This window comes from Saccopteryx bilineata, chromosome 2 (assembly GCF_036850765.1).
Source record: "Saccopteryx bilineata isolate mSacBil1 chromosome 2, mSacBil1_pri_phased_curated, whole genome shotgun sequence".
In the NCBI taxonomy this organism is placed as follows: Eukaryota; Metazoa; Chordata; class Mammalia; order Chiroptera; family Emballonuridae; genus Saccopteryx; species Saccopteryx bilineata.
The window spans coordinates 273551124-273834725 of NC_089491.1; the positions used below are offsets into that span (position 1 = coordinate 273551124).

Genomic DNA, 283602 nt, shown 5'->3' on the forward strand with positions numbered 1-283602 from the left:
GCTACACCCTCCGGGCTCCCCAGGGGAGCCATTAGAACAATGTTTCCTCTGACTGCCCTCCTCAGCGTCCCAAGGACAGCATAGCCCTGAGCCCTCCTACCAGCTGCAGGCTGTTTACTCCCAAATTATGCAAACAAGATTCTCAGTTGCAGAGGTCTGCGTTCCTGTCCTCTCCCCACCCCTCTTCTCCAGCCCACCTTGTCTGGGTTCCTGGTCTTTTCCCCACTCCCGCACAGGTAAGGGGGCAAAGCGTACACACAACAGCCCTGTCCCCACGTTACAGATGGGAAAACCACCCCCCAAGGCTGTTTCCCAACCCATCCAGCGCCCTTGCAAGCCAATGCGGCGTCCCGTCAGAAAAAAAAAAAACAGCAAATGGCCTTACCGGGCATCAGCCCTCTCCTCAGAAACCCCTGGGCCCCACGCTGCCTCAGCTCCCGCCACCCTGGGCTCCCCAACGCCCCCAGCTGAGATCTGGGCTCCCTCCACTCAGCCCATCCTGCCTTCGAGAACTACCACCCTCGGAGAGCTGCTCTGACTGCTCGGGTCCAGTTACCTGGTCCCAGGGAAGGCTCGTCCTAAGCCAACCCCAGCGCCTTGTGGACTGACAGCCATGTTGGCCCTACCTGTGGGAGGCAGCCCCTCAGACTGGTGCTCCAAGGCTCTTTCTGTGCAGACCTCCTGGCCACGTGGAAGGGATGGGGCCTGGTTCTAGGTGAGGGCACAACTCTGACCTTGGGCAGCACACCCGCCCCCGGAAGTTAAGCTGCAATCTCCTATACCAGGAACACTGGGGCTGCAGACTACCTCCATGAGAAACACCTGGGCTGCCCAGGAACCAGAGAATCACATGCACCTGCTCGAGGTGCGGCCCAGGAACCTATTTCAACCAACTTCCCAACATCCTAAGACATGACCAACACAGCCTCCTGTCACAAATCGCTACTTTTTTGTCAACAATGATCCTCATGGTATCAGTTCAACAGTCATCAGGGGCTCACGGTCTGGAGACCATGCCGAGACTTGTGCTCTTCCCTCTACATATCACGTAACTCTGGTCTGACCTCGGCTGAGGGAGATGCCCTGGGATCCTGGGTGGCCCAGCTGGGCCACCCTGGGTTCTAGGTCGGGGCCCTTGAGTCTTGTGTACAGGGAAACCAGCCCAGGACAGGAAGGAGCCTTTGCTGGCCCAACACTGCCACCTGCTGTCGGCCTCAGGACTGCAGCCTGGGTGCCAGGCAGGCCGAGCTGTGCCCAGATGAGAGAACAGGGCTCAGAGCGTCCCCAAGGTCACACACAAGGTCACTGAGAGGCCTGGAAGCCAGCCCCTACATGTCTCCCGACTGGTCTGCTCACCTCGCCTCGTGGCACACATAAGCTGAAAGGCTGGTCCCAGGCTGCACACACACCCTCCCCTCGGCCCAGACGTGCGGGCCTGCTTGTGAGCCCGCGGGCCCCTCTCTGGGTGCCTAGGGTCACCTGTCCCTGGGTGGCCCGAGAGGTCAGTACCCCTGGGCTTCCTGAGCTAAGAGGCTGAGGGACAGGGATAGGATGGATTTCAGAACCACAGAACCCCAGGCTTCTCATGACTTGAGCAAAACAAAACCCTTGCCTTGCGGGGCTCATCCTCTTAGTCCTAGACCTCACTGACTTCTCAAAGGTCCCAGGCTGCCAGGCCGCCCCCAGGAGCTACCCCAGCAGGACTTGGCCAGAGGCGCGTCCGTCCTGGCCAACTGTCTGTGTGTCCCACCAGACATGGCCCGCGTGGGACCCGAGCCAGGGATCCTCCACCCCATAAAGCAGGACAGACCTCGGCTCTCTTACCTCTGCTCGGAGAAGGGGGTGGGTATCAGACGCCATACTCAGGTGAGTGACACCCTGCTCGACGCTTGATCCCTTGTGCCACTGCAGGCCATGGTGCGTGGCTCTCTTTTTCCTGCCTGGTAGCCCAAAACAGCAGTGATGGCACCACCTGCTTGTCCACGGATGACGGCACCTGGGACACCTGCTCCTGAGTGTGAGCTTCCGTGAGCGAGTCCTTGATGCCCTCACGGGACATCCTTACCATGAGTGGGTTAAAGACTCACCTACAAAGGTCTGCTGAGCTAGAGGGACACTCCCACTGTCCCCCAACCCTGCTACCTGCCCCCCCATTACCAGTCTGAGACAGAGACAGAGCCTCTGAGTCGAGTATAATTCATTTTTTAATGAGAACGTGTAAATGACAAGACGCCTCCACCGTGTGCGGATGGCGCTCACAGAATACCCATCGGATGCATTCTGCTCAGGGAGGGGTGGTGGGAGGGCACGGGGGCTGCGAGCCTGCAGCCCCAGCCCGTGCCCGCAGACGGCGACAAGGACGACGGGGCCACCGACGGTGGGCCTCGCACGCGCCTCTCGAACGGGAAAGCGGGTTGAAAGCACAGCAGCAATAATACTGGGTAAGTCCTTCCTCGCGTAAAACATCTGAATTAATTCATTGAAGGTATCAAAAATATACCCTGTAAACCAATACATCATTTACACCTGCCTTTCTTTCCCACCGCCACGGCCACGATGTGTGAAAAAAACCAACAGTCCAGTTCCTCCGGCAGTGCTCACGCGCCCCAGGCCGCACTGGGCCCTTTTGCCTGCCCATCTGGCCCGATGTGGTTCCCAGCAGTCTTGTTGGCTGGGGCAGCCCATGGGGACCGGGACGAGAATGCTGACAGGGTGGGGGGCTGGACAGGGCTCATGTCCAGCTGTCCAGAGTGCTAAGCGGGACAGGGCAGAGGGAGGGCATGGGGGGGCCTGCGAGCTCAGTTTAGACTTTGGTTCCAAATGCGTTAAGGGGGGGAGGCAGTGGCATGGGAGGTGCGTGGTCATCTTGCTTTGGGTCCCTGGCCATCCCAGCTTTGTGCGTGTGGCCACCACACGCTGGCCGCGCTGCTCCCCGGCCCCTCCCCTCCCGAGCACCAGGTAAACATCCCCTGAGTAAGGTCACTGCACAGGGCCAGACCGGGGCGGGAGTCCTAGTTAAGGCTTTAGACAGGCAAGGATGCCAGCTCTGGACGAACGGGCGGGTGGATGGACAGATGGACGCGCAGGCAGATTCTGGGGCTCCTTCCTCGGCTGGGGAACGTCGGCAGCCGCCCGGTCCTCACCCGGCTTTTCAGGAAGCTTGCTGGGCCCTGGCGTCGCGACCCACCCCCACCATTCTGACAGTCACTCACTGTCGGAGAGCGTCTCGTACTGTGAGCAGAGCAGCGGCTTGGGCTCCTCGTCCCAGGCGTGATGGGGGCCGGCGAGGGGCCCGCCGCCAGTGGCAGAGAGGCCTGGAGGGGGCGGGGAGGCCATGACACCTGCCTGTAGCCGCATGATCAGGGGGTTGTAGGGGAACGGTGTGGAGCCTGCCGGAGAGAGCGGGAGAGACCCCCAGGAGGCCCAGGTGAACGGGGCAGCCCACCATGCTGGACTCCGGGGCCTCTGGTGTCTGGCAGCTGTCCCAGCCCCTTAGACCTCCTGGAAGATCTCTCAAAACCTTGCCTCCCTACGTCCACTGATCACGCCCTAGCCACACGTCCCCCGCCGTCCCTGCCCTGCCCCCCAGGTCTATTCTGCAGCCAACAGACCTCTGGAGCCTACAGAGGTCATGCTCTTCCTCACCCAGACGGCCAGGGCCTCCTCTCACTTGTGAAGAAAGCTGGGGCCCAGCAAACACCACGCCTGTGGGGCCTGGCGCTGCCTACCACCCTCTTTCGGCTCAAGTCCTCCTTCCTCTCTGCAGTCAGGACTATCGGTGGGCTTCCCTGGACAGCCTTCCTCACACCCTGTCCCTCCACGTGGCCCCTTGTTAGAAGCTGCCGGATTACCCGAGTGGTTGGTTTTCCAGAACAGGCCCCAGGACCCCTGCTCTCTGCCTGCCCACCTGCAGACGAGGGCCGGTCCTCCCACACACGGTTGGTAAGCGGTGTACGGCGGCTGCAGTCACCCTCCGAGTGCACAGAGGAGACGGATGGGGGCCGGTCCCCAGACGCCAGGCCCGGGGACTTGGCTTTTCGGCTTCCGGGTCTGCCGGAGACTTTGGCCTTCCCGCCACCACCTGCAGGACACACAGGAGAAGGGGGCCGTGTTGGACCAACTACCTGGACAGCAAGCACGCCATGGAGGGGGGTGAGGTGGGGGCCAGCCCCCCAGGAGGGAGACCAGCAACTCAACCAGCTGGCCAGACCAGCGGGAGCCCGATGGGTTCAGAGGCAGGTTTCTTTTGGAGGGGATAGACTGACTGACTACAAACCCCCCCACGCCACCCTGCAGCCCGCCTACCCACCTGGCGGCAACCACCCTGAGCATGAAGCCCCAGGTCTCTGGCCTGACCCAGACCACGGCCAGGACCCCCGAGGCCACAGGGTCCGATGACTAGACCTGAGCAATCTGTGCCTGGCCCTTGCTTCGCTATGCGGACACTGGTCCTCTCCCATCAGCCTGAGGGCCAGCTGCGGACACGCACGGTAGCCCGAGCAGGCGCTGAGCCCACAGGCCTCCCAGCCATGATCCCGGGGTCCCCCCACCTCCACGATCCACAGAGAATAGGTGGGTCCTCACTGCAGCCTCATCTCTCCCCAGGACACACACACACACAAGGCCAGGACACCGTGCCCACGTCCAGCCAGGAGGCAGGCGGGACAGGGTTAGGGGGGGCAATGTGAGTGGTTTTAGAAAAGCAGCAGCTCTCTGGGGCCTGGGGGTGGGGGTAGCCGAGGGGGCCAGGGCCACGTGGACACTTGGGGCAGGGGGTGGGGCGCCCACCCAGCTAGGGGCGCAGCCCACTCCATAATCACATCACACACACGCACACGACACTAGTCAGAAGCTCCAAAGCTGGAGGTGGGTGGGTGGGTGGGTGAGAGGAGCTGGAGGCGGAGGATTAAGGACACTGGGCAGGGACAGACAGGGCGGGGTGGGGCTAGGGGCGGGGCCGAGGCGGAGGAGGCCTGCAGACCTGGCGAGGTGAGTGCGTGTTCGCTCCTTCCGTCAGCAGCGGTTATGGGCATAGCAGCGGGCAGGCCGGCACTGGCATTCAGAGCGTTAAAAGCATTGGCGCCGAGCGGGGGCTCCTCCCACTGATCATATTTACCCATGAGCGCCTTTCTAATAATGGCCTCCAGCCCCATGTTGGTGCTGGCATGCTCCTGCACCGCCTGGCTTCGGCAGGTCATGAGGCCTGGGAGAGAGACACACATGGGGCCAAGGAGGGCACGGAGAGAGGGAAGCGAAGGAAGGGGGGGAGGAGGGAGGGAGGAGAGAGAATACACAAGTGAGCACATTTTGGCAAAGCAACACGTTTTCCTCATCCCCTGCCCCTCACTCAGCGCTCCTGATCGGGGCAGGGCTCCCGCTGCCTGCGGCCCTGGAAGCGCTTAAGCTTCCTGCATGGGAGATGGGGTGACATCCCCAGCCTTTCTACTCTGCCCGCTGGGAGACTGGGGGCCCCTTCTGCCCCCCCTTGTCCCATCTGGGGCTGTCCTTGTTTTTTTTAATTCCAAGTGGCCTTTAAAAGGGGGATGGGATCAAAAGGCCGCCGTGTTTGGGGAAGGGGCTGCTGGGAAAACTATATCAAGCCAGAGCTTGGTGTTGGGCACGGAGGTAGGGGTGTGGTCCACCCTGAGTCTCCCCAGAGCCAACAGGGGGTTGGGAAAGAGACTCAGGGGGGAAGATAGTGACTAGCCGGGACCCCTGCCCGTGAGTCCTGGGACCTTCAGTCCCCCACTCCCGTCTGGCCCCCAAACTGAGGCCTAACTCTCCCCACCCGGGAACCACGAGGAGAAAAGAGGTGCAGAGACGGACGGTGAGGTGGGGGGTCGCAGCCATGCAGTTACGGTGCGTGCGGGGGACAGGGCAGAGCTAGAGACAACGGCAGGACCGCCCCCGGCCCGGCCACTGCGTCCCACAGTGGTCAACACCCTGGTCCCGGATGGGTCCCTCTGTGAAGCCACGCTAATTAAGCCTCCTTGCCTGTGGCACAGGGGTTTTCGGACCCTTTCTTCTCTTTTTGTGACCCATTCGAGGGACTTGTGCAAACCCTAGGGAATGTGTCTCTTCAGCGTTTTTTATTTTTTTATTTTTTGCTAAACCGCTTTACCGGCAAAGCCCCAAGTTCACTCCGCCTGCCGCCAGGCAAGATCTCCAAATCATCTTAAAGCTGTCACTCTGAATGAACACAAGACCACGAAGGGGGCAGAGCACGCGCCTCTCCGATCCCCCCTCCCCCACTCGTCTGCGGGTGAGACCGCCGGTCTCTGCAGGCGCACCCCGGCAAGCCTCCACATCCCATCCGCCACGACGGACAACCACAGTGTTTCTTCCCCTTCCCTTGAGTCTCAGCCCTGTCTGCATCCCGGGGACGCCCTCTCCACCCTGTCCGCTGTGTCCTGGCCACAACTCATCAGTACTTAGGTTTAAAAAAAAAAGGAGAAGCCATGTTGTAAAGAGAAAGAGAGGCCTCCAGCAGGAAGGAAAGCTAGGGGGAAAAAACACATCTACAACCCTCCACACTGCGAAAACGCTGGTGGTGCGGGAAACACGCGTGACGGTTTCCGGCCGGGTGAGGGCCGCAGCGATCACAGAAGCACTGAGCCTTCCACCCAAGGTCACAGTCTGTGATCTGACCGTCTCCAGTTACAAAGTCTGATGCCTGCCTGGCCGAAGCCACACAGACCTGGATAGGGCCAAAGTGTTTTTGTTTGTGGACTAAATAAACAGCTTTAAAAAAATACAGTCAAACATAACTTATACACTTTAGCACACATCTTGTCTTCCTTGTACCCTCGCCATGGAATTTCTGCACAGACACATAAGCACTGTGTGTCTAGCTGCCTATGACAAGGTTTGGAACATTCCGGAGACATTTATTTCCAACCATCTTGTTTTGAATGGATTGGCTCCACCCCTGAGCCTCAGCGAAGCCCCCGGTTTCTCTGGGTAGGGACTCGGTTGGGACCCCCGCTTGGAGGCTGATGGCCCCTGCTAAAACTCTGGCTGCCCTTGGCTTCCCCGTGACCCCCGGGAGGATGGTCCCCGGGGAGAGGAGGTCAGCACGGCTCCCCCACGCCCTCCCTCCGGCCTTGTGCTCCCACTGAAGGCACCAGCCCGACAAACCCCCAGCACCCGCACCAGATGGGTGGAGCCCATCCCCCGACCTGCCCAGGGCTCAGACCCTTGAACCAGACTCAGCCCCACCCAAGTCCTTCCCGAGATACGCAGTGTGACCCCTCCCAGAGGCTGGGGGTCCAACCCCATCACCCCGCTCCATCTTCCACCAAGGCCAAAATGTTACAGAAAGCTTAAGTTTTAGCTTAAAAATGTGTGTGAACTTTAGACACCTGTCTGCGATACAGACATGCTAGTTCTTCAGCTCCCTGGCTCAGATTTTCAAGTAAAACGGGTGTTCTAACAACAAAATACTGTGCACACCCAGTATGGGCCGTTCCCTGTCCACATGCTCAGATCCCCAACCAAGATGCAACAAGTGAGCGGGTGGGTTCCCGGGTAGCCGTGTGTGCATCTAACACAGAGGTACACGCACTGGGGGGCTTCGGAAGTGAACCCCACACAGAAACTCCTGGCCCAGCCTCACTGCCCCGCTGCAGGGTCGGTTTAGATCAGAGGAGGGGACACAGAGAACTGAGGAAGGTCCCCTGCCATCATGACTCCAGCTGGGGTGGGGCTCCAGTGACCTCCAAGGCCAGGGTCTCCCAAGTCTCCTTCCAGCCTGATGTCCCCAGGGCGCAGCCATACCGGGGAAGGGGGCGGGCCGGTAGGGGGCTGGTGGCCGGGTCGTGGGGTCGGACGGTTACCTGCTCCGGTGATGGCGGGCATGTTGAAGATTTCCGTCCCGGGCTGGCCAACATCTGGAGAGGGACGATAAGATGGGTGAGGTCCTAGGTGACCACACCTGTGCTGTCACCTGTCCAGTCTAGGGAAGGCGCACACCTTGGTGCGGGGCTCGTTCAATGCAGCTCACGCGAGCTGCTGGCCTGCCGGCCTGGGCACTGCCCCTGGCAAGGCTCTGGGGGTACCGGCCTGGGCCAGGACAGTCTGCAGTTTCTAGTCTGGTTGCCAACTCCCTGGCCAGTGGGGCTTCTTCTTGAGACTGGGGCTTGTGACAGATTCTTGTCACACCCCTGAGAGTGTGCTAAGTGCCCGACAGTGTCTAAGTGAGGGTGGCGCAGCTCAGCCAGGGTCCGCGGCACTAACCACACATGTGGCGGGGACATCACACACAGCGTGAGCACCGCAAATGGGGGTCACACAGGGCCTGTGCACACGTCAGGCGCTGACCCCAACCTCTGGGGCCGGGCTCTCTGAGCACCACTGTGTGCGGGCACTGCTCTGGGGCCCACAGTCCGGTTAGGAGGAGCCGACGGCAGAGAGAGAGAGACCCCCGGGACGTGGGCTGGAGGCCCCTTACCGTACTCCGGCTCGTGCCGGTTGTGGGTGTTCAGTTTCTTGTTGATCTCTTGCTTCTTAGACTTGACCATGGCAGAGTTGCTCTCAGTCAGCTTGCTGAAGAAGGCCGGCGGCTGGCTGGTGTTGCCTGGAGACTTGGAGCCCATCCTGCTGCGGGGACCAGACACCCAGGTCAACTTGCCCGGTGCCAGGCTTGCACGCACCTCAGAGGAGGGGGCATGCGCCACCCGGGAGATTCGAAACCAAGCTTCTCCCCCCCCATGGCTGCACCTCCAATCCTGAGGGTCCGCGACTCCTACCCCTGTCTCTGCAGCTCACCTATCCTTGGGCTTGGGGGAGTCTCGGAAGAACCCCAGCTGCCCTGGTGGACCACACCTGTCTACCTGTACCGGCCCAGCCCTCACCGCCATATGGCCCGGACCAGTGGCCGCAGGAACCAGAAGTGGACTCAGACCACATCCTTCCCGGAGGCCGGCAGGCCTGGCTTTCCTCTGCCCGCCCCTCGCTCTGAGCCCGAGCGGCGTCCAGCATAGCTCCTTCCCCAGACCCGCCCCCCCCCCCCCCCCCCCCCCCCCCGCCAGCAGCTGCCCAGGTCTGCCAGGTGCATGCTGAAGCCTGTGTTAATTCCCTGAGGCCACGGGGGACAGGAGGCTCAGTCCTAAGCATCCACAGTGTGTGTGTGGAAAGGTGACATTTGGGTACCTGGGCTCCGCCTGCTCCCCATCCCGGTACAGCAGTGGGTACAGGGCACTCCGGGGATGCCCGGGCTCCGCCATGCCCTCTGGCGGGGATACAGGTTCGATACCATCTTCACCGCTGCCCAGAGCTGATGTCTTGCTTGGCTCTGGAGACCTGAGTGGAGAAAGGGTCCCAGCTGTGACCCGAGCACAGAGCTCTCCCTCTCGACGGGCACGTGTCCCTCTCTCCACGCCCCCTGCAAACCCGCCTAGCTCTGGAAAGGGCCAAACAGGACAGGTTTCAGGTGTCTCAGGCACCGGTATAGACTCTGCTATGCGTACTTCTTTCATTAAATGACGCTTTAAAGATGTGAAACCACCCTTAGTTCGTGGGCTGAGCACACAGAGGCTCAGGCTGCCCTGGTCCACGGACGATAGTTTGTAGCCTCCTCCTGCACCCCCTGGCCAGTTCCGCTCTTTCCCTAGATGTCCTGTGGTTTCCCTAACCACTGTGCCACCCTCAGCCGCTGCCCCCCCCCTACCCAGAATGGCTCCCTCCCCAGAGCTACGGCCTTTCCCTCACCTCTGCAGCCCCTAAGGCCCCCAGGGGTGACCCGGGTATGAGTGTGTGTGTGTACGCCTGCTGGGAGGCTGCTCTTAAATCTTGCGGCTCTGGTTCAAATCCTGGCTGGGCCATTGACTGGCTGCAGCCCTGTAAGCGCGTGAACTCACTTCTCATCATGCCTTAGTTTCTTCATCTGTGAAATGGGGTTAATGCTGGCTACGCTTCCTGGGGTTGTGGTGTGAGAATTCCGGCTAACACGGGTAAGGTGTTTAACTCAGTGCCTGGAACCCATGGATATCAGCTCATTATCTATCCATCGTGACCTTCAACGCATGCTGATCGCTTCCTTCTTCCCCAGCCTCTGTTTCTCATCTGTACACTGGCACCAAGTGGGCAGATGCCTGACAAAGGCCTCCCAGTGGCAGACCTGCGAGGGGCACCGGCCCCAGCGCTCACCTCTTGCCCCCTTCACTGTGGGGGGAGCCATGGGCTGGGGTGCTGTGGTCCGGGGGCGGGAGGTAGAGGTCGCTGGGAGGGCGGCGGAGGTCCAGGACGGGACAGCTGGCCCCAGGGAAGGAGTAGAGGGGGGCGGGGAGGGGCGCACTGAGCTGCTGCGGGTGGTGCCGTGTGTAATCCTGCGTGATGACCTCCTGCAGGCCGGGGGGGGGGGGGGACAGGCTCAGGGTGAGGCTCCCGGTGGGGCAGAACCCTGCCCGGCCCCACCAGCCACCAGCCAGTGGGAAAGTATGGAACTCGGGCTCACGCTGGGGCCCCTCAGCTGGATGAGGGGTGGATGTACCATCTGAACACCAGGACTCGGTTTACCCTGCAGACCAAGAGGCTGTGTGTGATCCTCCCCCCAACCCACCCCCACCTGGGGCTGCTCCTGCCCGGCATGCAAAGGTGATGGGGGGGCAGTGGAGGGGTAGTTACATTGATGTGCTGTGCCAGGGTGACCACCCGCTGGTGACCCTTGACCCCCGGGGCCGTCTGGAGCAGTGGGCTGGAGGGCTGGCTCTCAGGCAGCGAGCGCAGGTGGGGGAGGTGTGAGGCCTCACCACTGAGCTTCCCAGAGCCTGTGAGCAGAACAGAGCCTGTCAGGGGTGGAAGGGGACTGAGGCGCATGCCCGGAAGTGCCATCCTCAAATGCCAGCTGCGGGACAGGGCGATCTTTCCCTCTGGGCGGCTTGGTCTTCCCATCTGTGAGGTGGGGTTACGCCCGTTCCTGTCTCACAGGGCTGTGTGGGGTGCGGGGGCAAGCTGGTGCCCTACCTGGCTGCTTGTGCCGCAGGTCCCCCTCCAGGTGGCTCTTGTCAAGCTCCTCGAGGTGCTTGGGGAGCCCCTTGTCATGAGTCAGGCTGGGGGAGCTCACGGGGCTGACAGGCTCCACCCCATCTGGGCTGTAGCTGCCGCCATGGTAACCTGTCAGCAGGGCGAGGCCAAAGGTCAGACCAGCCGGGGCTGGAAGCCAAGCTGCCCACCCCTCTCCTTTGCCCTCCCCCACTGGCTGGTCCCCCCAACTGGAGGGAGGCTGCAGGCTGGCCCAGGTGGGGGCATTGAGAGAGGAGGGTGAGGTCAGCACAGAGAGAAGGTGGAAACAACGGAGAGCCTGGGGCACACAGCTGGATGGGTGAGCGTGGAGACAGAGAAGAACAGAGACAGATCCCAGGGAGGGCTTGAGAGAGAGCGAAGTGTGTAGGGAAGGGAGGTAGGGGGGAGAGGAAAGTGTGGGGGAGAGGGAGGTGTGGGGAGAGAGGGAGGTGTGGGGGAGAGGGAGGTAGGGGGGAGAGGCAAGTGTGGGGGAGAGAGGGAGGTGGGAGAGAGAGGGAGGTGGGGGGAGAGAGGGAGATGTGGGGGAGAGGGAGGTAGTGGGGAGAGGAAAGTGTGGGGGAGCAGGAGGTGTGGGGGGAGAGGGAGGTGGGGGAGAGAGGAAGGTAGGGGGGGAGAGGAAGGTGTGGGGGAGAGGGAGGTGTGGGGGGAGAGGGAGGTGTGGGGGGAGAGGGAGGTGTGGGGGAGAGGGAGGTGGGGGGAGAGAGGGAGGTGGGGGGGAGGGAGGTGTGTGGGGGGGAGGGAGGTGTGGGGGGGAGGGAGGTGTGGGGGAGAGGGAGGTGGGGGGAGAGAGGGAGGTGTGGGGGCGAGGGAGGTGTGTAGGGGAGAGGGAGGTGTGTGGGAGAGGGAGGTGGGGGGGAGAGGGAGGTGTGGGGGGAGGGAGGTGTGTGGGGGAGAGGGAGGTGTGGGGGGAGAGGGAGGTGTGGGGGGGAGGGAGGTGTGGGGGGAGAGGGAGGTGTGGGGGGGAGGGAGGTGTGTGGGGGAGAGGGAGGTGTGGGGGAGAGGGAGGTGTGGGGGGGAGGGAGGTGTGTGGGGGAGAGGGAGGTGTGGGGGAGAGGGAGGTGTGGGGGGAGAGGGAGGTGTGGGAGAGAGGGAGGTGTGGGGGGAGAGGGAGGTGTGGGGGGAGAGTGGGGTGTGGGGGGAGAGGGAGGTGTGGGGGAGAGGGAGGTGTGGGAGAGAGGGAGGTGTGGGGGGAGAGTGGGGTGTGGGGGGAGAGGGAGGTGTGGGGGAGAGGGAGGTGTGGGGAGAGAGGGAGGTATGGGGGGGAGGGAGGTGTGTGGGGGAGGGAGGTGTGTGGGGGAGAGGGAGGTGTGTGGGGGAGAGGGAGGTGGGGGGGGAGAGGGAGGTGTGGGGGGAGAGGGAGGTGTGGGGGGAGAGGGAGGTGTGGGGGGAGAGGGAGGTGTGGGAGAGAGGGAGGTGTGGGGGGAGAGGGAGGTGTGAGGGGGAGAGGGAGGTGTGAGGGGGAGAGGGAGGTGTGGGGGAGAAGGAGGTGTGGGGGGAGAGGGAGGTGGGGGGAGAGGGAGGTGGGGGAAGAGGGAGGTGTGGGGGGAAGAGGGAGGTATGGGGGAAGAGGGAGGTGGGGGGGAGAGTGGGGTGTGGGGGGAGAGGGAGATGTAGGGGGAGGAAGGTGGGACAGTGAAGAAGGTGTGGGGGGATGGGAGTATCCAGGGAAGGGGTACAGAACAGCTGTGAAGGGCTGGAGGGAGTGAGGTCAGTGGGGTGGTGGCAGGGACTGACACTCAGGTCTAGTGGCCCTGCAGCCCCTAGTCCAGCAAAGAGGAGCCCCAACTTGGGCTGGAGGTGGGAGGCATGGCGAGGACACCCCAGAATGCGGGGTGGTGGCCAGCACGGGGGGCATGGGGCCAGGGCCTCCCCAAGGCTCCCATACAACCTAGGTGGAATGCAGGGGTCAGGCCCCCAGCTTCTCCTGCACGGTGGGGTGTGCCTCTGCCCTCCCCTCTTCCTTGGCAGGTGTCCTCCACACCAACTCGTCCATCCACACCTGGTACGGGGCCGAGAGCCCAAGCCCCTCTGCTGCCCACTCCCCATCCCCCCCTCCCCAGACCAAGCTTAACGTGGACGGTGGCAGGTGCAGTGGAAGTCAAAATCACAGATCCATTCATTTATGGAAAAAACGCAAAAATCCAAAAAGAAAAGAAAAAAAAAAAGAAAACAAAAAGGTAAAACAATGTGCAAATGATGAGGTGCCCCCCCCCACGGTGGGGGGGGAGGGGGCAGCAGCCTGAGGGACCATCAGAGCGTGCAACCAATGAAGACGAGTTTAAAAACCAAATACCAAAACCAACGAAAAATGGGGTGGGGGGGGACAGCAGGTAAAAATAAAAAGCAGAAATCTGAAAATATCTTTAGGCCACAAAACGGGGTGGGTGGGCGGCGGGACTGGGAAGTCTTACCATCGCGAGGGGAGTCGTTGGCCAGCGAACCTCCTTCTCGCGGCCCTTTATCGTGAGCAATTTGACGCATGATTATCGCGTCTATGAAGGTGGCCGCTGTCAGGGTGGTCTTACCCAGAGAACGGAGTTCCAATTCCTGGATGGAAAAGGGTTTACTTTGAGTCTTTTCACGGTGCAGGTCTGCGGCCGAGGTGGGTGGTGCTGGTGGGTCCGGGCTGGCGTGGTGGGGTGCGAGGCTCTTCGCTGGGGTGCGGGTGATGGCCCCGTGGCCGGAGCTGGGAGGTGCCAGGGTCCGGGGCTCGGAGCCCTTGCCCGGGGAGGAGGCAGGCTCCAGCCCCGCACGAGCCGGGGGCTTGGTGAGGAAGGCGTGGCCAGCATCCCCTCGGGGCCTTTCTGGCCTGGTGACCCTCGGGGCCTCTTTGGGCAGCAGGACGGGCTCCATGAGGGTCGGGTAGACCCCGTCCAAGGCGCTGCCCAGAGGGCAATGGGTGGTGGGTGGGAATGTGGCGGCTGGGCGGACAGGTGAGGAGGTGGAGGTGGACCTGGGGGACAAGAGCGGGGGTCAGGTGGCTGTTGGGAGCCATGGCTGGGGCCGTGAATCACTCCCTCACTCTTACACCCGAGGGCAACCACTGTCCTGGAAGAACTGCCACCTGCCTCGCTGCTCCCAGAATAAACCCACCCTTCTGATGCTGGGCCACGACACCCTCTGGGGCATAACCTTGCTTACCCCATTCATTCCTTCATTCATTCCAAAACTTAACTGAGCACCTACTATGCATCAGAGACATGGCAACAAAGGAAACAGACAAAAGCACCTCACATTCTAGTTGAGAGAATAGACTGCAAACATGTTAACAGGTACACTAACCCCTCATGAGCGTGGCAACCACTCAAAGGCAACAAGTCAAGGTGAAAAGAGAGAGAAGGTCAAGGAATCGATTAGGCCAGTGTTTCTGGGAACCAGCACTGTTGTTTTTCATAATGGGGATCACGAGGGAGGGTGAGAGAGGGTCTGTCCAGAGCATTCAGTGAGGGAGACTAAGAATGGAAACTGGGTTTTAGAAGAAGCAGTTGCATCTAAACAGGCCCTTGGCGCAGGGAGGGGTGCTAGGGAAGCCTCCTCCCCCCAGCTAAGCAGCTCCGCCCGCAGTCCTTAAGATATTGTCACCAGAGAGGACTTGGGGCCCAAGTGAAAGCGGGCTCTGAGGGGCCTCTCCTGTCTTAATGGAACCTCTAGATTTTGTCCAGGCAAGAGGGACACCATCTCATCCTCGTACGGTTCTGCTGAATTGTGGGGAAGACTGAGGGGGGTCTCCTCTCAGTCCACACCATCTCTCCTTCTCTGCACAGACTGCCCTAAACCTGAGAGCCTGCCCACGTGCTCATCCATCCACCCAAGCAAATCATCACCCATCTACTGAACCCATCACCTATCCACCCAACTCATAATTCAACTACCCAATTCATCATCCATCCACCCAACTCATCATCCATCCACCAACCCATCATCCATCCACCCAACTCATCATCCATCCACCAACCCATCATCCATCCACCCAACTCATCATCCATCCACCAACTCATCATCCATCCACCCAACTCATCATCCATCCACCAACCCATCATACATCCACCCAACTCATCATCCATCCACCAACCCATCATCCATCCACCCAACTCATCATCCATCCACCAACCCATCATCCATCCACCAACCCATCATCCATCCACCCAACTCATCATCCATCCACCAACCCATCATCCATCCACCAACCCATCATCCATCCACCCAACTCATCATCCATCCACCAACCCATCATCCATCCACCCAACTCATCATCCATCCACCAACTCATCATCCATCCACCCAACTCATCATCCATCCACCAACCCATCATCCATCCACCCAACTCATCATCCATCCACCAACCCATCATCCATCCACCCAACTCATCATCCATCCACCAACTCATCATCTATCCACCCAACTCATCATACATTCACCAACCCATCAACTATCTACCCAAGTCATCATCCACCCACCCAACTCATCATCCATCCACCAACCCATCATCCATCCACCAACCCATCATCCATCCACCCAACTCATCATCCATCCACCAACTCATCATCCATCCACCCAACTCATCATCCATCCACCAACCCATCACCTATCTACCCAACTCATCATCCATCCACCAACCCATCATCAATCCACCCAACTCATTACCCATCTACCCAACTCATCACCCACCTACCCAATTCATTCACCTTATCTACCCACTCATCTAACTCAGTCACCCATCCGGCTACCTGGTCACCTGGCATTTATCAACACACTTACTGATTCATGATCTCTCCATCTTCCCATCCATTCACCTACCCACCTATACATCCACGTAATCCAATCATGCATCTTCTTACCCAATCGCCCCTCTACCCATCCTCTCATCTGCTCATCCTGCTACCTACCTAACCATCGTCTATGCATCTATCCACCCACCCACCTACCTCCTATCCATTTACCCTCCACCATCTACCTAATTCCCCACCCATCTCCACCTTGTCTGTCTCCCACCCATGGGGCCACCTGTGTATCCACCCATCTATATCTATTGACCGCCCACCTGCCCACCTGTCCCCTCCCTGTGCCAACCTGGCCCACCTCAGGACTGTGGGCGTGCTGGGCTCCACGGAGGTGACGATGCCCTTCATGCCCGTGTTGTGCAGCACACTGGGCCTCTGCTGAATGGCGTCCTGGGTCCGGGGCGAGATGGGCGAGTGCTGGTGGGAGTGGGAGGCAGGGCGGCTGCTGCTGCTGCCCCCACCCCCACCGCCTCCACCACTGCCACTGCTCTGCTCTGTACCTGGTGGTGACAGGTGGTGGTGTCTCACGGGCCAGCCTCATATGGCCTGCACACCCCTGGGGCTTGGAGCAGTGTCCCTGATGCCTACCAGGTCTCCAGATGGGCGCATGCTCCACCGTCGTGGTGGACGTGAGGATGGACTTCTCGCGGTCCCGCTCACGCTCTCGATCACGGTCTCGTTCCCGCTCCCTCTCAGACGAAGATGTGGCGGTGGGTTTTGTCAAGTGAGTGGGACCTCCTGAAAAGCACAAGGCCTGTGACTCAGCCCCAGGGTCCAGGAAGGGCCTGGATTTGTCTTTCAGGCTGGAACAGAGAGGGCAAGGCATCTGCCCGAGGACACACAGCAAGGCGAGGGTCCCAACCTGGGACGAGAGAGGGGGATTACCTGGGGAGAGCGGCGAGCCGCTGAGCCGGCTGCTGAAGTGCTGGGGGGCAGTGGGGAGGTAGGCCAGGCGGTCCATGGCGGTGGCTGGTGTGCCTGGCGTTGGGGGCACCAGCACGGGCAGGTGTGGCACTTGGGACAGGTCGATGATGCCTGTGTGATGAGGTGGGGTTGTAGCCACAGGGGAGAAGAGGGCTCTGGCCGGCCAGACTACCCTCTTGGTGGAGGCCTCCACACCCTCACCCGGACAACACACCGAGTTGTCTCTCCGGGGGCCAAGCGCTGGGCTCAGAGGAACCTTTCCTGAACGCCAGGTTCTCTTGGTCCCATCTCCTTGCTGCTCCGAGCCTGAGAAGTGGCCATACCCTGCAGTGGGCACCCCCACATACCATTGCCTGCCCTTTTTTAAGATTATTATTTTTATTTATTCATTTTAGAGGAGAGAGGGAGAGAGAGAGAGGGAGAAGGGGGGGAGGAGCAGAAAGCATCAACTCCCATACGTGCCTTGACTGGGCAAGCCCAAGGTTTTGAACCAGCGACCTCAACGTTCCACGTTGACGCTTTATCCACTGCGCCACCACAAGTCAGGCCTGCTTGCCCTTCTTAATGCCTCAACTTGTCTTATTCAATCCTACCCTTGAATTACCTCGTGGGCCTACTTTTCCAAATGGCCCCTAAATAGTACATGGGCATTCCAGAAAGTCCCAGAGAATGACGTCAGGACGCAAATGCATAGTGACCACAGGCTGTTTGCAAGCTGAGGAAACCAGAAACCCAACAGCCTCGCATTTCTATCCTGACTGTAAACTCCAAGGACCATGTACGCCAGGAGCAGACCAGCCCACAGGCACCCTCGTGTGTACGCGTCCAGGGCGCACGCGGCTGCTGGATGCCAGTGCATGCCCACAGCGCACACAGCCCTCCACCAACAGCCGGCCCTGCGTGTGCTCTCCAGGCGGTCACACCACCCAGCCCTCCCAAGACAACCATGCTCAACACGCCTCTGCAGGGACACATGTGTGTGCACAGGCCCACATGTCCTGTACACGCCCAAAAGTGAGCCCGGTGGACCGGTGACCAGGCTAATGCCAGAGGAGGGGCGGTGCGCCCTCCCACGCCACCCACCTCGCGGGCCGGTGGCATAGTTGAGCGCCAGCGAGGACTCGCGGGGGGAGAGGCCTCGCAGCATGTCTGCGCGCTGGGCCATGGCGGTAGCGGCGTTGTGGTGCATCTGCTGTGAGGTGATGTAGTCGTTGATGATTGTCTGCCGGTTCTCCAGTGCCGCCGTGTCGGGGTAGCCGCGGATGAGGTACGGAGGGTACAGGTGCGGGTAGGTGGGGTTGGGGGCCAGGTGCCGGGGCAGGTAATAGGCAGCGGCTGCTAGGAGAGGGGCGCAGGGTCAGGTGGCCCACACCTGGGCAGAGGATGTGACCTCCCCCACCTGTCCTCACGTCCCCTGATCTGGACAGCGTCTCCCAAAACACCCCAAGACAGAATGGAGGGTTTTTTTTGTTTTTTTTTTCCTGAAGTTGGAAACGGGGAGGCAGTCAGACAGACTCCTGCATGCGCCTGACTGGGATCCACCCGGCACGCCCACCAGGGGGCGATGCTCTGTTGCAACCAGAGCCATTCTAGCGCCTGAGGCAGAGGCCACAGAGCCATCCTCAGCACCCAGGCCAACTTTGCTCCAGTGGAGCCTTGGCTGTGGGAGGGGAAGAGAGACAGAGAGGAAGGAGAGGAGGAGGGGTGGAGAAGCAGATGGGCGCTTCTCCTGTGTGCCCTGGCCGGGAATCAAACCCGGGACTCTGCACGCCAGGCCGACGCTCTACCACTGAGCCAACCGGCCAGGGCCAGAATGGAGGTCTTTTAAGATCAAAGACACTTGTTCCCTAAAACACACAGGGAGGGGTTCTCAATGACAGTGGTTGTTCAACGTTCTCCCAACTCAAGGTATCCACAAGGTGAATCCCTGAAACCCTGAAGGGGCCGTATCTTTCTGGGGAATGCCCACACACCTGAGATGCACTTGCCGTTTTTTAAAGGTGCTGGCAAGTCCCGCGAGACAAAGAAAACCATGGGAAAATGTTTAACCCAGCATGTGCCGCAGACTCCCACAAGACATTCCAACCATTTCTCACGCCCGCACTGCCGGGTCTCCCCAGGACCCCACACCTTGCTCCTGGCCTCAGTTACCCCAAACAGTGGAGAGCAGCCGATGAATGAGGATCCCTTGCGCGACACTGAAGCCCCCACCCCCGTGCTTCGGAGCCCCGTGGGCCCAGGCTAATGACCTGCATCCAGGGGGATCCCGCGGGGGATGGAGGTGGGGTCGAAGGCCAGCGGGATGTGGCCGCGGTACAGGTCCACGCCGCTCACACCGCGCAGCAGGTGCTCGTAGGGCGAGATGGGGTGGGGGTGGTGCTCAGGCACGGCGCTGTGCGGAGACTTGGCGATCTCGCGGGGTGTCGACGTCAGCTTCCGGTCTTGGGACGCCTTGCTGGATGAGAGGCTGCCTGTGGACGGGAGGAGTAGGGATGTGACATCGGCCCTCTGTGCCACCTGTGCCCCAGCCCTGAGTCACGGGCCGCTGAGGCTGCTGTTTACGGGAAGCTATAAACACCGGCTATTGGAGGGGGTGAGTCTCTGGAGTCCTAGGACCAGGAGGAGTCTGGTCACTCACCCCCTTATATGCCTCTTAGTTCTTTGTTGTTGTTGTTTTTAATCATGTACTCATTTGCTTGTTTTTTCTTTTTACGTTCTTAAAAAAAAAATCAACATTCATTTATTCTCTTATTTCACTCATTCAACAAATCAATCAAAAATATTTCTGGAGCCCCTATTCCTTGCCAAGTACTGTTGTCAAGAGCTGGGACTCCACCAGAGAACAGACAGAGGTTCCGCCTTCCTCCCCAGCCGACACTCAATGGGAAGACAGATGACACATCATCAGATAAGAACCTCAGAGTGAATAATGCACTGAAGGAAAACTGCAAAAATGTGAACGGATGTCACCAGGATGGGGGAAGAGGGTGTCTGGTTGTGAGAAGCCTCCCCAAGGATGTGAGTTCCGGGCAGAGGCCTGAAGGGTGACAGGAAGCCAGTCACGTAAAGACCAGGAGGGGGGCACGCCAGGCAGAGGCGGCCCCACTGGCCGGGAAGGGGTGCAATGGGGTGGGGTGGGGTGGGCGGGGCCGAGCCTGCCGGCTCCCCAGGGCCACGGCGGGAAAGGTCAGTTTTCCTTCTGAGTACAGTGAGAAGTCACTAGAAATATTTCAGTGGGAGGATGGCATCATCTGATGTAAAAATTTTCCAAAGACAGTGTCTGCCACCGTCTGAGGAGCAGGTGACAGGCAGCAGGACAGGAGGGGAGCTAGGGGGAAATCGTAGGGGTCCAGGAGGGGGTTGAGTGGGGCGGGGCAAGAAGAGAATTCTGAGCTGGACCTGGAGGCAGAACCTGCAGGCCTGGCGGACGGGACGGATGTGGTGACCCCGTGGTAAGCCCTGGTTTCCGACCTGAGTGCAGAGTGAACAGGGAGGCAGTGTCCCGAGACAGGAGCCCACCCTGCACCACGCCCCACATACCTTCCTGCAGGCGTGGGGTGGGCTCCCGGGTGGTCACGGGAGAGCCGCGGGGCAGGTGGCCAGTGAAGGGGGCCCCGTGGTCCTCGTAGGCCAGGGGGCTCTGTCGCGGCTTGCCCAGCTCGGGCACGATGACCGGGGCGCCCCGGGTGATGGAGCCCCCCGAGCCGCTGACCGCCGCAGGCCGGCTCTTCAGGCTGTCCTCATAGCACGCGCGCTCCAGAGCTCGGGCGTCCGCCATCACATCCAGCGGGTGCACGGGCGGGAAGGTCCGGCCGGGGCTGCCAATGATGGAGCGCACGTCGTGCTTTTTGGAGCCGGCGGAGGACGAGCCGGTGTCGTACTTGAGCGGGGTGCCCTGTGGGGGGGAGGGGGATGAGCACCAGCCATGTGACTCAGTCTCAGCTGTGCAGCCGCAGAACTGGAGCCGCATCCCACACTGGAGAGTGCAGCTGGGCCTGGCCTCGGGACGGGGGGCAGCAGACGACAGAGAGGCCAGCCCTTCCCAGAGCAGATGGGGGACCCCTCTATTAGCCCCTGAGGTTTGCCGGAGTGAGGATCAGCACCCCATGTGGGCAAAATCCTTCCTCCCGTCAGTCTGGGACCCTCCGCACACCCTCTGCCGAACCGGATATGAAACAGAAAATTCTGATTCTACCACCCCGGGGCTTAAGGCTGGGAGGTCAGGGCTGAGGCTGGGGTTTGCTCTCTGGCCAGGATGGGCAGCTGAAGAAACAGGGGTCACGTCCTGGCCCGGTCGCCTGGGAGGAGACCCCACCCTGTTTAGATAGGCTTAGGAAACCCGGAGACAGTGGAGCCCTGTGTCTTCACAAGTAACACGACTCTGTGTTTATCCAGGAACGCTTTAACGACTTTCATAAGAAAGGGAAACGCCCTCATTTTAGAGAGAATGTTCTAGAGTTGGACTGGTATCCCTGTTGGATCCATGATGGCTCCACAGGTGCCCGGAGGCTGAGAGCCACGCTGTCCCCGGCCCTCAGAGAGCTTCCCAATGTCCACTGCCTCCCCTGGGGGCTCCCTCCTCGTCATGCCAGGCGCCTCTGACCAAGGGAAGGGGCCGTGGCCTGTAGTGGCCCCCACTGACCAGCTCCTTACAGTTGGAGCTGACCTGTCCCTTTAGGCTGGGGCCTCTCGGGGGGGTGGAGGGTAGATGCCGCACAGCCAAGATGCTGCCGGTTTGGGGACAGAGGGACCAGAGAGGCACAGGGCCATTTACTTTCTGTGTGACCCAGGACGAGATGCTTAACCTCCCTGAGCTTGTTTGCTCACAAAGGAGATGAGGACAGGAAGAATTACTGCAGAGCACGGACATCTGAGCTTCGCTAGTCAGGACGCCCCGTGCTGGGCGGCCCGTCCCCCAGTGAGGACTCTTCCAGGGCTGCCATTTGTCATTACGTTTAGCTCTGGGGCCTCGGCAAACCACGTGGCCACTCTGGCCTCAGGGTCTCCACCCGAACGCCAGGGTCGTGGGTGTGGACCTCACGGCTGCAAATGTGTCAAACGAGGCTGCAGACGTTAAGGCCTCGGCGTGGAACTGAGGACAGGCATGACGGCCGCCCAGGACCCGGCGGCCGTGTGGTCTTGGGGCTCAGCCTCCCCCTGTGCAGACGCCCCTGCGGCTCCTCCACGGCCCAGCCTGGTGGCTCCGGGGCCCGTACCTGCGTGATGGAGCCCTCCTTGAGCGGCCGCGGGGCCAGAGGCAGCTCAGGCGTGCGACGCAGCTCCTCGCGGGGGATCTCGTGGATGGAGCGGCCGGCCTCCTTCACGGTCGCCACCAGACCCTCGTGGGCTGGCTTCAGCTTCAGGGGGCCCAGGGCATCCAGAGGCCGCGCCTTGTAGGCCTCGGCCAGGTCCCGGGGCGGCGGCGGCGGTGGCGGCGTGCCCTCGAGTTTCAGAAGCTTGGCCTCCCGACGCAGGTAGTCTTCCTGGGCCTCCACGTAGGAGCGCGGGATCCCTGCCGAGGAGGACGGGGCGCTGACGCACACCTGCACCCCCACCCCACTGTCACTCTGGCCTAGGGCCGCCACGCCAGCGGACTCCAGAGTCGTCGTGTCGACTCGAGCTCTCCAAGCCCCAAACACCTTCATATAACAGAGTGGGAACACTAACTAAGACACCCCACGCCGTCGTGACCCCTCAATCAGATAATATGGATCAAAAGTGTGATGGGGAGAACAGGGGCCCCCTCGCCGTGGCACAACCACGAGCCCCGTTATCTGCCCTCTAACCCTGCTACTGATTGCGTCCCCTCCAGACCATCCCATGAGACAGCACACAAGCGGCTCCTGGGTTAGTGCTGAGCACACAGTAGGTGCTAAGTGACATCTCCAGTGGGGGGGATGGGTGGCATTCTGCCTTCTCTCTTTTCACGTAAGAAACATCCCAGCTCCCCGTTTTGACCTGTGCGTGTGCCCATCACGTGCACTGCACGCCCCCCTAAGTGCCTGTCCCCCGACCAGAGTCCCCCTCACTTCCCCCACCCCCGCCTGGGCTGTAATCCGCTGTGGTGCCCTGAGGCACTGGGGATGGGGAGTACCTTGAGTGATAGAGCCCCGGATGTGATGCTGCTCTTTGAGGTGGTGGGGGCTGTGTCGCTCGGGGGGAATGGCACGGCCCATGAGACCTGGGAGGGGGAGAAGGCAAGGGCATCGTGATGTGGGTCCCCGAGCCAGTCTGGGCAGGGTCTACAGCAGCCCCCCACAGCTGTAGGGGCAAGCCATCAGGGCAAGCAGTAGGGGCAAGCCTCACAGAGCTGGGCAAGCCGCGACAGAGCCCCCTGACCTACGAGGACCACGGGGCCCCCTTCATTGGCCACCTAGCCAGGGGCCAGGGTCTACAGCAGCCCCTCACAGCAGTCCCCGTGATGATGGTGGTGGCGGCAGCGTAGAACCCAGCAAGTGACTGTCCCGCTGCCTGGGCCCAGACACAATCCTATAAAACAGGGCTGACCATCCCACCACCGCCCTCCAGGGGGTGCTGAGAGACAAAGTCTCTCTTCACAGCGGGAGCCCAGGCCCTGGCTGCCTTGCGTTTGGGTGCGGACAGGAGGAGATACCTGGCCGGGCTGGACACCCACCTTCAATGCTGGCTGAGGTGAGGGCCCTGCTGACGCGGCCCTCCATCATGTCGTAGGTGCGCTTGGGGGCGGCTGTCTCGTGGGCAGATCCCGAGCTGCTCCGGCCATCCTCCTTGGAGCACTGGGACACAGACATGCCACCTGGAAACCAGACCACGCCGGCGGTAAGGGGCCAGCCATGGGGCCATTGTGTGCACAGCCCAGAACCAGCACACCCCAGTGACCCGTCCCAGGGTCCCCACCTGCGTGGGCGAAGGCTGGCCCTGCTGAGCTCTCCTGACGGAGCCCGTGACCTGCAGTCACAGAGGGGGCTGAGGACCTGTGGCTAGACTTCGCCACCCCCCTCCCCACACAGGCCAAGGCTCCGCACAGCCAGGAGGCAGGCCCCGGGGGCCAGGCTTAGGTCTCGCCCATCAGGCCGAGGGCGCTGGTTCCCTCATGGGATCCTCGCAGCATGGCTATGCGGAGCTTGCAAACTGGAGGCCAGCAGACAGCTGGCGCTGCTGCTATCAAACTCTTTATGCAGAGTCAATGGCTGATGCTCAAACACCAGATTTCAGACACACATGGAGACGCGAGAAGCCTGCCTGGCTGGTGGGCTCCCATTTGTACAAGGCGACTGACCACTGGAGAGGCACCAGCGTTCGCTCTCTAGGTGGGCACAGTCCTCCCCACGCCCTGAGGCCTTACACCTGGCCTCCTGCCCTCAGTCACTTGGCCCCAGAAAGCCTATGAGAAATTAAAAGCCCATTTTGCAGATGATCAACTTAACCACAGAGGCTCAGGAATTCCGCCCAGTGCCCTCTGCCACCAGGCCCCCTGTCACGCCCCAGGGCACTCAGCCGGACACCAAGGCTGGCACTGCCCCCACCACTTGGCAGCACAGCGTGGCATGTGACTAAGCCACATGGTGCTGCTGCCACTTCCCGGGGTCTGGGGGGGATGGGGACAGCCAGGCGGAGGCAGAGGCAGAGGCGGATAGACAGGCAAGGGTGCCTGCCCGCCCGCCCGCTGGAGGAAAAGTGAACTGGGGCCCCGCAGCCACCAGCTGTGGAGAGGGGTGCCCCGAGCAGCTTTTATCCTCACATCCCTGAGTGCCCAGGCTGCCAGGACACTCACGTCTAGCCTCTCCTCTGTTAACTCCCTTCTGTGCCGGGCGCCTGCCAGGGCTGTGAGACCTAGAGCCAGAAGGGGGCGGGCAGGGGGGTGTGGGGCGCAAGGCTGCGTGGAGGGTCCCACGGCTCATCCCCGCTTTGGCCGCCTGTGTGGGGTCAATCAGAGAGCGCCGTGTTGGCCACCAAGCCCAGGGCTGGATGCCCGGGCTTCTGCTCTCTGGGCCTCAGTTTCCCCACTATGCTTCTAGGAAGCCTGGCTACAAGTTTCTGTCCTAAACTATTCAAAACCGAGCACAGGGGGGAGGCAGCTCAAGCCAACCCTTCCCTGCTACTGGCTTGCATACCTGCAGGGACAAGAAGGTCACTACCTCTTTGAAGGTGCTTCCTGGTATCGCCCCAGCCCTGTCTATGAAGCCACTTCACTAAGCCAAATGTCTCCCTCCCCTGATCCAGGCCTCCTTTTCTCTGAAGGGGCCAAACAGGTGGCCACTGGCCTGAACATTACTGCCCCCCACTCCCTCGCCTGTCATGGGGAACAAACCCTCCCCCACTCCTGTCACTAGAGAGGCTGACAGGAGGGGCACACCCCTCAAACCTTTACCCCAAGACTTCTGGCTGCCCTATAGCCCCAATCCGCTTTTCTGGACTCCCTGCTCTCTGGACCTGCTTCGGAAACACCAAGGGCTGGGGCTGGGGTAGAGGAGCCGTGCTGGATGGAGCAGGTTTCTGTGATTTGAATTGACAAGGTAACATCCTGTCTGCATCTCATGGGAGCAGAGCGTTTCGAGAGCTGTCTGAGGGGGGACGTCAAACTCAGTGCCCAGGTCATGTGAGTGCTCCCACCTCGAGTCTGTCCTGGGCAGCCAAAGCCCATGAACAGGAGGGAGGGAAGCCCCAGCTCCTTGCAGCAGTCAGGGACAGAACTCACCCTCATAGGACAGGACATGGCCCTTCTTGCCCTCATAGATGACGTGGCCCTTGGGCAGACCGTCCTCCCGGCTGCGGTCCAGGCGACTTGGGCTGTCCTCGCCGATGATCCTGGTGATGGTGCCCTTGTACAGGACATCAGCTGGAGTGCCCTGGGGGTGTCGAGGGGGTCAGCATCCGAAGGCTTTGTCCGGGGGACACCCTCCTTCAAACCCACATCCGTGTGTCCACTTGTGGCTGGGAGCAGCCTGCCCTGGGCGACCTCCAAGAACATGAGTGTGTGTGTGGTCGGGGGGCAGACTGAACCTGGAGTCAGATAGTTGGAGCTGCTGTGTGACCTCTGTCAAGTCACTCTGCCTCTCTGAGCCTGTCTATATATACTACTGTAGCTCCAAAACAGACAATCCTGGCGTCTACAACTCTCAAAGGCATCCAGCATGACAAGCTGTCCCCAAATCAAGATGTTGCTCTATCTCTTTCTGTAATTCCATGAGCCCATTCAACCACATGGTCCCTTACTGTGTGCCAAGCCCGGAACCAGCAGATGCCTAGCCTCCCCATGGGACTTTCTCTGCTGACAAACATCTCCCAGTGGGCTTTTCTCCCAAACCTGTCCCCGAGGGCAGAAAAGCACGATGCCCCGGAGGCACTCGGCTCTCCCCAGAGGTCCCAGAACAAATACTCTAGTTCCAATCTCCCCTGCTGCACTTCCAAGTATCTGTGCAGCCTAACCAGCTGGTGGCGCAGTGGATAGAGTGTGGGTCGGGAATGCGGAGAACCCAGGTTTGAAACCCTGAGGTCGCAGGCTTGAGCGTGGGATCATAGACGTGACCCCATAGTCACTGCCTTGAGCCCAAAGGTCGCTGGCTTGAGCCCAAGGTTGCTGGCCTGAGCAAGTGGTCACTCGCTCCGCTATAGCCCCCCGGTCAAGGCACATATGAGAAAGGAATCAATGAACAACTAAGGAGCAGCAATGAAGAACTGATGTTTCTAATCTCTCTCCCTTCTTGTCTGTCTATCCCTGTCTCTGTCACCCAAAAAAATAAAATAAGTATCTGTGCACAAAAGCGTGGTGTGGATGGATGTGACTGGGTGAGAGTCCAGGGCTGGGCAGCCCCCTCTCACAGCAAGGGAGCCAGTGCTGTCCTGTCATAAGGCTCCTCTGAAGCTGCTGTCACATCACTAGCAGACACCATCGGTGTCCGGCAGATGTGAGAACTGGGTTCGTGCGGGGAAAGGAAACAGCTACGTAGCACCGTGGGTGACAGAAAGGGGCGCGCCTGGTGGGACTGAGGTGCCTGAAGGTTACAGGCTACGTGACTTCAGAGCACACTCCTCCGTGCCCGGAGCAGAGGACAGAAGACCAAGGAGGCCAGCAGCCCTTAACTTCGGGACAATGCACTGGACAGACAGACAGACGGATGAGCTCCCTAGAGAGCAGAGACTCTGTTTGCTGAAGGCCTGTGGCCTCTGCGTGTTGGCCCCAGCGAACTTCGCCCCCAAGACCCGAGGGAGCACCTTGCTGGCGGGGGCTGGGCCACCCTGAGCCTCTGGTGGGACATTGTGGTCCCTGCTCGCCAGCACTTGCTGGGTTAATATCTGCATGTGTGTGTGTGTGTGTGCGTGTGAGAGTATGCGTGCGCACGTCGATTTCGCCACCACCTCACAGCGAGTCCGTGGGACCGCCTGACCCTCCCACATCTTGGCAGCTGAGCTGCCACCCTCTGCCAAAATCAATCGACTAGGTGTGAATGACCGAGATGGCCATGCCCGGTCACCTGGAAACCAGGGGCAGATGGGGAGCCAGGAGCTTCCTATGTCTACTTTTTTTTTTTTTTTTTTTTTTTCATTTTTCTGAAGCTGGAAACAGGGAGAGACAGTCAGACAGACTCCCGCATGCGCCCGACCGGGATCCACCCGGCACGCCCACCAGGGGCGACGCTCTGCCCACCAGGGGGCGATGCTCTGCCCATCCTGGGCGTCACCATGTTGCGACCAGAGCCACTCTAGCGCCTGGGGCAGAGGCCACAGAGCCATCCCCAGCGCCCGGGCCATTTTTGCTCCAATGGAGCCTTGGCTGCGGGAGGGGAAGAGAGAGACAGAGAGGGAAAGCGCGGCGGAGGGGTGGAGAAGCAAATGGGCGCCTCTCCTGTGTGCCCTGGCCGGGAATCGAACCCGGGTCCTCCGCACGCTAGGCCGCTATGTCTACTTTTAATCCCAAACTCTGTGAGGACGACTTTGACCAAAGGAGACCCGAGTTGGGGAAGAACTGGGGGGTGGGGAGAGGCCCCAGACCACGTTGAGTGCCGCGGCCTGACTGATGCTGTCCCGGAGGCTGGCGCTTGGCGAGGCCACCTGTGAGAGCGTACAGCTTCACAACCTTTGGGTTCAGAGGAAAGTGGAGGCCTCTGTAGCGTGACCTGAGGCCACCGGGGTCAGAGAGACCTCACTGTAGCGTGACCTGAGGCCACCGGGGTCAGAGAGACCTCACTGTAGGCCAGCCGGGGGCCTGATACTCCACCATGAATGTGCAAATGTGTGTGCGCACGCGTACATGTCTCTGCAAAGGCGAGTATGTGTGTGTGTGTGCACGCGCGCGCTTAGGCACCCCGGTCTCCGGCACAGTGCTCTAGATCCTGACACTGCAGGGCACAAACCCTGGGCCCAGCAGCTGCCAGCGGGGGAACCTCAGGATGCACCTCTGAGCTTCAGCCTCTCATCTGCAAGACGAGCTCACAGCATGGAGGCTGTTCCAATGGAAAGCGCCCTGCCTGGAGAGCCAGAGGGGACTGGGGGGAGGAAAGCCCTGCGCTGAGGCCCCAGGAAGTAAGCTGCTCTGCGCGCTCCACTGGCAGAGAGAGAACTGAAGCCCAGCGCTGGGCCCAGGAGAGACCCGGAGGGGCCCTCTACCAGCCCTGGAGGGGCAGACACACCAGCGGGTCCCAGCACTCCCTTCTGCATCTTAGTGTGGCTGCACACCCAGCCCTCAGCCTGTGAGCATCACAAGGTCCAGGTCGACACAAGAGGACAGCTCTTTGTTATCTGGGACTAAAGTTGCAGACAGAGGGTTTTGAGCCACAATGTGGGGCAGGCTCGGCTACAAGGACCCCCAAGAGTGCAGCCTGGGCCCCCAGGGCCACACTGACCCAAGCACCTCCTGCTGTAGGCGTACACAGCCCCTGGGCTGGCCCTGGCACATGCAGGGGGCTTTCCCACCTCTCAGCCTTTGCACATGCTGTTCCCTGGGCCCTGAATGTTGTTCCCTGAGATCCCCGCAGGGCTCACACCTGAAAGGCTTCCCCCACCTGCCTGTCTCTGTGACCTGGGGGGGGGGCGGCACTCTCGCCCACAGAACTGGACTCAGTCTGAAGCACCGGACACGGACACCATCTGCTCAGTGTTTGTCCATCTAGTAACTTGGCTGGCTTCCCTCTGCTACCAGGCCAGCTCCCCGGGGACAGCGTATTTTGCTCAGCACAAGCGTACAAGCTGAATGACCGTGAGGTCAGCTGCTATCCTGGGATGTCACCCCACCCAGCAAGACAGGTGCCACGCAGCGGCGCACAGGGACCAGAGGGGCTAGGCCACTGCTTCATCTGCAGTCAGGGCCACACCTAGCAGTGCTGCCCACTGGTCCCAACTGGCCCTGCAGCCACGCCCCGGGCACTTACGTGGGTGATGGAGCCGCGGTAGGTGATGGGGCTCTCAGCAGGCACTCGGGTGCTGGGGACGCCCTTGCTGATGCTTCCTCCGGGGACTGAGCCCAGGGACGTCCCTGGAAGACAGGAGACGTGGGGCTGAGGGGTTGGTGGCCCAGCACTAGGCCTGAGAGCCACCCTGCCTGTGCTCCCAGTGACCTGCAAGTCTCCCTCAGAGTCTCACTGCAGGGGGGCCCCGGTCCTCACTGGCAGGGCAGATGACTCTGAAGAGGGGCTTCTGGGCCCTCAGGGAGGGAGCTGATGCTTTCGGAAGGTTCTGGATAAAGGGTCCCATTCCTGCCTCCACCCACGAAGGACTAGAGGGGCAGCTGCTGGGGACAGGCAACAGCTCCAGGCCTTACCTCTCAGCACGGATGTCTCCTGAGCCGTGGGCACCCCCAGGCTCTCTGGGGGCCCAGCCTGGCCCCGTGGGGACAGCTGCTCCTGCTTCACTCCGCTGAAGGGAGCTGGGGACGGGCAAAACCATGAGCCACATGCCCCGGGGACAGAGTCACCCCAGCCCGTCCAGGCCCTGGGTCAGCACTGCAAGGGCTCTGGAGTGCCAACTCCAGGTTCAGGCCGGAGTCCCACAGGCCACACTGCCCTCCCTTCTCCCCGAAGCACAGACAGCTGAGGTCATCCAGGTGTCCTTCTAACGGGGACAGCTGGGACCAAGCCTCGGTTATCTGGGTGAGGAGGCCCCCATCCTTACCCAGCTTCTTGGGGTCCATGGCAAGGGGCAGCCCCATGGTGATGGGGCCCATGGGAACCTTAGCGTGCTCGGAGTACGGGACATGCAGCTGCACCGACAGGCCCTGTGGAGATGGCGAGCATGGGGTCACAGGGGCCCCCACAACAATCCCTCCACCACATGTCCCAGCCCAGCCAGAGCTCCCAGACACCCCCTTTTACGAGGGCTCAGTGCACGGGACCTTGGGATCAAAAGAAGCCTGATAGGCTCGGGACTCAACTCAGCCCTAATGCCCCACTGAGCAACTGTGGACCAGTGGCTGCCTCTCCTGGGCCTCAGTCCCCTCCCCTGTGAAGTGGCCAAGGGGCCACGCCGATGCCTTGCCCCCCAACCCCCATACCCTGGGGTACACAGGGGGCGGGTCAGGGAGGCAAGGGGCCGACAGCCACAGGCCGAGACTCGGCACATGCTGGTTGCTGTGTGCCTAAGGCATTCGAGCTTCCATTTCACTGCGGGAACACTGACGCAGAGAGGCTGAGTCACTTCTCCAAAGCCACACGGTCTGGCTACAGACCACATACACTGGAATGCCCCGTGGGGTGACCCCCTAAGGTCCTGAGCGTCAGGGGCAGGCTCCATCCAGGTCGGAGCCCAGCACAGCTGTGAACAGAGGTGACCTTGGTCCCCCTGCCCAGACGTCACTGGTCACTAGGCCCTCACGTTACAGAGGGCAAGACCAAACCCAATAGAGGAAGGAGCTGATCTCTGGGTACCAGGCCACACTGCTGCCCATGGGAGGATGCCCCTCCCACCCCCTGCACCCCACCTCCGGGAGATGGCACCCACCTGCCTCTCGAGGACACTGGGGTGCTTGGTGGAGGAGATGAGGGGCGGAGGGTTGGAGATGGTGGGAGGGCGTGGCAGGACGGGCCGGGTGCTGTCGTGGAGGCCCAGGGACAGCGGGTGACCTGCGGGACACAGGGCTGTCCATCACAGGGCCCTCAGAGTAGTCATGCCCCTACTGGACAGATGTCCCTCCCCCAGGGCCACTCCCCACCTCTGCCCTGTCCTGCCCAGGTGGGTGTCCACCCACACATGCCCTGTGCTGTCCTCATGAGCTGTCTGTGAACTTGATTCAGACTCCCCCCACCCCAGGAAAGATGAGAGGCCACCCAGACCCCTGAGATGGTCTCTCCATTTCCACTTCACCTGCCAACAGTCCACTCCCCTCCCAGGAAACGGAGGGATCTCTGTAAAAAGTCCACTGGTTCACATTCTCCCTGTACTATGAGCTTTCTGTGGCTCTCGCTGCCTCCAGGATCAAGTCTTAACCTCCAACATGGCTTTCAGGGTCACCTGACCTAGTGCTGGTGGTCACCCTTAGCTCCCTGGGTGCCAAGCTTCCACTGGGACCGTTGGATTCAAGCTTCACCCTGCTCTTTCCTGCCCCTGGACCTTTGCACATGCTGTTCCTGCTGCCTGGCATGCCTTTCCTTGTTGTTGTTCTCCTGGCTCATTTGGCCCACTCCCCCTTCATGGTCAGCTCTGCTCAGCACGGCCTGACCTCATCAGCTGCTGGGGGTCCCAGCAGGACTGGAGAACCCAGAAAGGGCCCCAAACCCAGCCTGTCTGTGTCCTTAAACCAAAGCAGCAGCCCCTTCCCGCCCTAGGCTTTCCTCCCCAGAGGCCTGTCCTCCAGCTCTGAGTCACCGGTAGAGAGCGGAGCCACCCCTCACCAGTGAAGCAGCCCTACGCTCCCTGTCACCAGCCATGTCAACCCCGATCCTGCAGATCCCTCAAAGCTCAGCAGGTCCCACTGGTGCCTTCACTGATCGGGCTGGTTCCGTCCAGCCCAGATCCTTCTGCTCAGAGTGAGAGCCGTGCAGACGGGTAGTGCCTGCTGACCGCGCTGCTGACCACACGGCGGCCGAGGGACCTGAGCTCGCGGGAGCTACTTACCAGGCGGGGCGTAGGAGAAGGCTGAGGGGTCAGGGGCGTGCGGGGAGGCCTTGATCACCTCACGAGGGGGCATGGGGAAGGGCAGGCCGGACGTCCAGCATGGAGGCTCTGTGGGCAGCTTCTGGCCCTCAGCTGTGAAGGCCGGAAAGAACACGGGCTTCTCTGCCAAGGAGACAAGAGGGGACGGTCAGCTGTGCTCAGCCAGCCCTCGGAGCCCCAGAGCCACAGCTGCCCCCACTCAGACATGTCCCTCTCTGAGCCCAGAGCACAACTCCAGGAAGGGACAGGCTCTCGGCCACACGTGTGGAAGGGGCAGTCTATGAGGAAAACCCTCCAGGTCTGAGGGCCAGGCACTGCCCTGAGCCCTGTGACATTCTGCTCAGCACAGGAGTGTGTACGGGGGCTGGGCTTGGGGATCCCAGCGAGCTTCTGAGGTCCAATGCCAAGAACCACAGGCCCTGACCCAGCGCCAGGGAAGCAGTGGGGGGCAGGGACGCACCTGCAGACCAGGGGCGACTAATGGCAGCCCGGGAGCCCGCGCCTGACTGCACACCCTCTAGCTCCAGAGCCTGCTCATGTCCGCCCCGTACTTGTCACCCTGGGCACAGCCGCGCGGTTGCAACACAAGCTGTCTGGCCCGCAAAGCCTAAAATATTTACTATCTGGCTGGTTCCAGAAAGTGAGCGCTGGCTGACCTTGTGGAAGGTGGTCAGACAGCTTCGTGGATGTGCACGTGTGCAGGGCCACGGGGAGGGGTGGGTGGCTGAGAGTCCAGACAGCAGCACCAGGACACCCTGCCCACCAGTCGCAGCGCTGTGTCACCGGCGCAAGCTCATAAGGAAGCGACTGTCCCCAAGCTTGTACAGGAGGAGGGGAGCACAGTCATAACTGTGAAGGGCTTATCTAAGGTCACCGGCAAGTATCTGGCTGAGCCACGATTTGACCCTTACACCTCCCAGGCCGTGCAGCGGCGAGAGACGTGACCTCTGCGGGCGGTGCTGTCCTGGGGCCTCCGCCGGCAGCACACCTCTAAGGGCTCTACGTGGACTGACCTGTGCATACTCGCCATACCCTGCGAGGAACTGACGATGGTTCTCCCCCGTGTACAGAAGGGAAACTGAGGCTCAGGGAGGGGAAGTCACCGGGTCTAAAGCCCACAGCCAGCAACGGCAGAGATAGCTTAGCATCCAGGCCGACAGCTGCAGGCAGCGACTTGAACCTTTGCTACACACCCAGCCCACAGGAAGAGCGCCAAAAACTGGGCCCAGGTTCTCCGGCCTGGGGAGAGCACACAGACATAGCCCAAGGCCCAGGGGTTGTGGGGCAGGGCTGTCTTCATGGCTGAAATCTGTCCTGAGCACGGAAACGCTCCCTTGAGACCTGGTGCCAGGCTTGAGGCCCCATCCAGGGAAAACAAGGGGCTGAGAAATGGGCGAGGGGACACGATGTGGGAACGTCAAGCCTGGGAAAGGAATGGCAGGCAGGGCTCATCTTTCAGGTTTATCAATCAGGAGAGTGTGGCATCGATTGGTGATGCCTGCTGCGGGCACCACTGGGGGGATAGAGGCTCGTGTGCTACTGCGTATCCTCTGCGCCTCTCCCAGGAGAGACCGGGTTCCCCGAACGTGCCCTGGGAAGCAGGTGGTCCACCAGAGGGGGGCTCAGATGCAGGATTTGGAGATTCTCCCTCTCAGTCAGCCCCTAGGGGAAGCACCCCCACAGAGCACTGGGAAATCCCACAAACACGCTGGACCTTGGTCCTGTTTTCCAACCCTGTGTGCGTCTTGGCTGCTTTGTGTAGGTTGGGGGTGGGGGCCTCCAATGCTGGAAGGGAAACTTGGGGCCGGGCCAGGCTGGGCTGGGCTGGCGGCCGAGAGCCTGGGGAAACAACCTGTCCCGCCAGCTTGGCCCTGGGGAGCCCGGGGGATGACCTGGTTGAGCTGCCACCCTTGGGAGCCAGGCGACCAGAGAAGCAGTGCTGGGCATCAAAGTCACGCCGTGTGCCCAACAACGCCGTGAGCAACCCAGACCCTGAGAAAAAGGTAGGGGTGCCTGGTGCCGGGGCCTTGGTCTAGGGCAGGGAGCTCCTCCAGGAAATGGTGGCTGCCGCGCAAACGGGCTGAAAGCCAGACTTAGACATACGCCACGCACGGGTGGCAGCTTCCACTGTCCCAGGACAGGAAGTGTGACCTGCCCCCGCGGCCCCAGTGCAGCCTGGCCCAGCCCTGCTCACATCTGGCACCGGCCTGCGCCATCTGGGCCCCTGACGTCACTGTGCAAACTACCTGCCCGGGGCTGCTGTCCCCCCAATTTGGAATGTCCTTTCAGAGCCAGACCCCGTGTCTCAGACTGTACCCTCACTCAGAGAACCCTGCCCCCATCATGGGGTGTCCCGATCCCAACATGGGTGCCAGGGCCAGGCCCCAAAAGAAGACAGGTATTCTGCACTTGTCAACTGTACCTGGCTTCACCAGCAGGTCCCCCGGCTTTCCCTCTGAAACTAACTTGTGATGGCACCCCTCCCCCACCTCCACTGTCACCCGTGTGGTCCCTGCTGCCACCATCCCTGGCTGGGTACAACATGATGGCCTCCTCAAACTGCCTAGACTCCTTATAGCCCTTTCTCTGCAACAACAACCAGAGGGAGAGAGGGAGAGAGAGAGAGAGAGAGAGAATCTTTCCAAAATATAAAGCAGATACCCCCACCCCAACACACAGACACTCACAAGCTTAAGATTCTGCCAGCAAAGGTCCCCACCACACCTGAGGCAAAATCACTGCAGGACTGAGCCTGGCAGGACTGACACAACCTGGTCCCCTTTTCCCTCCCCAGCCACACAACCTCCTGGCAGCAACTCAAACATTGCAAGCTTGCTTCCACCCCAGGACCTTTGCTTATGCTATTTCTTATACCTGAAAGGCCCTTGCCTCCACGTCTTCCCATGACTGGCTCCCCCTTTCTGCAGAGACCTCCCTCTCAGTCCCCGGGGCCTTCATCACTCACCCCGTTTTGTTACTTTCATCGTGTGAACTACTCTAAGGTCATTCTGCTTTCCCTATGTAGGACCTGGAATAATGTCCTCCTCACTCACAAAAATAGCAGCTCCCCCGAGTGGGGACTTTATTCTGCTCACTGCAGAAGCCCCGTTGCCCAGCACGCAGCCTGGCAATCGTAGGCGTTCACCAAATGCTCTGGCCCAGTGGCCATAACACGACCCGTGGGCCAGCCAGGATGCACGCATGCCAGCCCGTGTGGGCAGTACCCAGGGCTTCCTGCGGCAGGTGAAGCTGCCAGGGGTGGGTGGTGATTAGCACAGGAATGCCTGGCAAGCCTGTGTGCCTGTGGGCAGCGTGGAGACGTCCCCCTCCAGGGGTGGTCCTGTTCTTTGTCCTCAGGTAGGCACAGCAGCACCGCCCTCGAGGATGCCCGAGGCTGAGGGCCAGCCTGGCTTTGTAGAGAAGGGGGAATGCTGGGCCCGAGGCAGGTGGGGGCAGGTGGCACTGGCTGCCTGAGCCCGTCCCTGGGCTGTGCTGGCCGGGGAGGGCCCTCTGGGGTCCTGCTGCGCTCAGACCCCTAGAGCTGCCAGCAGGAGCTGGGGCTGGACCGGCATGGGGGAGCCCCCATCATCTCTCACCCATTCGGCTGCTCTGGGAGGAGCACTGTGGGAACACAGGCTTGGAATCTCCTAGGCCCAAGCGCAGAGCGGGGCAAGAACTACAGATCCAGAGAAGAAACAGGCCCTGCCTGTCCGCCGACCTCGAACTTTATGGGGTGAGAATAAAGCACGGTCCGGCCAGTTGCCGGAACAGAGTTGCTTGGGGAATCACCCCACCCCCACAGCCATCTCCCCAGCGAACCCAGTGACCTCGGCCTGGAATAAGGTCAGAATGAGAGCCTGGACGGGGCAGGGCTTCCTGCCCAGGCCGCTCGCTGCCAGCTGGGCGCCAAGCAGCGTCCGCGGTTCTAGAAGATCCTGCGAGAACTGAGTCACACAGAATCGGAGGCTGAGACACATGCATGCTTTATGCACACAACAAGGCTTGTAAAATGTTGAAAAGTTGCCCATGTTGAGAAACTAGATGCTATGTTAAAAAAAAAGAGGCCGATTTCTCGTTTCTGGAAGAAAAACCTCAGGCCCCAAATGCCACATGGTGGCTCTTGGCTGAGGCCCACATGTGCCCACTCGAGAAAGAACAGGAGGTCTCTAATTGCCGCAGTCCCCACCATTCCCTACTGTCTCACTTCCACCATTTCACTCATTCATTGGGTCTGCTCCAGCACTCCACCTTGAAGTGTGCAAAGCTGCTCAGACACGCAAATGCCCCTTTTATCCTGCCCGTCGGCTCCTCACGGCCCCTACTCTCCCTTAGCCACCGGGCACACTTACCCTCCTTCTCGGCAGGAGGCACAGGGCTCCTGCTTTTGCCTCGAGGGCTGTTGCTGGGCTGCTGGCAGGTGTTGCTCTCTGGTTGCAGGTGCTGCGGGGGTGGCGGGGCGGGGGCCGCAGGCTTAGGGGGAGCTGTGTCCTCTCGGGGCGGCTCGTGGACTTTGGTGACCTGCTGGAGAAGCGGAGAGAGGTGAGTCTCTTTGCAGGCTGTCTACGGGCCACAGAGGGCAGGGAGACATCTCCTGGGTCCCCTGCGTATGACCAGCCTGGAACTGAGACCAGAAGAGGCAGCAACATGCCCAAGGGCGGGGCAGGCTGAGGGTCGGGGGTCTCCGCAAAACCAAGTGTGTCCGCACATCCCAGCAGCCTGGGTGTGGTCACCCTCCCCACCCAGCCAGCCCGACACCAGGTCTCTGGGTCTCACAGACATGAGGATGGACACATGGGACTGTGCCCAGCCTCCGGGAGCAGGCAGCATGGTTGGCACACCCTGTGCCCCTCACTGTAAAAGCCCTGGTCAGCTTGGTCCTCAGCCCAGTGCCCCAGCTGCATCTGAGAGGGCCAGGCCCCCTCCAGAGAGGGGCCACTCGGGTAGAGGCTGCGCCATCATGAGGAAGGAGCTCCTACTGGGCCCAGAGAATGTTCTGGTGGGAAGGGGGGCCTTCCCAAAAGGAACTTATGTTTAGAACTGGTGGGGCCCCTGCCCTTCTCTCTGAGGTGTTATCACAGCCAGGAGTTAGGAAGGGGGGGTTCTGCCTTCCCAGGGCTCAGGGCCTGGCACTGGGAAACCCTTGGCCAGTGAGGCAGGAATGGAGAGTCAAGCCAGCTCTCGGGCCCTCGCGGGGGCTGCGCTGGGCTGGGCTGGGCGGACAGAAGGGAGAAGACTCGCAGGCCCCAGTTCCCTGGCTCCCAGGAGCCCCGCCCTGAGCTGTTCCTGCCTCAGCTCCACGGGGATTTCTCCAGGAAACAGGAGGCGGCTGGGAAGAGCAGCGGGGCTGCAGGTGCCGGCCCCGCCCGCCCGCGCGAGAGAGCGCAGCCCTGGCTGGCGCCCAGCAGAGCCGTCTCCCCGGACAGGAAGTGAAGGTCAGGTGGGCGAGGAGCTGGCACTCACGATGGGGGGAATGGCGGCCGCCCGCTGCTTCAGCTGCTTCAGGTCCAGTGGTTTCTGGGGGGAGGCACTGGCCCTGACGTCGCCGGTTGGGGTGAGGAGGCTGGGACGCGGGGACAGCAGCCTGAGGGGGAGACAAGCGTCAGGCCCACGGCTCACAGCGGGCTTCTCCCGGCTCTGGCCCTTGACCACGGGGGCGGGGAGGGGAATATCCAGGGTCCCCAAGGAGACCAACCAGGTCTCTGGAGGTGGGGAGGGGCATGGAAAGGGGGGTCCCTCCTTTTCTCCCTCCGACCCCAGCCCGAGCAAAGGAAGTTCCAGAGCCCCCAGCACGCGTGGCCCTTTAGGAGCCAGCAAAGCCAAAGATCCAACCGGATGAAGGCTTGGTGAGTTTAGGACCGCCAGGCAGACTGCCCACCGCCCAAATATGAGGGGCCTGGGTGCCAGGGTAGGTTAAGGCCTTGGGCGCGCAGCTGAGGGGCCCGCTTCCCAGAGACAGGAGTTGGGGAGCCCACCAGCTTCACCAGAACGTCCCACTAAACTGGAAAGTCACCCGCACCCACTCATTGAGGAATGGAAGGCAGGTGGGCTGTGGGCTTTGGTGGAGAAGGTAGTTGGTATGTACATTGTGCACCCATCAGCTCTGAGGGTACCTATGGTGCGGTGCGAGCCCACGGCGCCTTGCCACTCAAAGGGAGGTCGCATCCATCTGCTGCTGATGCAGAGCTGTACGCTACACCTGCTCAGGGCAAACGCAGGGTCCCAACAGGTGCCCAGCATGGGTGCACTGCCGCGTGGGGCTTCGGTACCTGGGCACCCCACGGAGCCGGCCCTGAGGGGCGGCTCCCGAGCGGCTCATGGGTGTCGCCTCCTTTAGGAAGTCTTCAAGGATTTCCAGGATGCCCTAGAGCACTGGGCCCAGTGTCCTGCCAGGGTCCCTGTGTGGCTCCCCACCTGCCCACTAGGACTTCCAGGATCCAGCACGGTCCGATTCTCCTGGGCGGCCCATACTTGCCGCGTACACAATGAGCCTGGCACCATGCTGGGGTGCATGGAGGGGGCTCAGAACCCAGGGCCTGCATGCAGGGCCACCAGAGCCAGCTGGACGATGTCCCTAGTAGGGACATCGGCCAAACTAGGTCCAGCTCCCGAAGACCGAGGGTCCTGTCGGCTCAGCCTTATAAGGCTGGGCATTAGGACCGTACTGATCCTACACGCAGAAGGCAGGCCACAGCCCCCAACGTGGAGGTGAGACCCCGGACAATCAGGACATGCTCATGCCAACCAGCGCCCAGAAACCAGGCCCGGACGCCCGACGCAGGGCAGATGGGGTGGAGCGGACACGTGACGCTCGGCCTAGGTTCCCTCTTCGCTGTGGGCAGGACCACCGCCTGTGACAGTCCCATCCCCAGGGCACCAGCCTCTGTCCGCATCTGCCACCTGCAGGGCTGAGCAGACAGACGTGGCTGCCCACAGTGTGCAGGTGGGGCCGGGTGCAAAGGAAGGTCATCTTGTCTTTGCCGTGCTCAGTGCCCTCCACGGCCCCCGCCACCTGCTTCACCTGCCTCCCCAACTCACTTCTCTCTCAACCCCTCCAGATCCTGCTCACCCCTTGAGGCCTCCCCTGCAGCTGCAGGCCCTCCCTACTCCCCTGGCCTCGGGCCCAAGCCCGTCTCCTCCGCCTCCCCTGGGCCAGCACCCTGGCCAGGTCCAAGCCCCCACAACATCACTTCCTCCGGCAACCCCTACCTCACCCACAACTGCCCCCAAACCCAGCCACCCCCACTCTCACCCCTACATTCACTTACCATCACCCACTTAAAATAAACTGAGATGTGAACACACCACAGCCACTTTGGAAAACAGGCTGGCGGTTCCTTAACAGGCAAGTAGGGTTACCATGGGACCTGGCCATGCCACGGCGGGGCGTGCCCCCGAGAAAACCCGACAGTTCACGTCCATGTGGACGCTGGTTCACGCAAGATCGCAGCAGCAGCACCCTGCACACAACTGTCAAACGTGCACACGGCCCAAACGTCCCAAGATGGACGAATGGGGAAGCAGAATGTGATCCATCCGCAGTAGAATACTACTCAGCCAGGAAAAGGAACACAGCACTGGCCCCTGCTACAACGTGAAGACACCCTGAGAACAGGATGCTGAGCAAGAGAAGTCAGACGCAAAGGGCCACACAGTGTCTGACTGCAATAATATGAAATGTCCACAGAGACAGAATGTAGATTCATGGTTGCCAAGGCCAGGGAGTGGGGGCTGAGGAATGACTTCTAACTGGGTATGAGTTCTTTTGGTGCTGGTGGTGGGATGATACATAATGAAATTGTTCTGTAATTAAATAGTGGTGATGGTTGCACAACCATGAACATACTAAGAACTGGTGAACTGTGAACTGTATACTTGAGGCTGAATTATACCGTATGCGAACTATAACCCAGTAAAGCTGTTACGAAAAGAAAAACAAAGATCATCAAAGCTAGCCATCAAATCAACTGGTTTGTTATACTGACTGTACTGTTTCTAAGAACAATAAAGTAACGATGTTGTTATTGTTTGGTTAAGTTTTAGTTAGAACACAGACTTTTGTATCTGTGTAAATATAACTTCCATAGAGATACAAAATAAGTTCCTACTGTATGTATAAATGCAAAAGCAAGTTGTCTGTGTCCTGTCTGGGCTTCCCCATGGCTCCACACCCAGGCTGGGGGCAGATGAGAGCAAGGACTGCCCCTCAAACGCTCTCAGGAGCACGGGGTGGGGGGCGGGCAATGCACTCAGACACCCCCACACCCAGAGTGAGACAGGAGCTCATGAGGACCGAGGCATTGACACAGCACTCCACAGTTTATGAGGGCTCCAGATGCCAGCCTGACCTGCCCCTGCAGAAAGCAGGACCTGAAATCAGGGGTCTGGTGCTGACCCTAGACCAGCCCAGGGTCCTGAGCCACTGAGGGAGTAAGGAGACGCCAGTGTGCCCCACCTCCCTCGTCCCAGCGACCACGGGGGCAGTGCTGCCTCCAGGAGCCCTCCTCGTGGGCACACCCCACCCCCTCCTCCTCTCTCCTTTGTCTTCTTGAAAGACAGTGGCTTTTATTTTCCTCTCCAGAGGCCCAGGCAGGCGGGAAAGGGGCTCTGGGAGCCTGGCACGGTGCACATGACCCAGGAGGGGCAGATAGGGGACACAGGCGGTGGGGCTGGGAGCAGCTAGGGCCTGGACCCGTCGCACCACCGCACAGAGTTCAGGGCTCGGGCTTCCAGTTCAAATCCCACCTTCGGCTGTGTGACTTCTGTGCCTCAGTTTCCCCATCTGCAAAGGGGCGTGAGAACGGGCACTCCCTCCAAGAACGGCTCGGTGGGGGATGGGAGGAAACACACGTGAAGTGAGAGCTACCCCTGCTGCTGAATGGTCAAGTGCTCCTCCTGCTGCTGCAGCCCTACTGCCCACCCTGGAAGGCCAGAGTGGGGCGGGGGGCTGAGGGTCAGGGGCGCCCCCGGCCTGTGCTCGGCACTCCTCTCTGCAGTCCTGCCTCAGCTGCCCCACCATCACTGGGCCGTGGTATTTTTGCTACCAAGTTGGGCTAGGAGGGTAGTGAAGGCTGGTCGGTGAACAGTGTCCACAGACATGGTCATGTTGCTCCCGTGTCCACAGGGTACAACCCCAGCTCCTCACCCTGACCCACAGGGCCCTGTCTACCTCTGATTGCCTCTCCTGCCCTCTCCACCCCACCCCACTCCCTGCCGTGGCCTCCTCACTGTCCACTGAGCATAAGTTCACACAGACCACACTGAGCACGAGCCCACATGGCCACGAACTCCCTCACTGTCCACTGAGCACATGTCCACACAGCCACGGACCCTGTCCACCGAGCACAAGGCCACATGGCCAGAGATCTCTGCTTTCCCCTCCAGACCTCACCCCACGGGCTCTGACCAGCCCTCAGTGTCGTCCCCCCCCCCATTGCTCGGCCCACTCCCCGGACCCCAGCTCTGTTGTCACTCACATACGCATGAACATTCACTGTATCCCTTTGCTGTCACAATCATAGACTAGTCACTGTCACTAGATTGTCAGCTCCCTGGACCCGGGACCTGGTCTGTACTGTTCCCAGCACCCCTCAAGCCTAGACGGGTGCCTGGCACACAGAGGTCCAATTTATCACTTATAGAATAATAATAATTAAAGAAAAAAAAAAAAGAGAAACCAAAGAGAAAACTGCTGGCACGATGTTTCAAAACCCCAGGGGCTCCGTGGAAGAAGCCACGCTCTGGGCCCCTCTCGGAGCAGCCTTTGGGGGTTCCTGAAGCAGTTCCAAAGGAGGACAGCAACTTTTTTATTACTGAGCCTGGCACCAGGCTGGCTGTTTGGGGCTGGGAATGCCATGATGCTCACAATGACCCCTAAGTGGGGACACCCACACCCATCGTCAGATGTGAGAGCCGATACCCAGGGAAAGGACTTTCCGAAGCCCGGCCCTGTCAGAACGTGGCCAGGCACCTCCCCTGGGAAGTGGAACAGGGGAGGGAACAGGGGAGGGCGGCGAGCTCTGGGCTCCGCAATCTCAGCCGCCATCTCTGGTCGTGGGCCAAGAACGCTCCCCGGTGCGGCTGCCTGGCAGGGACCACGAGTGGAGGCCGGATATGGTTTCTTCTTCCAAAGTCACTGGGGCAAAGCCAGGGCCAGGGCCAGCAGCCTCTTGTGTGTGCATCCAGGGGCACCCAATTCACTGGGCCCGGCCGCCAGGACCTGGGGTCGCCCGGGGGGGGGAGGGGACACCTATCCCACCGACCCCTCCGGGAGACCCTGGCGGCCAGGGTGCACCGTGACGCACCTCCCGGCCAGGCCAGTGGCGGGCCGCCAGCAGGAAGAGGTCAGTGGGCTGGCCCAAGTCCAGCCCGCCCAAGGGCGGGGGATGGCCTGGGTCACACAGGGCGTGACATACCAGGTGTCCTGACTCCTCGCCCGGGCCTCTTGCTCCCAGGGGATCAAATGCTGGATACTCAGGCAGGAAGGGTGGACGAAAGCCAGGCACAGCCTGGGAGGCAAGGACACGTCCCTGGGTGGGGCTGTCGGAGGACGAGGCAGAGCCTGAAAGGTGCCCTGTGGGACTCTAGGCCTGGCCTGAGGGGGGTCAGGGCTGATGGGGCTTGGGCCAGCCCTCTCTGCTCCTCAGCCTGGGCCGGCCACATGTACCCAAAACAGACTCCAGGGAACCATTAAGTGGCGTGGCAGCACCAAGAGCTAATCCCTCGCCCTCTCAGAGCCGCCTGCCCTGACCTGGCGAGGGCCCTGCCCTCCCCTGCGCGCTGAGCCGTGTGAGCACTGTTTTCCGAACTGCGCCATCCGGGCAAGAAGCTCGGGAACACGGCCCCCTCCAGAACTGGCCAGGTCCGGCCTTGGCATATCAAAGGGCCACCCAGCAGGCCACCTGTGTTTCTTCCACCAATGGGGAAGAGATTCCTGCCAGCGGCGGCCACCAAGGACGCCGGGGACCCAGGAAGCAGAAGCCGGTATGGCTCGCCTACTTGTGGAACGTAATGTTAGGAGACCCAGAGAGCGCTGACCCCATCTGATTTTCCTATGGAATATTCTAGAACTTGCCATTTTAACGTGCCCCCGAGGTGAATCACGGGGCAGAGGAAACGGCTCCGAGCAGACGCTCTCAGATTGGAAAGTCAGATTTTCCCTCCTCGCGCTCTGCCCAGAACTTTTCCGACAGATGAGAGGAGAGAAAGCAAACCACTCTGTTTTGAGTCAAAATAAAACCGCCCGCCCGTCTCACCAGAAAACAATTCCTCACGCAGCCCAGAGGTGAGTGGCGTGGGTGTCACGCCACTGCCCTAGGTGGCCCGCCGTTGGCCCCCACCTAGGCGATGAGCTTTGTTTCTGGCCGGGGCCCCAGGGTCCCCAGCGTCTGAGCTGAATAGGGGCTAACATGCAGCATTCCCAGGGTTTGGGGATGGTGGGGCACAGACACTCGTACGGGGAGCAAAGCAGAGGTAAGAAAGGGAGGGAGGAACACGTCCCCTGGACAAAGCTCAGCTGCCACCTCCTTGCGGAGGTCCCCTCACTGCCCTTCCTTCCCCTCACAGAACTCCTGGGTCTGGACTCCATTCAGTGTCAGCCTCCCCAACTCGACGGCGCTCCCCAGAATCAGCCCGAGCTGCCCTGGTATACAGCTGGTGCTCAGCAAGGGTTTGCAGAATGAAAAAAATCAAAGCCCCGGCCCAGGCGGTCCCCTCACCTGTTCTTGTCACCCCCCTCAGGCTCGTCCACCTCGTCGGCACTGCAGGTGGCACTAGAGTCACTGTCCTGGGGGGCGCCTGAGCCCTTGGCCGAGGGGGCTTTGCCGCCAAGGCCTCCACCAGCCTCCTTCTTCTCCACCTTGAGCGTGCCCTCGGGTGCGGGCTCAGCGCTGGCCTCAGCAGCCCCCTCGGCTAGGTCGGGCCCCTCCTCCAAGGCCTCCTCCTTGCACTCGGTCTTGATGGGCTCGGCGGGTGGCACCTCCTCCGGCTCATCCTTCTTGCCCATGTCCACAGCCAGTTCCTGGGCCACATCAGGCTTCTGCTCCTCCCCTTCCTCCACCGCTGGGGTGGCGGCCACAGCCTCTTCGTCCTTCTCCTCCTTAGGGACCACAGGAGGGGGTGCCGCGGGTGCTGGGGGTGCCGCCGGGGGCGTGGGCGAGCCAGTGGCTTCGGGAGCAGGGGCTGGCTCGGTGGGGGCTGGGGCATCCTCTGGCGGTGGGGTGGGCGGCTCCGGGGGCGGCACATCAGTGCCCAGGGCGGGCGGGGGCTTGGGCCCGTTCTGCCCTGGGTCCTTGGCGGCCTCAGTGCGGGGTGAGGGGATGCTCTCGGTATCGGAGCTGTTGTTGACGGCAGCTGGAGGGGGAAGAGCGAAGAAGGGACAGACAGTGAGGGGGACACGAGGGGGGAGGTGGACGCAGCCTCCCCCGCTCCCCATGGCGCATCCTGACTCCAGGCAGGAGCTCAGGGTACACAGCAGCCCCATCATCTGACACCAAGCAACCCAGAGGCACCCACGGGCCACCTGGGTCATCTGGACCCACTGTCTCCCAGGTCATCACTATCATCATGGTAACATGACAGTTGTAAAGTGGGAGTGGGGAACTCGGGCAAACCCAGAGGAAACGGCCACACCTGCTGCACCCCAGCCGTCTCCCATGGGGCCTGGGGCACAGCAGGTGCACAGTGAGTAATGACTACGTGTGTAAACACACAAAGGGCAAGGGGACCTCGGCTCCAGGCCCAGCTTTTTTGCCTTAAAAGCCCACTCCTGTCTCTTCTCTGGGTCTCAACCCACCCATCCCCCAATTCTGTAAAGTGGGATTATTTAAAAACCCCACACTGGCCATTGGGAAATAAACCAGGTAAGAGTCATGGATGGCAACACTAATGAAAATGAACAACACAGGTGAGCAGAGTGCACTGGTCTGCAGGGCTGAGGCAAGGAACAGCAAGGGAACAGCACTGCACGGGCAGGGTGCACAGAGGCGGCAGCTGCATGAACAGTGGTGCTCGCAGGCAGAAGCATGCTCACAGGAGTGGGCCCCTTGCAGAAGACAGGGGACCTCAGGATGCACCTCCCCCCAGGCCAGACGGCCACCTTCATACCTGGGCCACTGCTTTCCCCTCTGGGCACCTCGTTCCCAGAGGCGGGTAAGGCTGGAAGGAAGTGAGAGAGGGGTTAGAAGCCAGGAGGCGTGAGCAGTGAGGTGGGAGGGAGGAGGCGGTGTGGTTGGGGAGGCAGGGCCAAGGGCCAGCGGGCAGCAGCAAGGACCCACAGCGGCTTGACGGGCCGCTCACCTGCTCTGTCCTGACAATCTCTGTCCTTGAACAGATACACCTGCTCCCTCTAGACTCGGGACACCAGCAGCCCCAGGTGACCTGTGGCAGCCCTGGGCTGATGATGGGGGCCGGAGGGTGAGAAGTGGGTCCTGCCCAGTCCCCCATGGCCTGGGTGGCCACTGGCCTTCTCTGGTTCCGGGTTCCCAGGACCTCCCCCTCAGCAGCTGAACCAGGCCAGCAGGGGCCCTGAATAAAGACTTCCTCAGCCTTTATGGCCCCCTCTGACCCCTGGCCTCTTCCGCTTCTCACCACCTACGAGGTCCAGGGCAGGGCCGACCCCTTCCAGGGATGACCAACCCAGTGACGGCCACACAGCCTCGCACCATGGGTGCAGGAAGCAGGCCAAGCTCTGCACATGTGACTGGTGTTGCCTTAAATCATCTCTAAGACGGGGACAATTATGACTGTAGGTGAGGAGACTGAGGCACAGAGGGGTTAAGTTGCTTGTCCAAGGCCACACTGCATGGGGCAGAAGCGGGCTGACCCCACCAGCCTGTTTTCCTAACCACGGGGTTCCTGCCCCTGCTTGCTGACTCCAGAATGTCACTCCCTGTCATTCACATGATCAGACAAAGGACGTAGGGGGCCAATGCTGAGGCCCCAGGACAAGCGGCTTAATCCCCAGGGTCTCAGTCTGTTCATCTATAAAACGGGCACTTCACCCTTGGGCAGGCTTGTCACAGAAGCCTCAGCTCTGGCCCGGCCCGGCCGCCACGCCGCCCAGGACAGAAGGCGCCTCTTCCATCCTCCACGGGGTGTGTGAACCTGCAGGTGAGCTCACTGACGCTCCGCTCTCTTCCTGGGCAGGTCTGTCTGGTTTCCTTTAACTTTCCCACCGAGCCTGCACCCTGCCCACACACAGCTGCTGAGGTATCTGCAGAGGGGGTGGAGCTTCTGCTCCCTAGCTCTTCCCTGCTCCTGGTACGGACCTAGGAGCCTCCTTCAGACCCTCACCGGGCCGCTGGCCAACTCGGGCGAGGGAGGTAGATCCACCAGACCTGGCAAGGAGGCCACACCAAACCCCAGGCCCTCCCCCACTCCGAGACAACAATGACCACATGGTCCGCTTCTCCCTCTTCAACCAGGAGGTGGGGTTCAGACCAGTGAAGACGCTCGGGCTAATTAACGCCGCGTTTCTTGGCAGGCCTGGCACAGAGAGCTAGGGACTGGAACACAGGGGGGCAAGAAGAAGAGCCCCCAGGCAGGAGCAGGAAGAGGGAAGGTTCCAACCACCGAAAACTTGAGGGCCCAGCCGCGGCAGCTCTGGGCAGAGAGAGAACAGGAGAGGCAGAGGCATTCAGCTAAGCGGGGACTCAGGGGCTCCATGCCACGGGGGGGTGGGTGGGGGCAAAGGCAGACTAGTTAGTGGTCAGGAGCAGGAGGCAGGTAAACCCAGAGCAGTCCTGGATCTACAAACACTTGTCACACGGTGGAGTGTTAATAAGCGGGGACTGACATAGTGTGGTCAAAACCCTCCTCCTGAGCCCTGGGCAGGCCCCCTGGGGCCGAGATGATTAATTCTCAATGCCTCTTGAACGGCCCTCGCCTGCTGGGAGCATTCACATCAGGCAGGTGCAGCAATGCAACTGGGTGGCACCTGGTGGGGGGGGTGCCCAAGCCTCGGTACCCCATACAGACAATAGTCATGTCAGGTGCGAACCAAACCAGGTCACCTGGGATTGCAAGGGGCAGCTGTAACCACACAACATGCAAAATAGTTATCAACCAATAGATCGGTTTTACTTATGTTGGTCAAAAAACTATTCCCAAAACTAGTTTTTTTTTCCTAAAATGGGACAGATGAGATGGCAAGACAACAGGTGTCACTAGGGCCATTGGACCAAATCCACAGGGGTCAGGCAGGTTGAATAGACAAGTACCCAGCAGACACAGAGCAGCCAATTATTGTCACTGTTGTTGCCACCATCATCAGTGTCATCTTCGTCCTCGTCACCATCACTGTCACCATTAAGCTCTCCACTCTGGGGCGGTCAAGGCCCCTTGAGAGGGACCCAGACGTTCCCGGGAGCGGTCAGTCCGCGCCGGTCCGCCCTCACCTTCCGCCTCCTCCACCATTTCCTCCTCATTCCCGCTCGCGCCTGACGCCTCCATCTCCTCGTCCTCGACCACAGGCGCGAAGGCGGCCTCCTCGCTCGCTGCGGCGGGGGCCTTCTTCTTCTTCCTCCGCGCGTTCCTCTCCTTCTCCTGGGGCACAGAGAGAGCAGCAGGTCAGGGCCTGGGCCTGGGCCGTCCGCCTAGGGATTCCCAGTCCCTGAGGCCTCGCCACAGCTGCAAGGGACAGCTGGCCACACGCTGTGTGAGTGGGTACCCTTCCCCCTTTGCTCCCCACGGTGGCGGCCACCAAACATGCCAGCGGTTATTTTTACCAGGGGTTTTCTTCTCCCATTGTGTCCCAGATATATCTGGGGTGCAGCCTCGCCTGTTGACTGCCCTGACATTCTTCCCGAACAGGCGAGGAAGGGCAGCCTCTCTCCCCAATGAGGCTACATGACTGCCCTAGCCAGAGCGGTGACCACACCCCCCAGGGACACCTGCCAGGCGCCATCAGCACATGTGAAGCACACGCATGGAGGAAGCTCTTCCTTGCCCAGTGTCTCTCTCTCTGTCTGCCCCCCACACTGAACCCCCGGGGCATGGGCTAGCTTGGGAAGCTTGTCACTTCACTTGGCTAGGCTTTACAGGGCACCTACTGTGTGCAGCGACTGCACCAGGGCTGAGGACACATAGGAACAAGGAAGACAAGGCCCCTAAAAGCTTTCTAGCTGGGGAAAGCCTCCAACAACACACGCTGAGAAAGAGGCCCCAAGGTGCAGACCTGGTGGCAGAGAGCAGATGGACGGGGCAAGGGAAGGACAATCTAGGAGGGCTTCTCCGAGGAGGTGCCGAGAGGGAGCTGGCCAGGCAAGGCTCTGGACGAGAGCGGTCCCGGCGGAGGAGCCACAGGCGCAAAGACCCGGACATGGCAGGCGCTGGGCGTGTGCAAGGACAGAAAGGAGGCGCTCGCTGCAGAGCCTTTCACTTCCCCCCGCACCGCGCCCTGGTCCCCACGAGCGCGGCTCCTCATGCACAGGGCCAGGAGCCCACCCCCCTGCTTGGGGACACCTGTCAGTCCTCTCTGACTGCTCCCTCTCTGCACTGCATGGGGCTGGGTGCCACAGGAGGGCAGGGAAGACATCTTGGGCATCTCCTCACCCCACCCTGCTGAGACGGGCTCAGAAAGTGTCTGTAACCGACCTATGGGATGACCACAAACTGGCAGCGTCGGGGGCTTGAACAGATAGCAGAGAGTTCGGGTCTGTGTGTGCACGCAGTGTGCATCAGGGGTCCTGAAGGCAACCACGGACTCCCAAGGGAGTGGACTGGACCTGCAGGGGGCACCCACCCCAAGAGGGCCAGTGTGATAGGAGGGGTTGTGGCCTGCTCTCTCTGGGGTCTCCAAGGGAAGGAGACGTGGCCCAGAGCACCCCCACATGTGCTCGCAGCTCTCAGCAAAGCCGCTGATCCTGGGTCGAAGACTGTCCCCCCAGAATTCACGTCCTCCCGAACCTCAGAATCTGACCTTATTTGGAAATCAGCTCTCAGCAGATGTAATTAGTTAAGATGAGGTCAGACTAGATTAGGGAGGGCCCTGAATCCGACGACTGGTGTCCTTATAAGAGGGAGACTTGGACACAGAGACTTGCAGGGGAGCGACGCATCTACAAGCCAAGGAGTTGTCAGGAGTCTGGGACACCAGGGCTGGGGAGATGGGCAGCAGCCCCCCTGGAGTCCTCAGGGGGAGCATGGATCTGCCCACACCTGGGTCTCGGACTTCGAGCTCCAGAATTGTAAGAATTTCTGTTTTCAGTCACCTGGCTGGTGGCATGTTGTCACAAGAAACAAACACACCTCCTCTCCGCCAACACCCCCCAACCCTCGCGGTCAGGCCCCCGGAGAAAGCACCCGACATTGCTGCAGAGCACAGCCCATTCTCGGGGCAAAGCCACTTCACCTCCAGGCACCAGCAGGCCCTGCCCACCCGGGCCCCTCACCATGGCCTGGCTGGGAACAGGCTTCAGGGAGTCCCCAAGGCCCAGCCCCAGCCCCAGGGGGGGTGTTACTTCTTGTCCTGCCTCCTGGCAGAGCAAATGGGGGTCCTTGGGGTGCAGCCACTGAAAACACCAGGAGGAAAAGGGAAACGTCTGTTTGCCCGTTAGTCACGGTTTCCGTCACCAGCACTCTGCCGGAGGGCCGTAGCCCCTCCCTGCCCAACGTCCACTGGCCGTTATGGGAACGCCCAGCCCGGCCACCCACCCTCTCCCAGGGCTGCCCCAGCCCTGCCCCAAACCCCAAACTCCCTCTGCAGGCCCTCGGCCGGAGCCCAAGAAGACACTGGAGTGTTGCATGGCAGTGGCTTCTGTGGGTGCGGACGAGGGTTCCCCTCTTCCCCAATCTATTTTTAGCAGGTGGAGACTCACTCCAGGGCCTGGGGCTGGGTAAGGCAGTGAGTGGGTGGGACTCAGGAAGCCCAGAGTTTTGCAGGGAACGAGGGTTCCTGTGGGCCTGGCTGAGACGCATGGGCCCTGGGAATGACGGGCTCTCTTGGGAGGGTCTCTCCCAGGTCAGTCAGACAAGCAGGTCTGATGTCAACACCCAAATACGCACAACACCAGTTAGGTTTGAAGGGGCTGGGCTGTACTGAGTGTCCCTTGAATCCTTTCAAACCCTTCCACACAGCTCTGCACCTCTGACCCGGGCAGTGTACATAGAACAGGTGGTGGAGGTCAGTGTGAACGAGGACAGTGATGTTTACTAAGCAGCTACTATGTGCCAAGCACTTCCCACCTATCAGCTCACTGGATCTGCACAGCCACGCAGCCAATCAGAGCATGCCATTCCCTGCTTCAAACCCTCAGGGGGATCCTCAAAACCCTTGAGAAAAAGCTTCAAGTCCTACCTGTTCATACAGCCCACGCCATTCAGAGCTGGACTCCACCCACCTCTCTAGCTTGCAGATCCACCCCTCACCTCCTCAGTCCTGCGGCCACACACACAAAGGCTGCCCAGCCTGCACAGTCGTATGCACAGTGTCCCATCCATGGGGCCTCTGCATTGGTCATCCTTCCACCTGGACGCACTTCCCTCAATACCTGTGTGATTCGCCTTCTCATCCCCTCAGAGGGGTCTCCCTGACCACCCTGTCGAAATCAGCTAAAGCCTGGCCACTCATCAATCACCTACTACCACGTCACTCCTCTATCCATCTTCAGCTCCCAACCTGAAATTAGGTGTGTGTCAATTTGTTTCCCAAACTATAACCAGCTCCCCAAGGCCTGTTCTCAGCTGGACTCCCAGGATAACCTGGCACAGGGCCCGGCACGGAGCCGCGATCTGTGATGCTTCTTCAGACGAAAGAGCCCAACAGACAAACACACTGGCTCAGAGAGGCTAAAACACTTGCCCGAGATCACATAGCCCAGAAGTCGAGGATCCCCAAAGTGAAAGCAGGTCCCTGCCTGGATATTCTCTCTCTCCCTCTCTCTGCAGGCTACTGTGGCCTCAAATGGACGAGACAACAGAGAAAGGCCAGGCCAGGCCTGGGCTGAGATGGACAGAGACGGAGGAACACGGAAGCTGAGCCCCAGGGCCAGGATTCACAGACGGGAGAGAAGGGTAACCTTCGGCCAGAAGGGAGGGGGAGGGGAAGCCTCGGAGAAACACTGATGCCAAATGTTACATAACTCCAGGACAGCTCCGCCCGCCCGCCCATCCTGCTTCCTGCTGCCCGCGGCCACACTCAGGCCAGGACTGGTGCGGGGCAGAAGGGGACACCCGCTGACCCCCCGCTTCCCCCGCTCCTTCTTGCACTGGCCGAGGGTGACAAGTCTTCCTGAGCTCCAGACGGGACCTGGCCAGCAGCCAGTGGTGGCTGCCTGGGCTTCGGGATACGCAAGGACCCATCTTCCTCCTGGAGACGGAAGGGTGTAGGGGAGGGGCCAGAGCAGAGGTCACCAAGTTCAGCAGCATCTCACGGGACCTGTTTGTATGCTCCAGTGATGGGGAACTCACCCCCGCACGGGGGGGGGGGGGGCTGCCATCAGGACGGATGGACCCAGGCTGAGCCTGATGTCCTCTGACAGGTCCCCCGCGTCCATTCCTTGCACTTCCCCTGCAGTCAGACCGCAATGGACGTCTGCCCCTCGAGGTCAGCCCAGCGGGAGAGCCAGCCCACACTTCCCAAGTGCCCTTCTTCATCAAGAAGCCATTGGCGAGGTTCCTCTGGGTGGCAGCCCCAGGCTGTGGCTGGCTGGACCCCCATCCTAGGTCTAGGACATGTGGTCGGTCCCCTGCTGGCCCAGCAGGACCGCCCTCTGTGTAGTTCTGGGTGAACCTGTCTAGTGATGACACAGGGACACCCTGCAAAGGAAGCTGGGGTTCCCTATGAACTGGGTTCACAGCCCCTCTGCGGCTGGTCACACCAGGTACCCACTCCCTCTGGGCCTCCTCACTCACACCAGGGTTATGGGGGCTGGGGTGGCACCCAGGCTGACTCTGGTCCCCTCCTGTTCACACCTCGGCCACAAGCGCTGCTGCCCGTACCCGTGTTCGGGGTCGGGCGCACAGAGGATGGCCCTCCGTCTCACTCGGCCTCGGCAGGGCTGCCCCTTGAGGCTCACAAACCTTGGACGGACCCCGCTGTCCGTGTAAGCAATGCCCAGCTCCCCAGAGCAGCAGGGAAAGCCCACCCACACGGAGAGCCTCGGGCACCTGCCGCGGCTTCCTTCCCTGGCACCCAGAGGGCACCCAACCGAGGCCTGCGGGGCGCACAGCAAAGACAACACTTGACACGTGCCGAGTGCTGGCCGAGGCGCGGGCACCCCCCTTTACACTGCGAGCTCATCTGCTCCTCGCAACAGCCTGCACGAGGGTCCTGGTTCACCTGTTTCATGGAGGAAACTGGGGCACATGGCAGGGAGGCCGGGTCCCTCGGCCACCAGTCTGTGAGGGCAGATCCAGGTGTGAACCCTCTCGCCCAGAGCCCGGCCAGCTGCCTCTCTCAGTGAAAGACTAAATCAGTCAACCAACCAACAAACCGCTCAGTCAGCCCAAGGACAGACTCTATACCAGCAGTTCTCAACCTGTGGGTCGCGACCCCGGTGGGGGTCAAACGACCAAAACACAGGGGTCGCCTAAATCCAGGCCCCGTTCTAAGTGCTTTACGTGTTCTCACTCAAACCACTCCCACCACGGCCCTCTGAGGTGGGTTCAACGATTGTTCCCATTTCAGAGGTGGGAAGACTGAGGCACAGAGGTGCGGCGGCCACGTAGCTAGTAGGTGGCAGGGTCTGGATTTGAACCTGGGTCTCTTGGTCCCAGAGTCCCTGCTGGGACTATTTCTACATTCAAGAGAGCGCCTCCAATGCCCTGGAGCAGAAAAGGGGGCCAGAGGCTGTGGAACATAACGAGGCTGGCGGCGATACTAACACCGTCACTATGAGCAGGAGCAACGATCGTGAGGGCAGCCCGTTGGCACAGAGGCCCTGCCCCTGGACGTTGGCCCTTCAAGGGCAGGCTCTCAGCTTTGGACAGTCCAGAACTCACCCGGAGTTCTCGGGGTAGGGGCCGTTATTGCCTCTACTTTACAAAAGAGGAAACTGAGGCTCGGTGGGGGGAAGCCGCTGCCCAAGGTCACACAGGTATCCAGTCGCCAAGCCAGGACTTGTCCCCACTTCCCCACCTCCCCAAGCCACAGCTGCACCGCCCGCCTTACTGGGATCTCTGGTCCTCCAACCCACGCTGCTCGCAAGTCTGGGGGGTCCCTGGGGACACAGCAGGGCCATGCCCCGAGGAAACCTGGAAAGTGAGGCGTGGGGCCAGCAGCCTGGAGAGGAAGGAGGAGGAGATGCCTGTAACCCAATAGCCCAGGCGGCGTGGCCGCGGACACTGGCTGGGGAGGGCCCGGCACAGGGAGGGGTGGAGGCGACAGGAAGACATCACGTTGTGCCTGGGGTGATGCTCAGGGCCGACACCCGCTGGCCCCTCCTGGCTGCCTGGGCTCAGTGCCCCCCTTTGACCTCAGGGACAGCAGCAGGTGTCACCCTCATGGAGCCCTCCTCCTTCACCACAGGAACACTCAGAGTTCTGGAAACTCCCAGGGCAAAGCGGAGCTCCTGGGTCCGAAGAAGGAATGCCTGAAGCTTGGGAACCCATTCCAGGGGCCCCATCTGAGCAGCAGCGGGCAGTGAAAGAGGAATGGCCCAACCGGATGAGATGGGCAACGGGCCGGCCTCAACCCCAACCACAGGGGCACGAACAGTGTCCCCCTAGGACCCTCAGGTGGACTGGGAAGGGGTGCTCTTAAATTCTGCACAGCATTAAAAAAAAAAAGAGTTCAAACAGGGTGATTCACTCCCTGGCCCACTACGTGCTGTGCAAACTCAGCAGCTGGCTCACCCTCTCTGGGCCTCAGCGGGCCGCAAGGTGGGGACATCCAGCGTGGCCTCCCAAGATTGGCTGCACAAACCTTAAAGCCAGCAGCAGGTGGCCCAATGGGGGTGGGCTGGAGGGTGAAGAGCTATCTATGTGTGTGTCCCCCCTCTGTGCAGCCCATGGATTAAGGGCATGAGTCCTCAGGTTTGAATTCAAGCAGCTGCTTATGAGCCTAGCTGAGACTCAGTTTCCCCACATCTGAAAGTGGTGACAAGGCCTGGCATGTCACAGGTGTGCCCAAATTGGGGTTAGGGGGTGATGAGACAGAGAGAGAGAGATAGAAAGGGAAGAAGAGAAACAAAGACAGAGAAGGAGAGAAAAGAGAGAGAGAGAGAAATCAGAGGCTGCCCAAAAGGCCCTCACTTCCAGTAATAGCTGTGGAGGAAGCGGTCTCTCCGTGGAGACCATTTACTCGCTGCTGAGAGAGGCGCTCCCGCCTTTCTCTGCTCCTGGGGGGGTGGGGGAGGCCCCCAGAGGCCAGGGCTGAGCCAGCTGCTCCCTGACCTGTCCCTCCCTCCCCAGGGCGGTCCTCAGACCATCAAGTCCAATGGGGTGGTGGTGGGGGGGGGAGACGCTCACTTGGGGTTCCTCTGCTTCTGGGTCCTCATTCCAATGCGCTGACAGCCACAAATCCTGGTGACTCATCGGGCCTCGGGCCCCAGCCGGCTCTACAGGCCCCCAGAGGTGTCTGAGAGGGGTGCTGGGGGCGGAGGCAGGAGGACCTGACACACAGTGGGCACGCCTGCCTGTCCCTGTGCCCAGGAGGGGTGTGCGTGGAGCCGGTCGACCCTGCAGTGTCCCGTGGGCACCGCTGGGCGTGAACCGGGAGCGGCGGGCCGTGGGGGGCGAGGGGGGGGTGGCTCACCATCTTCAGCTTGTGCTGCTGCAGGATCTCATCCAGGTTCTGCCGCTTCTTGTAGTTGAAGTAGAAGTTCTTACACTGGGACACCGTCTTGGAGCCCACCATCCGGGCGATGGCCGACCAGTTCCGGCCATGTTCCAGGAGACCTAGGGTGGAGGGTGGCGGGTGAGGGGCTAGCTGTGGCCACAGCCTGTTGGGGGTGGGGTGGGGAGGCAAGTGGAGCCCCAGGCAGAATGCAGCCCCAACGCCAGGCCTGAGGCTCACTGCTAGGGGCTGAGACCCCAGAAGTGGAGGGGGCACCAGAGAGAGCAGATGGATTCTTGCCCTGGGAACACCCCCACCGAGGTTGCCGTCAAGGGTTTGGGGGGCTGAGGGCTGAGGCCCGGGGCGCAGACCCCGCTGGGGCCCCCCGCCTCTCCGGCCTCCCTGCTGTCGTGACCCAGTGCTGACATGCACTCGCAGCTGCACATGGGGCCTCGGGAGACTGGGCTGTGTTCCGGCCACGTCAGGCCGGGAAAGGAGGGGATGTGTGAGCAGGGCAGACAGTGACATCCAGGTGGGGGTGAGCTGGGGCTAGGAGCCTTCACACACCACTTAGTTAGTGGGGGCAGCCCAAGGCTCAAAGGCCCCATGAACACTAGGAGGCCCACCCTGGCCTCAGCCCACACGGGGATAGTCCAAGGTTGGGAGCAGATGTGTCCCCAAATCACAGCCCCCAACGTCTCTGCGAGCTCCTCGTGGCCTCAGGGCCTCCTAATGGGGGGAGAAGCTTTCAGGAACCAGCCAGCCCCATCACAAACCTACAGCAGTCAGAGAGTTTCCCCCTCCCCACAGACGCAGGCCAGAGCTGCACCCCAGACTTCTATTTTCAGTACCCTAAATACCAGGCTCAGCAAAAACACAGCGTCGTCACCCCCCACTCCGCCCCCGCCTTGGACGGGACCGGGTCTCAGCCCATCTGCCTGCAGAGCTCCGGCACACACGGGCCAGTATCTCTGCTTTGATGCCTGCGTCTCCGGGCAGCGGCAGGCCTCGGGCAGCGGCCAGCAGCCCGAGAAGGGCAGGTAAGGCCGGCCCACTTCCCCACGGATGGGGACGGCAGGGGAGGGGGGGCGGCTCCAGCCCTCCAGGGCCTGGGAGGCAGGACCGGGCCCCCCTGAGGGCAGCAGGCACAAAGCCTGAGTCACGTTGCTGGGAATGAACTCGGTGGCCTCGCTAGGAAAGATTTCCCACAGCGAAGTTTGAGGCCATTTTCCTCGAATCTAATGGAGCTGCAAGCAGGGACGGCTTACAACTGAAATGCTGCAGGGTGCAAGGGCCCAAGAGGCTGACAGTCTATGCTGGCGTTCTGTCTGCCCGTCTCCCTTCCTTCCATCTACCCTATCCCTTCATCCACGCACACGTGTGCCTGTGGCTTGCTACATACAAGGGTCTAACAAAAATAAGAAAAGCAGACACGACACCGAGAAGGCACTGCTGTCGCACGGCTAAGTGACCTGGAGGCTCGCACAGCCCTTCAAAGACTTGCTTTCGTCTCATCCTCACTGTGAGGCCGTGACTGGCTTCCCTGCCCCAGGATGGGGGCGGGAGGGGGGGGGAAGCAAGACTCTTGGGGAGGGGCAGAGCAACTCACAAGCTTGGGTGACAGGCCCAAGGGCGGCACGGGCGTGGGGACCCAGGGCTCTGCTCTCCCACCTCGGGACCCAGTGGGGGTGGGGGTGATGGCTGGACTGACAGGCCACCTGCTCCCCCGCGGAGGCCACAGGGCCACGTGGCTCCACGGCTCCTCGGGGTTCCTCAAGGACAGGAGGGGGGTAAGGGAGGGCATGGGATCAAGTGCAACCGGGCCCCCTGACCTTTCCCCCCCCCTCCCGCCCGCGCGGGCAGCAGCTGCCACTTGCATAGAACCTGGCTGAGGACGATGGGGACACGTTTATTTATATTTCCCAAGCCGGGGCCAAGTGAGCCCAGGCAAACACGTCGGGCCGGAACCCTGGCGGGAGGGGGTGGGTCTCCCATCAGGGCCACCGGTGGGGGCGCGCGGGGGGGGGGGGGCAAGCACCTAGAGGGTAGCCTGACCCTGGGGAGGCTGATGTTTCTGAACTGGGCAAATAAATAAGGAGGTGGCTGAGAGTCTGGCTCGGGTCAAGGTAGTGGGGCGGGGGTCCCCCAGCCCTTCAGAAGCCCTGCCCAGAACATCCTGTGTGGTCTCGGCCATCTGTCTGCTCTGGGGCCTCAGTTTCCTTAACTGCTGCACGAAGGGCTGGGGTGTGGGCAGACAGCACGGGCTTCCTTCTGCTTCCCGTTCCCCGAACCCCCGCTGAGGGTGCCAGGCACAGGGAGAAGCCCTTTAGACCCCACCATGCCCGGAAGACCCCCTGAACAAGACGCAGCAGAAGCCCCCCCCCCCGACAGTCCACCTGGAGAAAACAGCTCTAGCACACGCCAAGCAAGACCAGGTCCTGCCCTCTTCCCGGGGAGCCCAGCCCGACGGCCACAAAGGCAGAGGAGGGGATTCCAAGGAAAAGGGGGGGATCCCACAGGCACGAAACTCCTGAGTCCCCGACCCTGAACTGCCACAGCCACAGCCCGTCCCTGTCACCAGGGCTCAAAGCTTCCCCCCAACCCCCACCCCCAGAGCCACTCACTCACATCCTCTCATCTGCGTCTCCCCCTCGGCCAAGTTTTCCGGAAACATAAGGCTTGGAGGGCGCTCCGGGGAGAGGAGCTGGAGCAGCGGGCTGGGAGGCGGGAGGCTGGGCGGCCACGGTGCCGGCTCTGGCGTCTGCTGGCGGCTCAGCTCAGCCTCACATCCTTCTCCTCCGACAGCGCCAGGGAGGGGGGGAGGAGGGAGGGGAGAGAAGGGAGGAGGGAGGAGGGAGGGGGGAGGAGGGAGAGGGAGGGGGGAGGAGTGATGGGGAGGAGGGAAGAGGGAGGAGGGAAGAGGGAGGAGGAAGAGGGAGGGAAGAGGGAGGAGGAAGAGGGAGGGGTGGGGAGGGAGGGGGGAGGAACCACAGGCAAACGGAGAAGGGTGGGGAAGCAGGTCCTTGCTGCCCGCCTGGCCGAGGGCTCCGGCACCGCCACTCCTGACAACGCCCCCCCCCCTGCACTCCCTCCTAGCTGCGGGCAAGTGAGATGCCCTTCGCAGATGGGGGCGGCCAGCGGGAAGTTGTCAGTGGTGTGCTCAGTGGCCCGTGCCAGGTGTCACCAGAGCTCAGTGACTGCGGTTCCTCAGGGCACCAAGGCACCCCACGCGGTGCTCAGCAAGGGGTGGCTGGCTGGCTTGGAGCCCCCACCCCCACCTCACCCCCAGGACGCCCGAGGCTCCTGCGGTGCAAATCCCAAAGACCCCAGCCCGATGATGATGATGATGATGATGACGACGACGACCACCACCATGACGACGATGGGGCAGCGTTGCCCCGGGAGCCCCGCCAGGTGCCCGGTCTCTGCTGCTCTTCCTGCTGCCTGACCCAGCGAGACGCCTTGGGGCTGAATGTGACCTCCAGACAGGCGCACAGGAGTGGCGGGGCGGGCGGGGGAGCGTGGCAGGAGCCCAGGTTCAGAAGGGGCGGGCCCACTTGGCACGGGCTCCCCCCCTCCCTCTCTCCCCATCCGTGGCGGTGGCGCGTCAGCAGGGGTAAGAACAGATGATGGCTCAGAAAAACAGAGCTTCTCCACCCCGCAGGCGGACGGGAGCTAGCGGCTCCTTCCGCGTCATTCCCGTGTGGCGTCAGATCCACCTGCGGTCTGCCCCGACCTCAGGCCAGACCCCCCCCCCTCCGTGGGGGACTCTGAGGGGGGGTCTGGGAAGGCGGAAGGGGGCTGGGCTGGGGGTGGGCAGAGGTGGTTCAGCGACAGAGAGGCAGTTTAGGTTTTGAGGAGACCACAGTGCAGAACCTTCTGCCCCATTCAGGGCAGGGGAAGGTCTGGAGTTGCCCCAAAAGGCTCTTTGTTGCTCTGGGGGCCCTGAGAAGCCCGTCACAACCACGTCAGCCTGCTCCCGCATGGACACCTGCCACCGGCACCTCCGCAGCCAGCTCCCGGGAGTTGAAAGCTAACTGAGCCGAACTTTGGAGCTCGATCCAGGTCATGACCCATTTTTCCAGCTCTGGGGTCACTGACCTGCTTGTCCATTTAGCCCTCAGCCTTTCCCTCCTGCCCCTACAGGCACCAAACACAACAGGCCACAGGTCTCCAAAGTGCCCTGTTCCTGGCCTGAGCCCCCCAGGCCTCATCCCAGGGCACCGTGCCAGGGGAGGGCGTCAGATCCCAACCGTGTCAGGATCTAGGACTTCCCTTCCCCACAGGGAGCTCTGAGTGAGCCTTCAAGGATGCCAATCCAACTGTGTCACTCCTCTGCTTCAAATCTGCCGATGGTGATGACCCAAAGCTCTCGGGATGAAATCCAAAGAAAGGCCTCAGTGTGGAGCCGGCCCCGCCTCCCTGTCCAACCTACTTCCTACGTCTCTCTCCTTGGGCACCCACTCCAGCCAGGGGGACATGCCTTAGGACATTCGCCCTATCTGCTCTCTCTCTCTCTCTCTGCTTGCCTGGCTTTTCCACAGGTCAGCCTCTGCTCTCTTTTTCAGCTTTAGGCTCCAGTGACACCTCCTCCAAGCAGCCTTCCTTGACCACCCTCTCCAAAGTTGTCCTCCCGACCAATCTGCCGCCATAGGGGTTGTGACATCTCTGGAGCGGTTACTGCTCCTGAAATCAGCTCCTTTGTTCTACTGCTCCCTGACCACTGTGTCTCTGCACCCAAAACTGTTGGTGCTTGACAAATGAACCAAGCCCCAGATACCCCAAACCCAGTGGAGACACCTCTGGGTCTGGGGACCCACTGGGCATCTCAGGGTGTCTCCACTACCTTTCTGGGGCTCCTGGGAAGGTAGATATCCAGAGAGAAAAGGGACTGAGGGTTTATCCTCACAGGGTGCCCCTGGACTGTCCCCAAAGGGGCAGGAGGGTGTGTGCCCACCTCTCCCACCCACCCACTCGGGCGCACACCCACACACACCACACCGGTGCCCAGACGGCAGACTCTGCCAACATCGCCTGCGGTTAGCATTCCCGACCCCACTTCTAATTTCTAAGGAAGGAGTTTCGTTCCGGCGAGTCGGACGCAGGAACTAGGAAGTGAAATTGACCAAGACAGGAAGTCAAGCCAGGAGGTCTGAGTCATGGACTTGTGCTTAGAACGAGGTAAAGGAGCAGGGGGTGGCGAGAGAGGGGGCATCTCTCAGTGTCTTGGCTTGGGGGCCTCGGTTCGGCCACTGGCTGCCCTGGCTGCCTTCAGAGGGAGCCTCGCATGCACTCATGCAGGGACCTGCGACAAACCACTTATGGGAACAGTGACTCAGTCCCCAGAGTCCCATGGCCCTGTCCAGTCGCCGCCCCAAGAAGCTCTCTCCCCTGGAAACCTGCAGCAACAGCCAACCCCTACCCCATCATCCAAGTTCAGATAAACCAGGCTGGGCACCATTCTAACGCCCACGGGTCCTGCATCACCCATCCACCTGCATCCTGGGAATGTCCCAGCTGGTTCTCTCTGCAAACCAGCAGCCCCCTTGTCCACAGAGCACGCCCACGCCCCCACCCGCCAGCCCCTCCAACCCCAACGCCTTCTTTTCCCTACGCACAGAGCCCAGGGCCCCATCTGCACCCCTCCCGCCAACTGCCATGTTCCAAAAGCAGCTTCCAGTTTGCAAAACAACATTTTCTACCGAAAACACTACCAAAGGGGGGGGGGGGGGGGAGATCCAGCAGACTCAGTCCTGAGTCATGTCACTTCCTTATTTTGGAAACCCCAAGCCTGGGGTGGGTGCGACAGGGACTCGGCCACTCTCATTTGTCAGCCTTATGGGGGTGTCTACGGCATGGCGGGGCTCTCCAAATGCCTGCCAGTCCTGACACCCCATCAGGTTTCCGGCTAGAGAACATCACACCTGAACTTGACTTACCTTCTTCTCATCTATTTTCTTCTCCCCCCAAAATAACCCGTGATGCCTACGTGAGCCAATTACGGGTTTCATCAATTACGTCTACAAGTCATAGACAGGCTGTGACACAGCTACCCCCCCCCGCCCCCAATACACAATCAAATACGCTCACAAAATGAAAACACAATCTGTGTGCAGGCTGGCGTGGCCTTGCCACGTTACGCCTTCAACATCAAGTTCTCCTGCAGAGCAGAGCAGAGCAGAGCAGGGCAGAGCAAGGTGCTCCAGGGCTGCGCTAGCCCAGCTCACCACTCAGCCTGGGAGCCTCAGTGTTCTCACATGCATATGTGTGCATGCATGCGTGCGCACGCACACAAGTGTGCAGGTGCATGTCCACATGTGTGTGGACACACACAAACATGCAGTTGTGTGTCCACATGAGTGTGCACGCACATGAACGAGCAGGTGCATATCCACATGTGGAGCACCCGCCCCTGAGGGTCCTATGGGAAGCTAAGATAACCCATGCAACATGGCTGGCCAGTAAGCACTGGCCATGTGGTTAACAGGCGTCCTCGCTGCTGCATCAACTGTCCCGTGTCCTTCCCTGTGGATGTAGGGACTTAAACGCCATTGTGTGGATTTTCCTACTGTAGATGAAGGTAGGCTGTGGGCCTGACCTTTTCCCCAAGGGTGCTGACGAGGAGCAAGAGAGAGGGTCTGGAGCCTGCCCCGGAGTCTGGCTGTCCCCGCCCCTGCCTCCCCCCCGCCCCGCATTCTCCCCCACAGCAACCTGTCTTCCGCACACCGGAAGCATTCAGGTCGGGAGGCAATGGGACCACAAAGTGTCTGCTCCATAGGAGTTCGTCTCCAGTCCAAAGGCGGCAGCCATCCCCGAGGGGTGGGGGTGGGGGGACCACGCTGTCTCTCCGAACAACCGTGACACTGCCCCTCCTCAGTTTCCCACTCTGGTGCCCACACCCAGAGTAGCCCTGCACACTAATCACGGTGGACGCTCCCTGGTGTGAGCCTCCAGGGACGCTGTGTCCCTGTGGTGGGGGTAGCTCTGCAGTGGGGGTTGGGGGTTCACACCTGCGCTCCTTCCCTGAGCCTCAGACCCTTCATCCGTGAAAACTGATTAAACCAGCCGGCGTGCACAACCAGAACTCTGGAAGTGCGAAGCCACCAGCGGTTTCCACCTCAGTCACTGAGAGAGGGCGCATCCTGCAGGCAGAGGGCCTGGAGTTGCTGGGGGGCTGGGGCTGGAGCCCGGTCGGCCTGGGCTCTGTCCAGCCTGACGGGCCCTTGCCTGGGGCCAGCAGGGCTGGGCAACAGGGAGCTGGGCCAGCACCTATTCCTGGTCTGGAATGGCGGGACCCGGGGGCTTCCCTACCTCCTCCACTGCTGGCGCTGAGCCCGCCAGAGAAGGGGGACAGGGGTGGGGAGGAGCTGCCAGCAGAGCCCTGCGCCTCCCGCGCAGCTTGGTCAAGACTCTGAGCCAGGCCAGAATGACCTTTCCCAGGGGAACTAGAGCCTCTCATCCCCGTCTCGCGCCTGGCTTGCCCAGCCTGCCCGGCCTGCCCAGTGTGGCAGTGGGCCCAAGGGCGGGCAGCCAGCTCCTTGCACATGCTCAGTCCCCACTCGGTGAGAGCCCCAAGGCAAGTGGTCCTAATGTCACACACACACAGGACAGGAAGGTGCCCATCCACCTAACCTGGAACCCTGCCCCACCCCCTCCCCACGCTCTCAGCAGAACAGCTCAACTCCCTCCCACAGTGGGAAGGCCAGGGCCCATCACCCCTTCACTGTCTAGGCTTTCAATGTTCAACCACACTGCTCTGCCACCAGGACTCCGCGCATGCTGTTCCCTCTGCAGGGACGCCCTTCCCCACTTGCTGCCTCATGTGCAGCAGCCTGGCCCATGCACTAATCTGTTCAGTCCTCATACCAGCCCCGTGCCCACTTGGTAACTACAGGGAGTGCTTGGGTTCAAATCCCTCCGGGCCTCAATTTCCTCTTCTGGAAAAAGGCACAACCGCAACACCTCCTTTGTAAGACTGGTGGGGACGACGAGACTTATTAGTGCACGTAAAATCTTTAGTGGCTCCTGCTCATCCATAAGGGCCAATGAGCCCCGGACAGAATTACTTAGAGTTATTGTGTCATGCTCTGAGTGACAGCCCGAGGCCCCTCCTCGGGGTGCCCTCTCCGGCTGGGGCGGGGGAAGCCCCAGTGCCCTAGAACCCTCTTCAAGGTCACTTGGGTCCCTCCCACCCACTCCTCCAAGGTGCAATGAGGGGCCGAGGCCCCAGGAGGTGCAGCCACTTGCTCAGCGTCACACGCCGTGACAGGCGGAGCCAGGAGTCGCACCCAGGGAGACCGCCTCAGGCTCTGGGCGCTGCACAGTAGGTCTGCCCCTCTGAGCACCCCCTGTTGAACTCGTGTGGCTCAGGGACCCTTAGGACGCCCCCCCCCCAGGGGGAGATGGCACCCCAGCCTCATGTCAGAGACCAGGGAAAATGAGGTCGGGCAGGGCCGGGCCGGGTCAGGGGCCCAGGGTTGAAAAGCTGGTTGCAGTTACCACCGGTGACAGGTGATGGGGAGCTCCGTACGTCTAAGACATCACCACCCGAAACTCTTTTGTTTCTTTCACTGCCAAGGCGGCCGTGCTGGGTTCAGTAGTGCTCCCCCCAAAACCTGTGAACGTGACCTTATTTGGAAAAAGAGCCTCAGAGACGTGATCAAGTCAGATGAGGTCATACTGGATACGGGTGGGTCCTTCTAAGAAGAGGGAAAATTCAGCCGAGAGACAGGGAAGACGGCCACGTGGAGATAGAAACTGTGGAGATGTGTTGACAAGCCAAGGAACGCCAAGGATCGCTGGCCACGCCAGCAACGCACGCCAAGGAGGCTGGAGTCTGGAGAGGCAGGCTCCTCCCCCGGAGGCTCGGAGGCAGCGAGGCCCAGCGGACACCTGGACTGGGGACTTGCAGATTCCAGGGCAGAGAGAGAACAAATGCATTTTTGTTGCTCTAAGCTGTCCAGTCTGTCCTTTGTTCCGGGAGCCCCAGGAAAAAAAGGCAGTGGGTGACCCACTGAATTCCCACGGCACAGATGAGAGAACTGAGGCACAGCGAGCTGGACCCATGTGCCTGAGGTCACAGACCTAAGAGGTCCAGAGGCTGACAGGTCTAGTTTCTCTCTAAGGATGGGGGAGTCCCTGTGCAGCACATTCACCCCAAGGCCAGGCTAGCAGACGTCTCCAGGATGCTCGGTGGTCCCAAGGCCTGGGGACGCTGGCTGCTGACCTGCCTGGGCTCACCAAGAAGGGGACCAGGGCTGGCTCACCTCTAGGCAGCCCCACCCTGCAGAGGACGAGGCACACTGATTTAAATGACGGGGAAGAAGGATGGGCGAGGCCATCTGCCTCGGCCACAGCTGGCCCTTGGGTCCTCTCCTGGGTTTCTGAGGGGCTGGGCCAGAGGCCCCAGAACCTTCTCAGTGTCCTCACTCCACCACCTTGGAGGAGTCACTGCGGCTGCCGGCACCTGCCTACCCCAGCCCCCGCCCGCATGCGCCGCAACACATGGCCATTAACAGCCAGTCCGGGCGGTAATTGTCCAGATTGCTGTAATTCACGGCGGACGTATCGCTGCTGCCGCCGCTGGTCACATTATCACACAGATGTCACCGAGCGGGGCCTCGGTGGGACCAGGCACTGCCTGCTCTCCGTGGGCAAGAAGAAGCCGAGTGAGCTCACCGCCACTGCTGAGGAACCCAACCTTGAGCGGCTGGGGCACACGCTCACTCCACTCCCATCTCTGTGGTGAGTCATCGCCGACTGTCCTCCCGGCCCCCGCATCTGCCCTTCCCAAAGGGAGGAGGAGAGCGCGCGGGCAGCCGCCAACCAGGCTGACTGCCTGTTCCTGGGCAACAGGGAGGGAGGGAGGGAGGGAGGCCGGCTGGGCCGGGGCTGCCGTGACAACAGAGGACACTGCGGGGAGCCAGAGGCCGTGAGAGCTTGGGCCATCAGGCTGGGACTTGCCTGTGAAGCCCTTACGCTCCCACGGGCGGGCAGGTACTGGCACAAATGTCACTGCCAATAGCCAGACCCAAGGGCCTCACGTGTGGTTAAACACCCCACGCATCCTACACGAATGCTCACAGCAGCACTATTCACAATCCCCAAACGGTGGAGACACTCCACGTGTCCATCAACCAGCGGGTGGACGGACAACAGTGTGGTCTGGCCACATGGTAGAATAGTATGCAGCCATGAAAAGGAACAAAGCCTGGACACCTGCTACAACATGGATGAACCCTCAAAAGACAGTGCTCAGTGAGAGGAGCCAGAGGCCAAAGGGCGTGTTTTGTAGGATTCCTGTCATGGAAAGGGCCAGAAAGGCAGGTCCACAGAGACAGAGCCCATCAGCAGGCTCAAGGCTGGCAGGGGTGGGGAGTGGGGTGAGGCACTTGCGATTGGGACAATGAAAATTCGTGCTCAGCTAGGCAGTGGGGACAGTTGCACAGCACTGTGAATGCACTAGGGAGTCCCTGAACTCTACCTAGTGTACATGGTTCCAACAATAAATTCTCTGTGCACTTCACACGGTTTCAATAAAGCCTCTTTGGCACCCAGTGGCACAATCTACGTGAAAAATCAGAGTGGATGCAGAGGACAGAGAACCACGACAACAGTGTGGTCTCTCGGGGGCTGACAGCACCCTGTGCCCTGCCAGCTAGCAGCAAGACCCCCGGCTCCCCCCATCAGCACGCCTGGGAGCAGCTGAACGTCGGGCGTGAGACTGTGGGCAGAGGCAGGTGACTGAGGGTCAAGGGCCCGCCTGGCTGGGGGCCCGGGAGCTGGAGGGAAGGGCCCACGAACACGAATGCCCGGACGGGAGCCATGAGTGGAGCGGCCCCCGCTCAGGGTCTCAGATGCCAGGACCGCTCGGCATGCGATCCCCAGGGTGAAAAGTGTGCACAGAATGGGCGGGCGGCCTGTGTGTGGTCCAGGGCCTCAGCCACCAGCCCTGACCATCCGCATGCTCACCTGCCCCCACGTGCCCGGGCCCTTCACAGAAAGGCCGTTTGTTCCCTTGTCAGTTTGTTCTCTCATGACTCACAACCTGGAGGTCTGGACACGAAGCTGCAGGTCAGCGGCGGGGTCTCGGGAACAGGAGCGGGGAGAGCTGGCTCCCGCCCCTCCACGCATGCACGCATGCGCCCCAGGCTGGGCCGCGCTCGCTGGGCCTCGGCTCCCTGCCCCCCGGCACTGAGACAATCACAGAAACGAGACCCCTCCGCTCCCACAGGGCTGCTGTCAAGGTAACAGAGTGAGGAGGCAAATGGGAGTTCAGAGCCACCCAGCCTCAGCCTTCCGGTCAGCGCTGGTCCAACGGCACCTCGTGGGGCACAGCGGGGAGGGGGCGGGCTGCAGCCTCCCCAGAGACAGGGGCTTCCGCACTGACACAGTCCAACAATGCAGGGGCCCGACCTCCGGCCCTCACGGCCAACAGAGACACCGTTCCCATTTCCCAGACAGGGAAACAAACACCCAGGGACAGGTCACCAAGCCAAGATGCTAAGGACCCAGCTCTGTCTAGCTCATGTGAACCCGCTTGTGGCACCTGAGGGAGAACAGGGGGCGGGCACCACAGCACCCCCAACTCCTATGGGGACGGGCTGACCCTGTGGCCCCACTGCGGTGGCTGCCAGTGGGTCCTGCACCTCCCCCGAGGTGCCCAGGTGCGCGGCCCACTGCTGTCTACAGAGCCAGGCACCGCTGACCCCGCAGGGACCTGTTCACTGACCACATGCACGGCATGAACCGCGTTTCTGAGCTGTGACCTGACTATCTAGGGGGCGCACTGTGGAGTTTGAACATGTGGCCACACAGACCCATGTTCCAGAGGGCAAAACCGAGGCACCAAGGGCAAGTGACCAACCAGAGAACATCCCAGAAGCAAAGCCTGCTCCTCCCACCCCGCCCCCTGTTCATGGCTCAGTGAGTCAGCGTCCTCCCCACCACCGCACGACCTCCGGGGCCGGATGTGCGTGGAGGGCGGTGAAGGCCCCTGGGCACCCCTTACCTTTCTTGGCCGTCTCCATCTCTTCCTCGGTCCAACGGGAGCTCTCGTTCATCTCCATGGAGGCTGAAAAGGAAGGCACATTGGCAGCAGCACAGAGGGGCGTCCTCTCTGCCTCTGGCTACGTGGGCACTGCGCCCAGCTGTCCTCGCACCCAGCCCAGCCTCCACACGACCAGTGGGAACGGCAGCGTGCAACCACCCCCTTTTACAGACGGGGAGACTGAGGCAGTCGAGGGCGTCATCACGTACTTGGTTGGGAAGGGGGCTGGCCACCTGGGAACATGGGGACTGCATGAGGGTGGTGGGGGGGGCAGGGTGGAGACAGGGGGCTCAGCTGAGCATGGACTCACTCGGGGGCTGGGCGGTTCTCTGCCAGGGGGCTGTCCTGGGCACTGCAGGATGTTACTAGTGTCCCTAGCCTCTTCCCATTAGATAGATGTCAGAGGTCCCCACTCCAAATGTCATAGTCAAAAATGTTTGCAGACATGACCAATTGTCCTCTGGGGGTGAGACGGCCTGAAAATTCTGCTCTACTGGGTGACTGCCACCCCCACCCCCCAAACTGTCTGTTGCAAGGACGAGGTTTCCCATGTTCCCCAGGAGGACACGGCTGGCCCTGGTGGCCACGTCTCTGTGGTGGCACTGAGTTTGAGCTTCTCCTCTGAGTCCCCTGGCACATGAGTCTGGGCCCTCCTCCCCTGCAAGTTGCTTAAGACCCCGTGCAAAGGGTGAACACGGGGGACGTCGGCCTCATGAACTCAGCACCGGGAACACTGCCAGACACACAACTGATAAGACTGTCCGACCAGGAGGGAAACCCCGGCAGGAGGGGAGTCTGAAGCAGCAGCTCACAAAAGAGAATGCCCCACCCACGCGGGACGCCTCCCCATGCCCTGCGCCCATGGCCGACACCCCCCTTTCTTCCCACAGGACCCCTAGGGGGAGGTGGTGACATCTGAGGCTGGGGCAGGCGTGCTGACACAGCCTAGTCTATTTCCCAACCCACAGTCCGGCCTCAACAGCAGCCTGGGGCGTAGCAGAACTTCCCCAGAGGTCAGGCACTTTCTGAATCCTCAACTCCTGCCTTGGGTCTCTAGGCACGCTACCCCCAAGGGGCAGCTGGCAAAAGCCAGAAGGAGCTGTGTGAGGTTCATGACTGACAGCCTGGGCTGGGTCTGAACCCCGACAAACTCCGTGCCCTTACAGAAGCAATATCCCTTCTCTATGCCTCAAAAAGCCCATCTCTGAAATGGGTACAAGTGACTTCCCATGGGAAGAGGAGACAGGTGCCTAGAACAGACCCTGGGTGTGGGGGAGGGAGTGTCCCTGACAAACGAGACACCACCTCCCTCAAATCCCACCCTGGAAAGACATCCTGGTGGCTGAGACCTCAGTCCGAGCACTTGGGGCCAGGGGTGGGGGCCACAGAGGCAGGAGGGTGCCCCCCCAAAGAGCCAAAGTGGCACAGACCACAGACACACGTGAGATGCCCCCCTGTGGCTGAACTTGGGAACTGCCACTCCACCTGGCAGCTCACAGCAGGGAAGGTATGGTGAACCCAGGCGTCCACCAGGTACAGTTAGCACTCCGTCCAGTCCTTCTGAAAAGGGGGCGGTGGCTACTCAGATCCAGCAGCTGCTACCTGGTGGAAATGCGGGCCAAGTGCGGCCAGGCCTTCTGATTTAACAACAAAACCAAGACTGGTGATCAGGATTTTTTAAGGGAAGTCTCAGCTCTGGAATCAGCATGGCTGACAGCCACTGATCACCTTCCAGGCCCGGAGGCTATTGTAGGCTCTTCTCACACAGTCCCTGAAACGCTCACCTGGCGGTCACAGACGACCACGGTGCACAGAGAGGTTAAGGCACTTGCACCAGGTCACACAGCAGGCTCAGTTTAGAACTGAGATGCGGCACCTGCCCCTACCATGTCCCCGGTGGGCCCTTCCCCGGCCCTCAACTCACCCAGCTCGGCGCTCTGCTGTGGGGTGACGGCCTCCTCGCTGTTGGCCTCATTAGCCATTGAGCGGGTGATGCGCCCCTTACGTCGGCCTTGGCTGTTGGCGGTTTTGCGGCCTTTGGAGGCCACTGCCTCCTTCTCATCGTTGTCCTCTCCGGAGGTATCGTCTGTCTTCTCCCTGAGGGCCAGACAGGGAGAGAGGGACGGCTTCACCGGAGGGCAGCCACAAGAAGCCTGAGTCCCCTCCCCTCCGCCGCGGAGCACCGGCAGGCGGCTTACTCACTGGGAGAGGGGGGTGGACGGCGGGCAGCTGTCTGCGCCGCCACCGCCGTGTTTGTCAAAAGGGAGGCGTGAGCCACAGTTCTCAACTGCTCTCTGCGCTGCAAAAGGGGGACCCGGGCTGCTAGTTAGCGAGAGGGCGGCTTCATTCATGCAGTGGAAGCGGGGGCTGGTTGCTAGGTGCAAGGCCATTTTATGCACCGACAGAGGCGCTCTCCACAGTCTGCACCGGGGTGGGGATGGGGGGTGCAAAGCCGCGTGACCCCCCCCCCCAGAGGAGGCGCTCCCAGTGGGGGCTCTGTGAACGGTACTGCAGGCTGGGGAGCCCTGCGGAAGGAGCAGGGGGAGAAAGGCCCCCTGCGGGGCCTCACACAGGCCAAGCAGGGTGTGTGGGGCCCGCGCGCTCCCTGCTCCCTCCATGCCCAGAGCGGGACATTTCTCAGAAGACGCCTGGGGAGGGTTCTCTGTGGGGCCGCTCAGATCTATCACCTCCACCTCCCATTCATCTTCCCGAAGGCCCTCCCTGGGAGTCGGGGAAATGGGGAACAAGCCAGATGTTCCCCAAAACCACATTCCTCAGCCCAGTTCAAGCTCCTGGTGCTGAGTCGTGCCTGTCCCCCCACCCCAGGCGTGACTCTCCAGCCCTGGCAGCCGCAGGAGGCGGCGAGGGCCCCTGGCAAGGCTGCGCTTTGATCTGCAGGAACTCACACTGACAGCAATCTTTCTGGAGGTGAGGGCTGCCAGCTGCCTGCATACCTAGCCCTTCCCCAGCTCCTCTGATCCCCCGCCCGCCCGCGCCTCCTGGTCCCCTCCCGGCGTCTCAGGAGACTCGTCTGAGGGGAGGGGGAGATGAGGGAGCAGAGTTCCAAAGTCATTGCCCGGATTTATTAGCTCAGGAGTGGAGCTCAAATGAGCTATCAGTCTGCAAGGTCTCCAGAGGATTTGAGAAAGAAAGGGCAGGTGGAGAGGGAGGAGGGAGAAGAGCAGGAGAAGGGAAGGGGAGGGAGAGAGGAAAGAGGGAGGGTAGAGGGGGGAGAGGAGAGAGAGGAAGGAGGAAGGAGAGAAGAGAGAGAGAGGAGGAAGGAGAGGAAGGAGAGAAACAGGAGAGGAAGGGGGAAGAGGGGGTAGAGGAAGGAGGAGGGAGAAGAGCAGGGGAGGAGGGAGAGGAGAGGAGAGGGGGAGGGGGAGGAGGGAGAGGAGAAGGGAGAGGAGAGAAGATGGGGAGGAGGGAGAGGAGAAGGGAAAGGAGAGAAGATGGGGAGGAGGGAGAGGAGAGGAGAGGAGGGGGGAGGGGGAGGAGAAGGGACAGGAGGAAAAGGGAGAGGAGGAGGAAGGAGAGGAGCAGGAGAGGAGAGAAGGGAGGAGGGAGAGGAGCAGGGGAGGAGGGAGAGGAGCAGGAGGGAAAGGAGCAGGGAGGAGGGAGAGGAGGGAGAGGAGCAGGGGAGGAGGGAGAGGAGCAGGAGGGAAAGGAGCAGGGAGGAGGGAGAGGAGAGGAGAAGGAGTGAGAGGAACAGGGGAGGAGGAAAAGGAGCAGCAGAGGAGGGGAGGAGGGGGGAAGATGGAGGGGAAGGAGGGAGAGGAGCAGGAGGAAGGAGAGGAAATGGGGCTCTCAGGGACAGAGCAGAAAACACCCCTCTTCTTGGAGGAGATGGGCACTTTGTGGACATCAGACAACCATGCACTCACACAGCTGCACAAGGTCGCCCATGGCCATAAGCCTGGGCCCAGGATGGCCCTGCCCCCTCGGGCCCTGCTGCCTTACTTGATCAGCTCCTCCTTGTCGTTCTCCACATCAGGTCTCTCCTCCTCCTTCTCAGCCTCCTTCTCCTTCTCCTCCTTCTCCTCCTGGTTGCTCCGGGGCATCTGCTGCTGCTGCTGTTGCTGCTGCTGCTGCTGCTGCCAGGCCCACAGAGGAAGAGGGGAGAGAAAAGAGGGACGCAGGTGAGTGCCCACCTGGGCGGGGAGGGCTGGTCAGGAGGGTAGTCCACCAGGCGAGGCCAGGGGCCGCGGGTGCTATGGAATGCGGGGTCGCAGAACCTAACCTGCAGGGTCTGGGGAGCTGGGAGTCACGGGCTGAGATGTAGCCTGATGCCCCCCCCCATGTGGTGGTGGCTTTGTGGTCTAAGAGGGGGTCTTCACTACTGTGTGCCGATTCTCCCCCCTTGAGAGCAGGGGTGTTCGGTGTGCCCACACCCTGGCCCAGAGACAGGAGGCTGGGACAGGAGAACCCCCCCCAGAGTGTACAGCTAGCAGGGGCGTGTACATGGAGCAGAAGCCGTGGGTGCTGGTCAGCCTCAGGCAAGAGCAGAGTGAGCACTGGGGAACCAAGACACACCCCCGGCCCTCAGCCCTGCCCATCCCTGACAAAGCCAGGCCATCTCTGTGAGCCTCAGTCCAGCGCTCGCTGCCCATAGAGAGTGTCCGCAGCTGTGACGAGGCCCACTCTGCTGCCTCGGGGGCCCCGACGGGGAGGAGGATTCCCCCATTTACAGGGAGATCGATGATTCCCCTGGCCAAGTCAGCCTCCTCCGAGGACCTCTTTCTCCTCCTCCCATGTGGGCACGGCAGGTGAGGCGGACACCAGCCAGCCCTCCCCTCCCAACCGCACGGAGCCGCTGACCCGACCCTGACAAGACAGGGGAGGAAGTGGGAGCAGCCAGCTCCTTCCGGCACCGCTGCCCGACTTCCTTTCTGTCCTGCCCGATTTCTGTTAAAGCACACGAATTCCCTTGGCCACCCCAAAGCCCTGCCAGTGGGCAGCTGCCAAACCCGACCATCTTTCCATCCTACTGAGCCAAATGAAATGGAAATGAACCCACTGAAAAGCTATTCAGTGTGTACGAGGGGGCACGGTCATGCCAATTTTCAAACCAAAGGGAAAAAAACCCAAGCAAATGCAGAAGGTGGGAGGGGGGCTCCCTGCCCCCCCCCCCCCGTGTCTTTCCTCTGCACCAGAAACACGCGCCTGCCAATGCACAAAGCTACCTCGGCCTGTGGTCCCAGCCCAGACCCTCTGTAGCTTTCGTTTAGGGTGTGGCTGAACACGGGGCCGACCACAGGCATTCTGTGGACACCGGGTTCAGAGCGAGGCTCTGCAGAACCACGGCTCTCAGAGGCCACAGCAGCGTCCAGCTGAAACCTCCTGGCCAGGGTCTGCCCCCTCTTCTGTAAACAGTCGGCCTTCAAACAGCCTTCCCGCCCCCGCGCCACGTCGCCGCCAATTCCTGACAGGTAGCCACAGTGTCTCTCCCTGAACCAGCCTGTCCGCCCTACCACCGACACCTGTCAAACCCCGAGGCATAACGTTTCAACAGCCCGGGAGCCACGACGATGACAAAGGCCCGCCTGGAACAGGCCCAGACGCTGGGAGCCAGGCAACGAGACTTCCCATTTGTTCCAACATCACGTGCCCTCTCCACAGGTATGTGAGGACCGAGGCAAATGTCAGGGACCAGGAACCAGGACCAAGGGTGGGGGCGACGGCTCAGCTGACGGAGGGTGGGTCTGTGGCCACGTGGGCCACGCTGGCCAGCTTTGGGCACACCTCGGACTCCAACGCCCAGGCCTGAGGACATGGGCAGCAGAGGGCTTTCCAGCCACAGGGAGCATGGTGTTTCCCGAGACCGCTCTCGGCTGTGTCTGTGCTGAGAACCCCCAACCAGCCACAGCGTCACACCCGAGCGTTTCCTGGTGTTCCCCTCGGTGGCCACTCTCCTAGAGCACATGTCACCATCCCCTGGGTCTAAGCTGGCGGGGGTTCCAGAACCGTTGAGATCTCACCCCTCCCCGCACGGCCAGCAGACGCGGCCCCCGCCGAGGCCCTGGCAGCAGCTGGCCCCAGCCTCCTAGCCCTACACTAAGGCATCCTGGCGGCAGGGGCGGAGCCCAGGGGCACGGCGCTCAGTGCCCCCCTCCCTGCTGCAACCCTCCTCCGAGTCCTCAAACAGCCCCAGGGAGGAAGGTGCTAGCACTTCCCGAGTGCTTAGCACACACCTCCCCCGGACCAACCGGTCTGAAGTCCTGAGGATGAGGACGAAGATGAGGAACGCAATGGTACCTTACCGTACGGGCGATCTGCCCCACGGCACATCGTGGAGCCCCTCATAAACGCGATCCTGAAAATGCCCTCAGCCCTCAGCCAAGCTCGGCCTGGTAGGGCTCTGCTTCCAGACCACAGGCTCAACCGCGCGAATCACAGAGCTGAATGGGTCTGGCCTGGCGGGAAATTCAGAGCCTCAGTTCTCAAGGCACAGGGGTGGGACAGGGGCTTGGGTGGGGGGGGGTCACTCACACTCACACACTCACACACACTCACACACACACCCCATCTGGGAGCTCCGGGAAGTCCTCGGAGGCCCCACCCACACCAATCACAGCTGAGTCTTGGGTGAGACCCAGGTATGGGTGGCTTTAAACTCCCAGGTGGTTCCTATGGGCAGGCAGCCTGGTGTGAGAACCTGCTCTGTGTTTCAGAGCAGGAGCTGGGAGGTGCTGTCAGTGAGGGCTCCTGCTGGTAAACATTTTGGGACTATTGTTTCTCCCGCCCACTACAACCTCAACTCTGCCCTTAACTGGAGACAACCAAACTGTAAACAGATGGGCGTGGTTGTGGGCCGATCACACTATTGACAGAAACAGGCCCCAGGGCAGTCATTTGATCCCCCCACCCCCACCAGCCTCATTCAGACTGGACCCACCTGATGATGCTGAAACAAGGCAGATCTGATTGGGGGGGGAAGGGAAGTCTGGGGCAGGGGCGGGCCTAAGACTCTGACTGGACAGACAGGACCCTGGGCAGGGTGGTGCAGGGTTCCCCAGTCACAGAACACACCCCGGCCCCTGGCCCCTTGCCTCTGACGCAGGTGATGCCGTGGACCCAGGAGAAGAACCGGAAGCCAAACAAACCCCAGCATCTCCAATGATTCCACGGCTCATGATGGGAAGGGGAGGTAGTGGGTGGTCCTGCTTTGCGTTTCAGATGCATCGCTGGTCAGGCTGACGATGGGCTTCGTGCCCAGTGCTTGGTTGAGAACATCCCCTCCAAACCACAGTGCCGCTCTGAGGAAAACCTGACCAGATCGGTGGTTAGCCAGAGACAGCGGCTCAGGTCCCCCCAAGGGACCCTGCTTCCAGAGCACTGAGTGCTAGACAGGCAAACCAAACACAGCCTGTGCTGTGCTAAGGACCCAGACACAGCGAGTGGCTGAGCATCTCCAACGTTTGAGCACCACCAATGTTTGAAGAGGCTGTCTTCTCCTCATGTCACACCTGTTAGGTTCCTCCCAACAACCCTCATGTGATCCGTGTGTTATAGAATACAAAGACACAGAGAGGCTAAGCAACTCGCCCAAGGTCACACAGCATTTCCCAGCAAGATGCTACAGGCTAAGGAACCTCAGACTCCTCACCTCCAGTGAAGCCCTACTGTGCCATCCACCTTGTTCATTCCCTCCACAAGCATGCTCCAAGCCCCCAGGGGGGAACACCAAGCCCCAGAAAATGAGGTCCCCGACTGTACACAGCTAGCACGTCCGCTAAGGAAGACAAGAAATGACAAAGGGACAAGAGGCCACAGTGATGAGTAAACAGTGGCGCCCTTCACCCTGCCCCACGGGACATGGGGAGGGGCCTCAGAGGTAAGTCTCCCAGGTCTCTGGTAGAGAAGGCTGAGGGGATAGTTCAAGGAAGGGACCTTGCACGGGCAAGACAAGCTGACGTGAAAATGCCCACTGTCCTCACTGAATGACACACTGGAGGACTTGGCTGCCGCTGAGGCCCATGCTTGCAAAGAGGTGATGTCCTGATGACTGCGGGCGGCCACTGCAGGCTTTCTCAGACGTTGGAGGGGTGGGCAGGGATGATGAGACCCCACCCCATGTCCTAGTTAAGGGATGGAGGGATGGCAGTCGGTTCCAGGAATGAGAGGAGAGCCCAGTGAGAGGTAGAGTCAACAATCCAGGTTCGGGCGGTGGGAATGAATTCTCAGAAAACAGGTCTTCAGGAGTGGGTTATGAGAACCGCTTGAAACCCAGCAACACTGACTGCGTGCCATCTCATTCACTCACTCATTCATTCAACAAACACTTTACTGAGCATGTACTATGTACCAAGTACCTCCAGCAAGCAAATACAAAGAGGGGTCTGCCCTCATGACACCCTCATCTCTTGGCAGCGGAGGAGGGGATTCCAGGAGCCCGAGGGTGGTGGGAGGTGTGGGGACAGGGGTCAGACCAAAGGCACAAGCAAGTTTTCTGTTGCTGGCAGCCCCTCCCTCACTAATCCAGTCCACCTGGGAAAACACAGATGGGGATGCCGCCTGAGTCCATAAGGGGCGTCTCTTTAAAAGACGCAGAGGTGTGCCAGCGCAGGCTCGTGGCAGCTCAGGGGACCAGATGTCAAAAACTGCTTGCAGGCCAGTTGTTACACTGCCGTTTATTAAACACTGAAATACCTAACCTTCCTTACAGTGAAAGAAATTATGATAAAAACAAAGGTAATAAGTACTAGAAACACATCACTTCCCAGTAATCTGACTACATCTGGCTGTTATCTACGCTCGTGAGGTGATTTACATCAGCTGTATCCGTGGGGTGGAAGCAGGATCAATAATGGGCTAAAGCTAGTCCCTTCCCAATCGCACAGTGACCTCAACAGTGGGAGCCTGGATTGGCGAGTGGGGCTATCTACACCAGGACAACAGGCACGGGCCTCAGATCAGGGCTTTGCCCCCAGAAGCTGGCTGCCAAACACTCATCCTCCATATGCAACGTGCCAACAGAACCTGATCAACGTTTCACACACCCGCGTAACATCTGTTCTGTCTGCAAGAAGACGCAGTTTGTGGCAGCCAAAGCTCTGTTTTAAATCATCAATCACATCTTGTCCTGCCACCTAGGGGTAAAATCGAAGGTCCACGCCACAGAGCCAGGCCATCTAGGCCCTGCCCACCTCACCTATGTCTCTTCAGGCCACATCCTCACCTCCTGGAGAATGCCACACCGTGCCTGCCTCAGGGCCTTTGCACTTGCTGTGCCCTCTTGCCTGGGCTGAGCCTCTGCCTCCAACTCTGCCTGGCCAAGTCCTTCTTATCCTCTCTCAGGTCTGAGCCCACATGAACCCTCCTCAGGGCCTCAGCTGCCCCCTGGCCCCACCAGAAACAACCATGCTAACCTACCGTATGTTCTTCATCTCCCCTATGGGTGTCAGCTTGGGGGGGCTTGTTTGTCTCGCTCACTGTGGAGTCACCTAGAACGGTGACATTGTGAAGTGACAACAGAACGCACTCCCCCCTCCCCTGGGCCCAGCACGCTCCACTGACTGCCGGGCCGGCCCAGGCCCACACAAGCACTGTTCTCGGGTGACTACTTCCCGACTCCCAGCAGCCCGGCCCGGGACACCCGAATGCGGTCTGCCAGCCCCACCTCTCACCAACTGATTTAGGCTTATGTCTTCTGGGAGAAACTCACATGGTCCTCGTCCTTCTGTCCCTTTGATGTGGTATCCTCTGCCACCATGCTGTGGCTCGTGAGGAGGCCGTGTTTGATTTCTCCCAAAACAACAGCCTCGCTTGATTGGTCCCTGGGGTCCGGCCTCTCCTGCCCCCCTCCCGGGGGCCCACCCGCCGGCTGCCTTACAGAGAACAGTATCTCCCCTGGGATGTATCTGGAGGACGAGGGGCCTGAAGGAGCCTCCCCTCCGTCTGTTCCCACTTAGCACAGAACAGGGCGGAGAACCAGAGACATCTGCTCACCGAGCCCTAAATCCAGACACAACCCCTCCCAGCCCAGCCCCCTGTCCCTCACTGGGCGGAAGCGGCTGCCTCCTGCAGGCCTGGGCCGCCAGGGAAGCTGGGGGGACCGACCCCCCACTGGGACCCTCATCCCTGCCCGGGTGGCAAGACACAAGAAGCTCACACACTCACCCAGGAGAAGCACAGCCCAGCCTGGAGGCAATCTGGCCCTGTCTGGCCTGCCACATGTCCCCAGCAGACTTCACAGGGCCAGCCGTCCAGGGGGAGGGGCAGCCAGGCCCTGGGAACCAGCACAGACTACCTGCCCTGAGGCGGCCCCCTCCCCCACGGCCCGCGCTTGGCAGGTCCTGCTGCCCTGGAACGCCTTCCAGATTGAGGACCACGCTGCCCAAGCCTCTGGAGTGCCACTGCACCCGGAACCACAAGATCACCTGTCCCTCAGCAGGGCGCTGGGAGGGAGAGGCGGCTGGGGGAGGGGTGGGGTGGGATCAGAGAGGGGAGGGAAGGTGAATGTGGGAGACCCAGGCTCTCAGACTTGGGAGAGACCAAGGAGGAGAGGGTGTGTGCATTTGAGAGACAGAGAAGGGGGAGAGAGACAGAGATGTGGGAGAGAGACAGAGACGGGAGAGGCAGAGACGGGAGAGGCAGACAGAAATGGGGGAGAGACAAAGACTAGGGGAGAGACAGAGATGGGGAGACAGACAGAGACGGGGAGACAGAGACAGGGGAGACAGAGATGGGGAGAGAGACAGAGACAGGGAGACAGAGAAGGGGGAGAGCGACAAAGAAGGGGGAGAGAGACAGAGATAGGGGAGAGAGACAGAGCTGGGGGAGACAGAGAAGGGGAGAGAGACAGATAGGGGAGAGAGACAGAGCTGGGGGAGGCAGAGAAGGGGGAGAGAGACAGAGCTGCGGGAGACAGAGAAGGGGGAGAGAGACAGAGACGGGGAGAGAGACAGAGCTGCGGGAGACAGAGAAGGGGGAGAGAGACAGAGACGGGGAGAGAGACAGAGCTGGGGAGACAGAGAAGGGGGAGAGAGACAGAGATGGGGAGAGAGACAGAGATGGGGGAGACAGACAAAAGCAGAGAAACAGGAAACAGAGAAGTCAACCCAGAAACGAGCAGGACAGTTGGGATGAGGAGCCTGCCCCCCAGCAGAGGAGAGACTGCTCGGGCATCAGGACAGGAAGAGCAGCTGGCTGAGGGCGTGCAGGCCGGGAGCGGGAGGGAGGAAGCGGTCCCCTCCCTGGACTTCCTTGAGCAGGCCTGGGAGGGGCAGGCCCGAGGCTTGCGCGCCCAGGAGGGATTTTCCTGTCCCCTGCCCATCTCTGCAGGAAGGAGAAGACCACAGACCACGTAGTCACGAGGAGACCCAGGCAAACCTGCTGCCCTCTCCCCTCCACGCCCAACCCCACGAGCCTGGCGGCAGCTCACCATGGCAGACACACTTCATGGACCCCCATCACCGGGAGGCCACGGCGGCCACCGCATGGTCACTACAGCCTCCGGGACAGGCCCTACTGCCCAGCTAGCATCAGCCTCACCCTTGACTCCCTGTCGGTTTGCAGAATTAGGCCAACTACTGACCGCAGCATTCCTGGGCTCCAGTTTTGCCGTCAGTCGGGAGAGCTCGGCCCCGTCGTCCATGAATCATGAACTATAAAACCACTGTGCCATCACTTGGTGCTCGGGGCTGGCCCGGCTCGGCCAGTGATTCACCTCGGGGAGAAGACGCTCGGACCTCGGCCCAGCCACCCGGGGGGCGGAACCTCGAGATGCACAGGCCAGCAGACAGGGGCTCAGCCAGCCCTCCCCGCCAAGGTTCAGGCATGCGGGCGCTGGCGGGGGTGGGCGTGAAGGGGCCACCCCTCCAAAGTGTCCGGAAGGGCCCAAGTCTCCCTCCGTCAGAATACAAAGAAGCTTCCAGAGAGTGGATGGCACCCTCCATTAAACAAGAAAGCCATCCTGGCTGTCCCAGCGTACTCCCCCTACCTCCAGCTGGCCACAAGGCCGGGCAGCAGCGCTGTGGACGGCGGGGGGGGGGGGGGGGGGGGGGGGGCAGCGCAGGTCTGGGGCAGGGTCTGAGCCCAGACACACCTGATGGCCAATGCTCTTGATCAGGGAGTTGTACCTTCCACGGCTATAACTATCCACGTTTCCCAAACACAGCCCTCAGATGATGGACAGACGGCCTGGTGCAGGGCATGAGGCAAAGTGTGGCAGGGTAGTGTCAACTGATTAGCTTGTGGGGACCAGGGCTGCACACTCTGTGGTGAAGCGCTCTGGCAGGTCCTGGGAACTGCGGCGTGTAGTTTGCAAATATACAAACAGGTAGGATTCGTTCCCCAGGACACACACCAGCCAGGTTAGGTTGCCTTCCAAAAAGGGGCTCTCTGCTGCACAAGCCACTGCAGGTGTCCTCATGGCCCGTGGCTGCAGGCCCAAACCCTCTCGGCCCACCTAGGAAACCTGGAAAGGCCACTCTGGCTCCAGAGCACCCCCGATGGTTGGTCAGGGCTGCCAACGAGCCTGAGCTGTGCCTCAGTTTCCCCTTCTGCCACCTGCTCTCTTCCTTTATCCTGGAAGCGTCCCTGGGCCCTCCCCAATAAGTCTCTCGTGGACTGGGGGGTTCTAGGAGTATTTCTGGACCACCTCATCAGCATGGCCAGGGAACGTGTTAGAAGTACAGACTCATAATTAAAAAAAAAAAAAAAAGATAAAAAATGAAACAAAAAAGAAACGCAAGCTCCCAGGCCCCATTCGGAGGGACTGTCAGCCCTCCCAGGGAAACAGCAAGCGCTCCCCGGGGCGCCAGTGCCACGTCGCAGGGTCTGTGACTCAGTCTCACTGCTTCGTGATCTCAGGAGGGCACGGCTGGAGGAGGCTACTCTGACCACATGGGCACGGCCGCTGGTGTTGGGAGGAGGCAGAAGGCCTCCGTCTGGGGAGAACGTCCCGCTGTCCGCACCATGGTTTCCCCTTCTCAGACCTGGCATTCGAGCCCGGAACCCGAGCGGGGCCCCCTTGTCACCCCCTGTAGCAATGCTGAGGCAAGAATGCCGAGTGGGGAGTGCGCACTGCAAGTCACCGGGGCACTCCCGTCTTTGGACCCTGGCCTTGAGCTAGCCAGCTTGGGCAAGGCACCTCCTACGAGGTGGGGGTCGACCAGCCCAAAGAAGGGCTGCTGTGGCCACTCGCCGGCATGGCAAAGGTCCTACCTCGAGTCTACCTCGGCATCTCTCACTCGGGGCAGCCTGTGAGGTGCTGGCCAGAGGGCTTGGCGGCTGCGCCCTCTCTACCTTCCCAGAGGGTCGGGTCTGCAGCGGCCCTGGAGGCAGAGCTCTATGACCCTGGTGCGTGGTGGGCGCTTGACCAACACTCTCCAGATGTCCACACAACACTGTGTACCCAATGCCCCTGGGGAGGACGGGACTGACACTGGGGAAATAAGGTGAGAGGGCCTATCCCAGGGGCATCTGTGGAGCCAACGAGTTCAGCCACCACTCGTGGCCATTCTTAGCAATGACACGGCTCTGCGCCACGGAACAACCCTGGGACCACGAAAAGGGACCATATCCTCTGCAGCCCTGGCCCCTCGGGAGAGGAGAATTCTAGGGGTACTGAGAGAGACTGCAGGGGAGACAGAGGGGGCCAGGCAGAGACAGACCACAGTGGAAGTAGGCCTCCGCATCTGAGACATACACGGTACGAGGAATAGGGTGTGGGGCTCTCCAGAGACAGAGAAGACTTTCCAGCTGCCAGTTCCACAGGAGCTAGGGGCCCACAGGGGCCGAGCAGAGGGGGATTCCCAGCCAGTGGAGACGGCAGACCCAGCCGGAGCCGCCCAATGCAGGAAGCCCCATCGCCGCCTGGACCCCACGGTGCTTCGGTGGACCGCTCCACAGACCTCCAAGGTCAGTGCCTGTTTCCAAGACCCTGGCTGCCAGCTGACCACCAAGCACCCCGGGGCTCCTCAGTGAGCCCTTCACCTTTCTGTGCCCGTTTCCTTGGCTGTCAGTGGGAACAACACACAGCCTCGCCTGTGAAGCTGCTCCCACGTACCACCCATCGAGCCCTCAGTGCAGCCTGGCGCTCGTCAGGGCTGACGGAACACCAACAGGGTGGCTGTTTTCACCTCTTCCTCCTCACCATGGTGTCAGCGGCATCTCTGTCCCCGGCACCGCGCAGGGCCAGGCGTCCCAGGAATTCTGATGGGGCTCTGACGTCCCTCCGGATCCCCAGTGCCCCCCTCCAAGAGGGGTCTGGCGAATACTGGCTGTGACAACCTTTATAAGTCTGCTTCTAAAAGCAGGGGCCCCAGGCAGGTGGGGTGAGCCTGGCAAACTCCCCTCTGGAAACAGATACCCTGCAGATGGCTCAGCCCCCGCCCACCTGAGGAGACGTGCGGGCAGGAAGGGGCCACCTGCTGGCCACGGGTCCCCTGTTCCTGCTGGGAATGAGCCACTTATCCATCTTCCCAGGGTTGCCTAGGGCAACAAGGGGGCCTTCTCTGGGGCCAGAGGAAAAGGGGTGTGTTTACCCAGAAGACCCATGGACAAGTGACCCAAGGTGAGGACCCATGGATACTGTGACCAGGATACTCACCTGATCCCACTGTCCTGAGGGGACAGGCGTGCTGAGTGTGGGTCAAAAACTAGAACAGACAGCAGAGCTGTCCCAGACACCTCCTAGGCTTCAGGTGGCAGGTGACCGCCCACTGCCCCCAGAGTACCTGGCTCCACAAGTGTGGGGTCTCTGCCTGCCCACCTCTGCCGGCTTACAGCGCCAGCCCACTGAGACCACCGCTGCCTACGTCCACCGGCTGCCCACCACAGGAGCCCATGCACATCTAGTCCTAAATTAATGTGGGGACCGTGGGCCGTGGGCCATGTCTGCCATTTGTCGCTGTCATGGGGCAGAGAGAAGAATTATAGCCCCAAAGTCAACACTCAGGTTGACCCATTCTGGTGGGCAGAGTGAGTGAGGGAAGTGTGTTGGCCTGCGAGTCCTTCCAGGATTTATCAGGTGCTGCCTCTGGCAGGACCTGGGCCACACCTGCGCCTCTGTCGCAGCCCTGGTGGGCAGAGCCCGAAAGACACATCCTGTCTCCCAAGGAGACACGGCCCCCTGCCCTGCTTTCCTGTCTTCCGTCAGAGGCAGAGCATGGGGGTCTCCTTTCTCCATCCGGGGCACCCCAGCCTGAGACACTAACTTGAGCAGACAGTCAAACCTCATCAGAGAAACCCCGTGAACCTCAGCATCGCAGGTGCCATGGTTAACCCAGGGCAACTCACACACAACAGGGAGACAAAAGTCTCTCCTTGGCTATAAAGCACGCCAGTATTCCCCAGTGCCCTAGCCTGGCCTGGCCACTATCCCAAACCACATCAACCCTTCTTTTCCTCTTTCCCAAGTCCCGCCACAATCTAACACAGAGGTCTCATTCTGGGAGCTGAGGACAGAGCGCAAAAGCATATTTGAGTTCTTTGGCCTCTACTGTGCTTTACTATTGTTCTTCATGTGACCTAAGAGTTTTTTTAAAATGAGGCAATTTCACATAAAAACCGATTTTCAGGTCATCATCATCAAAAAAAAGAAGATACAGGAGCACTTGGCCAAGAGTCAGATGGGGCCGATATGTGGCACAAGCACTCTATAGTTAGCCACAAGCCTCACCACTCCCTGTTGCCTCCCACAGACACTGAAGTCAAGTGTGAGCTGTCATTTATCATCAGGTTTGCACTTGTATTTTCCACCAAGTAGAGAAACAACTCTCTTTAGTTGTTAAACGTGAGCAAAAGAAAGGGGCCCCTTGACTTCTTCACTCATTCATTTATAAACCTCAAAAGGTATTGGAGACCCCTGTTCCAAAGACTCTGCCTAACTGTACCTGCTGTTCCCTCTGCCCAGAACATCCTCACTCCCGTCCTGTCCAGCCAGCATCTAACAGCAGTGCCCAACGTCCACTTGCAAGGGTCAGCCGAAACCCCTCCAACCACAGTTCAGGTGCTCCTGAGTCCTGCCTCCTGCCGCGGGGTCCTCCGGGTGCGACCCCGTGGGGCTGATTCACAAACAGGAGGCTAATTCTCAAACAGCTGGGAAGCAAAACAAACCTGTCCGCTTCCCACTTCTACCAAACACGGAGCACTCATGATCCCACTCAAAGGGTTCGCCACTGACCCCGCCCCCAATCATCTTTTAACCACTGTTTACTGAACTTTTTTTTTTAAAACCAACTCCTTTTTCTTTTAACCAAGAGGTCCACAGGCTTCTTCTGTCAAGAATCAGGTAGTCAATTTCTGAGGCTTTCCTGCTTTTGTTACCGTGACTCAGCTGTTGTTAAGAAGAAAGCCACCCAGGCGGTATGTAAATGAACGGGCGTGGCCGCGTCCCAATAAAACTTTATTCACAGAATGGTGGCGCAGTGGATAAAGCGTCGACCTGGAAATGCTGAGGTCGCCGGTTCGAAACCCTGGGCTTGCCTGGTCAGGGCACATATGGGAGTTAATGCTTCCAGCTCCTCCCCCCTGTCTCTCTCTCCTCTCTCTCTCTTTCTCTCTCCTCTCTAAAATGAATAAATAAAATAAAAATTAAAAAAAAAAAGATTTGTTAAAAAAAGAAGTGGGTGGCCATCCCGAGTTGGCCCTGAGCTGCTCTAATCGTGCAGTCTCACGAGGTCTGAAAAATTATAGAAGTTGAAGTACCACCTATTCTTTCAACTCTGCGTTGAAATAAAACACGCAAAACTATTTTTTTTAAAAATCTTAAATGCTCAGGCCACATCGGCCTGGGAACATAGCCCTTGCTCTGAGCATGCAGCCTTTCAACCTCAGGGACGCTGGGTCGGCCGAGCTGAGTTCTAGAATTTTCCAGCCTGGGCTGTTTCTCTGCTGCCAGGGAAGACCAAACACCCCCAGAGAGAGGATGCCACAGCTACCACCATGGAAGGGGACCTAAAATGAGGGGAACCCCACTTGCTGAGCACGCTGGGAACCGATCCTGGAGGCTGACTGCCACGCCCCCACCTCTCACCTGGCTCTTCCCGCGTCGCCGGTAGCTCCGCCTCACCAAGCTCTTGTAGTTCTCATTCTTCTTGGTCAGGTAGTAATAGAGGACGCACTCGGCCACCGTCTGCAAGCGGAGAGACAGAGAACGCTGAGGTGTGGTCCTATGGGGGCAGTCAGAGCAGGCCGCCAGGAGCCACAGGCCTGGGTTCAAGTCCCGCCTCTTTCCACATCCTGGTTGTGTGACCTGTGTCTCAAGTTTTCTCACCTGTAAAATGGGGATACTAACAGCACACACTTCAGGGCTGTCATGAAGACCAGGTAAGCTACTAAGTACAGTACCTAGGACAGTGCCTGACAGAGAGGACATGTGACAGAGCAGGTATTCTCTGCTCTGACGTTGCTGCTGCTGTTGATTATAACAACAAAGTTGGCACCTGCTGGCTCCGGCCCCTGGATTTGAGCAAGGCTTCCAGATCCCAGGGGGTAAACTGCCCCGTGGCAGCTACCCCTGCAGCCAGGTCCCTGAGCACCCACCCTGCCGTCAGCCTTACTCATAACACTGGCGTGAGGCAGTGGGCGTCCCTTGCTTAAGACCCTTCTGGAAGCTCTTCTCCTCTTAGCCAAAGAACACCATCACATTTGCTTTCCGGTGAAGGGACCTCTGATCCCCTCATCCCCAAACAGAGCTATTCAAGCCCTAATTTCTATAATCCCTTCCTCCACCTCTAGGAACCCCAACCTAGGGGCCTCCTGAGCTGTCTGTGGGCCTGGCAAGACACCGTCACTAACTGGGGACAAGGATGGTTTTCCAGGCGGGGAGATGTCTCCCCCACGGCCCAGGCCCCTCCTTCTTGGGTTATCAGCTCATTGAGAGCAGACCTGGGGCCAACCGGGACCCTTGAAGGAAACCCAGCTTCCACTCTGCCACCCTCGTGCATTCAGCAGGGCATTTGCAGAGCTGGGAAATGAGATTTAGGGGGACGCTGCTTCAGACACCCAGAGCAGCAGCCCCGGAAGGTCAACACTGTGGGAATCCATTCCCACTCTGCCCTGTGACCCCCAGGGTTCCGAGGGCGACTGACGGGCCCACGTCCAGCCACCCTCGCCAGCTTCCCCCACCTGTGGCCACTGCAGGCACTGCCCTGCCCCGACTCGGAGGCACAAAAGGGGAGCTTGACTGTCTCTGGGGACGCCTGGTGTCTACCTGCCAAGAGGGACCCGGAGCGGAAAGGGACGTGGCCACCCCAGGCTGTCTGGGGCCAAGGTGAGGTTCTAGAGCCAGTGCTACCTGAAGGCGTATCTGCTGAGGACAGCCACAGGCCTGGCTTGGCACCAGGACGTCAGCACTCAGAGCATCAGGGGGACTAGAAAGGTCACTCCGTCCAGGCCCCAGGAAGAAGGCTGCTCCTGCCTATAAAGCCCTAATTGGGACGCCATGGCGTCCAGAACTCATACCCAGCCTGCGAGGACGCCAGCTTCCACGTCTGAGACGCCCTGCGCCCGACTCTCCTGGGGTTTCCCAGCCCAAAGCTCCGCCCCCCCCCCCCCCCCCCCCGTGGGCCTGGGAGGCTGGGGCGGGGCCCTTGGCTGCTTGTCCCAGAAGAAAAGGAGGGAAGGACTGACGGATACAGCGACAGGAGCAAGGGGCAAGCGGGCAGAGGCCTCGTGGGTGGGGAGGGAGGTCCTCCGCCACAGCCCAGCGGCTGCCCACAGGAGTGGACGCCAGTGGGGCCTGGGGTAGGGCGGCTGGGCTGGCGAGCAGTGACCTACCTTCCTCTCTAGGAAAGATGCGATCAGGCCGAAGTTCTTGGGGTGCTGCATGAACCTGTCGGGAAAAGGGGGTGGGCCTGAGACCAGGCCGACGGGGGCTTCCCAGCTGGGCGGCCGCCGAGCTTCCCAGCGCCTGCCATCTCTCCGCTGGCCCGGCTGGGCGGGCACCGCCCCACTAGGAGCAATTAAGCCCAGGGGGGTGTGGGAAGGGCTGGGCGGGCGGGCCAAGGGCTAAGAGAGGGCGTTCCTTGGAGTGAGTCACTGGTTTTAGCGCCTTTGAAAATATATTTGTTTGTCCTGCTGGAGGCGGCTTCCAGGAAAAATGAGGACATTACATGCAGCTCTTTGGTGGGGTCCCCCCCCTTTTAAAATCTGCTTTGTTTCTATCTCCAGCTGGGCCTGGGAAGCTGGCCTCGCCTGGCCCACGCGGGGGCCCCCACCGGTAAGGCCACAGGTCAAGTCTCAAGCGGTGGGGGAGCCCAGGCTCTGAGCGCCCGCAGGGAGGCAGGCGGGAGGCCGGCCAGCCAAGGAGGCAGCAAGGAAGGACTTACGCCAGAGGGGGTGGCGGGGAGCTGGCGCCCCACCAACTGGCTTCCTGCGAAGCCAGGAGAATTACTGGGAAAGAGCTCAGCCAGGCTGAAATGTCAGGGCCACAGGAGCAGGCGGACAGCGGAGGCGGAGATGTGGGTCACCCCGGGGATGCTGGGTGGAGTCATTTGGCCTGGGCCCAGCCCTGGTCTGGCCATCCCCACGATGCCATGGCCCCGCAGCCTCCCTCGGGGAGAGAAGAGGCTGCTGGTGAAGCAGGAGCCCCGGATCCCGCGGAGGGAGCCTGGGCCAGTGCCTGGCCCTCCAGATGGCCGGGCAGAAGGCCAGCCAGCTCCTCCCCTGCTCCCCAACCAGACACCAGAGAATCCGGAACGGCCTCTTCTCTCTTCCAGCATGGCGGGCTTCCCCGCCTGGGATCCCGCCGCGGGCAGCCTGCGACGCAGGAGTGTGCCTCACGCCCTTCTCTTCCAGACAGACATGCTTCCTCCTCCTCACCCTGCTTCTCCCTGCCCCAGGACATTTCCTCCCCCCCAAATCCCTTCTTGGCAGTTTTCACAAGCAGAGAAGGGGCCCAAAGGAGATCAGGAACCAAGCTTGGAAATCCCCTCTAGGTCACCTGTCCGCCTCCCTGCAATCGACACTTGTATCCTCTGCCAGCGACTGCCAAGCACAAACTACGACTGGGCACCTCACGACAGCAAGGCACTGTGGCTAACCTATTTCACAGATGGGGAAACTGAGACTCGGGGGGGCAGGGGGTAAGTGCTAGAGCTCTCTGCCACCCACACATGATTTCCAAAGGCCCTGAGCGCCACCAGTCCTGCTGAAAACAAGAACTCAACCAGGACCACCCTCTGTGAGCAACACGTTCTGGCTAACACGTCTCTGCGGGTGTCAGCCCATCAGGCCAGCCTGAGCCCCTGCTCTAGGAGTTAACAGTGTGACATCACAAGGTCTGAGCAGCAATATGGAATCCCAGAAAGGCTGAAACTCAGAAAGCACCCAGAAACACCTTTTTGTTTTTTCTTTAAGATAGCATCAATCGGCCTGACCAGGTGGTGGTGCAGCAGACAGTGTTGACCTGAGATGCTGAGGACCCAGATTTGAAACCCCAAGGTCACCAGCTTACGCGTGGGATCATAGACATGGCCCCACGGTTGCTGGCTTGAGCCAAAAGGCCTCTGGCTTGAGCAAGGGGTCACTGGCTCAGGTGAAGCCCCCCCTACCCTGGTCAAAGCACATATGAGAAAACAATCAATGAACAACTAAAGTGATGCAACTAACAAGTTGATGCTTCTCATCTCTCTCCCTTCCTGCCTCTCTGTTCCTCTCTCTCTTTGCGTCTCTCTCGCTTGCTAAAAAAAAATATTAAAAAAAAAATAACAGCATAAATCACTAGACACACACTACAGGGATTTGAATACCTAACACAACAGTAGTTCTCAGCATACTTGACTGTTCTATAGCCACTTAGCTGTCTTAAAAGTGTCTATACTACCTTACAGGTAGGACTTGACTCAATGGCGGAACAATCATCTCCGTGACAGCAAGGACCGAACACGAGCCACCCAGGACCTGGGCTCTGCCGTCTCTGAGCTCACACTCCAGACGCACCACGGGAACTGCTCACCACAGGGCTACTTCCTGTGGGAGACTGCAGGGTGGGTGTGACCTGGCACCCTCCTCCAGGACTCCACCTGCACTGTCAGGTTCAGCTGTCGGCCCTGGCTAGCCTGCCTCGGGCCCCGACCCTGGAAGGGCAGAGGCTGCCCATGGCCCAACCCCGGTCTTGAAGAAACTTCCCTGCAGACGGGCCTTCTCCAGGGGTGCAGGCAAAGGTAGAGGCCAGCGGCTAGATGGGAAGAGTCTGTTTCCAATATACCTCCTGCCCTCGCCTCAGTTTCCCACCCTCCAGCCTCACGGGGGGTCCAAAGGAGGTGGCACTCTTGTTGGTCTTGGGAAAGGAAGGCTTTTTTCCGTCTGTCTCCCTAAAACACTTGTCACCCTGCACTTTACATTTTAGAGGCCCCAAGCTTCCCTTCTCCGCTCCAGGCTCTGCTTCCAAAACCCTCCCCAACAAGCCTATCATCCCTGCGGAGCCCTTTGCCTCAACCCAGGGGAGTGTCCATCCTGTCTCTACCATTTGCAAGCTGTGTGGCCTCTGCTCACTGCCTTCACCTTTCTGAGCCTCTTCTCTGCCCCCATGAGGTGGGGCTGGTCTGGCATTGACTCTACCAGAGACAAAAAGGAAAAAAAAACCCACAGAACCCAGAAAAACACGTGCTCCGTGTCGGGGACGGAGCACTCTACAAATCACCACCTTCAAAGCAAAATGGAAAACAGAAAGCCCTCGGCCAGCCACGTACCCCCTGCCCCAGGCCAGCCCAGCCCTGGATCCTCCTGCTCTGGCCCTCTGAGTCGCAGGGCCTCGCCTCGTCCCACACAAGGCCAGCTCCACACTCCGTCCTAGGTCAGATAGGGTCCCCCAAAACTCATGTCTACCCAGGACCTCTGAACGAGACACTTTGCAGATGTCATGAGTTAAGATGAAGAGGTCATACGGGCGTAGGGTGGGCCCCTAATCCACCACGGGAGTGTCTTCTCTAAGATTAGACACACGGAAGACACGGGAGAAAAAAATACATAATAAAACAACACAGGAAGACAAAGGCAGAGAGATGAAGTGATCCAACTACACAAGCCAAGGAAGAACGACAAAGGATTGCCGGAGACCTCCGGAAGACAGGAGAGAAAAACAAGAGAGCAGCGGCGTCTCCCTGGGGGCTTCCGGGAGGACCCCACCCGGCTCACTCAACACCTCGATCCTGGACCTCTGGCCTCCAGAGCTGAGACAATCAATTCCAGCCTCGCTAAGCCATCCAGCAGCCTGCGGTCAACTGTCCTGGCTCCAGACAGGCCAGGCCAGGGCCCAGAGCTCCCACCCACCCCGACCTGCGACCCGCAATGGAGGACTCACTTCTCGCGGAAGGTCTCCTTCTCCTGCTCGCTCCACATGTTCATGACCTGGCGGTCCTTGTACACCTTCATGGGGTCGTCCATGAGCCCATTCATGTTGATGAACTTGATGCGCTGCTGGTCGGCATCGTACAGCATCGGCGGGATCACGGCCAGCTGCCGCATCTGTTTCTCCAGGTTCTGGCAGGGAAGGGGAAAGCGGGGGGGGGGGGGGGGGGGTCAGAGAGGCAGAGTGATGGGGAAGGAGGACGGGAGGGTACCCTCACCAACACTGGGGGCCCCTGTGATGTGCCTGGAGGGGACGACTGTTCTGCGCAAGAGTGGGGGGAAATAATGTGAAACGACAGAGGATGATGAGTGAAAAAAAAAAATAGAAATGGCCCATGCTGGGGAGGGGGCGGCCACGGGGCGGGGGGAGAATTTAAAGGCGGCCCCAGACAGGTTTATGGTGGGCCCGCTGTAAATGAGGTGCGGAGAGCAGCAGCCGCCCCGTCGGCCGCAGGAGGGGAGCAATGAATCTTCCGCTGGAAATGCAGGCGCTATAAAACACCAAGGAAGAGGTTCGGGCGCGGCTGGTTGCAAACGAGTGCAGGAGACAGGCCTGGCCAACCAGGTTCACGGGGCACAAGGGCAGGGGTGGGGGAGTAGGGGGTGGATATGGGCTGCGGGCAGAAACACATGCTCCTGGGGCTGCCCGCCCCCCATGTCTAGCTCCTCCCACATGCGCACACCTGGGGTCAGGTACTATGCAGCCCGCCCACAGGCCTGTGGCGGGAGTAACCCATTATGCACCAGGAAGGCCAGTACGGACCCGACCCCCAAGCCTCTAACTCAGTTGGGCTCATCTCCCCAAATCTCAGCAGCAGCCCATTACTGGACGTTAATGACCCAGCTCCAGAGCCAGGTGAGGACCCAGCCAGGCCAAGCTCAGCTGGTTAAAAGGATCCCCCACCTCGCCTCCCACATTCAACCTCTTCCGCAGTGTTGGTGGTGGTGGTGGTGGGGAATGGGTCAGTCCCATCTGGCTGGGAGGAGCCTCTGTAGCTACCCCAGCAAGAACACGGGTTAACCGCAGCCACGCTCGTCATGGGCTGCCTTTCCTGTCTCCTCCCACGGGGCCTGCACCCCAACTGCTGACAGCCCCCCAAAAGGTGAGTAGACCTTTAGTCCATCCTTCCCACCTGCCCAGGAACCTCAAGTGGGTAGGCCTGGGCAGCTAAGGTGAAGTCTCAGCCCTGCTCCCTTTCCAACCCTCTGGATGCTGTACCCTCCACACCCCAGAGGACGCCAGTGGCTACGTTCTCACATGGCCAGGGCCTGGGGACACTGAGCCAGCCCAGACGTCCCTCCTCTGGTGTCCAGGGCAAGCTGAGTCCGCCCACACCGCTGTGGGGACGTGCTTCTGGCCACAGCGTCTGGGGCAGGGCTGGGGGCAGACCCCGTGGTGCAGCTGCGGGCAGAGGTGCCCCGAGTTCTGCTTTCCACCGGCAGAACGGTGTTTGAAACATGCAAAGCTTTAGAATGAAGGCTCTTGGTTACGGGCCAGGGAGTGAGTTACCTGTGTCAGAATCACATGATGAGCTTGGTAAGAATAGATTCCTGGGCTCTGCTCAGTTGACTAAGAGAGAACCTCAGGGTGGGGTGGGGGCCAAGGAACAGAGGCTGATTAAGGTCAGTTGAGGCCTCGGGCACAGAAGAAAATATTGGGCCCTTACATTAGAAAAAAGTGTCAAGTTGCTGGTTTTGCAGGGCCTTTCAGAAGTCTGACGGGGCTCAAGACGCGCACCCAATACACCTGCCATTAAATTCGCCTCTGTGGAGGGAACTGTTTTCACCAGACACTCCGTCTCAAGGCCTCTCAGCTGTCCCACTGGGCAATCAGGCCAGGGCAGCACCATCCAACAGAGCATCATGCCTGCTCCATCCAGCGTGGGAGCCACCAACGAACACACAGCCGCTGAGCACTCTGAAATGCTCGGGTGTGGCAGAGAACGTTGGTTTTTCATTTTATTTTCTTTTAGTTGGGCCTGTGTGTGTGTGTGTGTGTGAGAGAGAGAGAGAGAGAGAGAGAGAGAGAGAGAACAGAGAGAGTCAGAGAGACAGATAGGGACAGACAGGAAGGGAGAGAGACGAGAAGCATCAATTCTTCATTGTGGCACCTTAGTTGTTCATTGATTGCTTTCTCATATGTGCCGTGACTGGAGGGCTACAGCAGAGCAAGTGACCCCTTGCTCAAGCCAGCAACCTTGGGCTCAAGCTAGTGACCTTGGGGTCTCAAACCTGGGTCATCCAGGTCCCAGTCTGACACTCTATCCACAGCGCCACCGCCTGGTCAAGCCCTTTTAGTCAGTTTTGACTTAAAATAGCTGCTGGCTACTACCCTGGAGCAACAATACCTCCCACCTGGACAGAGGAAATGCTTCTCCTCTCTGCTTCCTGGCTACATGGCAGTGACCACAGCCAGAGTTGCCCAGGCTGAACTCCGGGTATCCATGTGGCCCCCAAGTAGACAGAAGCTGAGCTCGTGATGGCAGGGGTGGGAGGCCCGACAGAAGGTTCCTGCCGGATGGACAGTAGGCAGCTAACTTAGAAACCTCGGCCCTCAGGCTGCCTGCCCTCTGGCCCCCAGCTGGGCTCAGCCAATGGAAGGCACTGAAGGAAGGAGAAGGCTGCAGGATCAACAGGCCAGGGGACTGGTCTCTCAGCTTCCTCCCCAAGGTGGCCTTGTGACGACACAGCCATGTCCTGCCTGGTGCGCCCTCCTCCATGGCCCCAGGAACACAGTTCTGCTCGTCCTTCAGGACTGGGGACAGGTGATGGCTACCTCCCGGGTGTCTCCATATCGCGCGTTGGTCCCGCCCACACTTCATGACAAGCCCTTGGTCTCAACCCTCCAGGGTGATTTCGAGTCAGGGCCGAAGACTCACCTCCTGCTCCGAGAGGCCGTCGATGATCTCGGACACCTCGTGCTCGCTCCGGGCAGCCGACATGGAGAGCCCGCTACCCCGTTGACCCACCCTGCTAGAAACCAAAGGGACACACTCAGGACCGGACCCACGGCAGCCCGGGACGCGAGGCTGGCACCACGGCACAGACCTGAGCCCACAACTTCCCCAGAGGCAACGTGTGGGCAGGGGGGAGGGGCCAGGGCGCCCACACCCACAGGGACAGCCCCAAGCCGAGGGGTCCAGGGAAGGGCACGGACGCCCAATCTGACCCAAGAATGCCCGAACTCCAACACGACAGGGACACAGCCCCTTTTCTCTTAATACACCTCAGAAGAGCCCAGCACGAACAGATTGGCGTTCACGGCCCAGCTCTGCCTCTGTAGGCCTGTGCCTCGGTTTCCTCCCCGGTAACATGAGGATAAGTGGCCCCGGATCCTAGGGCTGGGAGATGCATCTGCAGACACTGAGTGTCCATCCAGTAAACAGCATTGCCCAGGGACCCATCGCCTTATCTACGTAACTCAAGGAAAAGGATAACAGAAACCAGAGCCGCACATCCCTGAGCACCTACTGTGTGCTGGGCACGCCTACCCAGATCTCAGTCCTCCCAGCGGCCACGTCAGACCAACATCCTGCTCCTGGCCACCCAGGACCAGGCAGTCCTCCCCCCTTTCACCCACACCAGGGGTCTCAAACTCAGCAGGCCACGTCTGCACGGAGCTGGCAGGTACTAGCCCTGGGCATCCCGGAACAAGCGCTTGCTCCCGGAAATGTATTTAAGTCTCAAGTAAGTGATAAGGTCGCGCAGGGTCTGAGTGACACATGTGAGGGCCTGAGGCGGCCATGGGCCACTCCTTTGAGGCCCTGCGGTGGTAGGGAGGGAGGGAGGAAAGGGAAGGAAGCAGAAAGAAGGGGAAGGACCCAGGGGGAAAGGGAAGGACGCACGAGGAAGGCACCCAGCTCACCTCTGCATGCGCTCCTGCAGCTCGCGCTGCTTGCGGATCTCGGGGAACTGCTTCTCGTAGTATTCGCGCACCTTGCCCTCCTTGGCCCGCCGCCGGGGGTTGTTCTCAATGCGCTCCACCTTCTTCTCCCAGGCCTCCATGAGCTGGTCATAGCGCTGGCAAAACTTCTGCTCCTGGGGGGCCACGGGGGGCACTGCTGAGGGCCCTCCTGCGGCTGCACGGCTACCTCCCCGCTGCTCTGTCATTCTGCACGCACGCATGGTCACAAGCACGCATGGGCAGACACGCAGTCACACACACACGCACGCATGCAGTCACAGACATACAGTCACACGTGACCTGGGCAGACCCAGACCCTTGAAGAAAACCCATAGGCTTCCCTCAGGACCTCGTCACCTCCCTCCCTGGGGAACGGCCGCCCGCCTGGCCTCCCTCTTGGAAGGCCTCGTCTAATGAGGAAGTCACCCCGCTATATGTGGCTGTTAGGTGCAAATGACATGGAATTAGGGAACATTTAAAATCCAGATTCCTGGTCCCCAGCCACATGTCCAGCATTCAGCAGCCACATGCAGCTGGGGCCACCGTCCACAGTAGACGGTGAAGAGACCACATCCACCATCACAGGAAGTTGTGCCACAGACACAGCAGCCTCGGGGTGTCAGACCCGGCGGCCCCCCCGGGGGGGCCTTAGAAAGCATCTGCTTTCTAAACAGTTCCTCACCCCAGGCCCGGGTGCTGGGTATGAGGACCCAAGCTGCCATCTATCCAAGACAAGGAAGTCCCCCTCCATGTCGAACCACAATGCCACTTGCTCTATGTCCTTGGAGAGAAGACCCTCCCACTGGCCCAGAACGACTGCCTGGCTTCTGAGTCTTCAAGGTGACCTGGACCATAGCAGGCGGGGAGCAACCGGCTACACAGGGGACCCCGATTTCCCCTCTAACAGCTGCGGCGGACAGATGGCACAGTCTGGGAGTCTCGCTTCAACGCCTCCTCGACAGTTTACCATCCGAGAGCCCCTCTCTGGTCCCTGTGCGCAGACGGCCAACCGCCTGTGTTCCAGGTTCCGACCTTGATCTCCGGCTAACCAACCCAACAGCGCAATGGTCCCCAAGGGGAGGTCAAGCCAGCTTTGAGGGCGGAGCAGAACTTGACCTCTTGTTCCTGGAGGCCCCACACGCCTGTGGGCTGCTCCAGGACCCCTCGGAGATCAGACACAGTTCAGATTGTGTTTGTGGCAATGTGCTGTGTGTGCATAGAGAGCCATCCGCAGGGGACGAGGACTGGCAGGAGGGACCCCTGCCCAGGCCGTCATCCGAGGGGGGACCCTCCCTGCGCTCTCAACCCCTACAGAGGAGCCTTGGTCAAATGGGCAAGAGCAAGAAAAACCTGTCAGACAAGGACCACCCCAAACCGGGCACAGAGACCCACTCAAAGGAAGAGGAATTCGAGGCCTGAAATTAAAACGATTTTCCAGGGTCACCGAGAAGGGAGCGGAGGGCAAGGATCTGAACCCCTCCAGTCCTGCCAGGTGTCAGTCACATAAGGCAGCCATGCATGTTGGCAGGCACTGAGAGGTGGGGTGGCCAGGAGGTGTCCCCCAGACTAGGGAAGGCAGCCTCAGGCCAAGGGAGGAAGAGGAAGGACGGTAGCCGGAACTGGCTGGCCGGGAAAGATGAACCCTTCGGTCACCTGGTGACCCAGCATCCTCCAGAGCATGGAGCCCGTGGCCAGCCACAGAGGCCCCCCGTGCGGGCTCCGCAGGACTGGGGCCGCAGGACCGGGAGAGAGAACGCCGTGCTGAGGATAGGGCCCCAGCATCCTCTCTCCAGGTTCGGTGGTGGACAAGAGTGCGGAGGGGAGAGCTCTCGCAGGCCCCGTCCTGCCCGTGGCCCCAGCCGCGGCTCAGGCCTGGCCGAAAAAGACACAGTCAGGGGCTCTGGGCTCCCTACACAACATCGAGAACAAGGTCATCCCAAACGCCACCCCACCCCCCCGCTCTGGCTTCCGTGGCTTCTGAATTCATTCTCTCACAGGCCTCTCTGAAGATGGGCTCCGCAGGGCCACCAGGAATTTCATAGACGCCTCTAGTTCCTCTATCTTGACATGAGCTGACTCCCCCTCCACCCACTCAAGGGACCCCCCCCAAGGAGCCATTTGAGATTTCTTAAGAACCTATACCCACCCCAACTCTACCCCCAGCAGCCCCAGGCATCCTTTTAAAATATAAACCAGATCATCTTCCTCTGATGGAACCCCACCCCCAAGCTGGACAGCCGGGTGCACAGGTATGCGCTGTACCCTGGGAAACAGCCCTGCCGGTATAACTGGGAGTTCTTATAATGAAACTTTGTATTTGTTAAGACTACATGTATTAAGGATAAATTAAGTGTCCTGGCTGTGTTTAGAATAAAATGTACACATTTCAGCCTAGTTCAGGATAAACATTTCCAGGTGATCTAGCTCCCGAGGTTTTCGTATCAACCATACCTCCCCCTCCACCTCGAGCACTGCACTTGAGGCCTGCCTACTACCTTCTGTTCTGTGCTTCCCCAGTCGATTCCTGCCTTAGGGCCTTTGCATTTGCTGTGCTCGTTGCCTGACACTCTGACCTCTGGACCTTCACAAGACTGGTCCTTTCTCGTCACTCCCACCTCAGTACTGAGGTCCCCACCTCATCCCACCCCTCTGTACAGCAGTTCTGTGACTCCGATGCTGAATAGGGGGCACCATGCTAGGCCCCCTAGCAGGTCCTTGGTAAATACTTAACTCAATGAATAAGGGATGCCCAGTTTCATGAACCCCACCCACCCTGCCCTGGTGCCTCTGGTCACCATCTTGAGAAAGGAAAGGCTGGGAAGCCCAATGGTTCACACCCCATGGGGCCCTGCGGTCCCAAGTGTCACCTATCCAACTTCCCAACTGCCCAGTATCTGAGCCTGAAGTGTCTTCTTTCTCTGAGAGCCCAGCTGAGGTCTGGGACCAGAAAAGGGTGAGTTCAGAAACTGGCTCAGGGGGACCCACGCCCTCAAGTGGCTTGTATGAGGTGGCCTGAGAGAGGGCAGCGCCCTCTGCAGCTCTAGAGGACTCACACCTGCTATAGGAATTCAGGTCCCACAGGGGAATCAGTTTGTCAATGTACTAACATACAGAGCTGGAGAAAACACTGCACAGAATGAAAGTAGAACCTGATCGAACCGCTCCTGAACTCCGCCTGCCCAGCGGACTTTTACACACATTCCTTCACTATGTAAGCCCATCTGTGCCAGTTCTCCTTCCCCTCAGAGCTGGGAGAACACTAACAGTGACTCCCCCCCACTCCATCATTAGTCCCGACTTCCCCACAATGGAAAGGGCCACCCTAAACCATGCTGCTCAGTTCCCATCCACATGCTGTCCGGGTGGGATGTGGGAGCCGGTCCCCCGTCTGTCTCAGTGCAGCCTCTGCCCACTGGGCCAACCTGTTTCTAAGGGAGGAGGTCCCCGCAGCCGCTGAGCCCACAGCCCAGCCCAGTCCTCCAACTCATAACACACCTCTCTCTCTCCACCTGGAGAGCCCACCACGGGTCCTCTGACGACCAGGAACCCAATTTCCCATCCAGAGTGGAAAAGGACAGAATTCCGGGCCCCCACCCAGACGCCAGCCTCCACGGGGAGCCGAGCTTCATGGGTCCCCAGTGGGTGTGGCCTGAAGTGGCCTAAACCATCTCAGGCTCCCAAGGAAGCCTGGCCTACGGCGGAGGGGGGGGGGCAGGACAAGGTGCCAGCGGCGGGGGCCACGGGGTGACTTACCCATTGTTTGCGAGCGTGATTCCTCCTCTTGAAGTACAGGATTAACTTTTTCCGCATCGCCTGGTTTCTACGTGGGGGGAGGGGGGATGAGAAGGGGGGGAGGAGATCAGTAACACAGGGCTCAGGTATCCCGCCCCCATGAACTGGTCCTGGAGCCAGCTCCAAGGTGGCCCGCGACTGGTTCTCCGTGAGATGCACCACAAAATGTCAATCAAGGGAGTCTCCCTCTCCCTCCATCCCCAAAGTGCCCCCTCTGTGAGATGCACCACAAAATGTCAATCAAGGGAGTCTCCCTCTCCCTCCATCCCCAAAGTGCCCCCATCCACAGTTAGGCTAAATGTAGTCTGCAGAAAAGGGGGCTCTAAAGTAGGGGGTTGTTTGTGGCTTCCTGCCCTCCCTGAGGCTGCCATCACCCCACATGCATGTTGGCTCCCCTCCGCCCGTGAACCACACCTGCCATGGAAAGTGGCCACAGAGACACATACAGGCCTGGAGACCCCACACTGCAGCCGCACAGGGGGCATCCAGGCGCCTGGCCTTGGTGAGCCCCCGGCCAGCTCCTGCCACATGCCATGCTCTGGCTGGGCAGCTCCTCCCTGCTGTGGTGGGGGTGACACAGGCCGGACACTGGCAGGCTGGGGGGAGCAGTGAAGCAGGAATCCTGGGGGAGCCCCCAAGGGAATCAGGCCTCAGCCGGGAAACAGAACCCCTCTGGGCACCAGGGTGCTCAGCCAAGGGGCCACACCCAGCACTGCGGGCCCAGAGGGCAGAGGGGGTTTCCTGGGGAAGATGCAGGTGGTTCAGAGAGAGAGAGAGAGAGAGAGACACACACACACACACACACACAAAGAGAGACCAAGGTGAGGGGAGAGACAGAGAGAGCTGAGACTCGGAGAAGGGAGGGAGAGAGAGGGAGAGAGAGGGAGATGGATGAAGCCCAAGGAAAGGACAAGGACCCAGAGAGGGACAAAAGAGAGGAGCCTCAGAGACAAGAGACTCGATGCAGAAGGTGGCAGACATCCCCCAGTGGCCCGAGACCTGAGCCCCCCTTCCTATCGGCCCCCTCACAACCTCCAACATGAGCCAAGTGCTGCTGCTGCTGCAGCTGCCACCAGGCCTGGGGGGGTCACACACCGGCCTCCGGAGCCACCGAGCCCCTGAACTTGCTCACCACAGTCGGTGTGCAGGGGGCTCCCCGACATCCTCACATTCCAGCACTGTCCAAACCCAGGAAAGCTCATACATCCCTGGCAGGGAGCCGTGTCTGCCCCATCCAGCCTCCATCGTGCCTGTGGGCCACCCCATGGGACAACAGACAAGGGGTGGCACCCTGGCCCTGATGGACGAGAGACGCTCCCCCAGCACACACCTCACCGGGGCTGAGGGGCTTGGAATCAACCCGATACAGGGACCCGCATGGAGAGTCACTCTCTGCCCCCACGCCCCCCGCGGACAGACACCACGGCTGCAGGAGGCCCACTGCCAAGCCCAGCTGCTCTCAGGCCGGCCACCTTGCTTCCATCCCGGTCCAGATGCGCGTCCCCTGGGCTGCCGCACGCACCCTGACCCCAGAGTCTATACCAGTTTCCACCAGGAAGCCCCTGTTCTCACGACCTGGTCTCACATCCGAAATACTAATGAGAAGGATCTTAATAAGAACAGAAAGGCCCCGCCTAACCAGGCAGTGGTGCAGTGGGTAAAGCGTCGGACTGAGATGCGGAAGACCCAGGTTTGAGACCCCGAGGTCGCCAGCTTGAGCATGGGCTCATCTGGTTTGAGCAAAAGCCCACCAGCTTGAGCCCAAGGTCACTGGCTCAAGCAATGGGTTACTTGGTCTGCTGAAGGCCCGCAGTCAAGGCACATATGAGAAAGCAATCAATGAACAACTAAGGTGTTGCAACGCGCAACGAAAAACTAATGATTGATGCTTCTCATCTCTCTCTGTTCCTGTCTGTCTGTCCCTGTTTATCCCTCTCTCTGACTCTCTCTCTGTCTCTGTAAAAGAAAAGAAAAAAATTAAAATTAAAAAAAACAAAACAAAAAAAACCCAGAAAGGCCACAGTGAACCCCTCCCCAGGGACCCAGTAGGGCTCAGAGCTCTGTTCTCTCCCCCCTCCCCCACCCACAAGGAAACGCCCCTCCCACTCGTGGCTCCTGGGGTCATTCTGGCCTTGATTGGCCAGGGCCTGCCCACCTCAAGGCCTCACCATGGAAGTCAGCCTCCCTGCCTCCATCAGCATGGGCACTGGGTTCCTCATCCACACAAGCTGAGACCAGAACCCCTCACTCCACCACAGGAATCTCTGAGCAAACCCCAGATGTCTCTCTCTTGGCCTCAGTTTCCTCATCCGGAAAATGGGAGGAACAGCATCGTGCATTCCTCTCAGTCATTTCACAAATGTTCACTGAGCCCCTACTATGTGCTAGGCACTGTACGAGGCACTGGGGACACAGCAGGACATTCGAAGTTCCCAGGCTTAGTGGAGGTGACAACACCTAGAGCGGGGTCACCCTGACAGTAAGCAAGATAATCAAGCTTACGTCGGGCGGTGGGGCCGAGATCTAGACCACCAGAAGGAAGTGCACTCAAGGCAGCGGGAACTGCCAGTGCAAAGGCCCTGTAGCAGGGGCAAGCTGGTAAACAGTACTGGTACACAGAGGAAAGGCCCACGTGGCTGCAGCATGTGGGGAGGGATGGAGGGACAGAGGGACGGCGGGCAGTGAGGAGATGGGATGACCCAGGCTGGCAGGGCCATGTGGGTGTGGCCACGGTAAAGCGTTTGGATGAACAGCAGAGACGACCAAGGAGCAAGGGGGCCCAGGAGCCCTGAGGTCTTGCTTTTTCGAGCCAAACTCTCCCCTGGAAGCAGCCATTGCCTGTGGCGGCTTCCAGAGCTGGAGACGAGAAATACCCAAGACCATCTTCACATAAAAAGGGCTAAGAAGGAAAGAAACAAAGACCAGGAGGACACGAGGCCCAACCTGAGATCAGAGTTCTGTTTGTCAAAGCTGGGACAATTTGAGTGGCAAAGTAAAACAACACTGGATTGGAACCCCAGGGGTACAGGGCTCATGAGCCCACACCAACATAAATAAGTGACCGAATGAACAAGTAAACGGAGGAGAAGGGGTTACTCATAGAATTCTAAGGCAGCGGCGCAGGAGGAGGGAGGGGAACAGAGTGGCCCCCGGACCACAGGGACAGCTGCCACCGGCTGGTCCCTGCAGGGACCTTAACGAGCCGGCACACCGCTGAGCAGAAACAGGGATGCATACAGCCTCACGGAAATCTCCCCAAACACGAATGGTCAGTGTTACCGCCACAATTTCTCTGACTTTCCTCCTCCAGGAGGTGGGGCTGGGCTCCCCTCCCCCTGACAGTCAGTGGGCGGGATGTGGGGACTCACTTCTAAAGCACAGAGAACAGAACCGGACAGAGGAGAAACCCGGCGGCCAGCATCCCGAGCATGGGAGCAGGGCAAGCATCACTGCTCAGAGGGTGTCAGGGACCAGGGACCGGGACAAGGTGTATCCGGGTCGCCTCTGCAGGACTCTTCCCTCTTCCCCAAATCCGCAAAACCCTGCCTCCTCCCAGAAACATCAGACACGGGGGTGGGGGTGGGTCATTCTACACAACCCCTGACCGCTCCTCTTCCACAGCATCAGGGTCAGGGAAACCCAGGGGGGGCTGAGAGACCCGCAGGGACCAGAGACAGAGGAAGGAGATACAAGGACAGAATGAGATGTGAAAACCTGGACCTAATCTTGGGCCAGAAAATGGACATTAGCAGGAAAACCCAAAGAAAGTCTGGTGTGTAGCTAACAGTACTGGGCTACGGCCACGTCTTTCTTAACCTTGGGATGTGTGCCACTCTTGGAAGACATTGGCACCGGGGCGAAGGAAGCGTGACATGTTCCCTGTGCTGTGTACCCGAGTCTTCAGTCAGTTTAGCTATCGTAACAACTTTAAAAAAAAGAAAAAGAGGGACAACAAGGTCTATCTTGAAATGCCATGGGCGAGGGTCAAATATCATCTACATTAGGGCTTGGGAGGGTTTGGTGTGTGTCAGGGGTTGAAATGAGTCCCTCTCCCCAGAAGAGATGTTGGGAGTCCTGACCCCCACCCAGGACCTCGGAACACGACCCCATTCGGAAGCCGGGTCTTCAGAGAGAATCGGGCTAGAACGAGGTCACTAGGGTGGCCCTACCCCGATGTGGCTGCTGTCCTTATAAAAAGGGGACTTTGGACATGGAGACAGACATGTGGAAGGAAGATGGCAGGAAGCGATACAGTGAGAAGGTGGGGGGGCAGTGTCTACATGCCCAGGAACTCCAGGGACACGCCAGGGACGGCCCACAAACGCCGAAACCGGAAGAGACAGGGAAGCAGCCTCTCCGAGATCCTTCCCTGGCGACACCCTGACATCCCACTTCTGGGCTCCAGAACCAAAGGAACGAAGCGCCGCTGTCTGCAGCCACCCGGCAGGTCCGGGCGGCCAACACAGCAAGTGACGGTCTCTAACCAGCATGGCTGCGAGCTAAAAGGTCGGCAAGAACAAAGTCCCGTGTGGGCAGGGGTGGGAGAGGTGTGCGGCCAACTGCCGGGTTCACCTCGGTGACAAAGGGCGGGACGTCTCCTGGGCCCATCTGCATCTCCGGCCAAAGCAAGCCCTGTGCCTGGCACCCAGAGGCATCTGCTGACTGCCAAAGGGACAAATGTCCACAGGTTGCAAATGGGCGCAGTCCGCCCCCAGAGCCAGCGCGTGAGAGTGTTGTGTTTGGACAGCGGTGCTCTCTAAAGGATCTGGATGCGTTGCCAGCCCTGAACACCAGGAGCCATTGCATAAAAAGCTGAACTTAAAAGCTCCTTGGAAACACCAGGTGGACTGGCCACTCTCCCTCCCGGCCACAGACTGGGCGCTGAGGTGGCGGCCCCTTTACAAGGGCGAAGGGCCCCCCGCTCATTGGCCGGAGTCCCCAGCCCTCTCTGTTGCCTCCCGCCAGCCCCTCCCTCTGCTCCTCTTCCGACCCCAAGGCCTGCATGTGGGTCAGCACCCCCTAGACATCTGGATTGGGTTGTCCACTTGTTGAACATCCTTCCAGCAATCATTTTTTTTTAGTGTTTATTTTGAACCAAGAAGTGTTTTGATGTTGGAGCTATAAACGGCTTACTGCAAACGAAGCTTCTTCATGGAGATTCTGTCCGGCAGGACCGAGGGACAGCCCCCGAGAGGGCTCTGGAGGGCTCTGGGAGGGCGGACAACTCGGTAGCACGGGGAGCTCCCCAAGGGAGGCATTTATGGGGAGCGAAGGGGAGCTACCATGTTCTGTGAACAGACACAACCTGTGAGGGATCCGGACTTGAGACGAGCAACATGTGCCAGGAGGGAGCAAGAAAGAAACAGAAACACTGACCCTGGTGGGACCAGCCCTGGAACCGACGGGGTTCTGGAAAAAGAAAGCCAGGGGCGATCAGGGAAGGCTTCCTGGAGGAAGGGAGGTCTGAGCTGAGGCTTGGGGAAAGCTGGGGTTCCAGGCTAGTAAGAAGTAATGGTGAATTTGGAGGGCGGAGAAGGGGTGTTGAGGGAGAGCCAGACACCAGCCGCTAGGGAGGTCAGATGGAGGCAGCTGGGCAGGGCCACAGATGCCTCGGGAAGAGCCTGTCAGATTGGGGTGACTAATGACGCTCCAAGGAGACCAACTTACCAACAAGCCAAGCGACATGACTTGGCAACGTCACTGAGCTAGAGGGGGCGGAGCCCAGACTGAAGACCCAGGAGGGGAAACAGGGTAGGTGTACATACAGATGGGGCTGGCTGAGGGGTTTGGCTGAGTAACCCCAGGGAAGTTACTTAACATCTCCGAAACTTCAAAGCAAGACCACAAAGGCCTGTTAGTGACCTGGGTTCCAAGCAACCTCTCCACAGGTACAGCCCCTGAGCTGCCAATCAGCCAACCCCCCAAAACAAGACAGCAGAGAGATAAATCAGGCGGCAAGGCAGGAAAAGCAGGAACCAGAAGAGAGCACGCAGACCCCCGAGCCGTGGCCGGGCTCTGTCACCTGGCACAAGGGTGTGGCAGGTGAGACCACAGCAGACCCCACAGGAGCAGTAACACTCCCAGTCCCGTCCACCCATCCCACTGAATCACGAGTGGTTTTCACCACACCAGTGCCTTCAGCCCAGAGCTCTCTGGGCAGGTCCTGCAGTTGGGGGGCCCCTCCCTCAACAGAGCACTCGCATAGACTGCTCGGGGTCACCCTCAGGCCCTGCACCTGCTCCCCCAAAGCCAGAGAGGTCTGAAGAGCTGCTCCTATGGCCTGAGGCAAACATCCCGCAGCAAGCCCCCCCATCCCTGTGGGGCACAGGCGGCTGCCCCACCCCTCCTGAGGAGGCAGGTGGCCGCGGGGGAGCAGAGGTGGGTCCAGGTGACTTTCACACGTCTTGAAATTGCCGGTGCAGCAGGAAGTCAAGCGCGAAATTAACTTTAACTCTGCAGCCCCAGCATGCAGACTCAGAGAAATTAAAGTGACAGGGCAAGGTCCTTGGGGAAGGAACAGCTCCCACCTGGTGGCAATTACAGCAGCTGGGGGGGAGGGGGCGAGAAAGGAGGCCCTGGCCAGGGGGACAGAGGGCGCTCCCCATCGCCCGGCCTGGCTCCTCCTGTCTTCATCAAGCTGACACTGGTTCCCCGCCGCCTCTTGGCAGGCCTCGCCCACGGCTATCTCCCAGGCCCAGAACACAGCCCGGCACATAGCAGGCGCTTGACACACGTTTGTTGGCAGAACGAGCGAATAAGGAGTAAGTAACTCCCGCTGTCTGCAGACCAGATAAGAAGGACAGAAATCACAGAGCACTCCCCTCCGCGCCAGATGCAGAGCTCGGCACCTCGGGGACAGGGACTCGCTGTACCCTCAGGAACCCCGGGAGACAGGCATTGTATCATTCCCACCTCACAGGTGGGGAAACTGAGGCACTGGGAGTAAGAGAGTAGCTACAAGGGCTAAAAGTTTGTGGCCCCTAAATCTGTCCATGCCACTGTCATCTGCTATCTCAGGAAGCAACTTCACCATCCGTCCCTGCAGCTGCCCAGGCCCCCAACCTTGGCATCCACGGGACCAACCTGTCCCTGACCCGCCACACCCCACCCACCCCCACTGCTCCCACAGGGTCAGGCTCCACCAGCATCCTCGCCTCCACTGCTTGCCTGGATGACTGCAGTGACCTCTGCCTTGGTCTCCCAACCCCCCACCCCCACCCCCGTCCTTTCTCCCTGCAGCTTTTAAAAACAAAAATCCAATCATATCACTTCCCAGAATAAACCGCATCGCTGGCCTGCCTCTGAGCAAATAATGCAACCCTAGCTCCTCGCCAGTCCTGAACACCTTCCTCCCCCCTTCACCTTACCCCCTTGGGCCTTGCTGGCCTTCTGTGATCCCACCAGCTCACCAACCCCAGGGCCTCTGCACAGCCTGATCCAGCCACCACTAAGCCCAAAAGTATTCACTCAACTGTCAGGTCGTGCCCTGATCCCCTTGATTAAAGTCACCCCTCACTTGTTCTACCACCACCCCATTTACTGACTTGAAGGCGTTCTCTAAAGTGCGTGTACACCCTGCAGTCCCACCCCCAGGAATGCTCAGCCAGATGGGCTGGACCAGCTGGGCACCACCCTCCAAAGTCACACAAAGAAGCCCGCACCCTCTCACAATTCAGAATCTTGAACAGTTCTAAGACAGTGAACCTCGGTGTGCCGCCAACCTAACCCCCTAGAGTACTCATGGCCACTGTCCCCCATAAGCAAGGTCTGCACCCCTTTCACCTTTTGGGATCCAGGCTAGGCCCCCATTCATGTACCCCACAGCCACGCCCCCGACTCCTCGCTCCCGGCTTGAAGACATGAAGCCACTAGCCTGCCCGTATAGTCCTGGCACCCCTACCAGGCTGGCTCAGCCCGTGCCAAGTGGTGTGGCACCTTGCTGATGTTTTTTTCATCCTGAATATCTACCTGGGGAAGACCCCCCTCATCAGGACCCACCATGCAGGCCACCTCCAAATCCTCCGGGTCTGGATGGGTGTCCCTAGCTGCCCGCACTGGGCTGGGCCACAGGTGGACTGCCTGTGTAGACCACAGAACACTCCCAAATATGTTCAGATCAGAGCTCAAACCACAGGCCCCCATTTGGCCTGGGACCACCCCATCACCCCAAGCCTGCTCTCCTCTGAATGGCAGGGCCCTCCTGCTCACACAGGGCAAGGACCCTGGCCGTCCCACTCGTCCTGCAAGGCTGCGCGTGTAGCGTCCTAGCCTGCCCTCCCCACCCAGGCCTGCTCTGACCCCATTGAGGCCCTTTCTGACCCAAGACTCTTGCCCAAGCTGCCCTTTTCTGCCCCTCCTCCCACACCTGGTCCCTGGCTGGGATCCATGATGGCACTGAGAACTCACGTCCCAACCTGGGCTCCAGAGAGCCCCCCCCCCCACGCCGTGCACCTGCCCACTGCCCACTGCCCACGTGCACTCACATTTTGATGTTCTCATGATACTGCCTGGTGTCCGAGGGCTGGTTGTACAATGGCTGTAGAGGAAGAGAGAGAAGGGAGCACGTCAGAGCCGGGCTGACCGCGGCCCCACTGCAGAGCCCAGCAGCCAGAGCCCCTGGGCCACCTAGGTCCTGGCACCAGGGAGATGCCTGTCCACTGGTGTGAGAACCAGCCGCCGGCAGGCATGAAACAGAACATGGGGACCCAGCCCGCAGCCCCAGCCAGGACAGACTGTCACCCTCTGGGCACAGCTGTGGTACCATGACTTCCCACCAAGGCCACCGTGGCTACTCTGCCCTGAGCACCAGGGACTGGCACATCTGTCCCGGGGGGGGGGGGGGGGGGAGGTGAGATTAGCAATGACCTCAAACAGAAAAAACTGCTCAACTTCTCAGTGTCCAAGCCACTGTGAGAGGTCAGGTCACCCTCACTGACCGACAGAAGGCCAGCCGAGTAGTGCCAGGTACTGGTGAGGTGGAGAGACAAGAGGGTTGGCACATGGCTCATGCAAACATACATGCGTAACAAGCTTCAGAGAGCAGTGAAGAATAAAGGCCTGTCTGCCTTTGACCTCTGCCCTCCTGCGGAAGCCCCAAAAACGTGGGGGCCATGTCCCACCAGGAGACTAATGTCAGAATGCCCTAACAGAGCCACGTTAGCAAGCTCAGCGCCCATCACTGGGAGGATGAATAAGAAAATCAGGACTTGTGTGTACTGGAGTACTATACAGCACTGAAAAATGAATGGCCAGTGCCCATGTACAGTGGCAAGCAAGCACAAGGAAAGAAGCAAGTTGTTGTGATGGTCCACAGCTTGGCCAGATGCCATGTGTCCCTCCTGGACGGCAGCACCAGTCAGAAGCTAGGGGCACAGCCCTTATCACTCCCTAGCCACATGGCTCTGGGTGAGTTATGTAAGTCATCCATGCCCCTGGTTTTCATCTATAAACAGGGTTAAACTCACAGAGGACATAAGGCAGAGTCTACAAGCTCTTAGCCCAGCACTTGGCAACAATGCCCAAGTATCAGCATCCTGGTTGCCATCAGCGGGCAGTGGCTAGTACGATTTTTCCTACCTCCCTGGACCCAGCCACACCCTGGCCTTGGCCAGTGGGACAGGTGCAAACTTAGTGAGAGCAGAGGCTTGGGAATGCGTGTTTGCTTTTCTGCTTGCTCCCTAGGTCACCTGCCCCCGTCAAGAGGTCAGCCTAGCCTAGCCTGGCCCGCTGGAGACAGACAGACAACAGGGACTACAGCAGGGCCAGCCTGGCCAAGGCCAAGCTAGAGCCACCAGCCAACTGCCCAGGTGGGCACGGATGTGGGTGAGCTGAGCCCAGATCACCAGGAACGCTCAGCTGACTTCTACTGTCATGGCAAACAGTAGTAAATGGTGGTTGTCTCGAGCCACTAAATTGGAGGCTGTTTTATTACACAGCAGTAGCTAACTGACTTGACTGTCATCCCCATTTTACAAGTGGGAAAACTGAGTCCCTGAAAGGTTAAAAGCATTTGCCCACAGCTGGCAGGAGAGGAGTTGGCACTATAACCCGACCTTGCTCTCTGCATGAGGACATCTGTGTGTCTCTGTGTTACAACCCCCTCCCCCACCCCGGTCTCTCTGGCGAGCAGGGACCTCAGGGACCGCCATGGGTGACTGTGGTGGAAGAACTAGGCTAGGTACAGAGTGTGAGTGGTCCCACAGGACAGGAAGAACGGAGACAAGCAGTCTTGAGCCTCAGGCTGGGCCCGGCTGAGGGAGGAGGACAGACAGGTTCTGCCCTAGAACTTCTCCCCACGCCTGAGCGGACACATCTCCTGATAACACCAGCTGACAGAGACCAACAAGCAGCATGTCGTGGGCCCCAACCTGCCCTGTCCCCAGGGAAGGGCCCAAGGGGGTCTCCCCTTCCCCTCCGAGCCACCCGCACTGGGGACTGCACAAGGCCAGCAGAGTCTCCTCTGTCCCAAGAGGCAAGTCCCGATATGGGGCGCCCCCTCTCGCCACCCAACAGGTTTCAACCCCCTGCCAAGGGGCACAACATCCAAAGGGAAAATCCCTCCCACGGACCCTGGGAGCAAGCTGGGGGCTCGAGTATACCAGGACGGCCCATCTCTCCTGTCAGGGGGCCCTGGACCTATGTCTTGCCTTCTCTACTTCCTCTTCTCAAAGTGGGGGTACAGCCAAACAGTTGGAGGGCAGAGAGGGCAAGGAGCAGGGAGTGCACAGCTGTGGACACAGGACAGTAAAGCCCTCAGCAGAAACGAGGGATGCCGTCCTGACTTAGGAAGAAGAGCCAGATCTCGGGGACAAAGGAGTGGGGGAGTCCCCCTCGGGCCCGACCTCAGCCAGCTGGTGGGGTGGCTGAGACTGCCAGCAATCCAGATGGACCGAGCTGCTCAGAAATGAAGTGTCAGGCCTGGCCCTCCACCCTGTGGTGACACCATGTTCTTAAAATAACGCCTCTGAACAGGAAGGAAACCAGTGACTCAAAGCAGTGGGGGAGAGGTGGGAGCTGACTGCCCTTCCCCTCCCCCTTCTGTCCCCCTACGGCCCCCTCCACCAGGCCAGGCCTTGGTCCAGGGACGCTGGGATGGAGGGGTGGGGTCGTGCCACATGCAAACCTCTGGTAGGCTCAGCACTCCCTCCCAGAGAAGTCAGAGGCATACACATCACTGTCCCTGTGGCTCAGTGACCCTCGCTGCAGCAGGGGTGCAACCTGCGGGAAACTGGACTCCCCAGGGTGCGGCCCAGGGACTCCAGACCCTCCTGGGCTCGGGCTCCCGGGTGGCCCAAAGCGGCCCCTGCAGAGGGTGCACCTCCGACCTGCCTCCACCTGGGGCACAGCTCCGGCCGCTCGGGCCCTGCGGAGACCAGACAGAGACGAGACCCGTGCACAGCCAGTGGGCCACACCCCCGTGGACTCAGCACACCGCCCCCTCATCTCTTGCTGTGTGACCCTGGGCAGGGCATCGCCCTCTCTGTGCTGCATCTTAGAAAAGGGCCAGTGACACTTACAGGAGGCCTGACACACAGCAGGTGCCTCGTCAGTGTGAGTCTCCTTGGCAGTGGCCTACAGGCTCCACAGAGGACTCCAGTGGCAGCCACACAGCCCCCAGGAGGCCAGCCCTCAGCCTCCTATGCCACCAGCCTGGGGGAGAACCTCCGCTCGGGGACCCCAGGCCGGGGATGACCCAGAAAAGAATCACTGAAATTCTGATGCCAGTGGACCCTGCCTGGCTCCAAGGGACACAGAGTCCTCGGGCCCCAGACACATGGCCTCCATTCACACCCCCCCCACACGCAAGAGGCCCCGGGACAAATTATTAGGTCAGGAAAGGAACACGAGAGCCCCTCCAGATCTGGGAATTGCTGGGTCCTGCCTCTAACCCCACCACCCCATTGGTAAGAAGGGGAAACTGAGGCAAGCAGTGGCTCACTGGTGGAAACAGGAAATGGTGCAGCAGCTTTGGGAAACAGACCATACCTCAAAAGGCTAAGCACAATGTCGCCGCCACCCAGTAATTCTGGTCCTGGGTAGGCACCCACGAGAAACAACAAACACACGTCCACACAGAAACCTGGACAGACATTCGTCTTTGTAGCCCCTTTATTTATAATGGCCAAAAGCAAAGGCAACCTGAAGTCTGTCGACCGATGAAGGATAAAAATAAATGTGGTCCACCCATGTGGTGGAACAGTACGCAGCCATGAACAGGAACGAAGCCCGACACCTGCTCCAACGTGGGCAGACCTCAATTACACGCTGGCAAGTGAGAGAAACTAGACAGTGTGGTTCCATCGATAGATGTCCAGAGCAGACACATCCATAGAGACAGAAAGTAAGCCAGTGGCTGGTTGGGGGGGGGGGGGCAGGTGGAAAGATGTGATAAGGAGGCAACAATTAAGGATCTGCGTTCTTTTTGAGATGGTGAAAGCTACATCTGTGAAAATGCTCAAGGCCAGTGAATCATACACTTTCAATAGGTGAATTTGAGGCATGTGAATGACATCGTCATAAAGCTACAAAAAAAAAAAAGAATGTGCTAGAACCATCCTAGAGATTATGCCCTAGGCTCGGAGCCTGTCACCTCCCAGGAGGGGCACTGGACCTTTCCGAGCCGTAAGAGCCTCCACATGCCCCGCCTGTGCAGGGTGCGGCCCTGCCCTCCGAGAGGACCTGGGGGCTATGGAAGGCCAGCTGCTCACTGTCCCTCAGAAGCCCGCGCACAGACCCCAGACTGGGGAGCAGCTGTCACTGCTACGGGAAAAACGCCAGGGGCAAACGGCTCAACCCTCCCAAGTGTTCACCCGGGCTGACGACTTACCATGGGCCACAGGCCCTGCTCAGGGAGCCTCAGAAAGATCTCGGTGTCCCATTTCACAGATGAGAAAACCGAGGCCCTTTCTCATGGCCACCCAGCAAACATGTGAGTAGAGCTGAGTTTAAATTAGGCTCCAAATGTATAAGACATTATTCGTGCCCCATGAGCACGCCCACACACACCCCAGAGCCACCAATGGCATGGGACCTTCATATTCATCCTACGTGCGTGCGGGCGCACGCATGCACGCACGCACCCGCGTGTTGTCAGCGTCCCTACACGTGGCCCTGCAGCTCTGCTCTGACCAGGGCATCTTCCCATCGGTAAACTGACCCTGACAACAGTAACAGTAACAATAACAACTAATGCTCAGCACTCTCTGTTCATCGGGCAGTGGATCTGATGCTTTATAAATATTAATAGTTCAGCCTGACCAGATGGTGGCGCAGTGGATAGAGCGTCGACCTGAGGTGCTGAGGTCCCAGGTTCGAAAACTGGAGGTCGCCGGCTTGAGCACAGGCTCATCTGGCTTGAGTGTTAGATCATCAACATGACCTGACCTTATGGTCGCTGGCTTGAGCAAGGGGTCATTAGATCGACTGGAGCCACCCCCAGAGCCAAGGCATGTATGAGAAGCAATTAATGAACAACTAAGGTGCCACAACTGGGAACTGATGTTTCTCATCTGTCTCCCTTCCTGTCTCTATCTCTAAATAAATAAATGTGTGCGTATTAATCTATATATAACATATAAATATTATATATGTATGTATATAAATAGTTCATCATCACTATACCCCAATGGGGTATGTTACTATTATTCTCACTTTACAGAGGAGAAAAGTTAGGCACAGAGAAGTTAAGAGACCTGCTCAGGGTCACACAGCTATGAGGCAGCAGACCTAAGGGGTGAACTCAGATCATGTTGGCCAAGAGTATGGGCTTTCCAAGCTAAGCTGGCCCAAGTGGGTTGGGCCCCAATGTGTCAATCTTCTTGCAGCCTGAGCTGCAAGTGTGGAAGCCCAGCAGGAGTGCCAAGGCTCTGCCACACCCTCTGGCCAGCCCAGCCCACCCACCGGCTATCTGCCAGTCCCTCTTATCAGAGGGTGTATTTCCTGCCTCCTGGAGGACAGGGTAGCGCTTGGCAATACAGGACTTCCTCCTCCTGCCCCCCCCACCACCGCCCCCGCCACACCCACCTGCCACCCAGCCGCCTCTCCAGCCACCCCCACCCAGAACTCCCACGCTGTCCCCCAGCTCACCAGCTCCACCTGGGGCCCCAGGCCTTCCAGAATCCGATGTGCAGCTTCGGCCTTCTTCTGCAGGATGACGGAGAAGAGGGGAAATTAAACACACACACACACACACACACACACACACGTACACATACGCGCGCGCACAGAACAGATTATAAATGGAGGCCTCCGGGAGCAGCAGGCAGCTGCCCAACCTCAAACGTCCGTCAACAGCCCGGGTAGGGGTGGGGGTGGCCAGCCCCCCTGCACACCCTCCCCAGGCTGAACACACACACACACACACACACACACACACACAGGGCCTGAACGCCCAGGGCGTCCCTGGCAAGCTCCCCAAGTTTCAATTCTAACAAATGCACCATGTTCCCTGATGACATCCTCCTCCCCACCGCCCCCACTGCCACCAAGCCCCCAGGCCTGACACCCCGGGGCCCAGTGGTGTGGGCACAGCTTCTTACCAGCCGGCCCACACTGCCAACCGAGGTGACTGGCTGCGCCCTGGAAACTGGCTGGGTGTCTACAATTACCTCTGAGCTGCTGCTGCCAGCGAGGGAGGGAGGGGTGGGGAGGGTGAGATAGAGTCGCTCAGAGATACCCTTTCTAGGATTCTTGTATTTCACAATCATGTGACTTGCTCTGAGTGGCTCTGGGGCCTCCCTGCCTCCCTCCCCTCTCACAACCGAGGACTTATTAGGAAAACAGCAACATGTGGTAGAAAGCGCTCAGGGGGCCGCAATCTCAACAGGCTGGACCTGTGGGCCCCGGCCGGCCATCAAGGCAGACATTGTGCCCCTGCCAGGCCTGGCCGGCCCCTGCCTGGGACCACCAGGGACTGCTCTGAGGAGGCCCGGAGGGTGGCCAGGCCAGCTGGGGAAACAGTGGACAGAGGGGTGGGGAAGGGGTTTCAGTAGAGTCTTTGTGGGATCCGAGCCGTGGAGCGAGATGGAAATCGGGGTGTCCACGGTGTGTGCACGGGAGACCTCAGCCCCTCCCGTGACCCAGGAAAGGCGGGGGGCTCCCGACCCAGCCAAACTCAGGGGGACCAGCCAGTTTTTGGCAAAGGCCAGGAAGACAGGTCAAACAAGTCACTATCATCAATCGAACCGTCCCCCCAATGAGCCCCAAATCCAGACCTACTATAAGGGGGTGACCAAGGAGCCCTGGGGAATGTGGGTGACAACAGAATCTGAGGCCCGGGCCCCTCATGTCACCCAGGGACGAGGGGTGCTGAAGGCCCCCAGGGACAGAGAGTATGTAGGTGGGCTCAAGCTGGCACCCAGAACTTGCTCCTCCTAGAGCCCTGGGCCCAGCCCACCCAAGAACAAAGCCAGGCTCTCGGCCCCCTCCCTGCAGAGCCGACACTCCGAGATCAAGAGGCTCCAAGTGCGGCTGGGGCCGGGAAACCAGGGGGGCGGGTGATGATCCTAACGACTGCCATTGGACAGGGCCCCCGCCGTGCGCCAGCACTGAGCGTGCAGCGTGCCGCACTAGTACCCAGACCGCACATTCAACACCATGTGAGGCCAACACGAGGGGTAGTCCCATTTTACAGATGATGAAACTGAGGCACAGAACGATGCCATAAAGAAGTCCTTCTGATCTCCAGGCTCCAAGAAGAGAGATGGGCGACATCACGGACTAGGTCCCATCCAGGGACCTGGCATTTCCTGTGTGTAAGGGGCCTGGGGTAGAGGGGTGGATACCACCCTGACAGTCACCTCAGAAGCCCCTGCCCTGGCCACACTTTGAAGCAAGAAAAGGGTCAGCTGTGGGGTATGGGCAACAGGAGCATTCCCGAGCCAAGCCAAGTGGAGGGCTGGGCGTGGGAAGGCGAGGGGACAGGGTGGCCCACTCTGTATTCGGCACCGGGGTTAGACACAGAATGAGACCCCCCCGCTACCAGCAATGAACCCCGTGGAGTGAGCCGTGGCCCAGGGCCGTGGCGGCAGCTCAGTACACGCAGGGAGAGGGGTACGTGGGCCGTGCCGGGCAGGCCCCCAAGTGGGTCATGAGCTGCTCTCTTGGGAAAGTAACAGGGAGACTCATACGGTAGGTTTTAGAGATGAATAGGAGGTTGTGTGCACTCATGAGGCTCTGTGGCGGGGGGGGGGCAGCATCAACAAGACGGAAGGGCAGGGCTGGTCACTGGAAACAGACCTCATATGGCTGGGCCTGAGCCCATGGTGGGGGCTCCCGTAGCCCGTATCCTGTAAACCCTAGTGGATTGCGCCCTCAACCACACCCGCACTGTCTCAGGACCATGGACACCTGAGAGGGGGCTCCTCTGGCCCCTGAGAGGGGGAAGACAGCAGGGAGGAGCCCCTTCCTGACCTGTCAAAGCCGCAGGGAGCCCAGGAAACCCTCTACCACGCACCTGGAGTAAGGGTTCCCCTGCTCCCCAACAGGCCTTTCCTGTGGGTTCCGGGCCTGAGCCCTGAGTCACCTAGGGTCTTTGAAGAAGCAATTCAACTTCCAAAAGGTGGCATGCCTACAGTTTGCCCTGGATGGTCCTAAAGGTGCTAAACTGGTAGGAACACAGGAAATATGGCAGCCAAGAGCAAGGGTTCATGGCCAGTGGCCTGGGTTCAAATCCATCACTAACCTCACGCATGGCCTTGAGAAAGTCCCTTCACTCCCCCCCCCAGCCTCAGCTGCCTCATCTGTAAAATGGGAGTACTCACGGCACTGCACACAGCAGTTATGCAAGTTAAGACTGCAGCACCTGTAAGATTCTGACCTCGGGACCTGGCCCACAGCAGGTGCGGCGTGAGAGCTGGTTGCTGTCACCACTGCTGTGCACAATCATGACAAGGCCGCAGCTCACACCAAGCGGCCCGGACATGTGCCAGGTCCCGTACTAGATCCATGGGTTTGGATTCCTCTGAGAACCCTGTGCGAAAGGTTCCAGCATCAGCCACTCTTCCACGTACAACAGGAAGCTGAGGCTCTGTCGCACAGCAGAGGGGCAGGTAAAGGCAGGCTCCTGCAGCCCTGAGCCAGCACCCCCTCCTCCTGTCTCCCTGGGGGGCATTCCCTGCACAGAGCACCACCATGCCCCTGCAACTGCTGGTTCCTGCTCCCCGCTGCTTGTCTGGCCCAGCTTCTAGCTTCGTGGGAAAGGGGTGCTCAGAGGAGCTCGGGGCGGGAGGATGGCCTGACCATTGGGCCCCCCCCCAGGCCAGCAGGACTTTCTCAGCACACGTCCCTCAGAGGCCGACGTACGTCCGGGGTCGGCTCTGTTCTAACCGGGCCATTTGAGCCTTCGCCCCCCCGCCTTCCATCTGCCCGAGGGCCACACTCACCCCACAGACCAAACTGCCAGCACCTTTGCAAGGATGTTTTGCAAGGAATAGACTGACAAGCATGCTGTCACTCTTCTCTTAACGTCCTTCTCCAGAGAGAGGGGAGACCCTTCCCCAGAAAAGAGTGCAGCTGGGGCACAGGCGCGGGCCACAGGCTGGGCCCAAACTAGAAGTTTCCTGTCACCCCCATGGTTGACAGCTTCTCACCACCTTGCCTAGCTCCTTGCCAGGGTCTGCAGGGCAGGGCCCCTCGGTGCTCACCACAGGGAAGCCATAGCCCGCGGCTGCCTGGCTTGCTCCCAGAGAGCAGCCCAGGAGCTCAAGCCGCAGGGACCCTCACCAGGCACCAGGGGGTCGGGCTAGGGTCTCCCTCAGGAGGCTGCACTCCTGCAGGGCACCCAAGGGCCCACGTGACCATGCCTCCTAGTGGCTGTAGCTGAGGGGCAAAGGACCTCAGTCACTGTCACAGAGAAGTACACACAAGCCCGTGGACCTGTGTGGCCAAATACTGTGCCTACACCTATAAAAGCAAGTGTGCGCGCACACGCGCGTGCACACACACACACGTGTCTTACACAAGCCATGTGCACACACACCGCCTTCACATCCACGTGCACAGGGCATGCATAGCACACACATGTACTCAAGCGCATGAAGTATAAACACACACATACAACCATACACGTACCCTACTCATGCCAACTAGCAAACACATGCCACTCACGTGCATGTCACACGTCACATAGAGAACAGGTATACATGCAAATGCACACGTGTATGAATTAACACTCAAACACAGGTGTGTCCCACACACACTGACTCACACACAGGCATTCACACGCATGCACACGGTCATCCTCATGTCCACCTGAACACATGTGCACATTGTACATGGGTGTGTAAATGTCCTCTTCATGGACACCTCCTTCTACCTTTCTCAGTAGTGCCCACGTTGGCAGACCTAGTTCAAGCCCCGTCTCTCCTACATGAAGTCGACCTTGATTACCTGTCTCCCTGCATTCCTACAGTGTCAGCAGCAGGCAAACCGCCCCTTATTTAGACACCTTTCACTGGCTCTGCATGTGCGTTTCGCACGTGTCTGTTTTATCCAAAGTCAGAGCTGAGCATCCTCTCGCCCCCCACACACTCCCTTTGAAGATCAAACGAGACCCGTCCCCCCTCGGAGCCTCTGCTTGTGCTGTGACCCCCCCCACGCCTGGGGCCAGCAGCCCGCCCACTGCTTCTGAGCAGCCTTTCCCACCCCCACCCTGCCTGCCCTTCGGCCTCCTGCTCTGCCATCTGCGTGCACCTGCCCGCTGGTCCGCGCACGCCGCTCTGGGGAGGCAGGAGAAGCCTGGCTCAGTGGGCTCCCCCCTGCACGCTGGCGCCTGGGCCGTGTGCCCCGAATGGATAATGAGCTGGAGTCCGATATGTGGAGGAGCCAGGCAGGCCCTGCACAGCGGGAAAGCCATGGGAGGCTGCGTTTTCCAGCCGGCACAGCATTTAGAGACAGGCCCTTCTCCATGGCCTCTCAGAAGAACCAGCAGGGAAGGAAGGAGGATTAAAATTTAATCCTATTGATCCCCCAAGAGGCGGCAAGTCCTGAGTCCTGGCCGTTCCCGCCGAAGGCGGCTGAGGGGCCTCTGCTGGCCCAGCCACCCACCTCCCCCCTACCCCGCGCCGAGGCTCAGCCCAGGCGCAGGAACGCCCCCGCCCAACCTGCACTGGGAAAGGGGGCCAATCCCCCAATACCGGAGAGCTGCTCCAGGGGGGAAGTCTTGTCTCCCCTCCCCTCCCCTCTGCCACCCCTCCACGTGTTCGACAAACACTTCCTGACCCCTACAACGTGCTGTGCCGGGCACTGCCCTAGGGAGCTCCTAAAGACACAGCTGACAGAAAAACAAGACAAAGGTCCCCGGCCCTCATGGAGCCTCCTCTCACAGCAAACAGCACACACGTAAAATAAAAGTCGCGTCCGGGAGGAACAGGGCAGAAGGGAGAACTAAAGCCAGAAACAGGAAATGGGTTGAAGTGTTTGTGGGATTAAAGAGAAGGTCGGAACAGGCCTCGGTGAACAGGGACATTTGAGCAAACAGCTGAAGGAAGAGAGGGTGGGCCCCATGGGGAAGAGGGGCCGTGGTGGAGGCAGAACCAGTGCAAAGGCCCCGAGGCAGGAGCAGGCCTGCAAAGGCCCGTGGGGCTGGGCAGAGAGAGGGGTGAATGCATGTAAGGGCAGAAAGGGGGATCAAGGACAAGGGGAAGCAAAATCCCCCAGATTGATGGTGTGCCCACAGTTGGGGACTTGTGGGTGTGATTCTGCTTCCTCCACCAGAAGGAATGTGAGTGGGCTGGGGCCGAGGTCACTACTGTGTTTGCAGTGCCTGGAACAGTAGCAGGCGCCCCATTACCTGCTGAATGAATGAATGAATAAACAGATTGTATGTGATGTGCTCAGGGTACCCAGGCAAGAATAACAACACAGCCAGCACGTCCTTGGTGCCCCGCATTGCCCTGGGGCACTAGAACCTGGTAATGAACTCTGGTTCCAATCTCCATGTTGCTGTACGACACAGGTTCTATAATTATCCTCATTTTGCAGGTGGCCAATAATCACAGAGTTTAGGAATTTGGCCAAAGACATAAAGCCAGGAAGTGGCAGAGACAGGGTCTGAACCCAGGCATGTGGCCCCTTAGCTCTCTTATTGTTATTATTAGTGTATGTTACCTGGGGTGTGGGTTGGGTGACCGGGTCCACAAGGCCTAGCACATAGCTCCCAGTAGGCTCGGTCTCATCCTGCATCTATTGCTGCTTCAAGAGGTAGAGGCATAGCAAACTAGTTGTTCCAGTAGTTTGTTCCCTGCCTGGAGTTATAGCCAAAGGTACCAGGGACACGTCCTGTTCTCAGGCTCTAGAGCAACAACCCTCCAGGCCCCAGGATACCAGGTATACCCCCATCTGAACTCTATACACTGACCCAGCAGCCAAGAGCTGGGAAGAGTGGTCAGGAGCCCTGGGCAGGAGGGGGACCAGGAAGGCCAAGTCAAGAAGGAGAGGTCCCCTATCCATCAACATCACTATGTGATATCAGACAAGGAAAAGTCCCTCTCTGGTCCTCAGTGTCCTTCCATTATAACACAGGGGGGACTCAACACTGAGCACATTTGGGAAGAGCTGATTATAAATCACTGAAGTTGAGCTCTCAGTGGCTTGACTGAGATGACAGGGAGATCACTACCTCACCAGACACCAGGTTCCCCTTCTGGTCAGCTCAAATTCTTCAGGATCAGCCCCTGAAGACATCCTGCTCTGGGTACCCCAAGCCCTCCCCAAGACTTAGCCCCCTCCAGGGATCCCTAGGAGCCCCCCACCCTAGCCTGCTATAAATCAAGTGTCCTGTCCATGGCTAAAGGTCAGCAGAGACCAGTGCTGATGAATCAGGCCCTGGGGTCAGATAGACCACGGGTTCAAATCCCAGGTCTAACATTTCCTAGCTGTGTGACTTTGGACAAATCACTTAACCTCTCTGGGCCTCAGTTCTTCCATGGGTTAAACAGGAACAATGACTATACCTACCCTCCCCCCAGGACTACTATGTAAAACACCTGGCCCACTGCCTGAAAAGGAGGAGCTGTTCAGTTAACGTCTGCCCACTGTTATTGTTAATAATAATAACATTATGACTGTCTTCTGCGTCATAGGAATTTCTTCTGCTCGAGTGCCTAAGTGACAGCCCATCCCCCCAAGGGTCAGCTGGTCCATCACGCTCTCCCATGACCTGTCACCTACATTTTGAACCTGCATCCCGCAGGCCGGCCACGGTCCACACCACTGCCATGTCTGCACAGAACAAGCTATGGCCACACACCAAGATGGGTCTCTGTTGGGACACCCTGTCCCCTCCCACTCACAAACCCAGGTCTGTGTGTGCGCGTGTGTGCATGCGTGTGCGCGTGTGCATGCGTGCAGGGGGTCACGGAGGCCCAGGGAGACAGCCAGGTCCTTCAAAATCACCCCGGCAGTCAGCGCAGAGCAAGCAGGTCGAGGTGGGAGTGACGACGACTACAACACCTACCCGGTTCTCGTCGTAGATGATCTGGACCAGGCTGCGATGCTTCGACTCGATGGGCGGCGGCGACACAGGCTTCTCGGGCTCAGGCGGCTTGGCAGCCTCCTCCTCCAGCTGTTGCTGTGGGAAGGAGAGAGTGTGGAGGTGAGCTTCGGCGGGCGGAAGGAGGAGGGGCGGCACCCCTCATCCCATGGCGGCGGGGCGGCCCGGTGCAGACGGCGCTGATGGCCGCGCACAGGAAGTCAGGCTGCTAACCATTTCCTCTGAGTCACCCGCAGGGACTCCGAGCCCTGGAGAGGCCCCAGCTGCTCCCATGCGGGGACGGGCCCAGCCCGGGGCCAGCTCCAGCCGGCCTCCCGGCTCTGCGGCCAATGTTCCCGGTTCAGTCTGCAGTGATGAAAAGAGGGGATGGAGCGTGTGCACGTGCGACGCAGCCCGGGCCTTGCTGACAGCCTCTGTTCTCATCTGTCACCGTCGTTCGCAGTGGAGCCAGCCTGCCTACGTCAGAGCCCTACGACATCCTTGCTACGTCACCTTTTCCGAGCCTTGCTTTCCTCATCTGGAAAATGGGGACGACTGAATTCCCTACCCTGCTGTGGGCAAAGCGCACCCTGGTCAGCAGCTATTCATCCAACACCACCATCACCCATCCCCCCTGCGGTGTCCATGCTGGACCCTCCGCCTCCGAACACCATACAGGGCTTTCCTTCGTGCTGCCGTCTGTTTCATACCAAGAGGGCAGGTAAAGGCCAGAGAGCTAAAGACGCTGGCCCGAGGTCACACAGGAGGCCAACGCACAGGTGTGCAACCAGGCAGGACAACCCGAGTAAGATCAGGACACTGTTCGCTGCTCATAATGCTCACACAGCCTGCAGGTGACCATGCAGCAAACAAACCAACATAAACTCCCCCAAAAAAGGCAGCCAAGAGAGAGCATCCCAGAAAGAACCAGAAAATCCTGTTCTGGTTCCTGCCGGCACAGAGGTCTGTCTGGTTGGAGCCTCGCTGCCTCGGCCCCACAGCGACCCCTGGTGGTGGCTTCCAGAAGAGCAACCAGCACGGGGCCAAAGTAACAAAATCCCTCCATAGAGTCTGAAACAAAGTAGGGGAGGGAGATTCCCTTCCGCCAGTGAAGCTGGCCCTCTTGGAGGCACCTAAGAGAATACCAGAGAAGAGACCTTGCTAAGAAGGTAGCTGAGAATTCAGCTGAACCCAGATTCAAACCTTGGCTCCGTGGCCGTGTGAGCTAGCCCCTCACTCTCTCCGACTCTCCGACCTTGCATCTGTCCCCTTGGAGAGAGCCAGGAGTAACTGTGCTGACCTCACAAGGCTGTTCCAACACTCCAAGGAGATGACGTGTGGAAAGTACCGCTGGGCAGCTTGATAAAAAACTGGCTGCCTCGTGCAAACACAGGCATGGCCGGCTACCACTGCACGCCCACCCACCGGCGTGGTTACGGCTAAAAAGGAAGAGACGGAGAATAACAAGTGTTGGCGAGGATGTGGAGGGAGAACTGGGTGGGACCCTCGTGCACTGCTGACGGAAATGGAAAATGGGGCAGCCGCTGTGGAAAGCAGTATGGTCGCTCCGCGAAAAGTTAAAACATGGAGTGACCACAGGACCCAGCTGTGCGCCCCTAGGTAGGTCCGTAAAAGGATTAAAAGCAGGCGCTCAAACAAACAACTGAAAGCAAATGCTCGAAGGTGCTCTGGTCACAATGGCCAAAAGGTGAAAAAACTCAAATGTCTATCAGGCGATGAACAGAGAAACAAATGGGGTCCATGATGACAGTGGAATATGACTCGGCCATGAAAAGGACCGAGCAATGACCTCTGCTACATACAACGTGGGTGAGCCATGAGCACTACAGATAGAGAACAACAGAGACCAGAAACCAAAGGCCAGGTAGTGTAGGATTCCACGTACACGAAATGTCCAGAACAGGCAAACCCACAGAGACAGAAAGCAGACCAGTGGCTGGATGGGAGGGAAAGGGAGGGCAATGGGGAGTGACTACTGATGGGTCTGGGGTCTCCCTTTAGGGTCGATGAGACTGTCCTGGAACTACAGAGCAATGGCCACCGTACAGCATCGTGAATGTACTAAGTGTCACTGCACTGTTCACGCTCATGTGAGTTAATTTCACATTTTGTGAATTTTAGTTAAATTTAAAAAAAAAAATCTAACTGTGGAGGGCTACCCTGAGTCACAAGCATGTGCACAGAACCTGTAGCTATAGCCTCATCCCCAAAACCAGGCCTAGAGGAAATAACGGTAGCCTTGGCAACGCCTGCTTGACCCCAGCCAGGGCCCGCCCCTCTCTCGGGATGCCTGAGCCACCGTCTTGGAAACATACCGATCTCCCCCAAGGTCTGGGACGGCTGGCAGAGCCTCACTGACTGGCTCAGCTGCTGGGCCACCCCCAAGTCTCACTCCTCTGTGCCAGCGACTGCCCCGGTGCCCTCTCTTCACCTGCATAGCCTCCAAAACCCACTTGCAGGGCCCTAAATGCTTGCACGAGGCCTTCTCCCATCAGCCTTCAGTCCACTGTCCGTAGTGGCCAGGGTGGGCCCTTGATCCTCCATGGAGTCCACACTCCTTCCAAGGTGAGAGCCATGTGTGACCCTGCCCCAGAGGTGTCAAGACAGGTGTCACACTGACTCCATCAACAGTGCCTACTACGTGCCGGCACTGCTTAGGAGCACAGCGGCGAACAGGGAGACAGGGACCCTTGCTGTCACATCGTGGGGAAAAGACCGCAACAAAGCAGGACGTGTATCACGTGGCGACAGGACAGGGCAGGGGGCAGGGGGCAAACGTTTCCTGTAAAAGCAAAGATAGTAAATATTTTCGGCTCTGCTGGCCACAGGGTCTCTGTTGTGACCACTCGACCCTGATGTTGAATTAGGGAAGCAGCCACAGACAATATGTAAACAAACGGACGCAGCTGTCTGCTGATAAAACTTTATTGACAAAAGCAGGCACGGAGCCCAAGCAGGCTGGCTTTACCAGGCCCCAGGGGGAGACCATGGCTGAAATGAGGGCCTCCTGTCAAAAGAGGGGGGCTGTCTGTGGGGACATCTGAAGATGCCAGGGGAGGGTTGCAAGTGAGGAGCTAGGAACAGGCAGACTACCAATTAATTTTACAACTGTGTTAAAAAAAAAAAAGTTAAATTATGAAACCAGTATTATAACAATTAGTATCAACTCTGGTTTCAACAGTCCCAATGAGGATTTATTTTTCACAGCACGACCCTATTCCCTCCTCACTACCTATGAGATAGAGGGTGTCATGTCTGTGCCCATTTGACAGACAAGGAAACTGAGGCAGAGCTAGGAGGCCCAGCCCATTCAGATTCCAGAGCCAGGGTCAGGGTCAAGTGACATTTCCCCCACACATTGGATGAAGGACGCAGAGAGGAACCCGCACACCTGACATCACCAGGAAGTGGTGGGGACGAGAACCTGGACAACCTGCTGTAGATCCTGACCTCCTGCTCTAGTACAGAAGCCATGAAGCTAGGGGGTAAATGTCATTTCATTCAAATTCAACTACATTACGAGTTCAGTTCCTACATGGCACAAAGCACATTTCCAGCAGTCAACAGGCACACAGAGCTGGTGGCACGACTCTGGACCGCACGGACCCAGAACGTGTCCTTCATCGCAAGGATTCTATTGGATGACACAAAACAGCACCCCCCTGTCCAATAAACATAAAGGACATAAAAACAAGCCGGCACATGGGCAATGCTCAAGGCATTCACAGCTACTATGTATAATGAATATTATCATCTCAGGCGTGGCCGCCGGACCAGAACCTCAAAGCTGCTATTCTTCTCCCTCACTCACTCTCCGGCCCCTCCCCGCCCCCTCACCTGTTTCTTCTTCAGCTTGGAGATCTGCTGCTCCACCATGGTGATCTCGCGGTCCACCCGGTCCATGCTCTGGATTAGCTCCTCCTTGGACAGCCGCGGAGGCACCAGCTCCAGCTCGGGGTCAGCGTGCGGGGGGCTGGGCGGAGACACCGGCTCCAGCTTGCTCGTCAGGCTGCGGTCCTAACAGCAGAGAGAAGACAGGCACAGGGTCAGCACAGGGAGCCCCTGTAAATATCTTCGGCTCTGCTGGCCACAGGGTCTCTGTTGTGACCGCCTGAGTCTGATGTTGAATTAGGGAAGCAACCACAGAGGATAGGTAAACAAACAGGTGTGGCTCTGTGCCAATAAAACTTTATCGACAAAAGCAGGCACCGCAAGTTTCCAGCCCTAACTTCAGGCCAGTCTCACGTCCCGCTCCCACGTCCCAGGGCTGCTAAGCGCTCCTCCCTCCCTCCTCTGCCCTCACTGGTCCTCCGGCCAGCTGGGCCCTATCCAGCATACCGCTCATTCTGCGAAGGTTAGGGTCTTTTGATCCTCCTACAGCCAAGTCTTCCCAACCTCCCTGCAAGTCATGAAGCCTTCCCTCACTCCTTCCCCCTAACACACCTCTCTCTTACTCCACTCACCCCGTCTGTGTGTCCCCCCCACAGGACAAAACTCCTCGGGACCAGTCACCAAGACCCTCCACACCTCTGCCCCCAAAGCCCCGGCCCCTCCAGACCCTCCGTAACCGTTTATTCACGATGCTCAGTCCGAACCAGCAACTCACAGAATCTCACAGGGGGTGCAAACGCGGCTCTGCAGAAAACACACACACACTCAGACACACAGGTGGGCGACGAGAACGGGGTGCCCCGGTGCAGGGAGGCCAGCTCTGGGCAGCGGGGCGCAGGGGTAGGGCCACTATCTTCTCGTTTCCCGGCATATTTCTCCTTTTTCCTCACTGAGCGTCAACTCAACTCTCCGTGTAATAACGTTGTTTTCAAAAATGCGTGAAACAAACGAGAGAGCCCGCATGGGCTTACTTGTCTACTCCTTAGTTCCACCAACTGAAGCCCATCAGCGCTCACCTTTGAGGCCTGGGTTCAGATCCCTAATCCCTCTGACACCTCCCCACTCCGTGAGCTCAAGCAGGGCCTGCACCAACCCCCTGCCTCAGTCTCCTCATCCACGCAATGGGACGAGTCCCACCTCCCAGCCTGTTGTGAGGCTTGAATAAGTGTAATACGTACTGAGCGCTCAGCTCAGGGCCTAGCGTACTGTACGCGCCCCCTAAGCACCGGCTGGACCATCCAAACCCAAACCCCCGGCCCCAGCCTGGCAGCAGCGCAGGCGGAACCCAGTCCCTGCCCTGTGTCATCCTCACGGCCAAGACGACAGCTGCCGGCAGGGGAGGCCCTGGGGGAGATCCAGGCAGCAGCTCCCCCCCCCCCACGGCAGCTGCGCCAGAGGACAGAGGACATATTATTCCCCCGGACAACTGCAGCCCCGGGGCCTGCCAACTGCCCCCTGCCCCGGGATACAGGGACTATGGGCACCTGACTCCCTCCCACCCTCCCACACCACAGCAGACGCAGTTTTTGAGTGATAGCACCTCAGGGCCTCTGCCCAAAATACCCGACTCCACACCTCTGTGCCAACTGAAATCAGACCCACTGTCCCGAGTCACCTCCCCCAGTCCCTAACTGAGACCCGCCCCTTCCCTCCGAGCCTCCAGAACACATGGGGGGGGGGTCTTTCTGGCAGCCTCATTCATTTCTCAGGGTTCTCAGACACACAAGATGGGCAGCAACATGGTTCCTGGACCCCAGAAGCATTATCTGCTGTAAAGAAATATCTTCCGCCGGGAGCCAGAAGGGAGATAAACAGAAGAAGAATGAAGAGTGTAGAGAGAAAGGCTTTCGAGGCAGGACACCCCAAAACTGTGAGCCCAACCCAGGAGTGAGTCTCAGAAGCAACATGAGCCAAAAAAAAAAAAGGCTGCCACCCCCAAAGCCGGCGGAGGCAGCACAGAAGCAACGGGCAGCCTGGAAAGGTGACGGAAACATTCCCAGAAGGAAACACTGTCTGCTTTGAGGGGCTCTCATGGTCCAGGCTTAGCTTTCATTCTCACCAAAAAGGTACAGGCGGGCCCGTCGATGGCTAGGCAAGTAAATCAAATGCGGTCTATCCATAAAATGGAATACGATTCAAGCAAAAACACAAAGCTCCGACCCGGCTCCCACATGGATGAACCCGGAGACCGTCCAGACACAAAGGCCACATGGCGTGTGCTCGGTTCCCTTTACAGGGAATGTCTGGAACGAACAAGTCCGTGGACAGAGAGGACAGATTAGTGATTGGTAGGGGCTAGGGAGGCCGGGGCATGGGGAGTGGCTGCTTAGGGGGGTGAGGCTCCCTTTCTGGGGGGATGAATGTTTGGGGCTAGCGGGGGCGATGGTTGTACAATGTTATGATTGTACCGGAGGCCACTACGCTGTTGTTCACTTTAGCATAGTTCATTGCTTTCTTTTCTTTTCTTTTCTTTTTTTTTAACAGAGACAGAGAGAGGGACAGATAGGGACAGACACACAGAAAGGGAGAGAGATGAGAAGCATCAATTTTTCATTGTGGCACCTTAGTTGTTCATTGATTGCTTTCTCATGTGTGCTTTGACTGGGGGGCCTACATCAGAGTGAGTGACCCCTTGCTCAAGCCAGCGACCTTGGGCTCAAGCCAGCGACCATGGGGTCATGTCTATGAACCCACACTCAAGCCAGCGGTCCCATACTAAAGCTGGTAAGCTTGCGCTCAAGCTGGTGAACTAGTGGAGTTTTGAACCTGGGTCCTCTGCATCCCAGTCCGACACTCTATCCACTGCGCCACTGCCTGGTCACGAATTTCAACAATGTGATCCATTTCAAGCTGGCTGTCAACCACCAGGGAGGGCAAAGAAGCCTGTCTTCCTATCTCCTGCACTGTTTCCCAGGAATAGGACCGAGGGACCCAGTTACAGAGCCCCCCAGATGGTTCTGATGGCTGCTCAAAACCTGCATTTCGGCCCTGGCTGGTTGGTTCAGTGGTAGAGCGTCGGCCTGGTGTGCGGGGGACCCGGGTTCGATTCCCGGCCAGGGCACATAGGAGAAGCGCCCATTTGCTTCTCCACACCCCCCCCCTCCTTCCTCTCTGTCTCTCTCTTCCCCTCCCGCAGCCAAGGCTCCATTGGAGCAAAGATGGCCCGGGCGCTGGGGATGGCTCCTTGGCCTCTGCCCCAGGCGCTGGAGTGGCTCTGGTCGCCGCAGAGCAACGCCCCGGAGGGGCAGAGCGTCGCCCCTGGTGGGCGTGCCGGGTGGATCCCGGTCGGGCGCATGCGGGAGTCTGTCTGACTGTCTCTCCCCGTTTCCAGCTTCAGAAAAAGCAAAAAAAAAAAAAAACAAAAAAACCCTGCATTTCAGCCCAAAACCACAGGGGGAAAACAACACACCAATCCCCCAACCAATCACCAGCTAGCAGCTGGTACCGCTTTTTCCCCATCAGGGGCCCTTCGTGTAAAGAACGCAGGCCAACGTAGGAGGGAGAAACACGTCACGCAGAACTGAAGACACCGAGGCAGGAAAGGCCTCCGAGCTGGAGAAGCACCCGCCCCACCCCTCTCCAAGCACCAGGAAGGGGCAGGGCCAGCGTCCAGCATGCAGTCTGCTCCCCAGCCACCAGGAAGGCTTCCAGCTCAGGCACGCATGGCCCCGCTCAAAGGTAAGAGAGAAGACGGCTCCTCTGGGCTGGACGTGTGGCCTTGAATGCAGGGAAGGTGAAGGCCTAGTGCTTGTCAACGCACCCAGGCCTCGTGAAAGACAGAAGAACCAAGGGTGAAATAGGAGCCGGGGGCCTGAGAACAAAGAGCCTGTCGCCTGGATGGAGCAGTGCCTGAAGCCCACCAACCCTTAGGTTCCATTCAGTTCTACAAGCCATAATTCCAGTCAGTACCACATAGGTTTTCTGTCCCTTTCAGCCGACAAGCAGACAGACTTTCGGAAACGGTCCTGTTTGTGACTATTCTTAAGTCCCCTAAAGCAAAATCTGGTGAATTCCAAAGGAAACTTCTGACGCCACAGGACTCTAGAGGCCCAAGGGTGGAGAAGCATTAGAAAACAGAACATTTTTATAGGAAAAAGGAATGCACAGCAGGGGGGTGGGGGGAGGGCTGAAAAAAAAAACCTCATCGAATTCCTGTCTCAAGCATGCAGCCGAATCCCACACAGCGGATGCAGAAAACATCTGACCATGTCCAGAGCTGCATCTCCCCTCCCTGGCTTCTTCCCTGGCCCAGAATGTGCTCAAACTTTCCAAACGCTCCTCACAGCCTGGAGCAGCCTGGAGTAATTAGAGCTGTTGGTTCAGCGGGGCCCAGCCCTCCATCCCTCCACCCCAGGGTCTGGGAAGAGAAGAGAGACAGACAGACAGAAACAGAGAGTCAGACACACACACACACACCAGGAATACAGAGACAGGCAGACAGACATAGACACAGAGAGAAACAAAACATACAGGAAGGGACAGACACAAACTGCCCCAGGCAGAAGGAGGGAGGCAGAGACAGAGAGACAGGGGCAGACAGACAGAGACTGGGAAAGACCCATGGGGAGAAGGAACCCCCCCCAGGTTGCCGTGAGGAGGACAGGGACAAGCAGGTGAGGCACAGACCCTCACAAGAGCCCCCCTCCTGGAGAGAAGTCTGGACAGGCCGCAGATAGCCACCGGCCCCTTCTCAGGGCAGACCAAACACTGGTGTGGGGGCACAGCCCACTTGGGGCTCTGATCCCAAACGGAGAAACTCCAGCCTCGTGGGCATGGCCCTGCGCGCCCTTCCCACAGGCCGCCCGCTTCAGAAGACAGCTTTTCACAGGGCAAAGTGCCTCCCAGGAGGCTGAGCAGTCAAGGCGACTAGGAGGAGGACACAGACCTGGGTGCCGGGGAGACTAACGGGGGAGGAAGGCGGTGAGCCCTGGGAGGAGAGAGGCAGCGGCCCACGTGGGAGACCAGAGGGGAAGCCGTAGCAGAACAGGCTGGTAGGCAGGGCTGGGCTTCTTCTTCCCACTCCCTCTCCCCCACGGTGCCGTGGCCACGGGTAAGTGGCTCTCCCTGCACGTGGGACTCTTGTCTATAAAAGGGGACTGTAGGCCAGACCTCCTGGGGCTGAGAAGACACTGCCTGCCACACAGCCGGCGCTCGCTCTCTGTGAGCTCGTCACCACCACCATGGCAACGCCCCTTTTGTGCCAGCTCACAAATAAAAGACCCACCTCGGCCTGAAATCCCACCATTCAATACCATCTGGCGTCAGACAGAGAAGAGGATCCAGCAGGCCCAAGTGGGCCACTTCCCTCCCCTGCCAGCTCCCAGTCCCCAGCCACCCACTGGTGCTGCCGTAGGGTGAGCTCCAACCTCACCGGCAGCTAACGCGTGTCCCCTAATGGAAACACTGGGCACGCACAGAAGGGACATCCATCACACAGCCGGCCAAGGGCGAGCATGGCACCTGGCCACAGCCCACGCCCCACCTAGGCCACTGGGTGACCCTGGGGGACAGGAACATCCGGGCTTCGGGCTGGCATTCCTCCAGCACCTCCATTCATGTAAACGGAGGTCAAACGAGCCCTCCGACTCAACTGTCCTGAGCTTTAGGGAAACAGCAGAACCCTACACCCCACAGCTGCAAACCGCAGGTGCTTAATCTAGGCAGTCTCCACCCAGCATGTCAGCTAGACTTTCTCTTTTAAAGAGAATAAAATGAAAGAGTTCTCTGAGACACCAGGGCATGGTGGCCCTGCAGTCTGGACACGCACACTCGGGTGGGAGCTATTCCTTTCCAGCCACGAAATGGCCCACAGAGCCAACCTTGTCCCTGACCTTCCTCTGGCAGCCTCTGCCCAGACTCTGCCCGGCCCCACCTCCCAGCTCGGGCCAAGGTGTCCCCCAGCCTGGCCTGACTCTTCTTCTCCCTCCCTGCACGCACGCAGCGCAATCACAGAAGCCAAACGTCCCCAGGAGCTCCCGGTGAGAAGCCAGGCCTTACCTTGGACAGGTCCTCGGAGCCCCCAGGCTGGCTGGCGGCCAGCAGGGGTGAGGGCCGCAGCAGGGGATCAGGCAGCAGCTCCAGGCGAGGGCGCTTGCTGTCAATGAACTCCATCTCCGGCTTGCCCAGCTCAGGCAGGTACGAGTGGGACTCAGGTCGCAGCTGGAGCTCCTGGGACCTGCGGGGAGTGAGGGCGCACGCGTCATGCCTATGCCCTCCCCGCAGGGCAGCTAGTGGGCACCGTGCCCTCCTCAACCCTGCAGGACAAGTGCCCACCCGTCCAGGGCACACAGGACTCAAAACTCAGACTTGTCCTCCTTCGCGTCAACATCTGCTGACTGCGTTGATAGGAAGGGGATGTACCCTGATCAGCGCTGAACCCCCTCGCCCCCCAAGTGCGACTCGGGGACAGAGCATCGGCCCCTTGGGAGCCGGTGAGAAAGGCAGACTCGTGAGTCTTACTCCAGACCTGCTGAGTCAGACTCTGCACTTCAACAAGATCCCGGGTGATTTGTGGGCACAGTCAAGTCCAAAAGGCACTGTGAGTCTAACACAGATAGTAACACTCATGGTGCGACCTGCAAGTCACCCACCCAGGGCAGACATCACCAGCCGATCACAGCACGCTTGCTGCTAAAAACCTGGCCTTGCCTCTGCCTAAACCCAACAGCCTGGTACAGAGATGGGAACTGTTCAGCCTAATCACTCCTGACTGGCTCTCCTCTGCCCTCCTCCCCAGGCTGCAGAGGAGGAAACTGGCCCGAGGAGGACACAGCCTTGCCTGAGGTCACGCAGCAGAGCCAGGATTCCCAGGCAGCCCAAACACCGCTCCTGCTGAAATCTTTTCAGGTTGATGCCTTTTCCCAATAAACCTGGAACAGAATCCAAACTCACTGGATTCACGCTCAGGCCCTGCTTGGTGTGGCCCTGGCTCACCTGTCTCAGGGCCTTTGCACTAGCTCAGCATCTGGCAGCTGGAACAATCACACACCATCTCCTTCCGTACTACCTCTCCTCCTGCAAGTCTAGCACACACGGCACCTCCTTCCAACAGCAGCCACCCTGCTCACCAGCCACATCAGGTCTCAGCTCCAAAACATCTACCCACTCAAGTCTGCCTGCTCCTAAAATACTACAGGTGTGGCCCTTGGTGATGCCCGCCCCCCCAGCATGGCCCTGGGATGCCTCTAGGAGGATGTGACACCACAAAGAGTTCAGGCCTGGTCTCTCGAGTTCCAGTCCCAGAGAATTAACACTGGTTGTCCCTCAACCTCAGCCTCCTCAGTGACAGGCCAGCCTCAGGGGTCCCCATTAGTCTCCACAATCGCTCTGAAGGATCTTAGAGTGGAAATTAAATCCTGCCCCTCTGACCTCAAAACCCTTTCGTAGCTCCCATGACGCTCACCCTCCAGCCCACAGTCACCCACTCACTCCAGCCACTGGATTCCTCGCCTGCCTGAAACACTCCCAGCACATTCCCACCACTGGGCCTTTGCACGTGCCATTCCCTCTGCCTGGCTGCCTTCACCTAGTTCTCTGAACAGCCAGTTACTCATCAACCAGGAATCCCTCCTCCGAGAGGCCTTTCCTGGCCACCCCAGAGGAGCCCCTCCCCACCCCGTAGTTAACAGGTCACCTGCCACATTCTGGAGTCACCCTGTGTGTGCATTTGTGGCACATCTCCCTGCTACACTACGGGACCCCTGTGAGCAGAGCCATCTGTCTAGATCCCTGCTGTGTGTCCATAGTCTAGGACGGGCCAGCCCACGTTAGATGCTCAGGACTCTGATCAACTATGCTGTTATCATCTTAGGCATCACGGCGCCCCACCCTGGTCTTGGCCTTCTCCTCACTGGGCTCCCCACCCTGCCACATAAGCTGGTTCCCTCCCACCGGGACCTAAGGAAAGCTAAGCTGCCCAGCAGCAGGCAGACACCAGGGACCCTTGTCCACCAGCTGAGAGACAGAAGAGGACCTAAGAAAAAAGGAGGACGACAGAGGGAGGGAAGAGAGGGGGCCCCCCTTGTGTGTACTCAGATGTAGACAAGCCCCTCCCAGCCAGCGCCCCAGCCCCGCACCCCCACGTCTTAGTAGTCACCCCCTCCTGCCTGGGCTGCACGCCCAGAGACCGCTCAGAGACCACTCAAGACCCATGGTGGGAAGTCCACGGGCCACACAACTCTTCCCGCACCTCTCTGTCCTTGCTGCAGGGACATGAGCACACATACAGCCCGACACCCCGATGTGACACTGACCCTGCGGGCTCCCGTCCTCCACGGGGCCTCCATTTCCCCCATCTGTGCAACAGCTTCGTGGCTCTGAGCACACATGTGCGCATGTGCCTGGCCTCACCTTTCATTCCCAGGCTGAAACTCAGACAGCAGGGAGGGCCTCCTCCTCTGGGGCTGGATGAGTGAGCCGGGAGACAGGTGCGAGGCGTAGTCGCGAGGGTGGTGCTGGTACTCGAGCAGCCCGATGTCCTACAGAGAGAGGACAGAGTGTGTGAGCCCATTGTCAACGAGAAGGGGCACATCCGGCTCACAGGTGCTCTGGACCAGCACCGGGCTCCGCGATCTTCTGCCCACTTTCCAGATGAGACAGCCGAGGCTGCGTGTGAGCGGGGACGGCTGGCCTGGTGCCGACCTTGGGTACGAGGGGGGCATGGGGTCCACACGCGCAGACACAGAAGAGCAGGCTCCAAAACAAAAGGAAGACCCCAAGGTTGTGTGTCATGTACACAAATGAAAATGGAAGTCGGAAGGATTAAAATTCAGGCAAAACTCCTCCAATTTTTTAGTCAAATGTCGTTTGTTATCCATTACTATCCAGGAAAAACGAAACGTTAACAAATCAGATGCACCGCAATTGTCGATTTTTTTTAAAAAAACAAAGAATCTTTCAAACAAGAAAACAGGACATGCTTTCACAAGTCTACCAACCCAAATCAATTAGTTCTGTCTGCCTCAAACACTCAGGGAGACTGCGCGTGGCAATCGATTAGTGATGTCTGACACGGGTAAGGCTTAGGGCAGAGTGGGAGTGCCGGTAATTTGTTTTCTCTTTGCCACCTTTCTTAATTCTCCCAGTTTTCCATAAAAACGTAGTCATTCTCTTGCTATCTGGCTTACCTATTTAAGTAGTTGTTTCTGCATTGAGACTTGGATGAGAAGAGGTGGGTGTGCTGAGCATGTCTGTGTTTCAGACCCTCTGAAACAAGCATGTAAGAGGCTGGGAGGCCGGAAGCCAGAGAGGTTGAGACGGGAATCAATGGGAACCCCTGTCAACCTCAGAGGCTGCAAACATTGCCTGAGGGGCCTTCCAGAGTACCCCAATGTGAGACAGAGCTGCAGGTTCTCACGCTGGAGGAAGTAGGTGTCCATCACTCAAACCTCAGTTTCCTCATGTTTGAAACCAGCGACTGGCCCAGATGAAAGGAAGCCTCTGCCCTACTGCCAATCCCCTCCCTCACTTTCTAAGGATCCCCCCCTAAGGCTGAAGGCAGCTTCTAGAAGGCTCCTCCCCCCCCCCACCCCCACACTCCAGGATGTCTAGCACAAAGCACCAGGTGTTTGCAAATGGGAAGCAAAGCAGGGGGAGGGAGGCCGGGGAGAAGGAAAAAGAAAGGGCTCGAGGGAGGGAGAGGAGGCCTCAGGGATCACTCTGGCAAGGCTGCCAGGCAAAAATCTCACACACGCACGTACAGAGGTGTGAGAAGAAATCAGCAAGCCGTGCAGCGTGCCAGGAGGAAATCTCTCCCACCGGATCTTTCGCACAAAAGCAAAATGAGCAAAGAGGCGGAGAGGCAGACAGTCCCATCCCTCGGGAGACGGCCTGCGCGAGACAGTGCCTACAGCTGCCAACAGAGGAGGCAGGGAGAGACCCGTGGCGTGTGGGCCACGGCACCCGCTCCCTGGCCTCAGTTTCCCAGGTCAGGAACCATGCGGGATGAGCTCGTCAGCCAAGTCCCACTAGGGAGCAAGCATCTGAGGGGCCACTTCTGTGGTGTCCACACTAATCTCCACCTGGGGCCTAAAGCCAGTCTCCAGGGCTGAGCCCAGGGGACTCCCCAACCCCCGGCTAAGGGGACCTGGAAACTCTATAGAAAGGCAAGAACTGGGGAGACCCCAGGAAGGCCTGATCCGAGGTGGGGCTCGCCATGAGCCACGTAAGCCCGAAAACACCGGGCTCTCAGGCTGGCAGCCTCCTGCCTCAGCCCAGAGCAGGAGACCTTGCCACGTGTGAACAAAGCGGTCATTATAATAATAGTACCCAATGTTATTCAACTGCGTGCTCTGTGCCCGCCACCAAACTTTCTATATATATGTTAATTAACTGAACCCCTACGGCCACTCCACATCCCCATACAAACATGAGAATCCTGGACACAGGGAGGTGGGTGGCTTGCCCGGGTCATGTCTGAGATGCACGAGGGACACTGATCTGGGAAGGGGGGCTTCCTTTGTGGCTGGGGTGGGAGAAGGGGTGCCCCTCACTCCAGAAGGGGCCAAGGAGATATCTGAAGCAGGCAAAGGAGCAATTTAGTCTGTTCCCAAACCCTGGTTCAAGGACTCCTCCTAGAATGACAGGGGTTACAGTCGAGACGGCCCCTCTGCACCTGCCGTCCTGTCCCCTCAGCCTGGAATGTTCTCTGGGCAGACTCTCACGTGCCTGACCCTCTCACTCCCTCCAGGGTTCAAGTCCAATGTCATCAGCTTCACAGTAAGACCTGCTTCCCCGGACCAGCTTCACTTAGGAGCTCCCCAACCTAGCCATCCCTTCGTCCCTCTCTCCCTCCTTCCCTCCCTCCCTCCCCCTCTCCTGCTCACTGCCCCCCCCATGAGAACACCAGCGCTGCGAGGCAGGGGTGCTGCTGTTCCGTTCACCACTGCATCTATAGGGCAAGTGATTGCTGAATGAACTGAATGAAAGAAAGATGAATGATGCTCCCGGTGTGGGAGCTCCCATGAGGCTAGCTCTCGAAAGCCAAACCATCCATCCCCCTGGAGCCGTCCCCAAGCAGGAGGGGACACAAAGCCAAGGGGGAGACCACCCCAGGCGGCATTCAGGGTACAGGCAAAGGAGCCGGCATTCCAACCTGCCTGCTGCCCCACACGTGGGCAGCCCCCGGGGTCCGTGACCCTCAGCCCAAAGCAGCCCTGCCGCACGTGAGGTCCAGGACATCACAGGCCCGCTCAGTGCAGTGGGCGCAGAGGACGCGAGCGTTCCAACCCTTTACCAACCGTCATCAAGACCACCACGGCCAGAGTGCGGCCAGCACAGGCCCCACTGGCCTCGGCCCAGAGCCCCCGTGACCACGAACTGGGCCACATGCCACGGGGCCACGTATCGGGTGGTGACACATTGGAAATTAAGCAGGCAGGTGTTTCCCGCAGAGTGTGATAAGCACGGATCTAGGACAGGAGACAACAAACCCAAGGCCAAAGCCGGGCTCAGCCTGTTCCGTCACGTGTCGCTGGCTCACGGCCACAGCTAGATGTCTTGGCTGGGCTGCTGTCGCAAGACAACAGGAGCAGCACTGAGGGGTTGTGACAGCGAGCCACGCAGCCCCAACAAGCCTGAAATGTTGACAAGATCAGTCGCCCCGGCCACGGCCCCTCTTTGGGACGACAAGCCCACAGTGCGCCCAGGGAGCGCAACGGAAAGGATACTCACAGCGACATGTCGTCATCAAAACTGTCATTGTCGTGACATCAGCGCATGAGAATGAGAATGCTCTGCCCCGGTGGATTCGGCAAGGGCCCCACGTAAGCGTGTCAATTGAGTTGACCCTTAACATCTTACAAAGACCCTTGGTCTACTGATGGGGAAACTGAGGCACAGGGTGGTAAGTTCCACAGCTGGAATATATTGAGGCAGGACATGAACACAAGCAGTCTGGCTCCAGAGCCTGCACTCTCAACGGCCCTCCTACATTGAGGCACAGAGAGGTTAAGTAACTTGCTCAAGGCCACACAGCAAGAAAAGGTAGCTCCCGGATTCAGACCCTGGGTCTTCTGACTTGAACACATTCATTCAGCACAAAGACTACCGGAGCTCAGGAGAGCTCAGGGGATCCTGGGGGACTTGGGGGAGATGGCAGAATCGGGCCCCAAAAAGTCCCAAAGGAAGCAAGGAGGAGAATGCGTCGGGACCCTCAATCCTGGAAAACCCTCAGGGTCAGGGATCCCCTAGGATCCCTCAGGGAAAGATGTGGGGTCCTAATACTGTGGAGGAGGGAAGCCGAAACCACAGAGATGGAGAACCGGGGCACAGAGAGACCCTGCAGGTGGGCACAGCACAGACACCAGTCCGAGGGACGGGCCCAGGCCTGAGGCGGCATCAGGGGAACGGGGGCTCCCCACCGCCTGTGTCTGGGCCCCCGTCAGCAAGAACACCCAGAATCAAGCCTTCCCTTTGCACCAGCATAACAGAGCAGCGGCCCGCACCTGACACAGGCCGAAACGCGGCCAGCGGAGGAAGCAGCTCCCGCGGCCCGTAGGAGACCGGGGTCCTCCTCAGATGTCCTGCCACCCACTGAGAGGAGAGAGATGAGGCCACATCCATTCACTCCCCAAGCACTTCGCTCAGACCCATAAAACCCATATTACAGATGGGAAAACTGAGGTTGCCTGAAGGGGCTAAGTGAGCAGCCCAACATCACCCAGTAAAGCAGATGGTCAGGGAGCGGAGCCCCACTGCGGTCACCACACAGGGGAAGGACACCCTACCCTCTAGCTGCCCAGGGCCTCTGCTCACCTCTGGCCTTAGCCTCCTGCCACTGGGTCCTGTCCAGCCACAGCCTACATCACCGACGGTCCGGCAGGAGAAGAGCAGGATGTGTCTGGGGTCAGCTGGTGACCCCAAGGGACTGGACAGTGCCCAGCCATGGCAAAGGGCAAGAGGGACAGCAGGAGGGCAGGGACTACGGAGGACCGGGGGAGTCCCTGAGGCTGGCCTACGGGGAAGGGTGGGAGAGGCCACAGGCTGCGAACAGGGACCTCCAGGCAGCAAATAGTGACAGCAACAAGTAATATAAGGGTGGCCTTGGCTGGGTGGGTCAGTGAATAAAGCATCAACAGGCTCACGGAGGTCGCAGGTTCGATCCCCAGTCAAGCGTACAACTAAATGGAACTACTAAGCGGAAGGAGTTGATGCCCCCCCTCCCCCCTCCCCCTCCCTCTCAAATCAATGAAAAAATTGTTTAAAAAAAGAAACACTATCAGAGCAAATGGACACAATGGGTGGCCCCAGGTGCTGTCCACAGTTCATCACGTCTCCTCTCCACGAGAATCAGGAGGGGGCTCCCTCTCTCTCTTCCACTTTGTGGCTGAAAGACAGTGGCTCAGAGAAGCAACCTGTCCCGCTCCCTCACCCACAAAATGTTTCCCGTCACCACCATGGAGCACACAAGCCTCCACCTGCCCCACCACCACTCCCCCCCACACACACCCCGTGCGCGCATGCGCCCCCGCCCAGGCGTTGGAAGGAAGAAACGAGCATACGGTATGAATAGACGGGCTGGGAACCCCACACCCGCCCTACAGGGAGAGCTCAGAAAATGAACTTGCTTTCGTCCCTGCTGTTGTGACCATGACAATGATGGCAGTGATATACAATAATAAACCCCCCCCCAGCGTGCTGCTAGGCCCAGGGCTCGCAGTAGGGGGCCTGATACACAGAGGCCACATGGGGCAGCCCAGGAGGACGCTGAGAGCCCTCTGGCCAGCACCTGAGGACACACTATACAGAAGGTGCCCGTTAAATGCCAACAGAGCAGAACCAGAGGCCCATCCTTGTGCAGTGAGAGGTGGAGGCAGGAAATGGGGCCCCCACTAGGAGGCGGGCAGAGCTGGTGGCAAGGGCTCAAGGTCCCCCATGGGCCGGTCACCCCCCTCAGTGAGCAGGGGCCCTACGCTGGACCCCAGATCGGGGATTCAGAGACATGACACAGGCTGGGCCTCACCGTCTCAGGCCACGAGCATCCCCACGGGGAAGACACTCCAAGACCAGGATCCGGGAGAGGAAGGACCCTCAGGCGTGGCCCCAGGGAGCCGCCCCCATCCTAAAGCAAGGAGGGAGCCCAGGTGCAGCTGGGCTGTGAGAGAACCGTACGTAGCGGGCACTCCGTGTTGGTACGCAAACCCCACCATCGTCTCTGAGTGGAGCCTGGCCTGGCCGGCCCCAACTCCGACTTCCTAGCGTCAGCGTGGGCACTAGGTCACCAGATGCCCAAGGCCGGCAGCGGCTGCAGCAGGTACTAGGGGTCGCTGCCAAGGCACCCACCTCCCCTCAGGGACACAGGTAGGCTGCACCAGCCCTGACTCCGAGGAACAGGGAGGGAACTCGGGGGTGGAAGAGCACCCCGAAGGTGGCCCGGGGTGCCCCTTACCGTGTGGGACCGGGCGATCTGCACAGGGTAGGAGATGCCATGGGGCGGGTAGCGGGGCTCAGTGGCCCTCCACGTCTGCGCCACGGGCTGCGTGGACCCCGACATGGCTGGCGGCAGTCGTCCGGACAAGCTTCCCCTTGACGGCCACCGAGGACTAACAGCCAGTTGTCATCTGCTCGTGGGGAGCCCCGTCACAGGCAGCTGTGGGAAGAAAACAGAAGAGAAGCAGGATCAGCCACGGAGCCCTAAGTCCTTCCTACGGCCCCTGTGGGGGAGAGCGAGACACGGGTCCTCTTCCCGTCCTCCTTCTGCCCACGGGAGATGCGGTGGAGCGAGGGAGGAGCCCGAGCCACGAGCTGGGAGAACCGCCGGCCCAGAAGCCTCCTCAGGGAGAGCGAAGCCCTCCCCACTGCCGGGGGCCCCCACTCATCAGGCAGAGGAAGGCCAGGAAGGAGGCAGGGCTCCTGCCCACCGCCCACGGCGGGCTCCTGCATGAACCTCTATCCACCATGCCTGCCAAGGCGGTGGCACATGGCAAGGGCCATCCGGCTGCCTCAGGAGAGCATCACAGGCTGCAGGCCAATGTGGCAGCACCCATGATCCCTTGTTCCTGTCCACTGGACGGCTTTGGTAAGGAGAAAGCCTCCCGTGTGGCTCTGCCCTTGTGCCCACCTCGCTCTGCACTGTACCCCAAAGCCAGTCACAGCGCCTGGCACAGGGCAGGTGCTCAACAAATGGCCGCGTCCAGCAGAGGCAAGGTCAGAGCCCCACTTCATGTGTCTACCCTACCCTGCTGGACAGAGTCCTCTTTCGGGGGGGGGGGGGCGGGGGAAACCTGAAAGGTCCCGTGGGGCTTCCTGCCCCCCTTCCTCTAGCCTTAGGCACGACGGTCACGGCCACACCGAGACCCACTGCCTAGATTTTCCATGTCCTGAGCAGCCCGGTTCTGACCTAGGGAGGGTGGAATTACAGCTGGGCTGTCTCTGGGGAGGGTGGCAGGGGCCAGGGGGACATTGTGGAGGCGATGGGGCTGCTGGGACGTGCCTGGGAGCCCTCAGACCCGAGCCCGCGCTCCGGGGAGGATGCAAGGTGAGCTGTCTGCACCCCGCGTGCCGGCAGTCTTCTTGAAACTAATGGGCACCGACTCTGAACTTGTGACAGGCAGGGGAGCCTCAGAATGCACAATCAGCTCCCAGGCGGGAGCGTGGCCCCCACCGCGCGCGCACACACACACACGGGAGAGCGGTGGTCAGAACTCGCAGTCCCACAGAGGGGACACGTCTGTTACTCCCCCACCCACGGCCAGCCTCTCGAGGGCCGATCACACAGAGGCACTGGGAGCCTGCAAGTAGGGCCCCCATTGGTCCCAGGTCTCGGGTCTCGGGTCTCGTCGTCACCGCTGTCTCTTCAGCATCCAAACAGAGTCTGACGCCCAGTAGCTGCTCTGCGTCCCTTCTGACTGCTGAACACCCCCGCAAGAAGCACGGTGCCTAGCGCACAGTAGGCACACTGGTTTCCTAGAGCTGCCATTAACAAACTGTCACACACAGAGGGGCTAAAAACAAGAGGAGTTTATTCCCTCGCTGTTCTGGGGGCCAGAACCCCAAATCAAGGGGCCGGCAGGGCCATGCCCCCCTCTGGAAGCTTAGGGGGTGGGGGTCTGCTCCTTGTCTCCTCTTGCTCCTGGTGGCCCCAGGTGGCCCCTGGCTTGTGGCAGCATCACGCCAGTCTCTGCCTCCATCACGGCCTTATTCCTGTGTCTCTGTGTCTTTCCTGTGATGTCCCCACCTCTTACAAAGACGCTGGTCAGCGGATGAAGGGGCCACTCCACTCCAGCGTGGCCTCCCCTTCCCTTGCCGCACCTGCAGAGACCCTTGTGCTCCGCACCGGCTCTGGGTGGACAGCAGAGGGGGCGCTCCACGAATATCTGCTTTGTTCACCTGGCGCACTGCCTACCTGGGGCACCCCGTGGAGAGCCCAGCTCAGGGTGCTGCTGCCCTCGGGGCTGCCACCTGCCCACCCTCACGACAGAGCCAGGCAAGAGAAAGACGCCCATGCCAAGCGGATCAATCGGGTCAATCAGGAAATTACTTGAGCATCTACGGTATTCAAGCACTGGGGGTCACAGTAGTAAACCCGTCTGAACTGACACCCAGCAACAGGCCTGACCCGACAGCGAAAGCCCCCAGCCAGGCACTCCACAAGAGATGGACGACGGGTGGACGAATGGACAGATGGGCAGGCGGGCGGGTGGATGTATAGATGAACAGACAGAGACAGACAGATGGATGGACAGACAGCACAGATAGATGGAAAATGGACCAACGAATGGATAGACTGATGGATATCAATTTAGCTGTTCCATTTTCCAAGGCTTTTCTGGTCTCACTTTTTAAACCAATGCCCAGGCCAGGCATGCCCTTATCCCACTAACATCCCCACGCTTGCCCCCCACCAGCCTCCAGGGGGGACACAGATGAGCATCACCACTCCCAGTAACCCACGAGCCCACAGAAACCGTTCCCCGAGCCACCGCCTGCTGGGTACAGAAGACCCTGGGAAAACCACCTCCGGTCGGATCTCCAGAATCCAGCCAGGGAGGGGCTGAGGGCAAAGCCCGCTGAGGAAAGACCTAGAGAGCTCCACGCCCAGAGAAGGGCTGGAGAAGTGAGACTGCAGCCATCGCGGCCCTGCGCTGCTTGCACTGCTGCGGGGAGGCAAGGGGCGGGTCAGTAACGAGTAGGTAGTAACTATTCACGTCCCTACTCTGCAGATGAGCACACGGAGGCTGGGTGAAGTGAACTGTGACCAAACGAGAGAGCAAGTCCCTGATCAGAAGGTCACGCTGGATGCAGAGACCCACACCCGAAGACAGAGAGTGTTTCTAACACCCTTTTTCTGTAGGCGGGGAGACAGCAGCCCAAACAGGGACAGGGATGTGTGCACGGTCATGTGGGGCCGCGTGGCTGGACCACCCCCCTCCTCCCCTAGACCCCTCTGCTTGCGGGGTCCAGGTGGGCACCATGACCTGAGCAGAGCCCACCCCATCTTGCAACAACCTTCAGTGAAAAACAGACACCAGGGCAGAACACACCAGAATCTATCCTTTCCCCTAAAAAGGGTCCCCACTCCGGATGATCTCCATCCTGCTCTGCCTCCTGCCCTCTCACAGGCCCCCGCATGTCCCCTCACTATCAGCAGGCCAGGCCTCGGCCACCGACACCCACATACGGGGAGCCTCTGATGTCCCTCACCGAACACGCCCATCCCCTTCGACAGACCAGGAAACGGGGTCTCGGAGAGTGGAACGCACTTGCCTGGAAAGTGGCCGGGCTGGGTTCCGAGCCCGAGAACCACAGGCGGAGGCCACGCACACCCAGCGCGCTCACACCCTGCACCCCCACCGAGCCCTCAAGCAGAAAGGACGCGGTGCCAGCTGGAGCCGCCAGGGAGGCCCGTTTGCTTTCAATTTAATTGGTGCATTTGCGTCCGCGGGACCACGGCCAACGCGGCCCAGCCCTGCTGCTCCCCCGCCACGGGATCTGCTCAAAATCACTTCCTCTTCAATGTGTTTTCCCCATTTCATTTTAAAAGGAAGAGAGAGAGAGAGAGAGAGAGAGAGAGAAAGAGAGATTACAGCCATGACAACCCACCCACAACCAGGGTCACAGGGGGTTCTGCAGGGGACAGATGCCTTGCCCAGGCCGCGGCCACCCTTCTTGGGCATCTATCTCACAGGCACCGCCTGGCTTTTTCCCGGCTCTCCGTCCGACCTCATGCTCTGGACGGCCTGGGAGGGGTGTGTTTTCCATTAGACCCAGCTTCTCCATCTGGTCTTCCACACGGCAATTTTCTCTGCAGGCGGACAGGAAGGGGGGTAGTACCCCGAGAAGAGGCTGATGTCTGGGCGAGGGAGGGGTGGGACGCTGGCCGCAGCTGTGTGACCTGGGCAAACCGCTTCTCCCCGGGGCCAGGAACAGAGCCGCGAGCAGCGTCGGGCTCGGCGCCCTGCGGCCCACCTGCCTGACAGCTTCTCCACGCAGGGCAGGCTGCAACCGTTTTCCTAAACCCGGAGCCTTGGGTTCAACCCCCTCACTGCCCGGACAAGGGCAGGAACCAACCACCAGGGGAGGAAACGGGCCACGGAACACGGCTCTGACATTCTGCTGAGCGGAAGACGCCAGGCGTGCAAGGACAACTGCCATGTGACTTCACTCACAGGGAAGGGGCACCCAGAGGAGTCCGATGCATAGGACAGAAAGTAGAATGGAGGTTTACCAGGAGTGGGTGGCGGAGGGGGTGCAGGGATGGGGAGATAGTGTTTAATGAGAAGAAACTGAGTCTCAGTTTTGCAAGATCAAAACATTCTGGAGATGACGTGGGGATAGTTGCCCACACAGTATGAACGTGCCTAACAACACTGAACTGTGCGCTTACGCATGGCCAGGATAGTGAGTGACTTTTCGGTTGAGTGCATTCTGCCACGGTTTAAAGAATAATAAAATAAAATAAAATACACTACACACACCTCCCCCAGCTAGGCCACCCTGGTTGCTAGCCAACAGCACCCAGCTGGGCTCGTGCTGCTCACGTGGTTTCCTCTGCCAGGGCTGCTCCCATGAAAGAGAGTATTGCCAAGAATGCTGCCGGGGTCCCGACTCTCAGAAGACCCTCACAGTCAAGGCCGCTTGTCTCTCAGGAGCTAACCCAGGCGGCCTGAATGCAGAAAGGGGCTAGCCTGCACCCCACAGCCCCAGGCCGGGCTCTAAGCCTCTCTCAGCCTCTCTCTCTCTCTCTCTCTCTCTCTCCCTGCCTATCTGCAGCCTACAGGCCATCACTCATGTCTCCCGCTGAGACCCCGAGGCAGAGGGGGCCAGCTCTCAAAACGGAGGCGGAGGTCCCAGTTCCCGCCGACCTCCCTGCTCCGACATCTGGCAACCGTGTCCACAGCTGTGTAGCTGCCGGAAATGCCTCCTCCCACCCCCTCCTCCAGGCACGCAGGCCCTCGAGAACAGCTTTCTGAGGAATTTACGGGTCGTCCTGAGTATTTCAGGGCAGATCTCTGCGGGGGAGAGGGGGCGGGCCTCCCCCGGCCACATGTGAACAAGGACAAATGTTTCTGCTGGTAAGAACAGCTTCACCAGTAGTGGCCTTGCGGGCCTACAGCCCACCCACCTGACCATGGTCCTCCTGTGCGATCCCTCTTCCTGACCCCCAGCAAACCAACAGACCGAACCAAGGGGCCCAGCATCGCCCACAGGCCTGGCCTGTTTCCACCAGACGCCCAGGCTGCAGGGGAAAGGGCCCACTCTGCTCAGCTCAGTCCCATGACGGAATATGGATGCGTGATGGCCAATTACCCCGTGTCTGATGATGGAGTTGTCAAGAACCCAAAGGTCCTCTGGCCCTTGCGGCCAGGAGTCCAGATCGTGACATGAGCTTTGAGGCCCAGGAGTGGCGACAGGGAAGCTAAGCACCTCCCTGGTGTGTGGTCAGCAGTTTGTGGAGGGAGCAAGATAAACCCGGGCCCCAAGGGAGGGGCTCCCAGGCCAGATGCAAGGAGCGGGGAAGAGAAGGAAAGCCTGTGAAAGCCCAACCTCACCACCACACTGGAGTGCGGCTGCCAGGACAGGACAAGGACAGGGCTCGGTAGGAGCGGCGTGCAGGAAGGGTCCAGGGAGAGACCGCTGCCCGGGAACGCAGCCCTGGGGCCCGCCACTTCCAATTAGTTCCTGCAGAAGACACTTCTATCGGGCGGCATCTCTCCGTTCACGGTTTTTATTTCAAAAACACTGACTGTAAAACTCAACCTAATCAAGTATCCAAATACAGCCCACAGGCTGCCAGGATGCCACCGGTAGCCGCTGACCTATGTTCAGCTGGAAGCCACAAAAAGGGCTAGCGGAGCCTGAGGGAGCTCGAAAAACAGAGATGGCCAGTGACAGGCGGGAATGTCCTTCAAGAAGAGCAGAGGATTGGAGGGGAGACCCGAGAGACCCCAAGCTACGGAATTCTCAGTAGTGCCCCCATCCCAGCGGGATGCACAACGGCCATGAAAGGCGGGGCTAGGCAGGGACCCTGACTTAGCCAGTCCCTAATACGCAGGGACAGCTGTCTGTGGCAAACCGCAGCCCTGATGTCCCTTGAACGACAGCCCCCTCACCCCAGGTCTGGCCAATCAGCCATAGTCAACAGCCAACAGAAATGTTCTCCTGCACTGCTCCAGAGGCCCCAAGTCTGCCACGGAGGAGTCCCCAGCGCCTGGCGCTCTCCGCGGGCTCCAGGGGCTCCAGGGACGGGTCCTTCCTGCCCCCCACCCAGCTTTCCGCAGCTCCAGACGTCCCCTTGGCTTGTGGCTGCGTCCCTCCAGTCTCTGCCCATCTTCAGGAGGCCGGCCCCTTTCTGCATCTTTCCTTTGTCCCTCGTGAGGTCACTGGTCCCTACACTTCAAGTTCTTCCCATGATCAAGGGTGACCTCATCTGAAGATACTTCCAACAAAGACCCTTTTTCCAAAGCAGGCCACAGGCACAGGGCTGGGTAATAACAGGTGCATGTACGTTTGGGTGGCCACAGCCAGCTCCCACACCGTTCTACCGACAGCCAGCTCCAGGCGCGCCCTACAGCTGGGCAGGCCTGGGCAGAAGAACCTCCAGTGAGCAGATGAAAACACAGAGGAGAGGCACAGAGGCCGAAGCCACACGCCCCGGGTTTGAACCGCTTTCTCTGAGTGGACCCGCCACAGAGCCACTGGGCTTTACAGGAAACGAGACTCTCACACCCACGCCGCTGGGGAGAGAGCCAGTGGCAATGACTCACCCCCACTTCACAGGCCAAGAGGAGGCTCAAGTGGTTCCGCTCAGGGGCTGGACTCTCCTCAGAGTCTCAGTGAGCTCCTGTGCCAAGGGGAGCAAATCCTGCCCCCCAACCCCCAGGCCCAGGGATGAAGGGGTGCGCCTGGCCCCTGGTAATCACCACCCCTCGATTGATCACCAGCTCTGCCTGGGCCCGGCCCACACAGCTGCCCACCCGGCCTCCCACCTAGTGCAGAAAGGGCCCATTATGACTTCACAGGCCGGGAATTATGTTATTAGCCTGGGAAGGAGGCTGTACCCGGGAACAAAGGGCTCATTGTCATGCAAATGCACGACTCTGAGAAGGAGGAGGCCAGGAACAGCCCCTCCTGCCTCCCAGCCTTGGAGCCACAGGGAGAAATTGACCCCCAGCCTCCCAGGACAGTGTGGACATCTCCAGCCTCAGATCTGGACCGCACAGGGCTCTCTCTAGGACTGGGAAAGGGGTCTGAGCCAGATTCCCAGAGGACAGTCCCTGCCCTGAGGGCCCCCCAGAACCCAGGTTCAAATCCTGCCTCCCCTACAGCTGAGCCACTACTCTCTGACACAGGGAGCAACCCACTTATGGTGCTGGGCATCAGCCTGGGCACAGAAACAACTGCCCCAGAAAAGCCATTGTCTACTAATAATACCTATGAACACCATGTGCCTGCTGCTGTGTGTCTTCAGGTGAGCTGCTGACCCTCTCTGTGCCTCATCTGCAGAAAGGGATTCAGGGCCGTCACAGGGACTCAATACACTGAAGTCCACAGAATGTTTGCCACATCTTGTCAGCCCTCAGTGCACCCCTTCCCGGCACCCTGGTCCCCACAGCCCCACCCCCACCTTCCTTGTTCGTGAACCTGACCCCTGACTTTACCCAGGAAACACAGACTTTCTGGGAGTGCTGGACGGATTCCTACAGGGCATTCTCGAGCAAATGCACAACTGCCTTTCGGAAAACCCCTGCTTCCCAGGCGCACCTCAAAACACGCTCTCAGATCCTGGCTGCAGAACACCTGGGGTGAATGGAGGAAGGTGAGCACAACGTGAATCCCAACTCATGGGGCCTGCACCTCCCTGCCAGAGCCCCCACAGGTGTGACTGGCCTGGATGCTCCAGCCCCCACCCAGAGAGGCCCTGCTCACTGCGAGGGACACCAAGTCAGGCACAACTGTGTGCTCAGCACCTACTTAGAGGCCCAGCACAGGAGACAAAGTCGTGACCAAGATGAACAAAACTCTGGGGGACGTGGTGGATTTGAACCTGGGTTCTGGGGGGCCCTCAGGGCAGGGACTGTCCTCTGGGAATCTGGCTCAGACCCCTTTCCCCTTTCCTATCGGGAGGTGACATCTGAGCAGAGGCCTAACAGTGGGAAAGTTGTCAAGATCTCAGAGAAGGCTGTTTCAGGAAGAGGGCACAGCACGTGCAAAGGTCCTGGGGCAGTACCATGGCTGGAGCATCCAAGAAACAGCAAAGAGGCTCTTGGGGCTGAGAACACCCTCTTGCCCAGCCCCACTTTCTGCCCGTCCAGGTTCTGATCAGTAAAGCCCAGACAGAATCTGAGACCCTAAGCTCTCACCAACATGCCCCAGCCCCAAATGCAAGCCTCCATCACCACACTACGATGCTGGAAACCCCTTTCAGCAGCTCAGACTCGCCAGGCCCTGCAGGTGCTCCCCTGTCTAGCCTGGGTACTCTGCAATACTTCTGGCATCCTTGGGCATGAAGCAAGCCCTACCTGGACTTCCCAAGATGCCTGAGGGCCCATGGACAGGCGCTTACCCCTACGTTAGCTTTGGTTACACAGAAACGCACTTCCCACACTTCGGCGAAAGCGAGGATAACCCGGTGCATTCCAGAACGAGCAAATTACACCCCAACCCAAGGCCTTCTCCCCACCACTGGAGTAGGGAGGAAGGGGTCTGAGGGAAACCTGTACCACGGGAACAACAGGAAAGGCAAAAACGCAGCCCAGAGGACAGAGCCATGAGGGAAAGCGCTCAGAGAGGAAGGGGGCTCGGCCCTCACATGAGGGACCCCCGCAGACAGCACTGAGACCAGGTCCCACTCTGGGGCTGCACACGGAGGCCTCAGAGCACGTGGCTGAGAGGCGGTGGGCCCAGAGGTCGAGGCTGCCCAGTTCTCACGGGGCACGAGCCAGGCCCCCTGTCCCGACCTCCTCTCCTGGCTGACAGGTGAGGAGGAAATGAGGAAACTGAGGCTCAGAAAGGGTGAGCAACCTCTCCAGGGCCACACAGCTGAAGAACCGGCCCACACAGGATCTGGCCTAGGGCCTGAGTCCCATCACCAGGGCCGTGGGGATCAGGAGCGCCCCTCTCCCTCCCCGTGGCTGAGCCGAGGAAAAAGCAGTCACAGCATGGGCAGGAGCGACACCACACAGCACACTCAGGCGCTTCTCTGAGCATTCAGCATGCAGGGATGCGCCTGACCTGCACATGAGCCCTACAAGGTACTCAACACTCATCCCCACTGTATAGCCGAGGAAACCGAGGCTCGGCAGGGTGAAGCCGTTGACTGCTCTAATTCGCGCAGCTACTCGAATCCAGGACCACCTGGCCCCCGGGGCCTATTCCCTTTCTGTTAGATCTCTGTAGACTCACGCAGTTGTGAGAAATGAGACAGAAAGGTCCCATGAGCCTGCAAGGCCCCCCCATCACCGCCTGCCCCACGGTACCATCCCTGCAGAACGACAGGTCAATGTCAAGAGCACAAACCAGGGCACTGACCCGGGCAGGGGCACTTATTCAGACGTCACCTGTGAGTGTGAGTGTGTGTGAGTTCAGCCCCATGCACTTTTCTCTCAGTGCAGTGTGGACACCCCTGTCCATGTAGGGGTGGTCAAGTCATGAGACCAGCTGGGCAGGGCCGGGGCAGCCACCGAGGAGGACTTGGGAGCAGGCAGCAAAGGGACACGCGTGGGGCCCCCGGAAGAGGGCACAGCAGAGGCCTTTCCCAAGGTCCCCAGGAGAGGTCTAAGGACAATCAGACAGCAAGCAGGTGGCGTGGGCAGCCTAGACAGGAGGGAAACTCCTCCGCCGGCCCCTGCTGGCCTGAAAGGAGAGACCCTGAGCTAGCCACCAGCCCAGCATCCAGGGACACTAACAAATAGCACAGCTGCCACCCTCAGTGGGAGAGCTGGACCTGCCCACCCGGCCCCCAAACCACGCTGGGCACTATCAAATCGGGGTGTCTGGCCCAGTTTTGGTGGGAGACGAGACGGGACGAAACAGGCACACGCTGGAGAAGTCCTGGGGGCCCCGGCCCAAGGGCAGATACAGACAGAGTCTAGGGACCCAGCCACCTCCAACTCTCTAGGTTGGCGTTTCCACAGCTATAAAATGGGAGGGTTCTCAACAAGGAAGAAAAAAGAGATCACTAGAGACCAAGACGTAACTAAGTTAAATCCAAGCCCATGTCTACACTCACAGAGCATCCCCGACTCTGGCCAAGCTGGGCCCTGTAGCTTTGTGTTGGTTTCCCTGGGCATGCCTACGGGCGGCTCACACTGTAGGGATGAGAGAACTGAGGCTCTGTGAGGCTCCACGGGGCTCCATGACCTATACAGGGTCACACTGTCTGTCAGGGGTGGGGCAGGATCATTTACAAGCCCCTGTCAGTCACACAACAACAACTTGCAGGGTAGAGACAGCTGGTGCATCCATTTGTCAGATAGGAAAATTTAGGCTGAGGGAAGTGACTTGTCCCAGGTCACACAGCCAGGAAGCATCTGGCTGGGATGGGAACCTGGCGGTCTGGCCACAAAGTGACCCAGGAGGCTGCAGCTCCTCTTACGTCACCATACGCTTATGTGACCCCTTGACGGTCCCATCTTACAGATGAGGAAACTGAGGCTCACACAGGTAAGGGGGCGCCACCCCGGTATGAAAAGAGGTGATTGAACCAGGATTCAAACCCGGGCTGTGGCAAGCAATCAATGCCATCTGGCAACTAGACCCTGCCCCCCCCCGGGCCTGGGCTGGAGCCCCCACGGCCTGTTAATGCTTGCCCCTCACCAGTCCCGGCGCACCCAGACCCCAGGACACGCCGCTCCCTCACTCACTCCCTCCACTTGCAACTGAAGGCTCCTTGTGAGCTTGGGAAGCCCTTCCAACTTTCCAGTGTTTATCCGGCTCCTGGCTGCCAGGGCCCTGGGCAAGCCTGGGCCGGTGGCGCTGATTTCAAACCAGACACGGGCACCCAGCCAAGCGCCACCACGGTGGGAGCTGGGCACTGGGGATGCCGCAGCACTGCCTGCACCTGGCCCCTCCCCTGCTGCACCCCCAAATCCTGAGCTCTCCCCCCCCGCCGTAGGCCACCTCTGGGGCCAATGCCAAAGAACAGACCAGGACCACCCAAACCCTTGACTCTGCCTGTGGCCCCCGAAGTGCAGCACGGTGCCCACCCCACACGTCCCCTCCCACGGATGGCAGCCAGGACGCGCTGCCCCACCAGGCGCCTGCCCCCTCAGCGCCCTCTTCCAGGGCTTCAGCCACTCTGGCTACAGGGCGGCCAACCCGTTGTCTGATCCTAGGGACGCCTGGTGAGCACACAGCCTGTGAGCCACCACTCCAGGTCGAAGCAGGCTCCTGTCAGATGAGCCTTCGGCCCGAGATGGGGTCCCTGGCCCCGGTCCCAGTCCTCCCGCAGGCCGTGGCCCCATCCCAGCCCACTCTCTCTCCTTCCCTGCCTGCCTGCCTGCCTACCCGCCACTGAGCCCGGAAACTTCTCCTTACCGAACACATGACCAGCCTTCCACTCACGTCAGCTCCAAACACAACTTGAAGTAACTCTCCCTCAAAAAAAAAAAAAAAAAAAAAAGAGAGAGAGAGACAGAGAGAGAGAGAAGCAAAAGAAAGACAAGGAAAACGTGCCAGCAGCGGGTCAGCCGAGTCCACACACAGATTGTTCCGCTGGCCTCCAGAAGACGCACCCCGTCCAACGGCAACCCATCCTTCCTGCAGGCCCACACCGGGAGAGGGCGGCCCCTCCAGCCCCGCCGCCTTCCCGCGAGACTACGGGCTCCCCGGGATGGGGAGGCCCCGCGGCCCGGCTGCAGCCAGGCCACCCCCCCCCCCCCGCGCCCGGGGCCCCCCGCGATGCCCCCCCCAAGGCGGGGCCCGCCGGCCAGCGGGGACAACCCCACGGTCGCCCGACCCACAGCGGGGCCGCCAACAAGGTCGGGCCTCCGCGATCCTTCCCGCCTCCTGCCACTCAGGCCCATAAACACAGGGAATTACATAAGTCCACTCCTCTTGTTGGGGAGCCAAAAGTGGGAGCCTTTTCTCCCAGCCTTGGCAGTAAGTAATAATTCCTCATCGCCATGGTAACCCTGGCGGGCTTCCAGCCGACACTCAGGAGCTGAAACCCTGGGAGGCCTTTTTATAGCTCGGTAGAAAAACCTCTTCACTATTCGCTTGCTCGCTCGTGGGGAAAGCGAGCTCCAGGCGTGTTCCCCCCATTTCCTCCCAGCCAGAATGTCCACCCTCTCCCCCCACCAGGCCCAAGCTGCCCACCTCCTCGGCCAGGGCCTGCCCTGGAGCCCAATCCACTGCTGGTCCCTTCCCCACCGTCCTCCAGTCTCCAGGGTGACATGGCTAGAGGGCAGCTCGGCCTTTTAAAATATTTCTGTCCTCCTTGTAATCTCAGGAAAAGCAAACATGACCCTCACATTGGTATTCTGAACAGGGGTCATCCTGGTGACAGGCCCGGAGGGTGAAAAGACACAGTGCACGCGTGCACACACACACACACACACACACACGCACACAGGCCAACGAGGATGGTTTGGTGGTCAGCCAGGGGTCTGAACCTTGGCTGCAACCAGCTGTGTGAATCAGACAAGTCTCAGCTCCTCTGGGTGTCAGCTGCCTATCTGCAGCAGGTCGGGCTAGGCTCCACTGCCCACGAAGCTCTGAGTGGCAGCCACAGGGTGTTGGGACGCAGAGGGTCCCGGCAGGGGTCTCCAGATTCACTCCAAGGGCAACATCCGCCCCAGGTGGTGGGCACAACGCCCGTGCAAAGGCCTGGAGGCTGGAGCGAGTTGGGTGTGTTGCAAAAGCAGAGGAAAGGCTGGTGTGTCCAAGCTCAGTGGTGGTGGTGGTGGGGGGTGTCTGAAGAGGTCAGGGAGTAACGGAACGTGGGGGAGGGGGAGGGGAGAGCTCATGAGGACTCTGGGCGAGAGTCTGTTCCCTCCACAGACTGGGGGTGCCCCTAAGAGAAATAAGGACGACAGCCATAACAGGAGCACATGCTGCGTGCCCGCCCTGTGTGAGCGAGCACTTCACCTGCTAGCCCATCCATCCATCCTCTCACAGGCGCAGCCAACGGCAGGTGCGATTCGGAACCCCCTTATACAGGGAAGGAAATGGGCCCAGAGAGGTTAAGTGGCTCGCCCCGGGTCACACAGCTGCAAAGTGGCTGTGGTTTGAACACCAAGCCACGTGGTCTAGCCAGCAAGGAGCCATGGAGGATTTGGGAGTCGATCCGATTTGGATGCAACAAAGGCCCGTGGCCACTGGAGGAGCCAGGACATCAGAGTGGCCTCTGAGAGACTGGGGAAGAGGCCTGCACAGAGGCCTGTGCGTGTCAACTTCCATCAGCTCACTCTCCAGCTTTTCCCCGAGAAAACACTTACCACCAACCCCAAATCCAGGGCAGGGATATTTCTGCTCCCAAGCCTTCTTTTACAGGCGGGGAAACCGAGGCACGGGAAGCAATCAAGTGAGCAAACCAAGGGCCATATTTTTAGACCACAAATCCAGGCGCTGCCGCTCACGCCCTGACCCCTCCGACCATAACACTCAGGAACGAGCCAAACCGGCCCCGCCAGGCCCAGCCAGGAAACAGGGCCTGAAGCAGCAGGGGCCAGACTCACTGGTTTCCTTTTGTTCTTCTCTGTTTGTTTTGGACCAGGACCTGTGCGCCCAGACATTCACAGAGGCCGGCCCTGGAATCCAGAGCCACTCACCCAAATCTGCCCCCCCATCCCCGCAGGCTGTTTGTGCTGCAGGCTTCGGGCAGGTCCAACCTGGACTGTATCACTCTGCGGCTGCTTCTTGTGTCTTCCCTGGAGGAGATGGGCAGACTTGACTGACAGAGACGGCAAATCATCAGCACCCTCTGGAGGGCACCCTCTGGACAGAGCCCGGGCAGAATCCGAGCTCACGTCAGGAGAAGCCCACGGCCATCTGTTTCGCAAGAGAGTTCTTCATTCCCCAGCCTCTAACCCAAGTTTACCAACAGGCTACTCTAGACACCTGTCTGCCAGGCAAAACTTCGGGGACGGTGGGAAAGATCAAGTGAAGACGTTACAGAAGACGCTCAGATGGGGAAACCCAGAGGCGATGGGGTTTCTGAAAAGAGGCAGGAGGGGCCCTCAGACAGAGGGGCCCTGGGCAAGGCTCCCAGCCTCCGCCGGCAGTCTGCTCGGCTGTGAACAGGGGGCCTACCGTCTCTGCCTCTCTCAGGGTCAGCAGGCACTGCACCTGTGGTGGGACCCAGGTGGATTATAAAGGGGACCCACAGTTCAGCTCTCGTCCAGTATCCAGCCCCAAGTGGAAGGGATTCCAGCTCACTTCCTCCCCAGGCGGCTGCCGCTTCCTGGCCAGGCACAGAGATGTGGTTGGGGGTGTGGATAGGGGGTTGGGGAGGGTGGGGAGAGGAAAGAAAAAGAGCGAGCTAGAGATACCTGTCTGTTTTCGCCTGCAGTGCCCCTGACCCACACCCCAGCACCCCAACGCTGGGGCAAGGGACACTACCCTTCCTCTGGACCGCATCTGAAAAGTTATTCCTGAGAGGCTTTGGGGGGCGTACATCCACACAACGGGGTGCGATACGGCCATGAAAGGGAACGAGCAAGGCACCGACCCCTGCTACCACATGGGTCAACCTTGACAACATGACGTGAGAGAAGCCAGACAGACACCACAGGTCAGGTACTGTAAGATTTCTCTTCTAGGAAATGTCCAGAACAGGCAAATCCATCAAGACAGAAAGCAGACTGGGGGGGACCTAGGGGGCAGGGGCATGGGGGGGGGCGGGAATGGGGACGGGGTCTCCTTGGGGAGCGACGACAATTATTTTACAACCAGACAGAGGTGGAGGCTGTAAGACACTAAACTGCAAGACACTAAATGGACTAAAAATTGAGAAGCTGCTTGTAAACGGCTTGTAAACAGCTACACTTATAAACGGCTATTCTGACGTGATTCACATGAACAAAAAAGACAGTTTTTGCTGGAACAGTCCCTGTGCACCCAGTTCGCTGACTCTCTGAAAGTGGCATCCCACCTCCCAGATGGTGAGAGTTCCTGGCCCCGGGCCTGGAGCTGTCGTTCAACATGTATTGAGCACCAACTGTATGCGCTGGGCACTCGGGACACAGCAGGGCACACAACAGAGCCACCTGCCCTCTTGGGGTTGACATGAGAAGAGGGGAGGAGGGTCCAGAGCGGAGAAAGACAGGATGCAACTCAAATAACAACAGCCACTGCGGACGGCGGCTTCCGGGGCAGCAGTCTGGATAGAGCAAGAGAGGGGAGGTGGGAAATGTCTTGGGAACAGTGTCCAGGGCGGAGAACAGCCGGGACGAAGGCCCCCGGGGCGGGGTGGGGGGCAGCTCTGAAACATCCAGGAGGCCGGCGCAGCGGGAGTGATGAGCGAAGGCCGACCGTGGCAGGACCATCAGCCACCTCACGCGTGTCAGGTCGCACCGGGCCCCACGGGCCAATAATGAGCCTTGAAACTTTTATAGGCGTTGCTATAATAAAATTCACAACGGAGTTAGTTTCCTGGGGCTGCCCGAGACTAACGACCACAGACAGGGTGGCTTAAGACAATTTATCCTGCAGCAGCACGGGGGGGGGGGGGGGGGGGGGGCTGTGGGCAGACAGAAATCAAGGTGTCGGCAAGGGGCAGAGGTGGGATCTCCTCCGGAGCTTCCAGGGAGGGTCCTCCCTGCCTCTCCAGCAACTTGGGCTCCTTGGCTCTGGCCTCGCCCCTCTCATCTCTGCCTCTGTGTCCCATGGACTTCTCCTCTGTGTCTTCTCTTGGGAGGACGTTTTGTCATCGGAGTTAGGGCCCATTGTAATCTTGAATGTCCAAACAAGGTCACACTCACAGGTCCGAAGGGATGTATCCTTTGGAGCCCACAACTCAATCCCTCTACCCACAGTTGAGACTCGCAATTCGGCGACCCAGACTGCCCAGAACCACGCTTGGCCTCTCCTCTGCTCCCCTCAAGAGTCCAGAGGAGGCTAGCAGCTGTGAGGGAAGGCATCTCCCCGGCCCATGCACCTGGGCATGAACAGACCCCAACAAACCCAGACCCCCTTCCCCTGAGAGAGGCATCCGTGAGCCACCCGTGGGCAGCCTTGACACGGAGGCCAAAACAGGCCTCGACCTTCACCCTGAATGGAGCCGTCCCCAGAACAAGATGCATCCTACCTCCCCGCCCCTCCCCCCATCACTGCATCCAGGCACCAAAGTGTCAGCCTTGAGCGAAGGCAGCGAACTGTCCTCCAGGGCTGTTTCTCTGTGTGCTGACTTTATTTTCAAAAGGGGCCGCCCCCACCCATAGCAGCTGAGAACCACAGCCGGCAGTGCTAACTGAAGAGAACCTGGCAGGGGTGCCTGGGGCCCGGGGAGCCCTTCCCGGCAACACAGAGGAAAGAGGGGGTGTCCAGGAATGCTCCTGGCCACCGCTAGCTGGATCCCAGGACCCAATCCGGGAAGGGCAAGGTCTGCCAGCCAGGTGCACGCACGCCCACAGTGGGCTGGCCCAGGGGGAAGAGACTTCACATGTGCTCCTTAGGCTTCCCAACCATCTGACAGGGTTCTGCCATCCCCACGTTATGGATGTGGAAACTGAGGCACAGAGCGGTGAAGTGACATGCCCAAGGACATGCAGTTAGGAGTGGCAGAGTGGAGTTGGAATGCAGGGTTGGGGGTGGCCCTTGAGTCTGTGTCATTAACCACTAGGATTCACCGCCTCTCAGAATACACTGGGCAGCACTGGAGGGCCCTCAGGGAAACTGCAGTGAGACAGGGCCCCGAGTTTTGGAGAGGGTATCTCCAAAGGTGTTCAACGTGACTTCCCCAAGGCTTTGCGGACCTTCTGGTACATTCCGTGGGACATTCTGCCCAGATCACAGAGGGCAAAATACTTAAAAATAAAAGTCACTAAGAACAGAGGCCACAAAATGATGGCCAGTCAAGCAGTGGCCAATAGGGAGGCTCTTTCTGGCATACGCAGTGTTTTTTTTGTTTGTTTGTTTTTTAAATAGGACATTGCTTATAAAATCCAGACTTCAGCTTCTCTAGGGAAAAAAAAGTCAGAACATCCAGTATGCTTGTTAGCCACAATCCTCACCCCTCCCTTTTGCCTCATTCCCTTTCTTGACTGCACCTGAGTTTGGGACACCCCTTGACCCCCACCTTGGCCACCTCCCTTCCTCCCCCTGCTGCTGAAGAAAGATGAACGAGTGTGAAAGGTCTCATTCAGCAAGGGAACAGATAAGAGAAAGCAGAGACACTCACAATGACTCTCCTTCACCCTGGCTGGCTGTGTAAGTGACAGGCACCTGCCTAACAACAGGATACATGGGCATCGCCCCAAGGCAAGGTTTAAGCCCCTAGATCCAGCCATGCCTGAACCCATCTCCTCTGGACTTTGTGGTGATAAGCACCTGTCAGTCCCCCCCAACTCCCCACCGGTGGCCTAAACCAGTTTGGGTGTGTCTCTGCCATGACTCAGGAGTCCTAACTAGTCACCCTCTAGTCTCGCCTTAATCTGACACTTGTCCAAGGAAGCCTGCCCTAATCACAGATTCAGACCTTGTTATGCTCCAGCGACCTGAACTCTGTCCCCGTGACCTTCAGCACCCTCGATTTGTTTGCCATTGTCATTGTCATTGTTAATATTAAGATAATGGTACTTGTTTTAACTGAAACTCACTGTCTCTGGACACTGTCTCAAAGGCGTGAACAATATCCAACTTTTCCATCACTCTGGTCCCAGTGGCCTACAAATGCCTGGAACATCCCGTGTGCCCAGTAAATGTACATTAATCAACTAGTAAGACAACAACAAGGAGACACAAAAGCCATTAAAATTCACTTCTGCTTTAAATGGGCCAGAGGGCCCGACCCCCCAAGGTCCCTGGAAATGGTGCTCTCAGCTCCACTCCAGCCATCAGGGCCCCAGCATTCCTGAACACGATGGCCTCAGGGCCTTTGTACATGGTGCTCCCCTGCCTAGAAGGTTCATCCTTCTTCCTTTCTTATCTGGTTCCTCCTCAGGAACAAGTCTCAGCTCAAATGCTACCTCCTCAGAGACCACCTTGGATTCTTCTACCTACAGGGGGCACCCCTGAAGCCAGAGCCGCCCCCTCCCCACCCTATGCTGTTCCACAGCGGACATGTCTTGGCTCTGGAGTACCATCTGTTTTCTGCACTGCCAGTCTCCCCGCCAGCCTGTGGGATCCACAAGGCCCTGCCTGGTATCTTGTTTGCTATGTGCTGGCCCTCTTGGAGAGCATCCCCAGGAGGCCATGGGGACACCAGGCTGGCTTGCAGGGAGACAGGAACAGACCCCTGTGTCCTGACCAGTCCCGCCCAGCGCAGAGCAGCTGCTGCATGCCTGAGGCCCCTACGTGGCACATGGAGCCTGGCCCACAGCCGGAGCCGCCCTGCCAAGAGAGCCAGCCTAGCTCCGGGGCTCAGGGAGGGCTGCAGGAGGCGCCTGCACAATCCCCACAATGAACAACAGCAGATGTCGTGAAGTGAAGCTGACACCCCAGCTCTGACAGCTGTGTGACCTTGGGCAAGTCACTTAACTTCTCTGTGCCCCCAGCATCCCCACCTATAAAACTGGGCTGATAATAACAGCACCTAGCTCACAGATGTATATGATACACTTACAACACAGCCTGGCCTAAAGTAAATGCTCAGAAATCATTGGGAATTATCTTAATATTAACAATGACAATGACAATGGCAAACAGCACTAAGACAAGCAAACAGTCTAGAAATGCCAGATTTCATAATAAAAGCAGTATTTGCTCCATGGCAGGTCCTGTTTGAAGCGCTCACGCCTATGGATTCCTACAAGGTAGGTTTTACTATTATTCAATGTGTTTGTTCCAACTCTTTCAGGAAGCCTCCCTGGATTGCTCTCACTCCCAGGAGCACCATGAACACACAATTCTGCCCTTCAGTGTGTCCTCAACTCCCCTCTCCATCCTAGGCTACAGGGAGGGACAAGAAGAGCCCCCACCAGCCTGCAGTCATTACAGAGAATGCATGTCCCACACCAGCCCAAGCCCCAGCTCCTCCTGCCAGAACCCCAGAAACTCACGCCCCATCCGATCCCGAGAGCACACCCCACAAAGGGAGGGGTGTTTCGGGCCCCAGCCTCCCAAGGGCTGCTGTTCCTGAGCTGCACGGGGTCAGATGTCCTGAGACACGGGGCTCAACGGGAAAGGACAGGTGTCGACTCTGGCTGACGGTCTGGGATCTGCGTGGGCGACGTGTGAGAGCAACACTGGCCCCCACCGCCCCCGCCCTTTCTGTCCCCAAAATGAGGAAGCCACAGCTGGCCTTCTCTTCCCACCCAACAGATAGCCGGGCTTGCCAGTTAGCCTAGCTGAGGTCATCAACACAGCAAGGACCCGGGCAAAGCCAGGCTCTGGCTCCCAGGACCGCCTCCCTACCCCACCCTGGAGACAGAAAGTGACCTCCATTCCCCAAACCAGGAGGGAAGGGCTGGTTAGGATGCCAGCTCCACCAATGTGGGCGGTGACCTCACTCAAGTCTCTCCAACCTCCCTGAGCTTCGGTTTCCTCATCTAGAAAATGGGCCTCATGGCCATGATCACATTTACCACAGGCAGGACATCAGGAATGCCCAAAAAGCCGGCAAATCAAAGCCACAGAAAGAGAAAAAAAAAGGTCTAGGAAAGAGGTGTTTCCATGTCAGCAAATGGGCTCACTTTGCGATGAAATGAAACACAATTTTATTTTATGGTGCAGAACGGGCTCTGTTTGGATTTCCAGCAATCATGGAAGGGACGCCGGGAAGATCTTCTCCAGCATTTAAGCCTCTCGAGGCTTTGAGACGCTATGACTTGGCATGTACCTCTAAAGAGCCATGCTGACATGTCATCAATAAATGCACCCCCAAGGACAGGGCTGAGACATCTCAGCAGGGCCACCCGGAGGCTGAGAGGCAGGACAACAAAGAGGGTGCGGGGCACAGTCTGGGGCAGACTGCCTGGGTTAGAACTTCACTGGCTGTGTGACCTCAGGCCAAGTCACTTAACATCTCTGTTCCTCAGTTTGTTTGCCTGAAAAGTGGAGATGGTAATAGTCCTCACTTCGCAGCGAGTTCTAGAAGATTAAAGAAATCATAACATGTAAAGTGCAATGCAATCACTATTTGTGAACCGTTATAATCACTGCAGTCCTGTGTGACCGTCTCAGACCTTACGTAGCTTTATGACCCCGAGAGAGACAAGTCCCCCTGGATCCCTGGGGCTTGCCGGGACCCCTGAACAGCAGCGCCTCCCTCCGCCAGCCGGGGGCAGGGATTACTACCGGACGGAAAGAGACGCACAGGTCGGAGCCGGAGATTAAAAACAAGCACAATTCTCGGGCAGGCTTCCATCCGTAATTATGAATTTGATGTAATTAGGCACCCCACTAACTTCATTGCTTATTTATTTACAGGATTGCTTATTTAATTTGTGGGCCTCCTTCCCCGAAAAGTCATCTTTGCTCACACTCCTTGGGCGAGGGAGGACAGGAAGGGGGCCCCATCTTCTGTCCCCACCCATCACCTGCATTCCTGGGCTTCCACATGTGCCACTCCTGCCTCATCCCAAAACAGCTCCCCAGAAGGACTTTGCCCAAGACGATAGGATTGCACAGGGCCTGACATCCACTTAACAGTGCTTGGGGCCAACGTATAGTGTTTGACCCAAAAGAGGACTCTCCTTCACACACTCATCTCTCCCACTGAGGAGACCCCCACGGGAAAAAGGGTCATTCTGGCCCTGGTATGACCCTTTGTTTCGTTTTTCTGTTTGTTTGTTTTATCCTAAGTGAGAAGTGTGTGTGTGTGTGGGGGGGGGGGGGTAGACAGACTCCCACATGCACCCAACTGGGATCCACTGGCATGCCCACCAGGGGGTGATGCTCTGCCCATCTGGGGCATTGCTCTGCTACAACCAGAGCCATTCTAGCGCCTGAGACGTAGGCCACGGAGCCATCCTCAGCACCCGGGCCAACTTTTGCTCCAATGGAGCCTTGGTTGTGGGAGGAGAAGAGAGAGACAGAGAGAAAGGAGAGGGAGTAGGGTAGAGAAGCAGATGGGCGCCTCTCCTGTGTGTCCTGACTGGGAATCAAACCTGGGACTTCCACACACAGGGCCAATGCTCTACTACTGAGCCAACCAGACAGGGCCCCTGGTGTGACCCTTTGGACCAGTGAACACATCAGAGCAACAGAAGGGCTGGTCCTTCCCAGCTTGGAAATGGACAAAGAGCATTCATCTTTTGCCCAATGACTTTAGAGAAGTCTTTGACCTCTTAGAGCCTCAGTTACCTCATCTGTAAAATGGGAGTGTGAATAACAACACCCTCAGCTAGTTAACACTAAAACCCAACTGCTGCTACCTATCACCACCCCTAGCCTCAGCCAAAGCAATACAGCAAGAAAAAGCAGTAAGAGGCACCAAGACTTTCTGGATTATCTAGTAACATCCAAAAACTGGAAACCACCTACATGTCCATCAACTCATGAATGGAGAGTCCCAACTGAAACAGGTTCATACAACAGAATATTATTCAACAATAAAAAAAGTAATAAACTACTGATACGTGCAATGACATGGATGAATCTCAAACACATGCAGAGAGAAAGAAGCCAAGTACAAAAACATCCATACCTTATTGTTTTAGTGTGATCAGATCTACAACAGATCAGTGAGTGCTTCTGGTGGTGGGGGGGTGGGTGGGGGGGGTGGGTGATGGAAACAGTCTACATCTAACAGAAAAATATATGCAATCTATTAACATCACTAAGCCCCACCCAGTGCCCAGGGATGGTCTCCTCACTTCCGGTGGGACCTGCTGGCTCTGTCACTGGTCCTCCTGTTCCCTAGGCCCTTGATTTATGAGCGCCAGACCAGGAAGGTCAGAGTCTGTCGAGGTCCCCCTCTACAAAGACAGGGTTATAAATAGCGCGCTCCTCGGAGAGCTATTATGGGTAAGGGGAGCGCTGCGGAAGGTACCTGCCTCCGCAGGCCCTGGCCAGCAGCAGGGGCCTCGTCGGTGCTGCTACGGAAGGATGAACCCGCAAACACCAGGCTTAGGCGGAGATGACTGGCTGGCCAGGATTCTTGTCAGATCCCCCACCACATACACACCCATGCCCTCCCCCGACAAGACTCCAGACCAGGGTAGCTGCCCCGCCCCCATCCGTCACCACAGGCTCCAGGCAGCCAAGGCTCCAGCATTTAGACTCCTCAGCCCCACGCAACCCGCCCCTCCTGAAAGAGGGGACACAAAAAGCAGGGCACCATGTGTGTACGGGGGCGAGGGGAGGTTGGCCCCAAGTCCATCCTGGGAGCTCACTTCACAACAGGAGTTGGCCCAGGGAGAGGACACCCTGGTAACTAGAGTCAAGACAAGGGTCCCCCCGAAACCCACCCACTTATACAAGAAAAATAACAATAAAAGGACACAGGCTGTGGGCTACAGGGTGGTGGGGGCAGGAGGGGCACCCGAGGCCAGCTGCCTGCCATGTGCCGAGCAGCGGGCGGCTCTGCTCCCCTTGAGTGATAGAGTAGGCCGGCGGCGCACGGGAGCCACAGCGAGAGGGGCGTCCCCAGGGCCCGATTAAAGGGCGGCCATGGGCAGACACGCTCGACTGTCAGCCCATCCCCCTGCCCCCCCAACCCCCCCCCCCCGTCAGAGGAACCATTAATTGCTGTCATTTAAGGGTGGCCTGTGGGGAGAAGGAGGGGGTTGTGGGAAGGAGAGGGGAGGGGAGGGGAGGGGAGGGGAGGGGAGGGGAGGGGAGGGGAGGGGAGGGGAGGGGAGGGGAGGGGAGGGGAGGAGGAGGAAAGGAGGAATGGGTGGAGGGAGTAGGGGAGGGGCAGAGAGAGCAGTGGGGGGAGGGAAGGGAGGGACAGCTCGCCCAGAGCTGAGCCTCCTGAGCTGGAAGGAAAGAGACCCCAGACCTCTCTTCCTCCTCACCCAGCAGAGGGACAGGGTCACCCAGAGGAGGGACAGGGCCACCCAGAGGAGGGACAGGGCCCAGTCCAACTCAGGACCCACCCATGCAGTGGTGGATTCAAAGAATGTAACAACCCATTCTCGGCCCTAACGACCATTTTAAGTATGAAAAACACCACAATATACCAAAAGGTTATTTATTATTTCATGCGTTTAATACTTATATAAGAACAATCAAAGGGGTACACAAAACTAGATTCTAAGAAAGAGTTTTAAAATACCAGTGAAGAAATAGTAAATAATACCTAACAAAAAAACAATGAAATGGTTATTTAAGATATTTCCGTATTGCTTCTTGACCTCACTTGCATTTTTTTTACCCATGGACAGAATGAACATGACCATGGGCGCTTAGGAGATGCTGTTGCGCAGATGAACGTGAAAAAAGAGCAAGGAATGCGAGCGAGGATTTCCACACTGGGCGGCTGCCCAGGCACCCACCTCAGAGAGAACCCTGATGACAAGTACCATTTTAACAACCGGTTCGTCGAACTCAACAAAAAACCCCACCACTGGACCCCACTACCCAGGAGGGACAAACAGAGCCCAGAGAGGTGTGATAGTATACACACCAGCTGCTTGTCTGTCTGGTCCTGGTCTTCTCCCCCAGGGTGCCCAGTAAGCCTGGCCGCCCCGCGGCCCATCCCTTGTCGGCCCCCACCCCATCCGACCTGACCTCACGCTCTTCCACCCCGGGCTCACGCAGCTCCCCCTCCCAAGATCAAAATCTACACGTGGCTTCAGACCGACCCAAACGCCACCACCTCCTTGAGGACCTAAACCAGCACAAAGGACCGCAGAGCCCGGCTGCCTGGGTTCCAATCCTCCCTCTGCCACGTCCACACTTGGGGACATGCTATCACCTCCCCGGAAGTCATGTGTACAAGGGGACAATGACAGGACCCGCCTCATGGGGTCGCTCTGAGGACGAAACGACATGATTCCACAAAGTGCTGAGTGTGGCAGTGTGGGCTGCTGCTGCGGCTGGTCTGCTGTCATTCTGAACACTGTCCCCTTCCACCCCCCACCCACCCTGCCCCCGTCTCCTGTCTCCAGGCCTCCCCAGATGACAAGGGGCTCAGAAAGGCCCCACGCTGCCCACGGGGAGCTGCAGAGCGTGAAGTCAGCATGCCTCCTGGCCGCCCATCCCTACACAAGCCTTGCTGTCTCTGGGCTGAGGGAGCTCCCGGGAGCATTAGGGAAGGGCCCCCCTCCGCCTCCCCCATCTGTCTGCCCCCTCCTCCCGCAGAGGTGATGGATCGCCCCAGAGGAGGAAGCTAAGTGCTTGCAGACAAAAAGCCCTTTTATCGTCCTCGGGTGGGCCAGTGGCATGACACGCAGATAACTCAGCCATGGAGGAAGGCTCCCCATTAGGCCTGCAGATTGATGGAGGCCCAGAGGCCAGGGAGGAAGGGAGAACACCCAGGCAAGGCCACCTCCTTCCCAACTTCAAAGACACCAAGCGTGCCAAGCAGAAAACCCGGGCTGATCACCTGGAGAGACCTCCAAGGTGAAACCCACAACTGGGGGGCCCAGGGCCCAGCTCAGGAGGCAGACCACCTCCAAGGCTGTTCTTCCCTGGTGCTTCCGGGGGCCTGAAAGGCTCAGAAACAAAGGAAAGAGGCCTGCATCACCCCCCAAAAAATCAACCATCCATGTGACTCATGTAGACCCCCCTGTAAGCCCACAGGCCCGCTCCATACAGCCTCAGGGCCTTTGCACAGGCAGTACCCTCTCTCTGAAACACACTGCAGAGACCGGCACATTCCCTTCCCTTCTGCAAAGCTTTGCTCAAATGCCACCTCCTCAGGGAAGCCCACCCTGACCACCCCCATTTGAAACTGCTACCTCCAGGCCACCCACATTCCCCAAGCCCCCTCTGCTGGTTCTTCACCTCAGTGCTTCTCCCCAAAGGACACACTATGTGTCTGATTTGTATTTTTACTGTCTGTCTGCCCAGCAAGGATAGGTGCTTGTCCATCTGATTCACAACATCCAAAACAGGGCCTGGCACACTGTAGGTGCTTTAGAAATAATCATGCAATGAATGAAGGCTTTGGAACAGGATAGATGTCTCCCGAAAGCGGCCCATCCTGAGCCATGAAATATCTACTCCCCGGGGCACCACACAACCTCCTCCTGCCGCCTCCTACCCCGGGCAACTCTGAATGCCGAACCACACCCCACAAGGTCACCCTGAGCCCCCCACCGCTTCCGCCAGGTGGAATCTGGCTCCCCAGCTACTCCTGACGCCCTCCCCCTGAGAAGGCCCAGGCCACAGGAACCTGCTAGAGACAATGAAGAGTGGGGACAGATGTGAACCTACCAGAAATGGCCGCCAGTAACGCTATGTCCTCAAAGACTCCAGAGAACCTGCAGGGAAAGACAAGGGGTCCCGTTAGTAACGGTCACATCCTCCAAACCAGAGCTCCAACAGGACCACATCAACGTATGGGTGGAAATGGTAAGGCCTGTGCACATCAAGTCAAGTTCTTCCCCACCATGACCCTGAGAGGGGACACTGCACACCCCTGGGGCTCAGAGAATTCTTCTCGCGCCCCCAGTTCCAGAGCTGGAAGTCCGACCCAGACCATGGGGTCATAACGGCAGCTCTCACACGGGCACGGCCACAGAGAATCCCACGCCCACAGCACAGTGTCACTGTGACACTCTTCCATGACACTATAAACAAGCGAGTAAGTGACAACCGAAAGAGGACTGGGCCTCCTGTTCCTATATAAGCACTTCTGAGTCTCCATTCTAAGTCAGAGCCGTGCAGTGGCGGCCAGTGTCCAGAACATAAAAAGAACACCCACAAGGAAATAAAGGCAGCCAAGCCAATGGAAGAATGAGGGAAAGACTCAATAACACTTCATGGAAGTGGAGAGACAGATGGCCCATAAGGAAAAGATGCTCAGTAGCATTAACCATCAGGAAGTGCAAATTAAAACTCCGAGAGACCCCCCTGCACACCATGGTTGATGCGGTGCTAATATAAAAAACAGACAATAGGGCCCTGGCCGGTTGGCTCAGTGGTAGAGCGTCAGCCTGGCGTGCGGGGGACCCAGGTTCGATTCCCAGCCAGGGCACATAGGGGAAGCACCCATTTGCTTCTCCACTCCCCCCCCCCTTCCTCTCTCTCTCTTCCCCTCCCGCGGCCCGGGCTCCATTGGAGCAAAGATGGCCCGGGCACTGGGGATGGCTCCTTGGCCTCTGCCCCAGGCACTAGAGTGGCTCTGGTCGCGGCAGAGTGACGCCCCCTGGTGGGCAGAGCGTCGCCCCTGGTGGGCGTGCCGGGTGGATCCCGGTCGGGCGCATGCGGGAGTCTGTCTGTCTCTCCCCGTTTCCAGCTTCAGAAAAATACAAAAAAAAAACAAAACAAAAAAACAGACAATAGCAAATGTTGACAAGAACGTAGACCAACTGAGAGAGAGCCTCAGCCTGCGCTCGGTGGATACATTGTGGTAAGACTGCCTTGGGACACAAGTGTGACAATTTCCCATCAAGTCAAACATCCAGTTGGGTGACCACATGACACGGCAATGACACGCCCTGGAATGTGCCCGGGAAAAATGAAAACCTGCGTCCGCACCAAGACTCACACAGGAATGTTCGTAACAGCTTTGGAAGCAATCCAGCGATTACCAGTAGACGAGAGGCAAACAAATGGAGACCGCAGAACACTCCACAGTGACCAGGGATTAAGTGCAGAGATATGCAGCCACACGGAGGAACAAAGTCAGACTCAGGCTGGGCACAGAAGCCAGACTCCAAGCTCCCCCCTCCTCCCTAGCCCCCCAGCCGGGATGCCACTCTTATGATTCTGGGAAAAGCAAGTTCCACGGGGTCACATGACATGTACAGAGGTCTCCAGAGGTAGACCAAGCAGGTGATTCAAAGAGAAGTCAGGACTCTGATCGCCTCTGGGGAGAAGACAGTGGTTGGCTACACAGTGTCTTCTTTATAATTATCCATTAGTCTGCGCCCCAGTGTTTACGCATTCTTTATTGTGTTAGCATCTGCACACACACAAAAAAGTTTAAGAAAACCTCCCTGGCCAGGCAGCTCATTGGCTTGGAGCGTCTTCTCGATACACCAAGTTTGTAGGTTTAATCCCTAGTCAGGGCGCATGCAGGAGTCAGCTGGTGAGTACATGAATGGGTGGAGCAATGGGTCAATGTTTCTCTTGCTCGTTCTCTTTCTCTCTCAAATTCAGTAAGTAAAGTTTTTAAACTAAAAAAACAAAGGCAGTGCAGAGGGCAGAGTACTAGACAGGATCGGAACACCTGGGCTGTGGTCCCAGCCCTCCCACAAAGGGCAGTGACCTCGGGCACACAGCTGGTTCTCTCTGAGCTCAGTCTTCCCATCCAGAAAATGGGCCCGCTCCCCTCGGCTGTCTCCAAGGCCTGCTCATTCTAACACCTCCGTCTTGAGGGCACTTCCTGCAGCCCCCGCTTTCCCTGATCAACCCCGCAGTGAGGTCAGGTCAGGTCAAGTCAAGTTCTACAAAGTCACTCAGGGCCCAGGGGCCCGAGGCCACGCCTGCTGCTTTGCAGAAAGGGAAGTGTTGCCTACGCGAGCCTCCACGTGGCTGCCCTGGGCCGGCGGGGTGGACCCTGCTAGGTCAAGATGAGCAAGCCACAGGACATGCTCTGCAGAAGCCTAAACTGAACCCCGGGACCCCACAGATCCAGGCACTGGCCTCCAAGGGAAGCCATTAACTTCCCAAAGTGACAGCAAATTGGGTCCTGGGGACTTCACGCCCTGCGGGGCGTGGAGGAGGCCCTGACACCACTCTTAGCTGTTTGGGCCCACCTGGCCACAACTTTTCACACTAGGTGAACAGGGGACCTTTCCTTGCCCCTGAGGGCCAGGTGTGACCCGTCCCTGTCACTGCGGCAGACAGCCAGAGGGGGAGGGACACAAGCTCCCATTTATTGTAGAAGCCACCAGGATATTTTATTTTCCTTCTCAAGTGACAGCCGGGGCGTGCCCAGTCCCACGCACACTCCCCTTGAAGCTGCCAGAGAGGCAGTCCCCAAGTTCACCAAGGTCTGAGAGTACCCTCCCCCTCCCACCCCGACTCCCTCCTCCAGCAACTGGGCAGCGTGAATGTGAGAGTGTTCCCAGGGACAAAAGGGCCCAACACAGAGGGCCTGGCCCATCAATGGCGGGGCACAAGGTCAGGGAAAGAAAAGAGGAGCAACCCTGACCCCTGCCTCTGAGCACCCCCAGCCCCAAGTCCATGTGTCCGGGCCCCCAGAAAGATCTGCCCGGATACCGGGCAGAACCACAACTGTGGTCACAACCCTGATGGCCCCGTGCTCACACACATGCACCACTGAACCCTGGCCCGTCTCACAGCCCTGCCAGGCAACCCCGTTTCACAGAGTGGGAAGCAGAACAAATCCGTGATCGCACTGCCGCTGGAGAGGGGTGGGGAGATGGGAACCCCAGGCATCTGTCCTCGGGCATCCCATCCCCTGCCCCCCAACCCCCAATTTGGCCCCAAACTTGCTTCTCAGAAACCACCCCACACCCCTCTCCTCGCCACGGGGTGTGGGCTGTGGGGTGCGGGGCTGTCTGCAGAGACAGCAGCCGGCAGGAGCAATCAGACGCCAGGAAGGAGCTGGGGTATCGACCGCTTCTGGAGGGAGGGGGAGCCACGTCAGCAGTCGGGCTCCGGGCCAAGCGCAGGCCAAGGCCAGGCAGCAACACAGGCCCGGAGGGAGGGCCGGGGCAAAGGGGGCTTTGCTCCCAGGCCTGAAGCCATCTGTCCACCCACCTGTCTGTCTGCCACCGGCACCGACAGCCCACACCACAGGGACCCAGAGCTCCGCTTCCCGAGAGCTTCACTGGGCACAGTGCTGAGCAGCCCTCCACGCTTATTCACTGGTTTCATTCGTACATTCACCCGGGTTGCTCTGACTCTTCCCATTCTGCAGATGGGGGCAGTGAGGCAAGTGAGGCAAGAGAGGCAAAAGCGCCCGCCTGGTTCCCACCATCCGCGAGATGTGCATCCAGGCATCTGCTGTGACCTCATGTTACCTCTGCCAGACACCCTGCACTAGAGCCTCAGCGGGTGGGGGACAAAAGGGCAGTGTCTCTGGGAAATGGTGCACGGGGCACAGGTGGGGTGGAAACTTCCAGAAACATCTGATGCCCCTCAGTGGCCCCATCACAGGCTACTTGTCCTGATAATTCAGGTTCTGCACATAGGAGCACAGGCAAGAGTCCCCAGTGTTAGCTGCTGGGCCCCCCCGGGGAGGGGCTGTCTGGCAATGGGGTCCTGATGCTTGTGGAAGAAAATCGACCGCAGACCCCCAAGCACCCCCCCCCACCCATGAGCAGGGGAGGGTCTGGGCCACCAGTGGTGGCAGGGCGCCCCAGCGCCACCCAGGAGAGCCAGGGTGCTGTGGAGCCATCGATCGCCAAGGCAATTAATTGCCCGGGTCAAGAGATAGTGAAACAGATTTGTCACCAGGGCCCCAGAGACAGTCCAGAGACTCCAGTAACCCAGGCGGGAGGGTGGTTCCCGCTGACCTGGTCCTGGCAGAGAGCAGGGCCCTCCACACGTCCTCTAACTCCCCTTTGCCCTTCCTATCTCCCCTCCACGGGCGTCCTCCCACACACTCTCCTCACCCATAGGTTCGGCCTTCCGTGGAACGCCCCCGTCTGAGCACCAGCCCCTGCCCCAGCATCAGACCCGGACCCACCCCACCCAGAGAGACCAGCCCATCCTGCAGGCGGCGACCCCCTGCACAGATGGGGCCTCTGCAGCAGCCCAGCAGCCCAGGATCTCCCCAGAGACGCAGCGCTGCTCCCAGTGGCAGCGCACAGAGTTCTAGCTGGGGCGCCCCCAGCACCTGTGGCTCAAGTCCTCCGAGGCCGTTGCCTCCACTATGAAATGCAGATAACAATGAGGGGGGGCGAAAATCAGGCCGGATCAGGCTCAAATCCCAGCTCAGCTGTTCTGCAAAGCCTGAGGACATCGCCTTGCTTCTCTCTGAGCTTGATTCACCATCCATGAAATGGGGGTGATGCCAGGGGCTACTTTGTGTAAAAAAAAATATACAGCCCGGCCCGGAGCAGGTGCCGAGTTCAAGCTCACTACTGAGGCGCACCACCCCTGCTCATGCGTCAGTCCACAAGCCCATCACCTAGGAAACGTAGACTGCATGCAGGTCCCAAGCCAGGCTGGGATGAGGGGACACAGAGCACAGGCCCCCACCAGGCCTCTGGTACACTCAGGCGTTGATGGGCACCATGCACACCCCAAGCTTGTTGGCTGGTTGCCAGTGAAGAACAGAAGTGACCGGACATACCCAGAGCCCTCCACCCAGATCTTCCGAGGACAGGACGTGGGACTCAGCCCTCCGTGTCCACACCAAATCCCTCCACGCACACCCTGAACACGTGAAGCAAGAGACGCCCATCAACCCCTCCCTGGCTGCCCCCCCTACGCAGATGGGAAAACCAAGGCCCAAGGCAACTTGCTCCTGTCCCACAGGAACAACAACAAAAAAAAAGCTCAGCTCAGCAGGTGCTCAGAAGCACGGGTCACCGAGGCCAGGCACGGCACTGAGTCAGAGTGAGAAACTCCTCGGAAACTGAAAACAGCCCCAGAGGCCCCGCCAGCTCCCCAGAGTGAACCGCGCTGATTCACAGTCAGCCGGCTGAGCTGTGTGTTGGAAAGTTCCTGCTTCTGTGGTCAGGGTGGGGGTGGGGGACCAGGGGCCCAGAACAGCCACTAGGCCAGGGGCCCACGAACTGCCGGAGCCTGTACATGGGTCACATTCAGACTCACAGCCCAGTGCCGCTCAAGGGCCAGCCATCCACCCTGGCCAAGGAATGCCCTCAGTGGTGTTTGTGGGGGGGGGGGGGAGCAGGCAGCAGAAGAGTCTCACCTCACCCCGCCCCACCCTACCCCCAGTGACAGACTACTCCTTGCCCTGGCTGGGCTCAGCACGCAGGGAGACCTCCCCCCACTCCAGCACAGCACAGTGATCTCAGGATCTGCCCTGAGACCCGGGACATAACGTCACTCACGCTGCTTTCTAGCTGTGTGTCCCGGCAGGTTGCTGAACATCTCTGAGCCAGTTCCTCACCTGTGACGGAGCCTCCCACCCCACACAGCCAACGTGTAGATTCAGTGACAAATACCAGCAGAGATCCGTGAAGGCACCTCTCCCAAGTTCCCCCAGTGGTTCTGTCACTGAGGTGAGAGTCACATGACGTCGTAAGATGAACCATTAGAAAGCAAACAAGTCAGTGAGTGGCATTCAGCACATTTACAAGGTTGTGCAATCACTACCAGCCCGTCCAGCTCCAAAGCTTTTCCAGCTCCTCAAAAGGGAATCCCCAACCCACTGAACAGTCTCTCAACAGCCCCCCGCCCCTGCCCCTGGCAACCGCTAATCTACATTCTGTCCATATGGCCTGCCTGTCCTGAACATTTCATTTAAATGGAATCAGACACTATGTGGCCTTTGTGTCTGGCTTCTCTCACTCCGCTTCATGTCCTCAAGGTCGGTTCACTCACGTTATACAGTATCGACATATTGTTTCCTTTTTATGGCTGAATAGTATTCCATTGTGTGGATAGACCAGATACACATATATTTTTTAAAATAAGATAGAGCATCATACCAGCACACCAAGGTCACAGGTTCGATGCCTGGTCAGGTAATTAATTTTGCACAACTAAATGGAACTAAGTAAAACAATGAGTTAATGTTTCTTCCTCTCTCTCTCTCTCTCTCCCTTCCTCTCTCAAGTCAATAGGAAAAAAAATGTTTTAATTTTAAAAGTATACATAAATATAAGTTATACAGAAATGAACCATAACTAAATATACAAAAACACATTGACTTGAAAGAGTAAAAAATGAATTGTAAAATAAGGAACCACAATGCCCATGATGGTGTGGCATCTGGCTGGTGGGAGGCACCACCACGCAGGCTCACAGGGTCAAACATCAGGCCCCCCGTGTCCAGACCCTGCTGTGATATGTGACCCTGGGCCGACTCCTCGCCCTCTCTGGGCCTCAGCCTCCCCATCTGTAAAGAAGGGCACTGAAGGGGCTACTCTCAGGAGGACTTCCCACCTGGACACCTCCAGTTCTCAGAGTCTCCGGGTGTCCCTCAACCCTGGGGGTAAGAGGCTGTGGCAGCCAGGGGAGATGACAGGCCACCCCATGCTGGTGCCAGCAAGGACAAGCAACTCCAGGATGCGTAGAGACCCCGCCCAAGGGCTTGCCCTGGGCCACTGAAATGTGGACACAGCATAGAAGGGGGACATCACTGTGCCCTCCCCCACCCCGCATGCCCAGGCCACAACTCAGTGCTGAATTCCTGAGGCTCCTCAGCCCTCTACCCGTTACACCTGTTGGCACCTCCACGCAGGTAGGAACCACCAGAAATGTGTCCGGACATTGCAGAACGAACCCCAGGGCAACACTGCCCAGCTGAGCACGTCCTCACCCGGGCCCCAAGGGCCTCGCTCCTGGGCAGGAAACAGCAGACAGGGCACCATTCCTCCCCTAGGCCGGCGCCCTGGTCTGGCCTGTTCCCGACGGGGCGGAAGCCACTTGAGGGACAAGAGCCTCATGTCCAGCACCTGTCCTCTTCCTCTGCTGGGTCATGCCAGGCCCAGTCTCACCACCAAGGGACTCATTTGGCCAACAACACAAACTGACCGAGTGAGTCCCCGCTAAGTCACAACACTGCTCCAGGCCCCTGGGGAACCAGCAGGGGACAAAGCAGACTCAGCTACTGCTTCCTGGGATGTGGCCCGTTGTGGGAAGGCCCACACACAAAAGAACGAATCGGAAAGCATCAGGAGGTCCCCCCAAGGGTGACACCTGCCAGCAGGCAGCAAGAAGGCTTCCGTGCCAACGTCTGGGAACAGCATTCCAGGTGGGGGAACAGAGAGTGCAAAGGCTCGTGGACGGCATGCATGTGGCTGCAGGAGCCAGGAGGACGGCGGAGCAGCTCCCAGGGGTCTCGGAGGTCATTCTCAGAGGAGAAGGAAGAAAGCACGGTGTGAGAGCAGGAGATCCTTCTGACGGGACCCTCCTGGCTGCAGCACGGAGAACAGAAGGCAGAGAAAACCAAGAGCGGATTTGGGGGCCAGGAGGAGGCTGCTGGAGAGGTCCACGCCAGAGAGCCGGGGTGGGGGTGGGGGTGGGGGTTCCCCTCATAGTGTCTGGTGCCCTTATTGTCCTTGTTCTTACAACCGAGGAGAAAACAAAGAGGGTCTGCCTGCTGTGGTCCCATTCCCACCATGGCAGCATGTTGATTCTGTTACTATCTTGTGTTGTCAGGGCAGAGGGGGTCCCCATGGCTGTGTCTTCCATCCCAGAACACACAGGGATGTTTCTGGCTGTCCTGTGACTGGCGTTCAACCCGGTGGACAGTCTCACATCATGAAAAGGGACCCTCTCCAGACAACTTTCAAATGACCTGGCCATTAAAAAAACAAAACAAAACCCACCAGCGCCCTTTTGTAGGGGAGCGCTGTGAAGGCCTAGGGCGCGCTGGGAGGGGACGCGGTGGCAGGGTGCCGCCTGCCCACCCCCAAGTCTTGCGCACCCATCTCCACACCCCACTGTGTCCTCGCCAAATCCTGCCTCTGGTCCTCTCTGTGTCTCAACTGAGAAAAATAAAGAAAGCTTTGGGGGAAAGTCATCTACTTTGTGTTCCAAACCCACCCCTCATCTCAGGTGAAGAACTTGGGCACCTGTCTGCCCTACGGCTTCCGCAGTGGCGCCCACATGTGCCGGGAGCCCCGGGACCTGATGACCACGAGCGCTGAGACATGGGGGCCTGGCTCCGTGCCCGTACCCACTCAATCCATCATGGCCGTGGCCGGCCAGCAAGTGCTGCTGACGGGCAGTGCCATTCCAGGACTCCAAGGTCAAGTTCCCCTGCCTCAGGGGCACCTTGCCCACCACCTTCCTCTGGATGCAAGGCCTCCAGCCCATGAACTCCTTAGGGAAACAAACTAACAAACACACAAACAAATCGCCCCAACAGAAACCATCCAAGCACCTTCTTTTTGAAACGATCACTTTCTCGTGTTTTCAGCTCCAAGAGCCGCCTGCGCCCGCTCTCACTTCTCTCCGGGCAACATGTACTCATGCCACATGGGAGCAGCTGCCCGGCCTCCCTCTCTCTCACTTCCCCTTACTCCGCGCGAGGGCGTCACGCTGGGCTCCGTTGCTGTTCTTCGCCCTGTGCAAAGTCAAGACCGCAGAGGAGAGGGGGATTTCTCAGGTGCTGAGTTATGTAAATGTCGCCTGGGGGTTGGTTCTATCAGGAGGGGGCACTGTGTGGCCCAGGGCAAGTTCCCCGACCTCCCTCAGCCTCGATGGCTTCGCCCGTGACCCGTGACCCGGGGAAAAGTGATGGCGTTTGCCAGCTCCCGAGATTGAGTCGGCCGGATGAACGCACATGGCATGTGCCCATTGCCTGAGAGGGCCACAGAGAGCTCCCAGCCCTCAGCCCCCGCCCTGCAGCAGCTGAAGGGGAGGGCTGGGATGGGGGGCGGGCAGGGAGCAACAGCCCCCCCCAGCACGAGCCCCAGCTGGGCAGGGGTGGAGGATAAAATCCCGCACCCCCTGCCTGGGCCAGGTGGCTCGCTGCCCGCCGGGCTTTCATCTCTGGGAGATAAGCCGCCTGCTCAAGTTCACGTTCAGGATCAAATGAACCCACTTAATCGCCTTAGGGATCTCCACTGAGCTGGCTCCTCGGGGGCCAGGGGAGGAGGGCAGCTGAGCACCCCTACACACACACCAACCAAGACCCCCACCACACAGCCAGGCACAGAGAAGGCGCCAGGTGGGCATCCTGACCACACCATGGGTTACCACCCACTTCGGTCTTCGGTGACCCCGAGGGCTGTGGGGTGCATGCTGGTCTTCGTCATCTAGGTATAAGTCATTGGCTCGCTGTCACAAAACACCTACTATGCACCATGTGCTCAGGGTCAAGTGACTGGCCTAATCCCCAAAGCGACCCAGGAGGCAAGCACTACCACGAACCCCTTTCCAGGTGGGGAAACTGAGACCAGAAAAGGAAAACAGTCAACCCAAGGTGGCAGAGCTCCTCACGAGACCTGCCTACTACTCCACAGAAGGGGAGACAGAGGCAGGAACCGAGAGGCCTTCGGTCACCACCATACCCAACATGGCCGGGAGGTGATCGCGCGCACCTACCCACCCAGCTCCCAGCCGCAACCCAGCACCAAGGACAGCGCCTGGCACAGAGTAGGTCCTTCAGGAAATCACCTGAATGAACAAATCCTACCCACTGGGCACTGACTGACTCCAAGAAAACGCCCTCTCTAAGGTTCTTTCGTCCCACAGAGGGCCTGGGGGAGGGGCGGCTGCCCCACTCGGAGGACAATGTCTGGGGTCGTTTCCCTGGAGTTGTTTCCAGTTGACACAATGCAGAAGGGGGGAGGGAACCACTGTCATAAAGACCAGGGAGGCTGCTAAATGAACATCCTATGATGCGCACAGAACAGCCCCCCAAACAGAATTATCCGGCCCAAATGATGGACTGAGATATCCTGCTGCATGCATTCTCTCAGCCATCCACTGAGCATCTAATGCATGCAGGGCCAGCCAGGGAAACGAGGTCCCATGCCACGCAGGCCCTGCAGGGCGCAGACGGGACTCAAACCCGGTTCAGTGGACTCCAAGCCACAGCCCAGACCCACTTAGTTCCTGCCCCCCAGGAGTCTGGCCTGGAGAGGGGGCTGCAGATTTCATGACATCTCACCACCCACACTGCAATTCCACGCGGCAGAGCTCAGAGCAGGCGGGTCCTTCTCATCCAAACCCACATGACACTGTGACTCTGACTGGGGGGGGGGGGGGGGAGAAATGTGGTCATCTTTTTTTTTATTTGCAGGCTTTTTGTTTCTTAATTCTCTAATTTACGGAAAAACGTCTGTTCTGCCTCTAAAAAACCAAAATACGTCTTTTCCGCAAGGCAGCTGTCAAACCACAGCCCCACCCGAGGACTTGGATGGGGAGAACTCACAGCCCGCCTGACCTGCGGCAGCACAGTGAATGAAGTATCAACCTGGAATGCTGAGGTTGCTGGTTTGAAACCCCTGGTTTGCCTGGTTAAGGCACATACATGAAGCAACTACTACAAGTTGATACTTCCCATTTCTCCCCCTCTTTCTTTCTCTCTCTTTCCCTCCCATAGCCATGGCTCAAATGGTTCGAGCAAGTTGGCCCTGGGCACCAAGGATGGCTCTGAGGCCTCACCTCATGCGCTGAAATGGCTTGGTTGCGGAGCAGCAGCCCTAGATGGGCAGAGCATCAATCATCCTGTAGGGGGTTGCTGGGTGGATCCCAGTCAGGGTGCATGCAGGAGTCCGTCTCTCTGCCTCCCTGACTCCCCACCTCTCACTTAATAAAAAATAAAAAAAATTTAAAAAGAGTCCACACCCCAATTCAGAGGGTGGGGTCCAGTGTTGCCCCAGTGCAGCATCTGGAAAAGCCACAAGTGGTGACTCCAGCCCCGGGGCTCCCGAGAGGAGAAAGGACAGCACCTGCCTGAGCACCCCAAGGCACTTGGAGAAGAACATCCCAACACCACAACCAACCAGTGTGGCGGTCTCCAGTGAATACGCCGGTCCTGGGTCGCGTGTCCCCATGACACAATGCTACCTACACAGAAGTTCAAGTCTGTCCACAAGATCTAACTGTCCCCACACATCACAAAATCCTGACTTTAAAAATAATAGTAACTATAGCATGGTCTCTACCTGCCTTGCAGAGGACCCATCAAATCCTACAGGTAGGTGCCATTTCAGTCCCCCGTTTTACATATCAGGGAAACTGAGACACGGAGGGACACGATAATATGGAGAACGATGACTCAGACTCAGAACTGGTAAAAAGTGGTCACCGGGGTGGAGGCAGGGTGGGGTGGGGTGGTGTGGTGTAAGAACTGAGCCATCAGAATCTCTGCTCATGCCTGACCAGGCGGTGGCGCAGTGGATAGAGCATCCGACTAGGACATGGATGATCCAGGTTTGAAACCCCGAGGTCGCCAGCTTGAGTGCAGGCTCACCAGCTTGAGCCCAAGGTCGCTGGTTTGAGCAAGGGGTCACTCGCTCTGCTGTAGCCCCCGGTTAAGGCACATATGAGAAATCAATCAATGAAATGAACAACTAAGGAGTGGCAGCAAAGAATTGATGCTTCTCATTTCTCTCCCTTCCTGTCTGTCTGTCCCTAACTGTCCCTCTCTCTGTCTCTCTCCGTCACAAAAGAAAAGAATCTCTGCTCATAACCGGCGCTCCCTCCCTGCAGAGCGGAGCACTGGAGAAGGTGCAGCTGCACGCATTTTTTTGGCCTGGGGGGTAGGGGATGAGACAGCGCCCCAGGCCCTGTAGGGACCCGGCAACGACAGACCTGAGCAGACCAGAGCATAAAAACGTAGATGAAATGGGCCACACGTGCTGTTGAGACGTGGCTATCACATACCTCTGGGGAGCGGGCCTGGGTGACCTGAATGTCACCTGCAGGGTTTTGTTGTTGTTGTTTTAAATAAAAGGCAGCCACCTGGACCTAAACCAAGGCTGACAAGTGAATGCCCACCCCTTCCCAGCCGCCCGCAGGGGTCTCGCTGGCCCCCAGACCCCACAGGCCACGCACGAGCTGGGAGAGAGCTGGGAGAGCCGTGGTCCCGGGGGCCAGTCTCCAGAGCCTCCTCGGGCAGAAGCTCTCCTCACCTAAGGATCGGGTTTCATTTAATTGCAAGCTTCAGGTTCCTGGACACAGGCCCAGGGGCCTTTGAGGTGGAAGCCTGGGCCATTTTCTTCCTCTTTTCAATGAAGCCGGGAAGGAAGCAGCGTGTGGCCTCGCTGTCTGTTCCGAGAATCTGGAACACAGGCCCCTTGGGGACAGGGCCGTGGAGAGAGAGGCCTGGTCCGGGCGAGCCATCCTTGGCTCCTCACGGGTTGGGGACAAACGGGAGCTGGGGTGTATTTTTTCCTGGCCACTCCTGGGGGTCAGGTGACCACCCTGGATTTGAAGGAATTAAGAGAACAGGAAAAGATGAGCACAAACCAACACCCCAACCTCATACCCCACTTCCCAGCTCCGGGCCCCCCAGGGGGCCTCTCTGCGAGCTGTCTTCCCTGCAGGTCAAGGCCAAGGTCAAGGCCAATTTCACCAGCAGTCTAGTCACTCCATGTCAGAGGCGGAATCAGGAAGCCCTGGGGCTGACCCAGGGGAGCAGAGAACAAGGGGGTGGGCTGGAGGGTGCAGACAACTGACGGTCTCCCAGGAGTCACCCACACATCATTCCCACCAGAACCTCAACCCGTGGACCTGACCTGAGGCCCTTAGGACCCTGAAGGGGTCTCTGACTCCTGCTTGGCCCCTCCACACATACCCGCTCCAGGTCCCCCAGTTCCACTCCTGGCCCAGGGGTGACCTGGCGGAGACACCTGGCAAGACCTGGGGCAGCATGTCCCTGTCCCCACCCCTCGCCCCCCAGTCCAGTGGGTTTGCCTCGTTAGTCTAACGAGCAGGCCCCAGTGCCAGGCAGTTGCCATGGCCACAGAGACACCACACAGCACCAGGCGATACTCCCAGAGGGTCTGTGGCGGGCCTGGAGTTCAGAATGAGGACAAGCAGGGCCCTCCGAGGCACCCCCGCCCCACAGGCTCCCTACAGGCACCGTGGGGCCCAGCCTCCGGGGAACTGACCGGGACCTTCCAGTCGACAGCATCTCCCAGAGACGACAACCCTCCCCCACCACAAAGAAAACTCCCCTCCCTAACCCCCAGCCCTGCCAGAAGTCACACACAATGACCGCTGGGCAACTGGCCAAGCGGAGGTCAGGGGTTGGCCAGGACCTGGCAGACAGACTCCCAAGGTGGGGAGAAGGTTCTGGAAGACAAGAAGTGGTGGGAAGCCTGATGGAGACCCGAGTAAGTCAAGTCACTTACTCGCTGTGGCCCTACCAGGCATGCAGAGAATGGCCACAGGGAACGGACAGACTCAGGGACACCAGGGAGAAGGCCACCCAGGCCGCGGGCAAGAGGGCGGGTGAGAGTGACCCCCACATCTGCAGCCTGTGCCTCACACTCTGGGAGGAAGCCCTGAGGAGGGTCTGAGGTGAGGGAGGGCCATGGGTCCTGCGTGGAACACGCCGGGGTCGGAGGCCCCTTAGGGACATCTGTGAGCAGTGAAAAGGATTCAGGAGGCCCCCAGACCCGCCTGCCTCCCTGGGGGCGGCTTCAGGGGTTTGTGAGCCGGAGACAGCGGTTAGGACAAGGCCTGACTCCGGCCTCAAATGGCCCCTTGGCTCCCTTCAGCTGTGAGGTCGCGTCACTCGCTGCCCCATTTCCCTGCTGGGTAGACTGAGGTGCACAGAGGCTCTGGTCCTGTCCCAGGTCGCAATGCGCGGCCTGCAGGAAACTGATGCAGGAACTCAGACCTGCAGCTCATTTGAGCTCTGTTCATAACAAGCCCCTAAACACAGTCACCAGAAACCACGCCAACCCCAGGAGGCAAGAGGTGGGGCCCAGGAGAGACAAAACCCCGGTCTTCCTCCGAGCCCCCCAGCCCCACCCCCAGCGCAGCCCACCCAGGCTCGCTTTTTATCCCCCACTTCCTCCCCAGTTCAAAGACTCGCCCCGTCAGCAGAGGAAAGCAGAGGCGTCTGAAAGCATCAGCACAGCGCTGGGGTTGGTCCCTCAGTGTAGACATACCTGCAGGACAGCCAATGCCACCATCTCAGATCCCTGGGTACACAGTGTGACACTCTACCCCAGGTGAGCTTGTAATCAGCCCCACGCCAGGGCCTTCTCTCAGGCCATGTAGCTCTCAGGGGGCACAGGGCCTCCAACAGGGACATCCTTTACCGTCCATCTCACTCCCTGTCATCTTCCCAAGTCTGACTGATGGACATTCAAAGATCCCAGGTGCTGGCCTGACCTGTGGTGGCGCAGTGGATAAAGCGTCGACCTGGAATGCTGAGGTCGCCGGTTCAAAACCCTGGGCTTGCCTGGTCAAGGCACATATGGGAGTTGATGCTTCCTGCTCCTCCCCCTTCTCTCTCTCTCTCTCCCCCTCTCTCTAATAAAAATGATTAAATAAAAATCTAAAAAAGTAAATAAATTAATTAAAAAAAAAAAGATCCCAGGTGCTGACCTTGGTGAAGACACTCCGAGGGGCCAGTCATTGGTTTCCTCCTGAAAGATTTGGTCCGGAGGCCACTCACCCGCCTCTCACCCCATCAGCCCTCGGGGGAACAAGCACGAGAACACCTTGTACAGTCTTTTCTTGACCCCTGGCCCACTCCCACCCACCCCTCAAGAGCTAAGAAACTTTCAGGACGCCAACGAATAGATAAAAATCAGAGAGCAAAGGGGAAAAAAGTCAGGGACGAACTAATCGAAAACCAGAGCGAATTACATAAAACCGAAACACAGACCAGACCAGACCAGACCACACCCCGGCAGGCAGGCTACAAATCTGGCTCTGAGCTTCCTACCAGCCCAAGCAAAGAGGGAAACAAGATGGGTCATAAGTTAACTTTGCAGGAATTGTGAAAATGACGGAGCATGTTACAGAAGGTGAATGGAGCCCAGGACAGAGAGGATGACAGCCTCTGGCATCATATGAGGCCAAAAAACCACGCCAAAAGCCAGCCGCGACTGCCCACTGCCTTAACCACCCCCTTCCCGCTGCGCTCCACAGCAGCCAATGAGACCTGTGCGCGGGAGCATTACTCAGCAAGAACCGTGAGCGGGCCAAAGGGAGGGGGCTTCGGGCCCTCAGTGTGGCCCTCCAGCTCCCCATCCTCTTTGGGCCCCAACCACAGCGAACACCCCCGGAAGGTGATGCTACATCGTGGAATAGTACTCGCCCAGAAAGAAGAATGAAATCTCAACCACTGGAGACAGTCTGGGTGGACCTAGAGGGAAGGAAGTCAGAGAGACAAGTACTGAATGTTTCCAATCACATGCGGAACCTAAGGGACGAAATAAATGAACAGACAGAAGAGAAACAGACTGAGACAGAGAGGAGAGACTGATAGCTGCCGGAGGGGAGAGACCTGGCGGGGGGAGGGGGGGCGGATGAAACAGACTGGTCGTTACAAAATACACAGGGAAGTGAAGTACGGCCTCGGGAAGACAGTCATACAGTGGTAACTGTGTACGGGGCCAGGTGGGTACCGGACATACCAGGGGAACAGTCTATAAAGTACATGATTATCTAACCACCAAGCTGCACACCTGGAACTAATAAAGAATAGTACTGAATGTAAACTGTAATGGAAAATTTTTTTAAAAAAAATTTAAGACAGCCCTGGCCAGTTGGCTCAGTGGTAGAGCGTCGGCCTGGCATGCAGAAGTCCCGGGTTCGATTCCCGGCCAGGGCACACAGGAGAAGCGCCCATCTGCTTCTCCACCCCTCCCCCTCTCCTTCCTCTCTGTCTCTCTCTTCCCCTCCCGCAGCCGAGGCTCCACTGGAGCAAAGATGGCCCGGGCGTTGGGGATGGCTCCTCGGCCTCTGCCCCAGGCGCTAGAGTTGCTCTGGTCGCAACAGAGCGACACCCCGGAGGGGCAGAGCGTCACCCCCGGTGGGCGTGCTGGGTGGATCCCAGTCGGGCACATGCGGGAGTCTGACTGTCTCTCCCCATTTCCGGCTTCAGAAAAATACAGAAAAAAAAAAAATTTAAGACAAAAGTTAAAAAATAAATAAAAGAGAATGAGGCAGCTCCCGGTCAGCGTTGGGCAAGCATTTCTCAGAAAGGGCCAGCAAATAAATGGGTTTGGCTGCGTGTGGGCCCTCTGACCTCCGTCCTACTCCTCCGTCCGCGCACCCCATGGGAATAAACTCATGGGGCCACAGCCCAACTGAGCTCAATGTGCGGACGACGGAATTGGACATTCGCAGAATTTCACATGCCATGGAACAGTCGTCGTCTTTCTTTTTTCAACTGCAGAAAAGATATGAATACCATTCTTAGCCCACATGCCGTACCAAAACAGGAAAGGGGGCTCGGTCTGAACTGCGGGCCGTAGCTGGCTGACCAGAATGAATGCCAAGGCGTGTTATAATTTAGGGGAGGGAAGCGAGATACCGTGTGTGCACGTCTGAGTCCATCGACAGCGGGCACATGGCCAGAGCATGGGGGGGGGGGTCTGTCCACGTGCATGTCTGCCGCAGGGGCAGGGGGCGGCGGGAAGGAGACTCCCCTCGATACCTCTGTGCACTGATTTCATGTTTTAACACACCCAGGCATTTGCTTTTACAAAAATGACTTCTTTATACGGCCCAAAGCACATGGCAGGGTTTCGCAGTGTGTTCCTTTTTGGTTTCTATTTTCCAAATGACAAAGAGAAAGCAACGTTATCCCACCTCCCCACCCCCCACAAAAAAGTTTGTCAAGCAGTTATCTCTACAAAATGATGTCCATGACGTATTAGCGCATGGTAGGAAAAAATACGCAGCGTGATAAGTGATAGCACTGATGGAAATAGGGCCTTCGCGACACGTCGTGGGGCAGTCCTCCGTTCCCACCAACGGGCCCCTGGCCCATGCACCTGAGCTCGGCCCTCGGGACTCAGAGCTGCCCATGCTGCACAGACCTGGCGCTGCCTCCCTGTGCTCAAGACATGACAGCCAGCAAAGGAAAAGGGAACACGAGAGCCCAGAGGTCCCAATCTCGGGGACAGCGGCCTGAACTCGGGCGTCTGACCCTGAGTCAACAGAAAAGGCAAATCCCTGAAGCCACGCTGCCCACAGAGGCCACTAGCCACGTGGGGCTATTCAAATGCATAAAAATTAAGTAAAACAAGAAGTTCATGCTTGGTCAGTCACACTAGCCTCACTTCAAGAGCTCGATGCCACGTGCGGCCATGGCAACGGTGCTGGACAGGGTGGTTCCAGAACGTTCTCCCACCACAGAGAGGACTACAGGCCGGAGCCGCCCCGGAGGCTGGGGGGACAGAGGAGGTAGTGAGATCGGGATGTAGGGGGCCAACCCTGGGGGGAGCACCAGGCAGAGAACACACAACGAGCAAGGAAACCAGCAGAGGCCCCGAGCCAGGCCCGGCTCCCAGACACCGGACCTGATCCGTCACCCAACCCCGCGCCTGTCTGATTAGGCAGCCCGTTAGCTACAGCCACACGTGTCTGTTTAAATTTAAGTTAATTAAAACGAAATAAAATTACCAGTTCAGTCGCACTAGCCACATCTCAAGTGCTCAACAGCCACACACCCCTAGTGGCTCTGGTGGAGGACAGCAGAGACCTAGGGCATTTTCCTCCTTCCGGGGAAACAGGTTGGAAGGAGCTGCTCCAGGCTGTCATCTGAGATGGCAACACCCCATCCCCTACCCCCAGTTAAGGATAAGGAAACTGAGGCTAAAAGATCAGAGACTTCACTCAAGCAACTGATGGAGTCCCGAATTGAACTGAAGTCTAATTTCAAAGGAGCCCTTCTTAACCCACCCCCACCCCCACACTCAGGGGGAAGGGAGCTCGGTCCTCCCTTAGGAAGCCCTCCCTGTCTGTCCTTGCCCCCCCCCCGGCACTGTCCAGCTGCCCCAGACCTCCAAGGTCCCGAGTGGAATAGCAGAGGCAGGGGGCTGAGTCCATCTGTAAATCACCCACCAGCCCAACAGGACAGGAGCCTGCTGTCTTCCAGTGGGCCACTAGCCTAGGCCTTGGGCTCAGCGAAGAGACCCGTTCCACGAGCCCTTTGAGAGGAGGAATGGGTCGTGTCCAGCCAGCCTGTGGGAGACGACCTGGATTGGACGAATTTTACAGGGAAGCCCTCGCTCTCCAGAGGGTGACCCAAAACAGCAGCATCAGCCACATATACCACGAGGCTAGGTCCTAACGACAAAGTCAGAAGGATCTCATCATCGCTCCCATCTTAGAGAGGAGCCAACTGAGGCTCAGAGAAGTAACCTACCCCAAAGTCAAACAGCTGAACATCAAACCCAACACACACACTTTCTGTCCCTTGACCCTGGTCTACTACCACCCCTGGCCGTGGGCAATGTGCCCACTTTATAGACCAGATCACCTGACCCGAGCAGAGCAGGGATGGCCCCTGGGCATGCTGCTCAACCAGGACTAAGCCAGGGACTTAAAACTCGCAGGAACTTGCAACGTTCCAGCCTCTGCCCTCCTGGGGATCGCTAACTGAACACTCCCAGGCTGTGCTCTACTGTTTGTTTCCAAGGACTCTTTACTGCCCTATGAACCAAATGACCCTTTCTCCAGGGCTGGTCTGAGCCAGGGACAGAAGCCTCACTTTGGCCTAAAAAAATAGAGACTTGTTAACAATGATGATGGTGATGATTTCAAACATTATGAGCAAAAAGTCACACCACTGTTGCAACCTCTGACTGTCCTGGCCCCGCTGACCTCTCAAATGGGAAAAGGCTGTCTTCTCCCGGGACCTCTCAAGTTCTCCAGCTACCAAGTGCCCCCAGGGCGGCAGGACAACCTGCAGGTACTTGTCTGGTGTAGCCCTCCGGGGCCCAGTTTGCAGCGTGCTGAATAATTCAAAGCCATGTTTTCATCTCCAGATAAACAAGGCCCAGTCGCCAAAAAGAATGCCAATTTTGCATGAATGCTTAAGATAAAAAAAAACAAAAACAAAAAAACTAAACTTCAGGGACAGGCCAGGCCTGCCACTAGTGCTGGTGCCGGTGCCAGTGAGGGTGCTGGTGCTGCCCCCCCCAAAAAAAGCCTGAAGAGGACAGGTTCTCAGTCTCATGCCCCTGGGGCAGAGATCTTTTGGTGTTCAACTAAGACACAGGATTTCTTCACCACCCTAGAGCAGTCTGCAGTAAATTCTTGCTGCACCAACATGACCTTGAATAACCCCAGGTCTTTACCCTATCCAAACTGCATGACCCTGGGCAAATCGCTTCATCTCTCTGTGACTCAGTTTCACCATCCATAAAGTGGAATGATGATAACTGCACTGACCTCACAGGGCGAGAATGAGGAGTAAACATGTGGACTCCTGTGGAGCACAGAAACTGGCACATAGTAAGTGCTTTAGGTTTGTTGACTGTTATCATTACTGTATTATACATCTGTATAGATAATGCATCATATATGCAATATTTTCCAGCTCCTAGACTAAAAGTTCACTTGACAGGCTATAAAATCCATTCCCCCCACTGCCAGGATTCTCAAAGGATGCCAGCTGACCTTTCCTAAGCATCATTTCCCGGGGGACCCCTTCGTACTTAAGACTACACCCCTGGCCTGGCCCTCCCTCTCCCCTGGGAGCCTGGGGCAGGACCCACCAGCTCCTGCAAGCTGCTCTCTTCCAGGGAGCCCCGTCTCTGAGACGTCACTTGGGGAGGCTGGCTGTTGCTGGCTCTGAGAGATGAAGAGGAAACAGAGGAGGGAACACACGCGCACACATGCACAAACACACACACACAGGTCCTCAGCCCCCTATTGTCAGAGGTAGCATCAAATGTGCCCTTGATTTTTAGTTTGGAGAGCTGTCAGGAGGGAGGGGTGAGAGCCTCAGCTCCCCCTGCTTCTGGCAGAGTTCGGTGTAAGTGCAACCCCCCCCCCTCAAAAAAAATCTGAGGGAACCACCAACTTCTCCGCCCACAGGCCTCAGGTGGCGGGTGTGAAAAGAAAACAAGATACACCCCCACGTTGCAGACAGATGGAAGCCAGGCCTGGCAGCCTCCACACCCAGCCTGATTGGCCAGACACCGGGGGCCAGGACTCCTGGGGCTGCGTTCCCACGCATCAGTCAGCCAGCCAGTAGCCAGCCAGTGGCCAGCGGCCATCTCCCCAGCCCCACTCCAGAGAACAGTGAAGCCCTCCCCAGCGTGAGGCTTCCGTGCTGCTGAATTCGTGTTTGCAGAGCTCTCAGAAGTCTGTAGGAGATGGTGTGTGTTATTAATTGAAGGGGAAAGAGCAGATTATGCCAAATAAATCCTTCCTTCGTAGCCAAACCCAGGCTGCAGGAGGGAGGGGGGTGCGCACAGCCCCATGAGGGGTCTCCATCCCTCACCGGGGCCTGACAGCCACATTACCATCTACATGGATTCGTCAATAGTATTGATCCTGAGCAAGCGTAAATAGCTCAGTGGGAAGAGGCCAGGGCTGGAGCCCACTTGCTCCCACCCTCTGTCTGGGCACCCGGTGGCCACCCAGCCACCAACTGGCGGCCGTAATTTCCAAGCAGGGACAAGGCAGCAGGCGTGGGGAAGCCAGACAGAGCCCTGGATGCCCCCCCCCTCCGTGGCACCACCACCAGCTCTTCGGGCACAGCTGGCATCTGTCTGTTCAGTGAGCAGGGAACACCACCTGCCCTTCTCCATTCTCAGGGGTAACAGCCGAGGGGATGGAAAGAAGGCCCCTCCCCTCACCAAATTCCCTACTCCCCAGAGCCACAACCTCACCGGATTTCCTGGTGGTTGGATTAAAGGCCAAGTTTTAGAACCCAGGAATGACAACAGTGGCCACAGGGACACATCCACCTCCCATATATGATTACCCTCAGTTCTCACAACAACCCTATGAACTATTATTGTCCCCCTCTACAGATAAGAAACCTGAGGTGTGCACAGAGAAGTTAAGTAGTTTGTCCAGAGTCACACAGCCAGTTGAGTGGAAAAGGTAAAATTCGAACCCAGGGAGTTGAGCTGCAGAGTCGGCTGCCTATACCAGTTCCCACCTCTTCCTTGCCCCTGACTGCTCTCTTCCACCTCTCTCCCCCAATCAAAAATAAAATAAGAAAGCCACCCACAACAAAACAACATTGCCCTGGGACACCCTTCCATCTCCCGCCAAGCCCAAAGAGCCCCTTAGATCAAAGCAGCCACAGGACCCAGATCTGGTTTAAAAAGGGCGAAGTCAAGGCCGCTGATAACACAACCCATCGTGCCCAGAACTCCCCCATCCAGCCCGCAGAGATCTCCTCTTCCCCCTCCCTCCCTCACACATCCTTCCTCCAAATCTGCAAAAGAAAAAAATAATAATCATAATAAAACCAGTTCTCACCAACGGGGGGGGAGGGGGCGGGGGGAGAAAGTGGAGGAGGAAGGGAGGAGGCTGAACCGACAGAACAGATCCGCCTCCGCTGCCGGCACTAGACCCACAGAGACTGGAGCGCGCGACAGGCGGCGGGAGGACACTCGCTTCCCCAAAAAATAAACCTACAATGTAAAAATAACGCCAGGCGCCCCACGCTAATTGGGCCCGGGCGGCAGCAGCTCACGGGTACAGCGTGTCTCTCCCTATCGCCCGCCCGCCGGCCTTGCCTTCTCCCTTCCTCCAGCTTTTTCCTGCAAGCGTCTGGGGTGCGGAAGGCGTGCCCCACGGGCCCTCCTCTCCCCGCAGGTCTCTGGAGATGCTTCCCTACAACTATGGCCTGGGACCTCCGAGTCCAGCCCAAGTGGGATCAGCTCTGAATTCCAACTTCCCAAACTAGTGGCATCCCAAGTATCTGCACAGCCCGGGGGAGGGACCAGGAGACGGCCCAATGAGGCGTCACCAGCCGCGGGAGGCAGGCCCAGACACCAGAAACACCGGCAGCGGGGGAGGGGGGAACAACAGGCTCTTCTCCCGGGGGGGACCCCCGCCCAGCGCCCTTCGGTCCCATGCCCAGGAACGCCCACGACCAGGGCTACCCTCCCGAGATGCAAGGAACCACCCCTATGCGCCCTTCCACAGCAGCCAGACCGGGGAGCCGGGGTGCCATCTCCAGGGGCTCCCCAAACACGCGCTTCCCGCTGAAAAATAAGGCGCAGTGTCACCCCCCAACTCTAGGGCTTCTATGGGAAAAGGCAGGCGTATGGCGGCCATGCCCCACAAGGTGGGGGGCTGACCTCCGCAGTTCCAGAGCACCCCCCACGCCCGCCCCCCCCCACACACACACACCACTTCCCTCCTTCCCGCCCCCTCGCTGGGGAGCTGGAGTTCCCCTAAGTTCCCCGGTGCCCCCACGCACGCGGGCTGCAGTGGCGGTGGGCGCCTTGCTCCCCGGCAGGCCAGCCCCCGAGAGCGCCAACTCAGGAGTGCAGAGACCCCGCCAACTCCGCCGCGTGCGCCTCCCGCTCTTCTCCGAGTCCCCCGGAAGCGCGCCCTGCGCCTCCCCCCGGCCCTCCGCAGGGACCCTCGACCCCAACTCACCTCGCAGAGGTGGTGGCGGCGGCGCCCAGGCTTCGGGGCGCGCTCCGGCCGCCCGGGCGCTCAGGCAAGTGGCGGTGCGGATCCGGCTGGGGGCGCGCAGCAGGCCCGGCCTCCAGCGGGGGCGCGATCCTCCCGCCGCCGCCTCCTAGGGCGCCAGCCGGAGGACCCCGGCCCGCAACTTGGCGTGCATGGCGGGGCGCAGGACGCGGGCGCACGGATCGGGCGGGGCGCGGGCGGACGCAGGGCTCCAACGCGGCCCGGCCTGCCCGCGGCTCCGCTCCCCGGCGGCGGCGGCGGCGGCGGCGGTGGCGGCGGCGGGAGGGGGAGGAGGGGGCGGGGCGGGAGCCCGGGAGGCGGTAGCTCGGCCTCCCAGCTCCCCGCTCCCCGCCCGCACCGACGCGCCCGGCCCGGCCCCCTCCGGCTCCTTAAAGAGCCCGCGTCACCTCCGCTGGTCCCGCGCGTCCTCACTGGCGCGCGCACACGCTGCTACACCGACACGCACTCACTGGAGCGCGCCGCCGACTTTCTTTTTAGGCTTCCCCGAAGGAGGAAGAGTGCTTTCCCCTTTCCCTTCTCCTCCCCCTCTTGGGCCGCGCATCGTCGTCCTCGTCCTCCTCCTCCCAGCCCCTGATACTTGAAGGAATCCCGTTTCAGCTATGAAGTGGTAACTCAGGAGTGGCCAGTGTATGAGGAGGGGATGCCTGGTCAGGGCCACACATGGGCCCTTTCAGGGACACACACAGCTGTGCAGGGATACGCGGGGTGGAGCTCACTCGGGAGCTGGAGCTCACGGTAGGACGCGGGACACACCAGGGGGCATGCACCCTGGGCCCTCGGCAGACAGATGAGGTTCAAGTGAACGAGGGGGGAAACACAAGCCCCCACGCAAAGGGAACGCAGCCTGGGACCCAGACTCCAGTGGAAGATCACCCACAGGCAAACGCTGGGCCACGCACACGAGTTCACACACCCGCAGGCCCACGCGCTACAATGTCTGTTTCCTGAGGGCGGGGACTGCTGCCTATTCCCTGCTCTTACACAGCAGGGAACGGCCATTCGGGGACATTGGGGGACACGGTGCGCAGACTCGATGCTGCACGGCCATTCCGGGACACTGGGGGGCACGGTGCCCAGACTCATCACGCTGCAAGGCCCCACACCTCCCGCCACCGCCCAGACTGCACAGCACGCAGGCTCCCAGACAAGTACGCAGGTGGACACTCGCAGACACACGCAGGCACTCCTCTCCAGCAGGAGCCCCACCGGCTGCCCCAACAACTGTGTGTCCTCGTTTGCCCCTCCCAGGTGGCCCTGCAAACCAGGGGAGATGTTTTTAAACAGCAGAGGGCACTGGGGGTGCCAGGCCTGCAGCCTCCCTTCTCCTCTCTGCCTTTCCCTCCCTTCCCCCCCAAGAGGTTGGAGAGTTCGAATTTTTTTTTTTTTTTCAGTTCAACTTTCCTTTTTTGGAGCAACATCTCAGCAGATTCAGTTCTGCCATCTGCCAACATCTGAGAACCCCTGGGGGCATGGGGAAAGGCTGCGGTGAGAGGCGGCCACACCGAGTCCGGGAGCCTGGACGTGCTCAGGCCTCCAGCCAGCAGCAGGGCTTGTCTGCCACCCCTGTAGCAAATATATATGTGCCTCCTCTCGGGGGTTCTTTGAGGGGGGAGGGGGTTACCTGGGGCTGACGGACTCTGAAAAAAAGGAAGTGTCTGTGAAGGGGTGAGGAGCCATGTGCAGTTTGGAACAGGAGGGGGGGGGTCACAGGTCAATGTCCCCACGCTCCCTGTTCTGTCTCCACCAGCTGCCCAAGTAGACAGTGGGAGTCCGCAAGCAAAAAGCCAGACCTGCAGAAGGCCCGGCCCTGAGAGAAGAGGGAATGGGAGAGGGAGGGGAAGGGAGGGCCCGAAGAGGGAAGTCCTCCCCACCAGGCCACCCCCTCAGCCCACCCTCAGCCCAGCCCCACCCCACCCCAGTGTCACCTGAAACTACTTCAGGGATTTGCATCTCTATGAGATTGTGCTCAAGATTGGGCACTGGAAATGGCGAGTATTTTCAGGATTTCTTGTCCCAGCCCCTGCCCCCGCCCAAAGTTGCCCTGAGGCTTTGGCTGAGGCGGTGGGCTTACGAGAGGGTCCGTCAGATGTGTAATGTCTCAGGGGTTGCCTTAAGACCCACCACACTGCAGATACAAATGCCCCAGGCCCCGGAGAAGGGGATGGAGGGGGCGGGAGGCATTGATAAGAAGAGAATTTGCCCTTTTTTCTTTCGCACTCCTGGCTCTTCAGTTATTAATCCCATTCTCATGGGCTGCAAGTGCATGTCCTCAGGAGCTTGTGAAGTCCCCCCAGAAACCCTCAGATGGGGGGGTGGGGGTCCTGGGATTGATCCCACATTACTGGTGGGGAAACTGAGGCCCAGGGACATCAAGAACCTAAATCCCTGGACTTACTCAGCTACTGATTCCAGATGGGTCCTCAGAACCCTGTCTCTGAAGGAATGAGCTGCAAGGGGTCTCCACTGACCCCCTGCCCACCCCCAGCACCCACAGACTGGCACCCCACTCCCCAGTTACTACTCTGTACACCAATTGCTACTAGGCTAAGAGCTCCCCAAACATGTCATTGAGCCTTGATGATGGAAAAACTGCCAAAAGACCCACTTTATAAGTGAGAAGACTGAGACTGTTAAGGGTCACCCAAGGACACTGGACAGCAAGTACAAAGTAAATGGCCCTGACCAGATGAGAACTAGGTGAGGGATGTCACATACACCCAGGGGGCTCTGGCCTTATTAGGAGCCAAATTCTGCCCTTAGGCTATGTTCCCACTGTCCCCCTTCCCCTCCTAAATATGCAGCAAAGTTGTAAACTCATCCCTGCCTCAGGACCTTTGCACTTGCTGACCCCTGCCCCCACCTGAGGCAGTAGCAATCTTCTAACTTCAGATCCCAACCCCGAAGTCACTATCTAAAACCCCCAAGGCACTTGCTAACACATTACCCTATCCATGCTTTTCTTTTTAAGATTTTATATTATTTATTGATTGTACAGAGAAAGGAGAGAGAGAAAGGAGGGTGGAGTTAAGAGGTTTCAACTCTAGTGGCTTCTCCTTCATTGTTCATTGCTTGCTTCTCATATGTGCCTTGACCAGGGAAACCTGGGGTTTCGAACCAGCAACCTCAGCATTCCAGGTAGACGCTCTATCTACTGCGCCACCACAGGTCCGGCTCCATAACAGCAGAGACCTCCTCTGACTAGCTGGCTGTTGTACTACAGTACATAGTAGGCACTCAATTAAAATGCACAGAGAGTAAATAACCCATGTGGCATAGGAGAGAAGGGGGCGGCTGGATCAGGCTCGCCCCTGCACCCCCTGACTTCTAGCACTCGCTCCTCTGGAATGTTTCAGAGTAGAGCGTCTCCCCCTACCCTACCCCGTGGGTCTCAACCTTTAATGTAGGTGGGGGCTCCCTGGGCACAGCGCAGGGCCTGACCCCCAGGAAAAGTCTGTTCCAGCTGACGGAGTCCATATGGGCCTCCGTGGTGTCTCCAGTAGGCCAGCCTCCTGAGGGTGAGAAGCCAGGTCCCGAGCAGGGTGCCCTGAGCCTCTCTGACCCCAGCTGTCCAAGAGCCCCAGGCTGGTTGTGGAAGCACACTCAGAGACCCCTCGTTGTCCTGGCCTCTATCCGTGACAACCCAGAAGACAGTCTGTGAACAGGGATGAGCCCAGCATGCTCACCAGAACCATGCAGCACATGTGTTTATCTTACCTTTTCTTTCTTTAAAGACTTATTGATTTTTAGAGAAAGAGAAAGAGAAGGGGGGAGCAGGAAGCATCAACTCATAGTAGTTTCTTCTCGTCTGTGTCTTGACCAGGCAAACCTAGGGTTCTGAACCAGCGACTTCAGTGTTCCAGGTTGATGCTCTATCCACTGCTCTATCCACATTCACCCTCTGTTTACGACACAAGTGTGGCCAAGCCAAATACCAAATACCTGGGGTGGGCCCACAGTGGAGGAGAGGGGGCTGTCTATGATGTGACCCCTGCAAAGCAGGAGCTCCCCAAAGCCAGTTTTCCACTCCTGCGACATCCCGTTTGAAACAGAGGGGCTAGGTGGAGGTGGGAAGTAGAACCTTCCTCAGTGGACAGGGAGTAGGCAGGAGGAGGGAAGACCTGCATTTTCAGATCATGCACCCCAAGCTTCGTCCATTCGGTTGTATACAGTAAGCACCTACTGCATGCAGGTGCTGTGCGATTACATGGCACAGATCAGCCCGGCCCTCCGAGTGGGCATCCAGTGGGACCTGACACTCCAAATCCGGAGTTGTGCGTTAAAAACCCTTTACAGGCGTACCCTGGTGTTCAAAGGGAAGTTACAATTCAGGGCACAGAGGACGGGAGGCTGGCAGACCGCCCGAGGTCCCCACCCCTTCCTGCACAGAGGAGCCCGGAGGCCCCTTCCAGTCACCCCGTTCTGTTAAACTACCATAGACGATATCACACAGAGCCCCCCCCCCAGCCACCCTTGAAACTGCACTGTCACCCCAGGGCTTCCTCTGATGTCTGAGCCTTTATTTATGACACTTCAGACAGAAGGAAGCAGGGAAAGAGATCAAACCCCTGTCTGATAGGGCCTGATTATCTCTGAAGATAAACAACTCACTTTCTCCCAGGGCTGCACTTCTGGGGTGCTCTCCCGCCCCAGTCCCTGGGCTCCTGCTTTCCCCTCTGGTCTCAGGCGGCAGCGAGATGGGGACAGAGCAGTGCACGAGGGGAGGAGGCCACAGGCAGCCTGGAGCTGAGCTGCAGGAGTGGGGAGCTGTGGTTCTGAGAGGCGGGCTGTGTGGATCCTGGGAGGTCCTCCAGGACCACAGGGGCAGCTGTGGGCCAAGCAGGAGAGCCAGCAGCGCCTTCTGATGGGGGCAGAGCTCCAACACCCGTTGTTGAGGACAAAAGCAGGTGCAGATCCATGTGTGCAGTGTGGCACTTTTTGTGCAAAATGGGATTGGAGGTGGGGGTGGTGTAAAGGTGCATCTAAGTACGTAGGTGCTTGTCTACACGTGGATACTTCCAGAAGGGTATTCATCAGTTCAAAGGTGCCTGCTCTGTGCTTCGCAGCACACTGGGTGCAGGGAATGCAGCCGTGACCATGACCCACAGAATCTCTGCCCTCCTGGAGCTGACATCCTAAAGGAGGAGAATGCATATGGCAACTAAATGGATGTAGAGGGAGGTCAGTACTCTGAGAACAAGTAAATCAGTGTGTACAGCAGGTGGTGGTGGTCAGGGAAGGCCTTGCTCAGAGGATGACAGGCAAGCAACAAGCCCATAGAGTTGAGGGAGGGAACCATGTGGTATCTGGGCAAAAATGGGATGGGCAGAGGGCATGGCTAGTGCAAAGGGCCTGGGGTAGGAACAAGAAGGAGGCTGAAGAAGAGGAGAACAGTGGATGGAGTGGGCAGTGAGGAGGGAGGGATGTGGTAGGAGCTTGGAGACATAACAGGACACAGGACAGACTGATAGCCAGGTACTGCCCGGGAGCTGAGGTTGGAGTGGGAGGGGGAGGCGACTTGCATCGACCATATCCCATGTGGACTGTTTAAAGATGCATAATAAAAGTTCTTTCCCTCTTTTATTTTCTTCCTTAAGTTGGGACATCTGGTTTTGGACATCCCTGTATGTGCGTCTGGATTTTTTTTTTTTATTCAAGGAGGTCTCCTTTCTGGCCCTTTTGCAGCACATTTGCTATTTCTCAGCCTCCCAGAGAATGTCAGGAATTAGCCCCTAGGTGGCCTGACGTCCTGTTAGGCCTCGGAACCTGACACAAGTCCAGCCTCCCTAGGGTGGTAGCTGTGCAAATATGATGGTGGGAGAATCCACATGACAACGGGTGTGGCCCCTGGGTCTCATAGCAGCCCTGGTCTGAGTGACCTTGCACACGGGCTCAGAGCTCAGCCCCCTGGTCCAGGACAGATCAGAACCCTGAGCCTGTCCATAGCCGGAGACACCTGTGGTCTTGGAGTTGAGCATGTGTGCTTTCTGGGTTCCCTCTGGCTTCTGCTGGACAGAGCCAATACTAATTTTCACTTTGGAAACATCACCGTGGCGGGTTCCGCTGACCCTAGAAGGCCCTCCAGAACCCCCAGTGCTTTCAGGCACCACCGAGAGCCCAGCACTGCTTGTGTAAAGTGTCCATGGCTCTAACTCCCCAGGGGAGGGCCCATCCAGTGAATAAGACAAAAGTTAAAATGGAAAGAATGCAATTTTGAGTCAACTATCTGGGTTCAACTCTCAATTCTGACACTCTTTAGTCACTCAACAATCATAGATTTTACTGGCCTCAGGGCACAACACCCACATGGAGCCAGCTTTCTGGCAGGCCATGTAGGATGCCTGGGCAGGTTGTGTTCATTGCCCCCTCCTCCCCGTCCTGGCTTGCCTTCCCTGGTGGCAGAACCAAATACAATGTGTGCTTTCCCAGCTCCCTTGCAGCTATCATCCTGTATGGATTCTGGTTTTAGGAATCCGTACACGGCACTGGAATTCCGAGCGGAGTCCGTGGGGTAGAGAGTGTGGGGCCAGCCATTGGGCTGGGCGCACCGCAGCAGGGGGGCAGCTTCTGGAACCGCCTTCCTGCCTAGGGTGGGGACACTTCTGCAGTACGTCCCTAAGTGTTCTTCCTGGAAGCTCTGCCTCAAGGACATCGGCCACTGAATACCATGAATGGAATCCCTTCGACCACTGGAGCCCATTCCTATCTGCACAAGATTTAGGGAGTCAGAAAACAAGCCACAGAGAAAGAGAGCCTAGTTACCAATGGCTGTGAAGGCCACAAAGAAAGCAACTTAGGGACTGAAGGAGCTGGAGGGAGGGAGGGAAGAAGGAGAACAGGTTTGAGATGAGGTGATCAGGGAAGAAGGGTCTCTCTAAGGAAGAGGCATGCTCCTTAAGATGGCATCCAAAGGTTGAGAAAGAGAAGATGAGGGAACAGCATTGCAGGTGGAAGAAACAGCAGATGGAAAGGTCATACCCCAGGAAGTGAGTTTTTGTGTTCATTGAATGGACAGAAGATCAGCGTGGCTGGAGTGTGAGGATGGGCAACCCATGTTACCTCCATGAGCCTCAGTTACCCTCACCTGTAAAATGGGCTGGACTCCCTGCCCAGCCAACTTCATGGAAGTGGTTGCAAGAAATCAGTGAACTGCCTGACTAGGCAGTGGCACAGTGGATAGAACATTGACCTGGGATGCTGAGAACCAAGGTTCCAAACCCCGAGGTCACTGACTTGAGCGCGGGCTCATCCAGTTTCAGTGTGGGATCATAGACATGACCCCATGGTCGTTGGCTTGAAGCCCAGGGTTGCTGGCTTGAGCAAGGGGTCACTGGCTCAGCTGGAGCCCCCCTCGGTCAAGGCACATATGAGAATATGAGAAAGCAATTCATGGACAACTAAGGCACCACAACTACAAGGTGATGCTTCTTGTCTCTCTCCCTTCTTGTCTGTCTGTCCCTATCTGTCCCTGTCTCTGTCTCTCTCTGCCTTGTCACAAAATAAAAAAGAGAGAGAATGCTGTAATTTCAGCTAGCGCTAAAAGAAGAAGAACATAAAAGGTGACAAAGAGTGGTCAGGGAAGGCCTCTTTGGGGAGGTGACAGAGCGGCAGAGATTTGAATGAAGAGAGAGAGAGCCAGCCATGAGGGTATCCACGGAAAAGGCATTTCCAGCTGGAGAAATGGAAACAACATGTGCAAAGGTCCTGTGGCAGCCTGGATGGGCCTGGCTAGCATGAGTGTCCTGAAATGTCCCAACAAGGAATCCAGACTTCCCCTGTAAGCACCAGGGAGACGCTGAAGGGTTTCCGTAGGACCATGGTCAGGCTGGGTCAGGTTTTAGCGGTTCTACCTTGAGCAGCACGAGGTGGGGGGCCTGGCAGTGAGAATGAATGTGTCGAGACAGGCCAGGCAGGGCCGTGGGGAGGAGAAAATGGAAGCCAGAGAGGTTCAGAGGCGAGATGTAGGAACCCTCCCCCCATCCTGGCCTGTGTCCCAGCACAGAGGAGAGGCCCGTGGGCCTGGGTGTGGTGTGGAGACAGGTCTGGCCAGGCAAAGGGCACAGAGCTAGTCTGTACCTGCAACACAGTTTGCTTTGGCAGCAGCGGGGAGGCAAGGGTCCACTGTGCGTGATTTACAAAAGGTGCACACTGGGGCCGCAGGTCGCCCCGTTCTCAAGGCCGAGCCTATGAAGGGTGCTTCGTGCAGGAGGAGCAGACCTCTCCCCCTCCCAACCCGTTGTGCATCTCCGTGTCTCCCAGTCTCAGGTTCCTTCTCGTGGGTACCACATAAGCCCCTTCCTCATGGGGGATCCCCGACAATTCAGTGAAATACCTACAGAAAGCCTTTAGCACCTGGTCAAGCAGGCTTTTGCTGTGCCTGTTATTTGGTCCTGTATTTGGGGGCTCCTGCACGCATATTCATCCATTCATTCACCCAGTATGAACTGAGTGCATACGGTGCGCCAGGCGGGGCTCCAGGCGCTAGAGAGGCTGCAGCTACGGGGCCAGGAGTGCACCCCTTCCCCCACGACATTGACACTGATTCAGTCGTGCCTATTACAGAAACCCCAAGTATCATCAGCTTCAGCAACAGCATCATTTATTATATCACGGAGCAAGAAATCAGGCGGAGAGGTAGTTTTGACTCGGGTTAAGTGTCTCCTCCCTCAAACGTGTTTCCATTTTTCCAGTTTCCCATCCTCAGCTTGGTCCTCCTCCCAAATTCCCTCATGACCACAAAGCAGCTGCCACTGCTCATGCATCCAGCACATACATCCAGGCATGCCAGCCAGTGCGTGAGGAAGAAGAAACCTTTCCCCAAAGGGCTGCAGCCCTTTGCTCATGTCTCATTGGCAGGAGCTGGGTCCCATGCCCGTGGCTCAGCCGATTTCTGGCAAAGGCAATGGAATCAAAGCAACTGCCTGAGACCAATCCGATCCCCCCAAAGATGGGGATGTGTCCTACTCTCCTGAGTCACATGCAAAGGCATTGCACCCTAAATAAAATCAGAGGCTTCCACAGCAAGAAAGGAGGTAACTACTCGGGCATCAGGTGGCCTGGGTTCAGATCCCGGCTCTCCCACATTCCCTCTTTGAATAACTCTATGGGCCTCGATTTTCTTCTCTGTAAAATGGGTAAATAACAGGACCCAGTTCACCAGATTATTACAATGAAATGAGTCAATACATGCAAAGCCCAGCTCTCAGCAACCTCTGCCACTACTGTCTCTCCTGCAGCCTGCTCCCCAGGGCGGGGCCCAGAACACCAGCTCCCACCACAGCCTTGATTGCTGAAGACCCTCTTCTAGTTTCTGCCCCAAATTGAAATGGAAAGCTGCCTGACCAGGCGGTGGCGCAGTGGATAGAGCGTGGGGCTGGGACACGGAGGACCCAGGTTCAAAACCCTGAGGTCACCGACTTGAGCGCGGGGTCATCTGGTTTGAGCAAGGCTCACCAGCTTGAGCCCAAGGTCACTAGCTCAAGCAAGGGGTCACTCAGTCTGTTGTAGCCCCATGGTCAAGGCACGTATAAGAAAGCAATCAATGAATAACTAAGGTGCCACAATGAAGAATTGATGCTTCTCATCTCTCTCCCTTCCTGTCTGTCTGTCCCTATATGTCTGTCTGTCTGTCTCTCTCTCTCTCTCTCTCTGTCACACACACACACACACACACACACACACACACAAATGGAAAGCTACATAAGACAACAGCATGTCAAGACCCCTCCTAGAAGCTGGTGGGGGAAGGACTCAGGACTCATGTGAGCCCCCTGCACAGAACAAACAATAGTTTGGGGGGTACTCACTAAGAGCAGGGTGCTGGGCAAAGTGTCTGGCACACGGGACCGCTCTCATTTTTACCATGATTAACACCATTGGCAGGTGAAGAAACTGAGGCAGAGCAGAAGCAGAGAAGCAGGACCTGAACCCCTGGTCAGTCAGTGAGCCATGTGGTTCAGCCTGCAGACTGGCAGTACGCCCCACATGATGTTTTAAACATCTCAATTGGGTCACATGCCCATTCCTGACTCCATTCTAGGCAAAGGGGACTGGCTGGCTTATAGACCAATCAGGGAATCTCTTGGAGCTGGGTTGCCCCAAAGGCTCACCGCTGGTGGACAGTGATGGAACCCCAATAAAATCAGGGGTCCCTCCTGCTGGGTAAGAACCAGCAACATCCTCTGCACGGATCTTTGCAGAAGTGTGATGTTCATACTGCTGATGGAATGTGAGGCAATTTTAGGTGGTGAACTTTTTAATAGGTTTTAGATGAACTTTTTCAATAGTTGTTAGTTTTCTGTAATAGTTATTACAACCTGTTATCTCTGGCAAGTGATACTGATTTTTCTTTTATGATAACAACAACATTTCTGTTTTTCTTTTTCTTTTTTTTAACAGAGACAGAGAGAGACAGAGAGAGGGACAGATAGCGACAAATAGGAAGGGAGACAGATGAGAAGTATCAATTCTTCATTGCAACACCTTAGTTGTTCATTGATTGCTTTCTCATATGTGCCTTGACGGGGGGGGGGGTACAGCAGAGTGAGTGACCCCTTGCTCAAGCCAGCAACCTTTGGATTCAAGCTAGCGACCAGGGGTAATGTCTATGATCCCATGCTCAAGCCAGCGACCCTGCATTCAAGCTGGTGAGCCCACACTCAAGCCGGCAACCTTGGGGTTTCAAACCTAGGTCCTCCGTGTTCCAGTCCAATGCTCTATCCACTGCACTACCACCTGGTCAGGCACATCATTTCCTTTTTAAAATGAGCTTAGATCCCACCCTTCTGACCTTTGAAATAATTATACCCCCCCAAAAAAATAAACAAATAAGTACTCATTTAGGCAAATTTTCATTGTGGGAAATGGTGTGACCACGTTGGAAAACTGTCTACCGTGCCTGAATATAGACTCGCCCAGCTACCAGCAATTTCTATCCCAGGTACACACCCGTTAGAAATGTGTCCACACATTTATAAAAACATACACACGGCCCTGGCCGGTTGTCTCAGCGGTAGAGCGTCGGCCTGGCGTGCTGGGGACCCGGGTTCGATTCCCGGCCAGGGCACATAGGAGAGGCGCCCATTTGCTTCTCCACTCCCCTCCCCTCCTTCCTCTCTGTCTTTCTCTTCCCCTCCCGCAGCCAAGGCTCCATTGGAGCAAGGATGGCCGGGGCGCTAGAGTGGCTCTAGTCGCGGCAGAGCGAGGCCCAGGAGGGGCAGAGCATCACCCCCTGGTGGGCAGAGCGTAGCCCCTGGTGGGCGTGCCGGGTGGATCCCGGTCGGGCGCATGCGGGAGTCTGTCTGACTGTCTCTCCCCGTTTCCAGCTTCAAAAAAAAAAAAAACAAAAAAAAAACATACACACGAGGATGTCCGCATGGGGATCATGCCTTGCACCCCAGAATAAAAAACCGCAATCAGCCATCCACTTTGAATGAGTAAATTGTGGTGTGCAGGAAAACGATACCACATTTACAAATAACGACGTAAGATAAACCAGGCAGAAGAGAGTCCCAACTGTAAGTTTCTATTAAGTTAAAAAATTCCAAATCAGGCAAAACTAATCTGTAGTCAGAAGGGCAGTGATAACTCTGGCCAGATAGCCCAGTTGGTTAGAGCATCATCCCGAAGTGCAGAGGTTGCCAGTTTGATACCAGGTCAGGGCACAGGGCACATACAGGAACAGATCGAGGTTCTTGTCTCTCTCTCTCTCTCTCTCTCTCTCTCTCATTCCCTTCCTCTCCCTCTAAATAATAATAATAATAATAATAATGACTTAAAAGAAGTGGGGGTATTTCTGGGGTTGGGTGGCTGGGAATGTGGTTATTTCTTGACGTGAGTGTTGGTTACACCCATGTATTCATTTTATGAAAATTCTTTAAGCTGCACACTTAGGACCTGTGACTTTCCTGTGTGCATCATAAACTTCGATCTAGAAAGGGAAGCACTTTCAAGAAAAATATCGGCTGAACAACAGAACTGGTGGTGCCCGGCGGACACATGTGGGAAGGTTTTGGGGAATGACTGAAGTCTGGGAGTCTGCCTTGGGGCACCTTTCTCATGCTTATTTTTGGTGGTCGGAGTCGAGTGAACAGCAAACACCTGTAGTTGATAATACAGACTAAGAGGCCGGGCTTTAGGAGGACAGACGGTACATGAACGGTCCTATTGGCTTAGAGATGATCTCATTTAGCGTTCGATGGAAATAAATCTGTCTTCAGTTGCTAAGGCTGGCCTTCTGACATCCCCTCTCTTTGGAACAGCCTGTGGAGGCACCGTATTCCAGTCCCAGGGCAGGCTTCGCGAATTCATCCCTCACCTTGTCCGTAGAATCCAGATAAAACCCTTACTTGCTTCTTTGCAACACAATGCCAGAGGGAGTTGCAGCAAACAATTGCAACCGGTACTTGGATGACATTTCTGGATATTCCAGATTGAAACACCCACCTTGCCTCAGTCAGGAGGATGCAAAGCCCTGAGCCCCACCTCCGCCAGAGCACGCCTGGTGTGCCCATCGGAGAGTGCAGAAGAGGAGAGCTGGACAGCATCCATCTGGAACCACACCTCATGCTGTGTGTTGCCTAGACACCACCTCTCTGCTCTTGGCTCGCGGTGTCCAGCCTTCTGCAAGCCCAGTTCTCCCTCTCTACACAGCCCTCACTTCTAGACAGGGGGCCTTGTGCTGCGCCCACCTGCGTGACTCACCTACAAACAGACCCCACAAGAGCACCATCTCATTTCTGTGGGCCAGAGCACTATCTATTAGCTAACTTGTGTTCTGCATTACACGAGGGATGGAGCCCGGGGAAGTAACGGCAAATTCGTTTTAAGTTTGGGGTGTCATGTTGGGCTACCCCATGCATGATATTTCCATAACTTGTTCATAATTTGATTAGGCTGTATTTTTGCTTGACCAGCAGCCATTCCTTCCATTCCCAGTTTAGTCACATGCAGCTTAACAGCAGGGATGGCATACTGAAAAATGTGTCATTAGGCGATTCTGTCACTGTGCAAACATCCCAGAGTGAGGGCACTTACACAAACCTAGATGGCATAAGCTAGTACACACAAGCCACACTACTAGCCTACAATAGCCTGCTGCTCATCATGTACACAGGCTACCTGGTCTATCTCTGTTGTCTATGCGGTCATTGTTTCCTATGGATGTTAGAGAGAGAGAGAGAGGAAGGGAGAGAAACATCGATTTGTTATTCCATTTATTTGTGCACTCACTGGTTGATTCCTCAATGTGCCCCGATCAGGGATCGAACCCGCCACCTTGGCGTATCGGGATGATGCTCTAACCAATGGAACTACCTGGCCTGGGCTCAGGGCTGCACGGTCTGTTGTTGATCGAGATGTTGTTATGCAGCGCATGACTGGAACAGCACCCCCGTCTTCCTTTAGGGAACCTTTCTTTGCCTGCTGCTCAATGAAATCACCTCTAATGTGACATGACTGGAGGGGATGGCCTGACCCGGGCAGAGTCATGGCGGCTATTTCAGGAATGGGGATAAAACACAGTTGGGCCAATCAGAACTGGCCCAGTGTCTGGAGCTTTTGGGCAATGGATGCCGCTTTCTGCTCAGGTGACCAAGGTGATGGCACTGTCTTTCCTCCACTTGAGAAAATCCAACCTTAGAACGACACCAGCGCAAAAGAAAGCAGATCCAACGCATGGCGGGACGCACCTGCCCAGGGGTACCGTGTCAGTGCCTGGATCCCACCGTGCCTGACGCTGGAGACCCCCAGACGTTGTGCTTCGAATTACGCTTCTTTCCCTTGCAACTAGAAGACACTTGATGAACACAGGTTAAAATAAAGAAGTAAATATTGAAACGAGTCTGGGTAGCTTATAAATAGACGAACAGCAATTAGGTGAAAGTCCCTAGAAGCACATGGAGCAGAAAAAAAAATATTGCCGGAGGAAGCAGACGCAGAGGACACGAGACCGGTAATCAAGGAATCAATAACAATTCCCGCTGTCGGGAGAGTGAAACCCCTGGTCCATGGCTCTGTCAGGAGGGTAGGGACCTAAGTGGCCATCTGGTCTCCCCAGGTGACCTTGAGAACAGGACGGTGATGCAAGGTTATCTTAGTGTTAGTGTCTCATGATGATTGTATTCTCTCCCAGTCATGAGCCATCTGTGTAACGCTCTGTCCAGAGTTGCACGGAGAACTCCTGCTGTCAGATAAACCCCTTCCGGGGTTTCCAGAAGCCGTGTTACTTTCTCTTTTAGAAAACGGGGGTCCTTGCCTGTCATTAGGCCCTGCTCCCTTTCCAGGTTACTCCTGGGCTTTCTCTGACCACAAATTTGCTTCTCCATGCAGAACGCATCTTCCTTCCCGTGGGATTGGAGAGAACTCTTGTCAGCGGCGGCCAAGGCAGAGCTGCTGTTAAGGATGAGTGATTCGGTGCCTTCCTGCTGGACGACCCAGGGATGGGATGGTGGGGAATGGAGGCCCCCGTCTCTGACATCTCATTATTTCCCTGAGTTCCCGACACTCGCCTTCTTGTAAAATTCACCTGGACACCTTATGGCTTCTTAAAAGTTACACGTGCACGGGATAAAATCAGTTCCAACGCAGCCAAAGTTCTCCTCTCCCCCTGGACTCTCAGCCCCCTGAATCTCATTCCCAGGGAAAGCCATGGCTATCAGCGTTTCCTGCCGGATGTATTTTTGTGCCTGTATCAGGATATGTGTGCGCACACAAGTATGTGCCTCTGACAGATTTTGTGTATGTGTGGTAAAAGATCCGTAACATAAAATTCACCACGAATGGTATTTAGCATATTTACAACTATCACCCCAGGTCGAGTCCCAGACACTGTCATCACTTGAAAAAGGAAACGGGAAATGTAGCCATTCACCAGTTACTCTCTACCCCTCCTGGACCTCTAGTCCCTGGCAACCGCCGGTATCCTCTCTGTCTCTGCCGATGTGCCCGTTCTGTATCCTTCCTGCAAACGAAATTGGACACCATTTCGTTTTATGGTCCAAAAATACTCCACTGTGTGGTCAGACCACATTTTGTTCAGCCGTTCATCTGCTGACAGACATGTAGGCTGTCTCTACCTGTCGGGCATTGTGAAAATGCTGCAATGAACATCCTAGATTTATTGGAGTCCCTGTTGTCAATTCTTTTTTTTTTGGGGGGGGGGGGTGAGAGTCTATACCTAGAATTGGAATTACTGAGTCAAAGGGTAACTCCATGATTAACATTTCGAACAGCCACACTGTTTCCACAGCGGCTGAACCGTTCACGTTTCCACCAACAGTGCATGAGGTTCCGGTTCCTCCCCATCTCTGCCATCACTTGTGATTTCCTGGTGTTTTTTTTTAACAGCCCTCCTAGCGGATGTGAAGAGGAATCTTACTGTGGTTTTGATTTACGTTTCCCCTTCTTTTTCACAAACGTAGCCTAACACATATACCGTTTTGCCTCTTCGATATTCACTCAGCGATCTCTACTTGGAGCTTATTCCGTATCAGTTGCATACAGAATCTGTCTTCTTCTCAGACCTGAGAGTAACCCACTGTCCGGACAGACCCCTGACACACCAGCCAGTCCCCTACCAACGGGCGTGCAGGACACATCGGCCTTCTTATTTCTCTGGTGCTATGATGAACGTCCCTGGGGTATACATCTTTGTGGACCGTCCCTTCATTTCCTTCATTTTCTTCCCTGACACCAAGGAAGCCCCTCTCTGCTAATTCCCACCTGCAGGCCTTCATCTTGGTCCCCCACCATTGGCAACAAGAAGTCAGCACCACCATCCCCACGCACCAACAGAAATCAGCGACATTTCTGAGACCTCACTCCATTCCCGGCCCTGAAGTTGACATGTTTTATTCCGTGTACTTCCCCCCATGAATCTTTAAGATCACATTTACTCCCATTTTTCAGGAAGGAGACAAGACAGAGGCTGAGGTGTTAGAGATCAGGGAGGGAAGCAGGGTTTAGCCCCTGGTCTCTGTGACTCCTGGGGTCATGCCCTTCGTTTCTTATTTGGGAGGCATCTGAAATAGAGTGACCAACTGTCCCAGTCTGCCCAGGACAGAAGGGTTTCCCAGGACAGGCGATCTGGGATGCTAAAACCCAGAAAGCCCCAGACAAACAGGGATGAATGGTCACTGTGGTCTGGAAAGTTGTCAAGCTTTGGGGTTAGGGGATGCTTTGCCATGAATCATTTAGGAAAACTCACTTATGCCTCCTGGCCTCCCTCTCCTGGCACGGGAGCCCGGAGTCACCGCCCACGAACCTTGGTGGGACTTGAACCTCCAACCCTGACCTTTCCTTCCCTTCCCCTCCCCCACGCTCTGGCCCAGTGCAGCCTCTATTCCTAATGTCCCCGCCCACACAGCCCCCCCCCCAACCCCGGGAGGCATTCTGACGACAGCCCCACAGAGAAGCCCGCCAAAGGCACGTCCATCAGCCAGGAGAAAGCGAATTCCAGGCCTCGCTGCCAAGGTTACTGAGTCAAGGACAGAGGAGGAAAAGTCAGCGTCGGGTCTCCACGGGGTCTCCACTTTCCACAGCTCCTCAAGTTCCTGTCACACATCTTGGGGTGGAAGAAAGCATTCGGGGCCCAGGGGATCAGAGGTGTCTGACTTGGTAACCGTGCCCAGTCCGATCTGCCCAGGGGTGGATGGCAGCTGCTCCGTGGCACAACAAGCCAGCGATGCTTTGTCATATCCCTAATGGTTCGGAGCTGCTGCTCGCTCAGATGAAAGCCGGGGACAGACGCAGCCCCTTCACACGCCCTGAGCTGCTGGCACCCTAATTAGCTTGTTACCAGCCACCTTGTGTTAATAACCTTTCCCTTTCTGACTGCCAGAGGATTACAAAGGGAGCTCGCAGACCTCAGCCAGTAATCCATCTGCAACCTTGCGTTCTTCTTGGGTGCCCAGTGAAGGTGAAAGGCAGGGGAGTTTCCTCTTCAGCTCCCCCTCTCCTCCCCCTCCACTCCCCTCTCACGGCACACCGAGGCTTATAGACAGTTCTGTGTTGTGGTGTGGACAGAACTTCCCTTTTTGATGAGGACATCTCAGGTTCTGCTGGCCCTAAGCAGGGTAGGCAAGTGGGGGTCCAGGGAGCGTGCCCCAGGGATTGGAAAGTGAGGAGAGGGGGCACTCGGCCATCCCCTGGCCTGGTGGGGTCTCTGCCTGCTCTTGGCCTGGCCATTGTGGTCAGTGGTGGTTTGATCCTGTGGCGATGCAGTCATTCACACACTCAACAGCTGTTCTTCCCAAGTTGTCCTTGATGGGGGAGGCTTCCCCCACACACACACACACAGTGGAGGCAGAACATTCTAGCTCCTTGCTTTCCCAGTGCAGGAGGGAGCCCTGGTCCCCCAGAGATCTTTCACGGCATCTGAGCCCCAACCCCGGGTGCTGTGCACTTGGCCGCGGATAGTTCGTGCCATGACCTTCTTCAGAGCATTGGCGCTGTGCGCCCAGAGCCTCCTCACCTCCTTGCCCAGAGTGGATGCTTCCTGCCACAGCTGTCTGGCAGTCCCAGCTGGTGCAGGAAATGAAAGCTTGGCCCCTGGCTCCAGGCAGGGCGAACCAAAGAGCCACTGATGCCCAGGGCTCCCCATGGGACCAGCTGAGGCCACGACAACCGAACCGGCCCCTCTGCCTGATTTCTCCCCCTCTGCCTGCCACGCTTTCCCACGCCCTTCCAAGTTGTCCTTAATAATAAACCACCCGCACAGAAATTCTCACCTCCTTAATAATAAACCACCCGCACAGAAATTCTCACCTCCGAGTCTGCTTCGGAGGAGATCGACCCATGACACCCATTCTCTGGTCACCCGAGACCCAGGGTTGGCCCATGGGTCTGAGGGAGGCCAGGGCCCAGTTTTCCCTGCCTGAGGAAAGGCAGAGGCGTGGCGGGGAGGCCCCTGCCTGTCCCCCCTTGCACACAAGTGTGGTGGCAGCACCCGCTGGGGGTCAGGAGGGGACATGGCTGCCACGCAGAGCATGCTGTGGCCGCAGATGCCCCCACCTCTTGCCCAGAAGCTGCAGGAAACCCCGCCCCCGCCCACTGGAAGAACCTTCGCAGATGTCAGAGCTGCTCAGAGCAGACGGCCATGAGGTGATGTCTGGTCCTGATTAAATGTCCAGAGTCCCTCATTCATCGACTTCCCCCAAAGACAGGGTTGGAAGCCCTCCCGATATAAAACCCTCCCCCTCCCCCACCCCACAGCTGCCCAGCCCCCTCCTGGCCACCTCCAGTTCCTTTCAGAAACCAGGAGACCCTGGTTTGGGCCTCCACACAGAGGCAGGGGGCTAGCCTGAAATCCGTGCGTCCTCCACTGCGTGAGGGCCTCCCTACCTGCCCACTCCTCTCCTGACTGGGGTCAGAGGCCATGGTCTACCTGGTCCCATTTAACGTGGTCTGGGTGGGAGGCATCCTGCCCGAGGAGCCTTCCCCTGCCTTGCCAGTGAGGCTGAAATTCTGCCAAAGCCAGTCCTGCTTCCTTCAGGTGAAACCCCTGCTTTGAACCAATTTGCATGGCTCACTACAATTTTTGCAATGATTTATTTACGAGTCTGAGTCTGTCTCCTCTCCCCGGTGAGAGCTTTGGGGGACCAAGTTTGTGCCCCCACCCCTCGTTCATCCTTTGAGAAACTTGTTCCTGGCACCCTCTGCCTGTGCAGGGCAGCAGCTAGATCCTTAACACTATGTAAAGGACCTCCGCTGGTTGGAGCTCTCTAAGTATTTCCTGGATGAATGAATGAATGTGTGAAATTATATCTTACATTTATCGAACACCTACTAGGTGCCAGGCAGGCACTGACGTAATTGGTGTGTCTGTACCTCCTCATTTAGCTCTCAGGACAGCCCTCAGCAGACGGCAGCACGTGGGGACACTTGACTGAGAGGGCTTACCATCCACTTGTCACACACCCACACACACAGACGTTCACCTCTGCAAGCCAGAAACCAGTCGACTCACAAGCAGGCCGAACTCAGAGCCAAATTAGCGAAATAACTTGAGATCGTGTTTGTTTCCCATCTAGTGCTCGAGTTCTAATGACTGTTTATGCTCACAAACTTCTAATCTGTGTGCTCAGCCTCCCAGTCAGAGTGCAGTGCCGACTGGCAGTGCTGTCTGGTGGGATATCAGAGACTCTCCCTACTTTTTTTTTTTAATAATGTAAGAGTCCTCAAAGCCCACGCATCTTGTTGGCAGGGTCACAGGTGGGACTTGCTGTCCCCTGAAGCCTCTGAGGCCTCACCAGGCCAGCAAGACGTAGGCTGGAGGGGAGTGGGGGCTCCCTGCAAAGATGGCCACTATCCTCCTCCCCTCTCCCTAGGGCAGTGGTCCCCAACCCCCGGGCCGCGGACCGGTCTGTGGGCCATTTGGTACCGGTCCACGGAGAAAGAATAAATAACTTGCATTATTTCCGTTTTATTTATATTTCAGTCTGAACGATGTTTTATTTTTTAAAAATGACCAGATTCCCTCTGTTACATCTGTCTAAGACTCACTCTTTATAAGGTGTTTTTTTTTTTAATTTTATTTATTCATTTTTAGAGAGGAAAGAGGGAGAGAGAGAGACAGAGAGGGAGAAGGGGGGAGGAGCTGGAAGCATCAACTCCCATATGTGCCTTGACCAGGCAAGCCCAGGGTTTCAAACCGGCGACCTCAGCATTTCCAGGTCGACGCTTTATCCACTGCACCACCACAGGTCAGGCCTAAGACTCACTCTAAACGCTTGTCTCGGTCATGTGATACATTTGTCTGTCCCACCCTAAAGGCCGATCCGTGAAAATATTTTCTGACATTAAACCGGTCCGTGGCCCAAAAAAGGTTGGGGACCACTGCACTAGGGTACCGGAAGTCCCTCCTACTAGGAGGCAGAGCCTCCTGAAAGTGGGTGGATTCTGTGAAAGTTTTGATCAATAGGAGGCAGCAGAAGTGAGCCATGATAATCTGGGACTAAGCCTTGAAGGGAACTGGCAGGGTCTGCTTTCCCTCATCTTGGAATCCAGCTGCCACCATGCAAAGAAGCTTAGGCCAGATTCCAGAAGGCCAAGAGCCACCTGGACAGAGCGAAGCCAGAGGAAATGAGAGACCGCAAATGGAGAGAGGTTGCCCTGCCAGCCCTCGCCCCTCCAGCCAGACCAGCTCAAGTGCCAAATGTTGCGGGCAAAGATCCGTGTGGATCACCCAGCCCACACACCAGCGGGGACAGACCACCCTGCTGAGCCCTGAGGGTCAGCCATGCAAACAGCAGGACTCCCTCTTTCCCCCTGGACTCCCTCTTCCTCCCCGTCCCTGCCCCCTCATTGCCCCCCCCCCCCCTCGGGGGCCTGCTTGTTTTCCCAACAGGTGTCAGAATAACGACCTCTGGGCTGAAAAGGAAGCTGTGGGCCTGGGTGATAAGAGGGCCTTAAGCGGGGAGGAGGGAGGGAGAGAGGGAGGGAACAGAGGAGGAGCAGAGTATGGCGGAGAGCTGGCATATTTACAGGAGGGCTCTCACCTGGATTGCGGGGTGGGGACACACAGCTTCTTTTTCTTTCCTCAGCCCCTCCCTCAGAATTCAGCCTTAGTCTTTTTCTTCATGAACAAGGTTTGCAGGAAACAAGGGCCTGAAACCAATAGCCCTCTCCAGCCTCAGGGCCTTTGCACTTGCCATTCCCTCTAACCAGAACACTGTTTCCTCCTGTTCTGGATAGAATTGTGTCCCCCTCAAAATAATACATTTAAGTCTTAACTCCCAAGTACCTCAGGATGTGAACCTATTTGGAAACAGGGTCACTGCAGACATAATTAGTTAAGATGAGGTCCTACAAAAGCAGGATGGGCCCCAAATCCAATAAGATGGGTGTCCTTGTAAGAGAGGAGAAAGCCATCATGAAGACACAGAGACACACAGGGAAAACATCGTGTGACAACAGAGGTTGAGGCTGGACTGATGCGGCAACAAGCCGAAATGGCCAGTCACCACCAGGAGCTGGAAGAGAAAGGAAAGGGTGCTCCACTGGAAGCTACAGAGGGACCAAGCATGGCCTGCCAGCACCTCAACCCCAGACTTCTGGCTCCAGGACGGAGAGAATAAGTTTCTGTTGTTTTGAACCACCCAGCTGGTGGCTCTCTGTCACAGCAGCCCTAAGAAACTGCTATACTCCCGTTATGTCCTGGCATAGAGCTGCTGACTCTGCCTTCAAAATACACCCCGAGCCTGACCTGTGGTGGCGCAGTGGATAAAGCGTCGACCTGGAAATGCTGAAGTCACTGGTTCAAAACCCTGGGCTTGCCTGGTCAAGGCACATATGGGAGTTGATGCTTCCAGCTCCTCCCCCCTTCTCTCTCTCTGTCTCTCTCTCTCCTCTCTCTCCCTCTCTGTCTCTCTCTCCTCTCTAAAAATGAATAAATAAAAATAAATAAATAAATACACCCCGAATCTGCCCCTTCTCCCCACCTACAGTGAACACCCTGGTCCAGCCAACACCCTTGCTTGCCTAGACTATTGTAGTAGCCTCCTCCTTGGTCTCCTGACATTCACTCTGCCCCATTACCTCCACAGCAGCCAAAAGGATCCTTTTAAAACCTACGTCAGAAAAAAAAACAACAAAAAAACAAAACCTACATCAGGACTGCCACCATCTCTTAAGAGTTCCCCATTCTGCTCACAATACAATCCTTGTTCCTTTCAGTGGCTGGATCAGGCCCCTGTGATCTGGGCCCTTCTCTCCCCTCACCCACTTTGCTCCAACCCATTGTCCTCATCACTGTTCCTTGGACAGAGCGGATACGGCCCCACTGCAGGGCCTTTGCACATGCTCTTCCCTCTTCCCCACACACCTCTATGGCTCTGGACTCTATCTTTGGTCATGTCTTTGCTCAAATGTCACTTCCTCTGAGAGGCTTTCCCTGACCACCTTCAATAAAACAGCTGAGCCTCCCCCCACCCACCCTGCACCATCTCTCTCCATCCCCTTTGGGAAGAATATCTCTTTCATGGCATCAAAACCCAAACTCCTGTTACAAGCACTCTTTGAAGCAACTGTTCCACTTCTAGAAGGTGATCTTACAGAGAGGCTGCATGGGGCGCAGGAGCACAGACAGACACAACCACCCGTGGACGGGCTGTTCCCATCACAAACGCCTGAGAACAAGCTCTATGCCCACCAGCAGGGAGGCACCACATGGCCATTATAGTGGGGTGAGGCTGTCCCCCAGACAGAACACAGAGCAACTTCCAAGATCGATGTTCCATGTGTCATTCTCCTGTGTGTGTGTTTTTTTTTAATGTTTATTTTATTGACTTTAGAAAGAGCAAAAGAGAGAGAGAGAGAGACAGGAACATTACTCCTGTAAGTGTCCTGAGTCCTGACCGGGGATCGAACCGGCAACCTCTGCACTTCAGGACGATGCTCTAACCAACCAAGCCATCCGGTCAGCGCCTTCTCCTGTATCGTTAAGGCATGAGATGCATCAGCCTTTACAGCTCAGGGAATTCTTTTGTCCTTTTTTTAAAAAGCATAAGCTGTTTTATCTAACAGTTTTAGCTTTGCAGACTAACGGCAGCGGCAGCAGTATTCCCACACTCCCTGCCGTGTCCTCTAGTTAACATTGCATGGCACGTTGGCCCTAATTAACAACAGACACCGATCCGCTGTCATGAGCTGAAGTCCATACTAGGATTTCTCAGCTTGCACCCAGGGCCCTGCTTCTGCTCCCGGGGTTCCTGTACAATGACATGCTCAGATGCCGTCAGCTGAGTACACGGTCCCCTGTGACATGCAATGTGTGTAACTGAAACACGCGGGTCAGAGGCGAGGAGCAGAGGCCATCATTGAGCAGGAAGTGGCTCTCACCATTCCCTCACCTCAATCCTTCTCGTCTCCCCCTCTGCCCTTAGGAAACGCTCTGGGACTCCTCAGCACAGCCTGCATGGCCCTGTGCGGCTGGCCTCTGCCTGCCCGTCCCTCTTTCCATACCCTGCCTCTCATGCAGCTCCTACTCGACTGCACTGGCCTCCTGTTCCTTCAACATGCTGAGCCCATTGCTACCCCAGGGCCTTTGCATGGGCCAGCAGTGATTGTCCCCTGGAGTTTCTCATGGCTGCCTCCTCAGAAAGGTCCTCTCCAGTCCTTGATCCAGCCTGAGATCCCAGTCGCCTCCTGCTGTCACTCCTTATCCTGTTCGCCTGAGATTCATGCCGCGCAGTACTGCTCACAGATGAAGTTCGTGTTGTTCTTGCCTCTGTTGACAGGGAGGACAGGGACTTCGCCTCTGGTCTCCTGCTTTCAGCCCAGTGCCTGGCATTTGGTCAGGGCTCAATACATGCTGGCTGAATGAATCAGCAATCCCTCCTAACACAGGCGGCAGGGAGGCAGGGAGAGCAACACTCTTCAGATAGGCAAACTGGGGCTCAAGGTCACATGAGCTGTGCCAGCTGCTGCGTCCCCACCCGGAGTGCCTCAGAGCACAGGATGAGGCTCGGGAAGGGGCCCGCCACTGCTGCTGCCACCGCCGCCACCGCTGCTGCTGTTGCTGCGTGCCCTCGTTTCGCCCCCTGGGGAGGCGCAGCTAGTGAGGAGAAAAGGCACTGCAGCCCTGGGAGCCTGCCTTGTGATGGCAGAATTCATCTGCCCTTGGGCTGCGCTGGCTCCCATCCCAAGAGGTGGTGACTGTCACTCTAGATAGAAGAAGGTGCCTCTCGTCATGGCAACGGAACGTCACTGGGTATGTGTTTGCACAAAAGGAGGGTGTCAGGAAACACCTTCACTCTGGCAATGGGGACACAGTGCGATGGCCTCTCTCCCAGCAGGGGGACAGCTGCCAGGAGGTGGGGAGTTGGCTGAGCCTCTCTGAGCAACCACGGCCTTCCCCTAACCCAAGCTTGTTCTTTAAAGGAGTGACGCTGAAGGGGATGGGGAGGGGAGTTGTGTGCCTGGGGCATCTGCAGACTGACCTCTCTGCCTCCCGCCCACTGCACACACAAGGAGACTTGCGCCCCAGGTCTGGGAAGCTCCTGATGGTGCGGGGTCGCCTGTGGGGCTGTGGAGGCAGCACTAGCTTGGGTTCAAATCCCTGCTTTCCCATTCACCACCTCTGCCTCCTTGGATGAGTCAGCGAGTCTCTGAGTCTCAGTGTTCTCCTCTGTAAAAGGGGACAACAGTTTCCCAAACAGCCACTTATCTTTTTTTTTTTAAGTGAACAATCCAGTAGTTTTTTAAAAACTGTTTTTGATTGCTTGAATTTAGAGATACAGAGAGAGGAAGGGGGGCAATTACTTGTTGTTTCTTTTAGTTGTGCATTCACTGGTTGCTTCTCATATGTGCCCTAACCGTGGACAAAGCACAGTTCAGTGCTTTCAGTATATTTATTCCCATGGTTGTGCAACCACCATCTCTATCTAGTTCTGGAACATTTTCATCCCCCAAAAGGAGAGTCAGGTCCCTTAGCAGTCACTCTCCACTCCCTGTCCTCATCCTCCACCAGACCATGGCCACCACCAATCTGCTTCTGTCTCTGTGGATGTGCTGATTCCACACATCTCCAGTAAATGGGATCCTACAACGAGTGGTCTTCCGTACCTGGCTCCTCTCACTGAGCACCTGTTCTCAAGGTTCACCCACATTGCAGCAGGGATCAGCAGTGCGGTCAGCAGTGCATGCCTTTTCATGACCGAGTAATAGTCCAATGTATGAATGGACCACGTTTCATTCATTCATTTGTCAGCAGATGAGCATCTGAGCTATTCCATTCTTTTGCCCCTTGTGAAGAATGCTGCTAGGCCCACCCACACACGAGCTTCTGTGTGGCTGTGTGTTCCCGTTTCTCTTACTATCTACTCAGGGGTGAAACGCCTAGATCACACACTAGGTGTATCTTAAGCTCTTTCAACAAACTCCTGAACTGCGTTCCCAAAGCAGTCATCCCATATTGCACTCCCGGGAGCAGACAAGAGTCCCAGCATTCCACATCCACACCAACACTTGGAAACACTGCCATCGTCTCATCAGTGAAGGTGCTCTGAAGATGTCAGAAGAAACAAAAGACCCTGCACATTACGCACGGTGGCCACACCGTGGGTGCAGCCCAGGTACCCGTCGATGGGTAGATGGATCGATAGAACATGGTCCGACCATACTGTGGAACATCATTCAACCTTAAAAAAGCGCCCCCCCGCCACTGTGGGGACCATATGCCAAACAGTCTGAGAAACACCCTGCATACTGTGCTTGTGAACGTGAGTTACCAATGGACTGGCTCACAGAGACGTCAGGCGTGGAAATAACCGAGTCAGTGATTGTTTGGTTTTTTGCAACACTCATCTGGCAGGACTACTGACATAGCTTCTGATGATCGGGGATACAAACAAATAAAATGCCCAAATACTGGGTCTCTCTCTCCCATTGTATAAGAAGAAGAAGGAGAAGGAGAAGGAGGAGGAGGAGGAGGAAGAGGAAGAGGAAGAGGAAGAGGAAGAGGAGGAAGAGGAAGAGGAGGAGGAGAAGGAGAAGGAGAAGGAGAAGAAGAAGGAGAAGGAGAAGGAGAAGGAGAAGGAGAAGGAGAAGAGGAGGAAGGAGAAGAGGGAGGAGAAAGAGGAGAGGAAGAGGAAGGAGAAGGAGAAGAAAAGAAAGAGGAAGGAGAAGAGGAATAAGAAGAGAAAGAAAGAAAGAAAGAAAGAGAAAAAGAGAAAAGAGAAGAGAGAAAAAAGAGAAAAGAAAAGAGAGAAAAGAAAAGAGATTCTGACACGGGCTACAACACGGACGATCCCCAAGGACACTAGGCTAAGTGACATGAGCCAGTCACAGAGGACAAATACTGTGACTACAACTGTATGAGGGTCCCAGAGGAGTCAGATTCATACAGAGAGTGGAATGGGGGAGCCAGGGGCTGGGGGCGGGAAGAATGGGGAGTTAGTGTTTGATGGGGACAGGCTTTCAGCTGTGGAAGAAGAAGAAAAGTTCTGGAGACGGCGGGGGTGACGGCTGCACAGCAGTGTGACTGCATTTAATGCCACTGAACTGGACCCTGAAAAATGGTTAAAATGGTCAATTCTAGGTTATGTGTATTTTACCAGCATTTAAGAAAAAAGAAAATCATCATTCTTTATTTTTTATCCTTGAGGGACCTGTTTGTTATCTCAAGTCCCCAGTTGATCACGTGGCAGGAACTCAATCTGACCCCTCTGGGCCTGGTGGGGGGGGGTGTCCTAGGGGAGGGCCTGTGACCTATTCTCAGCTGGTGAGATGCAAGGGGGAGTCTGCTGATGGTTTGTGGGGAAGACAAGTCTTACCCTGAAATGAGAAAATTAAAGGAAGAGAGACTGGTTCTCTTTTGCCCAGTCCACCACTTCCCTTCCTGCCTTTGGATGTCACTGTGTGAGGAAGTGATGTTTGGAGCTGCGGCAGCCTTCTTGTCACCATGAGGAGAAGGCCAAGAGGTGTGCAGAGAGGTCAACCCCTACATCACGACACTGAGGGGCCAGTGAACCCCAGCCAGGCCATACCCACTTCTCCACCTCCCAAGTAAACTGTGGGTGGCCTTGTGGTAAAGCCTCTCAGAGCCCAGGTTTCTGTCACCTGCAGACAAGGGCATTCCTAATAGATTGAATACAGATCTGCTTCCACGGACCCTGTGACTCAGAACTTGGGACAAGAGGCTTTGAGTCCATCACATGTGGACTATGTATCTCAGCTCTACCTGGCCAGCTGGGTGACCCCGGGGAAACTGCTCCACCCCTCTGGGCCCCAAGCTGGCCAAGTGCCAAGTGGAGACAACAGTGCTCTGTGCTTCCTTAAGGTAGATAGTGTGAAGCTTAACACAGTAGGGGATTTAAAAAGCCTGGCACACAGTAGGGGATTAATCGGATGCTGCCTGTGGGAGGCAGGATGACCCTTTTGTTCTGGGAGATGGTAAGGAATGCTGGCTGCAGGCCCCTGGCTGGGAATGGCTGTCCCTGGCCCAGTCTCACCGCTGGGGGATCTTCCTGGTGGCCTGAACTGCGGAAGCTACAGGGACCCTGGACTGCCTTCTGGGGATTGACATCAATCCCATGTGGACTGGGGTTTTATGTTCCCTCCCCCTTCAGAAAAGTGCTGAGCACTTACTTAGAGCAGGCTCATAAACTCCCAGCTACTGCACAGCCTTCCAGCTGGAGATGAGTCAGGCGTTCCTCTTTGATGAGTTCAAGGTTGCCACCCCCGCCGCCCCCCCACCCCAGTCCTGATGGTGCACAGGATCCCCTGGAATGAACCAAACAGAATCGGGTCGCAGCACTGCAGGAGAGCAGTTCCTGGCAGGAGTGGCAGCCTCTTCCCGGAGGGACAAACAGAAGCTGGAAGACAGGCAAGATCACCTAGGGTTTCCGTGACCCCAAGGAGCTTGAGAACAATCAGAAAAGGCAAACTTGCAAGTGGCCAGGGCAGAGCGAAGGGTGGGATGTTTCCAAGCCTCCTGAAAAAGGGGGTGAGCTGGCAACTTTGATGGCATTGGCAAGGCTGAGTTCACCTTCCCGCTGCCCACAAACTGGATGCCAATCTTAACCCATACCCAGATTCCCCGACAGAGGCTGTTGTAGACTGAGTATATGCTCCCTCCTCCTCCTCAATTCCTACGGTGAAACACAAGCCCCAGTGTGACCAGGTTAAGAGGTGGGACCTTGGGGAGATGATGAGATCAGGGGGCGGAGTCTCCGTGATGGGGTCATTGCCCTGATAAAAGAGGCTGGGGACCCGCTGCCCTGCCAGGGGAGGTCACAGTGAAAAGCCAGCATCTAAGAACCAGGAAGCTGACTGTCACCAGACCCAGAATCTGCCTTCAGCCTCCAGAACTGTGGGAAATACATGTCTGCTGTTGAAGCTGCTGGTCAATGGTGCTTTTGTCATAGCAGCCCGAGCTGACCAAGACCGAGGCCCAGAGAGGCCTTAGGGTGAACTTGGGGACAAGAAGTAGAAAGTCCAAGTGGCCAGCTGCAGTTTGGTCCCAGCCACAGAGACAAGGGCTGTGGCCTGGAGTCCTGTGCTGCCCCCTCCAACGCCCGGTTCTGTTCAACCCATTCCCCCTAGGCCTCTCCCAGCGCCCCCCCTACTGCACCATCTGTCCACCCCTCCACACCAGGGGCTTCTCACACCAGCTGCCCTTCCCACCTCCCTCTCCAGGGAGTGATTCTGAGCAATGTTTTCATCGTAAGGAATGCGGACTCGCTGCTTCTTGTGGAAACACTGACGCAGCCTCTTGAAGGGCTCTGAGCAGAAGCGAGAGTGCAGGACAGACAGCCAGGGGAGGCCTGGGAGCAGGGAGCGCAGGGGTGGGCGGGGCCGCAGGGGGCAGGGGGCGGGGCCACAGGGCCCACACACCAGCTGGGCCCTTGGGCTGAACCGGGAGCTCTGAGGGTGGCTGTACCCATGCAGGCCTCAGGAGAGACTGGGAGCAGGCCCAGTGGGTCCTGCAGGTCCTTCCCATCTCAGCGCAGCCTGGGTCAAAGGTCACCTCAAATGGTTCCCGCACACACAGCTGTCACTCTGTCTTATCCCACTTTCCAGAGTCCTGATCCCATGCTGCCTAGAATCCCTGAATGGCCTCGTGTGTTTGAGGTCTTTCCTGCCTCAGCCCCTGCTCCCAGGACGACAGGAAGAATGAAAAGGGTGAACAAACGAACGAGTGGAGGAAGAGGGGGCTGGGTCTGCTGGGTGCCCCCTCTCCCGGGCCTCTGCAAGGTCACATCGGAGGCCCTGCAAAGCATTGAAGCTGGCGTCCTCCACATCGCTGAAGGGGCAGCAGGCTGGGGGTGCAGGGGATACGGCTGCCAAACTCTGGGTTTCCTGTCAGACAACCCTCAAGGTATTAGCTTTCCCCCCTCCAGAATGCTAAGGGCAGCCTGCTGTCCACGGCACTGGGCTGTGCACAGCGACGGGAGGCCTCAGGGCCGCTCCTGGACCAGCCAGACTCCGCGGGCAGGACAGGAGAGGAGAGGGCTGCGCGTTCTGCCAAGAAGGGCCTTCAAGGATGAGACAGTTCCCAAGCAGCCAGAGGCAACATGGGAAGGACCCTGGCTTGGAGGAGAGGGGAAGGCAGTAAGTAGGTCTAGGTCTTAGTAACAGGTTGTTCTTATTCATAGATGACCACCTGGTCCTCTTACTACATCGGACTCTGACACTCCTTTTGCTGAAGGGTGGGTTTATATCACCTCTCTCTGATAACCAACTGAATGCGACTGAAAAGACACTGTGTGACATCTGAGGTCAGGTCACAGAGGGTGGTGCAGGTACCTTCATGCTGCAGCCCTGAGACATAATGTAAGAGGTCTGACTGTGGGGATGCCATGTTGTAAGGAAGCCCACGTAGCTACAAAAGGCAGCGGCCACGTGTATGCATTCTGGCCAACTGTCCAGATGAGATCCCAGCCAAGAGCCAGCCCCTAACAAGGTAAAACCCTTTCTCCCTTCAGAACTGCCTGCCATCACCCCCTGGGCATCAGGAGGGAGGGGCACTCAGCCTCACTAGACCCGCCTGTGGTGGCCAGAGTTAACAGCCCCCAGAAGATGCCCACGTTCTACTCCCCAGAAACTGAGGGTGTGTTGCCTTATGTGGTGTTTTCATCTACTTGGGCTGCCACGGTAAAACACCATAGACTGGGTGCCTTAAACAATAGAGGTTTACTTCCTCAGGGCCCTGGAGGCTGGAAGTCCAAGAGCAAGGTGTTGGCAGGGTTCATTTCCCCTGAGCCTCTCTCTCGGGCTTGCAGATGGCTTCCTTCTCACTGTGTCCTCCATGGTCACGTCTTCATGCATACATGCATCTGGTCTCTCTTTATATATCCTATCTCTTTTTTTTTGTGACAGAGACACAGAAAGAGACAGAGAGAGGGACAGATAGGGACAGACAGACAGGAAGGGAGAGAGATGAGAAGCATCAATTCCTCGTTGCGACACCTTAGTTGTTCATTGATTGCTTTCTCATATGTGCCTTGACCGAGGGGCTACAGCAGAGCAAGTGACCCCTTGCTCAAGCCAGCGACCTTGGGCTCAAGCCAGTGATCTTTGGGCTCAAGTCAGCAACCAGGGGGTCATGTCTATGATCCCACACTTAAGCCAGCGACCCTGCGCTCAAGCCAGATGAGCCCGCACTCAAGCTGGCGACCTCAGGGTTTTGAACCTGGGTCCTCTGCATCCTAGTCCAAAGCTCTATCCATTGCAACACTGCCTGGTCAGGCCTAATCTCCTCTTCTTATAAACATACCGGTTTTAACTGGATTAGAGCCCACCTTAGTGACCCCCATTTTAACTTAAATGCCCCTTTAAAACCGTATCTCCAAACATAGTTACGTTCTGACAATGGGGGGTTAGGGCTTTGACATATGAACCGGGGACATGGGGCCAGTGAACACATGTAACACATGACAAAGGGGACTTTGCAGATTTGATTAAATTAAGGGCTTTGCAATGGAGAGGTTGTCCTGGGTTATCCCGGTGGGGCCCAGTGTCATCAAAGTGGCAGGAGGGTCAGAGTCAGAGAAGAAGGAATGATGGAAGCAGGGCTCAGAGTGATGTGGCCGTGAGCCAAAGAATGCAGGCACCCCTAGGTGCCTAGAAACAATAAGCAATGGATTCTCCGTGGAGCCTCCAGAAGGAACCAGCCTGGCTGACACCTTGACTGTAGCCCCGTCTTCCTGTCACAGAACTCTAAGAACACACATCTATCCGCGTTGCCTTAAGCCACTAAGTTTGTGATAATGTGTCACAGAAGCAAAAGGAAACGCATACACCTCCCAAATGCCCATCTTTGTGGAAACCTGCTCCGGCCTCAGCTGGCAAACTTTCCTCCCCTGTACCCCTCCTTCCCTGGACCAGTTTGCCCCCAGCCTGTCTCTGGACCCAAAGATGTCTACATCCAGCCTCAGGACAGAGGGACCCAAAGCCCTGGGGCTACCACCTTGGATGACTGACAGGGAATCCGTCCTACAGTGGGGTGCTGATAATGCAAAGGACACATGACCACAACCACCTGACCCCTTTCTCTCTGCTCTCGGGACAGAATGACTCAACTCTTAGCTGGCCTGATGACCTTCCAACCTCATTCTGGGCGCCACCCAGCCGCTTCCTCAAACTTGCCCAGGTTGTGCCCACCTCCTGGCCTCTGCTCTGCTGTTTCCTCTTCCGGGCACCCGGTGCTGGTGCCTGACTCACTGTCAAGTTCAAACGTCCCCCACCAGGCCACAGCCCGCTCCACCTGCCTGCCCCGTCCAGCAGCCAACTCAATCTCAGTCCACTCATTCAATGGACCTGTCCTGAGCACCTCCCTGGTTCTCACTGGGCGCAGACCGGACCGACCCAGCCGGCCTCAGGAAGCCAGCAGTCTAAGGGTCCCAGGACTGGTTTTAATACCATTCTGAATGCATCACTCAAAGATGGTTGTATGACGGTGTGTACCATGTAACCGCCACCCCAGCCAACACACAGAACATTTCTGTCATTCCCCAAAGCTCCCCCGTGTCCCTTCCCACGAGGCCACTCCAGCCTCACCCCGATCTGCTGTGTGTCACGTGGAACCAGTCCGTCCTCTCTGGAGTTTAACAGAGATGCAATCACACTTTGTGCTCTGTGGGCTTCTGTTAGCACAAGTGCTGGAGGCCTGCTTTCTTAAGTGCTGTAAGCTAAGAATGGTTTGTATTTCCCTGTTTTTGAAAAACAAAACAAAACAAAAAACTGATAGAATTTTTAAAAGCACAGTTGTAGATTTACAGAGGAATTGAGCAGATAGATAGTACAGAGATGTCCGTATACCCACCCCACCCCAACCCCCTGCTCTGCTAGTTTCCACTGTGACTAAAATCCTGTATTCCTGGGGTACATTTGTTACACTTAATGAAATTGATATTGGTACATTGTTATTAACTATTTACATAGCCCACAGTTTACATTAGGGCTCACTCATGGCCTGGTCCTTAGTTGTTCAAGACCCTTCTATGGGTCTTGACAATGTATCATTACAGACCACTCTCAGTAAGTTCCCTGCCCTAAACATCCTCTATGCTCTGTCTATGCCTCCCTTCCTCCCCTGCAGCCCCTGGCTACTGTGATCTTTCGGTCTCTATAGTTTCACCTTCTAGAATGTCATACAGTTGACATTATGTAGGATACGGTTTTTTCAGATTGGCTTCTTTCACTTGGTAATAGGCATTTAAGTTTCTTCCATGTCTTTTCATGACAAGACAGCTCATTTCTTTTTAGCATTGAATACTTTTCCACTGTCCAGTCAGACCATAGATGAATTAGTTATCCATCACCTGCAGAACATCTTGGTTGCTTTCACTTTGAATGACTATGAATAAAATGGCTACCGACATCCACGTGCAGGTTTGTGTGTGGACATAAGCCCTTCATTCCTTTGGGTAAACACCAAGAAGCATGACCGTTAGATCACATGGTAAGAGTATGTCTAAGAAACTCACCAAACTGTCTCCCAAAGTGGCTAGACCTTGTTGCCTTCCCACCAGCAATGGATGAGAGGTCCTGTGTTTTTACATTTTTTCTTAAAATTTTATTTATTGATTTTAGAGAGAGGATGGAGAGGGAGAAAGGTGGGGGGTGGGGAGTGGGAAGCATCAACCTGTAGTAGTTGCTTCTCGTATGTACCTTGTCCGGGCAAGCCCGGAGCTTCGAAACAGAAACCTCCGCATTGCAGGTTGATGCTTTATCCACTGCGCCACCTCAGGCCAGGCTCCATTTTTTTCATGGCCGAAGAAAATCAAAAGAAGAGTGCTGGCTTCAGCAGCACATACACTAAAACTGGAACAACACGGAGATTAGCATGGACCCTCTGCAAGGATGACACATGAATGTGTGAAGCATTCCTCCTCCTTTTTAGAAAATCAAAAGGAGAACAATATGATTGCCATAGCCGGGTAGCTCAATTGGTTGAGCATCATCCTGAGATGCCCAAGGCTGCAGGTTCGATCCCTGGTCAGGGTACATATAAAAATCAAACAGTTAATGCATAAATAAGTGGAACAACAAATTGATGTTTCTTTCTCTCTCTCTCTTTCTCTGTCTAGAATCAATTTTTTTTAAATTAAAAAAAGAAGAATATTTCATGCACATGAAAGTTACATGAAATGTAAATTTCAGTGTCCATGAATAAAGTTTCATTAGAACACAGCCAGGCTCATTCATTTACATACCATCTATAGCTGCTTTCACACTTAAGACAGTAGATTTGAATAGCTGAGACAAAGACAGTAAGTCCCACAAGCCAACAATAGTCTATCTGTTCCCACACGGAAGTCTGCCCACCCTAGTACAGGGATTCGGAGATCCACCCGGGCTGCTGCACATAGAAATAATTGACTCCTTTTTATTGCTGCACGGTATTCCCTTGCTGTGGTGGACACCCGACAGTCTCTCTGACGGACACTCAGGCTGTTATGAATAAAGCTGCTGTAGACATTGGTGGATGAGAGGGCGTGGGGCAGACGTTTTCATTTGTTTTGGGTGAGTGCCTAGGAGTGGCATTGCCGGTCCTGACTTGGCACCCTGGACCCTCATGTAGTTCCCTGAGGCAGGACGCTATTTTTAACCAGTGTCCTTTTAATCCCAGGGTCTTCTTTTTTTTTTGCTCTTGCCCTCGGCCAATCTAGACTGCAAGGCGTCCACTGTCTGGGGAGGAAGAAGAGAGGAGAAACGCCTAACAGAGGCTGCTCGGGTTCAGAAGCCCTAGGCTTCGAGTGGCAAGAACCTGGCCTGTTGAGCGGCAAAGCCTCCGTCGTGGACACTCCGCATGTCAAGGTGACGGCCCCATGCCTTAGATCTGGGGGAAATGTGTATAAGGCTATCAGAATGTGTTCTCTTCTTCTTTGGGCAAATAGCAGGATGGCACTTCCCAGCGTCCTCTGTAGTTAGCAGTGGCCATGTGACCAAGCTCCGGCCAACAGAAGGTGAGGGCCACTGGCAGGCAGACCCTCCGAATCTCCCCATATGCTCCTCAATCCCTTTCTTTCCCACTGATTAGAAACTGCTGTAGAAGCTTGGGGACATGATGGAACCATAAGATGACAGGTGACAACAGAGGCATGAGGGACATGACGAAGGAGCCCCCCCCGCCCCGTTCACCTAAATATGATCCCGAACCCTGAACTATAAACTGTTACATAAACAAGACACTCTGTCATGAGAAGCCACTTAGGGGAGCCTTTCTAAATCAAACACTGATGCTCATGGACCAGTGAGGTTGGGTATAAGGTGATAGGGAGTGGTGGAGACTGTGGCCAGCTGGGGAGGGTAGCCCCAGTCAACCTTCAACAATTGTTGCCACAAAGGAATATTACCCAATGAGGCCAGAAATCCTGACTTTTCCAGACTTTTCTAGCAGCTGGAAGTTTAGATACAAAATAAGACATCTTCTTCATCAAAGGATAGCAGCTCATTCATGCTGGCTCAGGTCAACACTTCCAGAGCTGGATTGGACCTGTGGGCTGTCAGTTTGCAATCTCTGCCATTTATTCAATCAGTCAGCATTTATTGAGCACCTACTGTGTGCCAGGCACAAGGAAGGCACACCCAAGGGAAAGGTGGAGGGAAAGTAACTCCCCAGCAGAGGCCTAGAGGGTTGGGACGTTCTGGAAGCCCCCTCACCGCATGAGCCCCACATGGCCCAGAGTGCTGGCTGACCCTGGCTAGCGGACAGGACAGCAGTTTCCTCTGTCCTCACCCAGTCTGGCTGCACCATACATCAGCCTCTCCCCCTCCACCCCAGGGTCACTGAGGGGCTGCATGGGGGCTGGCAGCCTCTGGGCCTTTCCAAAGACCACAAGGGAAAATTTCCCCTTGCTAATGCCCAGAATCATTAAACTCCCAGCCGTTTGCTAATTACTGTGCCCTTGAGCAAAAATGTTAATCTAAAAAGCATAAAATGATAACAGCTTACTTGACATAATTGGAGCAAACAAGATGAGCAGGGAGGCAGCAGCAGCAGCCCTTCCCCCCAACCCCCTTCCTGGGGGGGACCCATCTGGCAGGAGGTGGGGGGATAGGGGACAGGGCCTGGGTGGGCAGGGATTTATGGGCCACCTGCCCCTGACCTTGGGGCATGGCTGAGCACATCTGTCTTTCTGCAGTGGGTTCCTTCTGCTTCTGGCCCAGAGGGCGCACTCATCACTGTGGATGTCGGGCCTTTGGGCAGAAGGCGATATACTTCCTGCTGGGGCAGTGGTGTCCCTTCCTGTCCACCCTTCCCTCCTCTGGGAAATGAGCTAATGAGAACATCCACCTCTGAAAGCTCACAGGTGAGTAAACACAGCACTTCACCAGTAGCCAGTGCTCAGAACACGACTGCCACCCGCTAACATGCGAAGGGAGGTCCCCGGGTCTGTCTGATTTGGGAGGAGGGGGAGGCAGGAGGCAAGACCCCCCCACTAGAGGCCTCAGTCCTTCCTTCTCTTCTCCACCAGGGCCCCACCCAGCCTGGCTTCAGCTGTCAGGCCCCAGGTAGGAGAGGCTCTCCTCCTCCTGCCAGCCTGTGAGGAGGATTCCAGAAAGTCTAGAGCCAGTGAGGAGAGGAGGAGGGAGCTGGGTCTGCCTGATCAGAGGGGCCCAGAGCTCTTGGAGCAGGCATGCGCATACCCTCCTGACTCTGGAGGGTCCAGCCTCAGGCCAGTGGTCCTGGAGAGCCAGCCTGCTTCCTGTTTCCCAGGCCCCGGGCCCTTGGAGGAAGGGAGACATGCTAGGCGGCTACCTGTCCAAGGCCAGCTGCCTTTCACCCCCACCTCTCAAGATAAAAATCTGTTGGCCGCCAAGAGGATTGCTGGGAATGCCAAGAATTACTCACCAGGGCAATAAATAGAAAGTCATGATGCCCAGGGTTGTGTTCTGCCCCAGTGCATGCTGGGTCGCTGACACACAGGTGTTTCTTCCCAGGTGCCCCCGGGGCGGGGTGGGGGTGCTGGTGCCTGGTGGCCCTGGCTCCGGATGGGCATGTTCAAACGCAGCAAGAGCCAGTGGGGGTGGGAACGGCACAGCCCAGCACTGGGGCTCCTGCCGCTCAGTGAGCCATCGTCTTGGGCCAGGCCAGCCTCCCTGCACCTCAGTTTTCTCCTTTGGAAAGTGGGTGTAACGATTTCGTCTTTCACCACCACCAAGCTGCCATTGACGTGAGCTGCCCAGAACTCATGCCATGTGCCAGCAAGGAAAAAACTGTTGCCACTTCAACTCTGATGGGCCCCTGGTTGTCAGGCAGGTTTTGCTTTTGGGCTGAGGGAAAACAGGCCTCTGAGAGTGGGCAGACTCCCATGAGGCCGGCCTCCGGGCTGCTGTAAGGGCTCATAGTCAAGGTGTAGAAGGGCTCATGGCCAGTTACTGGGCGATGAGGTGCTATCTTTGTGACCAACCTTCTCCAGCCTTCGCCCACCTGTGTCAAGGGGTGAAAAATGGTGCTGATTTCCCAGAGGGTCTCCATCTGTGGCCCTCCTGTCCTGACCGATATGGGGAGCTGGTCCCATGTGCCCCAAGTCCATTTCTCAGGCTCCTTGGGGACACCACTCTTCTCTGTGCTCTGATGAAAGCGCAGAGGTGGCCTAAGGCAACGAGGGCTCCTCACTGCAAAGGGGAGGAGTCCTTGTGGAGATTAACTTCCAGGGGAGGGGGAGGCAGAGGAACAGGAAACACAGCATTGTAGTGTCATGGGACACAGCAGAAGGAAGGGCAATGAGGGGTGGAGAGTGTCCAAGCTACTCAGATAAAGAGGTCAGGAAGGTGAGCGAGAGGTGAAGGGTGAGGGGAGCCAGCCATGCAGAAATCCAGACAAAGGGCATTCCAGGCCGGGGCTGCGGCAGCAAGTGCAAAGGCCCTGAGGCAGAAAGGAAGCCGTGTGTCTCAAGAGAAGGAAGGCCACTGAGGCTCAAGCAGAGTGAATGGAAGAAAAGAAGGGTAGGTGATGAGATGAACAGGTGGGCAGGGGCCCCTAAGGTCATGTGATGAGCACTCATTTTCATTCAGGGAGCCGCAGAAACCGCTGAGGGTTTAAAGTGGTGAGCTGCCTGACCTGTGGTGGCGCAGTGGATAAAGCGTCGACCTGGAAATGCTGAGGTCGCTGGTTCGAAACCCTGGGCTTGCCTGGTCATGGCACATATGGGAGTTGATGCTTCCTGCTCCTCCCCCTTCTCTCTCTCTGTTTCTCTCTCTCTCCTTTCTAAAATGAATAAATAAAATAAAAATAAATATTTAAAAAAAAATAAAGTGGTGAGCTGTTTGCAAAGGCTGCTGTGGACGCCAGGGGTGAGGACAACGCCAGCCTCACGGGGGAGACTACATGACAGAATCCGTGGGAGGGGTTCTCCCACATCTGGCCTATTGTAAGCAGTCAATGAATGGCAGTCGATGTGGACATCGTTACTATGGTATTATTCTCACTACTGCATTTTCCAGAGGCTGACAGCGAGCCCAGATCCTGATGTAATCCAGTGCCCCCAGTCTCAGACTTCTCTGGGAAGATTCAGACACATACATCAATCAGCCCAAGTCAGAGAACCTTGTCCTCAGGCCCAGAAAGGGCAGGACGGTCAGTTGGGAACACCATCCTGTAGCGTCCCTCCTCAGTGCAGGCCTTGCTTAGTCAACACCCACAATTCACCCCATGCTTTCCCCTCTCAGAGCCCCAGAAAAGCCACCCATCTGTGTCCCAGCCACACTTGGAATGCATTCACCACCCCGCAAAAGGACCCCTGACCCAGGGGACCCCATCCCCTGCTCCACAGAACATGTCTGCAACAGCCATTCACTTAATGTCTGTGAGTTAATATTCCACGTGGGCTCACTGAATTCCCCCAAGTCAGAGACTGGGAGAGTTTGCAGGAAATTCTGAGAAGGTCACGCTCAGCTTTGGCAAGTACATAGCAGTTTCCAGTGCCATGTCCCTGCAGACATCACTAATCAATCCCAGCCCTGTCCCCCACTGAGCTGGAACAATCACCTCAGGCTCCTTGACCTTGACCTTCCCTGTTGGCTGGGAATTGGCACAGAACAGAAGTTCCCTGCTGCTCCAGGTCCAGCACAAAGCCCTCACCATATACTGAGAACAGGGAGGTCCAGGAACAGTAAGGAACTAGAATTCAGGCCTCCTGATGCCCACAGCCTACCCGCTCACTCCTCAAGGGCAAGGGGACACCTGTCATTTATGTCCTTCTAGAGGAGTGGCACTCGGCCGATGCTAGTTCAACAAATAACAGGAATTAAACAGTTTCTACCCGCAATAGGGTAGAAACTGGGTTGGATATGAGGAAGAAACTCACAACAGCAAGGGTAGCTGGACCTTTAGAAAGACTAGCAGCTTTTCCAATTATAGAGTTTCTTCCTTTGCAGGACTATATAAAAATAGTCCTGGAAAAAAAAAGTTCCTGATTCAAAACCCATCTGCCTGGGAGGCTCCCACCAAATCCTGGGTTTTTTCACCCTTCACCATCAACAAGTGTTCGCTGAGAACCTACTGTGTGCCGAGTATAAACCGGCTATTGCATTCAAAAGCAGACATAACAGCTGGAATCCGTGTCTCTGCATCATGAGAGATGTCGGGCTGCCTGGGAGCCAGATGTGCCCCCCCACCACGGCAGGTGTATTCCTCATCTGCCACTGATAACAAAATACCCTGAAACTCATTGGCTCATAGTTTCTGCGGGTCAGAGCTCGCAAATTCAAGAGCGAGCAGCTGAGCTGGGTTGGTTTGTTTAACCCTAACCCTAACCTTGGAGCTTGACTCAGGTCTGCACCTACTGGAGGCAGTCATTAAGATGAGGCCTGACAGATGAGTAAGGTTAGTAGTAGTAGTAGTAGCTTTCCCCTTGGGAAGCAGGGAACAGTATTTTCAACAGAGGGACTAGCATCTGCTAAGGCCCCAGATGGGAAGCAGCTGGGAGTGTGGGAAAGGCTGCAGCCCTGCGAAGGCAGCCAGCGTAGCAGAGAGAGAATCCCACACCAGGGCCCAAGGCCAGGGCTTTGGAGCTGCCGCTGACCCAACCCCACCACAGGCCCTTTGCTGGTTCTCCGCTGGGTGGCAGGGGAGCTCCCCAGCTGCTGTGAGGGTGCAGTGGAATCAGATGTACTCGGTTCTCAACCACACTAAGTCCTGTCTCCCACTTTCCACTCAAGTTCAAGGAAATAGTTTCCAAACCACAGAGCCATGAAAAACACACTTGCAGTACTACCAGATAGAAGAGATCTGGCGCTTCCCACTTCACGGCAGACCCATTAGAGCACACATAGCCCGTCTGCTGCATTGCATTAGGGCGCTCGCACGGACCCCAGGGGCCGCTGCAGCCGCGCCCTGACCCCCCATGGTGCACGGAGGGAGCCCTGCTTCCCACCAGGACGGGGTGGGGCGTCTCCCTCCGCACACCAGCCACCGGCCCACGCAGGGAGCAGCAATTTCAGGTTCACACCCTGAACTTCACAGCCCCCAACCACTTGCACACACGCATGCACGCACACGCAGGCACTGCCAGTCAGTGCGCCTGTGGAGACGGTGGGAGATAGATGGTCCCTGTTTAGTAAAAGTGTACTTCCATCTCCCTCACTGCTTTTGAAACTTGCTGGTGGAGACAGATTGGCAGCAAGAGGACGCCTACGGAAACACGTGTGAGGACGAGGGGTGCTGCGTGGGCGTCGAAGCAGCAACTGCCTGCGTACACACACACACACACACACACACACACACACACACACACGTGTTCTCATGTGGCGGGGGCGCCCGACAGACACTCTCTGCTCCTAGTATCTGCCAGAGAGCGGGGACTCGGGCGCCAGACAGTCCCGGATTCAAATCCTGACTTTGCCTCTTGCTCGCTTGAGTGTCCTCAAGCAAGGAGCTTGACCTCTCTCCACCTCCTCATCCTCAAGTGTGAAGTGAGGGCAATTGTTTCTAAAGATGGATCGCAGCCCAGCCTTCCTTGGTCTGCAGGGCTGACCCACGTGAGCTGCATCAGCAGCCACCACCCCCTACCTCAAGCCTCTGCTGTGGGTTGTCCGGTAGGAGGGGTCAGAACAGATCGGAGGGCAGGAGGAGGGGGAGATGGAGCACTGATGCCCCTGCCCGCTCCACCCGGCCTCCTCTGGAGGCTTGACAGTGGCCCTGTCCTCTGCTGAAGGTCACAGCTCCTGCAAGGCAGCCCTTCCTCAGACCCACCTGCATTAGTCTCCTGCGGCTGCAGTCTGACCACACATTTAGTGGCTTAGAACAGCATAGATTTATTCTCCTCCTCCAGGGCAAGGAGGTCACAATGAGAAATACTATAGGTCACAGGGGGCTCAAGTCAAGGTGTCCTCAGAGCCGCGTGCCTCCTGCAGGGTCCCAGGGAGAAGTGTTCCTCACCTTGACCAGCTTCTAGAAGTCGCCCGATTCCTAGGCTCCTGCGCCCTTCCTCCTCCTCCAAGTCTCTGGCTCCCTCTCCCTCTCCCACTTTTATTAAGGGCCTCTGATGACCACGAGGCACCCAGCCAGGGCGGCGGGGGGGGGGGGTTCAGGTGAGTGAGAGCTGGGGGGGGCTGCATGCGGGTCTCTCTGAGCAGCGGGTCCTTACCTAATTCTCAGAGCAGGTTAAGGACACTTTGGCATCTTCTGAGACTTCAATCCTAACACTCTCAATTCAGTATACAAATATAAGCAAGAGAAAGAAAACCTCTTATAGGCTTTTAAACAAATGCATAGATAATATTCAAACCATCTCATCTATAAACACACACACACACACACACACACATTCTCATCACAACTGTAGCAAATGACCGTTAATTTAGTAGCTTCACGAACACAAATGTATTCTCTACAGGCTGGAGGTCAGAATCCAAAATCGGTCTGGCCGGGCTCAGTGAAGGTGCTGGCAGGGCTGGCCCCTGCCTGGGGCTCCCGAGGATGAGGACAACAGCTTCTGAGGCCGCCCGCCCGCACCCCTTATCTCAGGGCCTCTTCCTGCCTCACTCCAACCCCTTGCTTCCATTGTTCCATCCACTTCCTCTCCTGCTGTCCAGTCCCCACCTCCCTCTTAGAAGGACCCTGGCAGCTACATTTAGGGATCATGTACAGATAATCCAGGAAGATCTCTTGTCTCCAGATCCTTAATCTAATCCCTTCCGTTAAGTCCTTTCTGCCAGTCGAGTCTGTAGCACCGGGACACGGACCTTTGGGGACCCCTCCTCTGTGCCGCCACAAGCTGGCACATTTCATTCTCTGCCCGTTAAAGCCACGCCGGCAGCGTTCACAGGAAGCAGGTCCGTGTTTTGGCACCCCTGAGGGCCCAAGAGGGGCAGCTGCCTATCTCTGAGAAGGCTCTGGAAATGACAAGGCCTTCCCATGGCCAAAACTGCTCCTAGGGGCGATTCCAAGGATCCAGTTTCCCAAGTCACAGAGGGCTGGTGCAGTACGTGGTGTGCTGCCAAAGCTGGGATGTGGGGACAAAGATGGCGCAGAAGCCAAGAACAGCATGCAGTGGGGAAAAAAAGAAGTCAAGTGTCTGTATTTTCAGGTCATAGCCATGGACCGTCCCGTGGGTCCCTGAGAGGATCTGCTGAATTCTTGATACTGTGGCCCTGGCCGGTGGCACAGTGGATAAAGCATGGTCCTGGACCACTGAGGTCATCAGCTGGATCCGGAGGGCACCAGCTCGGCTTGTCACTGAGGTCGTCAGTGTCACCCCAAGATCGCCGGTTTGAGCCCCAGTCCAGGTACGTATGAGAAGCAACCAATGAGCACACAGCTAGCTAAATGGAGCAACTAAGCGGAACGAGTTGCTTTTCTCTCTCTTTCTCTCTCCCTCCCTTCTTCTCTTTCTCAGAAATAAATAAATTTTATAAAGATCTTTAAAATCTTAATAGTGAGGACAAAAGAGGGGCCACATCCTAAAACCTGATGAGCTCAGGGGAGGCCTGCATAGTGGCCTTACAAACCCAGGAGACTGAAAAGAACCCCATAGGACGATCTGAACTGAAAACCTTCAAACTCGAAGCAGTTCATGGTGGTTTATCATCTTCCTAGGCCAGTATCTTTCCCTGACAAAGGTCAGTCTTTGTTTTACAACAAAGCCTATCTGTTGTCTGTTTTTTGCATCCACAAGAACACACCTTTGGGCCTGGCCAGGCAGTGGCACAGTGGATAGAGCGCCAGACTGGGATGCCGAGGACCCAGGCTCGAGACCCCGAGGTCGCCAGCTTGAGCGCGGGTTCATCTGGTTTGAGCAAAAGCTCACCAGCTTGGACCCAAGGTCGCTGGCTCAAGCAAGGGGTTACTCGGTCTGCTGAAGGCCCACGGTCAAGGCACATATGAGAAAGCAATCAATGAACAACTAAGGTGTTGCAATGAGCAACGAAAAACTAATGATTAATGTTTCTCATCTCTCTCTGTTCCTGTCTATCCCTCTCTCTGACTCTCTGTCTCTGTAAAAAAAAAAAAAAAAAAAAAAAAAAGAACACACCTTTTGAATAAGCAAAGTAATTTCCCTTTTGCCGGACCCCCTCAAAGCACACAACCAGCCCAGCAGAGCAGAAACTACAACTCCCCTCATTGTTATTATTTTCACGTTCATTGTTAACAGTTAACCATCCTTCACCTGCCTGTGTGTCTATTGAAGTTACTTTTTATCCAATCTCAGAGACTCCCCCCTGCTATGCTCTCTCCCACCTCCCTAACCCTATCTCCAGTGGAGTCCTGTAACCCCCTTACGCCACCTCCTTGGATTCTAAAGTATAAAATAAAGTGCAAGGCTGGCATTCCCTGCACCATTTTCTCAATCTGTTGAGACTTTGCTTCCTGACAGTTGTGATCAGTTTGGTTCAAATAAACTCATAAAAGTTCTTAGAGGTCTGGACATCTCTTAAGTTCACAAGAGTTTCCTCACATTTTCCACTTTGATTTTCATTTCCATAGCCTCACTTTAAGTAGGCTGCTTATCTTTCCATTGCCTCTCCCGGCCCTCCCCGCTCTGTGCACCGGAGGCTATGGAATACATTTCCCAGGCTCCCTTGCACCCTGGCTTCCTGCCGCATTCAGCCAATGGGAGGCCAAGATAGGACACTGGAGGGCGGGAGGGAGAGAGGAGAGGAATACCCTATCTCCCAAACACACACACTTTCCTTCGGGCCTGCCTGAGATTATAACAGGGGCTGTGTTCTGCTGAACGTCACTCCTGTCAGGTGGTCCCCCTCTCTTCTACAGCTACACGTCCCTCGGGGTCCAGAAGAGAACTCCGTCCCCAACCCTCTCGGCCTAAGGTAAAGATGCCAAGAGGCTTAAAAGAGGTAGAGATGGTAAGGGACTCGGCCAAGATTCTAAGAGCCCACGCCGGGCAGTGGGACAGTGCTCTTATAAATTTATAAGAAGAAGTGGAACATAAAGGGGCCCTCATTAACAAAGCACAATGAGTGCTGGGAAAATCCAAGTGAGTTCATAAGTGCATGTTTAAAATTTGACCGGTTTTAATCTCTAATACAGTAAACGCTGAATACTAGGACCCACATAAGCACAAGCTCTTCAGGGTCCTGGGTCCTTGCTAAGTGTCATCGGGTTCAGGAAACTGCTCCCTTACACAACAGTCTTACTCTGCTCCTTGATTTGAAACAGCTCACAGTTACATAGCACCTTCTAGTTGCCTGGCATCTGTCCGAAACATTTTATGTAGCTATTTTTGCATAGATGGGCACATAGGTATTCATTCAATAGCACGAAGCCCCCCTGAGGTGGGTTCTAGTTTACTCTCCGTTTTACCAACCGGGAAACTCAAGAACTACATGGGGCAGTTCCTGCCTGAGCTGAGGAGTGGGGCATTGGGACATGGGTGGAGGGGGCTGGATCCCAGGCAGCTGTGGCCTTACTCATTAGGGGACATTGCCTCTGGTGAAGCACCATATGAGGACTACCCAAGTTGGTCCAGAAGAGGCCAATGATGGGGTTAAACCCCCACCTGGAATCCTCTTAAGTCACACCTGAAGGGTCCCCCAGGGTCCACTGGCTGGATTACGCTAGATTTAAAGCAGCAACAGGGGGCACCTGGGGTACCTCAAAACCTGGTCTGTCCATGTTACCTGTTCTAAGGAAGGTATGGCCACCCCTCACGCACTTCCCTCAGTCACACTGACCTTTCTGCTGCTCCTTGAACACACTGAACAGCTTCGGCCTCAGGGCCTTTGCACCCGTGGTTCCCTCCAACAGGAAGCCCTCTCTTCCTTCATCTCATTAAGGCCTAAGGACTCTGGCCTTCCTGGGGCCCTTGTGTGTGAAATAGCAGCAGCCCCTCCCAACCCTCCCCGCTCCATCCCCTGTCCCTGTTACATTACTTCCTTAGCAACATTTATCACCTTGTGACATTAGACATATATATGCGCTGGCTTAGGATTTCACGTCTGTCCCCTTGCTTGGCCATGTCAAGACCCTGGCACAGCAATAGGTCCCAGAGCTCTGGGATGGGTGAATAAATGAGCGAACGTTGGACGAGAAAGGCCAGGCCGAGCTGAAGGGGCAGCTGCCCCTCCCCACCCCTGCCCTGGCTGGTCACTGCCATGTTGACAGCACAGGCTGGCCAGATGTTTGCCTTTGCAAAAGAAGCTGAACATCCAGATTTTTATGTAGAGTCTCCTGGTTTTTTATATACCAGCAACATAGTCAAAGTACCAAAATTAAAAAACAGCTCTGCGAGCCAAACGGTATGTAGATCAACTAAACGCAGCTGAGCTTGGCAGTGTGGGCTCTGCTTCCCTTGTAAGGGGAAGTGACATTTGAGCAGGTTGAGGTCCTTAATAGGGGAACGTTAGGCACAGGCCAAGCAGGGAGGAGAAGAACAGGGACCCAGGCCAAGTGGTGGGTGTGTGGGGAGGGTGGGGAGCTTCCCCTACCCTCAGACAGGGCCAGCCCCCTTCCTCCTCCCTTGGAAGTACCCCACCCACCCATCCCGGGTCCCAGCTGGCTGCAAGCCACGCACTTGAAGCACAGGCGTGGAGTGTTTTGAGAAAGGAACACACAATACACAGCAAATAAGGCTGCTCCTCCGTCTGGCCGGACGCTTCCTGCACTCCGCCAGATGGTCCTGTCGCCTCCCCAGCTGAGGCCGCTCTGTGCTGCTCTGGGGGGGGGGCTCCTCTCCCTCCTGCCAGAGGGCTGGGAAGCTCTCTTTCCAGGGCGGTCCTGGAGGATTTTTTTTGGCCAGAGGATAGGAAGGCTGATTCAGCTGGGAACCCTCTGGATTTATAACCCCCACTGCTCCATTGCCCCCACTCCGTGACCCGAAGCCCCAGTGTGCTGGCGTTTATTGCTAATTGTTTTCAGACAGATGGCATGGTCCAGGGTCTAATTCCCCCGGCTAGGGGGCAGGGGACACCAGGAGGAGAGGCCATGCCCTTGACCGCAGCTTGCATTCTTGAAGAAAATGCTCACGGCTGGGGCAGGGGGCAGTGGGCAGTGATAACGGTGAGGGTCTGCAGAGGGGATGCAGAAAGGCTTTGGGAAGGAAGCAGGGGAAGAGGAGGCTGCTCTGAAAGGAAGTAGTCAACCCTGGAGCCTGTGGGGCTGAAAAAACTGGGTAGAGAATGCTCCCTTCTCCAGGAAGCCCTCTTAGATCAAAGCCTCTGTGGCAGGGAGAATTTCTCCCATAGGGCTGGATTCAGGGATGGGGGAAACAGTGGGTTTGTGGGGAGGGTGTTAGACCTGCCCACAACCTGAAAGCAGCCCTCACTTCTTAATCTGATTGCAACATAATCTGAGGTCTTAGGAGCCACCTTCATGTCACTAGGTTCTAGGTGTGCTGAGCATTAATGAAGACGCCCACTTATAGAAAAGGTGGCTTCTGAGAGGTTTGGCGACTAGCCTGAGGTCCCAGGGTCAGTTGATAAAGATTTACCGAGCACCATCAGAGGGCAAGACCACCAAGCTCTTTGCATTCAGTTTCCAGGTTTGTAAGAGATGAGCCTTCATTCACAAAGGAGTAGTTTCAGAAATGGTGAGAACTAGAGAGAGAATAAAATATGAATATGGGGTAGGCAGGGACTTCAGGGGAAGGTCAGGGAGAGCTTTGTGGAGGAGGCAACATTTGACCAGAGCCTCAAAGACAGAGTAGGAACCAGCCATCCCTAAATCTCAGGGGTGAGCATGCCAGGCAGAGGAAGAGCCAGCAAAGGCCCCGAGGTGGGGATGATTTTGTGGTATCCACAAAGCCACATGAGTAGGCAATGTGGCCAGCAGGGTAGACGTGGTGAGGGGTAAAGGCCATGGTGGGTCCTATATGAGAGCTGAGGTTACACAGCCCATTTGCCAACATCACCGGACCAAACGCACCCAAAACTGGGTGAATCTGGTGGGCCAGCAATTATTACCCTGTGTACCAGGTGATGAAACCAGGGCCCCCTCTATAAGACCAAGTGACTGTCCCAAGGTCACCAGTTCACCTGCAAGAAAACCGCAAGTTGAAGGGACCTCTTGTGTCCTTCAGCAAGTCTCCGGGCAGAGTCAGCCTGACTTCCACAGCAGGTTCTGTAAAACCTCCGACGTGTGACATTAGGCTGAACAATGGAGGGCAATCTCTCAAGCCAGTGACTGGTCAGGACTCTGGGTGACAAATGACAGAAAACTCAAGGACTCCTTGGTGTAAACAGAGAAGAGAAGGGGGACATGCCACTAGAAAGTTTAAGGGGAGAGCGACTTCAGGAATGGCTGGATCCAGGGGCTTAAGTGAAGATTCTCGGGAGTCACTCTCCCTTCCTCTCTCAGTCCCATTTGCTTTCACGTGCTCTCGCCGAAAGGGGACAGCAGCGCCCAGGAGCACCTGGCTGCATCCTTCCAGCTCAGCAAGCCCCACGTGGACCGAGCTCCTTTGTCCTAGCAGTTTCCGCACAAGTTGCAGGCTGACTCGCGGGTCCATTTCGGGTCACGTGGCCATCTCTGAGCCAACACTGTGTTCAAGGGACTGCACTCAGCTGACTGGCCATCCCAGGAATGTGCAAAGTGGAACCCCTTCTTCTTCTCCGGGCTGAAATTGGGAGATGTGGTCTCCAAAGAAAATGGAGATGTCAAAGGGGGAATGAGGAGAGGAAGTGGGGGAGGCCAGAGTCAGAGGGGGGGCTTACCATGTGTGCCCCCTGCCCACCGCATGGACCTGGCAATGCTGGGAATCTGGGCGAGGCCCAGTGAAGATGCAGCCCCTGCCATGCCGGCAGCCCCTCCTACGGGAAGGCCACCGGGATGGAGTGCAAAGGCGTCCCAAGGTGACTGACTGCTCACAGGCTGTGGCCGTGGCCTCCTTTGACTGCTGTGGACGAAAAAGGGGCCACACACTAAATCTGATGAGCTCGGTGGAGCCCCACGTGGCAACCTCACAAACTCAGAGATTGAAAGGAACCACGCTGGATGGTCTGGAATTAAAACTTTCTAATGAAAAGCAGCGAGTCACGGCAGGCAGTCTTGTCTCCGGGCCAGCATCTCCCCTGAGGAAGGTCGCTCTTTACCTTACCTGAGCCTGTCTGTTGTCTTTTTGCATCTATGATATAACATAGATGCAAATGTCGGGGTAACTTCTTTTTTCCAGACCCCTTAGGACACAACCATCACTCCAGAGCAGGGACCACAGAACCCCTCATTGTTGTCATGATGTTCATTTTAACTGTTAACTGTTCCATACCCACTTACGTCAAAGAAGTGTGTGTCTCTCCCTTTTACTTTTTATCCAATCCTAGAGATTTACTTATTTCCTGTTCTCTCCCTCCTCCCTGCTCCACCCGTGAATTTCCTGTAACCCCAGTCGCTACGCGGGTCTGCACCAGCAGGGGAGACTCAGTTGCCCCACGCTGACTGAACGGATGTTCTGAACTCCAAGCCCCATGGACGGTCCATCCTCCGCTCCTGTGGTCCCCCCTCTCCCCACCCCCCTCGGCAGGCACCCTAACCTGACCCTCTCCTCCTTCTAACCTCCTCCAACCACCCAAGTGCAATTAAGCCAAACTTCTGATTTAAGACGTTTATAAAGGCACTAAGAATGTCCTCTAATATCAGCTTATATATTTTTAATCTGCCATTAAAGTGATTTAAAACGGAGGGCTGATGGACGGGAGCGATGAAAATTAAAAGTCTCCATCACCTCACAGCCTTGTGACTGCGGTGCGCACCCCGCCCCCCGCCGCCCGCCGCCCACCCACAGGACCACAGGGACATCTCCAGACACCGCCGGCTGAGTTCTTGGGGGACGCAGCCTCCCGGCCCTGGCCGGGATGCCCAGGGGTCGGGGTAATTAAGTAAGGGGCAGCAGGGTCTGCAGAAGGAGGCGTGGGGGCCCGCTGCACGGCCTAATGAACGGTGACATCTGCTCGTCCGTGTAATTAACGAGCCCCTGTGCTGTGGCAGGACTCAGGGACGTCCTCTGTGCTTGCAGAGAAGGAAAGGAAAAAAAAAAAAAAAAAAACAGAAGAGAGAAGACTGCAAATTTGCAGAATGGTTTGTTGCTTTTTTCCCTCGCCTCCTTTTAGAAACCGGAGAATGAACCCAGCCTCTATCTTTCAGTCTCTGCACAAGGCAATTTCCTGGGACTCGTTCTGTGAGCTTCCTGGCGGGCAAACGTTCCCCCCCACACCACCATTCTTCTCCGTGCCCCCACCCCCCGCCGTCCGCCAGCCCGCCCACCTCTTCACAGAGAGTGTGGCAGAAATGAGGGAGGATGAGAAGCCCGTGAATCTGCAGGAGTTCAATCTGCCCACCATCCATTCACCCACCCGCACGTGCCTCTGGCTGCCTCCCGGCTGGCCTCAGCCCACTGACAAAGTACTGCCACGTACGCAGACACGGAGCTGGGGAGGAGGGCGGGACAGTCAGAGACACTGCAGGGTCTCACTGTCCAGGACGACAGGACCCCCATTTGTGTGGGCGTGTGTGTGCGCGCGCACGCACACACACACACACAGTCCACTGAAACCATGGCCCCATTCCAACACTGGAGGGGGCTTGCAGACAGCCAGGCCTGGAGTGTGGTGGGAGGTCTTGACCTTGGGGCCAGAGGCTGGTGTGTCCAGTTTGTAAAATTCCAGAAAATGCAGCAACTAACACCCCAAAGGGCGCTACGAAAGAGCTGTCACCCCAAACACAGATAATAGTCATGGTCAAAGGCACTTAAGGAGCACTGCCCCTGGACACGACTCGGGGTCCTAGAAGGCAGGGGCTGGCAGGTGTCCCGCCATACAGAGGAGAAAACCAGGAGGCCCCAGAGGGCGCAGCCCTGGCCCAGGGTGCAGGCCTGTGGGAGGTGTAACGGAGACTGGGCCCAGGCAGGCAGGCCCCAGACCACTCTCTGCACCCCAGGCTTCGCACAGGGTAGACAGACAGCCCTTGGCCAAGGGTGTCCTGTATGTGGTCGGCTGGCTGGCTGGGCCGGGAGCTGCCTCTGAGACAGCATGGTGTCCACACCACACAGTCCTCCTCGCTTCCTTGTTCATCGAAGGAAAGTTTCTCAAGCATCTACCACAAGCCAGCCCCTCACTGAGCACTGCAGGCACCAGGGTGAACAAGACATGGTCTCGCCCTGGGGTCCCTCCAGTCTGGGGGGAACAGAGGGAGCCCCATCCAGGGCACTCCAGGTGAGCCCAGTGCAAGTCCAGGCTGAGTCAGGGCAACAAACACCAGCCTTGGGTTCTATTTATAGACAATCTAAAGGCCCCAATCTGACCAGAAAGCTCCCCCTAACAGGGGCCCCGCAGACCCCCCACAGCCACAACCCCTCGGTCCTCTTGGCAGTCAGCCCCTTGGGTGGCCTTTCCATTCTTTGAACAAGTCTGCTCCCTCCCAGCTCAGGGCCCTGGAACATGCTGTTTCTGCTACCTGGAACTTTCCCCATCCACCTCTTGACTCAGCTGCCACCAGTCAACTTGGTTCTCATCTCAGATGTCACTTCATCTGAGAAGCTTTCTCTGACCCCCCACGTCTGAGTCAGGTGTCCCCTCTGTGCTTGGTTAGGGTCTCACCTGTTCTGTACCACGGCGCAGTCGCTTGGTTTTTGGTTTTTGTATCGCCTGGTTGCCTGTCTCCCTCTCTCCCATTAGACTGAACTCTGGCCAGTAGGGTAGGGACCATGTTTTAGCACCCCAGTTTTCCAGTGAATGAATGAACAAAGGAGAGAGACTTAGAGTTCTCCTGTCCCTGCCGAACTGTAGTATTTGGGGCAAGGGGCAAAGATGGTGGCCACGGAGAGCACACCCATGTTTGCAGGTGGCTAGGAGTGGGGCGATACAGATGGACCTGTTGTCACATCTCCCTGGGGTTGGAGTCTTCCCCACACAGGGGAAGGCAGTTCTGACACGCCCACGAGCCCGTGCACATTGGGTCTGGATGACCGGTGGAGAGAACAGTACTGGGTGTGTTGAGGTCCCTCTGAGACATTCATGTGGCAACATCGAGTCACAGATGAACCGTCTACTGAGAAGAATGCTCTGCACTGGAGGTGTCGGCTGGAAGCCCCTGACCTGTGGCTGGTAGTTGGAGCACTGGGGGTAGGTGGGGCAGGGAGGAGCTCTGACAGCCCAGGGGACCCCCAGAGGAGAAGAAGGGGCAATGAGAGGGGCAGACCCTGCGGTGCCCCTAGGGTCCCTGTCCTCTGGTGTTCAGGCCCCTGAGTAATCCTCTTGTGGTGACTGTGGGCAGGTCCTGAGACTTGCTCGGCTCTCTCGCCAGGAGAGGAATTCCTTTTAAGACCTGGGGTCTGGGTGGGGGGGGACCTTCCCGGCCTGCTGACAGAAAGAATCCAGTTGGGCAGGAGCTCCTCATGTCCCAAGAGGAAGGACTCCGAATGGACTGCGTGTTGTTTTGGAGAGGCTGAGGGGAGTTGGAGCCTCGCCCCTCCTTCCCAGGCAGCCTGGGTTTCCTGCGGGTGGGCCGGGTGGGCTGGTGGGCAGGGAGCCCCACAGGCCTGGGACATCTGCCCTCGCAGCCTGGCCGACCTCCTGCGGGCGGGCCTCCACCTAAACAAGAGCCCAGTGTGTTTGCCTAGGCCAGGGCTTGGCTGGGGGTTTTCCAGAGAGCCTGGTTCAGACAGGAGCCCTTTGAAGGCAGGATGAATTGGGCTCAATGTCTCCATCCTGCCAGGGGTGGGGGTGGGAGTGGGGGTGGGGGCTGGGCGGGAGTACCCGCCACAGGGCTCTTGTCCAGGGGCTCAGGAGGGGCCAGCAGGGGACCTTAGCCTCTAGCACTAACTACAGAGCTGCAGCCTTTGCCAGCATAAGCCCCACGCATGGGAACGCTGGTCTCAGACAAACAGCTCCGATTTCAAACACTTAAGTATTGACTCTAATGAGTACTGGGTAATAGACAGACAGCCCTTCCCACCAGGACTTTGTTGGGTTTTACTGCCTACTTCAGGTGACATCTAGCGACAGTTGAAAGGGGGCTCACTGGCAGCCCCTCGAATGTCCTGTCCGTGAGCAGGTGAATGGCTAGGCAGCTGTGGTCCACCCACACAGCAGTGAGGAGTAACCCCGTGCTGACCGCCCATTGGCCTAGAGCCGCAGATGGACGCAGCAGGCTAGAGATAGAGGCCCCTTCGGAAAAGAGGGAGAGGCTGAGCACACATACACACACCCCTTACGCCACAGGGACCAACACAGGGCTCCTCTCAGGGTCCCTCCCTCCCTGGCTCCAGGATGTCCCACCACTCCTTACACGTGTTACTGCCTGACCCTGACTCAGATGACTGCGTCTCTCAGTGCCCGCCCTCCCACCGCCCACCCTGCCTCTGGCCTCCTCAGACCACCCCTGCCCTCCTGCTAGGATGGACCTTCCTCAGGTGCTGCTCCTGCCCCCGCACTGGACAGTAAACATCAAATTCCTCGGCCTACTATCTCAGGATCCTGGCTTCTCAGCCCACTCTCGCTGACCCAGGAATGGAGCGGGTCACCTTCCGAAGAGGGGAGCAGAGGAAACCCTTGAAGGGGAACTTGATAGATGGTTGCATAAGCCAGGCCAGAGAATGTCCTCCGGCTGAGCCCGGAGGAGGCAGAATGGAGCTGGGCCCCCTGTTTCCCAGCCCCCTGACTCAGGTCCTGCGGGACCTCCTGGTGCCCGCTCAGTCTGGTGTCACCTCTCAAGGAAGGGAGATGGCGCTGAATGTGAGTTTTGCCAGGTGCTGTCGACACAGCTCAGGAGATGACCCGATAACAGCCCTCCGAAATTTCCCGCTCTGGACATCAGAGGCCCAGGGGATGCCCAGCCAGGGCACACCTGGGCACCGCTGTGCCGTGCTGCCTATCCACCCAGCACCCCTGGAAACGGCTCCTGCCCTCTCCAAGCCTTTGGCTCAGTTCTTTATCATTTTTAAAAAAACTTTTATTTATTGATTTTAGCAGGAGAGGAGAGGTGAGAGAGAGAGAAAGAGAGAGGAACATCGATCTGTTCCTGTATGTGCCCTGACCGGGGATCGAACCAGCCACCTCTGCACTTCACAGGGAGGATGCTCCAACCAATCAATGGGCTATCTATCTCTATCTATCTGGCCAGGGCTCTGTTCCTTAACAACCAGTTGTTGTCTCTTTAGACAAAAAGGTTGACTTAAAAAGCTTAGGTCACTCCATCACTGGACGGCTGGTGTCACTTGCTGTAAAATAGGATGAAATCGTGACAGGAAACGTGATTCAAAGGGGATCACCAAAATCTACTTTCTGTCCTGCTCTGCAGGGCACAGGGGACGCCGGCAGCACCCGAGCCCCCTCCCTCCCTCATGCCGGTAGGGGACTGTCGGTCGCCATGTCTGCACCCACGCCAGGCGCTCCCAGCCTGCTGGGCAGGAGGATGAATCTTGACAACAGGGAGCGCCCGAGGCACCTCCAAGATCTGCGCACCTGAGACCCCCCTCCTGGGCCGGGGCGGGTGTCACTGTCACCACCCCACAGCACCCGGAAAGGGGGAAACTTACACACGTGCGTTCACGTACACGCACACCCTCACACACATTTACACACATGCTCGCCCATGGACATACACACACACAACTGTTCTTTAGCACACAAGTGGCCACTGAATACCAGTGTGAGCACATGTACGCACATGTGCACACACAGAGCTAGACCAGGCACGCCTGTCCCTCGCACAGGCTTGTTCACCTGCACATACGCTGGCTCACGCACACACCCACGGTGCACATGCACTGCACGTGGAGACCACCCACGCACACACCCCTGCCTTACACATAAAATCTGTGTCAGCCCCACTGGGACAGCACACGTGAATATACGTTTGTATTCTCACACAGATAAATGTTCACTTGTATCACGAGCTCCATCATGAACAGAAGAACATGTAACTCAAACAGGGACAAATCAAAATCCCACCCGTGTGCTCCTGTTCTCTGTCCCCGCGCCGGGAGGCCAGGGGACACACACCAGCGCCCTCTGGTCTGGGTGACCACAGGGAGGACAGTCGGCTGCCTGGCCTCCCCGGCGGGGGTGGGGGGTGCCGGGAAGAGAAAGGGGTCCTGTCCCAGGCCTGTCCTCAGAGCCTCTCTGGCTTGGCCCTTGATTCCCTGGTCACACACCTCCTGACACCTGCCTGGTCTAGTCCCTGCTGGACCCTGGAGCCAAATGCAGACCCAACACACTCCGGGGTGCCCTGATGAGACCCAGAAATCCGGGAGGGGACGGGAGCTCCTCTCTCCACCCTGGAGCCCGCCCCTCACCCCTCAGGCAGAGACAGAGAGGAAGCACAATGTGGAGTGGGGGGTGGGGGAGTGTGCCCGGACCGCCTTCTGCGTGGCCAGATGGCCAGCCATCTGCAGTCCCCTCCCCCTCCCAGCGTGGCCAGGTCTGGTGCCGCCTCAGAGCTGGCAGAGCATGTTGGAGCCATGTGCTGCCTGGCAGGACCTGCCAGGCGGGCAGGCTGGGGGGCTGAGAGGCGTCCAGACGCACAGCCAGGCCCAGGCAGCCCCGCCATGCTGGCTGCGGTGGCCCCTTCTGCAGCCCTGCCTCTCACCCCATAGTGTAGGCACCTCTGTTCTAGACAGTTCCTGGGCTTTGGGGGAGAGGATATCTTCATCTATGCAACGTTCATCCATTCACTAAACACCAAGTGCCTACTAACTGCTAGGCGGTAGGGATACAATAATGAAGAAAACAAAGATTCACTGAAGACCTACTACGTGCCAGCTCCTTTTCCAGGAACCGAAGCCACCTTGGCTAACACCAACATATACTGGACACTCCCCATGGGCCAAGCCCAAGGCTGATGACAATAATGAACAAATGTTCATTGTGCCCGACTATGTGCCAGGAGCAGTCCTAGGTATTGGGAATGCAACAGTGAACAGACTAAGCATTTGTTGAGTACCTACTATGTGCCTGACACTGGGGTATAGCGGTGGCCAAGGAGGACGTGGTCCCTGCCCTCATCATGCAGCTCAGTCTCTGGCACAGGGAGTCAGATGGGCAATAGTGACTATGGAATAGCAGAAGCAAAATAAGGGGTGAGGGGAAAGACAACAGCATTCATACTCAGCTGATTGTTTTAGATGGGGCAGTCAGGGGAGGCTTCCTAGAGGAGGTGATATGGAGCAGAGATCTGGGTAGAGCAAGGAGCCAGCCCTGGAGAAAATGTTCCAGGCAGAGGGAACAGCTGGGGGGGGGGGCAGCTCAGTTGTGGGAACTGGCTTGGTGTTCCCAAAATAGCCGTGGGGAATCCTGGTCCCTGGCAGGGCGGGAGATAGGAGATAAGGAGTGGGTGGGGCCCTGGTTAGGAATGAGTGGGGACAACAGTGAGTCCTAGGAAAAGGCTCCAGTGGGCATGTGAGACGAGGGAACCCCCCCAGGCAGGAGGTGCACCATGGGCCCCACATCCACTGAGGGTTGTATTTGGATTTGTCCCCGGGAGTCTGGGAAGTGAGCACCAGAATGACCCCATTTTGCAGACAAGAGGTAGAGGCACATGGGAAAACTGTAGTCTGGCCCCGAATTCCTCGGGTGCGCCAAACCCAACTGAGACAAGACCAAGTGCGCCCAAGCCAGCCCCCCCTCTCCCAACAGCCCAGGGCCTGAGGCATAGGTCAGCTCCTCCTCAGCCCTGGGCTCTGGAAGGTGACGTCCTTGGCTGACCCCTCTGCTGGTGCCCTAGGCTGTCCGCCTTGATTCCCCACAGCCTTTGTCACCCGGTGCCAGTGACATTTATTTATTCCCTCACACGGGAGCGTGGTGAGAATTAATTATTTAGCGCCGAGGAAGCACTTTGAACATGAAAAGTGCTGAGGATGACCGTGACATTACAGAGAATAATGTCGCCTCCTCACGCCCGCCTGCAGCTCCCAGGGCTGAGCTGGCGGCTTCCAGGGCCCCCGACCCCGCCTGGGCCTGGTGAGGACAGGGCAGAAACAGTGTGGGGGGAGGACTCCTCCTGTGGGAGCCGCCGGATGAGCGTCCAGGGGATTGGGAGGGGGGAGGGAACACGGAAGGAAGAAAGAAGAGGAGAGAGGGAGGGGGAGGAAGAAGAGAAGGAAAAAAAGAAGAGAAGGAGGGAGGAACGTTTCACACTCAAACACCTCTCAGCCACCTCACCCACCCCCCCAACCCCCAGGGTGAGGAGGGCAGGACAGAGGTGAGTCACAGAGACACGGTTTGGGTTTATAAAGCACTTTTTCTACCCTAGTTCACAAGGCCCTGAGCACAGCTGGGGACAGGTTCCCAGAGCACACTGAGGCTCAGAGAGGAAGGGCCCCTCGCGAGGTGCCACAGCTCTGCCACGGTGGCCAGGAGCAGCCCCGTGAGGAGCGGGGGCTGACCCAAGGGGGCTGGCCAAGATCACAGCTGATAGCTCTGGCCTCCAGTGGAACAAGCCCCAGCTGCCTGGGCCCCAGGACCCTTGGGCCTACGCCAGCAGGGCCAAGGTCAGACCTTGATCTTGAGCCTGTCCCCTGGTGCCCTGAGGATCCATGCATCCCAGTCTCCCACCAGGGAGGTGGCAGGGAGGAGAGACCTCGTAGAGGGAGGAGGGGGGTAGTGGGGGAGGGCACACACAGGCTGGCAGGGAATCTCAAGTTTGACTTGACTCGAGATTGACCGAAGGAGATGCCAGCAGGCAGAAGGGACGCTGGAGACGGAGCAGACGAGACGCAGCGACCGCCCAGGCAGCCTGCGCCATTCCCGCCCTCCGCCCTCCGAGGGAAGGGTTGTGGGCACACTGGATGTTGGGCAGATAAAATGTATTATGCTCACTTTGTTAAAGAGGCCGTTGCCCAGGTGATATTAATGTGTGTTGAGAATTGTTGTAGCATGAGGCTTGGTTTTGGGATTAAACCTTTCCCACCCTTTTTGATGAGGGGTGGTACAATCCAATCATGCCTCAGAGAAGTGACTTTGTATTAGAGACTTCCCTACTTTGTATATTGGATTAAGGGTTTGGATTTCTACACTATAAAATGGGGACGGAATGAGAGTTTGGGCTCTTGGTTCCTGAGATTAGAAGAGAGAGCAGAGGAGAGCAGAGAAAGGCCACTTGGAGGAGGCCAGGAGAAGCAGCCAAGATGGCGGAGTGCTGAGTGAGATGCCAGTTTGTGTAGAGTTTGTATCTGGGATAAGGAAAGGAGATGGGGAACAGAGGTGAATAAGTCTGGTGAGCTAGAAACCTTTGATTCTAGGAAACTCGGATAAGTCAGTAGCTTTGTGAGTACTGAATGTGACTGGGTTTTGGAGCCCAGTGTGTGTTTTTACTTGCCCGCCGGGTGCAAAGCTAGAATTAAAGACTATGGCCCACCAGTTTTTGGCTCCGCTGTTTCTTTGCCGACTGTCTGAATCCAATGCGAACCTGCATGAGCCAGGCAGCTCTGATGGTGGCTCTGGCTTTGGCTTCTGGCTTTACACTGGACCCCTCTAAGCCAGAGTGCAGAAACCCTGGTGGAGACGGAAGACTTGGTGGGGGTGGGGGGAGGTCTCTGGGCCGTCTGCATGCTTCTTTCTGAGGGTCCCAGAGCTGCCTTGATTCAGCCCCACCCACCCCAGAGGCCGGAATCAGGCCTGTACCCACAAGCTCCTGATAAAGGCCTGCCCCTGTGTCCCGGGCCTTCTAGGAGGACTCCTGGTCAATGGAACAGAGGGGAGCTGGGGGGCGAGGAGGCCTCGCCGGGCGGGGCACGGGGCTCAGCCTCCCCGTCAGTCAGATCCCCTACCTGTAGCACAGGTGCGGAAAGGACAGAACAGCAACCTAGGCCCGGCCTGGGAGGGAGTCAGGGCCGATTCCCAAAGTGCTCCAAACAGCGTACGGCCCGCGGCGAGGGCTCAGACCACTGCGTCTCAGCTGCTATCAGTGACCGTCTTCGAGGAGCCCCTGGCAGGCACGCGGTCCCCCGCCATGAACTGACATGACAAGCATGGTGTGGCCTATTCTGTGGTTATTTTTTGCAGATAACGAAACTGACCCAGAGAGATAAAATCATGCGCCCAAGGCCACCCAGCTAGAAAGTGACTGAGACGGATCCAGATCTTGCCTGGGCTCCTGCCTCCTGGACAGAGGACAGCAGAGGAAGGAGGGCGGGCTCCCTGGAGGAAGGGGCGGGCCTCAGGGCCCCCTGCTCAGACTGCAGAAGTCTCTGGGTGCCAATCAGGCAAGCTCTAGGGTTTCCTTGCATGGTGGCCTTTATGGGTCATAACTGAGTGGCATGTGCTGTGAACCTGAGGACACTCCCAGTATCAATCAGGAGGCCACCCAAGGGCACTGGGCAGTCAGCCTGGGAGGTGGGTGCGGACCGCACAGGCTCCTTGGGCAGCTGGGAACCCGCCAGAGGCTGTGGCCATGGCAACGGTGCTGGTTTTCCTTACTCTGCCCCATCCTGCCTAAGCCAGGGAACTGCTGGGCTGGAGCTCAGCTGGCTACCTCTCCTCCCTCCAGGGGTCATCTGGGGGTCCTGAGAGCTCTCTACTCATTCACTCACAACCCCAGCAGGACAAAGCCAGCTCAAAGACATCCCTTCCTTAATGATAACTAACATGCGTTGAGGACGTAGCCCCTTTACAAATGTTAATCACTCAATTCCCATGTAACCCATTTGATAGATGAAAAGACTGAGATCCAAAGGGGGCAAAACTGCTTGCCCAGGATCATCTTACTAGTCAAGAGCAATGCCAGTATTCAAACCAGGACTTCAGACCCCAGAGCTTAGATACTACTGCATAGAATCATGAGATAGCTAAGACACGGAACAAGGTGAGCTGTGTGTCTGTGGATGCGTTACTCGACCTCTCTGGGCTTCATTTTCCCCTCTGCCGAATGGAAGACAGTTCCTGCTTCCCAGAGTCCTTAGGAGGATCAGATCGGTTGATATGTGCAGAGCGCTTGGAGCAGGGCACGGAGCAAGCACGGGGTTTACTGGGGTTTCCTGTAGAAACAGACGCTGAAGTGAGGCTTTGCGGCCAGGTGCGCCAGGAGAGGCCGGTGGGTGGAGGAGGGTAGGGCAGGGGTGAGGGGGGCAAACCCACGTGTCACTGGGACTGTCCCAGCCCTAGTCCATAGCAGGCTCTGTCTGAAGTGCGGGTTACACCTCAGAGTCTGTCCTGATACTGGAGGAGAGGAGAACCTGCCCACACATCCCCAGCGGGGTGACAACCCCCAGGCAGGCCAGGCCCTTCCAGCTGCCCCACAGTGGCTCTCAGAAGTGAGGCAGAAGAACCCACTGTGGGGGGACGAGGCCTGGGCATGTGGGTGGAGCCTGGACAGTGCTCCTCTTGCTGACCTACCTGCCCAGAACTCACAGCAAACCTGTCTGACCAGTAGGACCGACCTCCTTTACAGATGGATGGCCACCGGTTTGGTCACAGTTACACAGACCCAAGGCAGGGGGCCAACTCCCTAGACTCCCAGTTCAGCACGTTCTCCCTGCCCCCGCGGCCCGCCAGCGGCCCAGAGAGGAGGGTGCTCACTGGGGCAGGAGGAAGGGAGCTGCCCAGGGCCTGGGGCACCGGGAGGGGCATCTTCGGCAGCGAGTCAGGGCATCTTAAGCAGCCAGTAACAGAAAAATCCCCGTTCAAACAGCTTTAACGATGAAGAAGATTTCTCTTTTCAGACGATAAGAAAGCTTGATTGGTAGCTCAGTGGTGGCCTTGGGGCCAGGCTCTCTCCTTGTCCCTCTTCTGCTCCCCTCCATCAAGACAGACCACCCCCCTCATGGTCCCAAAATGGCTGCAGCAGACCCAGACACCACATCCCACCAGGACAAAGGGCAGCCCGAGTTTCTGTCTTGTTGAAGAGCAAAGAATGACTGCCCCTGGGCCCTTGGCTGGAGCCCCTCACACCTCATCGCCCAGAGCTGGGAACCCTGCAAACCTGGCGCAGGGCACAGGGTAGAAATGGCTGACCGGGACCAGGGGTCAGCACAGCGGGCCCCGCTGGCCAAGTCTGGCTCCAGGTCTGTTTGCGTAAATAAAGACTTACTGGTGCACAGCCGCACACGCTTATTTATTTATTTATTTATTTATTTATTTATTTTTGTATTTTTCTGAAGCTGGAAACGGGGAGAGACAGTCAGACAGACTCCCACATGCACCCGACTGGGATCCACCTGGCACGCCCACCAGGGGCGATGCTCTGCCCATCAGGGGGCGATGCTCTGCCCCTCCGGGGCATTGCTCTGCCGCGACCAGAGCCACTCTAGCGCCTGGGGCAGAAGCCAAGGAGCCATCCCCAGCGCCCGGGCCATCTTTGCTCCAATGGAGCCTTGGCTGCGGGAGGGGAAGAGAGAGACAGAGAGGAAGGAGGGGGGGGGTGGAGAAGCAAATGGGCGCTTCTCCTATGTGCCCTGGCCGGGAATCGAACCCGGGTCCCCCGCACGCCAGGCCGATGCTCTACCGCTGAACCAACCGGCTAGGGCCGCACACGCTTATTTTTAAGATAGTTGCGTGGTGCCTGACTAGGCGGTGGCGCAGTGAATAGAGCATCAAATTGGGATGCAGAGGACCCAGGTTCGAGACCCCGAGGTCGCCAGCTTGAGCGTGGGCTCATCTGGTTTGAGCAAAAAGCTCACCAGCTTGAACCCAAGGTCACTGGCTCCAGCAAGCGGTTACTCGGTCTGCTGAAGGCCCACGGTCAAGGCACATATGAGAAAGCAATCAATGAACAACTAAGGTGTTGCAATGCACAATGAAAAACTAATGATTGATGCTTCTCATCTCTCTCCGTTCCTGTCTGTCTATTCCTCTCTCTGACTCACTCTCCGTCTCTGTAAAAAAAGAAAAAAAAATTAAAAAAAAAAAAAAGAGAGCCTGACCAGGCGGTGGCGCAGTGGATAGAGCGTCGGGCTAGGATGTGGAAGGACCCAGGTTCGAGACCCTGGGGTTGCCAGCTTGAGCGCAGGCTCATCTGGCTTGAGCAAAAAGCTCACTACCATGGACCCAAGGTCACTGGCTCTAACGGGGGGTTACTCAGTCTGCTGAAGGCCCGCAGTCATGGCACATATGAGAAAGCAATCAATGAACAACTACGGTGTCGCAACAAAAAACTGATGATTGATGCTTCTCATCTCTCTCCGTTCCTGTCTGTCTGTCCCTGTCTATCCCTCTATCTGACTCTCTCTCTGTCCCTGTAAAAATAAAATTAAAAAAAAAAAAAAGATAGTTGCGTGGTGCCCCAAGCTGCAGAGCAGGCGGGATGGAGACTGGTGCACGGAGCCTAAAGGAATTATCACCTGACTCTTTACAGAACACTGTTTGCTGACCCTGGGCTGGACTGAGTCACTGTCCCTGAGGGATGCATACCGAGCAGAACAGTCTGTGAGCCAGGTGGCGGTGGCTGGTGGCAGGCTGGCAGCTAGGTCATCCTCTGGGCTCTGCTGCACCGGGCACAGTGCACGAACCAGTGGCATCCCACGTCCCCAACCCAAACCTGTACATCAACACGGTCCCCCAGGGTCAGTGCCCGTGGGGAAGTCCTTGCCCTGCAGAGGGGCGATGGCACAGGTGGGCCCAGAGTGGGCCGCCGCACTGGACAGACACAGAGCCAGGCCTCTGTCCAAGTCCTGACTGGGACCCCAGGAGCGGCATTGCCACGGGGGTCCCGGCTCCCCTCAGGGCCTCAGCACCCTCCCCCACTGAGTGCTGCTTGCTCAAGTCTCAGGCTGTGGTAACAAAGCCCCACTGGGCAGCTCAAACCTGCAGTTCTGAAAGTCGGAAGTGTGACCTGAAGCCGTGGGCAGGGCCGTGCTCACAGACACCACAGGGGAGGGTCCTTCCTGCCCAGTCCAGAGTCTGGTAGCCCCAGCGTTTCTGGACTGCAGCTACACCCCTCCACCCCCACCTCCGTCTGCACACAACCTGGGCCCGGTGCAGCTTCCTCTTATCAGGACCCGGTCAGAGAGGATGAGGGCCCCCACAACCCTCTCTCTCTTTACTTGATGACATCTGCAAAGACCCTCTTTCCAAACAAAGTCCCAGCTCCCAGGTGAGAAACCCAACACGCCGTCTGGGGGGGACTCACTTGACAACATGCAGGTAGCACGCCCCACACATCTCACAGGGGAAACGGGGCACACGTGTGTGTGCTGGGGGGGAGGACAGGGCTGAAGGGGGGGCAGCCACCTTGGACAGCAGCATTCCAGAAGCTTCCAAGGTGGGCTCGAGGAGGATGTTGCTGTGCCTGGGACTGCCGCTGGGCCCAGGCGCAAGGACCCTCAGTAGGCCAGGACTGGGGGGACTCAGGTGAGGCACCCAGCGGCGAGCTTTCTTTAAGAAAGTGCTGACTCTCAGGGGCCTGAGGGGGAGCAGCTCCTTAAATTTGGGGCCCTGAGCACTTAGCCCACCTCACTCTGGTCTGGTGCTGGTCCTCAGTCCTGCCTCTCATCCCCAAACACACACACACACCTGCCCTTCACCTGCACAGGCAGCGGGTGGGCTCAGCCCCACATGCACTGAACACAGAGAGTCCGTTTAACTTTTCAGGTACACTAGAAACATCCAGAAGTGAGCACCCCTCTTTGCTTTGCACACAGCCGATGCTCACACAACATGCGCTGCACGAGAGAGGGAGTACATTATTGAATCCAAGTTCCTCTCCAGGAACCAAAAGGCCCAGCACGATGTGGCCCTGCCTACCTTATTGCCCACATTGCTACCATCTGCCCCCCAGGCCACTAGGTTCCAGCCACTCCGAACTCCTTACTCTTTCCAGAACATGTCAAGCCCAGGCCGACCTCAGGGCCTTTGCACTTGCTGTGCCCTCTGCCGGAACGCTATTCCTGTCAGTGCCCATGCTGGGCTTGCTTATTTTCTTCAGAGTTCTTGCAAATGTCACTTCCTCGGAGAGGCCCTCCCAACCAGGCACCTAAAAGCAGAGAGGCACGCCCCCCCCAACCGAGTCACATTCTATTCCATCCAACTACTTCACGGTCTTCCCAGAACTGACAACTGGTTAGATTTCTCACATCATTTATTTCATTACTGGCCACATCCACAGTGCCCAGCACATAGTAGGTGCTTGGTAAAAATGTGCTACTTGACCAAATGGGTCCCACCCTCACCCTGCTTGGCTCTCTGGGAACACTCAGGAAGGGGCCCCAGGCCCCTGCCTTCAGGCCCGACAAGCCTGGCCCTGCTTCGGAATTTATGAAAATCTTCTGTGCTGAGTCAGCAGAGCCTTAATCTCAGCTCATTGTACCACCAGCAGGAAGAGACCTGCTTTGCTCAAGGGCATCTATCCTGAAGCCACCAGGTATCACATGAGAGGGACCTCTTGTGTGGAAACCGCGCCTGGTCACCCCACTCCTGAGAAGCACCCGGGCCCCTGACCTTCTCCAGGCCACCAGCCTCTGTCCACAGTCTTGTCCACGCGTGGAAAGGCCTGTGTGCTCCCTCCCTGCCCACCCCCAAACTGCAGCAAGGCCCTTGGCAGGTGGGGCGAGGGTGGGGGTGGGGTCTTCAAACTTCCTGCATATTGACCCTGGAAAGATAGCATTGCTGATTTTCTTTCCTTTCTCCTGGTTAAAAATTTACCCGCGTAATCCACCTGTGTTGACACTTGAAAAACTCTGAGATTTCCAGAACGGAGGGAAGGCTCTCCTTGCCCTCTGGATTCCAACCCCAGCGTAGAGGTCACAACCACAGTCACGGGCAGGGAGTCGGGGACCCCTTAGTTCACCAGATGCTTGCACGGGGCCCCCCGCAATCCTCTACAGCTGTAGCCATTATCCCCGTTTTACAGATGGAGATACTGAGGCTCAGAAATGATGGGTCACACTGAGACCGCCTGGCTGTGACCCTCACTTAGACCCCGGTGCCATACCACATCTTGGCAGAACGGTTTTTTACACCCCCTTCCCACCTTTGCTGTTTTATATTGTTCGATGAGTTGCCCTCTTCACTGAACCTCATGGCTGGGACATAGGTTCATGCCAGACACATGGAGATCACCCCCCTTCTTTGTCATGTCCGTGTCCTGTTCCACAGCGGCCGGCACACAGGACTGTTATGACTAGGCCAAAACGGTCCACCTGTGGTCATCCTCAATCCTTAGGACATACCATATTTCCCCATGTACAAGATATGCCCATGTATAAGATGCACCTTAATTTGGGGGTCCGAAATTTGAAAAAAGACAAAAAAGCGGGAAATGCAAGTAAAAAACCTACAACCCCTGTATAAGACGCACCCAGTTTTTAGAGCCCAAATTTTTTAAAAAGGGTGCATCTTATACATGGCGAAATACGGTAATTCTCTCGCATGTGTGCTGTGGTGTTCCTGCGACACAAGGGAGGGGGCACGTCGGGGAAACCAGCAATGTCCGGCTGGCTGGGCAGGAGACTGTCCGAGACTGTCCTGCTGGGGACAGTACATGCTGCGCCCGGCACTGCGGTCGGAGTGCTCCCAGCTCCAAACAGATCATGAGGACAAACACCCCTTCTGCTGGTCGGCTATGAACCTAAGGACTTCGGACTGTCACACCTTCAAAGCATCGTGACTCATTCCAGGAAAGACAGTGTCTGGTGATTCACAAACCAACCCTAAAGACACCCCAGTCTGTCTGGATCTCCAATGCCGGTCCTGGAACTTGAGTCTCCCTTGAGCAGAGAAGAAGCCGGGCCTCTTGTCCGCTTCCCACCAGACGCTTTTTGGGGCTGGCGGAGAGGAACCGAGGAGGGAGGGCCACGAGGTGTCATCAAGTCAAGGCGAAACTGCCAACAACAAAGCTCTCTGTCTCTCAAGAGTGATTCACCCGGTGAAAGCCAGGATACTGTTCCAAGCGGGAAATCTGCAGAACAGCCTCCAGGATTTGGGTCTTATCCAGCTCAAATGAGCCAAGACATGCCCGCATGTTCTTCGGGTACCTGTGAGGGCTGCACTGAATTCTCTCTGCAGCCTTTGTCTTTGAAAGCTCAGAAAGAGGAACCCGGAGGTCAGCAGGCCAGCTGTTTCTGTCCCCAGGGCGCACGCAGACAGCTTCTGAACGTGCCTCCCCGCGCTCGCAGTCTGCCAGCAGCGGGGGGGGGGGGGGGGGGGGGGGGGGGGGGGGGGAGGGGGCAGTGCCAGCATTGGTGCCTCAGAGCATGCTGAGAACCAGGACCCAGCGGCAGGCAGAACTGTGCCCCTTAGAGAATCATGTGGTCCACCCAGCAGCACAGGGAGGGCCAGGCTGGGGGGAGTGTGTCATCATTAGGAGCCGGTTAACTTTGAACAGGGGAAAATGGTTTGAGAGTGATTTTATTAACACTGGATTCCAGAATGCCTTTTCCCAGCCTCTCAGGTCCTAGTCTTTCTGTGTCGCCCTGTGCCCCACGGAGGAAGAGTTTGGAGTGAGGAAGAGGTCTAGCCGTTCCCATCTTCCTGGCTTCTCCTACGTGAGGGGACCCACAAGCCAGCAATCCTAGAATGCTACGGTTTGCCTCGTGCACTTGGCTGGGTCTCCATCGTCTTACTGAGTGTATTTCTAATGCACATGATACTCCCATCATGAGTCGTATAAAAAGCAGGACAGTTTGATCTATGTCCGTTCTCAGTTGTGATGGGGACCGGGAAGGGAGGAGGTGGGGATAACAGTGGCTGACACCTATAAAGAGCTCTGTATGGGCTGGCGCTATCCCAAGTGCTTTGCTCGTATTAACGTTTAACTCAGTTAATGACCGGGGGGGGGGGGGGGGGGGGGACGGACACACTATTATGATGCCTGTTTCACAGATAAGGGATCTTTGGTGTAGAGGGGTTAGGTAACTTGCCCAAGGTCACACAGCTGGTGAACTGCCAACCAAGCTGGGGTCTGAACCCGGCTGGCCCAGCTCCATGCCTTACGCATGTCGGGTTCATCTCCCCATGAGGATCTCATAGCCGAAGAGAGAGGTGGCATTAGCCTCATGTCACAGATGAGGACAACTGAGGTGCTTGGTCAGCAGGTGCGGAGCAGGACTCACCTGGGCCAGCCTGATGCCAACCCCAGGCGGGGTTGCTCTAGCCCATGGCACAGCCTTCAAGAACTTCTCCAACTCGTCAGAGTCTAGGTCTCCCGTTTCTTCTACCCCCTCGGGGCTGGTGGCCTCATCCTCAGTGTTCTCATCTGTGAAGTGGGGATGGCACTGGGACACATTCACAGGCCTGTGTGCCGATTTGGTGAAAAATACCCACTTGGGCCAGAGCCTGGCACATGGGAGCTCTCAACAAATGGCGTTATTATATATATATAATATATATATATTAACAAGTTCCTAAGTTTTATTTTTATTTAAATTATGGCATTTTTACTATTACTATTATTATTACTAAGTACCCAGAGCCCTGTCCCCAGGGGTAATTAATTCCCCAGGGCAGCCGTGCAGGGAGAGAATCAGCTAAGGGACCTGGGGTGTGATTTCTATTGAGTCTGGCCTGAGTTCAGGCTCCCCGAGCCGCGGGCACACGTGCGCCCTTGGGTGGCACCTGGGAAGACCTGCATGGAGCTGCCCCAGGAAGGATTTCCTGCCAGCCCTTCGTCTGGAAAGGAACGCACGTCTGAGAAAGACTATTTCCTCCTAGGAGCACCAACACCCGCATCAGCACCACGGTCAGGGGTGACCACTACAGGGGGCTAAGATCAAGGTCTGGGTGGCTGCCAGGGGCTGCAACAGGGAGATTTCCCACCATTTAGCACCGTGCCTGACACGCATGCAGTAAGTGCTCAATTAAATATGTGTGTACACTGAACGGCTGAATGAACACATGAGAGGGACACTCTGCAGCCCTGGAAGTGGTCCGGGAAATCAGGGAAGTTGGAAGAAGCAACAAAAAGGCTGACAGGTCTGTGTCTCTCACACGCACCCAATTCCTCCAACTGCCAGCCTCTCGGGTGCCCTCACTCCCACTGGCAAAGCCCCGGGATTCGGCTCTCTCCGCCCCTTGCTTCTCCTCCACCCTGGTCCTACCAGACCTGTGACCCACCTGCATAACAAAAATCACATGGAAGCTCCAGTCAGACAAACCGCGTCCACACTGGAACTTTCCAGATGCATGACCTTGAGCAGGTGGCTCCCCTGCGCTGAACCTCACCGGCACCGTGGGGCAATGTGAGATCACGCGGCTACTGCAGGTGTGGAGGGACGCTGGGCTTGCCTGGACCAAACCTCCCTTCTCAGCAGCCCACAGCTGCCCGCCTCTCCATCTGACCCGGCACCTGCTCCTTCTCTGCGAGGCACTCCCGGGAGAACGCAGACGCTTAACCGCTCACCCGCCCAGATCCGTGCTCAGCGGGGCGCAATCACTGCAAGGGCAGTCAGGGGGCCGTTAGCTTGATTGGGTCCTTTTGTCATCCCCGCATCAGCTGTTAGGCGGCCTGGGCACACGGCCTGCGCTTGCTCCTCCATCACCGGCGCCTAGCCGGGGCGGAGCGGGCGGGCAGAGAGCTTCAATTACAGCGAGAGCGCGGCCCCGCCACCCTCTTCCACTCGGGAATCAAGTGCAAAGACGTTTCTCCCTCCGCCCACGCGGAAGGCTCCCAGGGCCCGGCCCCGCCCGGCTTCCTCCCAGGGGCGCTCTCTTCTCTTTGAGCAAGTTTCCCTTTCTGTAACAAGAAGTCAAAACAGCACCAGCTTCACAGAGCTGGGAAGATGAAAGGGACCTGGAGCTGAGACGACGGGGGCTCTGACCCCGCACAGACAAGACTTGGGGATCACTGGAGTTTTTGTGGACCCAGGCCACATGGACCCCGCACCTTCCCACAGGCCGCCAAGCTTTTCCCTCTGCTGCCTCCTCAGCCACACCCTGTCCTCCTCCTCTAGGAAGACTTCCTGGGAACCCCAGTGCACTCTGAGCACCTGGCGCCCCACGCATCTGGGTCTGAAGTCCTGCTGTGTGACCCTGGAAAGGCAGCTTCACCTCTCTGAGCCACTTTCCTTTCCTGGGAAATGTAGATAATTAAAAGAACCTCAGAGGACGTTGGTAGAGTCTGAGTCGCTGGTCTCTTTGAGGTTGGGGTCCCCTCCCTGGCATCTCTGTGTCCTGGAAAAACGCCATTTGTAATGCTGATAGGCTCAGACTGGGGTTCTGACAGTTCAGAGCCCAGCCTCAGATCCGCCCCTGACAGGCAGCATGACACGAAGGAAGTCACTTTGCCTCTCTGAGCCTCAGTTTCCTCATGGTCATTCCTTTGTCACAGAGGTTATGAATCTGCCTAGGATAAGTCGATATTCAGTCAGTGGGTGTTCCCTCTTCCCTTGGCTGCCAGTCCAAATGCCATCTCCTTGAAGCAGTCTTCCCTGATTGCACAGCTTGGATGACCTCTTGCCTGCACCAGGGAGCTTCTTGGAAATTCAGATCAGGCCGTGAGTGCTTGCGGAGTCCCTCTCCACTCCCCTCCCCCGGCCCCCGGTAGCTGGCACAGGGCCCTGTAAACAGTGGGTATTCTAGAGACTTTGAGATTGATGATGATGATGACAATGACAATAATGATGATGAGAAATGTCATTGAAGACCTCCCAGGTCTCCTTAATTCCTCTCCCAATTTAATTTCGGCTTAACCTGACTGCAGAAGTGTTTTTTCAAATCCTCTTTTGCAAGGACGTAGGTATAAACAAACACATTAAACCCAGCATCTGTTAGATCTGTTAGGTACCCAGCCCTCTACCGGGCGAGCCTCTGTCTGCCTCCTGTCTCAAGTGGTGCCTTGCTTCGAACAATGAGGCTTGTGTTCAAGCCGGGTTTCATGCTTGCAAGGTGATTTAGAGAGACCCCCCACGGATGAGCACTTTTTATTGTCACAGCTCTGCCTATGTATATCAGAAAACCCAAATGCCAGCAGCTTAGAGGTTTCTTTCTCTTCATCAGGAGACAGCTCCACCATGCTGTCGAAACTCGGGCCTTTTCCAAGCCTTTTCTTTTCATCATTACCTTATGGTCGCAAGGTGCTGGCTGCTCTGCCTCTACTGTTGCATCTGAATTCCACTCAGGAAGAGGAGAAAAAGAATAGGACAAAAGATCTGCACTAGTTCCTTCTGCTCCCCAGCCCTAAGCCCCCACACACACACTTTTTAAAGAGCTTTCGCAGATGTCTCGCCCGACAATATCTACGTACATCTCACTGGCCAGATCTGGGCCACAGGGCACTGTTTCTTGCAAAGAAAGCTGGGGAAAGGTGGAGTTGAACTGGGCACGCTGCTGTCCTAAACAAAATTAGGGTTTTATTAGCAAAGGAGGAGGGGAGAAGGGACATTGGGAAGGCAACAGGCTGTGATTCGCAGAGATTATTACTCAGAGTAGTGGTTCTCACGCTGAAGCCTGCATTGTGAAAACACAGACAGCTCTCAGGTGATTCCGAGGCTGTTGGTCCCATGCCACACTCTGAGTACTGCTGGCTTGTGGCAAGGCTAATGTTGGTACCCGAATAGAAACGTGTGAATTGGTTTTAAAAGGATAATAATGAGAACATAATGGTTGAGGTATGTTACCAGTTAGGAGCCAACAGAAAATTAAAAAGGGCACACCTTAGATGGGAAATTGAGAAAAATCTAGCAGAGTGACTATTTGCAAGAGTATGGGTGGGGTGGGGTGGGGTGGGGAGGGAGGTGGTAAACCCATCCCTCCCACAATAGCAACGTGGGGAGCTGTTACCGCACCTGAAGGGGGAGCTAGAGCAGAGAACAACCCAGTAGGAGCCTTAGCCTTTGTTGGCAGGTGCGACCAGCCTAGGCAAGGCAGAGAGAGAGTCGGGGAATGCCCTGGACTCTTTCCCCGCCTGCCTCTACCCGCCAATGGGAGGTACCAGCTAGAAGCTAAAGGGCAGGGAGTCCAAGGGTGCAGCCCCACAGGGCAGCCTGTATGGAGCAGAATGGAAAAGGATAGAGCGTCGACCTGCAGAAGCCGACAGACGATGCCCAGCACGGACAGAAAATACCGTGACATCGTGATCCCACAGGAGTAACTGAGCTCGACAAACAACTCGGAGGAGGCAGCTCACCCAGCTCATGCAGTCACTCCATTATTCACTGAGCACCTGCTGTGTCCCAGGCTCTGTGCCAGGTGCCGGGGACTCAGCGCTGAATTAATCATGATTCCTGAGCAGAGCGGGCGCTGTGGGCTGGGGTCCAAGGCTCCGGAGGGCAGGTGGGTGGGGCTGTCTCCCCCGCCTTTCCACCAGCCAGCCCACCTAGCCAGTATCACGGGGCCTCCCACTGATCTCCTCTGCTTGGCACTCGCAAGAATTCCGCTGTGATTTAACCTTTCATTAAAGTTTAACCACGGGGAGAAGGCTGCAGAAAAATTCACCCGCTCTGGCACAAATCACGGCGTTATATGCGGAGACAGAGGCTGCGGGGATATGCCAGGGGTGGGGGGTGGGGAGTGGATTTGGCCGGGATTAGGGATGGAGTGGATTTAAACCGTTGGGTGCACACACGCCGTCTGTGGGCACACCTTGAGAACCCTCCAGTGTGTAGATTTATATCTGGCAAACGGTTGATTACCCGTGCTTTCCGGCTGCAAACAAGTGCTGCCACGTCGGCCCCGTGTGCAATGTCTGTCTCCACGCTCAGCGGCCAATAACACAGATGAAGGAGTCGCTGACGCAGACTCAGGGAACGGCTCCAGCTTCTTCCTGCGGATTTCAATGGGTTTCTTGAGTTACTGCTTTTGACACGATTGATCGATAAAACTGAGCAACTGCTAGGTCGGGACTTTCAGCAAATAAACAGGGAGCGGTGCTCCTGGGGCTGACAGTTTGGCAACCCCCCACACACTCGCTGTACTGGCAGGCAAGGCCAGGGGCTCGGGCACGGTTGATCAGCGAGGACAGGGATGTGCTGGACTGGTCAGCAAGGGAAACAGGAGAAACGGATGAACCCTGACCGTGTGCATCCCGGGTTGCATTCACTTCTATATCCCTCCTGGCAACCTCCTTCCTCCCCACCCCACACACCAACAATTAAGCAAAACATACCTGCCTGCACCCTACCCCCTCAGCTTTCTAAAGTGACAGCTGGCTAGCAAGATGACCCAGCCCACTCTCATTGTCACGGGCGACGTTCATTGCTCTCTCCCTGCCTGTTAGGAGACAGCCCTGCGTCCACCTGGGGCCTCCTGGGCACAATATCACCAGCAATGGAGGTGACCCCAATGGTGGCACTTACGACGCCGGAAGACCCAAGATGGGCTCTGGTGTTGAGACTTCAGAGAATAGACAGATACCAATTTTAAAACACTTTTTTTTAAAATTCACATAATATAAAACTCACGTGTTCAAGTGCATATTCATGGTGTTGGGTGACCACCACCTCTGGCTGGTTCCGGGACATCCTCGTCACCCCCCGCCCCTCGCAAAGGAGATCTTGTACCCGTTAATCAGTCGCTCCCGTCCCCCCCCCCATCTGCCCTGCCCCAGGTACCCACCAACCTGTGTTGTCCCCACGGATTCGCTTAGAAAAGTTTGACTCCCTTGTATCCCCAACATCTGATGCTGGTGGGGTCCACACACTTGAAGTGGGGACTCTGAACCCCAAGGGCCTGGACGCGAGGGGTCTGCAGGCGGAAGCGGGCTCCCTGGCCGCCTCTCCGACTCAGCGTTTAGGGTGCCAGACGCGGAGAGGCTCCCGAGGCAGGCTGACGTGAGTTCACACCGTGTGGCTCCCTTGCTTCTCAGCCGTGCCACCCAGCACACTTGCCACGGAACCCCTTCCAGCCTCAGTTTTCTCATCCGTGCAACGGGTGGGAATTCCGCCTGCATCTGCCTTGCAGGGTTGTCGTGACCGTGATGTGGGGGACACAGAAAGTTCAGCCTAGTGCCAGCCAGCCCCTGGGGAGCGGACTGAATAGACCAGTGTCCCCCCCAAGTTTGTGTCCACCCAGAACTTGCAAGTGTGATCTTTTTTTTTAGAATTTATTATTTTTACATTTTTACATTGATTTGAGAGAAAAAGAGAGAGAGGAAGGGGGAGAGAAAGAGAGAGAGAGAGAGAGAGAAGCAGCAGCTTGTTGTTCCACTCAGTTGTACACTCATGGGTTGCTTCTCGCATGTGCCCTGACTAGGAATCAAACCCATGACCTCGGTGCACCGGGACCATGTTCTCTCCACGGAGTAATCCAGCCAGGGCCGCGCGTGTGATCTTGGTTGGAAACGGTCTTTGCCAATGGAATCACGTGAGGATGAGGTCATACTAGATTAGGGTGGGCCTTGAGCACAGTGACTGGTGGAGATAGACAAAGGCCATGTGAGGACAAGGGACACAGGGAACAGGCAGCCAGTGAGGCAGCTTCAAGTCAAGGCACGCCCAGGGCTGCTGGCAGACGCCGGGGCCAGGAGATGAGCCAGGCAGGAGCCTCCCTGGAGCCCTCAGAGGGAGCGCGGCCTGCCAACACCTTGATTTCCGACTTCTGGCTCCGGCGCTGTGAGAACACATTTCCGCTGTGCTCAGCCACTCGGCCTGCGGCTTAATTAGTTGTGGCAGCCTGAAGAAACTGGCACAGGGAGGGTCTGACACAGAGGAGGTGCTGCGGTGGTTCCTGTCGCTGTCCATGACCTCTGTTCACGACCTCACTGCTGGTGAGGCAGGAGCCACTCAGACACGCAGGCTGGCTCAGGGGACCCAAGCCAAGCTGAGGGGCGGAGGGGACGCCATGCAGCCAGCGTGAGGGCCAAACCTCACATCCAGGGGCTCAGGCCTCCCAGAAGGGTATGGTCAGGGTTGAGGATGGGTTTTGCTGGATGAGGGTTGGGGGGCAAAGTTAGGCCCCACTTGGGGTAAGGTGGGGGGCAGGGCTTCGAGGAGAATTCATGATTCGAGAAAGCCCTTTGAGGGCCTCCAGACCTCTAGACTCGACAGCCAGCCACAGAAGGAAAAGGGAGTGGCTTTCTGAACTGGGCGCTCCCTGAGAAGGGGCCTCACTTCCCCGGCTGGAATATATGGGCTGGTCCTCTTACAGCACAAAAGGTGAGGCTCACCAGGCAGGACGCCAGGCGCTGCTGAACCCAGTTCTAGAGAGTGATGATGTCCAGAACTGGGGAGATCCTGGGGACCCCACGGAGCCACCTGCAAGTCTGAGGCCCTCCCCAAAATACTGGTTGCTCCCAGAACAACAGCCACCACATGTCTTATTCTGTGTCCTTTCTCCATGAATTTGGGCTCTGGGAAGCCCTGTTCTTAGATTAAATGAACATTCTCCCAAGAGAGAAGGAAAGAAGCAAAGCCACCGGGCTGGGGATGGGTGGGCACGGTCATGGATTCACGCAGTATCCGGGGTCTGCTCGCTCCTTTCGCCTGACGGAACGCACGCGGGGGGAGCCTGGGGAGGCTCAGAAGAAAGAGGCTGCAATGTGCGAGAGGCTGGGTTGGCACGTCCTATCCAGTGGGTTGGCAGACAGTTGGGACAGTTATGATCTCCAACAAACCAAAAGATGCTGTCGCCCCAAGAAGCTTCTAGGCCTGACCTGTGGTGGCGCAGTGGATAAAGCGTCGACCTGAAAATGCTGAGGTCGCCGGTTCGAAACCCTGGGCTTGCCTGGTCAAGGCACATATGGGAGTTGATGCTTCCAGCTCCTCCCCCACCTCTCTCTCTCTGTCTGTCTCTCCTCTCTCTCTGTCTCTCCCTCTCCTCTCTAAAATGAATAAAAATAAAAAAATAAAAAATAAAAAGCTTCCAGACTGGTGGTAGTCAACCTGGTCCCTACCGCCCACTAGTGGGCTTTCCAGCTTTCATGGTGGGTGGTAGCGGAGCAACCAAAGTATAAATAAAAAGATAGATTTAACTATAGTAAGTTGTTTTATAAAGATTTATTCTGCCAAACTTAGCGAAAATCCGACATACAGTACTTGGTAAGTAATTATTATTAAATGCTTTAACTTGCTGTAACTCTGCTTTATAAATTTTATAAAGTAAAGTTACTTCCCTACTTTATAAATCACATTACTGTGGAACTGGAGGGCGGTTAGAAAATTTACATTACTACTAACAGAGATACAAAAGTGGACAGTAGGTATAAAAAGGTTGACTACCCCTGTTCCAGACGATGGCAGACGACTCTAACATCTCTCTGTCTCTGTCTCTGTCTGTCTGTCTGTCTGTCTGTCTCTCTCTCATGCCAGACTTAACACGTCCGATCGCCAAGGCTTAGGGCGCCTGGCGGCTGGGTGACAAGCAGCCAGGAGAGGCAAACACGTCCTTGGCCGGGCTCTGAGCACACGTGCACGATGCGATCGCTCCGCCCGCGTTCCACTGGAAGTCTCAGATTGCACAAATGTTATTGCAGATCTGTGCTTCGGCCGGGGAGATACCAGCCCGAACTACGCATGGGGCCTGCAAGCTCAGAAGAACGCCGCTTGGGGTTTCTGCAGCCAAACCAAACACTGGCTGGGAAGGTCTTCTTATTATCTCATCCCCTGACCGCGAAACAATCACCCCATTGAAAGGCCATGAGCTGAGCCAGCCGAAGTTTTAAATTAAACCTTTTGAGTTTTCCCTCAGAGAGCAGATAAAAACCCTTCCAGCTTATGTGCTGAGGAAAGAATGTGGTGGGTGGGTGGGTATGCATGCGTGTGTGCACGCACGCATGTGTGTTCTAGCCTCCGTTTTCCCTAAAATTCATTTACTTGTGTTGGACTCCTGGAAGCTGTGTTTAAATATTTCACTGAAGGAAATAATTACGTTTGATGAATGTTGAAATGCCTTCCAGGGACCACCCCTCCCAGCTGTCTGGAGGCGGGAATAAAACCTTTCTCAAAGAAGAGGTGAGGCCCTGGCCGGTTGGCTCAGCGGTAGAGCGTCGGCCTAGCATGCGGAGGACCCGGGTTCGATTCCCGGCCAGGGCACACAGGAGAAGCGCCCATTTGTTTCTCCACTCCTCCGCCGCGCTTTCCTCTCTGCCTCTCTCTTCCCCTCCCGCAGCTAAGGCTCCATTGGAGCAAAGATGGCCCGGGCGCTGGGGATGGCTCTGTGGCCTCTGCCCCAGGTGCTAGAGTGGCTCTGGTCGCAACATGGCGACGCCCAGGATGGGCAGAGCATCGCCCCCTGGTGGGCAGAGCGTCGCCCCATGGTGGGCATGCCGGGTGGATCCCGGTCGAGCGCATGCGGGAGTCTGTCTGACTGTCTCTCCCTGTTTCCAGCTTCAGAAAAATGAAAAAAAAAAAAAAGAAGAGGTGAGGCCCCTTTCCGTGGAGGCCCCGTCCCCAGAGTGGCCGAAAGGCTTTGTTGACATTGTTAGAGAGGCATTTGTTCCCCACCCATCTCCTTACTCAGTGGGTGTCAACCACAGGCTCTGAGAGTCCACTGTGCCACAAGGCGCTGGAGCTGTGTGCGGAACGGAGACAGAGAGGGGGGCGGGAGTCCTTGGCCAGTCTGGGAGAGGCCCAAGTTCTGCTCCAGCCCCACCCTGACCATCTGGGCAAATGCTGGCCAATCCTCCCAGCCTCTTGGATGAAAGGGAAGGACAAGAATAGGACCTTTTGTGGAATTCCCATTAGTGAATGCCTGGGAAGAGGCTGCTGCCACGCAGTCATTCTGTCACTCAACAGGCATTTGCTGAGCACATACTACATGCCAGGTTCTGTTCTAGGCACCAGGAAGAGGACTGGGCGCTGAAAATCTAGAAGGTGGGTGACAGCATACCTTCTTTCTGATTTAATTTCAGAAGCTACACGGGGTTTTGCAGGGGGCCCGGTGGACAGTAGTAGGTGTTTAACCCATTTCTTTTTCTAAAATGGATGGTAACTACTGAACACCAGGAGGAACAGGCCCTGCAGTATCATGTAGGGACAAGGCTGGTGGTGATTCTGGGTCTGGAGGTCGCAGTCACATCAGGCTCCACAAGGCACCCTCTGCCCAGCAGAGATGACCCTGACCACATCACGCTGATGGCATCGAGCAAAGAGGCCAGGACTTACTACGCACAGTCTGACCTCTGCAGCCAGTGGTGAACACCCAGCGTCAACGTTGAGGGCACAACCTGGCAAGGTGGCGGGGCGCCCCACCTGCCACTGGGCACCACTCGACCATGGAGTACATGCGCAAGGCTGATGAACAGGGATGTTTCACACACAAGTCAGGTGTCAGGCTTCCCTAGAAACATCAACCATCAGCCACACTGGCCACCTTCCAGCCTGGCCGCTGCTCTGCAGTCACCCGGCTCCTCTCTGTACCTGCACAGCCCTGTGCACACAGAAGCTTTCGCTCTGTCCTCTGCATGCAGCGAGCCAGAGCTCAGATGAGGACATCGGTGGCACTTTCAATGAAAACCGGTTTTCTCCACTCTGGTTGGTACAGGCGATGGCCGGGACAGAGGGAGCTCAGGGCTGGGAACCAGATAATCGGTGGTTCAAATCTTGGCTCTGCCAATTACTAGCTGTGCAATCTTGACGAGGGTACTAAGTCTCTCTGAACCTCAGTTTCCTCATCTTGAAATTTGAAAGATGTGTCCTGCCAGGTTGTTGCAAGGACTGACTGAATGTAAAGGATATGCTATGCACCAGGCATAGTCAGGGGCCAGGGACATGGAGGACTGGACAAAGGATTGAAACTCAAAACCTCCAGAGAGCAGACAGGTAAGGGGCAATAGGGACTGGTGGGGAGTGGGGCAAAGTGAAGGAGCACATGCTCTCCCTGTTTAAAGGTCAGTTCCAGTCTATTTTCACCATGTAGGAAGGTAGGTCCCAACATGATTGAGTCCTTTCATCTTTTATTAACAGAGTCCACAAATCCAGATTTTTTTTTTATTTTTTTTTTAATTTTTATTTTATTTATTCATTTTTAGAGAGGAGAGAGACAGAGGAGAGAGAGACAGAGAGAAGGGGGAGGAGCTGGAAGCATCAACTCCCATATGTGCCTTGACCAGGCAAGCCTAGGGTTTCGAACCGGCGACCTCAGCATTTCCAGGTCGACACTTTATCTCCTGCACCACCACAGGTCAGGCAAATCCAGATTTTTTAATGTAAAAATCTGTTAACTATAAAATGGTGTGAATTAACTTGTTTAAAATAATAAAGCTCTATGCAAGGGCAACCAGACAGTTTGTGGACCGCCAGTGGGCAAGCCCTGGGTTAGAAACATGGGGTTCCTGCTACTCCCACCAGGGGCTGACTCTGCAAAGGGCAGCACAGAGGCTGGGGGAGCTGGGGCCACAGGGAGGGGGCTTCCCTGAGGCAGAGATGGGTCAGCGACCCTGGAGGCTGAGCTCCTGCAGGCAGGAGGAGGGCAAGGGCCGCCACATGGAGGGACAGCTCGGACAAAGGCTGGGTAGTGGGGCTCATCCCCGCCCCATCCCGGATCCAAAAGGCACCTGTTGTCACTGCTCAACGCGAGGCTGGTTGTTACATCGCACATTCACATGGAGAAAGGGGCAGCCCTTTCAGAGAACTATGTGCCAGGCTCAGGAACCACCAAGCAGAATGCCAGCGAGTGGAGGGTGAGTCAGACTGCCCTGGGAACCCCCCCCCCCACTCACCAAGGAGTGGCTGGAAATCTGAACTGGGGGACCCTCCTGTGGGGCCTCCAGAAACCTGATGTCACCCACCTGGGTCCTAGCCCCCAGACCTGCCCCAATCCTCCCCGAGGGAGGGGACCTGGAAACACACTTCAGATTCCTCTGCCATTATGTGCTGGTTGGTGCGAGGCCTGGCACATTCCACAACATTCCACAGCAAGTGGTTAGCAGGCAGGCTGCGACCTCAGCAGGGAGGACACAGGACAAAAGAAAGTGGGGAGGGGGGTAACAGCCAGAGACCCACCTGTTTGGCCTTCTCTCTTCTCTGTTGGGTTTGGGTCTGGCTTTGACCTTCACCCTTCCCCTCCTCTCACCTCAGCCTGTGCCTGTTGGCCATGGGGTCTTACAGAGATGTGACTTATGAGTGGGAAGTTCTTCAGGGTCAAGTTCAAGGTCAAACTGATTTGCATATGAGCACCTAATGGAGGCCTGCACTGGGTTTATGGTGCAGGAGACAGCAAAGGCTTCATGGCAACTGGAAGTGGGGCACATAGGAGGCAAAGTTGTAGGGACCCACAGGGCCCCTAAATCCCTCCCAGAACCTCTTCTTGCGGACGCTCCATGGAGAGTGTTAATGTCCAGGGCTGTGCATACAGTTGGTGCTCAATAAATGCACACCCGGAGAATTATCTGAAAGGGGACAGGATGAGCATGCTTCCTGAGATCACGCTCCACAGCCTAGGGGACCCGTACACTCCCAGACGATCTCTCTGTAGAGACGACTGGGAGGCAGAAATATTAATATGTTCAACCCTAATCAAATCTGGGTAATTTCACTAGAAACCTTTCCATAATTTCATCAGCGTTAAAGATTACAATAGCAACAAATTAAACCAACAGGCATGAATTTAGTTGCTCAAGAGGAAAATGGAGCTTGATTTAGAAACGGATGTTACAGTTTATTAACCAATCTAAATTAATTCGATTTTAAGCCACTGTTAAATATACATTAGGATGTATCACCCAAGAGCATAGCCGGGGGCTGGGGGGGGGGAGGGGAAGGGAGGCGAGCGTGGCCACGTGAACGGGGTGCCCACACACAAAGCAGCGGCGTGTGGATGCCGAGGTTTGGGGCTGGGTGTCCCGTGCTGGGGAAGGGGGGCCAGCCGGGACTCCTGGGAACAAGAATTACAAACTCAATTGAAGCTGGCTTAAGCCAAAGGGAAGGTTTACTGTCTCAGCATCTGAGAATCTCCAGACCTGGCTAACTTCACGGGCACCTGGAGCCCGGCGCTCAAGGTCAACAGGAATTGGTCTTTCTCTGTTTCGGATCTTTCTCGTCTGAATCTTACGCTCCTGCGGGGTCTCCCCATCTGGAGGCAGGAAAACTAGCCCCATCTGGGGCTCAGTCACCTCATAGAGAAACAAGCCCCCCAAACCCAGGGAAGCGTTGGTTGGCCTGGTCACAGCCATGGACCACTCTGATGGGCTAGGCTGGGGCCCCCCGCCTGCATGCCCACCCCTGAGCTGGAGAGGACAGCAGAAGAGGGTGAACGGAGCCATGTGAAACACACGGACTAACAGGAAAAGAGGAGAGGTCCCCCCCCCCAAAAAAGAAAACAGAGGAGCTGTTACCAGTTTTGAAGACAGAGAACAGGGCAGCGGTCCAAGGAACGCGGGCCTCTAGCAGCTCAAAGGGGTGAGGAACACTTTCTCCCTTCAGCATCCGGAGGGACTAGCCCGCTGACGCCACGGCTTCAGTCCCGCGAGACTGACTCATTCTGGATGGCTAACCTCCAGAACCACAAGAGAATATGCATTGTTTTAAGCCCCTACGTTCTGGCAATTTGTCATGGCAGCAATAAGAACCCAGCATATTTGTACAAGGCCACGTGCTCCCCTTGGGCACGAGGGAACACACCGCAGGGCACAGCCTTCAAAGACGACGGAGAAAATATCTCCGTGTTGCAGCCATTTCAGATCCATTATGGTACAGAATGCAAAGTTTGCCTGAAATGCAAGCCACCGAAGAAGTCCCCGGCCTGCACACAAGCTGTTTTGAACTCTTTTCAGACAAGGCTACCCACAAGTGTCCCCCCCCCCCCCGCAAGTAAACGTAGCACGTGGAGGTTTGACCTTGCCCCCTGGGGGGCGGGGCTGATTGACTGACTGACAGCCCCCAAGACTCCAGTCTGGAGCCTGCCTGAGTCCCACAGGTACTCCTTGCCCATGAGCGAGCCCAGAAGTGCATGAGGCAGGCCCCAAGATGGGGGGCATCTCTGATGAGAGCCCGTGGCTCCAGAACTCCCCCTTGGCCTGGACAAAATTTTCCTTCGCTAGACAGTGCTGAGGCCTGAGCCCCTCCCACTGACCCTCCTTGTCCCTCGCCCAGACTCCTGACCCCCTCTTCTCCCCCAGTCAGTGTCTTGCATCTAATGTTCCCTGGGTATCTTCTTTCTGGAGGACACAGACTGAGCCGCAGCAGTGCGGGAATGAGAGAAAGGAGCCCTCCGCACACGTGTGGACACATCCCAACAGGCAGGCTCTCCCTGCCGGAGTGGTAGCACAGCCAGCAAGCCCAGAGCACCTGAGCTCCTCCCTGGTCAGCTGCCCAGGCCGCCCCCATGCACTGCACGCCTAGCACATTGCGCTTCGGGGCTGCTGCGGACCCCTGACTGTGAGGAGACTTGGGAGGGAACACTAAGGTGGGCAGGCCAGGGAGATCCCACCTGGCTACCCAGGGGACCAAGAGAAGCCAGGTGCCCCCACGCCAGGCCCTCCACGCCTCCCCACCCGTGCTCTGGGCTGTGCCCGCCATGGGCTCCACACTATCTGATGCCGATGCTGTTCTCAGAAAGGTCTGCTTCATTTGGCCACACTGGGCTTTCTAGAACTTTGTTTACTAGATGGCATCCCTTGCAAATGCAGCTTTTAGCTTCTCTTGAAAACTCAGCTGACCTGGTCACACCAGGCCCATGTCCCCCACATGGGGATAATCCAGTGAGCATGCCATAGTCCCCACCAGTCCCCACAGGGCCCATTCTACATGAGTCCTGGTTGGAATGCTGGTGGCGGAGGCCAAGCAGGTTCACACTGGATTCGGGCAGATGGTAGAGGACCTGCGAGCTGGAGAGCGTCAAGCCATTCCATTTACTGGACGTTCGCAAAGACCAGGGAGGGAATAAACAAAGGAACACCTGCTTCTCACAGCGGAGGGCAAGGGATCAGGAACACCGCACCTCGCAGTGGTGGGGAGAGCCATCTGGGAGCTGCCCCGAGGGGGAGTACCCATAGCTTTTCATAGACACATGTGGCTTTCTGCCACGTGCTCATGCACTGCTTGCAGCCGGTACTCCAGGGAGCAAGCCTAACACAGCTATTTTCCCCACATGGGGGCTCTGGGGTTCTCCAGCTCAGGGCCCACCAACCCACTGTGTTCCCTTGGCACAGCTGCTGCCTCTCTCTGAGCCCTGTTCTTGAACCTGACGGGGAGGCACAGGCTTGTCCTCATCGCCAAGGCCCTCTGGGCTCCGGGCTCTGAGCGCACCCTGGGGAAGATGGAGAGGAAGATAGAGAGTGTAGTTCTGCCTAATTGCCTCATTAAGCCCTCCTTGTTGGAAAGCCAGAATCGGAGCGACCTCCTCTGGTTTATGGCTTGCCTGCACCCTCCCCAGCTGAATTAAGGGGAGGGTGGGTGGGGGAAGGGGAAGGAGCAGAGGGGGCTGGGGAAGGAGTTGGACCCTTCGGAAAGGGCAGGACTCCAGCCAGCCAGGCTCAGGTAGTGAAGGATACATCCCTGCTAGGGTTTTTTTGTGGTTGCATGGGACAGAACCCCCCAAACAGCGGCTTCAAAGAGAATGGGGTAACAGTGGTCGCACAGGCCACTGCGGGCACACGCCGTATGGGGCACCCACCACCGCGCTCATGCACCCCACATCCTGGGGTGAAAAGAGCCCTTCCCAAAGTCGTGTCGGCCCAGACCTGTGCACATAATCTTGTTTGAACAGGGCGTTTGCGGACGTAGTCCGGTGAAGCACGCTGATTCAGAGGGCTCCGAGCCAGTGACCAGTGTCCTTGTGAGAGGAGTGACATTCAGACACAGATACCCACAGAGGGAAGACAGTTACATCATGACAGGGGCAGAGATGAAAGTGATGGGTCTACAAGACGAGGAACACCAAGGATGGCGGCGACAGCAGGGGTGAGGGCTGTCAGAGAGGCTTGGGACAGATTCTCCTCAGCGATTCCAGCCGGAACCAACCCTGCTAACATCCTGGTCTCAGACTCCTAGCCTCCGGAACTGGAACAGAACAGATTTCGGCTGTTTTCAGCCACTCGGACTGCAGTACTTTGTTACAGTGGCCTAGGAAGCTAATACACCCCAAGAGATGGGTTCTGTCATCATTCCCATTTTAAAGATGGGGAAACTGAGGCACGGAGCCGGTAAGTAACTCGTGCGAAGTTGCACCATTGGGCTCTCCCTCAAAGACTTCTGCCACACAGAGAGAGGCCCATGTGCAAGTGAGCACATCTGTGGACATGGACGTGGACGTGTCCAGGAACCTCTAACGGAGTCACCTGAGGGGTGTGACGGGGTGTGTAGAAGCCACAGTCCTGAGACACAGGATCTGATTCACGTGCCCGGGAAGTGTCCGTGAGGTCATCATGAGTGAGCCAGGGAACCGAGTCTCCACAGCACGGGGGAGCGCGGTCGGTGACTGGGCCGGTGAGATTCGGCAGGTCAGGGCCCGGCTGATGGGAGAGCCCCGGGTGACTGCTGTGGAAGGACACCCCAGGATGGGAAGGCATGGTCTGGCAGGCCACCATCAGCGGGAAGCCGCCAGGACAGAGTTGCAACAAAGAATGGGCCCCACGCTCACAGCCGCAGGCTCTCTGCTGATGCGCCTTCCTCAGCCTACCTGAGTCTCCTCATTCATGACACAGGACTTGCACATTGCTCCTCTGTCCCCATATCACAGGGTGACAGGGGCCGATGCTCCCTGGGCAGGTGGTAACACAACTGTCTCCAGGTAAATGTTTCACATGCCTAGTTTTTACTTTTCTCTCTATTTGTGTATATAGCTAGTGCTCGACTTACGACCATGATTGGTTCTGACAGACCGGTCGTAACACGATTTGGTCAGAAGTTGAGTAGGCTATATGTACAGTACTGTGAAATGATGTTATAAAAATCTTTAAGTCATATTTTATCATAATTTTCTTTCATTATTGTTATATATCATAATTTTCTTTGTTCATTTTATGCCATTTTTATCATCTCTACATCATTTTATTTCTTATTTTTACATTTGTCAGGTTTAAGTAAAACACTGCATTACCAGTACAACTGGTTTAATATTTGCAAAGACAATTTCCTCTTGGTAGACATCTTGGGAGGGGTTTGATGAAAAATATCCAAGACACAAAACACAAATTGCTGTACCGAGTCTGGGATGACAGTTGAAGTGGTGCACGCGGAGACGGTAGTGCTGCCAGAAGCTGGTCCGCACTGTCGTACGCCCGGCTGGGCAACGCTTGTGCTGCCAGACGCGGAGCAGTCGTGGCTAGCGATTGTGGTCGTAAAGTCGAATGGTCGTAAGTTGCATAGGTCGTAAGTCGATCAATATTTGTAGTGATTATTCATTATTTTTAGGCAGGAATAAAACATTTGTTTGTTGTTTATGTTTGATCCCTGAACCCGCCCCCCCATGCCCTACAGAGCCTGAGAAAAGCCCAGATTGACAGCAGAACGCTGCTTCATTTAGCAACGAGCCAGCCTTCACTGAGGGCGACTTCCCAATTTCCAGAGACTTGTGGCTTGAGGTTTGTCTGAGTGTGCCCACACTGTCTTGTCCCCAGAGGTGCAAGGTGATCACGGGGGACACAGAAGGGAACGTGGTTTTGGTCTCAGGCTGCCAATGAATGCTGAGCTCCCATGCACGGGGCCTGGCGCAGGGAAGACGCAGCAGAAAGGGGTGCCTCCATGCCCACCTCGGGGTTCGTTGAACCTCAGGCATCTGGGCGCATCGCCCCCAGATTTACCACACCCGCGCCCCACCCCAAGAGCCTGTGTTACCTGGATTCTTCCTAACCTGGCTTAGTGAGCTTCCTTCAAATAGATTTACTGAGAAGAAACATTCTGCTTGTGTGCCCACCGGAAGGCATAGCATGTTTACAGCAGCTTTGCTCATAATCTCTAAAAGTAGGAACCCCCCAAATCCACCAGCAGGTGGGTGACTGAGTGAACTGCGGTCCATTCATATTGCAGAGTACTATACGGTGAGGAAAAAGGGGGAAACTGTGGACACACACAGCAGGGATGCACGGCTGAAACTGAATACACCCGGGCATGTCTGTACGGCCCCAATATATATGACATTTCAGGACAGAGCCACCCCATGAGGAGAGAGTAAGTATAGTTGTGACCCCAGCAGGATGGGCCCCACTGATGGAAGGTGCACAAAGCAGCCTCTGGGGGCTGGGAATATTCTAGATCTTCATCTGGGCAGTAGGTACGGGGTATATACACCTAGGAGAATCGTCAAGCTGCACCTTTAAGATGAGCTCCTCCACAAACACACACATGCATATTATCGTGTGTATGTGGGTAAGGAGGGGAGAACATATATACGGAAAGAAGGAAGGAAGGTAGTTTTCAGTCACCAACATCCTAAGCATTGAATGCTATATGACGGCGGGTTTGCAGTTGTCTGGGGGAGACAGTAGTTTCAACCTTCAGCAGGAGTCGTGCGTGCCTCCCTTAGCGTTCATTGAGGACCGACTGTGTGCGGCACCACCCTAACCTCCTGACGACCTCTGCAGCTGGCCACAACGCTTAGCCCCACTTTACAATGAGGCAACAGCTCCACCAGGTTCAGTGACCTTCCCAGGGTGTAGAGGGAACCCAGCAGTTGAGCTCCAAGCCTATGACATTAATCCCTCCACTCTATGCCCTCTACAAGTGCCACATCCCTTTTTACCCTATAAATCCAAACATTGCCCCGGCAGAGGCACACAGCTGGCAGGAATAAAGATGCATGGTGGCACACAGCTAGCAGGAATAAAGATGATATCTTCCAGAATCCCTTGCAGCTAGGTGTGGCCAAACCACTCAGTGCTGGCCACAGAAATAGATGTATGCGGAAGTGACCTGTGTGATGTCTGCGAAGTATCCTTAAAGGGAAGGGGAAGGGGAAGGGTCCCCTTCTTGTCGTCCTCCTTTCTGCTGGCTAGAACGCAGATGTGATGCCGGGAGCCGTGGCAGCTGTCTTAGACCATGAGATGGAAGCTATGACTCCCTCTTAACTGCTTTTCTGTGGGAAGTAAACTTCTATGCTGTTTAAAGCCCTAGGACCACATTCTCTGTCAAATGTTTTCTTACAATGTCAGTAAAGTGTCTCACTGTCACAGGTTCTAAGGGGCATGGGGTAGCCTCAGGGTGTCTTTGTCCCGGGGAGAGTAAGGGATCTTTTCTAAAGGTGTTACTGAGGCCAGAGCGCTGATCACAGAGGGGGTGCCTCGGTGACAGAGGTACCCCACTATGCTTGTGTATTTTGAACAACATGATGCAAGTCTTCTAATCTGTCAGTGCTCCCCACCTTGGGGATAAACGTGTCAAATGGCCAACTAGACTATTATCACCCCTATTCCAAACCCGCTTTCTCTCGGTATCTCTGAAATCGCAAACCCCTTCCAAATAGGCAAAGGGTAGAGTTAATAATGTAACAGATTTGTATGTATCCAACCACTCAGATTACACAGACAATAACATTTTGCCACATTTGCTTCAGATCTCTCTTTTGACAGAAATAAAAGCTCGCAGACCCAGCTGAGGCTCTCCTCCCACAAAGCACACAAAGCATCCTCCCCTCCTCCCCCCCTCCCCGTCTCCAAACGCCGTGCATGCGTTGGTGGATCTCAGTCCTAAGCCTGTTTTAATACCCTCTCCTACACAGACCGACTGAACAACAGGCAGTGTTGTAATAACCACTTTCTCATTCTAACTAATTCAGTTCATCCCTCTGCATATTTGCTCCCGCAGAGCAGAAGCCACCACCACACAACGATTTATGGGAGGCGACTGAGCCCCTTGGGAAGATGGAGGTCTTCGGGGAGATTTTTGTTTTCCCCACCAATATTGTCCAAAGACCACGTGCTGTTTTTATTTTTCTCTGGTACACACCACAAGGCAATGTAATTCAATAGCGTAAGTATTCAAATGACAAGAAAAGCTAAACTGTGTACCGGCTAAAACGATGATGCATGCCTCCGAGGGTACACTACCAGCTGGGATCACATTCTAACCAGTCCCATAAGAGCTGGGGGTGGGGGGTCTGTCCTGGAGGGGCAGTCAAAGCAGGTGTCTGTCCTGGAGGGGCAGTCAAAGCAGGTGTCTGTCCTGGAGGGGCAGTCAAAGCAGGTGTCTGTTCCAGAGACTTGTGATCACACCCTAGTCACTAATGTCCTAAGCGTTGAATGCTATACAACGGCAGGTTTGTGGTTGTTTGGGGGAGACAGCAATTTCAACCTTCAGCAGGGACAGGAAAAATAAGTTTTGAGCACCAACCCCCTCCCCCAAAATATGAACATTTTCCGGCCTGTAAATTACTCACCTGTCCTCCTGTCAGCTGAATTCTTGCTGCTCACCTGCACTTGTGTTGACCAGAGTTATCTCCCATCTGCATCTCCGCAGGGAGATCTTTAAGGCATGTGTCCACTTCATGAGGAAACGCCAGACGTCCTCGTCCTCAAAGCTGCTAGCCCGGGCTTATGCACACCGCAACTGTGAAAGGTGCACGGGGGGCACCACTCCAACCCCGGGTGGTAGTGAGAGGAAAACAGACCAGCACTGATCGAGCTGCCCCTGGAGGGTAAGTGTGGGCTCTGCAGGGCACGAGGGAAACTTTTGCGTGATGAAAATTTTCTACATGTTGATCAGGGTGCCTATAACATAGGTGTAAATGTGTCAAAACCCATCAAGCTACCCACTTAAGACCTGTGCTTTGCTCCTTAATAGAATGTTTAAAAATTCTTGACTTTGATCATCAGGGTCTCCTTCAGCATGACAGTATATTGCCGTTAGGAGGGATACGTGAGAACCGACACTAAATCTAGAACCCAGACATAGGGCCCCACCTCACCCTTATTCCATAAGCAGAATCACCTGGCAGTCACCTGTATAATGAAGTATCTCTCATCCCAAGCACACCGTTGTGTTAGTATGAATTAACCACACATGTGACAAGTCCGATTCATAGTGTCGGGAGGCTACCTGTCTCAGCTGTTAAGACTGTGTCCCTGGGATTCATGTCCCTGCTCTGCCACTTGCAAGCCCTGAAACCTTAGGGGATTCATTCAACATCCTGAGCCTCAGTCTCCTCCTCTGTACAGTGGGCACAATCTCAATGCCCACATCACAGTCATGGGGAGAATGCAGAGACGGTGTGTAAATGGTTGAACATTCATTCATTCATTCATTCATTGCACATATATGAAGTCAGGAGCTGGGAATGCATGGTGAGCACAACGGACACAGCCCCAGCTTCCTGGCGCTTACTATCTGGGGAGGGTGGTCAGACCACAAAGCAGACGCATTACTGAACGTGTCAGACGCTCGGGAGGAGAATGAAACAGGTAAGGGGTGGGAGGTGCGGGGCCACCCTGGCCAACTCCCTGGGTCCCTTTCCTAGGCTGCTGTGAGCACTGGCTGTGAGGGACTCACAGCTATGTCTTTCTTGGTGGGGGAGGGGGAAGCTGGCCCTTATCCAAATGTGACTTACTTGCTCAGGGTATGCTCACGCATCCCTCCCAGGGGCAGCCAGTTGCCAACCACTGCCTGTGCCCCCTAAGCAGGGCCGCAAACAGATGCTGGCACACCTATGCTCACGGCAGTGTGACTCACAGTCACCACAGTGTGGACACGGCCCAAGTGTCCATCAGCGAATGGATGGATAAACAGAATGCAGCCTACCTATACAACAGAATACTGCTCACCAGCCCAAAGTACAAAGCTGTTGGGAGCCTAAAGGTGCTCTAAAAAATGAAGTACATTTAAAATATATAGAGTGCGTTTGTGCACAAAATAAAGGGGGGGACTGAAGAACTATAACACACGCTACAGCACGGATGAACCTCAGAGACACCACGCTGAGTGAGCTGGCCGCAGAAGGACAAATACGTGATTCTAACAGGTGGGTTTTGCGTGTACATTTTGCCACAATAAGAAATAAAGCAAAACAAAACAACAACAAAAAACCCCACAAAGTATAGAAAATGTGCAGGCGCACAAGCCCCGACCCACTTGGCTGAAGGCAGGCGGTCCTGGTGCAGTTTGAGCGTGGGAACCCGGGGACCTGCGGGGACATGTGGGGACCGCACAGGTTTGGCTGCACAGCTGAGGCCACAAGTTCTTGCTCAGTTTTCCCCGCCCCTTCTCCCCCATAAATCACTAGCACAATCAATCCCCCTCTCAGGCTCTGCTTCTGGGGAACGTGACCTCCAGGTCAGGAGGGCTGCAGTGTTAAAATGAGGTGGCCAGCAAGGCATCCCTGAGATGGAGAACCCCGCCTAGGTGCCCAGGGCATCGGGAACTTGGACGCCCCACAGCTGAAATCTAAGTTCAGGAGGAACAGGGACGGAGGTTCAGAGAGATGCTGGCCTTGGCCCAGGTCACGCCAGGTGAGGGTGCAGGGGGCCACGCAGGCGGGACGCGGACCCCTAGCCTTTGGGGCCCTGTGCCTTTCTTTACACGCGGCTGGTTTGCCCTGGCTGGTGAAGTGAAAACATGGTGCCTGTTCACTTAACCGGCCTGTCCCCAGGCAGCCAGAAGTCCCCTGGGGGGCCTGCGGAAAACCCAGCTGCAGAGCCAAAGGCCAATGACCAGGTGGCCAGGAAGGGCAGGCCCCTGCCCCTCCTGCCTCCGGGCCTAGCTCCAAGAGCGAACCGCGTCTTATTAGGTCCATCGATCACACACCCTGACGGGGAACTCTCACCTCCTGGGCACAGCCAATGACCTTGGCACACTGGGGGACGGGAACATGGGGATCAAAGGGCCTGGGTAGTGTGGGAAGTCCCAGTTCTCGGTGGCACTCAGAGACGCACAGAGCTTCATCCAGGCTTAGTTCCCTGCCCTCTTGGCAGAAATAATCGGTGTGTACAAACATGAAATATGGGGTTCCCAGACAGCACTAATTGTGTCTCCTCAAAGGACAGGAGATGGGACGCAGTGCTGAAATAATTATGGCTTTTGCGTGGGAAGGGGAGGGGAGGGGAGGGAGGATGAAGATCTTCCCTGACTTCCATCGTAAGCACAGGAACTGAGCTGGGTAGAGAGACACTGCAGTTTTCACAGAGAGGACAGCTGCCCTGGCTCCTGGCTAGGCCCAGGCTTCCTCACCACGGGAACAAGGGGCTCTGCCCGACCAGACCGGACCCAGACATGAGAAAGGCAGATGGGTCCTGTTTGGCTGAACGCAGCTGTGGGTGGCAGGCCGACTCACAGTGTCCTGTCACAATAGTCCAGCAGTGAACAGCATCAGGTTGCCAGCATGTTGCAAATGTGGTCGTCCGTGACCCAGTTCTGTTGAGAGGAAGGCATGTGGGGGGACGCCAGTGTACTGAGCACCTGCCCTGCACTGGACACCCAGCAGGGCTTTATCTAGGTGCCCTCAGTACCCTCTGGCTGCATGTTCAAACAGTCAACAGATATTTATTGAACACCTGCTATAAACTGCATAACAAACAACCCCAGAAGCTCAGTGCGTAAACAATACGCACAATTTAGCTCATAGGGCTGCAGGGCGGCTGGCGGAACAGGCTGCCTGTCTCATGAACTCTGTGGGTGGACGTCACCTGGACCGGCTTGTGTAGCTTTAGGTTGGTGATGGGATGGCCCAGCCCCACCGCTCATCCTTGAGCTGGGACCTGGGACAGAGGCCACCAGTGTGTTCCCCACGTGGGGGTGGAGAAGGAGAGAAAGAGTGAGTGATCTAGCAAGGTTTCTGGGGCCACGCTGGGCCCTGGCACATGGTTAAAAAACCAAAGTCAAGGGGAAGGAAAGCAAACTCCACCGGCAGTGGGAGGAGCTGGGGAGGGTGGAGACCAGACCGATTCTGCAACACAGTGCATGCAGGTGCCAGACCACGCCACTTGCTTGAAGAAGCCACTGTTTTTAGACACCAAGGGTGGGCCGCTTGTTCGCACATTCTGCACATGTTTACTGAGCATCCGCCCACCAGTCAACTCCGTGGGAACAGCCCCGGGGTGAGAGAGGCAGAAACAGCAGTGAACGGAACCAGACAAGTCACTTCCCTGGTGGTCCCCATGGGGTGTGCATGCACGATTGTCAGCTGTGACTATAGAAACAAGAGCATCTATATACACCAGGGGGCCTGATCTAGCCTGGGAAGGGGGTGAGGAACTGAGGGTAGGGCTGAAAGTTGAGAGACATGTGGTGACACCCTGATGAAGGGGAAGGTAAAGCATTTGCAGATGAGGGCTCAGCAGGTGCAAAGGCCCCGGGAGGAGACGTTGGCTTGCAGAAGTGGGGAGGCCAGGTGGCAGGCACCCAGGTCACTGTGGCCCCTGGTCCAGTGGGCACTGCACTCAGAGCCTGCTGGCCCTCAAGGACAGGGACAGCATCTGAGATCTCACCCAGAGAACACACTCCCTCCAAAGCAGAAAAGATGTCAGAGAAATCAAAGCTAATAGCTGTTGCCGGGGACAAGGATGGAACCTATCACTGTGTTAACAGGTCAGCTGCAAACACATAGAGATCCCTGCTGCTTCCAGAAAGGAAACACACAGTCCCCTCTCGCTCCCACTGGTGTAACTAAAGAACTCAGTACTGGCTCAGACCTGTTTACCTTCCCACATGCAGGTACGGCATGCCCGTTCCACCGACAAGGAGACCGAGGCCCTGGTCTCATGGGGTTGGGACGCTGTGGGCCCATCTGTCTTCTCCCGACTCCATCACTGGGTTACACACCAGGCTTGCTTTCTGCTGGGACCCTGGAGACCCCACAGGAGGTGCTTAACTCACATGGGAATGTACACATTCAGCACATATTCTGTGAGCACCTACTATGTGCCAGACACTGTTTTGGGTATAGGGCTACCGCAGTGGGGAAGATGGAAGGAAGCCCTGCCCTGTGGATGCTGGCACTCAAGTAGCAGAAGGTGACACACAATAAGACACCCCCCCTTCGCAAGAAGTGATCATTTAACTAGAGGAAGGAGAAGTCGCAGCCAGTGCAAAGGCCCTGAGGCCTCAGGAACCAGAAGGAGGCCAGTGTGGCTGACACTCAGCCAGTGACAAGGTCAATGCTAGAAAATGAGGGCAGGGAGGGGCTGGGAGCCAGAGTGTATGGGGCTTCGAGGCCCCAGGGGGAAGTCTGGCTTTTCCTCTATGGGAGGTGGGAGCCATGGGAGGCTCCAGAGCAGAGGAGCAGCCTGTGGTGACTAACGCTTTAACTGGACCCCTCTGCCTGCCCATGGGGAGCAGTTAGGGAGGCTGGGTGGTAGCCTGAGATCAGGGAAGGCGGTTCCTGCCGCAGCTCGGGAGAGCAGTGGCTGCGGTTGCAACCTGGACGGCGTGGACAGGGCGATGAAGTAGTCAGACTCCGGACCTATTCTGAAGATGAAAATAACAGGACTTCACAACAACCTGGACACCAGGCACAAGAGAGAATGTGGCATCAGGGATGGCTCCGCGGTGCGCAGCCGGAAGGTGAGGTCAGCATCCTAGAGACAGAGACAGAGGGAGGGGCAAGTTCGCGGCCAACATGCAGTTGGCTCAGCTCAAGATGCCCGCGAGGCGCCGCTGCCCAGCCAGGTTTTCCCCTGAGGACGTGGCAGCAGAAAATGTAACGCACTGTCTGGCTTGAGCTTCTGAAAGTCTCCACGCCTCAGGCCTGTTCTCCTCTGGGGACAGAACAAACCGACCAGATCTTCCCCGCAGTGTCTCCTGAGCGCTGCCTCAGGCCTCCAGCAGGCCAGCCTCACCCCGCGGTGGGGAGGCTGGCGCCATAAATCACGAGCGATGATACCAGGGCCCTGGGAGGACGGCTCCCGGTACGAGGTTCAGACAATAGAGGGGGATTCGGATGAGCTCACGCAGCGGCGGGCACATTAGATTTGCCATAAATTATTACAAAGTACCAGGAAATCACCGTGATCTCAGCTGAGCTGCAGAAGGGAACAAGGGGAGGGTGCAGGGGCCCTCACAGCCGCACAAGCTGCAAACCCTCACCCTGCCGCGTGGGCGGGCGTGTGTGTGTGTGTGTGTGTGTGTGTCCCAGACTAGGCCACAAACAGCCTGGCACAAATGAGAAATGGGAAGGTTTTCTTGAGAACATCGGATGATTCCTTCACTTAGCTACTTAAAAGCTCTACGTCCTTGAGCAAATCACCTCGGTTTTCTCACCTGAACAATGTGGGTAATAACTGTACCTGCTCATAACAAACACAGCTGGGGGCATCAGTGATGCTCCCTAAACCAGCCGCTGGCTTTCTGACTGCGAATGGAGGTGGCATGTGTCTCCTGAAGAGCCAGTGTGCTATACAAGCCCCACGACACACTGCACCCGCCTCCCTTCCAACGATGAAAGCTCACAAGGGCACAGCTGTCCATGCGGGCCCACGACAGATGTCATTATTGTTAAGTTGGGATGTGGGGTTATTTGTTACTGTAGCAAAAGCTAACCTTTCCCAACTGACACAGGAAAAACACTTTAGGGTGTACATAGTCCTCGTAGCTCCACTGGGCACAGAGCGGGCAGCACCCAGCATTGGGGGTTTCTTGCTGAAAATGTTCTCTGGTTGAATTTACAACCATCTCCTTTCTCTTTAAGAACTACAAACCTGCCCTGGCCAGACAGCTCAGTTGGTTCGAGCATGTTCTAGAAGCACAGAGGTTACCGGTTCGACCCCAGTCAGGGTACATACAGGAACAGATCTATGTTCCTGCCTCTCTCTCTCTCTTGTTCCTCTCTTGCTACATCAATCAATTTTTTTTTTTTTAAGAACTACAAACCTACTTATACTTGAACTTACTATTTTCTTTAACATTCTAGCCTGAGATGAACAAATTGTCTGTCGGGCTCTGGGGCCTGTGGAATGACACGTGCCCCAAGATCTCACCGGGGGTGGCGAGACTGTTATTAGTAATGGCTCGTATGGACCGAGCCCATGCACGTGTGAGGCCCGTAAGCTGCACTGAGCAGGGCCCGGTCCTTTCTCCTTTAATTCTATGAAGAAGCCTGGAAAGTCAGAACAGAAACACTTGCTTTGCAGAGGAGAGAACTGGGGTGCTTAGAGATCAAATATCTTGTTCAGGGCCAATCAGGAAGCAAGAGGCCAATGGCCCCGAGATACATCGGGTGCTTCTGTGGAATTTCATGGAGAACAGCCAGCCTGGACAGTACAGGAGAACATGAACACTGCCCGCTGCTCACATGGTCTGCGGGCTTCAGAAAAAAGCAGCAGCTGTTTCTACTATGTGCCTGGTGCCTGTGTTTCATCCCTGGGTCCCCGTGGCACTCCTGGAAGGGAGTGGATGCTGGCATCACCCCATTTTCCAGGTGAGGAAACCGAGGCACCGGGGGGTGGGATGGCATGCCCAAAGTTCCAGAGCCAAGAGGTTTGGGAGCCAGGACTCCAGCCCAGGGTGCTGAGCCCTCCGTCCTGCCCTGCACTGCCTCTCTGGGCGTTACCTAGAGCCGGGTGCTGGGTCTCACCTGCTTTCTTTCCCATCAGCCATTCTGCAAAGGCAGAAGGTGAGCAGGCCGCTCAGGACCATACAGCTAATGAGACACAGACCTGATGTCTATCTGACCCGGAGCCAGGGTTCTAAGCGCCAGGCTCCCCACCTCTTCCTCTGGGACACCTCGTGCCAGGCCAGAGGCAAATGGGTTTCACCTTCCCTGTGCCGCACCCAGCTTGGCTGGAGAGGCCACGGCGGACCGCACCCTTTCCGGCCCCTCGCCCGCTCTGTGCTGAGATAATGCTGACCCGAAAGACCTGAGTGAGCGGAGGACAGCCCGCTGCTCTCCAACATCTGCCGCTTGCTCAGCACTCTTGCTGAGCTTAAAGGAAAAAAAAAATCCCTGAAAAATGGCCGAATCAGAGCTGCAGTTTGCTTAGAATGAAAAAAAAAGAAAAGAAAAAAACTGATCATGTCAGGAATCTTTCTTGAAAGCCAGTGCAAATCCAAACGGCTCAAGTGAAACAAAAAAAAGGGAGGGGGGACTTATTGGCTTGGGTAACTGAGAGTTCAGGAATAGATTCAGCTTCAGACACAGCTGGGTCCAGGGGCTTATAGAAGGTGTCATCAGGCCTGAGTCTCTCCCTTGCTGCCTTGTCCTCTCCTCCTTGTTGGCTTCATTCACAGATGCCACCTGGTGGCAAGATGGCAGGCCAGGGACAGTAGGCCACATCCCCGGGCCGGGGTCCAGCGGGACGAAATGCCCCTCTGGACCCCTGCAGCTAAGTCTGCAGGTCCAGCCTTAACTGGCCACCCTGAGCCCATCACAGAGGACGGGGAAATGCAGTAAGTTGACTGGCTTAGACCTGGCTTCACCAGAACATTCCCCCTAGGATTGGGGTGCATTTTGAGGCTGAATCCCGGATGAAAAGTAGGGCGGCTGGGAGGAGCAGGTGCCATGACACTGACACGGGCAGCCACGACATGAAGAAACGAGTCAGACCATGTGTGCCAGCATCTTCTCTTGGCCGGACTCTCTGTCCAGTGCTCTCTGCCTTCTGGAGGGACCTGGCCCATGGGGAGTCCCGCAGGACTCCAGGGGAGAGTGAGGTTGTTCCCTAGAGCTGGCCGGTACCTTCCACCACCACCGCCCGCTGGCCAAGGGTCACCTTTCCTCTCAAGATGGCAGTTGCTGCATCCTCTCTCCTGGGTTTCTGGAACTCACCCTCCGTGCCTCCCTGGTATCAGACCGGGGTGGCAACAGCTCCTCCATTTCCAGCCCAGGATTTCCTCATGCCTACCGGAGCCTCTGGAGTTACCCTGCTGTGACTGTGACTGCACTTCCCAGAGTCTTGCTCCCAGAGATGTGCAGGAGGAAACCCAATCGGGGCTGGCCTACCTGCCTTGTCCTGTGATCCTCCGGCACCGGGCTGCCTCCAGGGTGTTCCTGCCCTTCCCCAAGTCTAAAAGGCCAGCGACTGGGGAGGAGGGAAGAGGAGAAAGCTCTGGAGACTGATGCGGGCACAACAATATGAACATATTTAATGCCACTGAGCTGTCCACTTAAAAATGGTGAAAATGGTAAATTTTAGGTTATGACTATTTCATCATAATTATTTAATGACTTCTTTTCATAAAAGAAAAAAATAGCCAGTAAACAGGAGCCCTCCCCCACCCGGTGGCCCACTTCTGACCGCCCCCCCCCCCCCAAGCCGGGTTCTGAAGAGCACAGCCCGGATGCACAAGGGTGAGCCAGCCGGTCTCCTCTGGATCAATGCCGTATTGATTCGTGGTTCGTGGGGAGAACAGGGCACAGGCTGATTTCCTGCCAGTAACTCTGAACTTCAGATGCCCCCAGGCTGCGGGTACAAATGATGCAAACCATTTCCGCAGCCAACAGGGAGGGAGGTGTCTCCTTCACCGGCTGTGCAGGGCTGGCCAGGCTGGGCGGCAGGGAAAGAGGCCTTGGCACACACAACCGGGTAGAAGCCACGATGACAGGATCCCAGCAGATGCCCAAGTTCCCCTTCTCAGGGCAGGAACTGCGTCACCAGCCCGCACCCTCCCAGCAGCTGCTGTTCCCCGTGGGCCCGGAACGGCCTAGTTCTGAGGACAGATGCCCAAGGTCAGCAAGTCACGGCGGGGCCCTTCGGCCAGCCGGCCAGGATGAACGGCCCAAGAGCATCCAGCAGGCCAGGCTCCAGATGACCCAGAGGAAGACCAGACCGCGAGTCCGGAGACCCCTCACCGCCTCACCCAGTGGGCACTCCAGGGGAACCATGCGTGGCCTGGGCCACATGCGGGATTTACCATTCCTTAGTAGCCACACGAAAATCTAAAGGAAAAATAGAAAGATGGGATTAAGTAATATTTTATTTAACCAAATGATCAGTGAGAGATTGACATCCTTTCTTTTCCACGTGAACACTCTGAAATCTGCCGCACAGTGGATGCCACATTCCTTCCCAGAATACTTGATTCACAACTCGGTCTCCTAAAGTGGGCAGTTGGAAAGGCAGGCTGACCTGCTCAATCTGTTCCACAGAGAGTTACTTAGCATAATTATTGAGTCATCCATGTTGCTGTTTGTGTGTATATAATTCATCAGATAGAAGTACTGTATTTTTTGCTCCATATGATGCACTTCCCCCCCAAAAGTGGAGGGGAAAATGCCCATGTATCTTATGGAGTGAAAAATATGGTATTTTATTAAAAATAAGGTCTCCCAGAAAGTTCTGTCCATTTTTGGAATAAAACAAAATACAAATTTTCCTTACCGTCAATAAACTTTATTAAATAATATAATTGCCATTATTATTAATGATTTCTTGCCAGCATGAGGGCAATTTGTATATCCCACTTTTGAAAAATGTTTTATCTTTTGATGCGAAAAATTGAACCAGTGCTTGTTTGATATCTTCTTCATTTTTGAATTTTTTGGCCTTCAAAAATTTTGTAAAGACAAAAACAAATGATAGTTAGAGGGTGCTAAATCCGGGGAATATGGTGGATGCGACAGACATGCTTCTGTAGCATTTCTTCCTTGTTGAAATTCATAAAAATTACAGTGGCGTAAATGAACTTTATCAGTAGCCATGGGTACACTATCGCTTCACACATAAGACTAACGTGAATCAACTTTGTTTTAGTTAATTTGCTACATCAGTATGTATACATTAAGTGATAAAAATAGAGAGGCACACATGCGCCAAATAAACGTGCTTACGTGTCGAAACTTGTGATAGAAATGAACAGACCTTATATTTTAACACATCATATGGTTCAGATTTTTTTTTTCTTATTTTCCTCCGTAAAGCCCTAGGCGTGTCTTATGGTCAGGTGTGTCTTATGGAGCGAAAAATAGGGTAAGTGCTGGCCCTGGCCGGGTTGGCTCAGTGGTAGAGTGTCAGCCTGGCATATGGAAGTACTGGGTTTGATTCCTCTTCAGCGCACACAGGATAAGCATCTATCTGGTTCTCCATTCCTCCCCGTCTCGCTTCTCTCTATCTCTCTCTCTTTCTCTTTTCCTCCTGCAGCTATGGCTCGATTGGGAGCAAGTCAACCCCAGGCGGCTGAGGATGGCTCCATGGCCTCTGCCTCAGGCACTAAAAAATGGTGCCAGTTGCAATGAAGCAAGCCCCCTCCCATGGGCAGAGCATTGCCCCCTAGTGCATGTGGGAGTCTGCCTCTGCCTCCCCTCCTTTCACTAAATGAATGAATGAATGAATGAATGAATGATGAATAAAAAGACTACAAGGGAAATAAAGCATAAGGCAAGACCAAACAGGGGACTGGAGGCCTTTGAGACAGAGATCTAACAGACCTCTCTGGGCAGGTAACACCTGGGCAAGACCTGAAGGTGGTGGAGACCTGAGCCCAGCCATGTGTGACTCTGGAAAAATCGTGTCCCAGACGGAAGGAGGAGCCGGTACCACGGCTCTGAAGGGACAGCGTGCCTGGTGGGTTCAGGAAACAGGGCAGAGGCCCAGCAGGGCAGAGTGGATGTGGAAGGGGGAAAAACAAAATCAAAGGGGTCTCAGGGCCAGACCTTGTGGACCCTAGGGGACACTGCAAGGACCGGGCCTCCATGTCTATGGCCCCAACCCCAAGTCGACTCTCAGCCTGGTGCGCCGCTTGGCCTACCTGGTTTCTTTCACGCAGTATCATTACACTTAATGACCTATACTGCAGTGTGTATCAACAGTTCATTCCTTGTCCTTGCTGAATAGCATTCAGCACACAGACAAACCACCACTGGTTTATCCATTCCCTCACTGATGGACCACTGGTTGATTTCTAATCTCAGGCTATGACTACAAAAGCGACTATAAACAATCACATACGATCTCTGTGTGGGCATAATGCTTCCGTTTCTCTTGGGTAAATACCCAGGACTTGGGATGGCTGGACCCTATGGTTGGTGTATGATTAACCTCTTGAGAAACTACCAAACCATTTTCCAAAGCAGTTGCTCCATTCGGCTGTGTTCCTTCCAGCTGCAAATGAGAGTTCCAGGGCACGGCCCTGGCCGGGTTGCTCAGCTGGTTAGCGTATTGTCCCAACACGCCAAGGTTGTGGGCTAGATCCCTAGTCAGGGCACATACAAGAAGCAACGAATAAATGCACAAATAAGTGGGTCAACAGATTGATGTTTCTCTTTCTCTAAAGTCAATAAATTAAAAAAATTAAAAGTGGTCAGAGTTCCAGTGCCTCTGTACCCTCCTCAACACTTGACACTATTGGTGTTTTTAATGCTAGTCATTCTAGTTGGTATGAAGTGGTGTCTCAACATGATCTGGGACTATGAGATCTTAAAGGTCCAGGATGTTCACTCATGCATTCAACAAGTATTTGCTGAGCACTCACAAGGCGCCAGGCACAGAGGTGCGTAAAAACAAGCAGTCTTGTGGAGCGTTGTTTGTGCGTGTGACGGACACTTACTAACTCTTTTTTTTTTTTTTCTTTTTCTTTTTCTGAAGTTGGAAACGGGGAGAGACAGTCAGACAGACTCCCGCATGCGCCCGACCAGGATCCACCCGGCACGCCCTCCAGGGGTGATGCTCTGCCCACCAGGGGGCGATGCTCTGGCCCTCCGGGGCATCGCTCTGCCACGACCAGAGCCACTCTAGCGCCTGGGGCAGAAGCCAAGGAGCCATCCCCAGCGCCCGGGCCATCTTTGCTCCAGTGGAGCCTTGGCTGCGGGAGGGGAAGAGAGAGACAGAGAGGAAGGAGGGGAGTGGGGTGGAGAAGCAAATGGGCGCTTCTCCTATGTGCCCTGGCCGGGAATCAACCCGGGTCCCCCGCACGCCAGGCCGACGCTCTACCGCTGAGCCAACCAGCCAGGGCCACACTTACTAACTCTTAAACTACAGGGGCTTTAAAGGCATGTGAAGCTAGGAGGGTGTGAAGCAGGGAAGTGTGGTCTACTCTTAGAGGAGAGAATCAGGGCAGGCTCCTCGGAAGAAGTGACATTTGAGCTGAGCTCTGCATAATGAGCACGAACGACCTAGCTGAGGGGGGGAAGGAGGCAGAGAAGTCCACACACAAAGGCCTAGGAATGAATTGGGATGTTTGGGGCTGCAAGTAACAGCTACGAGGAAATTTAATTATCTCATAGGAAGAAGTCTGGAGAGCATCAGTTTCCAGATGATTTTGGTTCTACAATCTAGAACCTACAAGTTGACCAACTTTCTGCTCCACCATCCTGTGGGTCAGCCATGCTTTGCCTCATCGTCATAAAATGGTTGCTGTGGCTCCATGCAGCACGCCCTCACACAACAGTGAACCCAACAGGAAGGAAGGGTGAGGCAGCGACATGAGCTTTCTCCTCATGTGCTTCCCTCTTATTAAGGGAGAAAATCAGCCTCCAGCAGAATTCCCCTAACATTTCATCGCCTAGAGCTGGGTCTCATGACCACCTCACATCAACAAAAAACCAGAATTTCCTCAGTCCTAACTGATGAATCCCCTGGGACAGGGTGGCTCAGAACCCTCCCCCCTTACTTAAATAAAACGTAGACTTTGTTGGAAAGGAAAAGGAGGGAATGGTTGCTGGCCTCTGACCACGAGGGCCCGCCTGGCTCACAGATCATTGTTTAACTGAACTGGCCGCCATCTCAGGAATGTCTAGGATGCAGGCCTGAAAGCAGTCACCCGAGGTGACACAGTGAAACTGAGGGACAATCCAGGTGGCTGCATGTCAAACACCAAGATTTAATTCTCAGTTGTCCCTCAGGGCCACCACAGGGGCCAGTGGGGGGGAACACAGCTGGGAGCAAGATATGAATTAACTGAGTCCCACTTCCTAAGCTCTCTGAGGGAGGGCCCCAGGCCCCTCTGCCCACACCCCAGGGAGCTCATTCCCAGGGGGTGGGCAGAGCCAGGTCTGACCAGGAATACTCCACTGGCTAATTTCCAGCACGAATTGCTGACTCCTAACCCT

At 57.3% G+C, this 283602-nt stretch overlaps 2 protein-coding genes and 1 non-coding gene across 23 annotated transcripts; 2 read left to right on the top strand and 1 right to left on the bottom strand.

The window, feature by feature from the left end:
* Nucleotides 1–2186: 2186 nt before the first annotated feature.
* Nucleotides 2187–184940, bottom strand: NCOR2 (nuclear receptor corepressor 2). Of its 21 annotated transcripts, none has more exons than XM_066260812.1 (49): nt 184633–184940; nt 161788–161834; nt 136313–136513; nt 130276–130403; nt 127924–128101; nt 121873–122052; nt 118000–118113; nt 110631–110687; nt 105029–105081; nt 96507–96573; nt 92715–92887; nt 91729–91822; nt 88803–88981; nt 85277–85331; nt 83532–83630; nt 70511–70641; nt 68475–68647; nt 66512–66574; nt 54481–54623; nt 47183–47330; nt 44892–44942; nt 43505–44138; nt 37251–37371; nt 36140–36311; nt 31752–31913; nt 30639–30760; nt 29814–29916; nt 29464–29568; nt 29075–29178; nt 25405–25555; nt 23362–23502; nt 22822–22908; nt 21944–22239; nt 20268–20622; nt 18977–19198; nt 17811–18065; nt 16689–16838; nt 16392–16541; nt 16093–16303; nt 13434–13975; nt 10963–11112; nt 10624–10766; nt 10147–10340; nt 9151–9300; nt 8450–8595; nt 7836–7889; nt 4982–5203; nt 3908–4081; nt 2187–3389 (listed from the first exon to the last, which is right to left on the bottom strand). In XM_066260812.1, exons 3-49 carry the CDS (start codon nt 136415–136417, stop codon nt 3205–3207), a joined length of 7692 nt encoding a protein of 2563 aa, XP_066116909.1. In that variant the 5' UTR covers nt 136418–136513; nt 161788–161834; nt 184633–184940; the 3' UTR covers nt 2187–3204. The 21 variants fall into 21 exon arrangements, with proteins under 21 accessions (XP_066116909.1, XP_066116896.1, XP_066116895.1 ...); XM_066260799.1 differs by having other exon boundaries at nt 8450–8598; XM_066260798.1 differs by having other exon boundaries at nt 8450–8598; nt 36140–36308; nt 70511–70644.
* On the top strand, nt 183983–184781 carry LOC136322510 (putative uncharacterized protein C1orf229). Its single transcript, XM_066254475.1, has 2 exons — nt 183983–184194; nt 184490–184781. Exons 1-2 carry the CDS (start codon nt 183983–183985, stop codon nt 184779–184781), a joined length of 504 nt encoding a protein of 167 aa, XP_066110572.1.
* A 32479-nt stretch (nt 184941–217419) lies between the features above and the next one.
* LOC136327356 (U6 spliceosomal RNA) lies at nt 217420–217523 on the top strand. The gene has a single exon (XR_010729600.1). It is a non-coding gene; the product is annotated as a U6 spliceosomal RNA (small nuclear RNA).
* Nucleotides 217524–283602: the final 66079 nt, after the last annotated feature.

What these genes read in the sequence shown, in the direction of transcription:
- LOC136322510 (XM_066254475.1), top strand. Translation starts at nt 183,983, where the DNA reads ATGAGGCGTCACCAGCCGCGGGAGGCAGGCCCAGACACCAGAAACACC. An exon ending in AGCCAGACCGGGGAGCCGGG is followed by an intron (nt 184,195 to 184,489) that starts GTGCCATCTCCA and finishes GCTCCCCGGCAG; the next exon opens with GCCAGCCCCCGAGAGCGCCA.
- NCOR2 (XM_066260796.1), bottom strand. Translation starts at nt 136,417, where the DNA reads ATGTCGGGGTCCACGCAGCCCGTGGCGCAGACGTGGAGGGCCACTGAG. An exon ending in AAGGAGACCTTCCGCGAGAA is followed by an intron (nt 85,332 to 88,802) that starts GTGAGTCCTCCA and finishes TTTTCCCGACAG; the next exon opens with GTTCATGCAGCACCCCAAGA. An exon ending in GACAAGGAGGAGCTGATCAA is followed by an intron (nt 68,648 to 70,510) that starts GTAAGGCAGCAG and finishes TCTGGCCCTCAG; the next exon opens with GGAGAAGACAGACGATACCT.